At 59.8% G+C, this 202,103-nt stretch overlaps 56 protein-coding genes across 56 annotated transcripts; 26 read left to right on the top strand and 30 right to left on the bottom strand.

Moving 5' to 3' along the window:
• Window positions 1–471: 471 nt before the first annotated feature.
• On the bottom strand, window positions 472–2,356 carry PLICBS_000486 (uncharacterized protein; the record flags this gene model as incomplete). Its single annotated transcript, XM_018318509.2, has 5 exons — window positions 472–633; window positions 692–1,353; window positions 1,413–1,464; window positions 1,854–1,936; window positions 2,014–2,356. The coding sequence occupies 5 exons, from the start codon at window positions 2,354–2,356 to the stop codon at window positions 472–474; spliced, it is 1,302 nt and encodes a 433-aa protein (XP_018184034.2).
• An 8,687-nt stretch (window positions 2,357–11,043) lies between these two features.
• PLICBS_000485 (uncharacterized protein) lies at window positions 11,044–11,928 on the bottom strand (the record flags this gene model as incomplete). The annotated part of the gene is made up of 2 exons (XM_018318510.2): window positions 11,044–11,453; window positions 11,634–11,928. The coding sequence occupies 2 exons, from the start codon at window positions 11,926–11,928 to the stop codon at window positions 11,044–11,046; spliced, it is 705 nt and encodes a 234-aa protein (XP_018184035.2).
• Window positions 11,929–13,855: 1,927 nt separating this feature from the next.
• On the top strand, window positions 13,856–18,694 carry PLICBS_000484 (uncharacterized protein; the record flags this gene model as incomplete). Its single annotated transcript, XM_018318511.2, has 1 exon — window positions 13,856–18,694. One exon carries the CDS (start codon window positions 13,856–13,858, stop codon window positions 18,692–18,694), a length of 4,839 nt encoding a protein of 1,612 aa, XP_018184036.2.
• A 1,877-nt stretch (window positions 18,695–20,571) lies between these two features.
• Window positions 20,572–21,624, top strand: PLICBS_000483 (histidinolphosphatase; the record flags this gene model as incomplete). Its single annotated transcript, XM_018318512.2, has 2 exons — window positions 20,572–20,733; window positions 20,833–21,624. The coding sequence occupies 2 exons, from the start codon at window positions 20,572–20,574 to the stop codon at window positions 21,622–21,624; spliced, it is 954 nt and encodes a 317-aa protein (XP_018184037.2).
• Window positions 21,625–21,990: 366 nt separating this feature from the next.
• PLICBS_000482 (uncharacterized protein) lies at window positions 21,991–25,536 on the bottom strand (the record flags this gene model as incomplete). Its single annotated transcript, XM_065599609.1, has 1 exon — window positions 21,991–25,536. The coding sequence occupies one exon, from the start codon at window positions 25,534–25,536 to the stop codon at window positions 21,991–21,993; it is 3,546 nt and encodes a 1,181-aa protein (XP_065455681.1).
• Window positions 25,537–27,425: 1,889 nt separating this feature from the next.
• Window positions 27,426–28,561, top strand: PLICBS_000481 (uncharacterized protein; the record flags this gene model as incomplete). Its single annotated transcript, XM_018318515.1, has 4 exons — window positions 27,426–27,747; window positions 27,801–28,059; window positions 28,129–28,235; window positions 28,302–28,561. 4 exons carry the CDS (start codon window positions 27,426–27,428, stop codon window positions 28,559–28,561), a joined length of 948 nt encoding a protein of 315 aa, XP_018184040.1.
• Window positions 28,562–28,715: 154 nt separating this feature from the next.
• On the bottom strand, window positions 28,716–30,049 carry PLICBS_000480 (uncharacterized protein; the record flags this gene model as incomplete). Its single annotated transcript, XM_018318516.2, has 3 exons — window positions 28,716–29,631; window positions 29,710–29,933; window positions 29,990–30,049. The coding sequence occupies 3 exons, from the start codon at window positions 30,047–30,049 to the stop codon at window positions 28,716–28,718; spliced, it is 1,200 nt and encodes a 399-aa protein (XP_018184041.1).
• A 344-nt stretch (window positions 30,050–30,393) lies between these two features.
• PLICBS_000479 (mitochondrial 37S ribosomal protein bS1m) lies at window positions 30,394–31,788 on the top strand (the record flags this gene model as incomplete). The annotated part of the gene is made up of 1 exon (XM_018318517.2): window positions 30,394–31,788. One exon carries the CDS (start codon window positions 30,394–30,396, stop codon window positions 31,786–31,788), a length of 1,395 nt encoding a protein of 464 aa, XP_018184042.1.
• Window positions 31,789–32,163: 375 nt separating this feature from the next.
• On the top strand, window positions 32,164–32,780 carry PLICBS_000478 (40S ribosomal protein eS17; the record flags this gene model as incomplete). The annotated part of the gene is made up of 3 exons (XM_018318518.2): window positions 32,164–32,310; window positions 32,416–32,616; window positions 32,685–32,780. 3 exons carry the CDS (start codon window positions 32,164–32,166, stop codon window positions 32,778–32,780), a joined length of 444 nt encoding a protein of 147 aa, XP_018184043.1.
• Window positions 32,781–33,203: 423 nt separating this feature from the next.
• On the bottom strand, window positions 33,204–34,019 carry PLICBS_000477 (uncharacterized protein; the record flags this gene model as incomplete). The annotated part of the gene is made up of 1 exon (XM_018318519.2): window positions 33,204–34,019. One exon carries the CDS (start codon window positions 34,017–34,019, stop codon window positions 33,204–33,206), a length of 816 nt encoding a protein of 271 aa, XP_018184044.2.
• Window positions 34,020–35,742: 1,723 nt separating this feature from the next.
• On the top strand, window positions 35,743–39,394 carry PLICBS_000476 (uncharacterized protein; the record flags this gene model as incomplete). Its single annotated transcript, XM_018318520.2, has 3 exons — window positions 35,743–37,513; window positions 37,562–37,636; window positions 37,698–39,394. 3 exons carry the CDS (start codon window positions 35,743–35,745, stop codon window positions 39,392–39,394), a joined length of 3,543 nt encoding a protein of 1,180 aa, XP_018184045.2.
• Window positions 39,395–45,410: 6,016 nt separating this feature from the next.
• On the top strand, window positions 45,411–47,271 carry PLICBS_000475 (uncharacterized protein; the record flags this gene model as incomplete). The annotated part of the gene is made up of 2 exons (XM_018318524.2): window positions 45,411–46,912; window positions 47,004–47,271. The coding sequence occupies 2 exons, from the start codon at window positions 45,411–45,413 to the stop codon at window positions 47,269–47,271; spliced, it is 1,770 nt and encodes a 589-aa protein (XP_018184049.2).
• Window positions 47,272–47,765: 494 nt separating this feature from the next.
• On the bottom strand, window positions 47,766–50,096 carry PLICBS_000474 (uncharacterized protein; the record flags this gene model as incomplete). Its single annotated transcript, XM_018318525.2, has 2 exons — window positions 47,766–49,418; window positions 49,470–50,096. The coding sequence occupies 2 exons, from the start codon at window positions 50,094–50,096 to the stop codon at window positions 47,766–47,768; spliced, it is 2,280 nt and encodes a 759-aa protein (XP_018184050.2).
• Window positions 50,097–50,778: 682 nt separating this feature from the next.
• Window positions 50,779–52,396, bottom strand: PLICBS_000473 (uncharacterized protein; the record flags this gene model as incomplete). Its single annotated transcript, XM_018318527.2, has 3 exons — window positions 50,779–51,614; window positions 51,662–52,310; window positions 52,379–52,396. The coding sequence occupies 3 exons, from the start codon at window positions 52,394–52,396 to the stop codon at window positions 50,779–50,781; spliced, it is 1,503 nt and encodes a 500-aa protein (XP_018184052.1).
• Window positions 52,397–53,302: 906 nt separating this feature from the next.
• PLICBS_000472 (uncharacterized protein) lies at window positions 53,303–55,707 on the bottom strand (the record flags this gene model as incomplete). The annotated part of the gene is made up of 2 exons (XM_018318528.1): window positions 53,303–54,757; window positions 54,808–55,707. The coding sequence occupies 2 exons, from the start codon at window positions 55,705–55,707 to the stop codon at window positions 53,303–53,305; spliced, it is 2,355 nt and encodes a 784-aa protein (XP_018184053.1).
• Window positions 55,708–56,341: 634 nt separating this feature from the next.
• Window positions 56,342–58,024, top strand: PLICBS_000471 (uncharacterized protein; the record flags this gene model as incomplete). The annotated part of the gene is made up of 1 exon (XM_018318529.2): window positions 56,342–58,024. One exon carries the CDS (start codon window positions 56,342–56,344, stop codon window positions 58,022–58,024), a length of 1,683 nt encoding a protein of 560 aa, XP_018184054.2.
• Window positions 58,025–60,069: 2,045 nt separating this feature from the next.
• Window positions 60,070–61,570, top strand: PLICBS_000470 (uncharacterized protein; the record flags this gene model as incomplete). The annotated part of the gene is made up of 4 exons (XM_018318530.2): window positions 60,070–60,248; window positions 60,313–60,436; window positions 60,650–61,341; window positions 61,546–61,570. 4 exons carry the CDS (start codon window positions 60,070–60,072, stop codon window positions 61,568–61,570), a joined length of 1,020 nt encoding a protein of 339 aa, XP_018184055.2.
• A 2,170-nt stretch (window positions 61,571–63,740) lies between these two features.
• On the top strand, window positions 63,741–67,464 carry PLICBS_000469 (ergothioneine biosynthesis protein 1; the record flags this gene model as incomplete). The annotated part of the gene is made up of 11 exons (XM_018318531.2): window positions 63,741–64,010; window positions 64,223–64,341; window positions 64,451–64,689; window positions 64,757–64,874; window positions 64,930–64,943; window positions 65,000–65,021; window positions 65,088–65,374; window positions 65,461–66,154; window positions 66,226–66,301; window positions 66,393–66,847; window positions 67,047–67,464. 11 exons carry the CDS (start codon window positions 63,741–63,743, stop codon window positions 67,462–67,464), a joined length of 2,712 nt encoding a protein of 903 aa, XP_018184056.2.
• A 595-nt stretch (window positions 67,465–68,059) lies between these two features.
• PLICBS_000468 (translation initiation factor eIF-2B subunit alpha) lies at window positions 68,060–69,265 on the bottom strand (the record flags this gene model as incomplete). Its single annotated transcript, XM_018318532.1, has 4 exons — window positions 68,060–68,161; window positions 68,220–69,039; window positions 69,101–69,170; window positions 69,241–69,265. 4 exons carry the CDS (start codon window positions 69,263–69,265, stop codon window positions 68,060–68,062), a joined length of 1,017 nt encoding a protein of 338 aa, XP_018184057.1.
• A 937-nt stretch (window positions 69,266–70,202) lies between these two features.
• PLICBS_000467 (uncharacterized protein) lies at window positions 70,203–71,087 on the top strand (the record flags this gene model as incomplete). The annotated part of the gene is made up of 1 exon (XM_018318533.1): window positions 70,203–71,087. One exon carries the CDS (start codon window positions 70,203–70,205, stop codon window positions 71,085–71,087), a length of 885 nt encoding a protein of 294 aa, XP_018184058.1.
• Window positions 71,088–72,949: 1,862 nt separating this feature from the next.
• Window positions 72,950–73,980, bottom strand: PLICBS_000466 (uncharacterized protein; the record flags this gene model as incomplete). The annotated part of the gene is made up of 2 exons (XM_018318535.2): window positions 72,950–73,725; window positions 73,815–73,980. The coding sequence occupies 2 exons, from the start codon at window positions 73,978–73,980 to the stop codon at window positions 72,950–72,952; spliced, it is 942 nt and encodes a 313-aa protein (XP_018184060.2).
• A 4,038-nt stretch (window positions 73,981–78,018) lies between these two features.
• PLICBS_000465 (uncharacterized protein) lies at window positions 78,019–80,931 on the top strand (the record flags this gene model as incomplete). The annotated part of the gene is made up of 5 exons (XM_018318537.2): window positions 78,019–78,106; window positions 78,178–78,304; window positions 78,363–79,524; window positions 79,584–80,064; window positions 80,120–80,931. The coding sequence occupies 5 exons, from the start codon at window positions 78,019–78,021 to the stop codon at window positions 80,929–80,931; spliced, it is 2,670 nt and encodes an 889-aa protein (XP_018184062.2).
• A 613-nt stretch (window positions 80,932–81,544) lies between these two features.
• On the bottom strand, window positions 81,545–83,442 carry PLICBS_000464 (uncharacterized protein; the record flags this gene model as incomplete). Its single annotated transcript, XM_065599608.1, is given in 4 exon segments — window positions 81,545–82,087; window positions 82,229–82,618; window positions 82,702–83,311; window positions 83,330–83,442. The coding sequence occupies 4 exon segments, from the start codon at window positions 83,440–83,442 to the stop codon at window positions 81,545–81,547; spliced, it is 1,656 nt and encodes a 551-aa protein (XP_065455680.1).
• Window positions 83,443–86,406: 2,964 nt separating this feature from the next.
• PLICBS_000463 (uncharacterized protein) lies at window positions 86,407–90,294 on the top strand (the record flags this gene model as incomplete). The annotated part of the gene is made up of 1 exon (XM_018318540.1): window positions 86,407–90,294. The coding sequence occupies one exon, from the start codon at window positions 86,407–86,409 to the stop codon at window positions 90,292–90,294; it is 3,888 nt and encodes a 1,295-aa protein (XP_018184065.1).
• An 834-nt stretch (window positions 90,295–91,128) lies between these two features.
• On the bottom strand, window positions 91,129–92,223 carry PLICBS_000462 (uncharacterized protein; the record flags this gene model as incomplete). The annotated part of the gene is made up of 1 exon (XM_018318541.1): window positions 91,129–92,223. The coding sequence occupies one exon, from the start codon at window positions 92,221–92,223 to the stop codon at window positions 91,129–91,131; it is 1,095 nt and encodes a 364-aa protein (XP_018184066.1).
• Window positions 92,224–99,684: 7,461 nt separating this feature from the next.
• PLICBS_000461 (uncharacterized protein) lies at window positions 99,685–101,190 on the top strand (the record flags this gene model as incomplete). The annotated part of the gene is made up of 3 exons (XM_018318543.2): window positions 99,685–99,814; window positions 99,884–100,161; window positions 100,645–101,190. 3 exons carry the CDS (start codon window positions 99,685–99,687, stop codon window positions 101,188–101,190), a joined length of 954 nt encoding a protein of 317 aa, XP_018184068.1.
• Window positions 101,191–104,291: 3,101 nt separating this feature from the next.
• PLICBS_000460 (uncharacterized protein) lies at window positions 104,292–106,024 on the bottom strand (the record flags this gene model as incomplete). Its single annotated transcript, XM_018318544.1, has 4 exons — window positions 104,292–105,203; window positions 105,266–105,692; window positions 105,760–105,916; window positions 105,985–106,024. The coding sequence occupies 4 exons, from the start codon at window positions 106,022–106,024 to the stop codon at window positions 104,292–104,294; spliced, it is 1,536 nt and encodes a 511-aa protein (XP_018184069.1).
• A 3,708-nt stretch (window positions 106,025–109,732) lies between these two features.
• On the bottom strand, window positions 109,733–115,865 carry PLICBS_000459 (THO complex subunit 2; the record flags this gene model as incomplete). Its single annotated transcript, XM_065599607.1, has 6 exons — window positions 109,733–110,043; window positions 110,140–110,209; window positions 110,303–110,682; window positions 110,852–110,907; window positions 110,962–111,047; window positions 111,096–115,865. The coding sequence occupies 6 exons, from the start codon at window positions 115,863–115,865 to the stop codon at window positions 109,733–109,735; spliced, it is 5,673 nt and encodes a 1,890-aa protein (XP_065455679.1).
• A 1,086-nt stretch (window positions 115,866–116,951) lies between these two features.
• PLICBS_000458 (homoserine O-acetyltransferase) lies at window positions 116,952–118,488 on the top strand (the record flags this gene model as incomplete). The annotated part of the gene is made up of 2 exons (XM_018318546.1): window positions 116,952–117,364; window positions 117,417–118,488. 2 exons carry the CDS (start codon window positions 116,952–116,954, stop codon window positions 118,486–118,488), a joined length of 1,485 nt encoding a protein of 494 aa, XP_018184071.1.
• A 3,101-nt stretch (window positions 118,489–121,589) lies between these two features.
• PLICBS_000457 (uncharacterized protein) lies at window positions 121,590–124,026 on the top strand (the record flags this gene model as incomplete). Its single annotated transcript, XM_018318547.1, has 6 exons — window positions 121,590–121,770; window positions 121,822–122,053; window positions 122,112–122,244; window positions 122,300–122,349; window positions 122,399–122,888; window positions 122,944–124,026. The coding sequence occupies 6 exons, from the start codon at window positions 121,590–121,592 to the stop codon at window positions 124,024–124,026; spliced, it is 2,169 nt and encodes a 722-aa protein (XP_018184072.1).
• Window positions 124,027–125,108: 1,082 nt separating this feature from the next.
• Window positions 125,109–125,704, bottom strand: PLICBS_000456 (uncharacterized protein; the record flags this gene model as incomplete). The annotated part of the gene is made up of 3 exons (XM_065599606.1): window positions 125,109–125,113; window positions 125,321–125,552; window positions 125,699–125,704. 3 exons carry the CDS (start codon window positions 125,702–125,704, stop codon window positions 125,109–125,111), a joined length of 243 nt encoding a protein of 80 aa, XP_065455678.1.
• A 3,494-nt stretch (window positions 125,705–129,198) lies between these two features.
• On the bottom strand, window positions 129,199–130,743 carry PLICBS_000455 (uncharacterized protein; the record flags this gene model as incomplete). Its single annotated transcript, XM_018318548.2, has 1 exon — window positions 129,199–130,743. The coding sequence occupies one exon, from the start codon at window positions 130,741–130,743 to the stop codon at window positions 129,199–129,201; it is 1,545 nt and encodes a 514-aa protein (XP_018184073.2).
• A 2,177-nt stretch (window positions 130,744–132,920) lies between these two features.
• Window positions 132,921–133,881, bottom strand: PLICBS_000454 (uncharacterized protein; the record flags this gene model as incomplete). The annotated part of the gene is made up of 3 exons (XM_018328585.2): window positions 132,921–133,503; window positions 133,594–133,771; window positions 133,833–133,881. 3 exons carry the CDS (start codon window positions 133,879–133,881, stop codon window positions 132,921–132,923), a joined length of 810 nt encoding a protein of 269 aa, XP_018172836.2.
• A 484-nt stretch (window positions 133,882–134,365) lies between these two features.
• PLICBS_000453 (uncharacterized protein) lies at window positions 134,366–135,555 on the bottom strand (the record flags this gene model as incomplete). Its single annotated transcript, XM_018318550.2, has 3 exons — window positions 134,366–134,746; window positions 134,805–135,164; window positions 135,235–135,555. The coding sequence occupies 3 exons, from the start codon at window positions 135,553–135,555 to the stop codon at window positions 134,366–134,368; spliced, it is 1,062 nt and encodes a 353-aa protein (XP_018184075.2).
• Window positions 135,556–136,314: 759 nt separating this feature from the next.
• On the bottom strand, window positions 136,315–137,136 carry PLICBS_000452 (uncharacterized protein; the record flags this gene model as incomplete). Its single annotated transcript, XM_018318551.2, has 1 exon — window positions 136,315–137,136. One exon carries the CDS (start codon window positions 137,134–137,136, stop codon window positions 136,315–136,317), a length of 822 nt encoding a protein of 273 aa, XP_018184076.2.
• A 642-nt stretch (window positions 137,137–137,778) lies between these two features.
• PLICBS_000451 (uncharacterized protein) lies at window positions 137,779–138,293 on the bottom strand (the record flags this gene model as incomplete). Its single annotated transcript, XM_065599605.1, has 2 exons — window positions 137,779–138,107; window positions 138,152–138,293. 2 exons carry the CDS (start codon window positions 138,291–138,293, stop codon window positions 137,779–137,781), a joined length of 471 nt encoding a protein of 156 aa, XP_065455677.1.
• A 448-nt stretch (window positions 138,294–138,741) lies between these two features.
• Window positions 138,742–140,368, bottom strand: PLICBS_000450 (transcriptional adapter ada2; the record flags this gene model as incomplete). Its single annotated transcript, XM_018318553.2, has 2 exons — window positions 138,742–140,202; window positions 140,276–140,368. The coding sequence occupies 2 exons, from the start codon at window positions 140,366–140,368 to the stop codon at window positions 138,742–138,744; spliced, it is 1,554 nt and encodes a 517-aa protein (XP_018184078.2).
• Window positions 140,369–141,521: 1,153 nt separating this feature from the next.
• Window positions 141,522–142,876, top strand: PLICBS_000449 (galactose-1-phosphate uridyl transferase; the record flags this gene model as incomplete). Its single annotated transcript, XM_018318554.2, has 4 exons — window positions 141,522–141,622; window positions 141,717–141,768; window positions 141,820–141,955; window positions 142,011–142,876. 4 exons carry the CDS (start codon window positions 141,522–141,524, stop codon window positions 142,874–142,876), a joined length of 1,155 nt encoding a protein of 384 aa, XP_018184079.2.
• A 124-nt stretch (window positions 142,877–143,000) lies between these two features.
• On the bottom strand, window positions 143,001–143,585 carry PLICBS_000448 (uncharacterized protein; the record flags this gene model as incomplete). The annotated part of the gene is made up of 2 exons (XM_018318555.2): window positions 143,001–143,456; window positions 143,523–143,585. The coding sequence occupies 2 exons, from the start codon at window positions 143,583–143,585 to the stop codon at window positions 143,001–143,003; spliced, it is 519 nt and encodes a 172-aa protein (XP_018184080.2).
• A 348-nt stretch (window positions 143,586–143,933) lies between these two features.
• On the bottom strand, window positions 143,934–144,419 carry PLICBS_000447 (uncharacterized protein; the record flags this gene model as incomplete). Its single annotated transcript, XM_065599604.1, has 2 exons — window positions 143,934–144,247; window positions 144,308–144,419. The coding sequence occupies 2 exons, from the start codon at window positions 144,417–144,419 to the stop codon at window positions 143,934–143,936; spliced, it is 426 nt and encodes a 141-aa protein (XP_065455676.1).
• A 3,592-nt stretch (window positions 144,420–148,011) lies between these two features.
• Window positions 148,012–149,105, top strand: PLICBS_000446 (uncharacterized protein; the record flags this gene model as incomplete). Its single annotated transcript, XM_018318556.2, has 2 exons — window positions 148,012–148,179; window positions 148,245–149,105. 2 exons carry the CDS (start codon window positions 148,012–148,014, stop codon window positions 149,103–149,105), a joined length of 1,029 nt encoding a protein of 342 aa, XP_018184081.2.
• An 801-nt stretch (window positions 149,106–149,906) lies between these two features.
• On the top strand, window positions 149,907–151,487 carry PLICBS_000445 (cytoplasmic and mitochondrial histidine tRNA synthetase; the record flags this gene model as incomplete). The annotated part of the gene is made up of 3 exons (XM_018318558.2): window positions 149,907–150,025; window positions 150,080–150,165; window positions 150,229–151,487. 3 exons carry the CDS (start codon window positions 149,907–149,909, stop codon window positions 151,485–151,487), a joined length of 1,464 nt encoding a protein of 487 aa, XP_018184083.2.
• A 668-nt stretch (window positions 151,488–152,155) lies between these two features.
• On the top strand, window positions 152,156–156,516 carry PLICBS_000444 (uncharacterized protein; the record flags this gene model as incomplete). Its single annotated transcript, XM_065599603.1, has 2 exons — window positions 152,156–152,537; window positions 152,591–156,516. The coding sequence occupies 2 exons, from the start codon at window positions 152,156–152,158 to the stop codon at window positions 156,514–156,516; spliced, it is 4,308 nt and encodes a 1,435-aa protein (XP_065455675.1).
• A 408-nt stretch (window positions 156,517–156,924) lies between these two features.
• PLICBS_000443 (uncharacterized protein) lies at window positions 156,925–158,076 on the top strand (the record flags this gene model as incomplete). The annotated part of the gene is made up of 3 exons (XM_018318560.2): window positions 156,925–157,332; window positions 157,408–157,495; window positions 157,601–158,076. The coding sequence occupies 3 exons, from the start codon at window positions 156,925–156,927 to the stop codon at window positions 158,074–158,076; spliced, it is 972 nt and encodes a 323-aa protein (XP_018184085.2).
• A 613-nt stretch (window positions 158,077–158,689) lies between these two features.
• On the top strand, window positions 158,690–159,645 carry PLICBS_000442 (uncharacterized protein; the record flags this gene model as incomplete). Its single annotated transcript, XM_065599602.1, has 2 exons — window positions 158,690–158,829; window positions 158,880–159,645. The coding sequence occupies 2 exons, from the start codon at window positions 158,690–158,692 to the stop codon at window positions 159,643–159,645; spliced, it is 906 nt and encodes a 301-aa protein (XP_065455674.1).
• Window positions 159,646–159,815: 170 nt separating this feature from the next.
• PLICBS_000441 (uncharacterized protein) lies at window positions 159,816–160,559 on the bottom strand (the record flags this gene model as incomplete). Its single annotated transcript, XM_018318562.2, has 3 exons — window positions 159,816–159,898; window positions 159,978–160,382; window positions 160,490–160,559. 3 exons carry the CDS (start codon window positions 160,557–160,559, stop codon window positions 159,816–159,818), a joined length of 558 nt encoding a protein of 185 aa, XP_018184087.2.
• A 674-nt stretch (window positions 160,560–161,233) lies between these two features.
• PLICBS_000440 (uncharacterized protein) lies at window positions 161,234–162,620 on the bottom strand (the record flags this gene model as incomplete). Its single annotated transcript, XM_018318563.1, has 3 exons — window positions 161,234–161,269; window positions 161,330–161,677; window positions 161,751–162,620. The coding sequence occupies 3 exons, from the start codon at window positions 162,618–162,620 to the stop codon at window positions 161,234–161,236; spliced, it is 1,254 nt and encodes a 417-aa protein (XP_018184088.1).
• Window positions 162,621–163,449: 829 nt separating this feature from the next.
• PLICBS_000439 (uncharacterized protein) lies at window positions 163,450–164,082 on the top strand (the record flags this gene model as incomplete). Its single annotated transcript, XM_018318564.1, has 1 exon — window positions 163,450–164,082. The coding sequence occupies one exon, from the start codon at window positions 163,450–163,452 to the stop codon at window positions 164,080–164,082; it is 633 nt and encodes a 210-aa protein (XP_018184089.1).
• A 229-nt stretch (window positions 164,083–164,311) lies between these two features.
• Window positions 164,312–164,818, bottom strand: PLICBS_000438 (uncharacterized protein; the record flags this gene model as incomplete). The annotated part of the gene is made up of 1 exon (XM_018318565.1): window positions 164,312–164,818. The coding sequence occupies one exon, from the start codon at window positions 164,816–164,818 to the stop codon at window positions 164,312–164,314; it is 507 nt and encodes a 168-aa protein (XP_018184090.1).
• Window positions 164,819–167,739: 2,921 nt separating this feature from the next.
• On the top strand, window positions 167,740–168,753 carry PLICBS_000437 (uncharacterized protein; the record flags this gene model as incomplete). The annotated part of the gene is made up of 3 exons (XM_018318566.1): window positions 167,740–168,077; window positions 168,139–168,361; window positions 168,415–168,753. 3 exons carry the CDS (start codon window positions 167,740–167,742, stop codon window positions 168,751–168,753), a joined length of 900 nt encoding a protein of 299 aa, XP_018184091.1.
• A 2,176-nt stretch (window positions 168,754–170,929) lies between these two features.
• Window positions 170,930–173,153, bottom strand: PLICBS_000436 (uncharacterized protein; the record flags this gene model as incomplete). Its single annotated transcript, XM_018318568.1, has 6 exons — window positions 170,930–171,600; window positions 171,657–171,943; window positions 171,993–172,226; window positions 172,323–172,826; window positions 172,878–172,946; window positions 173,002–173,153. 6 exons carry the CDS (start codon window positions 173,151–173,153, stop codon window positions 170,930–170,932), a joined length of 1,917 nt encoding a protein of 638 aa, XP_018184093.1.
• A 2,082-nt stretch (window positions 173,154–175,235) lies between these two features.
• Window positions 175,236–178,741, bottom strand: PLICBS_000435 (uncharacterized protein; the record flags this gene model as incomplete). The annotated part of the gene is made up of 5 exons (XM_065599601.1): window positions 175,236–176,930; window positions 177,044–177,137; window positions 177,206–177,594; window positions 177,750–177,832; window positions 178,168–178,741. 5 exons carry the CDS (start codon window positions 178,739–178,741, stop codon window positions 175,236–175,238), a joined length of 2,835 nt encoding a protein of 944 aa, XP_065455673.1.
• Window positions 178,742–182,134: 3,393 nt separating this feature from the next.
• On the top strand, window positions 182,135–184,117 carry PLICBS_000434 (uncharacterized protein; the record flags this gene model as incomplete). The annotated part of the gene is made up of 5 exons (XM_018318570.2): window positions 182,135–182,342; window positions 182,463–182,593; window positions 182,928–183,044; window positions 183,453–183,630; window positions 183,966–184,117. 5 exons carry the CDS (start codon window positions 182,135–182,137, stop codon window positions 184,115–184,117), a joined length of 786 nt encoding a protein of 261 aa, XP_018184095.2.
• A 2,851-nt stretch (window positions 184,118–186,968) lies between these two features.
• On the bottom strand, window positions 186,969–188,782 carry PLICBS_000433 (uncharacterized protein; the record flags this gene model as incomplete). Its single annotated transcript, XM_018318572.2, has 4 exons — window positions 186,969–187,785; window positions 187,845–187,928; window positions 187,983–188,233; window positions 188,291–188,782. 4 exons carry the CDS (start codon window positions 188,780–188,782, stop codon window positions 186,969–186,971), a joined length of 1,644 nt encoding a protein of 547 aa, XP_018184097.1.
• Window positions 188,783–196,955: 8,173 nt separating this feature from the next.
• PLICBS_000432 (uncharacterized protein) lies at window positions 196,956–197,393 on the top strand (the record flags this gene model as incomplete). Its single annotated transcript, XM_018318574.1, has 1 exon — window positions 196,956–197,393. One exon carries the CDS (start codon window positions 196,956–196,958, stop codon window positions 197,391–197,393), a length of 438 nt encoding a protein of 145 aa, XP_018184099.1.
• Window positions 197,394–197,735: 342 nt separating this feature from the next.
• PLICBS_000431 (uncharacterized protein) lies at window positions 197,736–198,527 on the bottom strand (the record flags this gene model as incomplete). The annotated part of the gene is made up of 1 exon (XM_018318575.1): window positions 197,736–198,527. One exon carries the CDS (start codon window positions 198,525–198,527, stop codon window positions 197,736–197,738), a length of 792 nt encoding a protein of 263 aa, XP_018184100.1.
• Between the last annotated feature and the right edge of the window lie 3,576 nt (window positions 198,528–202,103).

Below are 202,103 nucleotides of genomic sequence, written 5' to 3'. Positions count from 1 at the left end.
TACGAGTTGCGCGTATTGATGTTTACGAGTTCTTGGCTGATTCATGAGACGGCTTGCTCTTGAGGCTTTGTCTGTGAGAGCACAGCAGACGAGACGCGAGATAAACCACGATTGGTCCCTGTCCAATCATTCGAGGCGGCGACTGACCAAACTCCAGTTCTGATCTGTACGCCAATTTTACAAGGGTGCATTGAAGGCGTTGGCCCTCCTGTTTTGCAGCCTTTGGCGTCAAGTCACATTGTGTTCTTTAACGACCATTGCAGCGGATACGTGGAGGTCAAGGTGGTGATACAACTCAGTCAAACACATTTAGCCTCATGTTCGCGACCGTAGGTGTGAGTGGGAGGCTCGTTGAGTGCGCCTCTTGCCATTCAATTAAGGACTACAGTGGCCTAAACTCAGTTGGTGATGGTGAAGCGCCACCCGGCTGTCGTGGGACACGCGCAGCTCGGGTGCGATGTATGTGTGGCCTCACAAGCATGAGCCGATGAGCTGCAGTAACTGCTCATTCGGAATGCGGCCAGAAAACTGCAATAATAAGATCGTCGCCAGCGCCGTGCTGGACCTATCCCGCTGCCACGACGACCGTCCGTCGGCTGTCAGGGACATGGCCAAGGCCCACGAGTTGGGAAGCTGTGCTTGAGGGTCAGCTTGACTGAGCACGTCGAATCAGTGAGGGGAGTTCTCTTACCTCATGTTGAATCACCTTCTTCAGCCCCAGCAGCGTCCCTCCCGCGCTCGCGGGCACTGTCCCATCCGCGCTCTCAATCAGCGGCATCACATGCGCAAGCAGACTGCCGCCTGCACCAGCCCTCTCCTCAACCAGCATTGCCTCTGCCGTCTTGAGGATCTCCTCGTGGAAGCCGTAGCGCTCCCAGGTCGTCCAGTCCCTGGTCGCCTGGAACACATCCGAGATGACCTTGGGCAGCCTCCTGTTGCGGCTGAGACGCTGCTCGTTGGCCAGCGACGAGGTCGCGGTGAATGTCTCCCGGTAGTAGGCTGTGACGAGGTCGTCGAAGCTCTCGAATCCGGCAGCCTCTACTTGTTTCATGATGCTAGAGAACCGTTCGTCGAGTGAGGCGTTGTCATTGACCGGCAGCGGAACGGGGCGGAATGTACCAGTCGCGTCGGGATTTGCGGCCAGCGCGGGTACTTGAGGCAGGGGCAGGGCGCCGGTGAGACTTGGATAGGTCATTGGATCCGTGACAGGGGAGGCGTCCTTCATCTCAGACTGCACACCCTCCGTCTTCCATGTGTCGTGCATGGGGTTATGGTAGGCAAAGCCTACGCTCCCGGCGTGTGCTGAGCCGAAGCCATTGATGTCGTGCGTCTGTTCGACTTGGCTCGTACCATCTATGTCTGAGAGATTAGGTCCTGCCAAACTTCTCGTTACGGGAGTGTTGGTGGCATACCGCGAGTTCCAGGAGTAACGTAACCGGGGGGATAACCATACGAGGCGTCAGGCTGGACAGGATGTAGTCCATTACTCAACATCTGGCTCTGAAACCTCAGGGAGTCGCCAGCGAAGCCTTCGGGCAGGGCAACTGGCCGGCCATCTTGTTGGTAACGGGAGGGAGGGGATAGCAGGCCATGAGAGTGCTGCGACGGTGATTGTTGGGGACCTCCGGGGCTGTTGGGAAAGCGGGTACCTGGCGGGTACATTGCTGGATCTGCTGAGTCGTCGAAAGACTGCTCGCGGTACATGCCTGGATGCATTGGAAGCATCTGTGCCGTTGCAGCGTGCCCCGCGACTGGGGATGGTGAATGTTCCGGCTCGCAAAGCCCAACGGCTGGTGAGTGATTGCCTGAAATGGGAGTTTCGCCATTGAATGCTGGCATGACGATGTTTTGACCGTGAGGTCCATGGGCACATGCTGCAGAATGCTGAAGTTGAAGTCGCTCATGAGTATCAAGTCGCGCTTGAAGCTCGCCGAGCCTTGCTTTCATGCGATGCCCTTTGACGCTTCAGTCAGCATGCCGTGATTGCCCCGACTGACGTGAGCTGGTACTTACGATAAGTTCTCTGAGCGACTCTGTTCTGAATCCTCTTCTTCTCCTTGGGGTCCTTGACTCGTGTCCAGTCGTCCTCCTCGCTGAGGTCTTTGGGGTTAGGAAGGGACGAGGCCGAGGGAGGCATCTTGCGCTTGCGCGTCATCTGCGGACTGGGTGAGGGCGACTTTGCGCTGGAGGGCGGCGTGAGGATGGACTGCGGCGGCGGTGGCAGAGCCGACGGCGTCGTCACGAAAGAGGGAAAAGCCGGATGGCAGGGCTGTTGTTCTTCGGCCCCCGCAAAGGCAACGGGGTCGAACGTGATGGCTGTCGAGGCAGGGAACGACCAGGTCTCGGACAGGGACATGACTGGATCTGGATTGTTACCAGGCGGCAACACGGCTTAGCCAGCTACTATGTGTTGCTGTGGGGGTTGATCAGAGGGATGATGGTGTTTGATCGATGGCAAGATGTTGGAAGATGGGTAGATGGAGGAGGCCATGTGAGTGACGGTGGTGCAGCAGGGTTGCATATGTATATACCAGCCGGCAACTCCTCGATCCTCATCCGGGCCGATGCGTGTGTATCGGCGCTGTCTCGCCGTCTTTGGCCCGTACAGAGGTATAAGTGAGCATGAGAAAGGCAGGCAGGACAGGGTCTAGCGGCGGTAGAGGTACTTAGTGTAGGTCCCTTTGCCAGTGAGGCGTCCGATGTCCAGCCCAGTCGGGACGACATTAGGTCGGTTTTCCCGAAAGAGACCGAGCCGTGGAGAGCACCCAAGACAAGGCATGCAGTTGACCTGGCCCTTCCTGTCCGTATGTCCTGCCTGCCTGGTGCCTACGGCGCACAAGGAACCCTGACGCCCTTCGCGATCCCGGCAGCTCATGCCACCGCGCCACCACCACCAACACCAACCCGGGGCGCTTCTCGCCGCACACGCCCCCCTTGGTGGTGGTGGTGGAGCAAGGTACGAGTCGTTTCTGCATCGCTCATCCTGCGGGACTGCTTAGACTGTGGGATCTGGTACTTGGTGGGTGACGGCGGGCTTGCCGAGTGTGTGGGTGCGGCACGAGGATGAGGCGCACCGCCGCCCAAACCATAACCCACACCCCCTTTACACGGCCGCCCTCAATTTTTAGACCATCATTCGTACGTACGGCATAGGGCTACAGAAATGGCTCCCGTACAAGCTTATGACTCTTTTATGCCAGTTGTCATTGTTCTTTGCCTACTCGTTGCACGCCATGGTGCTGCCCTGATGCTGCCGCATGTTCCGGGTCGGCGTGTAAGTCGCCGTTCGACTCGCGGCACTTTCATCACAGAAACATACATGTATGCGCCCCGCAGCGGGCAGACTGTCACTGAGACACTTATCCGCAAAGATGGGGCAAAGGTTGACGTGTCTGGGCCGGGGAACATCGGTCGTGGCCATGTGTTCTGGGCTCGATCTTACTCTGTACCTGCGCCGGGCGGGCTTGGACTCATCGACGTGAAGCGATCGCCACCCGCACCAGCCAACGGCCTAGCATCCAATGGAGGCGTTTGGATGCGTCCCGGCTCTTGGGAATCTCGGTGCCTTGTCGACCGGCAGCCGGCTTCCGTTCATCTAGTGATCCGCAGGAACGCAACCGAAACGGTGTACGAGGCTTGCGAGCCGCCACCCTCCACCAGAGGGACGAGACGCGCGCGACGCGTACGCGGTACAGTAGAGTCGCAGGCCAAGGGACAGGTTCTTCATGTTTAGCCTTTCCCCATGGAAGCCCCGAGGCCCGTCCTGCGGACGCTGAGACGCTGGCGCTGCCGTACGCCACGACGGCTGCCGTGGAAGCGACTTGGACGCCATGCTGCTGCTTCGCCTAAGACATGCAGCCCCCCCGACCTGATCCTTTGGCACCTCACCCCCCTTCCCTTGGGTGGCGCACGCCACCTCCACAGTGAGTTCGATGGCACCTGGGCAGCAGCTACGTAACCCCCACGGCGGTCGGTGTCCCTGCTGGCCGACCCATCCATCATCTCATGCGTCCTTTCATGTCGGGCCTTGAACTACCGTCCAGACATTCAATGCCGACTGCGAAGCTGCGTGTCTCGCTATTGGGTGTCTCTACCATTGGGGTCACCGAACAGTCCACTGTTTGTAGTCCGTGCTTGGTCGCATATTCCCAAGTCTACTGTGCCTACAATGTATGGCTCTTGCCTCCCCTCCCGGGCGAGGGCGAATTGGCCAAGCAAGTGATGAGGACCAGATGGTGCGGCCGGTCTCGGTAGCATTTCGCTGCTCGGCCGATGGCCGCGGACGCCGTGCTGCCGGGACCATCACATGCAGGAAAAGGCCTCTCTCTGCAGCAGTGCCGAGTCGATGACCTGCATTCTTCATCGTCGCAGGCAGACGGCACTGCCAGGAGTGTGGACCGAGCGGGAGATGCCGTTGGGCAGTGCTTGCAGGCCAAGCCCCAACCGGTTGCTTGGACCTGACTCGTCTCGCATGCCCAGAACGCGTTTCAAGATGAGCTTGTCGGCTCCATGATGCCGTTCTGTCCGCCTCGGATGAGTATCTTTCACCGACAGACCGAGCTCGACGCGACACTTACACGGCACCGGGCTCAACAGTAATCGGAGCTATAACGGCGGTAATAGAGGTCGCGCCCTGCGCCATGGAGAGAAGCCATCGAGTATCGGGTCAGTAGTAGTAGTGGCATGCCTGGCGGCCATCGTAACGAAGAGGGAGGGTCCACAGACGCCACGGCCCTTTTGCACCCGTCCCATTAATTCAGGCTATAGTCCCCCGTCAACCACTCCCTCGGCGCCTTGCGGCAGGGCTGAGGGCGCTCAGGGACCCGGCAGGGCGGTGGGGAGCTACCGACCCAATACCCAGCGGGCAGTCGATACGAGCACGTCGAACCTTGGCCAGTTGTGGCTGCCAGGACTCCACGACCGAACTGGATCCTGCCTTCTCTGAACCCAGCGGCAGGAGGCGGCGGGGGCGACCTCGACCTCGTACGGCCGTGCTACAGTGCTCGTACAGGCAGGGGCTCTCCCCTGTCTTTGTACGACAACGGGTGGGCTTGGTGTTCATCTCGAGATGGCAGCCCAGACGCATGGTTGAAAGTGACAGATCGGCCGCGGAAGTTCACACTCGAGACAGGCCCGCTGACCGGTCACAAACACGGCTTTCCCGTCTAGGCTATAGGCAAGGTCGTTGCAGCCCGTCGACGCAAGGCGTCTGGATTGGCCGACATGGCGGGCTGGACAAGCAAAGCAAAAGCAGTGCCCTCAACTTACAACAAGAGGAACGTCGTCCATCGGGGAACCCTCACCATCTCCGTCCCGCACCAGAGGCATTCGTCTGAGGTGTGCAATGGGTAATAGGCTAATTGGAAAGTTTTCTGAGCCGGATCTCGAGCACTTTGCAACGCACTACATCTATTTTCAGCTGCCGCCTTGTGGAGCCGCATCCGGCCCTTCTCCCGACCCCAGCCCAGCCCCGGCTATCGCTCCTCGGCACTCTTTGACCCGCGGGCTGTCGAGCGTCGACTGGGCTCGACAGCCGGCGTTCTCCGGCGCGTGTGCTCTGTGGTGATTCACTCAGTACTCTAAGTAAAGGGCTATGGCGTCGCCTTGGCGGCAAAGGCGGTTAGGGGCCGTGGCCAGAGGGGGGGACACAAAACGAGAGAGCTGTAAGTTGGCAACTCCATAATACAAGTGGCAGCAAGCAGAGGCGCGCCACAATCCTTCCGTGCAACGTAGCGAGCGGTGCAAGCGAGACCGAGGGCTATCGGCGCGACAGCCGGGCGGCAAAAGTTTGCTCGGGCCTGCCGCCGCCGTCGTCATTTATGGAGCAGCAGCCTTCGCCTGTCAAACCTCGCCCATTCGTATGGACAGCCCCCATGGACCGTTGCCCGGGGGGGTGGTGGCTGCTTTGGGGGCAGACGCTAATCAACCTTCGCGAAGGGGCCGGCTGCTGCGTGGCAGGCAGAGGCTGAAGTCGACGCCTCTCCAACCACGGCAACCCTGCTGCCGAAGCAGTGGGCTCGGGGGCGTCATCGTTTGCTTCAACGGGCCGCATGACAACCAGCCCAACGGGCCCAGCTTCGAATGCACTCCCCCATTCTGTCAACGGCTCAGCCACACATCTGGGCCACATTCTCCCGAGTGCCGAAAGCGGACGGGGAGTTCTGGCCCTAGTGCCCGAGCCCGGCTCGTTGGGTGAGACAGAAGTCGCGTGTTCCGACGATATGGAATGTTCCGTGAGCAGATTCTTGGCCTCGAGCCTTGACTCCTTTTGCATCTAGCTTGCTTCGCGTCCTGCCAATAACGCGCTGGCTCTTCGTTCTTGATCCCAACCGCATCCCATGGATGACATCGAGTGACAGGTGCCGGCTGCCTGGGCAGTGGAGGACTCGCTGGAGCCATCACAGGGGGTCAAATCCCAACCATTTGGTCTTCTCCACGACACGGGGCGACATCGGGGCAAATTTGCTCGCTTTTACGTACGTCGTCAATCTGGCAGGACGCCCTGAAGGATTCGTGCCGTCGATCATGTCGCCCTCGCGGCTTGGCATCCCATCTGCTAACGGCGGAAGTCCGTGCGGTCTCAATAAAGCGTGATGGTCAAGTCTACAAAGCAGCGCATCATCGCCCAGCCGAAAAGCATTGCCGGGACCCTTTGCGCCCCCAGAGTGCCGGCGCGGCGATGGGCCAGCATGGTGTCAACAAGGGGGGCATGATGGGCCAAGACCAATACTACTCAAATCCCTGGCCTAGCCCCAGGAGGAAGCTCCGTACATGCCTCGCTAAAACCCACGTTCCCATGGATGGGATCCTCCGCATGATCCCGGGACCTGGCGAGGAGGCCCAGAGATGCCCCGCATGAGGCCGCAGCCAATGACGCATATATGTATTGAACAGGATGCTGATCCTAAGATCAAGGTGCTGGGCTTCTGAAGTGCCGGCACGATTCGCGAACAAGTACGATATCCAGCGAGCCTCGGCGCAGTGTTCACGCTCATGTAGAGAGCCCAGTACGTACTCTGGGTTTAGTCCCAAATCAACATCTTTGCCAAGCCACAAGTGCAAAGGCTTCGAGTCTGGGCGAACTGCATCCCAGGGGCACACAATGGCAGGTCGAGTCAGGCGTGACGAGCGGAACTGTCCAGCCGATAGTGATCTACGACAGTCGACCGGTCAAGCCACGAGGTCCGTGGTGCCAAGGGGGTCATCCGACCCAAAAGGGGCTATCGATTTGCACTGTCCGGCGGACCATTGTCTGCAGGATTGCGGAGAGGCTTTTCTCATGTCTTGGCAGAGCGCCCAGCAACATTTAACCGCGGGGGAGGTGGGCGGGACGGAACATTCCACTCAGTCTGCCATGATCGTGTGTGGTCTTTGCGACGCGTCTTGTGGACTTTCAGACGTGAGAGTCGCCGCTGTTTCCGCGTGCCAAGGCAGTGGCACCTTGGGACGCGTGGACATGAAGAGCTCAAGCCCTTGTTGGGTTTATTATAGCCTATGGCGTGAACGTAGGGATTACACGTGAAGCGGGCATGACATACAGGCACGCCCTGGTTGGAAGAGCATGTAGCTGCTGCATCTCTGACGTTCAGGGGGTGATTACGCCGCTATATTTCCTGGTGGCAAGGAGAAAGAATAGAGGTGCCCACGTACGAAACGCTATAGAACTGCAGATTGTCGGAGATGGATCACCTTTCAGCTTGGATGACTACACCACGTTTGAGGCTACGGAGGCGGCACAGTGGCAAGTTCATATGCAAGGACCCAGTTCCCTGGCACACGCTGCAGCACGCAGCAAACGGCATCACCGTGAGAATGGGTAGAGTACAGCGCATTGATTCGGCTACATCGGAAGACACAATTCGCACGGTTGGCTTTGCACTCTACTTACGCCGGGCAACTATCCCCGGGCGGAAATACTGCCGCCCAGGGACGCCGCCATGGCGTCTCACAGAAGTATTGAACAAGCTTCGTCGGCTCGCACCCGGCTCGCTCGTACCACTGCACCAGTTACACGATTGAGGTCCAGCTGCTGTCGGGCAACATGCCCAAACTATATACAGACAAAGGAGAATTGTGTAAAGCCCGACTGGATACATCCCTCCTTGCCGTGCATTCTTATATCTCCATTAAGCCCGCGCTGCGCTGTCATCAAGAGAATTCTCCGAGCGCGCGTCCCGGTTTCCTCTCATGTTGGTGGTTTGACTCGAGGCTCGCATGGAACCGCATCGGGCAAGCCGCAGCATTGAGCTGGCACCGACAAACCGACCCTGTCCCTGCCCAACAGCGAGAGGCCGAGGTAGCTCAGCATACAAGTACAAAGTACGTAATGACAGACGCAGTTTGTATATGCCCTCTGGCAGTTACAAGGTCGCCTTCCAGCGCCGCGGGCGTGACATGATGTAGCCGCATACCGCCGCGAGAGCATTCGCGGCGCCGGCCGGCTTGCCTCTGCATATCGGAATGCCCTTTCGAGTCGAACAAGTACTGTACATATTGGCAACGACCTGAGAAAGTCCGGCCAGGGCATTGAAGCTGAACGGAGCCGCTGCACATCAGCACGCCACATTTGAAGCGAAAAGAGCTCAGTTGCGGGATGCACCCCGACCAGGAACACTGGGCGGCCAGCAGCCCTACGGTTCAGCAGCAGCTCTCGCCAGCAGCGGGGTCGATCCTACTCAGGAGCCCGGTCTCACAGAAAGGGCGTACAAGTACGGACTCTCGCCGCTGCGCGCACATACGCCCGGCGTTTCGGGAGAAAGAAACATTGAAGCCAAGAAGCCACTTCGCTTGCCGCCGTTTCACAGACGACTCCACGATCAGCACGCCCGTTGTTCTCAGGTCCGACGGCTGGCATACGCCCCAATGTTTGTTGGCGGCAGGGATTCGCGCCGGGGCTTGTCAAGCTTCACGGGCTCGTGCGACGTCAAGCTGCGGGCGCCGATGTGTCCTGGACTCGGCCGAAACTGGCGGACGGTCGGGCCCGGGGCGGAACTCTGCAGAGGAACTGTATTCCAGCCCTCCAGGCTCTCTTCGCGTAAATGGCTTGCTTGGAAATCGTGAACAGGCAGGCGAGACTCCTAAGCAGCGACAGTCGGCAAGAGTGAGGCTTCCGACATTATGAATCTCGGGCTTCAATTACCCAAATAGGAAATACGGAGATGCGGTGCAGCAACCGCCATTGGTCACCAGCTCCGACGAACAATTCCAGCATTTGCATCGTCCAACGAAAAAGAAACTACCATGGCATCTATCCGGTACCCATTCAGCCCAGGGGCTTGTGAGAAGGGGAGTGGTGGCCACACAAGTCCGCATGGTCTGTTCCCCAGCCGCAGGTCAAGCCGCGGCCCGCGCTTCTTGGTCTCGGCATGGCCCGCGTTTTGTCGGCAGCGGGCTCGCGGTCTCGCGCATTCGCACCCCGAGCTTCGCGGGCGAGCAGCTCTATGTAAACATGCAGAGGATTCGATGCTACACATTGGGCGATTATCACTCGGAGACGCCGAGACGCCATCGGGCACAAGGATTGAGATTGGCAGGCGGCATGACGAGCAGGGTAGCACCTGAAGCCTCCAACGCGAGGCTAGAAATGCCGACCGCCAATCTTGGTTTCAGGCCGAGGAAGACTGGACGGGCGACTATTTGTTCTTGGCGTCGCGTCGCATGGGGCGGCATCGATGCCACGTGGTGTGCGTTGACATCAATCAGTCCGCCAACACTGCGAGGGCGAGAGGCTTCAGTCTGGTCCTGAGCTTAGCGCACGTTGACCGTCAAGCGCACCAATACAAGCGGTGTAAGTCGTACGATGCAGTTACCACTCGCCTGAGCGACTTTAATGAGGCTTCGACAAGCTCGTTCAGACTTGTCAGGCCCAGAAAGACTGCTCGGCTGGCTACGTGCACGGACAACTCCCGACCTTCCAGTCTCAAGATGCACAAAGACGTGCTTTAGGACGCATCAACTACTGCACGCATGGGCCATAGTATCATTGCAACAATGCTGCTCAGAGGTGTCTGCGGTGAAGGTGCCACTTGCATACCATCGTCCCTGCCTCTAGTGCACCGAAGGATTCAGGGGCGACAGGGGCGACAGGGGCATCGGTACCACATTGAGAAGATCAGACAAGGTCACAGGAGCCGCCCGCCTCTTCACTCTTGTCAAGTCTGCTCGTGGCGCACGAGAGGTGCATTTGCTATGCCAAAGTGGTCTTGATCTGCCACTCGATACCAGGAACTGGTGTTCCCTTGCATACATGTGTGGCGACAACTCGTCGCAGCTAGGCGCGGAGTTGAACTACTATACCAACGCGCGGCAAGCGGAGCTATCTGGGATTCACATCCTCAGGAAGTTCCTCGGCTCACCCCCTCTCACTCATTCTCAACCCTGCCTGAGTATCCTTGCTGAATGAGCATACGATCACCAAACACGCCTGCTGCTGTAATCCCTGTAAATAACACATCAGTTTGGCGGTGCGATCGGCGGCAGTAACTGCACAAGGCAGCTTCGCATTTTGACTCGCGGAAAAGAATTCTCCTAGATGCGGCTCAGGGAATCGTAGCCGCGGCTGCCGCCATCATGTAAAACATCAACCTCTGCGCTGAGCCTCCCAGGACCATCGCTTGCACGTCATTGATTCGTGGTAGCCAGTCGTCAAGGATCGCATGCTTCCTTTACAAAAGACATTAGGCAAGATTGAAGAGGACTGGTTTCTTGGGTGGCCACTCAGAAACCTACTTCGATATAGCTGCTTAGACACGCAAACACTAAATAAGGCAAGGTATAAACACACTGACCAATGTTCTTGGCCATGAAGGCTTCATCCTAGTCCCGTCCAGCTACACCGGCGCATATACAAAAAGTTCCCCAGTGCCAAAAATCACAAACACCATCCTGTTTGCAGTGCCAATATGGACAGATGATAGCCGCAATGCTTGATTGCAGCAAGGAAAGCGACGTGAGCTCGGCCGTTAGCATATTCACAGTGGCCCGACTTGAGCGAACAACGTGTGACGGCGGTCGGGTCCAGTAAGTCGTATATGTGCATTCGCCTCAGGCGTTGGAAAGCGCAAAGGCGAGCCACGGGCGCCAGCAGACTTCGTCGTCCACAGGGTCAATGATCGAAGGAAGATATTGGGATTGCCACTCCTCCTGGGCACGGCGACTCCAACGCATTGGATGCGCGCTCATATATCGGGCTTTGCAAAACTCCCAGTACGCTGGGTACCATCCCGCTTGGCCCCAGCCAACAACAGCGGCTACATGCGGTCGCGGTCCTGGAGACAGAAGGACGTTAGGCGCAATGAGGCTGTTATGTGTGAAGACGGTTTGCTCGTCGGCGCCAATGTGAATGTCGCAAGCTTCCTGTAGCTGCTGGACAGCCTCGGCACCTTGGAACGGGCCGGTCAGCTTGGGCCGGTAGCTCAGAATCGTGTCGTTGAGCGGCTGTCTGTTCAGCTTGCCTACGAATTGACGGATCAGTGCCTGTCGACTCGACAACGAAGACTATCGCGTACCAACGTAATGATCATGCCTTCCCTGTTCAAGGCTCCTCCATGACGTTACGGCTTGTCGGAGCTCACCGCAGACACCTCGTCTGGCCTCATCCGACAGGCGTGGCCATGCCTGATTGAGAGGCGTACCCTCGATCAGCGACATGTAAATGAAGGTCTGGCCACCATCCTGCGTCCAGCCAAAGACTTCCGGCACGGTGACAAGCCCTCGGAGCTGGTCGCGAACCCAGGTTTGCGTGATGGCTTCGGTGACGGTGACGTCGGCTCCGTACCTGACGAACAAGCCTAGAGGAGGTATTCGAACGGGCGGGGGTCGCCTGTAGCTGTCTCCGCGCACGTTGTTGAGCAGTCGGTTCAGAGCCCTGATCTCGGCTGGCGAGGGGAGCGTCGGAGCTCCATGATCACTGATGGCTCCAGGCGACATGGCTACGTTAGCCAACAGAAGCTATCTGCGTGCATCGAGGCGGTGGTGATGCAGCGGACGAGTTCATCATGATCGAGCGGGCGGATGCATCGGGCGTCTTGTTGGCGACAGACTTCAAGCAGCGGGCTCGATAGTTTGGACGTGGCGGATGCCTCTCGGGGCCGCAAGTTTGTTTTTCCAGCCCCCGGCCCGCAACCTCGAGCATGGAGGAAAGAGCACTGCCGTTGCAGCTGCCTCTTCAATTGATGAGAAGTTGGGGCGGATTTTCTAGGAGACGTCGATGAAAGACGTGTCACCAAGCTCGCCCTGGACACGTCTTGAGCTTCACACAGGCCATCCTTGCCGTCCACCTTCACTACCGGCTTCCCCACAGTGGGCTTCGCAACTGTCGGCTCCGCCTGCGGCATGAATATTATAGCGGGCCTCAGATCCATTCAGCACCAAGGGTGCAGTCAATTAGCGAGCGCAGAAGATTACCCAGTTGGGCATCGCGCAGAATTACGTACAAGAGGCAGCGAAGCGTCACCCGCCTCGGCACAATGCAGCGCTGCTCAACCCACCACGCTTTCAGCAGCTGGAATCGCGAGCCTCGCGACGGTATGGCAGCAACCACGGACCTGTGGGAGCATTGTCCTCGTCGCTGTGGCGCACCGCGTGGCCAAGGCAATCGTCACCACGCAGTCCATCGTTCGAGCCGGGTCTCTTCTGAGACGCTTGTAGGAACGTTGACATTGCGCACGCAGAGCAGGCCTGAATGACGCTAGATAGTGCCTGAAGCAGCCGAGATATTGGGAGTAGACACGGATCACACGTACGCGACATTTCGGAAGTTCAGGGCCTCCAGCCGCAGTATACGCTGTGAGTCTCAACTGTAGATATGTGGCAGTTCCGGCAGTGCAGCGATGTCGACTGCGATACATTGTCCGCACAGACGACGTCTGGAACGAGAAGTCATCTGCCATGTCACTCTCAGTGCCGTACCGCTGTTGTGGAGCCAGGCTCTCGTTGTCGGCTATCGCGACGTCAGGCCCTGCCGACGCTGGTGACCCCTGGCAGCGGCGTGTTTGGAGGAGATCAGACCAATACGACGATCGCGCTCGATCTGGGCGGTGGCAGGGCAGGGCGTATTCATCGGGTTCCCGTCCGCAGTCCAACTTCACCGCACTGCCTGCGATTCTCCAACGAATAAGACGGCACGACTTCAAACACCAGTATTGATGCGGCGCTGGAAAAGCCTATGTATGCGTGCCTTTCGACCCTCCAGGACCTACCTGCAGCCGCCGTCCCGGCACGCGACCGGGGTCGGATGGCCAGGGGTCATCTCCTCGCTTGGGTACGGCACCAGAGAGCGCGACTCCCGTACCCGAGTGCTTCAGCCCTATCTGGGCTGCGGGACGCATCACCATCATCTGGCAGGGAAAGGTGTCGGTGAAGCCGACTCATGGTGAACAACAGGCGCGTGAATGCCTCGAAACAACCGTAACTTCTCAAACATCATTGCCAAATCCCTCCGGCATGTCTTCGTGGCTTTGCGTCACACAGACCCGCTGACGTTCTTCAGTTTCGTTCAGCCTCGAGCACTGCCATTTCGACGAGACCCACCGGATGATCGCCAGCGCTGCATATTGCCCAAAAGGGTAAAAAGGCATCAGCGCGATGCTTGTGAAGTCTTGGCCACAATAGCAGGGCGTCGTCATTGCGCATTCTGGCGGGAGGATTTATATAGCCATGAGACTCCTAGGACGGTTTTTGATGGCTCTGATGGTCTGCGTATGTTTTGCTGTTAGCGTTGCTTTCCAACTCGCGCTCTCTCAGCCTTTCGGCCCAAGGGACGACTCTTCTCACCTAGCTTTACGATCACCAAACGCGCTGAGAATTAGGCAAGCTCAGGTCCGTTGACGGCCAGATAGGCCTCCAGCTGCTCGCCATGGACCTCTACCGGCAAACAAACACCCTCACCAATAAGACGCTCAAAATCATCCTCACACGCCACTTCACCACGACGCTGTACAGCGCCCTCATCCTGCCCGTCGTCGCCTCCGTCTACCTTGGTCTGGGTCGACAGTTCAACCAACCTAATTCGAAATTTGGCTTCGGCGACCTACAGGATATCCGATCTCTTGGAGATGCCCTTGGAAACGCCGAAGGCGGACGAAACACGGTTGCCCTAGTCAACAACGGCCACGCGGGCGGCGAGATTGAGCGTGTCATATCCTCGGTCGCGGAAATAGTCACGGGCGCTGGGAAGAACGCGAGCAGACTCGAGTCAGAAGACGAGCTCGGCTATGTCTGCCGCAGCTCCATTCGTGGGACGTCTAAATGCTTCGGCGCTGTTGTCTTTCACTCGTCCCCTGACGAAGGCAATGGCGGTATCTGGAATTACACCCTTCGCGCAGACGGTGGCCTAGGCCTCGACTTCAAGGTAGACTCGGACGACAATGACGCCCAGCTCTATGCTCTACCGCTGCAGCAAGCGATCGACCGCTCCATCGCAGGAGACTCATTCCCCTCAAAGACACAACAATTTCCGTACACGGCCGATACTGAAGATGAACGCGAGGCGAAGCTTCGTCGCGACTACCAATCATCCTTCATCAACTATCTGAGCGTTGCCTTTCTCATTGCTCTGATCGGTGTCTGCTACCATATGCCTGGCCTAATAGCCACGGAACGCGAGAAGGGTCTATCCCAGCTCATCGATGCCATGATGCCCGCCACCCGTGGCTGGCATCGTCAGTTTGCCCGCCTCATCTCTCACCACAACGCCTTCATGGTCACGTACATGCCCGGTTGGATTATTGCAGCCGTCATCTGCCGCATCATGATCTGGAAGGAAACAAACTTTGGCGTTCTCATCGTCTTTTTCTTGCTGAGTGGCATTGCCATCACCTCAATGTCCCTGCTAGGCGCGTCATTCTTTCGGAAGGCACAGCTCTCAGGAGTTGTTACCGCAGTCGTCTGGATTGTGCTGGGCATCATTGCCCAGGCACTGACAAACCCTGGAACTGGGCCCGTTGTCGTTCTCAGTTTGCTGTTCACCCCATGCACCTTTGTCTTCTTCATCACGTACGTCGCCCGATACGAGCAAGTCGGCAGGGCTACCAACCTACTCAACGCGCCTCCCGAGAGCCCGTGGAATTTACCTGGAATCGTCCTCTGGGTTTTCCTCGGGGTGCATATCTTTGCGTATCCAGTACTCGCAGCCTACCTTGAACGAACATTTCACGGCGTCACGACTGGCGTTCGCAGCTCCGGCCCGTCTAAAGCAGGCCAATCTGGCGCTTCGGCGCCCGATGTTGTTCGTGTCGAGAACATGACCAAGATATATCAACCCAGTTTCCTTCGTCGGCTGTTTTCGTTTGTCTCGCCTCCACGCCCCAAAGTCGTTGCTGTCGACAACCTCACTCTGACGGCCAAGAAGGGTCAGATTTTAGCACTTCTTGGTGCCAACGGCAGCGGCAAAAGCACCACGTTGGACATTATCGCCGGCATCAGCAACTTTACTAGTGGCAATGTCTCCATCGATGCAAGTGGCGGCCTAGGAATCGCGCCACAGAAGAATGTTCTTTGGGACGAGCTCACTGTCGAAGAGCACATCACTTTGTTCAACCAGCTCAAATCACCCCATAAACACGCAACTCGAGAGGAAACAATGGCACTTATCGATGCTATTGGCCTGCGGCAAAAGGCCAAATCCCCGTCTAAAACACTCTCCGGCGGACAGAAGCGCAAACTTCAGCTCGGAATGATGCTCACAGGCGGCAGCGCTGTCTGCTGTGTAGACGAGGTATCTTCGGGCATCGACCCTCTCTCACGACGCAAAATTTGGGACATTTTGCTTTCGGAACGCGGCAGCCGTACAATCATCATGACTACACACTTCCTTGATGAAGCAGACTTACTTGCAGACAATATCGCCATACTTTCCAAGGGAAAACTACGAGCCGAGGGCTCATCGGCACAGCTCAAGGATACTTTCGGCGCGGGCTACCGTGTCCACGTCCTCAATTCACGCAAGATTCAACATGCACCCCAAGTGGTGGGTGTAGATTGCAAAATGGAAGCAAACACTATGACCTACGTTGCTCCAACGTCAGCTCTGGCGGCAGAGGTAATTCGAGTACTCGAAGCGGAGAACATCCCGTACAGATTTTCTGGCCCCACGATCGAAGACGTTTTCCTCAATTTGGCCGAAGAGGTAAGAGACGAGGCAGCGTATGGTGGCTCGGCTCAGAATGCTGGACGACCACCTCTCGCAAAGGAAAAGTCGCCTTTCGGCTCGGAGGACACCGTACTGCCGAATGGTGGCTCCAAGGGAGCCGCTCAAGGCCTCCTTCCTGGCCGTACTATCGGCTGGGCTAAACAAATCATGGTCTTCCTTCGCAAGCGACTCGTCATCTTCAAGACAAACTGGATTCCGTACGTCGCAGCCTTTTTGATCCCCATCATCGCTGCGGCCATTACACAGATCCTCGTCAGAAACGAAGGGGCAGTGGGATGTCTTCCGAGCGAACAAAGCAGCCAGGACTCGAACGACGACTTTGAAGAGCTTGTGAACACGGCCATGATTGTTGGTGGGCCGTCGTCCAAGTTTGATAGCTCGAGCGTTCTCAATCTTCTCAAGCCATTGCTACCTGGCGGCTCTGGGTCAGGCAATGGAAACGGCGAAACCTCTGTCGGCAACGTCACAGTCAAACTGGTCGACTCTTTGGACGGCTTCAAGTCCTTCATCGAGGACAACCGCAAGAATGTGACGCCAGGCGGCTGGTTCCTGGGTGGCTCTGGAGCCCTTCCAACCGTCGCATACAAGGCCGACAAGTACTCGATGCTCACCGCGGTTATAACCCAGAACTTGATGAACAGCATGCTCGCCAACAAGACCATCGCTACCACGTACTCCATCTTCGACTCCCCGGTGGCACCCGGAACAGGCAAGGCTCTTCAGGTCGTCGTGTACTTTGCCCTCGCTTGTTCCATCTACCCCGGTCTTTTTGGGCTGTATCCCAACATCGAACGTCGCATGAACGTCAGGGGGCTGCAATACTCAAGTGGTGCACGCACACTACCAACGTGGGCAGCCCATCTCATCTTTGACTTTTCCATCATTCTCGTCTCCATGGCTCTGGTAACCGTCATATTTGCCGCTTCATCGGACATTTGGTACAACATTGGCTATCTTTTCCCCGTGCTGATGTTGTACGGGATGGTTTCGATTCTCGTGGCCTACTTCTTCTCCCTCTTCTTGGGAAGCTCTCTCGCCACATACGCCGCCACATCGGTACTGCAAGGTCTCGGTTTCGCTGTCTATATGATCGCTTTCCTTTACATTCTCACCTTTTCCTCGGCCGCAGATGCAGACCGTAACATTCTTATCGGACATTGGGTCATATCGACCATATTTCCCACCGGCTCCCTTGTGCGAGCCTTCTTCGTTGCCCTCAATACTTTTTCGGCCTCGTGTGACGGCGACAAGCTCAGAGCATATCCCGGCGCTATCACCGCATTTGGTGGCCCGATTCTTTACCTCTCGTTGCAAGCCATTATTCTCTTCAGCCTCGTCGTGTGGTTCGAAAGTGGAAGCGGCAAGTTCAACACAGGGATGGCTAGGAAGTCGAACGAAGTCGACGACCCGGAAATTGCGAACGAGGTGGACCGTGTTGACGGTCCTGAGGGGCAAAAGGATGGCCTCCGCGTTGTCCATCTAACCAAGGCGTTCGGCAACAACACTGCCGTGGACAATGTCACTTTTGGCGTTGAACACGGCGAGGTCTTTGCGCTTCTGGGCCCCAACGGCGCGGGCAAGTCCACCACCATTTCGCTCATCCGCGGCGACCTCGCAACCAGCAAGAGGGGCGGCGACGTGTTCGTCGAGAATGCTTCAGTCTCTAAGAACCGGCCGCTCGCCCGGCAGAACCTTGGTGTCTGCCCCCAGTTCGACGCCATCGACTCCATGACTGTGACCGAGCACCTAGAGCACTTCGCACGCATCAGGGGCATCGCCGACGTGAAGCATCAGGTCGACGCCGTGGTTCGTGCTGTCGGCTTGGGCGCCTACACAAATGTCATGGCCCACACACTCTCTGGCGGCAATAAGCGCAAGCTATCTCTCGCGATCGCGCTCACTGGCAACCCATCCGTGATCCTACTAGACGAGCCGTCATCAGGTTTAGACGCTGCCGCAAAACGCATCATGTGGCGAACGCTCGAGACTATTATCCCCGGCCGATCCATCCTGCTTACGACCCATAGCATGGAAGAGGCCGATGCACTGGCGAACCGAGCTGGCATCATGGCTCGGAGGATGCTTGCACTGGGTGCAACCGACTCTCTCCGTCACCGCTTTGGCGATACCCTTCACGTCCATCTCGTGAGTAAGACGGCACCCCACTCGACACCTGAAGAGATGGATCGTGTGCGGACGTGGATCCTGGGCACCTTCCGGGGCGCCGAGGTTGAGCAGGAGACGTTCCACGGACAAATGCGCTTCTCGATTCCGACGGAATCGGTCAGGGAATTGCAGAAACGGAAGGGTGGCCGCCCAGGCGCAGATGCCGAGGACACCGGCAGTGCCATTGGACAGCTTCTGATCGTCCTTGAGGAGAACAAGGACGCCCTGGGTATCGCTCATCATAGCGTCAGCCCCACCACCCTCAACGAAGTGTTTTTGACTATTGTTGGCCAGCACGACGTGATGGAAGAAGGATACAGACGGGAGGAAGTACACAAGAAGCCGTGGTGGAAGAAGAATATCTGGGAGTTTTTCTGAGGCTTGATACCCAAGTCGTTTGAGTTTTCTGCTTTCAGTCACTTCAGACGCCGCTGTTATTTTGTCTTATAGTTGCCTCAGTCTTTGGTGTATGAGTATTGATTCAACTTAATGAGGATCGAAACCGGCGAATGATGAATCCTGTGCACGACTGTGCGGCCAAGTACAACTCTGATGAGAATGTAGAGGAGTAGCTCATAAAGAAACACCATGGGGCAACGATAACGGTGCTGGCCAGCACGCCATGGAGTCGAGATATCACCGGATGCCTGTCTCGGACGCCTTTCAACGTCCGTACATATCCGTTGACCATGGTATTTCCCACGGTGCAACAACATCTGCATGTCGCGCCACTTTAGTATACGAAGGCCAAAGAGCTTTCCAAGACGAGGCGTGACGGCGTCCCAACGTCGCTGACAAGCACATGCGCGTACTGCCTGCACGCTGAGCTCGCACGACAGTGAGGGGAACGGCACGGACACTTCAAGCACCGGCGTAGCATGCATGGGCGCCGCCTTTGACGTCGAACCGGAGAGACACGGCTGGTGTTCGGTATATAGACGTCGATTCGCGGTCAAAGGTCGGTAAAAAGTATCGCAGCCGTTGAGACGAAGGCGGGATGCCCTCGCTGTTTTCTGGCGCGCACTGCAAGCTGAGGTGAATCATGCAGGTGTGACGGGCGGGGTTTTCTGGGGTCGCTTGGCATGCGTAGCAGCGCCTGGGCTTGTTGTTTCCCCGGATTGGCGGCGTCGAGGCGGGACGGCGGGATACTACAAGTGGAGTGGCCGGGGTTGAAGGCGTTGCGGATATGGGTTGTCGGTCTCTGTTGGCCTGGCCGTGGGTGGCGGGTAAGATCCCGGTGAGGATGAGCTCGGATGAGGGCGTGGTAAAGGGGACGACTTGTCTGTCGGCTTGAGCAGGTCAAGAACTACTACACGGTTGGCCTTGCTCCGACGGCAATTGCAGCAAGAAACTAAACTAGTCAAGGGCTCGGAAGATATGTCTCCTGGAACGTTCTGTTCGGGGCGAATGACACATTACTCCGAGGAGCACTTACACAGAACTCACGATGGTCCTCCTGCGAGGTCCGAGGCCGTAGTAAGGAGAGCAGCCAAGTGGCCCAAATTGAACAAGGTAAACCCCATCAAAATAAGTCGCCTAGCGAATAATTACTGCCCGTCAGGCCACCTCCGGTAGCCAATACTCTTGGGTACTGTATTATCTGGTTCCGGATTCATCCAGCGCCGTCATCCAGCCCACGTGCATGCTAACTCGACCACAAGTGGCTCCCAAACTCCGCCTGTTGTTTTTTTGCGAGTGGCGGCGCCCGGCTTCATGTGACACTCGACTCTCTGCGCGTAGCAGTAGTACACGCATGCGTGGAAAGTCCGCCATACTATACATACAAAATACCCTGCACGCCCGTACGTACGAGGATCCAAGGGCACGTATCTAGCCAAGGCAGCTAGTGACGCAGTCCCGGCCGAGGCATCCGCATCCCTGGATCCCCAATTTGTGGGGGTTGCGCGCACCGAGCGCGGCGCGGTCCCGGGGCCCATTCAGTGGATTGACAGCGGACTTGGGGGCGGCGGCGGCGCGGACGGGGGCGGTGATCTCATGAGGGGTCCCTCCGCGGGCGGCCGAGTGGGATTAAAGAAAAAAAATATGGCACTGACTCCAGAGCGCCACAGCCATCGCCATAAGCGTCACCACCCTCGCATGTGCGCATCACCGCCACATTATAGAGATTTTTTATTTTTGGTCTTACATTTTATAAACCTCCCCGTATCGGATTCCACCTTCCCAGGCAGCAGAGTGAAAGGGCAACGTCCAATTGAGCCTCCTTTGGCTCTCTCCCTTCCTTCCATACGCCCGCCATGGCCTTCACAATGCACTCGCACTCGGGCGAGTTCTGCCCGGGCCACGCCGTTGACCAGCTCGAGGCCATCATCCAGCATGCCATATCCATTGGCTTCAAGACCATGGGGCTGAGCGAGCACATGCCGCGGTACGAGGAGCGGGACCTGTATCCCGAGGAGGTAAGCACAGTGAAGACAACACGAAAGATGCTCAAGACTCTCCTCACTTCGCTCAACCTCAACGCTCAAAACTCATGTCACTGACTCACACAACCCCAGCTCGACGACCCGCAAGCCAGCCTCGCCGTGCTCCCCCCGCGGCACGACGCATACCTCGTCGAGGCCCAGCGCCTACAGGCCAAGTACGCGGCGCAGATCTCCATCCTCATCGGCTTCGAGGCCGAGTTCATCCGGCCCTCGTACGCGCCCGCCGTGCTCCGCCTCGCCACCGACCCGCGCGTCGACTACTTCATCGGCTCGCTGCACCACGTCCACGGCCACCCCATCGACTACGGCCCCGCCGCGTACGCCGCCGCGCGCGCCGCCTCCTCGGACCCGGCCCGCGGCGAGGAGAGCCTCTGGGAGGACTACTACGACCAGCAGCGCGACATGCTGCTCGCGCTGCGGCCGCGCGTCGTGGGCCACTTTGACCTCGTGCGGCTGCTCGCTGAGGATCCGGCGCGCGATGTGCGTGCTTGGAAGGGCGTGTGGGAGCGTGTGGTGCGGAATCTGAAGATTGTGAGGGAGCAGGGCGGCTGGCTGGAGTGCAATACGGCGGCTCTGCGCAAGGGGCTTGCCGAGCCGTATCCTTGCCGCGCCATTGCCGAGGAATGGCTCAAAATGGGCGGCAAGTTCACCATGTCCGATGACAGCCACGGCATTGCCCACGTCGCCACAAACTACGCCCGCGGCGCGGCCTACCTCGAGAGCCTCGGCGTCGAGCACGTCTGGACCTTTCGCCGGCGGCCGCAACCGGCCCTCGGCGGCGACGCCGGTGGTAAGGGCACAGGAACCCACACGCTCGACGAGACGGCCGTGCCGCTGCGCGAGTTTACACAGCTCTTCAAGTAGTCGACGAACCGGGGCGACTTGAACGATTCTCATCACGATCTACTCAGGTCACTCACTCACTCACTCACTCACTCACTCACCACACCTAATTTTGCCCTCACTTGCATGCGCAGACGGGACTACTGCGATTAGACGAGACGAGGGGAGGCGGGGCGCCCGACAGGGGACGGTATTCTCCATCTGGATAGACATTATACACAGGGGGTCAATTACAAGGGTATCATACAGCCAAAGCGGCGCGCAAATAGATGGCAAGACATCCAGCCTACGCCGAGGCACCAAGGACGTCCGCAAACATATTTCCATGTTCCCAAAACGCCAACCAAACTCACGAGGCCTGCTCACATAACATGCGACATGCCTCTTCTATTTCTTGGGCGTCTCTGGATAGTCCCACACCGACGAATGCTTGGAGGCTTCGCTCTTGCCGCTGTACGTGCCCACCTCGGGCTTCGGCGTGCCTGTCGCTGGCCGCGGCGCAAAAGGGATACCAGACTTGTAATGGAACAGGCCGTTTTGCTTCTTCTGCGGACTCGGCGTCGCCGCGGGTGTGCCGGCCGCGGGCGTGCCCAACGTCGGTGGCAGCCATGTCAGGGGCTCTTGCTGCGAGACGGCGACGGGAGCCGGCCCCTCGGGCTGGTACGAGATGAAAAAGTCGCTGGTGTCCGTTGCCGGCTGCGACGTGGAGTCGTTCAAGGCCGGGCTGCTAGCTGGAAGTGGCACTTGACGCGGCTCTGCCGTCGCCAGAACGGATGTGTAAGGCTCGTCGATTGGAGTTTGCGGTCCGGTTGAGGAGGACGGTGGCTCTGGTGCCAGTGACGACCCAAGAGCCGCGGGCTGCGTGGGGGAGTCACCAGCCTGCGTCAAGGCCGGCAACTGAGGCAAGGTCTCAACGCTGGGAGTTGTCGATGGTTCTTCTACCTTTGCGACAGGTGTTTCCGGTGCCCCAGCAGCCTTCGAGGCTTTCTCTGTGTCGATTCGAGCGCGCTCTCTGGCCTCCTTTTGCGCTTGAGTGATCAAGTTGATCTTGATCTTTTTCATGCCCGTCGTGATGTTGTCCATCCCCGACCCGTCGCTGGGGACCGGACCAGGTGCGGTCGACGGTCGCTGAGGCGTCTGAGTCGCAGAGGCTGGTGCTTTCTTGCGAGCCGGCGTCGAAGCCTTCCTTGGGCTCCGAGCCCTAGGTGCCGCTTCTTTTCGCGGAGCTGCCGGCCGGGTCTTCTTCACGGCAAGCTTTCCACTGCTCTCGGTTCGAGAGCTCACAGCAGACGGAGGTCGACTTGCACTGCCGTCGCTGCCAGGCAGTGGCGGTGGTTCCTCATACGCCGGACTGACCACGGACGACGCTCCACTAAGGCGCCGGCTGGCCCTCCTGGCTGGTTGGCCGCCATTCTGACGTGATGGTGTACTGCGAGTGGAAGGCTTTGAGTGTCTTTGGTTAGCACTTGGCATTGCCTGTCCACCAGGAGGGTGGTATACTTTTTCTGGTGATGCTACCGGTGTTGCACCATTTCTGCGACGAGTCTTGGGAAGTTGCTCGTTTGTTTCTTCGTCGATTGGGCCGATGGCCCTGGCCTTTCGCTCACGCAGAGCCATTCGCGATCCAGGCCGGCTCGGGGGGTCAGGAGGCGGCGGTAGGCCCATCAGATTCGACGCGCGGTCCCGCCGAGCCTTTGTCGCCTCCGCATTCAAGTCCTCCGGCTTGCAGCTATCCGTCTGACGCTCTGAAGGTATGAGCAACTTGCAGAGCTCCTGAGCTGCAATAACCCAGGGGACTTCTGGGGGCGGGGGCGACGGTGGGCGCTCGATGACCCTCGTGGAAACCCCGGATAGACTGCGCCGCATCCGAACTGGGTCGACAACTCTGGCTGTCGACGCCTGGGTGGGCGACGAGTACGTCGGTTGCGCTGTGTTGCGTGGCTTGCGAGGAGGCGAGGGGGGTTCGGTGAGACGCTCCAACTTGTCCAGCTCGCCGCTGGCCCACCAGAGCGGATCGTACAAGTGTGTCGACGCGAGAGGTCGGGTCGTCGCGACTTGCGGTCCATCTTCGATGACGCCAATTCGCTGACCCATCTCGCTGCCGAGTCCGGGCGAGTCTTGGAAGTGCTTCCCGGGCGCTTGGTCGCCTACGAGTCCGCTCAAATGGCTGAGGACGCCAGATGAAATTGCTCTGTCGCTGTAGCCGCCCTCGAGCACGCTGATGACTCTGCCATCCACGTGTAAGCCTTCCTCGGCTGCCAGCCTGACCACGTCCTGCGATAACCTGGCATAGAACTCAGTTGGCACGTTGACCTGATGGCGCTGCATGCCGGCGCTTTCCCACTCGCTGGCATCAAAGCCGGCGGAGAAGAAAATGGCCGCCTTCGGGGTCTGTCCCAGCGCAGTGAGCCGCTCGGCTTGGTTCTTGAGATAGTTGCGCGTCTTGTCCAGCAACACCATGTATTTAGACTCGTACAATGCCCAGAAATCCTGCTCCGTCTTCCATGACTGCAGGTGGACGTTCCAGATTGTCTGGCCGTGTGCATTGTCGATGCAAAGACTGGCGTTTTTGACCTTTTCCTCGTCACCCATCTCGCAAGGATACGAGTTGATGTCGTGGAGGCTAAAGTAGCCTATCGAGGTCTTCTTCCACGGAGACGCATTCTTGGTCGCCGATACCGCACGCGTGTTGTGCTGCCAAGTGATGGACTGGGAGCCGTCGCCGTGGTGTAGGTCAAAGTCGATGATAGCTGCGTGCGTCATGCCTTGCGTGAGCACTCCGTGCATAATTCCAACGTGTACATTGTTGACCCAGCAGAATCCCGAGGGGTGCGAGGCGGAGCAGTGGTGTCCCGGCGGCCTCACGCCCACAAAGGCCCTCCGGTAGTCCGTCGTGAAGACCGTATCGACAGCCTCACAGACCGCCCCCAACGCTCCTTCGATAGCATTCAGGGACTCGGAGCATAAATAGAGGTCGCCTTCGTGAAGCTTTTGGGGCGGGCCCTCGTCTGGGCCCCGCGGCATGACAGGTCGCTGCAGCTCCCTTCCACCCATGGCCAACTTGGCCTCGGCCGAGTCGCACATGAGCTTGAGCTCGTCCATCCACTTGGTTCCATGGACATTAGTGACTGCCGGCGACGCCAGCGGTAAGCGCCTTGTAGTCTTTCGGATGCGAAAGGGGATGCCAGGTACACCATGCACGTCTCTCTTAGGGTCAATGGGGAGTGTTCCCTCGCTATGTCGTCCACCCAGGTGCACGTAGGCTGTCGAGATACCCAACACTCCAGCCTTGATTCTCTCGGGTCGCTCGACAATGGTGCTCAGGGCGCTGCGAGAGGTTCGGGGTCGCGAGAATCTGTGGCCATACACGGCGTCGTTGAGAATGACAATGGTCTCGGTCTGTCGCGTTCGCGCTTCGCCGTGATGAGCAGCGAGCTCAGCCTTGAAGTAGTCTCTGGCGACCGAATTTGCCGTTACGGGCTCCCTCTCCTCTTCTTCCGGCACGTTTGCGCCTATGTGCCCCGTCTTATTCAGCCCAGGGGTGAAGTGCGAGGAGCTGGACCGGCGTGACGCAGGTCGTGCGGTGCTGGAGCCGTTGAGGGAATGAAGCGAATTCAGCGACGCCTTCCTGAGGAGAGGCGGCGTGCCTGCGCGTGAGGCTCGGGACTCGCGTCCATTCGAGGGGCTGCGGGACGGAAGTCGGGGTCGAGGAGAGGTCGCGGTGCTGGACGAACGTCGCGACGGCGGTTTGAGGGGCGCAGGCGTCGTCTTGATCTGGGGAGACTTGGCGGGCGGCGGCTGACCAGCCAGAGAAAGCTGGCTCAGCGACTGCGTGAGGCCGGTGTCATCGTCGCCGTTGGCAGTCATGCCGGCCACGGGCGCGGAGCCGGTCGATTGTCGCGGCGGCGGCGCCGATTGTTTCGGTTGCGACATGGGGATGCCCGAGTCATGAGATGAGGACTTGCTGGCAAGGGAAACCGGTCTGCAATCGGACTCGGGGAGCAACGGGCTTGGACGTGGACGTGCGAGCGGCGGCGCGGGAAAGGTCACGGGAAAAGGAGCTGGGATGTGGTGTGTTTGTTATGACGGAGCTGCTCCGTGCCTTGGGTATTTTGATTAAAGTACCCTGGCTGGGTGCAGCGCAGGGCCCTGGGGCCGCCAGAGCGCGTCTTGGGTCTTGGAGGGGCGTGTGGGCGCGTGGCCCGGTGCGTCAGCACGTGATGGAACTGTTGTTCTGGGGTGTCAACAAGGACTTTGTTGGTGGTGTGCCATGCATGCCCGATCAGACTAACTGGTGCGTTTCGAACGTTTTGCTTTGCATGAGCTGGTGAGCTTCTTCCAGCATGATGATACTCGTCTCACGGATCTGTTGTTCCTGGACCGAAGCCTCAGCGTGGGTCGGCGCTGGCGCTCCACTGAATAACAGCGCCTGAGACCTGGAGGCGGCGGCGGCGGCTCAACGGCGGCGTCTAAGCTCGTAGGTACGGTAGCTGCTAATCCGGGATACTCAAGAGGTGCACAAGTCACTTGGAAATTGGTTGTACACGTCAACATGATGTTGACTCTGTCAGGCGATGCATACTGCGAGGTACACATGTCCTACGTAAACGCGGAATGTCCCCTCTTCGTCACCGTTGCACGATGACGCATGAGGCTCTGTTGCGGTCATCGGGTTGGCATGTCCGCGCCCCCACCTGTAGGTAGGCTGCCGCACGGCCGGCTGTCCACTGCGGGTGGGCAGGAGGGGTCCGTCCCATCTGCAGGCGGTCTGCTGGTGCTCTCTCCATTCCAGGTTCCCGTTGGCATGTCAGTGACACCAGCAGAATCCACGCCGGGGCTCCGAGCAGGCTCCACATCTCGGGCGCGCTGGGCTCCCAAGGCTCCCCAGAGCCCCGACCAGCAGGCTGCCCCAGTGGCTCAGCTCTCCAGGAAAATCAATATTGGGCGACCCCTCCTCCTGTCGGCGCTTGGTTGTGGAACAGACGTCGGTCTCCAGGGCTGTCGGCAAGAAGCTGAAGCGTCCCGTTCTTCACGACCTGAAGGGACCAAAAGTAACGTCGCGAAACTGCGCAATAAGACACGCGGACCAGTTGCAGCGCTTGTGGCCATGAGCCCTGCAGGCTGCCCCGGGCCCAGTTGAGTGCAATTTAACCTGGGGTTGTAACTTGTCTCTGTGCCACGTCTCTCAAGTTCTCAACACCACCACCTACATGGACTTCTATTGCAGCAACACAATCCGCGCCGAGCCGCCTCGTTCCCGCCAGCCTCCTCCGCCACCCCATTGCAACCCGCACGCGCGTGCACGCCTGATGATGATAGCCCCAGCAGCCCAAGCCGCCCACCGCGCAGCAGCTATCGCAGCCTCGAAGCCTGCAGATGTAGCTGCCCCCCGCTCAGCCGCACGCGCTACAGCGCTCCGGGCATGGCGCCACGTCCGCCAGCATGGACGGCTCTGCCCGTTGGGCCGCCCACCTATAATGTCAGAGCATAGGCTGCTTCCCCAAGCGCCACCGAGACCCTTGTCCTGCCTCGAACGGAAATCTCACCCTCGTCCAGCCAGCAGGCTAATAATGAGTGCTGTCATGGGCCCGTCGGCCGGCGGCCAGGCCAAGCCTCGACCGCCCAGCGGGAATAGGCACACCGCGGGATCGATAAATTGCCTGTCTGGCCCCCGAAATTCCCGCTCGCGGCCCGCGATGCCTCTCTTGCTCTTCTTGCCGTGTGTGTGTCCGTGTGACGTGAAGGAGTCGTGAGACAGCTTCATCCGCCAGAAGCACCGATTGTCATCGCGAGCGACTAGTCTTTCGCTTACACGACTCGCAATGAAGCAACTTCTGCTGCTCCCCGGAGCCGCCCTCGTTGGCGCTGCCGCCGCCATCGAGCACATCACTCTGCCCGTGCTCGACAACGCCGTTAATGCCCTCAACCCTACCGACGCGGGCTATTCGGCCTGTCGTCTGGCCAGCGCCAAGCTCGACATATGCGTGAGCTCAGCCGGTGGTCTCACGGGCGTCAAGACAGCCGAGCCCCTCGCCCTCGCAAGGTGCGCCTGCTGCGACTCTGGGAACCCAGTCGCCGGGGCGTACTCGTCTTGCGCCGCCTACCTGTCCTCCGAAATCCCGGACCAAACTAGCCAGTACTCTGGTCGGTATCCGTCTTAGACAAGTCAACGAGCGCAGAAACTGATACGGTTCCAGCATATGCGAACCTCGCTTCCCTCTGCCGCGTTGGCAACAACTGCGGTGGCACCTCCGGCGCAGCAACGGTGGCCTCCGTCACCGATATCCCGACCTCTGTCTCGTCCGGGGCAACCGGCACCGTTCTCGTCACGAGCTCTGGCGGCCTCGGAAATGTTGCCCCAGCATGCAGCTCCATGTTCGGGCTCTACGAGTCTTGCTCGAAGAACGTTCCCGGTTTCGCAAACGCGCCCTATGGCGAACAAGCACCTTGCTACTGGTGCGTCTATGGCCCCCCTGACCCAATATCGCCGCGTTATTATGCGCCATATTGACTGACCATGTGTAGCTGTGTCACTCTCCGCGGCGAGGCGACGTGGACCGACCAGCTCGACAAGTACGCCCAGACCTGCCGCGACTGGGCCAAGGCCAGCGGCCCCAACAGCATCTACACTGGTACGAACCTCTTCGGACACTGACACTGTTCTATCAGCCTAGATTGAGTGTTCTGACCCGACGCAGTTGCCAAAACGTTTGCCGGCTTTTGCCAGAACTTCAGCAATGCCTGCTTCTCTACCTCGACACTCGCAACCAACGAGGCCACCACAACCGCTACTGACGCGCAGACGACCAGTACAGATGCTCCTGCCACGAGCAACCCCCAGACCACCCCGACGACTACCACTGCGGCCCCGACGACGACGACCGGTGCTGCGGCAGGCCTGCGGGTCGGCTCGGCTGCCGGCCTGGTTGTCGCCGCCCTCGTCGCGGTTGCCTTATAAGACCAACGAGGTTGAGTTTAGACTTCGTTGTCATACTCGACTCTTCTTGAACCATGATTCCACGGACACTAGCGAGCGCATATAGCCCAGTGAGCACATAGCATGGATATACTCCTTCTTAAATACCCATGAATTTAGTACGCTTGTTCCATGTCTATGCGTCTACCGTCAAGTCCACGCCAACGCCTTGCAATGCCTCGACCGCCCATGCAGGGTATTCCGTCTTGCTCTCGTACAGCCCCGCAAAGAAGTCGCGTATGTACGCCGGGAACCTGTCCTCGATGATGGACTGCCGCACCTCCCTCATGAGGTTGAGCTGGTACCACACGTTGTGTATCGTCAGCAGGTGCGCCGCAACCGTCTCCTTGGACGCGTTGTGGTGCACATAAGCCCGTGTGATGCCCATGCCACCATCTCCCGTCCGGCAGCACATGCACCCGCAGCCCGGCTCGATCGGGCCAAAGTCGTTTGCGTACTTCGAGTTGCGGATGTTGAGCACGCCCATTTTGGTGACGGCGTTGCCGAACCGCGCCGTCCGCGTGGGCCACACGCAGTCGAACATGTCCGCTCCCAGAGCGACGCTCACCACCAGGTCCTCGGGATAGCCAATGCCCATGACGTATCGCGGCTTGAGATCCGGGAGCAGGGCCGTACACGTCGCGACAACACGACAGTAGTCCGCCTTGGCCTCGCCTCCGCTGAGTCCGCCGATGGCGATGCCGGGCGTGTCTCGCGCCAGCATCTCTCGGGTGCATTCCCGCCGCATTTCGAGGTCAAGTCCGCCTTGAATGATGCAGAATAGGTTCTGGCGATCGGGGTTCTTGTGCGCCGCGATACACCGGTCCAGCCATCGCACACTGCGCTCCATGGCCTCACGCATTCGTGCCGCATCGGGAGACGTCGTAACCAACACATCGTCGAGCTGCATAATGATGTCGCTGCCGATTGTGTTTTGTAGAGAGATGGAGTGCTCGGGGGTCAGCAGCATCGGCGAGCCATCGTGTGGACTCAGAAACCGCACGCCCTCTTCTGTGATCTTGGCCAGCTTGAGCAGGCTGACCATCTGGAAACTGCACGCCGTTGTCAGTCGATGTACCATTCATAGTCACAGTGTCACTTGCCCTCCACTGTCTGTGAGTATATTGTACTTCCAGCCTTGAAGCTTGTGCGCTCCCCCAACCGCGTCCAAGACCTCCTGGCCGGGCTTGAGGCCCAAGTGGTATGTGTTGTTCAGGCATAGTCGACAGCCCGTCTCTTCGAGCTGCTGGGGTGTGATGCCTTTTAGCGACGCCTGAGTCGCAACAGGCATGAACATGGGCAGTTGCACCGGGCCATGGGGGAGCGTGACTGTGGATGCTCGGGCTCTTGTTGTCTGGCCCAGGTGTCAGAATCGTTTGCCATAGCTGGGGCACTCAAGTGAGTACTCACTGAGCAACGAGCGATGAGCTCAAAGGTGAGGGCTGGAGACGAAGAAATATTGGAGGCCATCTTTTTGATTCCAAACATTCTCTGCCGACTCCAATGCCCCGATGCGAAACCCTCACGGCGAACAGCTCGCCACTGAAGTCTTCCTTTCAGTTCTGGCTCAGAAGGCTGATGCTTCAGGGTAGGTCGTGTGCCTGGGCAAATTCAGTGGACCCCTGTTTTGCTGGCGTTGCCAGCGCGCCGGCTCATCCCCGGCTGGCCGACCTGCCATTCCGAGCTCACCAATTGCCAGCTCCGTCGACCTCCCCCGAAATTTCCTCGCCGCGTCGCAGACGACCAGCACGATCGTCCTCGCTGCCAACCAAACACCAAGGCATTGAGCCTCCCCATCAACGCCGACTGTCACAATGGGGGGCCGTGCTGTTTCGCCCGGAGGGGCTCTGCTGAGGACGTCCCGTCTGTTCTCAGTACCGAAACCGCTTCCCGAGCCGCCGTCGACGAACCTGCACATTGGCGATCACAAGTCGTCCACGATGACGAGACAGTACCCGCAGCACCAGTCAATCACGTCGCCGCTGTCGTCGCGCGAAAAGGGCGATTGGGGTTACAAGCGACCGTTCCCCCTCAAGTCGACAATGGCCACTTCGACGCCCCTGATCCGCATCAAGCAGGTCGACTCGGTCGAAAACGTGACCGACTTTGCCTCCGCCGCCGACCATTCCCTGTCCCTCGAGAAGTTCCAAGAGCTCCGCGTCGCGCTCTCCGTCCCCAAGAGTAGCGATCGGAAAAGCTCATCACGATCCGATCTGTGGTTCAAGTCGGTGTTTGAGGAGGACATGGACTTTACCGATTTCCAGCGAAGCCGGGCGGACGACCGGAGATGGAAGTTTCAGGGCCCCTGGCTGGCCCGCATGACGGAAGGCGACTTCATCGAGTACCTGGACAAGAAGGTCCGACCGAAGCGCGCCCAGTTCCGGTCGCTGCTCAAGGACAAGCTGGCAGAGGACATCACGACGCGACAGAACAACCTGGCGCTGGAGCAAGGAAAGGCCGCGCCGACCAAGGTGGAAGCCAAGGACATCACAGAAGAGCAGTTCACAGACTACCTGCGGACGCTGCGCAACGACCGCGTCACCTTGTACGCGCTCGTTTCCAAGTTCCTGGACCTGGCACCCCTTGGACAACCCGTGGGCTTCATCCAGTCCTTCTGGTCCAAGCAGGACAACGCCGCTCCAGAGAGCCCTTATGGCAAGTCGGGCCCGCCACCAAGCCACCCCTCGGCGGGTATCAGCTACTTGCGGACAAATTCCTTCATGGAGAACCACCCCGTCTACGGCCCACAGGCCAAGCGCACGCCGGCGCTGGCTCGTGTGGTGTACCCCAGAGTTGGCCCGGCCCCGGCCAAGCTCGGTGTTGGCGGTTTCGTCGCCGATGCGCCGCCTGGCGACAACGAGTTCAACATCCGACACGGCAGAGGACGCACCGCGGCCAACAAGACGATGCTCAATGGCATCATGCACCTCGATACTACGACGTTCGGCGGCGCCAAGGCATATGTTGAGCCGCAGACTGCTAGCGTTGACCCGAGCGGAAAGGTCGTGCTGCAGCTCCGCGAGACCCATCCCGAGGCGCAAGTCATTGCCAAGGAGAACAAGGGCGTGTCCAGCATCTACCACGACAGCTCCACGAAGCGAGTCGTTCCCAGACAACAAGCCCAAAGACCCGGCAACAAGGCTGGCGAGAAGCGAATGGAACGAGTGGCGGATGAGATCTTGGAAGGCTCGAAGCCGGCGGAGCAGTAGGATGATGCCCTCGGACAACTGAAGACCTGCGAAGCGTTGTATATCGACGGCGTGTCAGCCGCGTCGTGTACCAAAATATCTCTGTAAAGTAGAATCAACCAAATCATGTCAATCGCGAAAGTCCCTGGTGACTTAAACTGATGCTCCGGAGCATTCTGTCCGAATGTATTAGGTAAGCGGAAGATCCACTGATCAAGATCGCCGGTCCGCCTCTACGCGTCATGTGACCAGTCCCGTGAGCAACTTTTTTGCAAGCCCTAATCGTCAATTCCCCACTACTGTGCAAACCACCAATTTTCCTGGCCTGCTGGATCTCACGAGCGACTGTTCAACAACCCATCGCCCACCGACAACCACCAGTCCAATACCGCCAAAATGGGTCGCGTTCGTACCAAGACCGTCAAGAAGTCCGCCAAGGTCATCATCGAGCGGTACTACCCCCGCTTGACCCTCGACTTCGAGACCAACAAGCGCATCTGCGATGAGATTGCCATCATTGCCTCCAAGCGCCTCCGCAACAAGGTTAGCACGCGACGCGCAGAGTCTTTCGAGCCCGGGCTTCGACGAGAAGCGACGGGCGAGAGAATTATACGACGGAATTGCTGACTGGGATTTTTTTTTGCGCAGATTGCTGGCTACACCACCCACCTGATGAAGCGTATTCAGCGTGGCCCCGTCCGTGGCATCTCCTTCAAGCTTCAGGAGGAGGAGCGTGAGCGCAAGGACCAGTACGTCCCCGAGGTCTCCGCCCTGGACTTCACCCAGAACTCGGAGAACGGCCAGCTGGACGTCGACGGCGAGACCAAGGACCTGCTCAAGCACCTCGGCGTATGTCAACCCCTGCATTGTCGCAACAGCTCGATCGAGGGCAGTCCTGCTAACGCTCACGCCTCTAGTTCGACTCCATCCCCGTCAACGTCGTTGCCGTCACCCAGACTCAGGTTGTCGAGCGCGGTCCCCGCCGGTTCGGCGACCGTCGTCCCCGCGACTAAAAAGCGAATTCTTATTGTGGGCTGTTGGGTTAGCATTTTACAGGGTTTTTGCGACTTGGCGTCTCTGGACGGTAGTGAGTGCTTAGATCTCAAAGAAAGATCTTCCTTCCCCACAAGGTGTCGCCGATTCTCCAGATGTCTCTGGAGATGACGCTTGATCGCCAAGATACTCGAGCCCAGCCGCTCAAGTGAATGCCAATGCGAATGTCACGCTTGACCGGACTACGGATTCTTTTCGGATGGCAGTCTTGCGCCAATCCTGGCCGCGCCGGCTATTTCATTTACTCGATGAGGGTATATGCAGCCTGTCTCATACCCACGACATGCCATTTTTGAAAGCCAAACTCCAGATAATGCGGTCTCCACCCAAACACCGATTCCTATGCACCGTAGTCCGTAGACAAGTATTGTAGCAGCAGACGTTCAAGTCTGTGGCTTGGGCCGATATGGTAGCCGGCTGACATACCCCTCCACGCTGAGGTGGCTATCTTTGTCGCCGGTAATGATGGTATTCGTCGGGGCCTTGGTCTCCTTCTCCTGGATATCGACCTTGACCTTGTCGGTGGCGGACAATGGCAGCTGTTCACCACGCTCCAGGGCCAATACCGCGGCTTCGCGAACCGCATCCACCGGGTCTTTGGACGGTAGCTTAACTTGGTCCTGCGCATCGCGCTCCTGCTTTCCGTCGGCTGCCTTGGGCTCGTCCAGCAAGTCGATCCGGATCTTGTCGTTGCCAACTCTCTCCCAGGCTGCAGTCTCGCTAAGTTGCACCTGGACGTACATGGCGCGTTTGGCGCACTGCTCGGAGCACCACATCTCGATGTTCCTGCGCTCGAGGATCGCGCCGCTGCGGATCGTCCACTTCCCCCCCGGGCCGGTGTCGCGGTGCGGCTTGGGACACAGCGTGTAGCCGCAGAGCCCGTTCACGTTGCGCTCCTCGACGAGGTCCTTGTGATCTGACGGCTGGAAGAGGCGGACTTGCTGCTTGAACTCCTCGGCGTCTGAGGGCGCGGGGTTGGCGGCCGAGAACTGTGGCGACCGGTCGCGGGGGTACTCGGAGAGCTCGATGACGCTGTCGAGGATCCGAGCCTCTAGGTCCTTCCTGTGCTGGAGGAGCGTCGCATGATGGATGGCTATCTTGCGGGCCTCCTCGGGCGTAGGTAGCGGCGCTGCGTTCCGCTTCTTGACGGTGCCCTTGATGGTCTTTTCGATGTTGTCGTCGATATCTGCGAAATCCATGGTGGCGAAGAAAGAGCTAGCTCTATGGCTCCGGGGATGCGCTTTGCCTTTAGATTTGCATCTGTGACGGGGTATGGTTTGGCGCTGAGCGAGTCGCGAGGTCAGACGCAAGGCATGAGAGTCTCCAGCGGTGAAGGCGTTTGTGCCATGAGGTGCAAACGTTCGAAGGAAGTCGCGCCGTTGGAGAGCTTTGGCAGAGACTGTTACCAAACGGCTTGGGATGGGAAGGCGACCAGCCGCCCCCCACTAAAAATCGAAGCTGTGGCTTTCGAGCTGCTCCAGTGGGTGGTGAACCACACCTCCCGGTCCAGTCCAGCGCAGTGCAGCAGCTCACGTCAGGGTCCAGTTGCACCCACTGCACCTCCAGTAGGGCGGGGAGGAGGGGGCTGCCTGCTTCACACCTCATCGGCGGTGGGCGGCGGCGGCGTTCTGGCCGACGGGACACTCCAGTTGTTCGCCATTGGCGGGCGGCGACGTCGGAAAGAGCTCCAACCTAAGCCACTGACCTGGCGTCCCGACGGCTCCGACCACTTTCATGGGATGGCTGGGTGCTGCCGCCTCAGGCTGCCAGCACGAGCCGCTGCGGTCGGTCGCCCCGTTGTGCGCCAGGCGCTGGTGCTGGTGCTGGTGCTGGCTGCTGGTGTGGGCGTTGGGGGCGGTTGTTGCAATGGAGACCTAGCGGCGGCGCAAGTTGGAGTCGACAAGCCGTCTCACCACGTCTCAGAATTGTGTGCATCTACGAACGCGTAAATGCGGAGAGATGCGGCCATTGTCTCGACACGGGCATATTTAATTGCGAGGTCGTCTTTGTCGAGCGGCGTCCAAGCAGTTGAGCGTTGCGTCCGTTGGCCTCGAATCCGTCTCGTCCGTCCCGTTGCCGACAGCAGAAGGAACCCTCGGGGCGGCAACTGCACTGTAAATCTGCCCGGAGGCTCGTCCCGCTCTCGCAGTCGAGGTGTCCTCGTCATTGTCCCTCCACCCGCGCCCGCTGACGTCGTTCGCCTCCCCCCCCGGGCGACCAACCGTCCGCCTATCTCCACAGCGCTGCCCGCTGGCTGGCGGGTGCTGCCAACCTCCAGCTACCCAACACCCGTGGACCCCCCCGCCCGGCCTGGAACCCACCACGACGCCTCCTCGACCTCTCCAAGCTCCGTCCGTCGATGCCACGACGCTACGCCTCACAGCCCGCTCCTGCGCCGCGTCTGCTCCTCTTGCATCCCACCACCCACCGCAGGGCCGCTCGCCAGACCGACTACCTATACGCGCCTGCTCTGTCCTCGTACGTGTGTCGAGTCCCATCGTCACCTCCTCCAACCTCCAACCTCTCGCTCCGCGCGTGCCAAGGTACAAGCTATCCTATCCCCTTCGTACGAAAGTAGCTCGGGACCGCTGGCCTGCATGAGTCCCGCGCCCAAACACCCCCCCCCGTCCCCGCTTCCCCCAGGCTGACGAAGCCCTCCTCTTCCAGAGCTCCAGAGGCCCTTTCCCCCTGGGTAGCCAGCCAGCCAGCCTTCCAGCAAAGCAGGTCTGCCCCTCCGCCTCCTCGCTTCTGCACGTCGACCCACCCGCGTAATACCGACCGACCTGCTCTTCCGCCTTCCCCCTCTGCGACGGACGGGAGCGAAAACGTCTCACGCATCTCGCCGCGACAGACGTGTCACAGGGCTGTCCGTCTGGCCGTGTCGCAGCATCCCAACACCGCGAAACAACGCCGTCGCCCGCCATGGCCGTGCCCTTCCGGGTCAAGGCCGTCTACGAGTACTCGTCGCCGCACGAGGACGACCTCAACTTCCCCCTCGGCCAGGTCATCACCGTGACCGAGGAGGAGGATGACGACTGGTACGCCGGCGAGTACGTCGACGACCATGGCGTCAAGAAGGAGGGCATCTTCCCTCGCAACTTTGTCGAGAAGTTCGAGCCCACCGCTCCGCCCCGGCCCGCCCGCACGCGCACCAAGAAGGACGCCGAGACCGCTCACCCTCCGGCTGCTGAAGAGGTAGCCGCGGCGCCGGCACATGAGGAACCGGCTCTTCCCAAGCACGAGGAGCTGGAGATTGAAGAAGCCGACGAGCCCGTTCACAGGGCCGCCCCCGCCGAGCGTGCAACGGCCGCCCCCGCGGCAGCTCCGGTCAAGGCCCCCGAGCCGGCTCCGACTCCCGCGTCCCCTCCCTCCGCCAGCAAGACTACGGAGCATCCTGCGCCCGCCGCCGCCGCCGCTTCGACATCTGCGCCGAAGGCGAAGGCTTCCGCCCCGCCGCCTGTCACGGAGAAGCCCGCGAGCAACTCGTTCAAGGATCGCATTGCGGCATTCAACAAGCCGGCCGCTCCGCCCGTAGCCCCGTTCAAGCCCGGGTCTCTGAGCGGAGGCGGAGGCTTCATCAAGAAGCCCTTCGTTGCCCCTCCCCCTAGCCGAAATGCCTACGTCCCACCGCCGAGGGAAACCCCCGCGACAACTCAATATAGGCGAGAAGAAGATCCTGAGATCAAGGAAAGAGAGGCGGAGACTATGGAGCAGGCGGAAAAGGCAGGCCTTGTCCCATCCGAACAGCACGAGGCTGTCGAGGAAGAGGACCAGCCGAAGCCTACGAGCCTGAAGGAGCGCATCGCCCTTTTGCAGAAGCAGCAGATGGAGCAGGCCCAGCGACATGCCGACGCTGCCGCCAAGAAAGAGAAGCCCAAGAAGCCGCCCCCGAAGAAGCGCACCGAGCCCGCCGTACACACAGAAGTACCAGCGGATACCGCAGAGACTCTCGCTTCACCCACTCTGGAGCGCACGGAGACCCTGGAGTCTGCGGCGAGAACGTCCACGGACGATCCCCAGTCTCCGCGTGTCGCCCCTCCACGACGCAAGTCGTCCAAGGGCCCTGCGGTTGAGTCTGTGCACGACGGCAACGAGGCCGACATGTCTGGTGCGGGTGACACCACCGAAGGCCAGGATGACACGACTGAGCGCGATGATAGCGATGGCGTGCAAAGACGCATGTCCCGTGTTCCGACTGCTACGGCTGCAACGACCGCCGCTGCGGAAGAAGGGGAGGCGGCTGAGGCAGAAGAGGGAGAGGAAGAGGAAGAGGAGGAAGAGGAGGAAGATGTCGACCCAGAGGTCCGGCGCAAGGAGGAGTTGCGCGCTCGAATGGCCAAGATGAGTGGTGGAATGGGCTTCCACGGCATGTTTGGAGCGCCCATGCCGGGCATGGCTCCACCAAAGAAGAAGGCGCCCAAGGCTGAAGCAGGGCCTGAAGCCGAAGGGAGTGAGGAGACGAGCCATATTTCTCGCGCTGCTCCCCCGATTCCCACACCCATGGCAATGGCACTTCCTGGCATGGGTGCGCCTCGAGCCTCTGGGGAGCACAAGCGCCACGCTGATGAGGACGAGCCTGCACCTCCCGCCCGTGCCGTGCCGCCCCCAGTTCCGCCGCGTGCCGCGGACGAAGCTGACTCTGAAGAGGAAGAGGAAGAGGCAACTACACCAGCCCCTGTCCCTGAGCCGAAACGTGAGTAGACCCTTGCTGCAAGGCAAATATCTCGCTAACGATGAATAGCTCCTCGAAGAGACGCGAGCGGGCCTCCACCGGTCCCTGGCGGTCGCCCTGCACCGCCCCCGGTGCCGACGGAGGGTATGTTGACCTGCGTTGCTCGCCCTCAGCTCCAAACCAGAGTGCTAACATACCTTCACAGCGCGACCACCGCCGCCACCACCGCCGGCCGATGCGCCGCCAACGGAAGGATCTGAATCCGACGATGAACTATCTGGCGCTAATCGCGAGAGGGAGACACCCCTGAGCTCTACGCGATCGCCGCCGTTACCGCCTCAGCGAGTGCAGTCGCCACCACTATCTCCTCGTCGTGAGGAGTTCTCGCCAACATCGCCGCCTTCCGCAAACAAGCGCAATAGCAGGCCGCCGCCTCCGATCCCCGGGACCGCCCCCGTGCCTCCACCGTCGCAAAGCCGTCCTCCTCCACCGCCCCCGCCTGGGGTTCTAAGCCGACAGTCAACTGCCGACGTTCATGCTCCGCCGCCTATCCCCTCACGTCCTCCTCAAGCCGGCGAAGAAGAGGACGAGGAGAATACCGAGTATGAGGGCGACTACGATACCGACATTGCCTCCTCGGTTCCTCACAAGGACGCTCTGAAGGCTCATGCGCGTGACTCTAGCGAGGACAACACGCTGCAGTCCCCCATCGCAGATGTGCCGCCGGTCCTGCCACCTCCGATCCCGACGGCCGCGGCTCCGAGGGCCGTGCCTCCGCCGCTGCCTTCTCATCCGGCACCCGACAGCGGCAAGCGACGATCTGTAGATATGCCACGGGCAGCTCCTCCACCGCCACCTCCCCCGAAGGAAGCTCCACCTGCCCAGAGCGACGATTATGACCCCTACAACTACGCTGCTCCGGCCTCAAGCTACAGCCACAAGACCCCCATGATCGAGGAGGAAGACGCCTACTTCCCTGGGCCCGCACCTGGCGTGTCTGCCCCAGATCGGAGGGCGCCTCCTGCTGCTCCCGGCAGCCGCGGCCAGGCCAGGCAATCGTTGGACGTGCAGCGGACTAGCACTGGGGGCCGGAGATCCGTAGACATTCATCGACCGTCTATGGAGTCTGGCTTCATCGCCAACGATATTGACCTGGCTGTACAGAGTGGGTGGTGGAAGCAGGCCAACCAAGTACCGCCCGTGCTACAGGGACGTCGCGACATTCACTTTGAGAGCGAAGAGTCGACGACGACGAACCAGGGGTCCAAGACTGTGACTACGCGCGAGATCTTTGTCCTCTACCAAGACTACTCCCAGACGATCATCACGGTACGATATGACCCATCAAACCCGTCTGACGTGGAGCTCGAGCAACGGCACGAGCCGCCGCCGCGAACATTGCGTCAAGACCAGATGGAGGAGTTTTACGAGCGATTCGGGCGGCAAATTTCGGACGCCGCCTCGTCGAAGAAGGATACGGTCGTTGCCGACGGGACTCCCCAGGGGCTCGTGCTGGAGCTTCTCCGGCCCCTCCGGGACGCGCTGTGGCCCGTTGGGTCACGGTCTTACGGCGCGTTGGTGTATGCCAACATGGGCAATGCCTCGACGCAGCAGCACGACGTGATTCGGCCAGGAGACATCATCTCGATCCGCAACGCAAAGTTCCAGGGGAAGCACGGGCCCATGCACGCCAAGTACACGGCCGAGGTGGGCAAGCCCGACCACGTGGGTGTAGTGGCGGAATGGGACGGGACGAAGAAGAAGGTACGGGCATGGGAGCAAGGGCGAGAGAGCAAGAAGGTGAAGCTCGAGAGCTTCAAGCTGGACGACCTGCGAAGCGGCGAGGTCAAGATCTGGCGGGTGGTCCCTCGGAGCTGGGTTGGCTGGAACAGCCAGCCCTAATGGAGCTTCGGGAGCAGCGGCATGGCGTCGAGGAGCGACGGAGTAGTCGGAAGGGCCGGCGCTGGGCATGCTGACTGGGTCGTGGGATGGGCTGTCTGAGAGGTGTTTGTACGCAGCTGGTGGCCGCTCAGAGACCATGGTGCTCTCATAGCATAGGGTAGTGCATTTACTGTAAGCCGTTGCAGATTCGCGTGCGCTGCTCTTGGTGCCGCTGCCGATGATGATGAGAGAGATGGCTTGCCTGGGCTCTTTCGAATGACTAGCTGAACCGGCCCTTGGGCATCAAGGAATAGCGGCTGCGTCGAAGATGGTTCTCATTTAGTCCTCTTACAGTAGCGTCACGGCACGACGTGCCACGGATGCGGCCAGACGGCCATTCGCAAGCTTCTATGAAGGCTGTGTGTGTGGCCAGGCAGCTCTCGGAAGGAGCTGCCCTGGACGGGCATGGGCCGATCGGGACGCTGGCTTTGCATTCTGTATGGCGAGAGAGAGAGGGGGGGGATGGTGGTGCGCATCGGGCCCGTGTTGGCTGCTGAAGACCGGACGGGCTGGCCAGGGACCTGGCCTGCCCTGAGCCATAGTGAGACTCTGGGGAGGATCGGCTCATCTTTGCAAGCTGGTGTGCTTGCCGGGGGTGGCAAGGTAGGTTGGGTGGGTGGCCGCGGGAGGTTGACTCCTGTTGGATAATGCGCTGTGCGGGAGGGAGGGAGGGAGGTAGGTGGTCACTGGTGACGGGAGCCGATCCGGGGTATGAGGGGTGAGCCGGAGAGAGAGAGAGAGAGAGCTGCACGGCGAGGGATGGGCCGAGGGGGGGGATGGGATGCGCGGGAGGGCGCGTGATGCTGCGAGGGTACTGTACTGTTGTAGGAGGCGGGATAGGCAAGCGAACGGACGAACGGACGAACGAACGAATGGGCGTGGCAATTGAAGATGGGATATGTGGAATTGATGGGCAGGCAGGTCGCTTCTGGGATGTGGCATTGTGGATGAAGAGTGTACATGACCCTCAAGGGGCTCGGGTTGGTGGTGGTTAGATGCTCCTCCAACACCCGAGCAGCGTTGGAGTCGGAGTTGTTGCAGGGTATTCGGGAATCGGGAGAATCGCGCGCTCGGTCCATGAAGGAGCGCGAGAGAGGGTTGGTCTAGGTTTTTGCCGGAGCAGAGCAGGATGCGCTCGGTTGCGTGGGTGAATCGATTGTTGAATTGGAGTACCAAGTAGTATACTTTGTACAGGCATTGATGATGAAGCTGGATATGGAATGAGTGTCCGTCCGTCTTGCGGATACAGCACCGTAATGGTCGAGCGATGGTGACGGCGGAGTGGGTGTAAGTCGTCCAGCGAAGCACGGCACAGCAAAGCACCTTGCTCACCTGCTGGTGCCCCCAAAAACGTGAGCGCGGACCACCTCGTCAGTTGCCACGATGAAAACCCACACCCAGGCTGGCAGGGAGGGTTTCTGCAGCTCGCCAATCTACAAAGTCTGTCATATCGTACGTATTCCTTCGCATACACACGCACAACAACTATCGCAAGCCGTTGGCGGCGGGATATTAATCTCTCCCCGTGCTCCCTCCCGCCCGCGCTTCCGTCACTTGAGTGTCTTGCTGCTCGAGCCACGCGGTAGCATGCGCATGTACTCCGTACCGTATGCGCGACAGTACGCGTGTGCGTGAGTGTGCGTCGCAGAGCACAGCACAGAATGCGGGAGACGGGGGGAGCTGTTGTGGTTTCGTGGTTGTGGTTGTGGTTGTGGTTGAGGGACATTAATTGGCCGAGTCGTCTGATCGGCGAAAGATGCTCGAGGGGCACAGCACACGGGAGGGTGAGTGAGTTGGCAGGGGGAGGACACGGCAAATCCGGGGACCTGGATTAGGTACACACGAGAGGCCAGGTCGTGGGACGAGCAGCAACAACTCAGTGGGAGCACTTGATGGTGGTGGAGGAAGGCGAACGAGGAGGAGGAGCAGCAGCAGCCCGCGGCGAGCCGGAGCACCGAGGCCGCGCGAATGAGCGCCTGACACGCCGCGACCCGGTCGGGGCCATGGATGGATGGATGGATGGATGGATGATGGCCGGCTGGCTCCCTCACTCAGTCTGCCTGCCACAGCTCGATTCGCAGATTGGATGGCTGGACGAAAGAAGGGAGCTCATCACGGAGGCAGCGGGCATGATTCTTCACGAAGAGCAATGTCCTACAGCATGCTTGTTCCCTGCAATGGCCTGTGTCGTTGGCGAAGCAATCGCCGAAGCCCGCCGTGGATGGCCGCCTCGGTCAGGGCACACCAGCTGGCTGGATTCATTTGCCGTGTCGCGGGCGCCATTCGCGGTCGGCCCCCTCTCGCGTCTTCTTCTCGGCAGATGGACACGGGGGAGGGCACGGGAGCCGAGTGTCTCATTCGGGGCCGGATGAACAGAACAAGACACCCACACTGGCTAACTAGCTATTTCACTGCCGCGAGGGCCTGCCCGCTCGCTCGCTCGCTCCCGCTAGAGCGTCGGCAGACGAAGGGCGGCGACGACGCAGTGAGGCGCCACGGGACGCCTGGCCGTCTGATTGAGGTCCCGAGGCTAGTATCCCGCTACCAAGCTAGTAGCACCAGAATGCTCCAGCTCAGGTGCCGACGACATGGTGGGCCGTGACGTCGTCGGTGTCTCAACCGGCGGCGGAGATGCAGAGACACGGCGGCCTTGTTCTGGCATGACGCCGGTTTATGCGATGCTTGGCGCTACTGTACACCGGGCGGTCGGTGTCCCTTTCTCTTGTGCGGCCGCCGCGGTCTTGGTATGCTCCGTACGAAGCTGTGTGTAGTCGTCGTCATGCATCGAAGCTTTGGGTGCATTTGCGGGAGGCGCAGTGCAACAACCACGACGACGGCCACCACTGCCACCGAGAGATCGCCGCGCCCTGTCCCCGACCGGTGGAGCGACAAGAAGGGGCGGGACTGGGGAGATCTGACGTGGGAGAAGCTCTGCTGCAGATACTGTGGCCACCTACTGAGAGCCTTCGTGGCTTGTGCTGTAGATTCGCAGCAGGCACGACGGGAGACGAGAAACCACCAAAATAGCCCGCCGGGCGGCCTGTAAGTGCGTGCCGTGCCCTGCCGCGGGTCGATCCGATTGCGCCCTGCAGCGTTGGGCATCAACGCCCATGGGACAAGCCCCCTCTCACCTACCCTCTCGTCCCGTCCCCTCGCTCACTGGGCGGGGCTGATTTGTAGCGCGCGCTTCGAATGCAGAGACATCGTCAGCGCGCATGCATTCCCAACGAGTCTTGGCTCTTGGTCCCCGCGTCGGTGCAGGAGGTTAATGCTGCAGGCGGGTTTCTGCAAGGCCCTTCGTCTCTCTGCGCGCGACGTCATGGCCCCGGAGATGCAAGAGGCACGGCGCGCGGCAATGGCTGCTAAAGATCTGTAGTGAGAGTAGTAGTAGTGGGATGTCTTGGATCTGAACTCGTGTGACGATCCTGGCGTCGAGGCGATGACGCTGTCGCCGCAGTGCGGAAGAGGGGAGGGAGTGTGTCTTGTGTAAGTGGACGGAGCATTGGCGGGCAAAGACGGGGCCCATGAAGGGAATCGCACCACTCTACGGGTTCCAGGGTTGGCTTCAGGCCCGCTGCCGCGACTGCTGGAAGCCCGAATGGAAGCACTGGGGCCGACCAGCTTAGTGGAGGCACTCCAGACCCAACCCCGCTGGGGGTCGTTTTCAGGCGCCCGCGCCCTGATCCGCGCCACCGCTACCTTACCCTTACGCAACCCTCAATCAGGCTCGGCCCGTCTGGCGGGTAGCTTGCCGCCTCCAGGCACCACCCTCGTCTCAGGCACCGGACGTCCCGTCGTTGCGCCTCTGCCCGATAGCACGCCCGTTTAGGACTCTTCATCCGGTGAAGGATGGCGCCCAGCATGTGCGCTGGACCGAATGGCCACCCGCGGTGGACAGACATTTCGAATTCTTGTTCTTGTTCGGGAATGCTAGGCAACGAGGAAGAAATCGGAAACCCCCTTCTTCCGATCTTTCAAGGATTCTAGAAGGGGAGATTCGGCTGCCTGGCCTGGAAAGTCGGGAATCAAGCCAAGATAAAAAAGCCACAGGGGAGGGGGGTGGATTAACGGCGAAGAGCGGGAAAATAAAGAGAAAAGTGGCCTGTCCAACGCTCATCATCACACCACGACGCCTCGCTTGTTGGGCTGTCTGTCAGCCAGCCGGTGTCACAATATCGAATAAACATGACTCCCAGGTTTAGCACCCAACTACGCTGCGCCAGGCACAACGACGATCAGCCTTGGCGACGGGAACGAAAGCTGGCCATCAAGCAACGCAGGCGTATGAATCGTGCCGTAACGGAACTTGAAAGCACTCACTCGCCACGGCCCGAGGGGCAGACTAGACTGTTCAGGCAGTCGTCGACCAAGACAACATACGATGGCGTACGTGTGTGCATGTCATGTCAGGTCGCCGGATGGACGCATGGACGGACAGACGGAATCCTTCCAGACGGGCGGCCGACATGTCAGGGTCTTTCCCTCTCTGTCTCTCTCTGTTGGCGTTGCCTGTTTGGGCAGACGGGTCGCTTTTTCGCCGTCTCATCAACGGCCGGCCCGTCTGGCGTGTCATGTTTCGTTTCGCGCGTGCGCGCTGTCGCTCGCTCGCTCGCTCGCCTCGGCATTCCCTCTTGCGAAACAGCCAGCCCGTCACGAACAAGGTACAGCACATGACCGACCGTCCTGTATGTACGAGTAACGAGTAACGAGCACGAGTAATTGCGCCGTCGCTCAGCCACGCAGGCACGCGCACACACACATAGACACAGACGCAGACACACGCCCCCGAGGTCCCCCCGTCTACGTGGTAATTATGGTGCTTCGTGTGATGGCCGTTACGTGTTGCCTGTGAGAGAGAGCCGAGAGACCAATTCCCCCGCCTCCCGTCCACTCATTCTCGTCCCGCGCCGTCGCCGCCCCGCGCGCCAGTCGCCCCCCAACGCGAGCCGCGGGGGGGACAGCGAAACAACGGCAAGCGCCCGCAGTGTCGAAAACTCACCACCCCCGTCCCAACTCGATTGGCGGCGGCGGGGGGTGTGTCGGCACCCCGATTTGCAGGCGAGGCGAACAGTGGGCGGCGTTGGCACGACAGGCACTCAGTCACTCACTCCAGCTCACACCCCCCCTGGCCAAGCCAAGATCCCCTGCCCGTTTGGGGGTGCCTTTTTGCAGAGCAGAGCAGAGCAGTCGAGGCGCACGCACGCATGCCTGGCCGTTGTTCCCCCCTGTGGGGAACATACACGTACGTATGTGTGCGTCGACGAGAGTGAGTTGCTCCGGGAGCGTGGATGCGTGGGTGGCATGGTGGGCAAGGTGACACACCCAGGCCGGGCATCTGCTTCCCTTCGGATCGTGCAGCATGCCCGCCGTGTGTGGGCGCACTTCCAGTTGTGTCGCAAGGGATCCATCCGTCCACCCATCTGCAACAACGTACGTGTGTGTACCTACCTGTGTGCATGTGTATGTGCATGTGTACATATACAAACGGCCCTCTGCCCAACCTCTTCCCCCCCTCTCCCCTCCCCGGCCGGCCGGTCTCGCTTGGGTTACTACCTTTATATGGCCCAGATCTCGTCCCTGTCTGACCCCAAATCTATCTCGAACGGACGGACAGACGGATACATACATACATACATGCAGCAGCAGCAGCATTATTCCGCCAGCAGCAGCTCCTCCCTTCTTTTCGAGATTTGATCCCTTGCATCTCGCTTCCGTTTTACATACAGCTCGTTTTGGTCATTTCCATCGCGCGCTCAGTCATCTTGTGCGACTCTGAGCGGGAGATCCCCCCACCTCACCTCACCGGACCTCTCACCTCACTTACACGGCTGAATCACCACCGCCACCACCACCACCGCCAACGTCTGCACTCACCGCCACGACCTTCATCCCCCAAACCGGCAAAATGCCCACCAAAGTCCGCATAATAGAGCACAAACCCTCAAGTAGCGACGACGGCCCCATAGCCCCGTCCATCATGGCGTCCTCCTACTCCTCATCCGCTCTCTCCGACTCCTCCCTCGCCTCGTCCTCCTCCGGGTCCTCCTCCTCCGCCGCCGCCTCGTACGAATCCACACCCTCCACCGCCCCGACGTCCATCTACAAGACGCCCTCCAGCTCGCGCAGCACGCGCCACGAGCGGCCACGCCGCCGCAGCCAGGAACAGCCGAGGAGAAGAGACCAACGGCAACAAGAAGAACAGCGGCAAGAAGAAGAAGAATGTCGGGAGAAGCTCGATCAAGAACCTCCGCCTACAATCACCTTCTTCCCGCCCTCGCCCGCCGCCTCCCTCTCCTCCGTCGCTACCTACGACTCGCTCCTCTCCGACGCCGAGCCGGACCCTCTGAGCCTCTCCCCCGACGACGATGGCAACGACGCCGCCCACCCGGTCGAGGCCACCGCCGCCCCTAGCACGGTACACCTCCCGTCCCCGGCCGACGCCTCCATCCCCGCCGCTCTACCCCCCTACCGCACTCTGATCCCGCTCGATCCGTCCCTCCGCCCCTCGGACCCCTACACCTTCGCCCGGCTGTTCCCCTCGCTGGACCGCCTCGCCATCCGCCACGACGACACCACCGCCGACGGCAACATGAACCTGCGCGTCGAGACCGTCGTCGCCCCAAGCAGCCCCGGCCCGTCCGGTGCGCCCGGCCCCGTCCTCGGCCCCCGCAGGAGGCCCGCCACCGTGCAGCTCTTCCACCTGCGCATGCACGACCTCGCGCGGCGCGACTTCTCGCTGCGCCGCTACTGCCGCGACTCGGGCCGCGAGGTGTGCTTCTCCAAGCGCGCGTATGCGCCCTCCTCGGGCGGCCGCGCCGCCGCCGTCTCCTCGGCGAGCCACACGCTGCAGCGCGCCCTGCGCTCCGTCAAGAGCCCGTTCCGCCGCTCGTCCTCGTCCTCGTCGTCCGCTGGCGCCGGCAACGGCGACGCTTCGACGACGACGTCTTCGCCGCGCAACTCGCTGGGCTTTGCGCGCCGGCCCTCCACAGGGGGCAGCACCGTGACGGCCCATACCACGGCCTCGTCGTCGTGCTGGAGCCGCCGTGGGTCGACCGCCTCGTCCGCCTCCCTGGCCGGCAACGCGCTTCTATCTGGAGCTGGCGGCTCGGGCGCCGCGCACCCCCCGCCGCAGGTCCTCGTCCCGACCGACACCATCAAGCTCGAGTTTAGCAACTACGCGCGCGTCGACGTCTCGCGGCGGCACTCGAGCGGCAGCGGCGGCGCGGCGACCAAGGCGTACGAGTTCGAGTGGTGGGGCCACCGGTACGCCTGGCGCCGGGCCGTGGACCGTGCCCTCGGCGCCGTGTCGTTCCACCTCGTGCGCGACGGGGACGCCGCCGCCGCGGTCGCGCACATCGTCCCCGAGGTGCGCACCCCGACGCAGGTCTTTGCCGAGGACCGCGCCGGCGGGTGGGTGCCGCCGTGCTACATGTGGATCAGCGACCAGTCCGTCGTCGATGCCGTGACCGATGTTGCCGAGTACGTTTCTCCCCTCCCCCCCCTGTCTCCTATCCCATCCTCTTTGCTCGCAACATGATGGAATGATTATTTGCTGACGATTCGACCGCAGCGTCATAGTGGCAACCGGTCTCATCGCCCTGGTGGACGATTCCATCCGCGAGCGCTGGCCCGTCAAGAAGAAGCCCGCGCACGTCTCCCCGTATCTGCTCCCGACGAAGCCCCACTTCGGGCCCGGTCCGGCCTCCGCTGCCGCCGCCGACGCGGACGGAGAGGACGCGGCCCGCAGACCCGGCGTCCGGGGCTTCTTCTCCCGCCGGCCGTCGGCGCAGCACTCGCACAGCCCGCTGCGCCTGGGGCGCACCGTCGCCGTGTATTGATATCAACCAAGTTCGACAGAAAGGCCCTCTCTGGCTGAGTCAACTGGGTGGGCTGCCGTACTCACAGATCAAACCCGGCGCCCCCCAGCAATTGCAACTTCCTTTGCTTTTACTACTATTCTCTGCAGATGTTTTCTACTTGTCCTCTTACCATTTCATTTCAATCTTGTTTTTTTTTTTCGAGATCGCATGAGGCGTTGAATGGATGGGATTGAGCCTATTTCAGAGGCCGGGAAAGCATCAAGCATGAGCATCAATGATGGGGCCGAGCACGGACGGCGTTTGCGACTTTACGAATTTATGCCACGAGAATCATGTACTTGGAATAATTTCCACGGCAATTGACACTATGTACTCAAGTCTGAGATCTGTCGCCGTCTTCGCAATCGGCTACTCAGTATCCTCTCAAACGCCCATTGTCTGCGCACAAACTGAATCCGAATGCTCAAAACCTCAACTCCGTGTACCGCATAGCCCGTCGTCATTCATGTCCATCACTCCCAGCCATCAGTTTGGTTGCCCAGCCAGCTGCCAAAGTCCAGCTTCATTAGAAGTCGGTTCACGCCGCCTATCCTCCCTGGCGCATACCGCTGGCCATCGCTCATGTCGTCGTCATCCGTCATCGTCCCCTGGGACTCCCACTCCGCCAGAAAGTCAGAGTTGTTCTCCAGGTTCCGCAGAGCCTCAACCACCCCTTCTATGCCCTTTCTGACCTTGTCTTCCACTCCGCGAAGGAGGCCCATGACTTCGCGTTGTTCACGATTGAGGTCCACAAACGCGTCGACGACGCCAGCGTCTGTCTCCAGGTCAATCGACGTAAAGATCGAGTGCAGCCGCTGAACATGGGCGACGAGGTGATCGATATGTACAAGCAGGGTGTATAGCGGATCTGTAAAGGATGGCTGGGTGAGAAGCAACCTGTGTACCAAAGTACGGAGGTAAAGGGTATGGGCCGCTGACAGTGTCTGCGGATCATGGGCAGGCTTCTTTGACGTCTTGGCGGCTTGCCTTTGTGTCTGCGAGTCCCAGTCGTCGAGGAACAAGTCCTCATCTTCGCTCTCCTGCCTGCCTGCATTTGCGGCGGGGGTTGCAGCCCCTGATCGATTTGTGTTCGGCCCATCCCGCCGCGATTCCGTGCCCGTCAACCAGGCACTAAACGTCTCCCACATACCCTCGACGATTTCCGTCTGCAGGTACGCTTCTGTCTCACCGAGAAAGAAAATGGCGGCGCTCGCAGTCGTCCATGAGCTCCGCAGTGCCACCGATCGCGCTGACCACCGCTGCCGGAGCAAAGCCGCGTGCTCTCCGGCTCCTGGAGGTGCTGGGTGATGTCGCCGCAGGGAGGTGATCTTCCACAAGTCCGTCAGTCGAATGTGGGCGCGGCGAAGCGACAATAGATAGGAGTTAATGCAGGAATAGATCTGAAGGTCTGAAGGAGAGATGACCATGTCAAGGGGCGACGGTAGGTCTGCGAACACCGCCGCAGGTACTGAGAACAGCATGTTGCGGAATGGCGAGGAGTCTAGCAGCCTGATTGCATCGGGGCCCAGGCCTTTCCCACCGCTCATTGGAATTGGCGGTCTTGACTTGGTCAGCTGCAGCCGCAGTACGTCGCGAGCCAGCTCGAGTGACTCGTCCTCATCGGCGTGTTGGCCCTGCATCGATGCCAGGACAGCCCAAGTTCTGTTGAGAACAGCTGCCACCTCACCATCTTTGACAGTCACATTCTTCAGGCCATCATCCTTTTCGTATGCGAGATTCCCAGCTCTGCGCCATCGATGCCGTATCTTTTCATCTGCCTCGTGTGTCAATGCCAAAGCAAACTCGCCACGGCCCAGAAGGAAAAACTCCCGAAACAGTTGCAATATTTCGACCACCCTGGCCAAGGGCAGAATCTTCTGTAGAGTGTTTTCGGAGAGTGAGAGGCGGATGGAGGTTATCGTCCGCGAGAAGGTTACGCCATTGAGCGGGAAGCTCAGATTTCCAAGCTCCTTGAGTTTCGAAGATACATGGCGCAGCCCACCCAGTCCGGCATTCATGTCGCCCATGACCCGGACGTGGTTGAGCGACTTGCCAATAAAGAGCATGGACGACGCAGTTGTCGGCGCAACAAATGATGGAAGGCGTTCGCGAAGAAGTACAAAGTCCTGTCACCTGTTAGCTCAGCTTCGATACCAGAGGCCGGAAAGTGTAGTCACCTCTTCTGCGGTTTGCGACTTTTGCACGAAAAAGTCGTCGCCTCCGAAATCCGGCAGTCTTCCATAGAGAACCCACGCAGATACTTGCTTCAGCCAGGCCGTCTCCGCCATGGTGACCAAGCTCAACGCCGTGTCGGCCACGTCTTGGTAGCCGCTCTGCAGCTCCTTTCGAAGTCGGTTTATCAAATCCGCTCCTTGGCACGCTGCGCTGTCCTTTTCTCGCGCCAGCATGTACTGCACCACCTCCCAGAGCCACTCCATTCTTCTCGTCCATTGCTTGAACTCGCCCATGACGGCGGTCAGCGGGACAATGTTGTAGGCACCAACGAGCTCGGGGTCATCCTTCAGTATGCTTTCTTCCACCTCGAGTACCTTGCGCTGGAATGCAGCGAGGTGCACCGACGAGATTGCAGCGGCAACGGCGCGGCATATTGCCGACGGATGCGCGGAGGATATTTGCGACGTGTAGGTGAGCAGCTTGACATGGATGTCGCTCAGGTGGGCGGCAGAAGCTAAGAGCTGGCGCTCTGGGGGGCTGATTCCCGCTCGAGCATGTGAATCGTCGTCGGTGGATCGGAGGAGAGGGGACGGATGCCCCGAGAGGGAGAGAAGGATCTCGTGGAGCATTCTGGTTCGGCAGGGAGCTGCCTAGGGTTCTCGTTAGGTACACTCGCGGTCTGGGAGCCTTGTTTCGCGGACCTTCGTTTTCGTTTGATCGATCGAATATAATCGGCAATGTCATGTGCGATAAGAATGAATGATCCGAGAAGCTCGTAACGACACATCGACTGCCAGATGCCGACGAGCCTGACGTCGCCTGTAGGATGTAGCTTGGAAGTGTCGCTGCGATTGTCGCGTCTCGCGCCCGGGCTGGCTGCTCTTGGATCTTCGCTCGACTGTTCGACTGTTATCCAACAGCTAGGGTGCCGCTCGGTGCGATTTTGTCGACGTCATGTCGACTCGAGCTGCGTTTGATGTTGGTCGCCTCCCTGGTGAACCGTAAGTAGTGGGGTCGGTCCATCAAAGGCCAAACGCGTGTCGCGACTGGATCGCTGGCAGCTCCGCGCTCACACGTGACCACCTGTAGCTAACCTCGAAGCACCTTCAACTTCTACTTTGACGTACCTGGTCGACCTACCTACTTTCGCTCGTCATTGAACTGCAGGTTACACACTTGTGGGCTTGCAGCTCAGGGGGATGCTAATATATATCTGAACTCGCTCTAGCATTTAATGTCGATTCGTCGCCCAAAGTCTGCCCATCGTGTTTCAACAACGGTCCGTCTCTTTTTGTCTACACTCCTCAATGCTCAGGAGCTGGGCATCTTCCCCTTGCCGCTGTACCCACCGGAAACACTGGCAGAATCACCGTATGCGCTCTGGGCTGTGCTTCCGCCGCCGTTCCCCCCAGCTGCGATTGTAGCGTCGCCGCCGTCTCCCCCGCCAACAATAACCTCACCGCCGCCCTTCACTTTACCAACAACCATGCCTTTGGCCACGCTCTTGAGGATAGCTCGGCGCGATACGCCCGTGACATCGATGTAGACGAGGCCAACGTTCTTGAAGCCGCCGCCAATATTGCGCGCCACATCTCCGGCCTCGGGGCCCCATCGGTGGCCGACGACCTGCGATGCGCTGGCCGACGTGCTGGTGAGCAGGTTCCGCCCAGCCTGCTCTATGCCGTCGACGACCGTGTTAAAGGCCATCAGGCTCTTGTTTAGCATCCCCGGCTTGTAGGTTTCAATCATTTTGCCGTCCTTGTCGTAGCCCCGCGCTCTGCCGTCCTTGCGTTTGGTAACATGGGCGCCAAAGTTTTGTGCAACTTTGCCGATGGACCCCACGGTCGTCGCAGACAGGCCAGCAGTCTTTGTAGAAAACTGGTTGATGCGTCGGATATGCGCGTGCGTTGTCGGGCTGAAGCTCACAGGTTTGGCAACGGGTTGCGTGTTTTTCGTGAAGTTGTCGGCTTGCGATTGCAAGGTCTTGGTGACGTAGTCGGACGTGGTAATGATGAAGCGAGATGCCTTGCTGGCGGTGTTGACCAAGGTGGACTTTCGGTAGGCGGGATGCAATTCATCCTCGATGGAGAGCGGCTGAACAGCGATGTTCTGGGTGCCATCCGCAGGCAGGGAGATTTCGACGGGATCTGCCTCAGGTCAGTCAAGTTTTGAAAGACGTGACAATCTCACATACCCTTGGATCCCGGTCGTACAGCGCCGTCTTCGACAACCTGGAAGCCCTCGCTGAGCTCGCCTATGACGCTGCCGTCCTCCTCGTCCACAAGCACGATGCGCCCGCCCTTGCCCGACGAAGAGCTGTGGCTCCCCTGGACGTATCCTTCGCCCGGATCAAAGTCGGCCGGGTTATAGGGTGGCAGCTCCTCGCCTGCGGCTTCGCCGGCCTTGGCCTCGGCGGCCTTGGACTTCCTCGGCCTCGGCGCGGGCGTCCGCTCGAGAAACGCGGTGCATTGGGCCAGGATGGTCTCGAAGGTGTCGACATCCTCCTGGATGCCGGGCCTGCTACCTGCAGCAGGGAACTCGATGCGCGTGAATGCTCCGCTATCGGGTCCGAGGTCCCAGCGAGGGATCAGATAACTCGTGGGTGGTTGATGGTATATCTGCGTGGTGGCTGGCAGGGGAAGATCGAGCTCGGGAGGGAGATGAAGGTGCAGGTAGAAGTCCTCCTCGCCATTGCCAACACCGCTGGGATCTGCGAACCCGGACGACGTGGGGACCATAAGCAGCGACAGCGTTTGGGCGCCAGTGGGCGTAAGAGACTCCTCATTGCCGTTGGCGATGTGGTAAGCCTTGATGCCATCTACGGCATATAGGAGCTTGGGGTCCTGCGAGGTGTAAGCGAGCAAGTCCGGAGCGCGGACGGCAACCGGGAGAGCAAAGGGATGCGACTCACATTGTGTCCTGAAGCCATGGTGAATATGAGTACGGGCTGTCGCGAGGCTGGCTGGACAGCAAGAAAGGAGGTGAGGTGGAAGCGTTGAAATCAGGAGCGTGTCGCGGGGTAATGTTCAAGGTGCTCGGTGGCGGGGCGACGACTGCTGCAGATTCTCTGGGCCAGCGGGTTCACCTTGGACTTGGCGGAGGGAGTCGCGCCAGAGCAGGGATGACGGATAAAATAAGAGCGCCCCCGGTGCTGCACTGCAGCTTGAAGCCGAGGATTTGCAAGCTGAAAGGGGCCCATCTGCATGGCCCGACGCGTTCCCCAGGGACCTTGGTTGGCCATCCAAGCGCCAGGCCGTCTTGTGAGGCCTCTCGGGGGAGGGGCGAAACGACGTCATTGGTCGTCACTGGGAGTGGGGGGCGTGGTGACGCCAGGTGCCCCAGACTTGTCTGAGCGTTGTTGGGTCGAAAACAGGATATCTAACCTTGGGTGTTTGAATGCGCGAAGCGGCATATCCTCGTAGGGAGATGTGCGCGCTTCAGCGATGACAGGAGGCTTGAAGCAAGCCTGAGGCATTCTGCACCTGCTGGCCTGAGCCTGGCCGTCCATGGACGAGGAAGGTGCGGCCGTGCCGCAATGTGCCTTCTCTGTTTCCCCCAAGCACCTCAAGAGCTCCTTAGCTCCTTCCCTGGCTTGGAACGGAGCAACTGCGCCTGTGAGGAAGGTACCTCCGCGGGCCTCAAAAACGCGAGAGGTAGTTGCGATGCAATTCCAGGCTAATTCTTGGGTGCCTGAGGTATCAAAAAGGTATCATGGGGTATTGAGGTATCATAATGCGCGCTCCCTTGCATGAAAATTCCCCCGCTCGCTTGACTCCCTGCCAGCATCAACTCACGGCCCTCGCCATCGCGCCTGGCAAACCAGACTCGATCCCGACTAGTCGTACAATGTGCTGGGCGTGTACAGGGGCAGATCCGGCACCACAGACATCGTCGCACCGATAACATCGTCGTCCCCAGGCCCCAACTTGGTCGCGAGCTTCGCGTCTGCCTTCCACGTCACCTCCTTCTTCCTCCTGTTCACGCCTTGCTTGTCTGAACTACCTGCTCCACGAGGCGCGAGCTTGTACCTGGCCTGCTCAGATGAATCAAGCTCGACTGGCGGGTTGACGACGGTCAGATTGAAGTACACGGGCCCTGGTGGCGCCGGATAAGGCTGCGGCTGTTGCAGTGGCTGCGGCTGCGGCTGTAGTTGCGGTTGCGGCTGCTGTTGTTGCTGCACAGGCCTTTCTGGAGGAGCCCTGTAGGCTTCGACGGGATAGACGCCGCTCTGTACTCTGTAGGTCTGTCGCTCTCGTTCCCGCGGGTCCAGAAGTTCCTCAATCGCATCCGCTTTCTTCTGGTAGGCTTCCTTGGCCCGTTTCCCGGACGTCAAGGCTCGCACGATCAGGCACTGAGAATAGTCCTGCCATGTACTGCGCCGCCCAGTCTCTCCTTGGGCGAGAATGTCGCGTCGCAGCTCTTCCAAAGAGGCCGGTGTCTGTTTGAGCATATACCGGAACAACAACGTGCTCTGGCGAGCCAAGCCACTGCCCAGGGTGGCCTGCAGGGCATCGAGCTTTTCCACAACGAGCTCGGGCGCCTCCTCACCCTGCTCCATCGCTTCGAGAAGACAGGCTTCTTGCATCTCGACGTCACCCAGGTCCTCCGCAGCCTTCATCACTGCTTTCGTAGTGAGCCTTGCGGTTCGTGAGGTCTTCGTCTTGCGTGGCAACCACAACGGCTTCTCATCTTCGAGCGGCGCGTACAAGGGCAGGCTGGCCCGCGGAAAGAGATACCTGGTCGTGAAGATACTCCCTGCAACCCCAGAGTCCAGCGACAGGGGAATCGGCCGTTGGTCGCCTTCGTCGTCGTCGTAGCTCTCCAGTAGGACCCCAGCCATTGTATAGCGGAGGCAGGGCCGAGACTTGAGGTTATGCGTGTCCGTTGAGATCAAGGCGCTAGCATACTTGCTGGCGTGGTCCAGGCATAGGTCAATGATTTTCCTCTTCCTGGGGAGCTTCATGTAGGCGAGCGCGAGTGAGGTGAAGAGGTCGACCAGAGCGAACGCGGATGCCTCATCTGGGCTGTCCCAATCTTCCACGAGGCGTCGAACGCCGCCTTCATCGGACGACGATAGCGGACTGTCCATGAAGTAAGGGAAGAACATCCGCAAGACTGTTTCCACGCCGCAAATGGGTTCGAGCGCGAGAAAGAGGCTGCATAGCTCCCACACCATGCCTTGCCTCCACAGGTGAGAATATAGGTCGGCGAACGTGTAGGGACTGAAACGCTCCTGGAAGTCGTCGAGCGAGGCTGCAGAACAAATGAGCACAAGATGCAAAAGCTCCATCTATGCGCGGTTAGTGTTTGACAATCCCCTTCATGTCGCGTGCTGCTCACCTCTGTAGAATCGAGATTCGGAAAGCTCTCTTGCAAATGGTCCAGCGCCTTGTCCCCAAGCTTGTCGACGTCTTGCAGCACTGGGGTTTCAACATCGCTGTCCAATCCCATCAGGTACACGAGGAGATCCCAGTTGAGCTCCAACGCATCGTCGACCGCGGCCTCTTGTGGTGGAAACCGCTTCGCGAGCTTGGCGAACTCGCTTGAATTGACTCGTTCGGCGAGAAAGCGACCGTACTGTGTCAGGACGTATTTGTTATCGAGAAAGTGCTCCAAGTGCGCGTCGAAATGCCGAGCGGCGTCGTTGAAGCGGCCCAATCTCCGCAGGCGGGAGAACTCTTCGAGGACATCTTCCACGTCGTCTGTCGCATCGAGGGACATGTGAATGGTTACGTCTTGGGGCTCCAGCGGATTCAACTCAAACGTAAGGGGCTCCTTGACTGCTGGCCGTGGTTGTTTCGGGCCCTTGCGGCGGCGGCGGCCGTTCTCTGCGTCAAAACCATAGGGGCTTTGCTGCGCGTTGGTTTCCGAAGGATATAGTCCACTGTCCTGCTGCGGCGGAGAATGCAGAGGTACATAATGATCTTGCGGAGGGACGTAGCTGCTTGGCTGCTCCTCGCGATCCACGTGGCCGCCAGTACCTTTCGAGTGGTAGCGATAAGGGTTGACACTGCTCTGGTCGGCGCTGGGTGATCCGGGCGGACGGTATGGCTGGTAAATGGGCTGTTCCGGCACGGGGTATGAGGGATACTGCTGGTATCCCACGTCGCTTTGATAGGGTTGGTATGGTTTGGGCGGCACAGTGTAGGAGCCGTATACGGGATTCGGCGAGTCGAAGCGGGACGGCAACGGATACCCAGGTTCGTCGGGCTTCTTATCCCCCATGTACGACGAAGACATCGTTTGCGTCGCCGACAAGACGGGGTAATTTGTGTTTGGCATCGGATAGTAGGGCTGCGGCTTCAGGTCACGTCGTCGCTCGCGAGCCTCTTTATCGCCTTTCGGCGTGAAGCCAGGGCGAAGGCGAGGGCCGCCGAGTCTCTCGTACGAGTCCATCGTACTTGAGCGACGGCAGGTTGTCGCGGCGCACAAACGACGAGGCCGGGCGTGAGAGTTGTAGCAAGCGCTCAGTGACACCGAGGCACAACGATCGACGACATTGTCAAGTCGACGTGCAGGCAGCCAAACCAAAGTCGGCCGCGACTTGAATTCAGCCGCACGTATGACCGGCTGCGGGCGTGGCTGAGAGCTGGTGATCCCTGCCGGGCGTGGTTCTGAAGGCGACTATTGCCTCCTGTGTGGCCTCACAAATGCCCCTAATGCAAGGCGAAAACACGCCTCGCTTCGCCACACCCATGGCCGTTGTCCCTCCCGAAGGGGTCGCCCGTCAGCCTTTCCCGCCCACGGTCCGCCTGATGCAGGACCTCAATCGATCGCACAGTCCTCGACGCTCTTCTCAAGTCCTTGGCCTGAAGTCCTCGATCCTACCGCAGGTAGGCATACGCTCAGCGATCGCATTGGCAGGTCCGTCATCATGAGCCAGTATACTCTGCCTCATAGACAGCAGCAACAGCAACCGCAACCGCAACAGCAGCGGCAGACGCATGCCCCGTCGCGACCGCTAGGCCTAGTTCTTGGAGTGCGCCGTTTCGGGCGCAACGACTTTGAGCGCTTCGACCAGGAGGCCGCGCGTGGATCGCATCTTTGCGTCGGCTCAACCACCATCGGCAAGGTCGACATCGACTGCAAGTACCAATGGAAGAAGGCGAAATGGGGCGTCCTGGGCGTCGAGAAGCGGCCCGCGGGCGTCGTCTACATGGACATTACCTTTAAGCAGCCGCACGGGTGGTGGCTCCAGAACGCGAGCGTCTTCGTCACCGTGAGCGAGGACAAGTCGTCGTATGCGCTCGTCGCGCGGCGCAAAGAGCGCGCAGAGCAGGCAGACCTCGCCTCCGACTACGCGGTGCAGATTACAGACTACTTTGGTCCGAGGTTCCTTACGGGGACCAAGACGGTGCGCAGCGAGAGTCGGCGCATGAAGTTTACGCCCACGATGGGCGGCCCGGGCGTGGAGGTAGGGGGCATGGGCTATGAGTCGATCAGCTCGCACGAGAAAGTCGGCCGATGGGTGTTCAAGGGTAACGTCGGCAAGCCAAAAGGCCGAGACGGACTGCGGACGCTGCATTGGGAGCTGACCGAGAACTGCCTCGACCCGGATCAGGCGCACAGCCAAGAGTTCCGTACGGCGTTCGCATTCGAGCACAGTCGGCGACCGGTATACCTGCGAGTCGAGATGGAGGGCCGGCTGCTCAGCAAGGGGCAGCAGCTGAAGCACGGCATGAAGCGCTTCTCATCGCACGGGCTCGGCCGAAAAGACGATTCGACACTCATGCACATCGACTTTGGTAGAGACTTTATGTTCGAGAGGAGCCTCGATGCGATCGCGCAGGGGTTGGACATGACGATGCAGATGGAGAACCTACAAAAGGCACCGGTCGAGACGCCTGACCCGACGCCAGCCAAATTCACCGCCGACACGAAAACATCGGGGCTGGGACCTGGCATTGGGTCTGGCAGACTGGGTGTCATTGAGGAGCGGCACGAGCCGCCGCAGCAAACGAGCTACCACACCACGAAGCAACAGGACGCGCTGCTACGACTTCTCACACAAACAACGGAGGACCGTCGGCCGATAAGCCAAGCTCCGCGGGCGACGATAAAGATCGAAGAGATGGAAGAGACTCTGGTGGTGCTCGAGAGCAGCCGTGAGGCCGAGGGTCCAGACACAGAGTCAGTGGACACGGAAGAATTGGCACCAGTCGCCACCAACAACACCCCCGCACGATACCAAAGCGCAGACGAGGCGTTGCTAGAGATGCTCAAGATCCCCGCGATACTGTATATCCTGCGGGTGTTTGTCATGATCACGAGCGCATTCAGCAAGCTTCCGCAAAGTGGCGGTGGCGGCAGACAGCCAACACCAAACAATACCAGGAGGGTCAAGCCGCAGGCGGCAGCAAATGGACGCTACGTGACGATCGGCGGCGGCGGCGGCGGCAAAATGTTCGACGCCGACGGCCCGTTTCGACTTGACGGCGCAAGGGTCGAGGGGACGCTGCCGGGGCTGTCGAAGAGGTTGGTGAGCTCTCAGGCGGCTGAGAGGCAAGCGAACGGATTCTTGCAGCGAGGACAGCAGACGCGGATACGAAGCTGGTGAGGGTGGCACGGTGTCGCGGCATCGAGAAGGGATTGCTTGGTGTGTTGTATGAAGTAATACTTATACCCCCGACGGAGCGACAGGCAGATGTTGGCGCGTGCTCTGTACTCTGTTGTATGACACCCCCGTCGTTACGGTTTGTGTCTGGCACGAAATTCGAACATTACCATTGATAAGGGGGAGTTGGCATTGAAGCCGACTTCAACAGACATAATTGATAGCCAACGTAGATATACTCCTATCGCATTATACCTGTCCTCTGTAAGTATTGCGCGACGGGAGATCCCGACCCGCCTGTATGACAGGGACTGGAGGGCATGGGAGGAACGAGAGGCAAGAAAGGCCAAAACTGCGAACGGTTGGAGCGGTTTAAAAGCCATTAGCCATAGGCGGCACATGACATGGTCGCAGTCTATTCAAATCGTCTGGCTGGCTCGGCCAATCTTGCCCCGTGAATATTATGCCATGATGCTTGGAAACCGCTGACATGGGCTTGGCTGACGCTCCAAGGCTCCCGCGCTCCCAAGCAACCTGTTTGACAGGTCCAGTCAGTGGAGTTGAGCCGCCCACATGGCGGAGGGGCAGGGGAGGGGGAACTTGTATTCAGCCGCAACGCCACCCAGAGTCGGGGTACCGCTGCTGAGGATCCGTGGAGATGCGCAGCTCGGGACTCGGCTCGGTGGCCGACAAAGTCCCCACAGCATTCTTTGCCCTTGAAACCATTGTGCAGATAATCGACCATGTGGAAATTCTCAAGGTATCTGCGGCGAGCACATTCTCTCTCCGGAGCCCACCATATGCACCGAGGCAGACACTCGTCACAAAGGGGCGCCCGCATCCGTGGATGGCCGGCAGCGTGTTAGTTGCTTGCAACATGAAGCGTGCGTGCAACCACCACAGGGGCTGAAAGTTACACCCTTTGCCCGCCCAGCTCGATTGAGACGACGAAACATTATTGTATCCGAGTTAACGCGCTCATAGCTGAGACGAGTGCTTCGAGCATATTACAGAGAGTAACCCGGTATAAGGATAGGAACGAACCTAGTTGCAGAGCTGTGGCTTACAGGCACTGACATTACATGACGCCTCAAATTTCACATATCACAACGCCTACTCTGGCGCAGTCCAGAGCGCGAACTCTATTTGCGCCGCTTGGCTGGAGATTTCTCGAGGCTGCTTTGTCACACTCAGGCATCGAGGCCCTTTATATCATCATGGTTGCGAACTCTACGAATCGATGTCCAGAGCGTGCACAGCTCCAAGGACAAAAGAGAAAGAATAGAATCAACTCGTCTCGACTGGACCGTCCTCCTTTGCTCGAGAGCCCTGACTAGCTCCCCGATGCACCCTCTCGGAGAACCACCACCAGGAACGGACCTCAGTGCGAATAGACACGCGCTGATTGTCGCGCTTTTGGCGTCAAGTTGGGCGTTGGCTGTCATTGTCACTGTTCTCCGTGTCATATGCCGAAGACTCACCAGGAACAGACTATGGTTGGACGACTGGCTGATTCTCATTTCGCTGGTAATTACCGCTTCCCTCGTTCTAAATGGCCAATTCTTCGTTAGACATGAAGCTGATGGAAAGAGTAGGTCTGGTCGGCAATGTACATGTTCCTGCACACTGTCTGGTGTAAGTATCCATGAGTCCGTTTTGGCTCATAAATAGACCAGGCTAAGTTCGAACACAGTAGGTCTCCATGGGTTTGGCAAGCATATTTGGGCCGCTCCGCCTGAAGCCAGGAAAGTTTACGCGCAAGGTTCATTTCTTTCCGGCATTGCCTTTATCCTTGCCTTAGTCTTCATCAAACTATCTGTACTTGCCCTATTTTGGCGTCTTTTCAGCGTCCAGGATTCGATTCAGGCTATACTTTGGATCTTGTTTGGTGTTGTTTACGCTTGGGGATTCGCAGGTGTAAGTTTCCATGCTCAAAACTTGATCTTGGGAGGGAGTCAGCATGCTCACTTCTACTGCAGCTGCTAGTGGTTATCTTCCAATGTCTACCGACACGCTCCATTTGGGAAAGGTTTGATCCAGTCAATCCAATGCCTCCGACCGACTACTCGTGTGGCGTTGATCTGTTCAAGTTCTACTTCGGTTATGCCGTTGTTAATACCTCGACTGATATTGTCATTGTCCTTACTCCCTTCCCATATATTTGGAAGCTTCATCTCCCAAGGGCCCAGAAGGCGGCTGTAATGGCCATCTTTGCCCTCGGCACTCTGTGAGTTAGCACAAATTTTGAAATTATCGAAAATCACCTACCCATGGCCTGACCAGACTATTAGGGAGGTAATAATATCAGGCGTACGGATTGTGTTCTTGGTCACCCTCGATCGCTCGTACGTGGACGTGACTTGGGACCTGGCTATTCCGGCTGTGATGACCGGCATCGAGGTTACCTTGGGCACAGTATGCGGTATGTCAGCGACCTCGACCCTATCGACAGGGAAACACTCATACGTTGGTTAGCTTCTCTTCCGACTTTGAGACCCCTCCTGAACTTGATCATGTACGGTAGTGTCCACACAAGGTATGTAATTGATTAATTAATCCGAATTGTGCCAAGATTCAAATCATTCGCTCCATCCGGCCTAGGATCCAATAATTAATGGCGTCGAGCAGCTGTGCCAATTCGTCGGCGGCGAAGGCGGGACGGGGAAGTCGCACGTCATCGCAGTGCTGATGGGCCCGTTCGCCGCAAGAGGGACCTCGAACCGCCTTCTCATGACGGCGACGTCTGGGATGGCCGCGGCACGGACCAGCGGCATCACGATACGCTCCGCCTACGGCTTCACCAAAGACCACGGGAGTTCGCGGACAAACGCGTCGAAAGACGTCGGTAGGCTAAGCCTGCCCAATCAGGCGGAGCAGCGGTTCGTGAACGGCCAGACCCGGGTGGACTGGCAGGAAAAGGACGTCCTCGTCATCGACGAGGTAAGCATACTTGGGGCACGGACGCTGCACGCGGTCATCGAGCAGCTTTGCCGGCTCCGCGGCTCACAGCGAGACCTCGGCAGTATCCCAATCGTCCTCTTTTGCGGCGGCCTCCACCAATTCCGACCGGTACAGGAACGGCCGATCCTGCTGCGCAGCGCGGCTGTCTCATGGGACATAGACAACTCGTTCAAGGCCGGGCAACGACACCGACACGACAAGGCGCACGTGCTGTGGAGGCGATTCGCAACGATCATCATGCCTAAAGAGCATATGCGTGCCGCAGGAAACCCGGAGCTGCAAAGGCTACTGAAGCGAATCCGACGAGGCGAACAAGACGGCACGGACCTGGCTCTGCCCAACTCAAGGTGCTACCAAGAGTCAGTTTGGCAGGCAGTCCGGCAGGCAGTCTAGCAGTCAGTTTGGCAGTCAGTTTGGCAGTCAGTTTGGCAGTCAGTGTGGCAGGCAGTCCAGCAGTTCAATGTTGGCAGTTTGTTTGGCAGTCAATCCAGCAGTCAATCCAGCAGGTTTTGGAGCCGGGCCTATACTGTGATTGGCTCACAGCACGGAGCTGACATTGGCAGGGGCCAGAAGCGACCGGACAGGTGAGGCGTGTTGGCGCAAAGCCCCGAAACCCGTCCGTCCATGGTTCAACCCCCAGGCCGCAGCGCGGCAACGCGTTCGCCGGAACGAGCATGTGCAAGCGGCCGATGTCCGTTTGTGTGTGTACCTAGTTCGGCGTGCGTTGTGTATGTACGTGTATGTGCGTGTATGCACGCCGACGTCAGAAAGGTGTGCGTGTGCAGTCTGGTTGCACAGCAGTCTGGGAGCAGAGCCCGACATGGCCGGGAGGGACCGCTGATTCAGGATGTCCGCACGTCGTGTCCAACGTCGTGATAGCGTCTGTCACCTCGGTCTGGATGGCCATGCAAGGGCCGGCTCCTAGCACAGTCCAGTCCGTTCCTGCAGAGCGAGCGATGGCTATGTGATCCATGCCCGTGGTGTCTCTGGCAGGACGATCATCAGCCCGACCCCTAACGGGTATCAGCGGCATCCACCTCGATACAGGACGTTAGTTACCGGCCCCATTGCTCCGTGCGATGCCAGCAGCAACAGCGCGAACTGACGTTTGTGGTGACCAAACCAGGGGAAAGTGCGGGAAAAGTGCCGCGATGCCAATGTGGCCCAACAGCCTGTTGTCGTCATAGACTTGACTCTTCCCCCGGTCGGCTCCGCAATCTGCATGTCAAAGCTGTCCATGCTGTCTTCTTCCCCCAGCACGACCGACCGGGAACAAGGTTTCGCTGACGGACCCCCCTGGCAAAAGCCGCATCGTGCAAACCCAAAGCTTCGTTGGCTGCGGCGCATTCACGGTCGGCACATCGGTGGTCAGCAAAGAGGTACACTATTGAGAAGAAGCACATAACCCTTGCAAGCTCGCTGCCCGCCGCGCCCTTGACAAATCCGACTATCCGTCTGCCCGTCGCCCGGCGCCGCCGCAAGGACCCTCGCCGACGAACCGAACGTCTCCCCCTTCGACGTCCCGGCATCCCGGGCGGCGGGGTTGAAGAGGAGGAGAACCGGGATGCCGCCTCTTCGGCAATCCACACGCGTTGTACTCCGTAATTCACTGCTACTTTTGCTCCACAGGCGGCGTGTCTCTTGTCCCGCGTGGGCCCAGAGACCCCCCCAATATATCGCCCGCCGTGGCATTGGCATGGCCAACCACACAATGCGACTCGGGCACTCGTCTCGTCGCCATGCCGCAGTTGAGTTTAGCTGCGTGATTCCAAAAGAAGACCGAGTGTTGCGTTGCATTGCGCGCGCACCCCCGCTCCCGCAGCGGGCAGACGAAGTCTCCGAAGTGAGTGTGGTGTGTGTGTCCCTGGCAGGAGAGCGCGGCATCGCAAGGCACACGTCGTGGTGCCTGGCGGAGATTATCAAGCACGCCCTTGGGGGCGCTCTCTTCACACATTGCGCCCGTTTCATCCGTGAACCTGATGGACAGAATACAGCTGAACGCTAGAGTGAGAAGTGATTCCATCTCAATGCCGGACATGCCGCGGCCAGGCGCCGCCTGAACCGGCAATTCAGCACTCAAACGCCGCCGCATCTATCATGCCGCGCGCGCTCCAGTCATGACTTGCATCATCACGACGTGGATGCCCGCCGCCGCCCCGCCATCTAGAGTGGCTCCCACCCCATCGCTCCAGTCCCCCGGCTAGGCCAGCAGGTTCGCTCAGTTGACGCACAGCCATTCAACGCCGGGGGCTTGTGTGGATGGTCAGCCCACTCGGCCCTGGGGAGCAGGAGAGCTCGCTCGCGGCAGAAAGGGTGCTTGGCCCTGCGCACGTTTTGCGACGCCAGCGTGTGCCTGGGCTGCTGCGGAGGCGTTTCTCCAACGATGGAACCCATGCTGGCTGCAGGCTGTGGCGGATCGGGGCGCCACGGGATGCGATCACTGATCCGTGGAGAGGCTGCTGCTGCCCCCCCATTGCCATCCCATGCCATCCATCTCGCCAGCGTGCGGCCCGGCTCTGCCGTCTTCTGTTACTATTCCCCTTCCCACATGTTAACCTTGGACATTTATCCCATCTTCCGGCAGTCAGAATTTAAGAACCCCATCTTAAACGTGTCTCTCTGTTCCTGGAAGTCTGTCTTTGGTAGTACATAGTAGCACGGCTCCCCCCCACACACGCTCAACGTTTCCCTCGACCGCGAAGAAGCGCGCTTACATCCAAGGACCACCCGCGCAACGCATCATCGCCCGCTCGTCAGTATGCCTGCCGTCAAGGAGCAGGTCCTCAGCCGCGTGCCCGTCATCGGCAGCAAGCTCGCCGGCTATGCTGCTGCCGCGCACACCCAGCAGAGCGAGCCGACGGGCCGCAAGGCGGCGGGCCTCGACATCATCGACATACGCCGCGACAAGGTCGAGATAAACCTCAAGGACGAGCTCGCCGCGCTCTTCAACCCGACCGATGGGACTGGCTCCCGGGCGCTGCCTACGCTATTGCTATACGACGCCAAGGGGCTGCAGCTATTTGAAGATGTACGTATTCTATGCATGCCGATGCTTTCTCTGTCTCTACCGTGCCCATGGCCCATCCCCCCCACCCTCGGGAAAGTGAGAGCATTGAGTAAGAAGCTCTCCATCCCCTCCCCTTCCTTGGAACAATCTGCAAAAAAGAACAAGAAAAAAACATGAGAAATATTCTTTGAATGGGCGGTCCAACTCATGCCTCGGATTGATGTCCGATCCAGATCACATATCTGGACGAGTACTACCTCACCAACTACGAAATCGAGCTGCTCAAGCGGTCGTCGGCCGAGCTCGCGAGCAAGATCCCGGCGGGGTCCATGGTGATTGAACTGGGGAGCGGGTTCGTCCTTTATTTCAACCCGGCTTGTGTGGCTGCGTCCCCTTGCCGTAGGCCCTTTGCTGTACGTGAAGAAGGCTGACCATTGCGTTTCCTCTGCGACGCGGCACAGCAACCTGCGCAAGGTGTGCCTCCTCCTGCAGGCGTTTGAGGACCAGGCCAAGCCTATCGACTATTACGCCCTCGACCTGTCGCAGAAGGAGCTCGAGCGCACCCTCGCACACGTGCCGGCTTTTCAGCACGTCTCCTGCCACGGCCTGCTGGGCACGTACGACGACGGCAAGGAGTGGCTGAAGCAGCAGGAGCTGCTGCGCCGCCCCAAGTGCATCCTCCATCTGGGATCGAGTATCGGTATGTTTTATCTCATCACCTATATGGATCTGTAGAATCTTGTTCAAGGGCCTGACAGACGATGTAGGAAACTTCAACCGTGAAGATGGCGCCGAGTTTCTGCAGGACTTTGCGGACCTGCTGCAGTCTGAAAATGACTACATGGTTGTCGGGCTCGACTCGTGCGGCGACCCAGACAAGATCTAGTAAGTTCACGCTGCATAGCGATGTGCCAGTGACTTTGCTAAGACCGTATTATAGCCGCGCATATAATGGTGTGTTGCAACCCCCGTGATTGACCCGAGCTCTCATTTACACAGACTGCACGCAGACAGCAAAGGCATTACACACCAGTAAGAGCACTACAACCCACCCCTATCCCCGTGATCCTATCATCCACAGCACTTACAATACTTCAGGTTCATCCTCAACGGCCTCGCACACGCCAATGAGATATACGGCGAACAGGTATTCGACGTCGACGAGTGGACCGTCATTGGCGAGTACGTCTACGACGACCAGGGCGGCCGCCACCAGGCCTTTGTTGCTCCCGTCCGCGAGACCACCGTCCTCGGCTCCGTCGTCAAGGCCCGCGAGCGGGTCAAGATCGAGCAAAGCCTCAAGTACTCCAAGTTTGGTGCGGACACGCTCTGGAAGGCGGCCGGCCTCGTCGAGGAGGCTGTGTGGACGCGCAACGGCGAGTATGGTGAGTACTTAACCTACAAGACGTTTTCACCATCATGGATAAGCGAGAGAGGTGTCTGGAGAGCTGACAGGTGAGAACCGCAACAGGCCTCCACATGCTGAAGCGAGCAAAGCTCCCCTTCAGCCGCGTGCCCAGCATCTACGCCGCCGGGCCCCTCCCCTCCATGCAGGACTGGGAGGCCCTGTGGGAGGCCTGGGACGTCGTCACGCGGGGCATGCTCCCCGAGCAGGAGCTCAACGAGAAGCCCATCAAGCTGCGCAACGCCTGCATCTTCTACCTGGGCCACATCCCGACCTTCCTCGACATCCAGCTGGCCAAGACGACGGGCGAGCCGCACACCGAGCCCGCCAGCTTCGTCTCCATCTTCGAGCGCGGCATCGACCCGGACGTCGACAACCCGGAGAAGTGCCACGACCACTCCGCCATCCCGGACGAGTGGCCGCCCGCCGCGGAGATTATTGCGTATCAGGGCCGCGTGCGGGATCGCTTGCGTCGGTTGTATGCGCAGGGGCCGGATGCGATTCCTCGTGGGGTGGGACGCGGCGTGTGGGTGGGCTTTGAGCATGAGCTCATGCATATTGAGACGCTGCTGTATATGATGCTGCAGAGCGATCGCACGCTGCCGCCACCGCATGCGGCGACGCCCGACTTTGAGATGATGGCCAAGAAGGCGTTTGAGGCGCGTGTTGCCAATGAGTGGTTCGATGTGCCCGCGCAGACCATCACGATTGGCATGGACGACCCCGAGGATGGCACTGACACGTCTCGCTACTATGGCTGGTAAGCTTTCTCAACGGCCTTGCTCGTATCATGGACGATGTAAGACGCGGAATCTGACTGGATTATACTAGGGACAACGAGAAGCCCGCTCGAAAGGAGGCTGTCCATGCCTTCCAAGCCAAGGGTCGTCCCATCACCAACGAAGAGGTGCGCCCCTCGACCATTGCCCCCCCCCCCCCCCCCCCTTCTCTTTTACCCCTTTTGTCTCCCCCGTGATACTCACATCTTCGTCATCCAGTACGCAAAGTTCATGTACGACACCAACGTGTCCCAAATCCCCGCCTCCTGGTCCACCACCCCGCCGCCCACGCCGCCATCCCGCAACGGCGCCGATACCAACGGCAACGGCCACGGCGGGCACAACGGCAACGGCACGACCAACGGCGTCAACGGCGCCAACGGGCACGGCCGCTCGCCCTCGGCCGCCGGCGGCGGCAGCGGCATCCTCTCGGCGCTGCCGGAGGCCTTCCTGCGCGACAAGGCGGTGCGCACCGTGTACGGCCTCGTGCCGCTGCGTCTTGCGCTCGACTGGCCCGTCTTTGCGTCGTACGACGAGCTCGCGCGCTGCGCGTCGTGGATGGGCGGCCGCGTGCCCACGTTTGAGGAGGCGCGCAGCATTTATGCGTATGTGGATGCGCAGAGGGAGGTGTCGACGCATAGCAAGCTGGCGAACAAGGTTCCTGCCGTGAATGGGTGAGTGTTGCGAGTGTGCTTCTTTTTGTTGGAACCCCTGAATCCTCTTAACGTCTTGGGGGAACCCCCTCTCCCTCCCCCTTTTAAGATCTGTTTAGGGGCCATCAGCAGTCCGGCCTTCACTCTTCCACCATCACTCTCTTTCATCACACGGCCAGGCAGAGCATTGTAAACAGCAAAAGCTAACTCTCCATCTCAGTCACCTCGTCAACGACGGCGTCGAGGAAACGCCCCCATCCCTATCCCCCGTCGACGACAGCTCCTCCGCACAGGAGCAGCTGTTCGTCGACCTCGCCCGCGCCGGCGCCAACGTCGGCTTCAAGCGCTGGCACCCCGTGCCCGTCACGCACTTGGGCGGGCGGCTCGCGGGCCAGGCCGGCATGGGCGGCGCCTGGGAGTGGACCAGCTCCCCGCTGCGCCGCCACGAGGGCTTCGCCCCCATGGCCCTCTACCCGGCCTACACGGCCGACTTCTTCGACGGCAAGCACAACGTCGTCCTGGGCGGCTCGTGGGCCACGCACCCGCGCATCGCCGGCAGGCGCAGCTTCGTCAACTGGTATCAGCGCAACTACCCCTATGCGTGGGTCGGCGCGCGGGTGGTGCGGGATGTGCAGTGAGAGGGCACGTCATGAGCGAGCACATGGCAATGGCACATGTGTTTGACTGTGTGGCGTGGCGTGGCGTGGCAGTCGTGAGTAACAAGGGGCTCTGGGTGCGTGAAACAACGACTAGGGATGCAGAGGTTGTAACAGGGGGGGGTTCTTCTGTTCGCGAGTCAACAGTCTGTGGCCTACTGCCCGACTGCCCATTCCTTTGAGCAAGCGCGCGACATATCCCGCTCACCAAATTGAAAGAATGCGAGCGCGGCTTTCGCTTCATGTGTCTATTGTGGACTGTTTTGGCCTCTGGGCTATTCTGTCTGTCATTCTCCATCCTGGTCACGCACAGTTTCGTGCGTAGCTCCCATGTTCCGGGAATCGAAACCTTTTACCCCCTGTCACATGTATCGATGCCGCCCCCCGAGTTCTAGGCGTAATCACTCAATGAGTAGCCACAGGAAAGTAAGCTGGCTTCAGACCCTTTGTTGGTCAGGATGCCGGGTATCTTTTTAGCCCTACGTTGCAAGTCTGATAACCCGAGGCTAGAGGCCACATAATGACGTGAAGGAGGGCGCTGCCGCTCGGTCAGTAAAGTGTCGACTACTTGCGCTCTTCATCCGTTCAGACTGCCGTAGATGTCGAGGAGCTGCTCAAAGACGTAGCCGGGCAGCTGGACACCATTTTCCGTCACCAGGTTGGAGATGAGCTCGGGCGGCTGCAGCCAGTCAGCAAAGTCCTATGGAGCATAACATAGTCAACAGGATCCAGCCTACCGTATAATCGACAGCGTCCGCCGGCTGCTTGCTGGCAGCGTCGGTGCTAAAGTCGAGCACCTCTTGCGTGAAGCCAATGTCCCGCTGGTCCAGGGGGAACTTGCGCACAAACTTGTGCGTCTCGACGGCGACGTAAAAGGGAATCTTGGCCTTGGACGCCAGCTGGGCGATCTGGTAGGTGCCGATGCGGGAGATGATGCCGCCGTTCTGGGTGACGGCCTCGGCGCCGACAAAGACCATGTGCACCTGGCGCAGCAGGCCCATGACGTGGGCGACGGCGGCCTCGGGGATCTCGGCGACGGGGATGCCCATGCCGCGCAGCTGCTTGACGACGACGTCGCTCTCCTCGGGGCGTGTCTCGTCGCGCACATAGACGACGCGGAACTTTGCGTTGAGTGCCTTGGAGGCGCGCTCGAGGACACCCGTGACGGAGCGGGAGGCGCCGTGGGTGAGGACGCACTTGCCCTCGCCGACGAAGCGCCAGCCGGCCTCTGCGACGCCGTTGCGGGCGTCGATGGCGCGCTCGGCGAAGAGGCGGCCGTTGCGGAGCAGGTGCTGGCGGACGGCGTCGAAGCTCCCGTCCTGCTGCTTAAGCGAGGAGACGAGATACTGCAGGAAGAGGTCGGTGCCGGCGGTGAGGGGCACGGGGTTGGCGACCGAGGCCTTGAGGCGGTCCGAGTGCATCTTGACGGTGTCGAGGGTTTCGTAGACGGTGGTGGAGGGCACTGAGTTGAGGAGGACGATGAGGGACTCGATGGCGGCGACGGGTTTGGTCAGGTCTGGGTCGGAGGCGAGCAGATCGCGGTATGTCTTGACGATGCTGAAGCGGGCCTTGGTTAGATGGGAGTCGTTTCGGCAGGGCGGTGGCTTGAGGGACGTACTCGAAGTTGGACGACGAGACGGAGTGTCGTCGGATCGGGAGGTCGCCCGAGGGCGCCGCATGGACGGCCGCTAGACAGAGGACTTGGGTCAGCAAGCAGGCTCAGAGTCGGGTTACAGGAGAGTAGGGGCTTTTTCTCACCATCGGCCGGGTCGGCAGAAGCCATTGTCGGTTGCGGTGCGTCTTGTGCGTGCACTGCGATGGGATGAGGTCGACGACGAGACGATGTCCAAGGCTAGCCAGCCTGCTGTACGGCCACGGCGGAATTTTGGAGGTGAGTCAGTGGAGGCTGTTTGCTGGGCGCGAATCGGCAGAGGTGCCCGCCGAGGGCCAGCCCATGGAGGGGCAGCCAACCTGGAACTGACTGGCCACCTCGCATAGGTATGTTGGGTCCAGCTTGCCCCGCCATCCACGGGGCGCCGTCTGGCAGTGTCAGTCAGTGGACACCCTTTGAGAGTAGGTACTGTGCCGTTGAAGCTTCAGAGCTGATGGGGGCAACTGCCCAGGTGAGGTGCAGTGCCTGCCGTCTCCACCGCTGACGGGTGAGCCAGGGCACTTTTAGGTGCAACGGGAGCTTCAGGGTCGTCCATGCTCTTGGGCACCACAAAGGAAGTGGCCCTTGATGTCCCATGTACAGAACAAAGGAATCTTAATTCTTCACACCTAGAGGGTCTCCTCCACCGGAAGCGCATATGATCCCAGTTATCCTCGTCTGTACACTTGTCAACGAGCGGGCACGCAGTCAAACGTCAGCCGTCGCGGGGCTCGTCTTGACAGCCCTGGGACATGCAATAGCCCCTCCGTCGACCACCACCGCCAGCACCCACGGGACAGCAACCCCTCCATCCCTACACAGGCCGGACCCTGGACTCGTCCCACACCAGCACCAAGCTAACCACCACGAATACGACCTCCCTCCCCATCCCGTCCGTCCGCCCCGTCACGGCGGGCTGCCCCGGAGCACACACTCGACGACGATCGTTGACCGCCTGCGCGTAATCTTCCCCCGTCCTTCTCTCTTTCTCTCTCTCTCTTCATCCATCTCTACATCTCCACCACCCGTCGTCGTCGCGTCTGATACCTCGCCCGCCCGCCCGCACGCAATGGACCTCGTCGACCCGGCCACCGGCCGCCCCCTCCCCAGCGACGCCATCCAGCGCGTCCTCTTCGTCGCCAACACCGTCCACGTATACAACATCCCCCCGCTCACCTCCATGCGCGGCCACAGCGCGACCGCCTGGACCGCCGACCCAGCGCGCCACATCTTCACTGCGCGCCTGCGCGTCATCGAGACCTCCTCTTCCTCCTCCTCCTTCGAGCCGCTATCCACTTCCTCTTCGCCAACACCATCATCATCATCAGGCTCGCCCTCGTCGCACCTTAAAGTCGACCTCGTCCTCGAAGACACCTCCTCGCCCTCCACGCCGCAGCTCTTCGCCGCCGCGCCCTACACGCACCCCTCCGCCGTCGAGCCCGTCGTCGACAGCAGCCGCTTCTTCGCCATCACCGTGCGCGACGACCAGGGCCGCAAGGCCGTCCTCGGCATTGGCTTCGAGGACCGCTCCGATGCGTTTGATCTGGCTGTTGCGCTGCAGGAGGCGCGGCGCGGGCTGGGCCTCGACGCCGATGCGCAAAAGGGCGGACAGCGCGGCGCTGGTGTCGGCGCCGACGCGGCCGGCGAGGGCAAGGACAAGGAGCCTGTCAAGGACTACAGCCTCAAGGAGGGCGAGACCATCACCGTCAACCTCGGCTCCAAGTTTGGGCGGAGGCGGCCGCAGCAGCAGGAGCAGCAGCAAGCCGAGTCGGCGTCCCTCCAGTCTTTTGCGCTGGCACCTCCTCCGTCATCATCATCCTCGGCACAGACGGGCGATGCGGCCGCGGGCGGCTTCGCACTGCCCCCTCCTCCGACCGCCGAAGACGTCAAGCGCAAGAGGAGGTCGCTGCGCGACCTTGGCTTCGACGATGGCCAGTTTGGAGAGTTTGCATAAGCAAGTCGAGCCACTGCATCAGCGTCCCTACGGCACCACGTTCCGCAAAAGTTCAAGCGCTCCGTTGAAGACAGCGATGATTTCATTAAGTGGCATCTCAGAGGTGTGACGTGACGAGACCGAACAAGAATCCGAAGCCGACCTCCGTACATAGCAAGGTATATCAGACTTCATACAGTACGCATAAGCCAGGTTCCGCCAAGTTGAGATTCTGACACATGGACCCCTCAACCTGGCCACAGTGACGATAGGTTGGGCAAGCTCGGCCGCCTCTCTAGCAGCTTTTCAAAGTCTTCGTACAGCGATGGCATTCGTCTGGGAACCGGCCTCAACCGCCCGTCATCGTCTGGTGTCACCGCAAACTCGTATTTCAGCCCATGATTGCAGTCAAACCCGGCGCGGCCCCCGCCCGCGGCATGCGAGTCGGTACCGCCGTCCCTCGAAGAAGTGGTCGTCCGTACTGTCGGATTCCCCTTCGTCGCCATCAATGTGTCCACTGGATGAAGTGCAGCATTCATCATCGACTCGTCACTCTCGCGTGGGTCGGTGTCGTTGACGTTGGGCACGAATTCCAGGGCTTCTGCATTCAGCGGCGTGCCTGGTCTCGACCTAGTGTTCAAGGACGACGAGGATGTGGTGGGATCCGTTTGGCTGTCGGTGGAAGAACCCCCGCAGCTGCGATCGCTCCCGACCTTGGACTGCTGCTGTCGTCGCGTTCGCGTCTCGCGGCTCTGTGCCTCCATGTACAACTCGCTCAGCCGGAGAAAGACGGTCTGCTCCTGCGCTGCCGCCCCATTGATCTGCACACGCAGCAGGTTGAGCTGTTTGCGTAACCTCCTTCGCTGCTTACACCACACGTGCTCCAGGGGCCGCAGCTCGTCCTCGGCCTGCGCGTACCGACGAATCAGCTCCCTTGTGTTGCTCGAATGTATCTCCAGGGAGGCGTTGAGATACGCAATCTCCGCTGCGATCTCCTCGTATGGCCGTGGACGAAGAAGAGCCTCGCCACGTTGCCATAGATGGTCGTCGATCCCGGTATTCGCGATGCCTCTTCTCCTCAGACGGAATCGAGACGCGGCCGTACGAGCGGCCTTTAGTTACGCTATCGGAGCGTACTGGCGATGTGCCCTTGGACGAGCTCCTCCCAGGCGACTGTGATCCTGCTGGCACGTTGGGCTCGGCCATGTTCAGGTGCTGCGGGGGGGACGGCGGCGGCGTTGTCATAGCTGCAGCCACAGAGGGCGGAAGTTCATGGCAGTCCTTTGCGGGAGAGGCAGGGTTACAACCGCTTTGCGCGTGTTATGTTAGTTGGACGAGATAGACAATATAGGGGAGAGGCTTTATGACGCATACAGCAGCGTCGCCATTGCCACGATGGGAAGTCTGTCAAGAGGACCGAGAACTGGTGTCCGTTGACGAGTTTCACAAGAAAATTGTGGCGAGGAGAGACCGTCTATGAAACAGCCGTGTCCAAGTTGCCGGCGAACAACTTTGATATAATTGCCTAGTGCAGGATGAAGCGGGACCCCAGGGGGCTTGCTTGCTCTGTTGCATGTCTAGCCTGGTTTGCTTCCGAGACAAAGAAGGTGGTGTCGACTATTAGAAGGTAACCGCTTGTGCGGTTCCAGGGGCGTCTGGCACGCCGCGACCCGCGTCCATTGAATGCGGTTGGGCAGGCCCGGGCGACGGGCGTGGCCATTGTTCGATGCTGGAGATGTCGCTGGGTCAGCCCATTCGTTGGTGGGAGCGCCTGTTGGTCGTGGCTGCGGTGGCGCCTCAGACCACCTCAAGCGACCAGATCCACCCGCCCGGTGTGCGGGCGTGCCAGGCTTGGTGCACTGCTTGAATAGGAATCAATCCATTCATATCGCGAAGCCATCGTGTTGTGGCGACTCATTGAACCGCCAAAGCCCTGCTTCGGTAGCGGCTTGGCGGATGGACAAGACTTCGGCATCCGCAACCGGTCGATTGATGTCGGCGTACCGGACGCCATCGCTGGCGCCCTTGCCGCGCTTGCGCTTGCCCACGTGAGCATCTGGGCGATATTGCTCCATGATATTGACGAAGCAGTCGGCAGACACCTCGGACGCCAGGAAGCGCATTATGTCAGAACCCTCGGCCTCCTTGCCCGGCATGGCCAAGTGACGGACGAGCAGGCCCCTCTTTGCGATTCCGTCTGCCGTAAAGCACAGATCACCGACCTGCGCGTGCATGGCGCGGACGCTCTCGCGGGCGGTAGCGGCGTAGTCGTCGGCTTTAAGCAGGCGGTTCGAGGTTTCGCTCCGCCACACCTTGAAGTCGGCCAGGTAAATGTCCACCAGGCCGTCCATGAGCTCGAGAGAGGCCAGCGAGTCGAAGCTCGACGTGTTGTACACAATGGGTACCCGCAGGCCGAGTTCCCGCGCATGCAGGATGCTCAAGGCGACCTGCGGAACGACGTGCTCGGGCGTCACGATATTGATGTTGTGGACCCCGCCAACCTCCTGCAGCTTCATGTACCACTCGCCGAGCTCCTCGGGCGTGAGGTCCATGCCGTTGCGCCGATGTGAGATGTCGTAGTTTTGGCAGAAGACACAACGCAGGTTGCAGCCGCTCATGAAGACGGCGCCGCTGCCATTGTGGCCCTGGATGCACGGCTCTGTGTAAGCAAACAATAAGGTCAGCATTGATCCCATGTTGGCCGAGCTCCCCACGCCGCGCGCAGAGGGCCGCCCGGGCGGGACCAACCTTCGCCAAAGTGCGGCGCAATAACGTTGACCTTAACGTTATGTCCTATCAGACATGTGCCGGTCGTCTGATAGCGGTCGACTCCACACATCCGGGGGCACAGATTACAGTTGCGGAGGTGCGCGTAGGCGAGCGACCGCTTCTTTGCGGCGTCCCGGGACGTCATGGTCTGGTAGCGCGGGACGTAGTCGTCGAGAAGGAAAGGGGGGGCGAGGTGCAAGTTGCGGCGTTGCAGCGCCCTACGGCGAGGCGCTCCCACAGGGCGCAACACCGCCTTGGCCCAGGCGAATCTCATTATGCGAAGTTGTCATGCCATCCCTGGATGCGTCCTCGGTATTGTGTTCGCCGTTGGCTCTGGTAATGAGAGGTGTTGCGGTATGTGTTTGCGTCCAACCGGCGTCCGGGCCTCGTAACCGGCAATGCGTCCGGGAACGAGGTTCCTGGAGTCGAAGCAAACTTTTGCGCGAAATATATCAAATACTGTACAATGCAGGGCGGTACTGTACTGTACAGTTTTGTACTGGACACAGTCCGAACTGCTCCGCGCATCCGTGAGCCGGGAGAATGGTATGCAGGTTGGAGGCTCGATGTTGGCTCGGCCGTGGTCCGGGGGGAAGGATGGACGTCAGTTTGATTGATTGCTTGACAAGCAGCGCATCACGTGAGGCGGCCCGCGAGCTCATCCGTCACCGAAGCAGTTGCCTCGCCTATTACAGTACTCGGCCCCTTCCTGCTTCGGCACCTTGCTCGTCGTGCCTCATCCCACAGACTTCAATCTCATTCAACGCTCCATTTTGCGGGCTGCGTCCTGATGCCGCGAACAGCCAGCGACGGCCTGCCCCGTATTGTTAGGGCTGAGACCACGCTCTGCTCCAGCGACGGCAACCCCACGCATGATCCCCAATTGGGGAATGCATCAGACCCGCTGGCCAGGGCTCCGTGGGCTGCTGACTCCTGCATTTTTCCTTGTCGACCCAGCTGTTCGGGACAGGCAGCGCTAGGATCCGACTCCGCGGGCGAACTGCCTTCTTCGCCGCTGGGGGCAACATCGACTGTCTGTTGAGCTGCCGGTTAGCCGGGTCCCGCAGCCGCCACTATGCTCGACATCCTGTATGAGAAATGCCTTGTTCCTTTTCCCTACAGTGGCGGCGGCCGAGGCCAACCAAGACGCAGAGGATGCAGCCCCATGGCACGTGAGACGTCAAGGTGAGAGGCTGCGAATGCCTTCATGAATGGAGGCCCAAGACTCAAGAGCCATCTGTCTGACGCCGTGGCTAACACCAGGCACAGGGTTCCGGCGTCGAGGCGGCTTCGCCCTGATAAAGGCCGCTCGCGCGTCCAAGCCCTGGGCTAAATTGCAGTGCCATAGATAACAACAGCAAAAGACAAAAAAAGCGACCTCCCGCCTCGTCTGCCGCCGCGCCTGGCCGGCCAACTCACGGGCCACCGACTGGCCGAAGGGTTGCGAAGCCACCACGCCCCGCGGCTCGACAATGGGTACATACGTGTCTGTCACAAAGTCTGCCAAGACCGGCCATATGGCGCGGACTCTACCTACCTGCAACACCTGTGTAGGTATTTAGCCAGATTCTGCCGTCGGGCATGAATGCCCAGATGGCGGCAATGGGGCGGGTCGGAGTCTGAGGCAGTTCTGTATCCAGCTGGAGCCCCTTCTGGGTCACCAATCCGGCCAATTTCTCTACACCTCTTGCACCACGATCATCCGCAACCCACATACGCGTGTCTACTCAAGGACAGTCACCACAGGTCATCGGATGCCCGAGCAAGGTTGGGCGGCTGTGTGCCGGCGCACGCATGTAGGTGACGCCCGTCACAATCCAGGAGACATCCAACAATGATGTGAGTAAACGGCCGTTGCCTCCTTTCCTTGTCCAGCTCAGTTGCAGCCCATTGTGACGCAGCCTGCAGGTGGGCGGTTTATTGGCGAGCCTCAACGACACATACCAGCGGTCCAGGCCTCGGCTGCCTGCCCATTCAGGTACCCACACGGTTTCCAGTTTACAGCCTTTGGGGCCTGTGCCACTGCGGTGCTGCATGCCAGCATGTGCGCTGCTTGAGCGGCTCCAGGGCGCTTTGCAAAGTCGACCCTGGATTAGGAGGCCCTGAGCAAGACGCCTCGGCGCCGCTTTGAGTTTGCTCCGGCAATTTGTCCATGGCCTGGCCGATAGGTAGCGAGCGAGCTACGTGGAGGCGGGTCGTCGCGGTCCTGCTGGTACCGCCGCCTTTTGCCGCGTAGTTGCAATACTAGCGGACCGTGGGATGAAGTCTTCCGCAGCAGTATGCTGGTTCGTCGTCGACTGGCGCAAAAAGCACCAGCTGCCAACATCAGGTGTGATGCGCTGTTCCCAGCAGGACATGGGGCATTGGACGACAAGCGTCGTGCCAGCTGATGAATGAATGAAGGGCTTGGCTGCAGGGTGGTTGGGTGAGGACAACGGGCGCAACCGCGCAAACGGCGACTACGGCGCGGACGGCGGGCCCGGTTGGTTGGACTGCGCATTTCCGCCTTCAACACGATGAAGCCATCGTCACGCACGACAGAGGCGTCGTAACTATTGTTACGTGGGGCCATCGTCCGCAATACTGCCAGTACTCAACAGCTCGCTCTCTTGCGCCGGAAAAGACAACGGCAATCGGACGACAGACTGCCTGCCTCCGTCATCTCGTCGATCGTACGACGGTCAAAAGGGGGGCGTTGCCAGCATGCAACTCTGCAAGTGAGGGGGAGGCAGCGCGCGGCGCGGCGCTGTGACATCACCATGATTGGCGACGTGCCTTGCTGGGCACCCTCTGAGTCTAACTCTCGGGGTGGCCAAAGCTAATCGCCGCCCGGCAATACAATCGATTGTCGATGGATGGACGTCGCTGAAGATTTGGGCAAACGAGGGGCGGGCCTTTGCTTTGTTCGACGTCGTGCAGCGTTCGTCGTCTTGGAGAGAGGCGTCGCGGCAGCGCATCACACATCACATCGACACAAGCATAAAAGCACGGCCGTCGCACAAGTACCGAGCGAGAGGACGCGGTGCGACCGACGGCACGGCAGACAGCAAGATTCGTTGGCGACGCACGCACCATCTCGTCGGCCCACAGCGATGGAAGCCACAGCTGGACAAGGGTCGGCAGCGTGGGTCCGAGCCGGGGTGCGTCGATCATGGTGGGCGCCTTTTCAGGTGGCGGGTGATGAAGAGAGATTGCGCATTCGAGTTTTTCTCGGCTTGTTCCCGCTGGGTCGCCGTCCAGGTCGAGCGACGAGGAGCCGGCGCGGAGTTGGCCGTGGACGGACGACAACGGACGCGCCCAGGTGGACAGCCGGCGAGGCATCGTGATAGAGACGAGGATCAAAGCATACGGAAGAGAGAGGACCGCCCAGCAACAGGGCGACGCCGCCGCGCGAGGCGAGACAAAACAACACGCACCACCCGGCGGCAGAGACATTTGTTCATTCGCTTGGGGCGCGCCTGGCAGGGATCGCCAAGCCACACTGCAACAGCTGGCCGCGTCCAGATCGCCGTCGCCGAGGGTGACACACTGACTTATTAGCACCGCCAGCATGAGCTACCAGCCCGCTAGCGCATCCGATCCATTGGGGCCCCATCGTCATAGGTGCCATCGCGTCTGCAAGCCAAGGTCTAAATTGATGATAGCTCGGCTCGACGGCGCTGCGCTGCGCTGCGCTGTGACGCGCTGTGCTGTGATGCGCTGCGCTGCCCCCGACTCGAACCAAGCTGGGTCGGCTGCGTCTGCTGCGTGCCCCTGCTTGCCTGAGCTCTCTCTCGGTGTTGCCCGTGCCGTAACTAGCTGTAATACTTTGTCGTCTGCCGCGCCCTGCCGTGCCCGCCTGACTGAACCCGATCTGCTGCCCTTGCCGAGCCGGGTTTCGACCATTTTGAGTTCGCCCGCCCTGCCCTGCGACACCTCGCGGCAAGATCCCCCCAGGACCCAAGGCCAAGCAACCTTGGAACCGGCAAGGTATTAGTAGTAGAGCCATTGGCATCCTGGCAGGCGCGGCCCCTCCCTCCGTCCCTCCCTTCGACTTGTGCTTCCGCCCTTCATCCACCTCTCGCCAGCCGGCAACCCTCCTCTTGCATCGGCTTGCGACGACGACGACAGCGTCACACCGCCAGGCGACGAAGCAAGCCTACGATCCCACAAGCGACAGCCAGCGCCGCGCGCACCCGCCACCATGGGCGCGTTCATCAGCTGGATCAAGAAGAACCTTCCCGCCGATGATCGGGAGGGTTCCGCCAACACGCCGCCGCAGTCGGCTTGGGGTGAGTTCACGATGGACCGGCGCATGATTGATGCTGTGAAGCGCGCTCGCTGACGCTTCGCAAACAAACAGCCATGGTCGATACCCTCGTCCCGGTCCTGGTCATCTCAGCGATATACATCATCATCTTTCTCATCTTCCGCCGATCGCAGCGGCGCTTCTACGCGCCGAGAACGTATCTGGGCTCCCTTCGTGAAAAGTAAGCCGCGCGCGCGTTGTACTCGGCGCACAAACTTGATACTGACCATATCGACCAGCGAACGGAGCCCCGAACTGGGTACCGGCTGGTTTAGCTGGTTCGGCACTTTCTGGAAGCTCCCGGATGCGCATGCCCTGACCCATCAGGGCCTGGACGCCTACCTCTTCCTGCGCTACCTGCGCGTCGCATGCATCATCACTCTCTTCTCGATGGCCGTCACCTGGCCCATTCTGTTCCCCGTCAATGCGACGGGCCATAATGGCCAGACACAGCTCGAGGTGCTGTCGTACAGCAACATCAACCCTGACACCGAGGGCAGCCGCTACTTTGCCCACGCTCTCGTCGCCTGGGTCGTCTACGGCTTCGTCATGTACATGATTATGCGCGAATGCATCTTCTACATCAACCTGCGCCAGGCCTACCTGCTCACTCCGCACTACTCGAACCGCATCTCCTCGCGCACCGTGCTCTTCACCAGCGTGCCCGACGAGTACCTCAACGAGGCCAAGATTCGCGAAATGTTCAACAACTCGGTCAGGCATGTGTGGATTGCCGGGCAGACCAAGGATCTCGACAAGCTCGTCGAGGAGCGAGACAAGGTCGCCATGAAGCTCGAGGGCGCCGAGGTCAAGCTCCTCAAGCTCGTCAACAAGGCCCGCGTCACGGCGGCCAAGAAGGGCGGCGCCCCGCCCGCCACCAACAACGGCCACAGTGAGGACGCCCCAGCCGACACCGAGGCCGGCAGCATCGCCGCCCGCTGGATCCCCGACAAGAAGCGCCCCTCGCACCGCCTCGGGCCCCTGGGCCTCGTTGGCAAGAAGGTCGACACCATCGACTGGGCGCGCGCCGAGCTCCAGCGCACTGTTCCCGAGACCGAGAAGATGCAGGCCGACTGGGCCGCCGGCGACTTCAAGAAGGCCAATGCTGTATTCGTCGAGTTCATGAACCAGGCCGACGCCCAGGCCGCCTACCAGGTCCTCACCCACCACCAAGCCTTGCACATGACGCCCAAGGTGGTCGGCGTGAAGCCCGAGGAGGTTGTTTGGAAGAGCCTCTCGATCCCTTGGTGGCAGCTCGTCATTCGCCGCTACGCCGTCTACGCCTTCATCGCTGTGCTCATCATCTTCTGGGCCATCCCCGTCGCCATTGTCGGTCTTATTGCGCAGGTCAACACGCTCAAGCAGCTCCCCGGCCTGACGTGGCTTGACTCCATCCCCAAGGTAGGCACAGAATTCCCGTGCCGAATTTTCTGAACCCTTTCGCTGACTGAGTCTCGTAGCCCATTCTTGGTGTCGTCTCTGGTCTGCTGCCGTCGGTGGCCCTCTCCATCCTCATGTCATACGTGCCCATCATCATGCGTGCCTGCGCCAAGCTCGCCGGCACGCCGACGCTGTCCCGCGTCGAGCTCTTCACCCAAAACGCCTACTTTGTGTTCCAGGTGGTGCAGGTCTTCCTGATCCGATCGCTCTTTGATGCGGCCTCGACGGCGCTCGTCAAGATTGTCAACGACCCCAGCTCCGTCTTCACGACCCTGGGCCAGACGATTCCGACGTCATCCAACTTTTACATCTCGTACTTTATGCTCCAGGGCCTTACGATCGCTACTGGTGTCGTGACGCAGGTCGTGGCCATGTTTGTGTTCCGCATCCTGTACAAGTTCCTGGCGGGCACGCCGCGCGCCATGTACAACAAGTGGACCACCCTCAGCGGCATTCTCTGGGGCAGTCTTCTCCCCGTCTATACCAACATCATCTGCATCAGTAGGTCCCAGACGCCGTCCCTCGGGCTGCCAGGTCGCTGACAAGACGCCAACAGGTCTCATCTACTCGGTCATTGCTCCGTTCATCCTCTTTTGGTCCTCGATCGCCATGGGCCTGTTCTACCTCGCCTATCGTTACAACATCCTCTTCGTCTCGGAGACGTCGGTCGACACGCAGGGCCTGATTTACCCGCGTGCCTTGAAGCAGCTGTTCACGGGCGTCTACCTGGCCGAGATTGTCATGATTGGCATGTTTGCCGTCACCAAGGCTCCCGGTCCGGCCGTGCTGATGGCTGTCTTCCTCGTCTTCTCGATCCTCTACCACATCACCATCTCCAGGTACCTCGATCCCCTGCTGTATGGCCTGCCTCGCAGCGTCCAGTCTCGGGAGCTGGCAATCCAGTCGGGCAACGCCTCGCCCGCGTCGCCGGCGCATGCGGAGGAGGGCCTCGCGCGCAACAAGGAGTCGAACGAGAGCGCCCCGACGGAGAAGAAGACGGTGGTCAACCCCGAGCCCGCGGCGCCGAAGAAGGAGGGCAATGTCATTACCCGGTTCCTCAAGCCGTGGATCTTCTACGACTACGAGAGGCTCCGCAGCATGATGCCCCGGCATGACGACATGGACTTTGACAGCATGTACTCGGAGGAGGTTGAGCGGACGGCGTACATGGCGCCGTCAGTGACGAGCAAGGCACCCACGCTGTGGATCCCGAGGGACAGCGCGGGCGTGTCGCGGCAGGAGGTGGCGCTGACAGGCAAGGTGATACCCATCTCGGACGAGGGCGCCACGCTGGACGAGAAGAACAACATTCTGTGGGACACGGAGGGCGCGCGGCCGCCCATCTGGGACGAGAAGATCTACTACTAGACGACTATCGGACGCACGGTGACGGTCTACTCGAATTTGATACCCCCGCGATTGTGGTCGGCTTGGATGGCGGAGTTGGGTTGCGTGGAGGATGGGATACCCAGGCCGCCGGAAGACTCCGACGGCCGATTTTCTTGCGTATGGGCTGTACTAATGTGTGGTTGAAAGACTTTGTGTGTGTGTGTTTTGTACGGTCTCGGCCAAGTCTGTGGCCTGGAGCACCAGTATAGATATGTGAATGGCTACATTTTACGTATATCTTCACGACGCTCGCCTTGACGATGGCTCAAGCGAAGGTTTCACATGCTTGATGCAGTCTACCCTGGCAGCTATGACGTGCCGTTTCGACGGCGCCATGCAGGCCATACCAGGATATGCGGCCGTTGCTGCGGCCGCGGAAGGGGGGGTTCCATCCCGTCTGACGGGAGTCACTTTGCGGATATGGGCCCGGCAAAATCCAGGGTCGCGTACGCTAACTGCGCAATGCATGTTGAAGTTACGTAGAGGGCGCCATACGTCCTATCCTTTACAGCAAAACATCAGTTAGTCCACTCCTCCCTCCTGTCCCGACCCCCAAACCACCCTTCCCCATTGCCCTCTTCCCGCGTCGCCTCTACAGCTCATCGTGCGCATACTGATCTTTCGGATACCGCGTCACACCGCCGCCGCCGCCGCCGCCGCCGCCGCCGTCCTTCCCGCCGGCCAACGGCGGGCCCGCAAACGGGCACAGGAACCGCTCCGCCTCCGGGTCGAGATAGCCCTCGCGGAAGAGAAGCTGAGGGTCCTGGTGGCTCACCATCTTGGTGGCCTGTCCGCTGATGAAGGGCTCGGGCTTCCACTCCTGCCGGCTGGGTCCCAGGTACCTGTCCCTGACCCACTGCTCGGACGTCACCTGCGCGCGGATGAAGGCCTTGGCCGCGTCGTAGAGCGCCGCGTACGTGGGCACGCCGCGTTTCTGCCGTGCGGCGTTGCGCACGGCCGCGACGACGCCTACCATGAAGGGATCCCGGGTCCCGATGGCGGGTACCTTGACGTTGAATTGGGTCTCGTGGCAGGAGGCGAGGAGGACGCCGGGCGTGCCGCTGTGGGTGTCGAGCATGCCGCCGCCGAAGCACGAGGAGCTCAGGATGGTGAAGTTGACGCCTGGCGCGAGGTTCTTTTCACCAAATGTCAGCTGTCGTACGTGTGTTTTCCCGTGCGCCGCCTCATGCTGCCCGGGCCCATGGATGGGACTACATAGGGACAAAGCAGGGGCAGCAGCAGCAGTAGCAGCAGCAGCAGCAGGTCTCCTACTCACCGTGCGCAGCGTATCCGCCACCCAGTCGTCCGTGACAATCTCCTTTTTCGTGCCGTCCTCGTCCTCCGCGAGGATCCAGCCCTCGTCCTCCTTGTCAGGCTCGCCCTCGCCGTCCTCGTCCTGCCAGGTGGTGCCGTGCACGTCGACGTACACGAAGCGCACGTCCCCGGCGTCGGCACTGCACAGCCTCGTGAACCTGTCCTTGAAGTTGTCGGCCGTGGGGGGGTCCTGGCCGAGGGTGCACTTCTTAGGCCCGTCTCCACGTTTTGGGTCCACGTCAAAGTATAGGACCTCGACGTCGTTGCTGGAGAAGCCGAGGTACTTTACTAGCATGTCCTTGACCATGAAGATGCCCTCGTCGATGCCGGTGTTGTAACGCACGATCAGGGCCTTGTATATGTATGTGTCTGTCAGCTCCCTGATGTGGCCGCCCTCTGTTCACTATTTAGGGTAGAGTAGCAGTGTGTAGTTACCTTTTTGTTGCCAGCCTTGGCATTGCGAAAGTCGGTCTGCGTCAACTTGTAGGGCGAATGGGTATCGGATTTCCCGTCCGGGTCCTTCATGGTCATTGACATGTCCGAGTCTGAGCTTCCACATGCACTGAGGAAGTCAAAGGTGTAATAGCCATCGTCGAACCGGCCGGTAAAGCGGCCATTGTCACCGAGGCCCACATCCCTCAAAGTTGCTAGGACGACATGGTTCGCCTTGGACTCGCCGGAGTCGTCCTCGGTCCACTGAAAGCACAGCACGACCGGCTTCCCGCCCTCTATCCCCGCGGGCAGGATCAAGGTCACCATCTCGTTGACGGCGTACTGGAAATAGTCCAGCTTCCCGGTGAACACCGAAGTTGTCAAGACACGCGAGCCATCGCTCGACTTCAGTGCCAGGGACGAGATGGCGTGCGATTGGTCCGGGCTGGAAACTGTCACGCGCAGGGACTTGGGGTCATCAGCGTCGGTAGTGCAATCGAATGTGTAGTAGTCGCCTTCGAACTGGACCTTGAAGCCGTAGCCGGCGCCGCCGCCGGCCTTTGTCACCGTTTTGATGCGGCCATGCAGCACGTTGTTCTGCTTCTCGTTGCCACTGGCGTCTACGGTTTACTGCCAGTAGGCTGAGACGGGGTCAAGGAGGGAGAAGCCGGCGGGGAAAACGACGGTGATGAGTTCATTCTCCGCATAGTACGGCCAGTTGAGCTTGCCTACGTAGATGTACATTTTGCCTGAGTTTGTCTATGCGGTTTGGTCTTGGTGCTTTGCGGTCCGAATGGGTTTGAAGCCGGAAGGGAAGAGTTCACTGCCATCAATCACGCCCGAACGAAATTTTTATATCCCTATGAGGTCGTTGGCTTCGTGTCATGTCCCTTCCCTCCATTAGTGTGCGGCACCAGACTATGTGCTCGATCATGTTTCTCTCGTAGGTGCCAGTCGCACGCAGCCTTTCAGCTCGGCCGCCATCCGCGGAGTTTCATTGTTCACCGCATCTTGCAACCCGTCCGACGGACGAGGGCAGGCCATACCGAGAGTCTGGCTCAGATCGAATTAATAAAAGAAACTCCCTTTTTTTGGAAAAGAGACGAGTCGCGGCGTTGCAGTATCTCTGGTGCCACAACGCGAGACGAAACCTGGAAGGGCAAGGTCCCACCAGACTCAACCACTCCTACTGATGTGGCGATGCTGTGTTGCAAAATAGTGTATATGAACATGTGCGCCATTACTCGCCAGCCAGACCAAGATCGTAGACAATGGACCACGGGCTCTGCACATGACATACCAGTCAGGTCGTTTTCCGTGTAAGTCCGCGTATAGACGGCATCACAGCCAAGAGAGGACGTCTCGCCGCCTGATGGTTTGAACCTCAACGGCCAATATGCGACCTTGATAGGTAGGGTCGTGTGCAGACGAGGAAGCAGCGGAAATGCGCTCTTCTGAGGGAACTGAGCCCTGCCGGCGCGGCGGCTTATTTGTGACGATATGCTTCAGTTGAGATGTTCGACGTGTCATGCCTGCACACCTGAAATGGCTGGCGCGGGATGGGGGTGGGGCGCGGGCCTTGAAGACTATAGATTATCGATGCGGTCATGATTAATGCCTGACATGCGGGCAGCATCAACGATGGTGAAGTCGGCGCGGCGGGTCAGACATCATGGAGGGCGGGGAAGGACCGGAGCCCAGTGACCACCATGCAAGCGAGCGAAGAGCGTCATGCGCGTAGTACATTACGGGGCCATGTGCATGAACGGGGCGGATAAAGCTGAGCAGGTTTTCTGCTTGTTTCCTTGCTTTGCGCTTCCCTGCGGGTTCGCCAATCTATTTGTTCGTGGGGACCGGGGGGGCTGGTTGCATGTGGTTGTCCCGCCTAGCATGAAGGGGGCGAGGAGGCTTGGAGTTTGCGCGGGCGAGTGGCGGGCACTCTCGTCGTTGGACTCTCGGCGGGATAATACACCTTCCGCCCTTGTTTCAGTCACGACTCACCAGGGTACAATTCTACTACTAATCTTTGCGCATTTCGGAGGCGCCATGGAAGGGAAGGGGAAAGGAAACGTGTTATGTTGCGTTGCCGATGAATGCGGGGGTGCTGGTTGTATGCTGTACTATGTCCGATTGTTGCATCTGATGATACATGTATTATGTACGTAGTCGAGACAAGGCGCGCGGGACAGTGACCTTCTGTATTGGTGCGTAGTGTTATTAGTTGGTGACTGGAGCGGCCCGGATGAAACAAGACAAGACATATTGGCAGTGTTCACTGCCTCCGGTGGACCTCGATGGGTGCCTTGCATGCTGTGCTCGCCGCTGACTCAAAGAAAGTCTTCTTCGTAGCAAAAAGGTATCTTCTTCAGGTATTGTTGTCAGACAACATGACGATGTATTCATCACACCAGGTTCAATATGTTCAATGTTGCCAAACTCCATCACGAGACTCGTCGGGAAAGAAAGAACCAGCATCGAGCTGAATGAGCCACGCTCCCAACGTCTTTCGTCTGCAGAAAGCCAGCCGCCCCCACCAAACAAAACATGCACACACCAAGCCAAGTAGTCACTGGTGGTGCGCCGTCGAAGCCACCACCACCGACCGGTCAGTTGCGCCAAAACGCCGCGACCGCCCGCCCGTCCATCAAATGTCTCCACCAACGCCGGTTGCCCCGGCGACAGAGCCGCTGCCCCCACCACACCTCCCTTTGCTCCCGACAACAACACAGGCAGAGAGGTAGGCAGGGTCCCCTTTCCACGCCGATGGTTCGGTGGGACGCAGGCAGGCACATGGGATGCGCCACGGCGCACGGCGGGGCGGGGTGTTGCCTCGTCCGTTACGCGCGTTGCTCTCTCTCTCTTCTCATGGTGGCTGAATCGAATCGGCCCATTGGGCGGCCGGCCTGTTCTGATCGTGAGAACCTGGGCGCTTCCACGCTGCCATTCGCAGGTTGGCTGGGGAAGAGGCAGGGAGGGGCTGGGCTGGGTGTGCATGGCAACTCTTGTCGCTTTCTTGGTCCGCGGGGTCCAGTCAGGTCACTGCGTGTTGCGGTTGTGGTGACCGTTCCCTTGGATCGATAGTTAGTGGGACACACACACAATATCATTGTCCCCTCTGACCATCACCACCACCACCTCCTCCTCCACCACCCGCCCGCCTACCGCCGTGTGCGTGCTCCTCCCTTTTGCAGTTCTCGTGTCCGCCTCGGCGCTTGTTCGCTTCGTTGCACATATCCTCTTCACTTCGTCTCGTTGAGCGCGCGCATTTGAGCGACGCGGCTGGTAGGGACAAACACATTATCAGGAAACGGTCTTGCTGCTTGCTGCCAGTGCCGTTTCGTCTTATTTACTTCGTGGGCCCCATCGAGCACCGGCCGCCTTAGAGCCCGTTGCGTAGCCAGGGACCGTCTTCGACGTCGATCCGGGCAACACTTCCGTGGCTGCCTCTTTCGGTGCGCGATTCACTGCTCGCACACTCGCCTCACAATCTGCTCGTACTTCGATAACTACGCACTCATCGCACCACGCGGCGCGGTACACGCACGACCCTTCACGCAAACGACGGGGCTCGGGCGCGATGATGTGATGTGAGGACAAGCACAGCCGAGACCACGGTGCATGCGGCCGACACCTACCACTACGATTTGATCCCAGTCGCATACAAGTTTATATCGAGAAACCATACCAGAAACACATCACACCGGCCTCATGGCCGCCACAAGATGGAGAACGAGGCGGCGGCGGGCCGTCCCCGGCCTCGTCTCACTCCTCCTCCTCGCCGCATTCCAGTCCCCCGCCGCCTCCGCCGCCGCCGAACAAGCGCACGCCTTCCCCTACATGCCAACACAGATCCTCACCCCCAGCGCCTGCGTCAACCAATCGTCCTGCCGCGGCCGCGACGTCGCCTACCTCTTCAGCCCCTCGAGCGACGGCGTGCGCTTCCTCGCCCTCAACTACTCCTCGGGCATCGATGCCAACGCGGAGCCCAAATCCGTGTCCACGACGCTGCCCTTTCTCGAAAATGCAGGGTCCACGGCGGCGTTTGGCGCGGCGAGGGCGGCCAACGGCGAGGTGCTCGTCTTTGCGGGCGCGTGTGACGGGCCCGGCGGCGATGTCTGGAGCTACACACCTGGTGGCGACGATGATGCCAAATGGGAGCGGAGAACGACGACGATGGATAAGGGAGCGCAGAAGGGAAGCACGCAAGGGCCATACTTTTTAGGCGGCACGCTCGCCTTCTCGTCCAAGCTGGAGCCCACCATGGACGAGCCAACATTATACACATACGGCGGCATGTGCACGCCGCCGTCGACGGCCAACACGCAGGAGTGGCAGTCGGACGCAAACTACACCAAGACGATGACGAGGCTCACGCCGGGAGGAGGCGGCAGCCAGGACAGCTACAGCCTGGGCGTGGCGTCGGTGTCGGGCCCGCGCTCGCCCTTTGCGGGCTTCTCGGTGACGCAGCTGCCGCCGTCCATGACCAACATGTCCGGGTCCGTGGCGCAGCAGGCCAGCTTCGTCTTCCTGGGCGGGCACACGCAGTGGGCTTTTATCAACATGAGCACCGCCGCCGTCTGGAGCCTGCCCGAGGAGACGTGGTCGTACATCAACGTGCAGCCGCCCCTCGCCACGGGCGAAAAGATGCCCGGCAACGAGCTGGCCAAGAACCAGAACCAACAGAAGCAGGGTCAGGTGCAGAACCAGGACAGCAGCAGCGATGGTGCGGGTCTGAGGAGGAAGAGGGACGGCGGCGCGGCGCCGGACAACGTGTATAGTCGGTCGGGCCACACGGCGGTGCTCAGCGAGGATGGCAGCTCCGTCGTTATATTGGGGGGCTGGGTCGGCGACGTGGGCACCCCGGCGGAACCGCAGCTCGCGGTGCTCGAGATGAGCCAGGCGTATAGCTCCTGGCGGTGGCGCATCCCCGAGAAGCAGCCCGACGGGGGCATCTACGGCCACGGCGCGGCGATGCTGCCCGGCAACGTCATGGTCGTGTATGGCGGATGGGAGACGAAGACGACGACAACTAAGCAGAAGCGCCAAGACGCATCGTCACTGCGATTCTACAACCTGACGTCCATGGCGTGGACTTCATCGTACACGAACCCCAACGCTGGCAGCGGCGACGGCTCCGGTGGAAACGGCGGATCCCACGACGCTCCCGGGTCAGGCGGCTCCTCAAAGTCGAAGCGCCTGGGCCTCGGACTGGGTTTGGGTCTGGGCCTCGCTCTGCTCCTCGGCATCATATTCTGCTTCCTGCTCTGGCGCATGCGACAGCGCAGGAAGCAGGCGCGGCACGACGAGGCAGTGCGGGCCATGGCCGAGGACGCGCGACACTTCCTCCACGACACCGACATGATTGAACGCGACGACTTCCTCTTCGGCTGGGGCGGCCAGCGGGACTGGCGCAGCAGCGGCCAGCAGCAGAGTGGCGGCCGATCGCTGGGCTACGAGAGCCTCCGGGGCGCCGGCGCGGGACGGAGCTCGCTCGACGCCGGGGCCGGCGGTCCGGGACCCATCGCGCGGAAGCCCGTCGCCGGCGTCGCCCGGGGCATGCGCAACGGCTACCAACCGGCGCTGCCCGACGCGGGACGCTTCAGCAGCACGTTTGCGTCGCCGCCGGGCGTCATCCACCCGATCCTCGAGGATGACGAGGACGAGTACTACAGCCACCACGAGCACGAGCACGCGCACACGGCGCCCCTGACGCCCACCTCGGAGGCGCACTCAGACCCCTTTGCCACGCCCGTCACGGCCACGGCCCCGCCCGTCATCTTCTTCCCCACGGGTGCGGGTATCGCGCGAGCGTCCAGCCCGGAGCGGAGGAGCAACAGCAGCAGCCCGGCGCGGCGCACCGACCCGGACGTCCAGGACTGGGTGTCGGACGTGGACGCCGCGGACGCGCTGCTCGAGCGGTACAGCACGACTCGCCAGCAGCAGCAGCAACAGCAACAGCAGCAATCACAGGGCCGTGTGTCGCCGACGCGCCGGGGCTCGAACCGGTCGACGCTCACGCTCGGCGGCCTGCGTGACGATGACTCCCGCACCGGTTCCAACCTGTCCGAGTCGGCGCGCAGCGCGGCCGACAGCCTACGCCGTTCCGCCTCGGGTCGCCGTTCCGCGGCCGGGGGCTTCCTCCTTGGCCTGGGGCTCGGCGCCGGCGCGGGCGAGCACTCCAAGCCCAGCAGCAGCTCCTCGAGCAGCTACAACACGGCGCGGTCTGGCTTCGGCGCGCTGCAGGCCGAGGCGCCGGGGCTGCTCATGGGCGGTAGTGGCGGCGGCGGCGCACGCACGCCCGCGAGCCCGACAGGATGGGGAGGCGCGGCCGGTGACGACGACGACTACGCGCTCGTCCCGCGGGAGCCCGGCTCGCCGTCCAAGTCCAAGCCCCCGTCGCGGCGCACCTGGCTGGGCTCCCTGCGGCGCGTCTTCTCCGGCAGCAGCAGCAGCAACGGCGCGTCGCCAGCCAACGCGTCGCGTGAGGAGCTTGATCACCAGCACCAGTGGGACCATATTCAGCAGGGCGGTAGCAGCGGCGCGCTGATGACGGCCGGAGCGGGGGCGCTGAGCGGGGAGCTGCTCCGCCGGAAGCAGGGCCGGCACGACTGGCAGGACTCGGGCGACGAGGGCGGCGGCGGCAGCGCGCTTGGCATGGCAAGCGGAGGGGGCGCGAGAGGAGGAGGCGGAGAGGGTGACGGCGCGCGGGAAAAGGACGAGTGGGATATCGAGAGAGCGGTCGAGCAGCGGCTTGTGCAGGTAATGTTCACGGTGCCTAAGGAGCGCCTGCGCGTGGTCAACGCCGATGACAACAACGACGATGACGCGGACAGGCGGTCGCTGGGCAAGGGGTCCGGCGGCGGCGGTCGAGACGCAGCACCCATGGCGACGACGGCTCAGCAGCGCGGCGAGGAACACGTCGCTCCGGCGGAGGCGCTGCGGGAGCCGCACGTCGCGGAGCTGGTTGACCCGTCGAGCACGGACTCGAGCACGGATACGACGACGACGACCAAGTCTTCGCTACGCTCGGCGGCGTCGCGAGAGGGCGGGCTGCAGCAGCAGCAGGCTGATACGACTACGCAGAGAGATGCCAGCATCACTGCCACCGAGGTTGTTGCCCCCTCTGCCCCCATCTTCGATAAGCACGAAGAGCCTCACGGCGATGACAACGACAACGACCATCATCATCATCACGACCACCACCACCACCATCACCACCACGACGAAGACGAAGACGAGGACGACGTCCACGACACCAGCTTCCTCAGCAGCGGCAGCGCTGGCGGCGGCGGCGTGCGGGCCAAGCACCAGAGCCACAGCGGCACCGTAAGCAGCAGCGGCGGCGACTACCTCGGCGTAGACGGCATGTCGAACCCGCGGCTGTCGCACTCGACGGACGGGTCGGGGCGGCGCTCGTCGGGCGTCTTCATGACGGCCGAGGCGGTGACGTTTGAGCGCCCGCGCATGACGATGCGCACCACCACCACCACCACCACCACGCGCGTGCGCGACATGGTGGACCGGTACGAGACGCGCAGCGCGGAGGCGAGTCCCGTGCGGAGCCAGGCGGATAGCCCGACGAGGGGGATGCGCTGACGGTGATGGTCCTGCCGCTGGCTGTGGAAAGGGACTGATATTGCCGTGAGGGGAGATGTAGCTGGGATACGGGAGAGAGGTTGGTCATGCGGTGACGGATGGGAAGGGAGAGGGACACTGACTGGCGCATGCGATGGGGGCGGATTGGCCTTTCCCACAATGGAGTTTTCTGCTTTTCAGTCTTTTTTTTTACTCGTCTGCGAATGCTTTTGGTCGGTCCGCGGGAATCATTTGGTCCTCGAGAAATAGGTCGGAAAGGGGAGGGGGGGCTTCACTCGGTGCGATCTGGTGCCTGGCATGGCGGTCTGTCGTTTATACCACGAGATGATGTTTTGCAATGGAGGAGAGGAGAGGCGCCCGGAGGACTCGATGACTCGATCGAGTCGAGTCGAGTTCGTCTTGGGACGACACGACGGGACGGGCATGAAGGACAGAGACACGGCCTTGGGATGCGAATCATGCTGGTCTATGTATGTATGTATGCGTGTATGTATGTATGTATGTACATGAAGAACCAAGGAAGGGGCCCTACGCTCGCTCATACATATAGCCTTGCGTTTTCGGCTCTAGGATCCAGGGTTGCACGTGCGGTGCAATGAGCTGTCTCGCTGCTGTGTTTGATGTGCCCTCCGTGTGTCTGTGCATGTCCTTTGTAGTCTCCTCCCAGCTGCAAGTCTCCCGTGCTGTATACCTTTCCCGGACTGTGTAATGCCCTGTCTGTCTGTCTGTCTGTCTGTCTGCAGCGTTCCTCCGTGCGTCTGTCTGTCTGTCTGTGTGTATATCCTAGCAGTCTCTCTATCCTGAACGGTGGTGTACTGTATAATAAGAACGCAGCTAAACCTTGACCCCCAGCTTCTTGTTCCATGCGAGGACCGCCTCGATGGCCTGCCTGCCCGGAAAGTCAAAGATGACGACACCCGTGCGGCGCGCCTCGGGGACGCGCTCAAAGTCGCGCACCCACTGGCCTGTCATGTCGTTCATGCCCGTGACGGTGCGGTTGAGGGGGCCCGCGGCGGCCTCGACGGGCAGGACGCCCACCGACGCGGACACGTGCGCGAGGTACAGCTTTGCGTTGTCGAGGGCGTCGGTGGCGGCCCGCTCGAGCGCCGTGCGGATGGCCGTCCACTTCTCGGCGAGGTGGTACACGTCGGGCACGATCCAGGCGTCCTCGAGCGCCATCTGCGGGCCCTCCCAGGCGAGCCCGTAGGGCGGCGCGTCGGCCCGCGACGCAAAGTCCTGCAGCAGGAAGACGCGCGAGCGCAGGGCGCCGAGCGTGGGGATGGGCACGCTGCGGTTGTACAGGTACAGGTGGTCGGCGGCGCCAGGGGTGCGCTCGCGGTAGCCGACAAACGTCTCCTCAAACGTCTTGGTGTTGTTGGTGCCGAGCGGGCGGCCCTCCTCCTTGAGGCGCATGACCAGCGCCTCGGAGGGGTTCGCGACGAGAAAGGCCAGCACGTCGCGCAGCACGTCGGCGAAGCTGAAGCCCGTGTAGCCGTCGCCGTGGTAGATGTGCAGCTCGTCGTCGCGCAGGCGGGCGCGGATGTCGACGTAGCGCAGCCCCGCGTCGAGCTGGACGCTGAGGTTCCAGTTCTGGCAGTTGAGCACCGGGTCGGGCCGCAGCAGGCCGTACGTCATGGTGTCGTGCGTGCCGGGGATGCTGAGGCTCGTGAGGTTGGTCTCGTCGGGGACGGCGGCCATCCAGGCCGGGTGGTGCGCGGCGTGCGCGTCGAAGCTCCACGCCGAGCGGTAGCCGCGGTAGCAGCCGCCGCGGACGAGGCACGGCGCGACGGCGAAGAGCAGCATGTACAGGAGGGCCATGGCGGCGACGGCGGCGAGGGCGAGGAGCGGTGGGATGCGGCGCGCGCGGACGGGACGGAGGCGAGGCGGCGGCGGCAGCGACAGGAAGAAGGGTGCCGACGGTTTGCCCATGGTGACGGATCAGCGTGCGGCAGCGACGATCGCAACCGACAGTCGTATAAGGGCTGAGCAAGCACGGATCCCCCCAGCGACGGGGCGGCTGCGCGCGCACGCAACACGGCACCGCAGGGGGTGGAGAGCGGCAGGGGCGGTGAGGAAACGAAGTCGAGGAACGTGTCGCAACGGCCTTCAGCTCATGGTGAGGCTGACGCGGAGGATCAAGTCGTCGGCGGTGTGGGCGATGCGAGGTGCAGCGAGGCCATCTGCGAGAAGGCACAGCCGCACGTGGGGGGCCTGCGAGGTGCGGTTTGCCTGTCGCGGTCGGGTCACGGGGGTGATGATGACGGGTGGATGGATGGATGGATTGGCAATGTAACGGCAGAGCGACTGGGGTTCACGTCACGGAGCGGACGGAGCCCGCTTCGCCCGGCCCGGACTTGACCCGGCGTCGGTGACGGTGGGTGGATGCGCCGTTGCGGCCCCGACACCTCCGAGCAGCCGTCCGGCCGGCGCGTTGGCTGGGCCGGCGGTTGCTCGTATCTCGGAGACTTTAAAGGGTCCAACGTTATTGTCCTGAACAAGGTCTACCAACGGCCCATCTCTCCCCTAATCACTGCTTGCCCTGGCCCCTCCGAAACGATGCCACCCAAATGCAACCACAGCAACCGGGCTACCCTACACCAGGTCGGCCGCCTCGATCCAAGTTCGCAACTTGCCCTCCTCATCGTCGACGCCGTCGTCGAGTCTCCGAGACGCACGCGAGAACAGCCTCTCTCCCCTTTGATGCCTCTTCGCATCTAGTGAGCAGCTTCCGCCCGAGGCTTGCCGACGAGCCCGAAACCCCGCTCTCAGCCGCTCCGGCTGACAAAGTCCGTCCTCTTTCATGTGCCATTGTGAACTCACCACCAGCAACGCCTCAAACACGCGACGGAGACAATGTCATGACACATCTGCGTCGGAACCTCGAGCTTGCCCGCCCGCTCGCCAGCTCCAAGCTGGCCCCTCTCACGCCTCGCCGACGCCAGAAACGCCCGTCCTGTCCACGGGAGGCAAGCGCCATCGCTCGAGGCCAAATCCGATCGACAATCGCGCGGCATAGAGTTTGCGCCATCGCGCCGCCACCCGGGCCCCAGTAGCAACTCAATTCCCGCGGGCGCACAATGCAATGAAGAAGCAAGCACCCCCCGGGGCCGGAAGCAAACGACCGGGCTCGTCTCAGGTAAATTAAAGGGGCGTTTTCCCGCTCGCCGGACTGTACCCGCAACCAGCTCGCCAGGGATCTGCCGTCTACGGAGATCCGGGTCCGTGTAGATGATCTGCCCGCCGGGCCGGGGGACCACGGCCATCACCACCGCATTTTTTTTAATTGCATCTGTCATTTCACCGTAGTCAATGCCTTGGACCTAACGTGGCCGGAGCGAGTTGAGCAAGGTCAGGTGCGCTGCCGGGCAGCATATCGTCCGTTAGAGTTCAAGCCTCGGTGTTCCGTCTCCTCTCGGCGCGCCGGTGCCCGCTCTCAGCCGCGGGCGGGCATCTGTCTGGTGTCGCTCGACGCTTTGAACGGTCCGGCTCGGTCATTGGTGCCAATCACCGACGACGCCGCCGACCGCCGTGACCGGTCCAGGCCCGGAGCATTCTGCGTGGTTGGCAGCGAGACGTCGCCGATGTCGTGCCCTCCCCCCTCAAGTGTGTCGTCGCGGAGAGCGTCACGGGTGCTGTCTCACTGGGCGGCGTGACGGCTCCCCCGACCTCGTATTACCTCGACATGTGGGAGAGGCCATCCATCCGACCAGCCGGCCTGCAACGCCACATGCATCGCGCCGTGGCCAGTGGCAACCGGCGTTCCTCACGGCGCGGCCAGACGTGCTGCGTATTTCTGCGGGCTCTGCATTTTGCATGAACGCGGCCGGCCGGCCCACGCACCGCATGCATCTGCACTCTCCGCGAGGGGTCACCCAACCGCCAGACTTGCCCGGATGCCTCAAAGAAGAGAGCGTCAAATGAGTGAATGGCTTGGGAGAGCGCTCTTCTGCCGAGACAGCGACGATCCTTGGACAATTGCCCGGCTCGCCCGGTGATATATAACGTGATGATGCTCCGTTTTGACTTTCCCTGTCACGTTGATGTGGGACATCCGGCGGCTGGTCTTCCTTTCTACGAGAGGGTGTCGAGGGTCCATCCACGGCCCGTGCTAAGCCCGCCGGCTGCTTCCTAGTAACACTTGCAACAGCTCGTACAAAGTCCCCGCGAACAGGTGTGGTATGCCATGCCCATGTCGTTGGCAGAGTGGAAGAAGGGAAGGGTCGAAAAAGCAACGTCTCAACGTCGCAGGGCGAAACAATCGGCAACGACATGTCTTGCCGTCCCGCTGCAGCTGCCGTCGCGGCGTCAGGCAAACGACACATACCATGAAATAAATTGGATTGCGAGCCTCGACCCCGCCCCTTCTGTTGTAAGAGTTACGTCGTTTGAGACGGACTGGACGTGAGCGTCGATGGGCTTTCGGTGGGCGCGGCGCCGCCGCCCTCTTGGTTGTAAGCGACATCGACAGGACGACGCCGCAGAGGAGGCTGGGGTGAGGGGAAGCGAGGAGGGGGTACCCCGGGCGCGGACATGGCAAAGCGGCATGGCTGACTTCCAACGTGTACATGCCCATGCATCCTGGGATCGTTGTCAGATGAACATCTTCCCTTCGAACGTCTCTGATCCGACTTGTTCTGTTTGCCAGGGAACGCGCAAGCCCAATTGTCACGCGGTGGTTGAAGGTGGGCGCACGGCGCACGCTGCTCCCAAAGCCCTGGGACTCAAGACATTGAAACCGGGCAGGGCTTGAACGCAAGTAGTTCAAAGGCGTATACTCGGCAGCAAACGAGCAGAGGTTGCTGTACCCTGAGGGGTCCACCGCCTTGTATCTTCCTGACTGGTGGTGTGTGATGGCGGCCACGAGCACCCAGTCAAGTCAGACGTGATACCCACGGTGGTATACCCTTCACTTCGTGAAGGACAACGTCGTACAGCCGACGTGCGGCTCTGTACCGGGGGCGTGCGGGGCAGCATGCCCTTGTCGTCGATAAACAGCCTCCCGTCCCGTCCATCTCGACACAGAGCGTCGCGACGCCTCTTGGTGGCTTGCTCGTCGTGGACCCCCGGGACCTGTGATGAAGCAGCTCGACAGTCGCTGTACGGAGACTGTAAAACTCGACAGAGCACCTCAAGTGCTGTAATAGGAGACAGCGAGTGGTTACGGCGTGATTACTCGTGGCACCTTGCTTGTGATCCACGGGCTCCTCCACTCCATCCCCACCTCGTTCCTTGCTCCCGCGCAGCCGACCAACGCGGCCCAGCTCGCCAGGGATACCTGCTCGAGCACGACGTGTCCACCCATCCCCGCCGCCTCGGGGCCAATCCCCCGTGTGCTTTGCTCTGATCGGCGTGCGAGGAGCCAGCCAGCTGGTCGACTCGGCCCTGCACAAGCGACAGCAACGGGCATGGTCAACACTGGCCCTCTCTGTTTTTGCGCGAAGTGTGACCCCCTCTCGCCCTGCGTGTGCGTTTGCGTCTCACTGCTCCCGCGCATGCCGCCGCCGCCGCCCATGGCATATGGCAAATGGCCAGGCGACGAAACACGGCCGATAATGACGTGTGGGCGGGAGAGGCTCAGTCTTCGTAGACCGTGCGCAGCGCAGCGAGGAACGGGGACCTTTGGCGCCTCGCCCCCTTTGGGCGGCTAACTCTGGGCCGAACTCGGGCGCCTCGTCTCCTTGTTTTCTTCACATGTGCGTCTGTCTGTGGCTCCCCGTCTGCCCCCAGGGGCAGAGGCTCGGCCAAGGAGGAAGAAGAATTAAAAAAACCCTCGCTGGTGCTGAACGTGCGCATGTATGAAGACACGACTACGTAAATGGCTGCCAGCTCTTTCCACAGCTGCTGCGACTCTCCTCGGGCTCCTTTGGCCGACGCGGTACTGCAATAATAATCATGGGGATCCGCTCCGTTTGGTGTGCCGGACAAGCGGGCTTCCGAGGGCAGGGGGGTGTGCGGGCTCGATCGCGATGGTGTGTTGCAAGAGAGATGGGGACGGGGGGGAAATTGAGCTGGGAGTGGGAGGGTGGAACCGTGGACCGACGACATTCGCCGAAATCGACATGGATCTCGGCAGAAGTGCCATGATATCAAGATTCGGTCGTCGCAAAGAAGTCGAGGCCGCGAGAGAGTCTTGATGTCGTGGACAGGATGGATGGATGGAGGACCGGATGGGCGTTTCTTTAAATGTGCCCAATGTCGCTTCGGACGCGACGATGCCGATACGATGCCGCGACGGGGGGCCAAAGCAAAAAAGACACAGCCGGCTCGTATTCTGGCCCGGGCGGCTGCTCTGGCTGGCACCCCTTCCGTAGAGAGGGACTCGAGTTGACTCGAATCACAAGGAGCAACCCGTTGGAAGCCCACGGTCGGCGACGCAAAGTGCCAGATAGTATGAGCAGTGGCCGGCTAGCGCGAGGAATGCAGACGGGACCGGCACCCCATGGCGATTCGCATTCCAGCTGCCGGGACATGGCGAACCGCGATGCCCTCTCCGGGGGTCCATCTCGCGGGGTAACGGACGGGGTAGAGTAGATCCAGAATAGCGCGCCAGGTGACCGACGAGAAGATTCAGACCGAGGTCATGAGGCGCCGGTTCTGGACGTGACAATGTCGCGGGCGACGGACCTGGTCTCCCGCCGCTGTTTGCAGGATGGCTGTGCCTGACGACGGTTTGAACGGACCGCGCTCAGGCCCGGACAGGGGTAAGCGCAGTTGCCTCCCGCAAGATTTCCTACGTCTCATTACGCACTCTGTACATACTAGACCGAGTCTCTATCCGGGGCCCGGGTTGCGCCTTGAAAGAGCTCAACGCCGTGAGCGGCGGCGGGAGGACGAGTGTTCGTGACACGTAGCTCCACGGTCGGTAGCAAGCACCATGGGGAAACATGTTTTATCCCAGATGCCCAATTGTTTATCGCGTTTGCTGGTGGCACCCCCCTTGTCGATCCCTCGGCTCTTGGTGACGCCATGGGGCCAGGGGTAGCGCTGCACCAGCGCAAGCCCGTCACAGCGCCGTCGAGACGGCATGGATCCCAAGGTTTGGATTTTTTTTTTGTTCGGTCCTCGTTGCCTGCCCTGTCCTGGCCTTGGTTCGTGCTGGTGTGTGCGTCGCCCATCCATCTTTGCCATCCATCCGTCCATCCCCTGGCGCAGGTTCGTGTTGGCACCCAATCTTGCCAGGCTCGGGGGGCGGAGACTGGGCTGGGCTGGGTTGAGCTGGGCAGCCGGCGCAACCTTGCCGTGGCGGCGCGGCGGCGGCTCCACTGACGCGGCGAACGGTCGAAGTGATGGTTCTTGGGGCAGTCTTGCTGATGCTGATGCTGATGCCGATGTGAAGGCCCGTATTTGGCCGCCTAAACGGGGGCTTGCGCGCACCAGAGAATCGAACCATCCGGCCAAGGCAGTGCTGCGTCTTGTCCGGCTGGCCCGGCGCGGGCACAGAGGGATCCGGCGTTGCATTGTCCGAGGATGAAGCTTATTGTCCGGGGCAACGGGAGACAATGCAGTCGCCGAGCTCGCAGACGTGCGAAGTTGAGTCTGGAAGTTGAGGAATGAGGAATCGCAGGCGTTGCCCTCCCAGCCTTGAAGCTAGCCCTGGAGGACAGTACCTGCCCAGGCGGGCAGCAGCTTCCTCAACCACTGCCGGCTGCCAGCGCCCTGCGCAGCGGGCGACGCGCTGAGCGCCTCACGCGAAGACGCCTTCACAGCTCGAGCTCCAGCGGGGGGCGTCCCCCGAGCCCCGGGCGGCTCCCACTGATGAAGTGAGTGGCCCCACGACGGACTGCCCCGGCTCTGCCCCGGCGCTCCTGTGCTTCCACCTCACACCCACTCACCCCCCTGGCCCTGGAGCCGCTATTCCGTTACGGCAGCCCGGCCGCCCATCCATCCATGGATCCAGTCCATCCATCCATCCCATGCCACCCCCCCTCGGGTGGGTGGTGGTGACGGGGCGGGAGTACGAACGGAGAATGGAAATGCACGCTACGCATCCGTGGGCCGTACAGGTGCCCGCCGCCCAGTGAGGCAGCCGCGGCCGCTGCCGCTGGACCGCCTCACCGCAGTGCTGCGCTGCCCGTATCCCCCTAAGCTCAGTGAGGTCGAGCGCCTCCAAGCTCTCCCTAGGTGCCGCTGGACCGGTCGCAGCTGCACCGCAGGCCAGGCAGGCGCCCGCCGGTGCATGGCGCGGGAGCCATTGGATGGTGCCATGGGCCGGCCTGCACTGCGCCTTTTCCTCTTGCTCCTCTTGTTCCTCCTCCTCCTCCACAACCACCACCACTCTCACTCTCTTGCTCTCTCGACTGTCCAGAGCCTATCCTGCTCTTCACTTTTTGCCTCATTGTTTGTTCCTCCTCCTCCTCCACCCCCCTCCTCTCTCTCTCTCCTTTGTCGCCCGTTTCATCGGCCATCTTGGGTATCGAGACACGCACCGCATCACAGACTCAGGCACACAAAGAAATAACCGCCCGCCACATCTCGAGTAATCCATCCATCAGGGGAAACCCGCCGCCCCTTGGAGCGACGCCCTCTCTTTTTCTTCGATTTCTCCCGCCTTTCCTCGTCCGTCGACGTTCGCTTCCTGACGGCCCGCCCGCACTTGCAATTCAATTTTTGGCGATTGCATTTGGCACCGCTCATCGACTTGACCCAAAACTCTGTTCTGCTTGCGGACCAGCCACTGCATTCCAGTCGGGTGTCCACCAGGTCTCGCTCCCACGCCGCCGCCCTCTCCCGCACGCCGACACGACAGGACGGCCCAGACAAGGCACCCGAGGCCCTGCACGCGTTCCATCGTCGCCGCTTGCTTGCTGTGAATATCAACAAGCCCGCATCCGCCTCCTCGCCCCATCCCCCGTCTCCATCCCCCCCTGGTGTTGGCCCTCGTCCGCCTCAGCCAACGCCGCGCACGCACCAACCAACACGTCGCCGTCGGTGCTCGTCTGCCCACGACACGACTCGATCGCTTCTCGACGCCCTGTCCTGAGTCGGAACTCATCTCGGCCATCCGGGAGACGTCTTGTTGGTCCCCCCCGCGTTCAAATCGACGCTCGGCAACGATCGTCGACTCTTGCCCGCCGACTGGCTCTCCTGCAAGCAAGGAGCCACGACTGCCGAAGCCGACCAACACCCACATCGCCGTGCTCTCATGGCTGCGGGCCTCTAAGTCGACCTGTCATCCGACTCTCTGAAGCGTATTATGTGGTAAACCCTCGGTTGGCCACGACTACGCTCCCGTGAATGTGTACAGCTGGCACCAGTGAGTCCCAAATCCCCCCCAGACCCGATCTCGGTTCCTCACCCGATGCATCTGCAACCACCCGCATCACCCGCAGCAAAGCTGACGATTCGTAGCCTCGTCCAGGACGACTTGACTCTTCACTTCTTGCCACAACAATGGGCTCCCTTCTGAGAGGCGCCCGCCAGCTGGGCCGCGTGCTGCTCGTGGCGTCGGTGCTCTCGACGGCCGTCTCGGCCATCGAAATTGACCTCTGCGCGAGCTTCAACACCGCCGACATGTCCAGAAGTACGTTCTTCCTCCCCCGTTGCAGGTGTATTGGCGCCGTCATGCATGGCTGACTGACGCGTACTCCAGACATCAGCATCTACCAAACCAACGGCCTGTGCCACGACTTCTGCCTGCAGAAGAACCAGGCCTACGCCATCACGCAGGCCAATGGCTGCTGGTGCTCTGACTACACGCCCGCAAAGTCTGTTCAGGTCGGCAAGAGCAAGTGTGACACGCACTGCCCTGCTTTCCCAGCAGAATTCTGTGGCGGCGATGGCGTCTTTGGCTACATTGCCCTCAACAATGTTCTTCCCTCGGGCACGCGGGGCGGCTCCGACCCAACCTCGACCTCGTCTACATCCAAGGTGAGTGCCGCTCTCTCTTTGACGTTATCCATCTTTCTGCACCGCATTGCGTTTTGTTTCCCTGCATCGGTTGCCCTTTTCTACCTAACCGCCCGACGACGCGTCGTCTCCATGGTCGTCGGGCGGCTGGTCCTCTGTGTAGTGGTTTAGCCTCAGTCGTGCCATTACGTTTCTTGTTGCTCCTTTGTTGCATCAGGCGTAAGACGGCAGGGCTGAATTCGTTGCATCAGGCCGAGATTCCAACAGCGACGACGTGGGTGACTAAGACTGTGCAGGACACAGTAACTTCATCATCTTTGCCTTCTTCTTCTTCTCCTCCTCCTCCTACCACTACGTCAAGTAGTAGCAGGACTTTATCCGTATGGCGCGACCCGACCCTCTTCCAAGCCCTCTTCACAGGCCCTAGACCCCGGTGCTGGCTCGAGAGTGAAACGACAGTCACCCAGTTGTGAGAATGCCCGATGCTAATGCCCGCAACTACAGACCTCCGACAGCTCGTCGGATACACCCACCCCAACGACCTCGATGGTTCAAACTGTCACCGCCGGCGGTACAATCAAGACGGTCACCATTGTCCCCACGGCGACGGGCGGCACCGGTGGCGACGCCTCTAATGAACGCACCGGCTCCACTGTCCAGAGGAGCGGGCTGAGCACGGGCGCCGTGGTCGGCATCGTGGTCGGCGTCATCCTCGCCGTCATTGCCGTGGTCGGCATCGCGCTGTTCTTCTGGCTGCGGCGCAGGAGGCAGAACCGCGACGACTATCAGGATGACCCCAGCGTCCGGGGCAGCTCGTCGGGCATGACGGACGGCCGCCCGGAGATGTCCGGGGCTCCTGGTTCTCCGGGCTCGGCCGGCAACCGTAGCAGCATGTTGCAAGTTGACCCGCGCATGGACCCGTTCAAGCAGGGATTGTACGCCCGCAACGGCAGTCATGAGAGCGTCAACACGCTGCGCGACGACCACGACTACTCGCGCCGGATTCAGCAACCCAAGGTGCTCCGCGCGATGAACCCCGATCCCGAATAAGCCGCAGCAGCGGTGGGTTTCCTCTTCTTGGACAACCATTGTAGACGATCACACCCGGTGTCACGACGTACATGAAACACCTTTCCTTTGACACCCCCAAAAGAAACAATTCAACACACCACGACGACGTTTGGTTCTTCCGTTGCATTTTCGAGATACCAGGATGGCGTTGGCACATTCAGAACAACATTATCGGCATAGGCGACGGCCTCTGCGGCTGCGGCTGCGGCGGCCGAAACGCGAAGGGCATCTGCAGCAGATGGAGAGGGTCGAGGCAGCGCCACGGAGCGGATGCGATGCCATGCAGGTCTGCGCTCTATGCTCGGGCCTCCATGGCCACGGACAGACGGACGGCGCCTGAGGGGCTGCACGGCCGGCACGATTGTCCTGGTGGCATTCGAAGACAGACACACTTTTATGGGTCCGAAAGCCTCGGCGGCTTGGAGACACACGGCACGGCCTTGAATAACGAAACGCGATCACGGCAGGCAGTCTCTACCGGCTTGTATGCGACGCGACGCGGTGCATGCACGCGGGGCATGTATTGGAGCGCTTAGATTTGCCCGATACATTGCGGGACAGCGGGAGACGAGCGCTGGCCTTGTTGGCTTTGATGTACATATACCGCAGCAACGAAGGATACAAGCGTACAAATGATGCATTGGCATTGCGCGAGGACGGCACATGGCTCTTGGCGGCGCCAGGTTTCGCTGGCATAGTCGCGGGAGCGGGATAATGGGTCCTCCTACGGATAGGTTTATATGAGCATTGCACATGGAAGGAGAAGCACCGGGCCTGACCGGTCTCTAAATTTGTTTGCATGTGTGTTGCGTCTGTGCATGTGTGCCGGCGTACAGGTACTGTAGTCCGTACGTGGCTGGCCAAGGCAAGGCAGCCCGCTTGGTTGGTGTATCCGTGTATCCGTGTATCCGTCCAACCCTCGCCCAATGTGCGAAGCAAGATGGGAAAGTCGGTGTCTGGAATGTTACAGTCGCACCGCGTCGGACGGCCTGGCAACGCGGTGGCACGTCTCAGACTCGGAGCCATCGGTCCCGAGCGTCGGAGGGACGGACGACGTTACGGGTCGCGCTCGAGGCCGGCCGACGGGGTCACGCAACGGCACTGGGTGACACAAGGCGGCTTGCATCACACACGCATCGAGGGGCGGGGAGGGGGGGCAAGCAAGCAAGCAAAGCAAAGCACGAAGCGAGGCGATGGGGGGAGACAGGGTTACAGGGTTCGAACAATCACGTCACGTCACGCGGCGGGGGGGCGCGGGAGGAGGGAAGCCAGACCCGCATGGATGGACGATGGGAGGTACGTCGCACGCGGTGAGGCATCGGAAGGGGCGCATTGGGTGGGTGAGTGGGCGGGCAAGCAGGCGGGCAGGTAGGTAGTAGGCAGGCTGGGGAGGGAGCAGGCCGATTGGAGTGGGGAGGACGCGGGACGGCGGGCTTGCTTGCTTGCTTGCGGCGTTTGGTCACTTGCGCGCGTCTGTGGTGTTTTGAGTTTAAAGGGTCGTATATGAAAGGAAGATAGATACTAGAGCTGTATGTGTGTGTGTGTGTGTGTGTGTGTGTGTGTGTGTGTTTGGCATGCCCCATGTTTGCGTTGTATGTCTGGTGATGAAGATGATGTGTAATTCAGTATATGGCCTGTAGGTAATTTACATGGCCTGGGGGAGCCCAGACCGAGCGGGAACATGGCCTTGAGGAGGCGACAGAACGCCGTTGTGGTTCGATGCTTGCTTGGGGGTACGTATGTACGTATGTACATATGAATAACGGATAGCGGAGAACGGCGCGAGCGTGGGCGTGGGCTTGGGCGTGGACCCTTGTGGAGGGAGGTGGAAGAATGGAAGGGCGGAACATTAGGCTGACGATATGTATGTGATGACAATGATGATGACGGCTGATCGTGTCGCGGGAAAGGGCGGCAAGGAAGGGAGAGCAAGGGGACAAGGGGCACCAGTCAAAAATATCAGCGCGTGCACCCCGCTCTGAATGAGCATGTAATAATATAGATGCTCGTCGACGACGAACGATGACAAACGAGTCGGACAGACAAGCAGACAGACGAACAGATAGACGGACGTACGATGAAAAGGGTTTCTCCATCTCGGGCTGATGGGCCGAAACGGGAAGGCGACGCAACGTCAAAGCGGACAGACAGCTGAACGGGGAGGAGGCCCTTTGCTCGCTCGCTCGCTCCTTGGAATGGAACGGGCCAACAAGGGAAGGGCGGATATCTGAGACTCGTCGTCGATTTCCTCGTCGCTGTGCGTGTCTCGCGGGAGCATCGTGTGTGTGTGTGTGTGTGTGTTTGTGGCCCTGCCGCGGTGCAGCGTAATAAAACACCCCCCCGTTGCACATGCGCTCTCGCCTCATTACTCTGACAGCATGCAAAGCCGTTTGCTGATGTTGCGCCCGCGTGGAGGTTTGGCGGCGATGGTTGATACTCGGTCCGTCTGTCAGTCCGTCCGTCCATCTGGGAGGCTAGGTATTTTTTTCCTTTAAAGAAACAAGGAGAAGGAGGGAGTCGAGGGGGGGTGACTGGGCGATTGCGTGAAGGGCTTGTGCCTGCGCCTGTGCCTCCAGGAGCACAAGGCGTCCATGCCATGTCCATGCCACTGGAATAGTGAAAATCTACCAACGCATTGAGGGATTGAGATGATCAAGAGTGGCTGGTAGTGAGTAAGTTCGGTACTACAGGTACGTGTATGATACGACTCGGAGTCACCCATGGGGCGAGGAGACAAATCCACTGGCATGGCATCTTCACACATGCAACACGTTAGTTTAGTAAGAGAACTCGCGGTGCGGTAAACTTCGGTATTCATTTGGCAACAAAATCTCGTGGTATCATGTCAAAAACTAAGAACCGCCTCCGCCCATCGGATTCGGCTCAGGGGCATATATATCCGCCCGACTCGCCGGGTTATTCCCAACCATGGGCGCCTGCTCCCTATAACCAAGTGCGACGTATGCCAGACCAGAATACTCTTCCTCGGTCCAAAACACCGTATCCTACACTGGCGCATGCCCCAACCTTTCCGTTGGTGATGCAATCGACTATTTGAGGGGTCCCGCCGCGGGGCGTCCTCATTGCCTCGGCGGCTGTCCCCAGAGCGCGTTCGCCACGCTCGCCTGGGCGCGCGTCCGTCCCGGGTCTTGCTGCCGATACGGATCGTAGTGCTGGTCGTCGCCGTACCCTCTCGGGGACGTGTCTCTCCGCGGCCGCCGTGGCGGGGACCGCGAGTCGTCTCGCCGGTATGCCATCGTCTCCGGGTTCGGCTGCGCGTTGTTGATCAGGCCCGCGCTCTCCTCGTGTGGCGCGCCGCCGACCACGCCGCTCATCTGGTATGGGCCGCCTGGACGGCTGTACGGATGCGTTGGCGGGACGTTGCCGGCCCGCATCGCATCGTACGTGCTCGCGCCCTCCTTGCCCTCGGGCAGGCTGTCCATGTCTAGCGCATCGCCGTGGTTCAGCTTGTAGCTGACGTCCTCCTTCCGCCGCTTGACGCCGCAGAACAGCCAGCGCATGCCGCGCCCAAACGCCTTGACAAAGTCCCACAGGTTGAGCGCATCGACCACGGCCATGATGCCCATGGGGCCGCCGCTCGGGGCCGACCGCTGGTTCTCTCGCGAGGGGCCGCCCTTGTTCGGGTCGGGTGACGGGTAAAATGTGGCAGGCGCACCGGCCACGTAGGGAGCGTAAGGGAACGCCCAGAGATGCAGTATGGCGAACAAAGCCATCTCCACGCAAAGGAGCATCGCGGGGATGCCGACCTTCAGGTCCGGGTACGCGAGGACCTTGTTCGCATGCACTATGTTGAGCGTCGAGGTGCCGACTGAGATGGCGGCCGACTGCCAAAAGGAGAGGAAGACGACAAGCTTGATGGCGACGATTTTGAGGAAGAGCTTGTGCTCGGCGAGGGCCTCCTTGAGCTGCACATAGAACTGGATTAGGCAAAACATGGCCACGGTGACCGCAGCCGCGTTGAGGACAATAATCTTGACAGGGGACGTCAGTGCCAAACAGAATTACACATCGTGCAGGGGCCTTTGTAACTCACCCAAATGTGCCCAAAGACGGGGCTGTTGGAGCTCTCGCAGTATCGCTTAAAGTACTGGGACACAACGGCCGAGATGGTCATGGCAACTCGGATGAAGCAGTAGTGGTAGATGCCGATCCAGATGATGTTGAACCACGTCAGGCCGCTCTTGGGCGTGCGCCAGGGGCCCCTGTCGCCGCCGCAGCACTTTGCGAACCAGTTGAGGGGCCAAACCCAGGGCTTCACGGGGCGCATCTCGCGGAAGAAGTGCTTCTGCGTATGCAGGTCCGGGGCGACATAGTGGCAGATGAGGGCGAAGAAGGAGGCGATGGCAAAGGCCTCGTAGCAGTCAGAGATGACCTGGAAGTAGATGGCGTGCCAGTACCACTCGATTTGGAAGTAAGCCGAGATGGCGTAAACGGGGACCATAAAGAGGATGCGGATGATGCTGCGGCAGTTCCTTGTCAGCGGCCCGGCCGTTGAGTACGGGCAGGGGGGATTCAGAGGGGACCTACTATCGCTGCTCGCGGGGTTGTGTGTAGTGGATGGCGTGCATCCATACGAGGTAGAGGCTGAGGACGGCGGCGATGAGGGTGCAGGAGGCGGAAATGATGCGCGCCAGGTTGTGAAAGTTCAGAGGCCCTATGAGGATGATTTCGGAGCCCGGAGATACTGTCGCCAGTCAGCGTCGCGTTTTCGCGAGTCGTTGCGCTGCCTTGCGCAGCATCGGGGCAACATACTCCTCAGCTCCTCCAGCGTCGAGTTGCATGTCAGATTCATGATGGCGATCGGCTACGAGGGCCGGTGTCGTCGGTGGTTGAGCGTTCGTCGGCCCGCCAGGGGCATCTGGGGTTCTCGTTCGGGGGAGAAGCCCAGGGGACGTCTTTGCCAGAGGTCGTCGCGCGACAGACGTGAAGTGAACCCTTCTTTTAGTTCGAAGCGAAATCGAGGAGAACAAAGATCCGCCGCTCGTTTGCCGGCGGAGTAAATTAAACGAGGGCCGTGCCGGGCCAGCAGCTCGTAATGAATCGAGGGCGGTGCTCGTTCGCCGGGTCGGCCAATGCCTGTGCTTCACTCGTTGATCACGGGCCCGAGAGGCAGGCCCAACCTCGACGTCGTTGCGCGCACGTCTGCCCGTCGCCAAATGCTACGCGCGCACGAGGTGCTGCTCCTCGCTCCTCCTCCAGGCCTACCAACCAACCGGGACCTCTTTGGGTCGGAAAGGAAAAGTCCTCCCACGTGCTTTCGAATCCTTGCGGCGCGTGTGCTCGTTTACGGCAGTTTTGGGTGTCGCAACAGAAAAGGAGGCGGCTGTTCGTTGACGTCGGGTGTGCTTGGCGATCGGGATGGCGTTTCTCGGCGACGCAGGCTTGCGGCGGGCTCGGCTGGAGGGAGGGTTGACGGATGACGGATGCCGGTGGTGGTGGGAGCAACCAAGCTGCAGAGGGTCCGTGACGAAGGCGCACCGAACAAAGAGAGACACCAAGAGAATACAAGAGGGGGACAATCTACCCTCGAGCCAAGGAAGGTACTGCGCGCGCCGACAAGCAACAGCAGCGGCGGCGACTACGGCAAACGGAAAAGAAAATGAAGACGTGAATAGGAGAGAGAGGGAGAGTAGGTGCGTGAGAGGGAGCGCAAAGGAGGGAACCGCCGACGAAATGTCGATGAGCACAGCTGCTGTGAGCCATCAAACCCACTGGTCCAGGAACTGGCGGGTGCAAGTGGGGTGCCCGTCTCGGGGGTGGGATAGGGGACGCCGGACCAGGCGGGAGGTGTGCTGGGGACCGGTTTTTAGTGGCCGCCCACGGAGCTGGGAGGGCCCTGCGGCGCCGCCCTCTAATCTGCCTTGTCGGGGCCTGCTCTCCAGGAGCTGGAGCCATCCACAGCGGCCTCCTGGCGCCTCCAGCTGTGCCTGAATGGACCTATGGATCGACCTATTGGCCGCCTCCCCCCCCGCAAGCAGCCACTGCCGCCGTTGGCTCGCTCGGATGCCCCCCTCCCCTCCCCTCCCAGCGACCTCGGGCCGCCCGAGGCAAACCTGAAGGGGACCCGGACGGGGGAGGGAGAGAGAGCCCCAGCGAGTCGAGGGAGGGAGGCAGTGCAGCTGCCCAAACACTCGGCTCAGGCGCTAAACGGTGACCCAGACGCCAGACGGGACTCTCCCTCCCTCCCGCCTGCTCCTGACAAGGCCGGACCGTCTTCATTCCGGGTCCTCGCGCTCGTCCACGGCCCCGAGGCAGGCAATCAATGAGCGTTCGTCGTCTCCATTCTTCAAACGGGCAGGGCAGTGCAGTCGCTCACTCAGCAAAGCAGCCAGCCATGCTTTGGATCGCTTCCGTTTCAGGGAGCATGGACGTGGCATCTCGCGAATACAAGTTGACCACCAGGTACGAGGTACATTTTCCACCACGGAACGTGCGGTTCGGTTCGCATTTGCTTCAAGCCCCACGCCATTCATGCCAATGCGCAGACATCCGAAAAGCACCATCGTGGGCCATCGCCTCTCGCAATTCGTTTGCCACGTGTATCCTGCTACGTAGGAAGCCTCTCCACAGACACCGCAGTTGTCTGCCTGCCTGTCCCGAGTCACTTCACATGTCTGTGGCGCATCACTCATCCATGTCCATGCGCCCGCGAGCCAACAGCTGCCGATCAAACCGGCACAGCCCGCCCTCTCTGCCGACCCTCGTTGCTCTCGGAAAACTCCAGGTCCGCATTATTTACGCCCTCTCGTCTCATGGACCTCATTAAAGTTACACGTCTATCGTCGTACATTGTACATGGTATCAAGCATCATTTACCCCATACGCCGCCCAACTCCCACCTCCCATGCTGCCCATCACGCAATGTGACAAGAGGACGACTGGTTCGACGGAACCACGTCGTGTCGAGCCCAGTCCCTCACGAAAATCAAAAGGTCGCGCTCGACCTGGATGTGACCGGGCGAGGTGATTCGGGTGTGTGCATCAATGGAAAGTAGTAAGATTGGTAGAAAGTCGCAACGCCAGCCATTGCAAGCTGCTTGGCGGCTAACAAAGGACGAACGAGCCGTCACGCGGCGTCTTCCTGTTGCTTCCTCCCGACTGCTGGTCCATTTGTTTTTGTACATTCGCGCCCATCGAGTATGGCGCTACAAGCCGTCTGTCTGTCTTGGTGTCGCACCACAATCTCATCGCTCGTGATCAAATGCGCCGAGTCGTCTGCGCATCGCATTCGTACACAACTAGCCTCGCCTGGGTCGTTTCTCGCGCTCACTCGCAAGGTTGCCCACTCCCTCCTCGCTGCGGCGCTTGTGCCCGCGATCGTCTCGGCCTTCTCGTCGCTCTTCAGGAGGCCGGTTGCCCCCGTCTCTCGGTCCTCCACGGCCGCTGCTTCGATGGCCGCTGCCGCCTGCGGCCCATTCGTCCCCTGGCCTGGGCCCGCCGGAACGATCGTTACCGCGGTAGCCCGCTTCCCGTCCCATCGGAGCATCTCTCGCCCCAGGAGGGGCTAAGCCCATGGCATCGCGGCTGCTGCCGTCTCTGCCGCGCTCCTTCGCACTGCCTTCCGGCCCACCCATTGACCGTCTCTCGCGGTAGTCGCGGTGCTCCTTTGGCTCACCTTCACGGGGCGGACGTGGGCTGCGCTCACGCTCGCGTTCCCGACTGCTTCGTCTCGATGATCGGCTCGGGCGGTCGGTTCTGCTGTCCCTTTCGGTGCGATGCTCCCTTCTAGACGGGCCTTCCGCTCCGTTTGCTGGACCACGATTCGCCGACTCTGGCCAGCCCATGTCTTGTCGTTCTTGTCCGGGCGTGGTCGCTGGAGAGCCGCCCGTAAGGACTTGTGCATCCGAATTACCCAGCAGCTGTCGTGGCTGGCGAGGGCCGCTCATCCTGCCCATGTCAGGGCCGCCGCCCTGGGACTGCTGTAGCATGTTGTTGATACCGACTAGTTGCCGTCTGTTGCCTCCTCCGCGAGGCCGGTCATTGACAGATGACGGACCAGTTGGCACACCAGCCTCTGCCGGGGGAGGACCCATGTTTCCTCGAGGACCGGGGGCAGGCCTGTCGCCGGCGTTCGGATATCGGCTGTGGCTATGCGCGGGTGGTCCTGCAGGTGGCTGATGGGGCGGTCCAGATGGCCCCATCTGAGCAAGCCGATCAGGGTGAACTCCGCCTGAAGTAGGAGTGGCATTGGCCGAATTGGGTGTTTGGAAGTCCGACCCAGGTCCAAAGTTTCGTTTTCGATCAGAGTGTGGCCCGCCCGGCGTTCCTGATGGCGTCGCGGGACCTGGACCATGTTCGTAGCCACCACGATGGCCTCGCCCAGATGCCGGGCCCGTAGGAGGGAGACGGTCCGGAGAAGGCGCTCGTGGGGTCTCTGGCCCGGCCAGGCGACCATCAGGTCGGCCCGGAGTTCCCGACGGTCCCTGGTGGCCACCCCGAGCAAAGTTTCTGCCGCGACCGCGCGGCCCTGATGGGATATCCGACGTCGAAGGGATCGGGTTCAGCCTTCCGTAGTTCTGGTCTTGATGAGGCAGTCTCCCTTCTGGATCCGGGCCGCGAGGCCCCGCACGGGGGAAATTAGAGGCATCGCGCATAGGTTCCATGGCGCCTCTAACATCGCCTTCGCGCTCAGCTGGTCGTTCACCCCGGAAGCCTGCGCTGGGGATCGGTGATCGGTCACGAGGGTCTCTTCCGGGTCCACCTCGAGGATCTTGTGGGAAGGGCCTGCCTTGGCGTTCATCATGACGTCCCCGCGGAGGGCCTTGATCTTGGCCGTATCGAGGACGCCCTGGCGATGGCTGTCTGGGACCTCTATCACGCGTCTCATCCCTTGGTAGCCGGCCGGGAGGCATCTGGGCACCATCCTTTCGGTCATCGATGAGCGCAGCGCGCGCGGGATTCACGGACTCCATGACATCTGCTGGGGGCTGCCCTCGACCTCTGGCGTGATCGGGCTCAGGCCGGCGTGGTCCCCGCTCTGAGCTGTCCTGTGCGAACAGCGCTGCCCTCTCGGGGTTCATCGCAGGCTCCGGCGGCGGATTTGAGGCAGGTGGTGCTTGGGCTGGCTGACTCGGTTCGTCATGGCGTTCTGTGAGTCGTCCGACCCGTGCCTCACGATGCGGCCGTTCTCGCTCATGTTGTCCAGGCCGAGGAGGCAGGTCGTGGCGGACATCGCCTGGGCTATCCATTGAGCGTCGGTCGGGATGCTCGCGCGGCGGTCTCCCGGGCCGATCCTGCTCAACGGGCCGATCGCGAGCGTCGCGTGGCTCCCTGCTGTCTCGACCATCTCGCGGAACTTCTCGAGGAGGTCGTGGCTCACGCGTGTCTCGAGGATCACGGCGTTCATGAGCCCTCGGCTGTCCGAAGCGCTCCGAAGGAAGGTGTGTCGGGATTGGCACATCGGGTCTGCTCGGAAGATTGTGAGCAGTCGGGCGATCTGGAAGCTTGTGACTCCGTGTGTCAGGTTTGGCCTGGCCTGGGCCAGGTCGGGGGGTTGAGCTCCGGGATGGGCCCGAGGTCTCGTCCTTCCTTGATGTCGAATCCCTGGTCGAGCCCTGCGGTCTCGATGGCAGGGCCTCCTTGGGCGTTCCAGTGCTGGAGCGGCCCTTGCTGTCCCTACCGTCCCGGACTTCACCGTCCTCTTCATCCAAGGCAATGGGCCTGTTCGTGGAGGGCCTGTAATAGTCAGATTTACGACGCTATCGTTTTCTCTGCCTCGGGCAGACATACTTGGGCGGCTTGGGCTTAAAGTCGGGAGCATTTGGTCGCAATCTTGACGCTGACGATCTGTCGGCTTCAGATTGCGGGCCGGGAGCCTAAATTTGTGTTAGTGCGCGGTGGACAACTCGGGGCGGAGCACTCACGGCGTTGGATCTGAAGGCCTGGACCATCATCCAATTGGCCTTCTTCTGTTGCAGTTGGGACATGGCGCCTTGCGCTGCGACGGAAAGGTCGACTCGGCCACCTTCTTCGCTGTCAGGGGTTTCCTTGGCGGCCGCTTCTCGCTTCGTGATCTTCTGCAGCTGTGTCGTGAACTGGGATGCCATGAAGTCGACGGCAGGGAAGTAGTTCAGAACGGCCTTTAGAACAGTAATGGCGTTTCGGATGTGCATCCACTCAGAGCCGCCGAGGCAGTTCTTCAGCGCCGTGTTGATGTTCTTGTGCCACCGGAACAGCATGTCTCGGAATTGGGCATGCTCAACGAAGGTCTCGGGCTTCCCTTGCTCATTGACAGTGAGAGCGAAACCGAGTCGAGGCTGGTCGCTGGGGCCTTTCGCCTCTTTGTCGTACGGGCCGAGGCGAGGAGCGTCTTTGGCTGCCTTGGTATCCTTCTTGTCGTCTTCAAGAGGGACATTCTTGTGCCATCGCGACAGGTCTTCCAGGATGAGCTTCAGAAACCGGCCCAAGTTCTCCGCTTCGCGCACGGTGCACGTGAATATCAGCGTACGCAGCCGATTTGCGTTGAACAGTCGATCAAGGAATGCCATGTATTTGAAGACCGGGGCGTTCCATTCGTGCAGGGCCTTGATGAAGCGATATGTGTATTCTGCGTCCGCAGGAGAAAGGAGGAGTCGTGGCAGAACACATTGCTCTAGGAGGATGTCGGCAATAGCTTCGGGTTTGGCATCGGGATTAGGGAAGGACGTCTGGAACTGCTTGGTCAAGTAAAACTTCCACTTGGCCTTGCGAAGCCCATGGCCGCTCAACTCGGCGATCATATCGTCGGAAGTGTCCATGAGCTCCTTCTTTCTTTGCGCTTTGCGGTCCAGACCCCTGCGCGTCATATCGGAGCGATCGTTGGAGATGGCGTGCCACTCTGCCATGAGTTTGTTGCGCTCATCCACATAGGCCTTTTCGGGAAAGCAGAGGTCTCCCAGCTGCAAAGCCCAGAACGTCGCGTAGAGCTCCGGGGTCATCTTCTCCCAGACTTCGGGCTTGACGGTGTCTCGGATAGCCTCTACGACTGGCTGCAACGCAGTCGACGCCGTATATGAGAGCGAGGTGTCGTCCGTCTTCTGCGGTCGAGCGGTGTTAGCTCCGGTGTTGTCGGTTGTAACGTTCGAGTCAGGTCCTACTTGTTGGTCCGCCGCGTCTACGGCCTCCGATGAAGACGAATCCTTGACCGCCGAACCCTGAGGTTTGGCGTCAGACATGCTCACATCCCCTTCCTTGTCGACCACCGGCTTGGCATTCTCGCTCGTCTCGCGCTTTGACTTGGGGGACTTCCAGGGAAACATCTGCTGTGCCAGGCTGGCTCGCCCAATCAGAAAAGCAACATCCACACTCAAGCCAAATGACTTGATGAGCGCCGGCACCGATGGCACCATTGCGTCGAACTCCTGGGCGTCGAGATTGCTCCAGAGGAAGTCGAGATATTGGATCAGGGTCTGCTGTGAGTCGTCGATGATTGAGGAAAGGTATTTGATGTGAGCCTCGTCTTCAGGCACCCGGTAAATGGCCGCTTGTCGATACTGAGCCAGATTGACGAGCAGGCGGGCGGCAAGCTTAGAGTCGGACAGAGCCTGCATGAGACGAGCCGAGCTCTTGATATTTTCGAATCGCTTGTCTTGGGCGCGGATGAGTGTCTGCCGCCGAAGCAAGGCTCCACCAGCCATGCCTAGAATCTGGTCGTCTGTGAAATCGATAGCGTCGACGATGCCGCCCATCGAGGTGACAAACTCCTTCAAAATGATGAGATCTGTGGAATTGCCGTGAAAAAGCTGCTCGTCGACATATTTCAGGACCGGGATGGGGTCCAGCGTCGGGTACCGCCGAAAGACTTTGCCGCAGAATCTTGACAGGGCCTGGAGCCACTTGCTGGTTGTGAGGGCGTGGTTCTCCTGTGTGCGACTTCGCGATTTGCCCAGCGAGTTCATCAAGGACCATACGAGCACATCGTAAGAAAGGTCGGTGAAGTATTTTGCACATTCCACGAACGCCTCGATCAAGTTCGAGTAGACTTCCAGCTGTTCAAAGGCGACCTTGAACACGATGCCGGGGGAGGCGTAGCTCGTCTTGGCAAGGCGCTTCGCCATCTCGCTCAAGTTGGTGAGGGAAACACGCTTCATCGTGGCCCTTGTCTCGGACGCTGACTTGGCGAAGGCCAATTTCATGGCCGGCAGGCGAGATGTCTGGCCCTCGAACCATTCTGCGTACATGGAGTAGCGCGTAGTGAGCGAGAACTGCTTGACGAGGTCCCACACTGCGCCCACTACCGAGCCATTGGCCTTGGTGTGACTGAGAGCAGGAAGTAAGAGGCGGCGAAGGAGATCCTGCCAACGTGCACGGTTGGCGTCTGACTGATCCTCTGCCAGGCTTTTGGCGCCAATACTGGCAAGCTTGGAGAGCAGGACCTCGTCCTTGCCGATGTTGACGCCGGAGATGTTGAGAAGCGTGCTGCAAAGGGTGAAAACATCATCCACTGTCTGGCAGACAGGTACGTTATCCGACCATTCATCCCAGTAGAAATGGTAGCTCTGATTCTCGTTGGTATCAGACTTGTCAGGGAATGGCCAGCGCCAACTTTTCTTGATGGGAAGCGGATGGAGTCGCACACTGCCCTTGGGCATGCCCGTCTGGTCGATGTCGGGAACGTTCTTGGTCGGGAAGTCGGTGGTGACCGTCGTTGGTGATGGCCGGCATTCGTTGAATACCTTGCTCAGGCAAACATGCAAGATGCGATGCACGCGTTGGAGAACCTCCGGGCAAACCTCTGTGACCCAAGGAAAGCGGCCGATCAGGAAGAGCGACTCGGGCAGAGCGCCAATTGTCAGGAGCTGGATGAGAAGAGCCACCTTTTGCTCCAGTGGAGCTGGCAGCTTGTTCTTCTCGTCGACTTCAGCGTCCTGTTTCTTCTGTTCAGACTCCGTCTTTTTAGCGGGCTCCCTCTTTGCAATGCTCGACGCTGCCGGATTGTCATCGTCGCCTTGAGGGAGGACGCCAGCCATGAGGAGTGCGTTCATCTGGCCACCTCGGGACGCCTGCTCTGCTTTTGCGAGCTTCTCCGCTTGCTCCTCACGGACTTTGTCCATGTCCGCATCGGCAGGTGACAGGTGAGGGTACAGGTCGGTCAGCGACAGAAATCCAATCTTGATGAGAAGAGCGGCCAGGTAGAGGAGATTGGCGGGCAGGACATCCTCCTGGTCCCGCATCTCAGAGTTGTAGAAGCGTAGCTTGAAGCCGAGCAGTTGCGCAGCCACGCGGTTTCCAGGGGCAGGGAGAGTTTTCGTCTCTTCAATCCACTTGCGCTCGGCATCCGCCGTGGCGTCTCCGCTTTCGTTGCCATTACTTATGAGGCGTTCGAGATGCTTCTCCGTCACCCGTCTCCCGCCGAGCTCGAAGAAAGCCGCAAGATGCACCTCGCGGGCGCGATCCCAGAACGCGGTATCACGCTCCAGCTTGCGCTGTGCGTTTCGTTCCTCATCCTCTTCAGCGGTTGACCAATGCGGGTAGTCAGGTTCCGCCCACATTGGCAAGCCGCCGATGAAGGGCGAACCGTCGTTGTCGCGCTTGGATGGCCACCAAGAGCTGATCCTCAGGAATTTGACGAAAAACTTGTATTGCTTGATAAGCACGGCAGCCGAAACGTCCAAGGTGACGTCGAGTGTCCGCCCAACGTCGAGGTCAAAGGTACCAATGAGCGCCTTGATCTTCTCAAAGGTCTTGCCGGGAGCGGGCGGGGGAACGCTGTTGGTCGAAAAGAGCTCGGTGATGAGCTTGGAGTAGCCTTCAGACTCCTCACGGAGGAGGTTGTAGTTGGCTTGGCGGTAGAGGAGGTTGGTGGCCTGCCGAACTCCCAGCCTGGCAAACGTGTCCCTGATGAGGCCAAGTTGCTGAAGGAGGGGTGCGTCGAGAACTTCCCGCATTAACGCCGGAGAGACAGCGGTTGCAACGAGGAAGTCGCGGAGAGCTGGACGGTAAAGGTCCATGTTGTTGTCCAGTACGACGGAGAGCGTGTCGAGAAAGAGGGTGTGTGGCGCAAACACGTAGGAATCCTTAATTACGTCCGACGTTTGCTCCCCGAGAATGTCTTTGACGCACGTTCCCGCGTCGGCGGCATCTATCCTGCCAGCTACCACGGCGTGGATGAATTCTTGGAATAGAGTTGAGAGTTCCGTGATGTCCACGTCTTCCCGCGACTGGATGCCGTGTGTGACGATCTCCTGTCGGCCCCGTTCGTTCCAAGCCCGGACTCTGTCATCGGTGAGGTTCTCGTAGTGGTAGTTTGGGTTGACGGGCTCCGCAGTTTGCTTCGAAGCAGGGGCATTTGGGGGCGGAGGAGCTATCTGTTTGGCTGGGACTGGCGAGGACGAAGGCTTCTGCTGCTTGGTTGCCGTCGGCGATAAGGGTCTTCCTTGCGTAGGATTGCTTGCGCTCCGAGAGGGCGTGGGCGTCTGCTGATTCTGTGTGCCGGAGGGCGCGTTCTGAGGGCCAGAATCTCTCCGCCCATGGCCATGGGTCGAGTCACGTCGCTGGAAGCTGCCCCCTCGGTGGCCGCCACGAGGTCGGCTGCCGTTTCTATTGTTGGCATCGTCTCTGTCGTGCTGGCCCAGACTGGAGTCGCTCGGACGGTGTGGAGATGGTCGCCCGCCTTCGCCCGAAGGCCGGTCGGGTCGCTTGCGCTTGGGGGGCATGATCGCGACGACGACGACTCGTTTGCACGCTTCGAACCCTCGTTATCTCATTTGCGGCAGAGGGCGGTTGACAGGTCGGAAAAAGCCGGCGGCCCGCTTCTCGGGAAGAGAACAGAGGCAAGCAGAGGCGATAGGGACCGAGAGAGGATTGCGATGAGGCTTGCTCAACGCCTCGGTGGTGGTAGAAAAGAATCGCGGAAGGACAGGAAAAACGCCCAAGTCGGGCTCGAAGTGGTGTGAAGCGGAACCAAACGTGCAATGATCGGAGAAGGTCGTCCAGCTGGCGCTGCTCAAGACGACGGCGATGTCTCTGCAGCTCGTACACGCGACTGAGTCGAACTGTCGGACAGCTGGCGACGCGAGGGGGGTGGGAAAGACGATGCTCCAACAAAGGGAAGCGATACGAAGAGGTGAAGCTCCACGTCCACGGCCAGCCTTGCGAGGATCCACTTGCGCAACAGCGTTGAAGGCTGCAGTGCACGGACCAGTCGCGCCGTATTATGTCAGCCGGCTCAATGGCTGTCGCGCGATTGTGCCTGAGCTGTCAATCGCAGTCCGCTGGAGGGCAGCCGTAGTCACGTGACCCTTCCCATCTCCGGCTCCGGGGAGACGAGAGTGCCAGAGCGCCACTGGGGTCGCCTTTGACACTCCCAATTGGTTGGTTGAGTCACATCTCTGTCCTCTATGAGCAGGATCTGAGAATTGCGCCATTCAAAGAATCTCAGCCCGCTAACACCTCGACATTGACTCTAGACGTGGCAGTTACCGGCTGCTCTTCAAGGGTCGTTGCTGCATTAGGGATATTCGGATACTCTTCCGGCCCTCTACTGTGTTTTTTGCAAGCGTCATCTTGTTTCATCATATCCATACCAGACTCTACGCCGCTCCTCCGTTGTCGGGCTCAGCAACGGCCGAGTGAGGCCCCTCACAACACAAAAATGGCCCAGGAAACAGTCACGCCCGCCAACGGCAATGGTCGGACACAATACGGTCAGTAGCACACGCGTTCATTATCCTGTCAAAGTCTGTGTTGCCGTCGTCCTGCCTGGCGTCTCACACATGGCAAAGACACCCATGTGAATGAGAATGGTGGCTGAATACCTGCAAGAAAGAACGCAATCCCAGCCAGAGAACCCATTTGCGGCTCTCATCCCCGACCAGCAGATAGCGATCATCCCCGAGTTCACCCTTGAGTCGGGTATCACGCTTTACAATGTCCCTGTCGCATACACGACGCGGGGCAGACTATCCGCCAACGCCGACAACGCCATGGTCATCTGTCATGCGCTCACTGGCAGCGCCGACGTGAGCGACTGGTGGGGACCGCTGCTTGGAGGGCCCGGGCGTGTCTTTGACACGTCTAGGTTCTTTGTCGTGTGCATGAACAGCCTGGGCAGCCCGTACGGCACGGCGAGCCCCGTCACGGCCAAGGACGGCGACCCTGCCAAGGGACGTTATGGACCAGAGTTTCCCTTGACGACCATCCGCGACGATGTCAAGTGAGTGTCATTGGTCGCATCCGTGTTGACTCGGCTGACCCATCCGTGACAGCTTGCACAAATTGCTCCTCGACGACCTCGGCGTCAAGCAGGTGGCCGCCGTAATCGGCGGATCCCTCGGCGGCATGTTCGTGCTGGAGTGGGCGTACTTTGGCAAAGACTACATCCGGTGCATCGTGCCCATCGCCACGTCGAGCCGGCACAGCGCGTGGGGCATCAGCTGGGGCGAAGCGCAGAGGCAGAGCATCTATGCGGACCCCAAGTACGACGACGGGTACTACCCCTTTGACGACCCGCCGTCGACGGGCCTGGGCGCCGCACGCATGTCGGCGCTCCTGACGTACCGTAGCCGCAACTCGTTCGAGGCTCGCTTCGGGCGCAACATCCCCGACCCTTCCAAGGTGCAAACCATCCGCGAGCGGCCGCGGCCCAGCACGCCGTCCGAGGCGCACTTCCACATCCACAACGACGGCCACAACGTCAAGCGGACGGCGCTTTCGCGTACGAGCAGCGGGGCGAGCGGCTCCCCGGAGACGCCGGGGGCACAGGGATCTGGAGGAGCCGCAGCGACGGCGGCACAGAGTGCAACGCCTGCGGAGTCGCCTGATCCTCAGTTCCACGGTCCACAAAAGGGCAGCCTCACCGGGGGTGAGAAGCTGCCGACGTCGACGTACTTTTCGGCGCAGTCGTACCTGCGATACCAGGGGACAAAGTTCGTCAAGCGCTTTGACGGCAACTGCTACATCGCCATGACGCGGAAGCTGGACACGCACGACGTGTCGCGAAACAGGGCGGCGACCATCGCCGAGGCGCTAGCGCTGATTGAGCAGCCAACACTGGTGCTGGGCATCGAGAGCGACGGTCTTTTTACCTTCGCCGAGCAAGAGGAGATTGCGCAGCACGTCAAAGACGCGCGGCTGGAGCGCATCGACAGCCCCGAGGGCCACGATGCGTTCCTTCTGCAGTTTGAGCAGGTGAACAGCTACATCCTGGCGTTCCTTAAAGAGGTTCTACCGGATATTATGAGCCAGGCGGGTAGCGCGCCTGAGGAGACGGGCGTCGGACAGCTGACCAAGTCGAGCACGTTTGGTGAGGCTGAGGTCGAGGACATTACCGCGTGGTGAACCTTTAGGCCTGAACAAAACGACGGACTGGAAGTAAAAAATACAGACGAGTTGGAAACCTGGATGTACATACCATGGCGGGTTAGACCGCTCGGGCCTTGTTAGGACTGCACAATTAATGGCATGGTAGACCATGGTTGCCGCATCTCAAACGGGAGCGTCGGTAACCATCTCGGCAAGCAGATCCTGTCCCGTCGGGTTTCAGGGGTCATCAACTCCACCAGCCCATCACCGAAGTGTCGCGACCGATGAGTCTTTGAGTAGAATGGCATCACGACGGTCCGCGTGGCGTTTGTCGTGCCCATAAACTGCAAGCGTCGACGCTCACGCCAAGCTCGAAGGCCCCAGCACTAAATCAACGTGCTCACCGAGCACGGAATACTCCGCAGATGCTTTTCCAGATGCCGCACTCGCAAGGCAGGGATGTGAGAGACGGTGCCCAGTAACGTGGCGCGCCCGCTCCCGCGGCCCGCTGCCGTATCTGCAATGGAGGCATGGAACTTCAGCACTGCCTCGCCTCGGCCGCGCCCACGCACAACGTGTTCGCCAAGATCCGCATAGGGGCGCATTCCCAGCCCCCTGGCGCCCGTGTCATGCCACGGACAATACATTGTACGTAAACAATGGACCGCGGCCTTGCCAAGGACCGGAGATGATGACAGCGCGCTGACGGTACATTTCACAAGGCAGAGGTCCACCAGCGCTCGGCAATCAGAGACATGGCACGGTCCCGCTGGTATCGCGTCCGTTTCAGTGTGATTCACGTCGCAGATGCTTGACAGATTGGCGGTGATAGGCTGGCAACAAAGGCAAACGTCCCGGGATGCTGGAACACGTCGAGCGACGGCCGGGTCACAGGGGGCGAAGGGAATGGGGAGTTTCAGGGTCCGCGCACAAGGGTTGTTGTGCTTGCCAACAAACGCTCACCGGCTCCCGTAACCATCCCACGCGCCTCGCACGGCTTAACCTTTACTTCGGTGACAGTGCCGCCGGTTGTGGGCGGACGCACGAGGGCGGGTTTGCGACAATGATGATGATGGCGCAATGGGAAACCCAATGATCGCTCGAAAACAGGCCAGCAGCGCAAAGCGTGATCCGTGAATACGGTCGCCAAGCTGTCGTTGGGGTTCGTGTAGGGCGGGCGAGAGCGTGCTTCGTACGAGAATGAGCAGAGGCGGCCCTCGGTCTTACTGTACTGTTGGGGCAATCCTGTACTTTCGCTCCGCACAGAGTGCCGCCCAAAACCGAAGGCAATTTGGAACCTCCGCAGGAACTGGTGATAGTCACTGGTGGCGACGACGATACGGGGGTCAGTCTGTCGGCCGCTCGTCGAAACGAAACGCGGCCCAACGACGCACCATGAGAGTAAAGTTTGCAAACACTCGTTGTTTCTATGCGAGACGAGGGATGGATGGATGCGAAGATGGATGGCGGGCGGTGAGAGATTGATGAATGATTGATTGATTGACAGGCCCGATTGACTGATTGATTGATTGCGGCTGAATTGGCCTCGGGGTTCCTTTGCGCTTCCATCCGGGCGCCTCCTCGTCCAAGCCGGGCGGCCGCAGAAATGGTGGTGTTCTGGAAGGCCGCCAGAAGCTCGCCCAGGCGCCGGAAAATGTCTCCACGGGGCCTAGCGGCTGATGTTAGTGGGTGGGACCCCTGTAGGGGCGCATGGGGCCCCCTCCGTCCTCGGTGACTCGCCGCGGTCGCTGACGCAGGCACTTGCGGTGCCCTGGGCCCCCACCTGGCTGCGCGGGCTGCCCACCAGAGCCAGCCGGGCCCCTCGCCCGCCGGCGGCGTCCCTCTGCGCGTAATCGAGAGCACCAAGGAGGTCCCGTCCCGGCAATAATGACTCGGGGCGTCAGCCACAGGGCCTGCGCCGATCCGCCATCTCCGTCGCCGTCGCCGTCGCCGTCGCCGTCAGACTCGACAACCGTGGTGTGTTTCGAGAGGGAAAGCAAGCACATGGCGACTGACCGCAATGCATGCATGCATGCATGCCCCATGATCCATCCATCCCCTCTCCTCCTCCCGCGTCAGGCCAGCAGCACGCACGCACACGGGCGGCTCCATCCACTCGCTCCCAGCAGCCCCTCTGTACCAAGTCCTGTGCTGCAATGGGTCCCCCTGCTTCCCTCAACTCCATCCATCCATCCAGGTTCCAATTGGAAGCCAAGCCCCCGCCAGCCCCCAGGGCACAGCACCACAGCGCAGCACAGCACAGGCACCTGCTGTACCGGGCAAGGTATTGGGCCGCCCGAGGGCTCCAATCCTTCTGCGCCGCCTTCTAGCACTGCAGCCCACCCCGCTAAAAGTCCGTCCCCACGCCCTGCCGTTTGTCATCTGCAGCCAGCCAGCGGGGCTTCCAAGGGCTCGCAGAGCGCGGGCAGCGCAGCGCAGACTGACCTATGGAGTGGAGGGTGGAGGCTCGCTCGCCCGACCCGAAGCATCCAGCCGGGCATATCCACCCACCCATCCATCGTCCATCCATGCACTGGGCCGGTCCCTCTCCCTCGCCCAGCGACGGACAGACTGCCTGAGCCGCTTCCTCCTCTGCTCAACTTGAAACACCGCGCAACTTCAACTCGCATTCCGTCCTGCCTTTCCGCCCGCACGCCGCGACGACGCCGTCGTTCGATCTGCCCGCAGAGTCGACTGACGATTGCTTTGTCTGCCCTGCCTCAGACGGGTCCCGATTCGAGCCCCCGACACCAGCCGTTCTCGCTCCCGGCCTGCCAGTTCCTCTGCGCATTGACGACCAAGCGACTGGGGCATAACGCAATCGGTCCTCCACCTCGACGGTCGATCATCGCACTCACGACCGCACGCACGTACACCCTCGCAACTCCAGTCCTATTGCTGGGACTGCTTCAACGGACGCCGCGTTCGACTGTTCGACTGTTCGACTCCATGAGCAAGACAAGTCACCGTCGCTGCCTCCGAGTCTCCATGTCGCCTTAGACCCCAGCGCGAAATCACTCATCTGTCATTGTCTCACCCGCGCCGAGCGACCCTGACCCGCGTCCCGCTTCTCATGTTGCCGACCGTGGGCACGGATAGCCTTTGCTGGTGACAGTCGCAACGTCGCCGCCTGCGCCATGGCGGGCTCTGTCGACGATATGCTGCCCCCGCCCATGGCCTCGACGATTCGCGAGCGGACCCTGGGCGGGAACCGCGCCTTTCACAACTTCTACAACGACTACTCTCACATACCCGATCCCAACCTACGAAGACGGCTCGCCTTGTCCGAGATTGACAAGGTACCCTTTGGACTATACCGTACGTCGCCCCCCCTGCCTTTCCGATGCGAGATGCTAACTTGTCGTGCAGATGTTCGCGCAGTATTAGTTGCCGGTGTCGGCTTTCTCCTAGATTCTTACGACATCTTTGCCATCAACCTCATCACAACGCTCTTGGGCATGGTCTTTTGGAGCGGCAACGACGATGGCAACGGATACGGAGGAAACGGTGGGGTCCTGCCCGACACGACCAACCAAGCCCTCAAGGCCTCCACCAGTGCCGGCATCGTCATCGGCATGATCCTCTTTGGCTGGTTGGCAGAGTAAGCGGCCTCTCCTGATCTAGACCTAGACGAGCCAACTGCTGACATCGCTTCCTAGCGCTCTCGGCCGCCGCCGAATGTACGGTATAGAACTCGCCATCATCATTTTCTGCACCTTTTGCTGTGCTCTCGTCTCTGCGAGCCCGTCTGTGAGCGCCTCGGCGCTTCTAATCTTCTGGCGCGTGGTTATGGTAGGTCTCACGTTATACCAGCGCCCAATAAGGGAAGCGAGCTGACACGGGCCAGGGGATTGGAATTGGTGGCGACTATCCGCTATCATCCGTCATTACTTCGGAGTGAGTTGTACCGAGTCTCTGCTGGCAACTTGATGCTGACGTGCCGCAGATTTGCCCCGACTCGCTGGCGTGGCGCCATGATCGCTGCCGTCTTCTCCATGCAGGGCTTTGGCCTGCTCATGTCGTCCGTGGTTGCCCTCATTACCACCGTCGCCTTCAAGGACGCGTACATCAACATCAAGGACGAGACGCAGTGCGACACAGCCTGCCGAATAGCTGCCGACCGGTCCTGGCGCATTATCGTCGGTGTGGGCGCCATCCCTGCGTGCCTCGCGCTGTACTACCGCATCACCATTCCCGAGACGCCACGATACACCTTTGACGTCCAGCACGACGTCGAAAAGGCCGATGCCGACATCCGAGCCTACGTGCAGAGCAAGGCCAGTGGCGACTACGAAGCCAACCGTAACTCGGGAGCTAGGGTGGCCGAGACAAGCCTCAATGTCCCACGAGCATCCTGGGCTGATGTCTTTGCGTATTTCGGCCAGTGGAAGAACCTCAAGGTGCTCATCGGGACGACGCTGTCTTGGTTCTTCTTGGTGAGTGAACGGAGATTGCCCGCCGCTGACGCCAGACATGCTGACTTGGGCGCAGGACCTGGCGTTCTACGGCCTTGGATTAAACAGCAGCATCGTTTTGCACGCTATAGGATACGCCACCGGCAACAACATGTACGACAAGCTGTACAACCAGGCTGTCGGCATGATCATCCTATCCTGCGCTGGCTCTATCCCTGGATACTGGACGGCAGTCTTCACCATCGACACTGTGGGCCGCAAGCCGCTTCAAATTTTTGGTTTCCTGTTTTTGACCATCATATTCTGCATCCTGGGATTCAGGCTTAAACACTTGAGCGAGGGGGCGATGCTTGCGCTCTACATCATCGGGCAGTTCTTGTTCAACGCAGGTCCTAACACGACAACCTTTGTCGTCCCGGGCGAGTGCTTCCCGACGCGGTACCGATCGAGCGGCCATGGACTGTCAGCGGCCATGGGAAAGATTGGCGCCATCGTCGCTCAGGTCATCAGCATCCCATTGCTGAAGCGAGGACCGGGAAGTGAGGGTTGCGTTGGAAACGCCTGTTCGCCCAATCTCGATGGTCTCCTCAAGCTATTTGCCTTGTTCATGCTGTTGGGCACCCTGGTTTCCTTCCTTATCCCCGAAACCAAGGGAGTAACTTTGGAGGAGCTGTCTGGGGAGTCGAGAACCAGCTACAACGCTGGCTGCAACGGAAGCATCAGCTTGGGCTCACCCAAATTGCGGGCTTGGAATCCGTTCCATGGTGGGCAACCGGCTGGCTTTATCTACCCCCGGACGCACGCGGGAGCTTTCGCCAAGTCAAAGCGGTCGTCACGGTCGGGGGTCGTGGCATCGCCGGAGCTCGCCGACGAGAATTCCCGGCAACAGAAGACGCGATTCTGGCGACGGCATCGAAAGGCTCGTAGCACCAGCGACGGATCCACCGAACTTGCTCTGCGGGAACGAAATGGCGCAAACGGCCAAGCGGATGGCGCATCAGCAGACGGGGCAGGGAGCACGACCAGCCAGACGATGCTGCACCAGCAGCAACTGCCGACATGGGGCGCGGGCTGGGGCAGAATCGACCGAGGCGGCCCACCGCAGGTGGCTGGCAACATGCAACTGCAGGACGTGGGCATGTTGCTGCGGCCCAACTAGGGAGTGCATATGATGTGTGTGGTTGAAGACAGCGGACATGGTTGGGCGTTGGGTTCATGCATTTGCACTTTGCTTTCGGGCGCTACACGGGGGCACAGGGCCATGGGGACACCACTAGACGATGATACCTCTACATGCATTTCCACTGTTAGATTAAGGGTATTGGACAGCTAGAGAGGCTGTAGGATGACCAAGATGAATATATGACTGCGATGGCATATGCCACTCTGAAGATGCACGAGACCGCAAGTCTACAGCGTGACGGGAACTCGGCGTCAATTAAACAAAGGAGCCGCCATCGACGTGTAACATGCGATACGTCTACCTCAGTGAGCCATGGATCGCGGAGCACAATTCCTATGCAACCAAGAATAGATGGGATAACCTCTTACGGGACATCTGATATCTTTTCGTTGCAACCCATGTCCGTAGCTCACTTCACCTTGTTGGTTGCGTTCTCTTTCCAACAACTAGCCTCGTAACATGACCGCCGGGTGCTTGACACAACACGAAGAAAGGCCCGAGTTGTATAGGGCGGTGTTTGTACATCGTTCCGTTCCCGTGTGGTGGAGGTGCCGTTACACCGTGACAGTCGGGTGCTTCGGGTGGCAAGGGCCACCACCACTGCTGCCTGTCTCATGTGCAATATCGTCCACCACACCCCATGCAGTCCGTGTCCTCAGCCGGTGAAATCGACGGCAGGGCAATGAGAACAGTATAGCTTATAGCTTCGTACACTGGCTCTGACGTTGGAAATAACGCGGCCCCCTTTCCTGGGCATGGAGCATCCGGCTTATCATGAAACTGGACTAAACAGTGGGTTGCACAACTCTGACGAGGACGGGAGATCGCGGAGAAAACTGATTTGAAAGTAAAGTCAATTTTGCGGTTAAACGCGGGTTTCCCTACACCTAATACTCCGTCCGTTTGAATACATTTTTTCGCTGAAATTGCAGCACACACACACACACATGCGGGCGCAAGTTGTAAGATGTCTCCATATAAGCACAAATGTCCGACCGAAGCCAAGCCAAGCCGCCACCCACTTCCTCTCCCATATCGGTGCCACGATGGGCGAGCATTTAGCCTGAGTCTCGTGTGTCAGCAGGATCCCGTTCCTCTATAGCTTTCCACTCTCTGGTGTGTCCCGCGAGGAACAGAGAACCAGAGCACGTGTATGTGCTTGCCGCGCGTTGAATCTCCCGCGGAGATGGGCAAGGTAAGGGTGTGCTCGGCAGGACCGGAGCGAAGGGGGAGGGTGAAGGGGAGCGAAAGGGGAGGAGTCGGGGCTCACATTTGCACTCGCCGCACGTGTCCATGGCGTCGGAGCGGAACTCGCCGCTGTCGGTGCAGCCGGAGTGGATGTTGGACGCGCTGCAGAAGTTCTGGACCTTGGACGGGCAGTAGAAGCGGCGGTTGGTGTTGATGGCCTCGGCCTGCTTGGCCTGCTGGGCCTGCTGGGCCGGGGCGGCGCTGACGCCCGAGGCGGCGAGGAGGAGGACGGAGACGAGAGCGGTGGCGAAGGACTGTAAGGCGGCGACGATGGTCAGTTTAGGTTTTGCGACGGGCTGGTGTACGCGACGCGGGGTCCATCGCGTGGTGACGTCGTTGTTGCCGGGATGAACCTCGGGGGCAGGGCTCGTGATATCTATCGTGCAGGGAGGGTACGGACCTTCATTGTGACTGTGACTTGACTTGAGGTGAACTCGTGGAAGATGCGGAAAGACTAGGTGGCGTGATTCAAATCAAGAATAGATCTTCACAACGCTGACGACGATGACGATATGTAGCGACTGGAGAGGTGAGCGTGTTTGATGGGATGATGTCTTTGGGGCGACAGACGCGGGTTATCAGCAAGAAAGAGCGGGCTGCTGGTCAAGGGGGCGTGGCGTGCGTGCGTGTTTCGTGCAGAGGCAAGACTGGTTCGGGAGATCGACGCCCTTTTTGTCTTCTTCCTCCTCCTCCATGGCGGGCGAGGGGCAGCACCCGTCTAGATATATCTTGCGTGTCTTAGGGTAGCAGCAGCAGCAGCAGCAGCAGCAGCAGCGAGAGGGCCGCTCAGGCCCCAGGCGCGCCCAGGCCAGGGCAGACATTTACTGATGTCTGAGATGCAGGAGGGGGTGGCCAGGTGTTCATCGCCGCCGCCGCCGCCGGTCGGCGAGGAAGAGGCACGGGCGGAAGGGGGTGGCGATGGGAATTGTTTGTCTGTCCCGCAAGGGCGGCGGCGGCCTGGGAGATTGCGCGTGTCTTGGATCGTCGGGTGTGTATGGCTGTGGTGGTGGCGTGTGGTGTTTGCACGGACGGACAGCGGGCACCGGGAACGCAGCCAAGGCCCAAGGGGGGGAAGAAAAACTGGCTTTCAAGCGAAGAGCCTGGAAAAGAAACGAAGGCCCAGGAAAAGAAAGGAAAGAAGAACGACTCCAGACCTCTTCCAATGTCTCTCCGGGGATGCTTGGCGGAGTACGAAGGGGGGAGTGGGCGCCTGGCTGGGCTTGGGATGGGATGGGATGCGAGCAGCGCCTCACGAACGGCGAGTTCCAGCCGCAATGTGAATTCCACGGCCGGCCCGGACAGCGTCAACTACGACGCATTGTGGCCTTGGAAGGAGAGAGGGGGCGCGCGCGTTGGTGCGCTGGGATGTCTTAGACGCCTCTCTCTTCCTCTCTCTCTCTCTCTCTCTCTTCGCGCACGCCTCGGCAGGCCGCCGCGCGCCAAAATGTCTTGGAACTCGGACCAGGCCTGACCAAGCCAGGTCAGGCACGCAACACCAACGCATCACGCGCAAATGTGGAAGACGGCCGGGCGCTGCTCCTACAGCTGCTGAAAACTACCGGTTAAACGCAGTAGCACAGTACTGCATCTCTCACTAATGATACCGTAATGATAGTAGCAACACCAGTAATTAACAAACTCCATAGTCATAAGAATAGCAGACGGAGGCCCACCGTTCGCAGGAATGGCCGAGAACGCCCCCAACGACGGGAACAACAGAGGCCGTTCGTCGTCGCCGTGGAGCAAAACACGTTTACCATCGGGAAGAATTAGCATTTTTTTGCTTCAGATTGCGCGGGTCAAGCACGCTGCGCTCTGCGTCCAGTCGTCGGCACGAGTCTCTATGTCTCCGATGGTCCACGAGGGCGGTGCGGGATGGGCGTCTGGTGTCCATCGAACAGAACGAAACCGATAGCGTGCATGGAGCACGGAGCAGTCGGTTTTTTTGCTCGGCATGGCCCATTAAACACATACATGATTTATTACATATCTACATGTAGAATCCCGGCTCAACCTGTCGTGAAAAATAGGGTCTTTGACTTACAAGAGACCCCGAGTCCCGGTTCTGGGCCCTGTCCTGCTGTAAGTCAAATAATACCCACCACCCAACGCGCGGCTGCCAGGTGACGGTCTCTTATTAACCTAAGATTTGAGGCGATCGGTGAGCGCGGGTTTTGCCATGATGAGCGCGAGTCGCCCGTATATTGCCTACAGAGCATGTCAAATTTCGAGGAGATTTGGAGCACGGCTGTTGCGTAGGTCCGCGCCGCCCAACAGACCGACCGGTAGGTATTACTGACATTGCATTATGCCAGGTCTCCAAGTTGCTTGGTGAATGCCATCTGCTTTCCCTCTCGGCCCATCGCGCGCTATGAGCGCGCGTTTGTTCTCATAACGCGCACCCAAACCGCCGCGTATGCCAACTGAGACCTCATGTCTCACAGCCAGCTCAATCAACCCACACACAGCCGGCCGGCTCTCCCCGGGTGCCCTGTCAGGCGGCCGGCCACGAGTCTGCTCCCGCCGTCGGGTTCCCCCTTGGAACAAAGCCCCCCTCTGCGTCTAAAAATATCAACACATTGCCGACCTTGCGGGCGTGCGTGTGCAGCAGTCAGTCCGTATGGAGACTCGTATGCGTGTCTCCGTTCCCATGACTGTTGGACGGGCTGGCCTAGCTTGGGAAAAAAGGGGGGCGTGCACATTGTGCCTGAGCCTCGTGAGTCGTGACCAGGAGGAACTCGCTGCGCGCGCGCCCAACCTTACCCTACCCTCTGCTCTGTCCGGGCCGGGACTCGGCTTTGGGAGGGAGGGGGAGGGAAAGGGTTATTACTTTGCATCCGTGAACGGTAAATCGCCGATTGAGCCGTGATCTCGGCTCTTCCATCTCGGCAGCAGCGGCGCCCTGGGGATACTCATGTTGCGCGGAGCACCGTCCATTAGCCTTCATCTCCCCTCCTCCTCCTCCTCCTCCTCCTCCCCCCTCCCAGCCTCCGTCACGCTCGCAGTCTGCAGAGCCGAAGCAGCTCGCCGCCGGAGATGGCGTGTTCTCCTCGGCACTGAGTCGGCAGAACGGGCCTTGTCGGCCGAAGTGTTGTCCGTGGACGGGGTCCGATCAAAGTGAGTCCCCTCCAGCTGAGACGTCTCGATGCCAAAGACTCACTTTCCACTCACTCACTCACCCACTCATGCGGGCACGCGGGCGGGCGGAGCAAAAGCGTTGAACACAAAACACAAACACACACGAGTGAGTCAACGGCCCGTCTCAAACCCACGGGAGGCCGAGAAACAGCACTCGGAGTGAGATCCAAACACATTTCTACACCATCACTGGATTATCGTGCGTGCGTACTACTCTGCCGCGGCTGTCGTGTCGTCGGGTGCAACAGAGTAGCCGCCGGGTGTCTTCTTAGCATCAGCATTCGATTCGATGTCGACAGCGTTCCCACGTCGCACACATCTGACACACAGAGGACCGGGGGGGCGAAGGGGAGGGGGCGTCCATCAGCAAATCCTCCGATCGATTCGGCACTGCGCGGGCCTACGCACCCGCTCGCCCACTGTTTGCCGTGTCGCACAGCGCGTGCCCGTCGTCACACGTGCTTTCTTGCTTGCTGGCTTGCTGGCTTGCTGTCCCGACCGCAGTGTCGCGTTGGCGAGCCTCGTCGCGTAGATTACATACTTTGTAGCGAAGAAGAAAAGGTGCCGGCTAGCTAGGTAGCTATCTCGTATCAATGGCCCGTCCCATGCGTGCCACTCTCCAGGGACGCCAGGCTCGCTCGCTCGCTCGCTCATCCGCGGTAAGCGTGTAAGAACGAAGACGACAAAGAAGAATAAAAAAGTCAGAGAACATGGCGTGAGGTATCGTAAGTCGTATCAGCCTACCCTCCCGGTGCCCATCCATCAGTCGTCATCCTCCCATCCTCCATCTCCGCCATCGACTTCTATTGTCGTTCCGAGCGCCTCCTTGCCTTGCCTAATCATGTCCTGGAGCCTCTTGTTGAAGGCTGCGATCCGCACGTCCGCGTCCCGTTCCTCCATCTTGCGCCGCGTTGCCAGCTTCTTGGCCTCGGCGTCGAGGCGGGGGCTCGCCTCGATGGGGTCTTGGTCTCTGCCGCCGCGGCTCGACGCAGTGGACGCGTTGCTATGGGTCCGGCGGTGAGAAAATGAGGCGTGCCCGATGGACTGGTTCAGGGAGCGCCGCCGAGAGTGAGAACTGGCGGCGTGCGTTGGCGATGCCGAGCCGGCAGGGTTGGGAACGGCCCTACTGGCCGCCTTGGCCGGCTCTGGAGACCGGAAGGAGGCCAGCGAGGCAGAGGAAGCCGGCCGGGGCGGCTCCTGAGCAGACGTGGAGGCGGCTGCGGAAGAGCTCAGGCGGCTGGAGTATCGACGGGGCGTTGTGATGGCAGGGTTGGTGGCGCCGGCGTTGGGCGTGTTGCGGGGGCTTGCGGCGATCCGGCGGCCGGTGGTGACGGCGGGGCCGTGATTCCGGTTCCGAGGCTGTGATCGGTTTGCAGTCTGCTTGCGAGGCGTCGGCGTCGCTGTTCCAGCATGCGGTTCCTTAACCATGACCCAGTTTCTGCCCAGCTCGTCTGCGGCACTCATATGTCTCCGCTTCGCGGCCGGCGCAGTCGGCGTAGACGCTCGGCTATCATATCCCGTATACGTATCCTCGGCCGCTTCGTTGTAGTGGTACTCGCCTGCGCCCTGGGGAAAGTACCCCGGCACGCGGTGTTCATCGGCGACTTTATCGTCGTCGTAGTATTGCGGCGTCTCGGGCGCGAGCTCGTCTCCCGGCTGCACGTCGTATCCCGCTCCGCCACCGGCGTAAAAGCCCTTGAAGGCGCCTGCCTTGCAAAACTCCCAGACCTTGCCCACGACGCCGCCGAGGGTGCTGAAGGCGACGCTGCTCCATCCGCGCGGCTGGGAGGGCTCGGTGGGGAGGTTGAAGAGCGGCATCGGGCCGCCGGGGTCTGTCATGTCGACGTCCTCGCGGGGGCGCTTGCAGCCGAGGGCTCTGCGGTAGTTGGAGTCGGAGTACATGCTCTCGCCGAGGACGCTGCTGTCGTCAGGGCCGGCGTGCGGCGTGCCGACCTCACCGGCGAGCGTGTAGACACCCGGGTGACCGTGGGTGAAGATGGGGGCCGGAGGAGCCAGCACGCCGCCCGAGGGCTTCGTGGCCGTCGGGGGCGCATCGTCGTGGTCGGGCCAGCCGCTGGCCTTTTCGGAGGCGGTGTGGGGGGTCTGATGATGGTGATGGTGATGTTGATGGTGGTTTCGCTTGCGCTTGGGCGTTGCCGCGGTGTCGACGACGGCGGGGGCGGGTCTCGCAGCGGTGGGGAGGTATCCGGAGCTGGACGCGGGCGAGACGGGCGGGCGGAAGAGGCCCTGGTGGATTCCGTCGGCGTGGAAGGCGCCGGGCATGTGGAAGCCCGACGAGAGGGTCATGATGGTGCGTCTCTTGCGCGCACGCGTGGCGAGGACTGGAATGCAGCGGGCTCGTCGATGTGGGACTCTGCGACCGGGTGCGGGCTCGAGACTCGTGCTCTGGGGCTCCTACGCGCCGGCGAGACACACGGGCATGGCCTTGAATGATGCTGGAGGAGTTTTCGGCGGTTGCCGTTCGTGGGGAGCCGCGTCGTGTCCGCCCGTTGCAGACACGGACACGGAACAAAAGTCACTGGCGCTGGCGGCGGCGGCGCGAGGTCACGACACCCACCCCGCGAGCTGAGCGTCTCGTGACTTGCACGACCACAGATTGGCGGGTAGAGTTTTGTGTGCGCTGGCACTGGAGCTTCAGAGACAAGCCGCCTGTCCAGCAGGGCCAGAAGGATAGATATGAGGCAGATCGGAAGACGCTGCTCGAATGGCTGTATTTTTGTCGCCGCGGACTGTCGGGTCCGGTTCTTGAAGCTTGCCTGTCGTGGCCCGAGCGTCACGGCCCGGCTTCGAGATGCGGTATCTCGGGGATGAGGAGGACGCTGTCGCGACGATGGGCGGGTGATGCGCAAGCCCTCGTGACGCCGGAGTCGAGGGGGAGAGCTGGATTTTTGGCTGCGCCCAGGTCGGTCGGTCGTGGTGTTGATGGCGCTGAAGCTCGACTTGCGGCGGCCGGCGGTGATGAACCTACACCAGCTGGGTGCAGGTAGCGCCTGGTGGGGACTGGCGACCGCCTGGGGGTCATCGACTCTGGAATCTGGATCTGTTGCGGACCTACGGCGGCCCCACGGGTGCTGGGCTGTTGGGGTTTGGGGCTCCACTGGGCAGGCGGGCAGGGGTCCAGGCAGCTTGACGGCGTTGCCAGGGTGATTAGGTTGGTGTTGTAGCATCGAGTTAGTGCGGGAATCACCACCAAGGCCACTGACAGGAAATGCTACACCTAGTCGTTGAAAGCGTGGATAGCGCGCGTACAACATTAAAGAAGATATCAAGGACATTTGCACAATGGACGGCAACGACGCAGGGCCTGAAAGGGAACATTTAGATATGCGTCCCAAGTGCATTCTCCACTTGTCCTTGCTGTCAGATACGTAGCTCAATAGAATCTGTCTCAGCACCCGTCCCCGCCCAACTTGACTCGACTCGGCACGCTGCCGTCCCACCACCTCAAAGACAGTACGCAGTCGTGCCGTACCCGTTGTCGATGCACTGGGAGCCGGTTTGCGAGCACTAGTTCCCCACGAACATTCATCATTAGCCATCCACTTTCTTCTGTGCGACTTGCGGCCTTGGGGTAGTGAGACTTACACTGGGCTCGCACGGCTTGGTCCACTGCCGTCCGTTCTGGGAGAGGACGCACTGGTTGGTCTGCGTGGAGCAGGTCTTTAACAACGAAACAATAGCTGTCTGTCAGTTGGCCGCTCATTGAATGACATTGGAAGTGGCAGTGGGAGAGGAGGGGAGTCTGTGCGGCTTTGCTTACGCCGTGGACGTTGAGCTTCGGCTTCGTCTGTGCCGAGACGGTCGCCGCCAGGGCGAGGAGCAGGATGCTGAGCGAGCGGTTCATGGTGAGGGCTTCGTGAGTGCACTTCTGATTCTGAACGGGCGTATTGGAAAGAAAACTATCAAGCAAGTTGCAAATAGTCTCTCTGTGTGGGAGACAAACGGGTTTATATGCGCACCAAGTATATACATATTGCTCTTCTGTTTGTCACTGCCATATACTGGGCGCGGCGACGGCTCCGTGCACGACAGTCTGTCACAGCTCTTGTCGTGCCACCGACTCGGGGCAAATACCTTATTTAACAGTGAAACGTCAGCCGCAGCCGCATTGCTCCGTCCTTGCACCGTCGCTGTCCCAAATGCTCGTGGAGAGAGTCGCATGGACCACCGCTTTTCGTCGCCGACTTCGTCAGCGCGCAAGGCTGCAGCTTAAATCCACGACCGCACCACAGCATCACCTTACGATAAGCCAACCATGCTCCAAAGAAGACGCGTAATATCGCCATAATAACATGCTCGTGACGCGTCTATCCGGACGGGGGTCCAGCGCCCCGCCGCCGTGTCATGATTCCCGTGTGCTTGCGCAACGCCCTCTTTTCCGAAGCCATTCTATCCTCGTCCGTCCGCCCGTCCGCCCAACCCTCGAAAGAAAGCGCTGCATATCAAGTGTGCTGAGTCTAGACCTAGGCCTCTCTGCTGTAGTAGGCGTCCTGCTGCACGCTCCGCTCGCTCGTCACGCCGCCGTCGACGCCCTGCTCGCCGTGGACGTGTGCCGCGCCCGCCCAGAAGCGCTCCCGCTCGGCCAGCAGCTCGTCGGCCCAGGCGCGCGTCTCGGGCAGCGTCATCTTGCGGGCCACGTACGCGAACTCGCCCAGGTCCAGGCGGCCCTCGGCGCGCTTCTCGTACTCCATCATCTGCAGCAGCAGCTCCATCTTGTCCACGTCGTGCACGAAGTGGCTGTCGAGCGTCTGCGAGTCCTCGTATTCCTGCCAGATGGCGCGCATTTCTTCGCCCGTCGACGCGCCACCCGGGAAGCCCCCTAGTAGCGTCTTGGTCAGGTAGTCCATGGTCGCGGCCTCGCGCCGGTTCTTCTCGGGCTTGGCCACGCCGTCGACGGGCGTGATGTCGCCGACGAGCAGCTCCGCCATGTCGTGGATGAGGCACATCTTCATGCACTTGGGCAGGTCGAGGCGCGGCGCGAGCGACGGGGGCGCGAACATGGAGATGAGGGACATGCGGTACATGTGGTCGGCAATAGACTCGCCCCTGGAGATACTGCCGTCAGCGCAACTCAAGCTACAGTAGCCCGACCGCATCTTGGGTCGGGTTACCACCTTTGTGTAGATGTCGACTTACCGCTCGATGCCGAACCGCCGCCAGCCCTCGCGCTTCGTCGTCTTGAGCCGCTCGAGCATGTGGAAAAAGGCTAGCGGCGAGCTGGAGCCCTGCGCGGGCGCGTCTCCGGGCAGCGTCTCGAGGACCTTTTCGACCGACCAGGGCTCCGACACCTTGGCCATGGGCGTGTATCCGAGGTCTGCAGCCGCGTCAGTCCAAAAAGCGTCCTCCCCAGGCCGAGTCCATGGGAGTGAACATACTGGCAATATCTGCCTTGGAGCCCTCGGGCTGGTCTGTTTGCGATCCCATGTCTTCTTGCGGCCTGTTTCGTCGATGTCTCGGGGTGTTGCCGTCGAACGTCGTCGATGAGGGTCGCGCGGGGCAGACGAAGCAGATAGGCGTTTGGGCACTTCAGGCGCGGCGCTGTGGGAAGAGAAAAGCGGTGGAGCTGCGGGAGACGGCGAGAAGAGGCCTGCTGTTTATGTACAGACGGGAGGGCAAACGATGAGCGGCAAGATGTGGGCGGTGGCCAGAGAGTGATGGAGGGGTTGTCTGCTTTTTGGTCTGGTGTAGGTTTGCGATGCATGGAGAACAACAAACGGCCAATTTCCAATGCTAGCGCCGTGGATGGTTCGATTGCCGGCAGGGCTGCCCCCTAAAGCCCCCACTGCCGGCGCCGGGGAGCCGCGCTGTCCTCCGGTCGGACACTTCGAACTTAGGTACCCTACACCATTCGATCGCCGCAATGTAAACAAACAGCCACTTCGGTTACACGAGAACTGTAGCCAGAAATCTATTCGCTATCGTCCCCTCCAAATTGCTCTTCGTCGATGCGTATCTTTCTGTCCATGGCTCGTGCCGCAGAATCCAGCCAATCCTGCTCAGTGACCCAGTTCAACGAGTCAAAGACATCACGGAGCCGGTAGTCCCACGTGTCGTCCGGCCATGGTTTCCGCTCCCATAAGTCTCGATAAATACCCGTGCTGCGCATGTCTTCTTCTGGATCGACCCGGTATCTGTTTTCACTGTCGACTATTATAGGCAAGGGACAAGATACTGGGGCCTCGTCTCCGGCAAGCAGGAACTGAACGAGTGCCTGCTTTTGTTCGTCCAGAAGCTTGACAATGCGGTAGGTCACGTCGTGCCGGTCCGGATGAAGGTAGATACTCTCGGACTACCATTTGTCAGAAAAGTAATTGACGTTGGCGGAGAGGCGAGGCCTTGTCTCTTACATCAACAGCAGGTGCCGAGGCCGGTTCACGGCGGTCGAAGAGCACCACGCCGCCAAAGATGCGCCCCTCAGCCCAATATCCCACTCCGTCGGCCACGCCACGTGGGTACTGCTCGTAGTCGCAGTACCACTTGTGTCGAAGTAATGTTGCTGGTGGGCCGTCTGGGAACGTGTACCACCAGACGGCGTCGCTTCTGGGCGCAGTCCAGGCTTTGATGTCCCTGCCCTTGTCTGGGTCGCTGCCGGGACCAGATCCGTGGAGCAAAGCAGCGATCTGGTGGATCGATACGGCGACAAGCTCAACAAGGCACGTGTTGAACGCCCGTGACCTCGGGCCCGCGGCTTGGTACTCTCGGCAGAGCTGTAGGCATCACCACTTGCAGTTAAGTAACCCGAGAAGTCGACCGTATTAAGAGGCATAGAACACGTACCTTGGAGTCAAACTTCAGAGCCCGGGAGTCAAACGTACTCCGGAATTGTTCCGCCTTTTCAGCAGCCTCGGGGCGAAGCGTTCTATGCAACGAGTGGAGGGGATGGCTCATCGACGCCGTCCCATCGTAAGTGTCCCTGTCCACCTCTGACAACGGTAGGCCATCCGCTATCTGGCCAAATGTGGCTTTCGCAACACCGCAGGAGGCGACGTTTCCTATCGCCCTGAGCAAAGCCTCGCGGTGAGTGTCGTCAAGGGACGCAATGGTAGCGGGCCGTGGCGGCTGGTGGCGCGCCCGCTTGTTCACTGTGGGAACGGACATTGTCTGCGTGAGCTCTTCCGGTACTTGTAGAGGTAGATAATGGAACGATGTATGAGCGCTTGGTCCTGCACCCGTCTTTTATTACATGCGTCACGTCGAAGGGGGCATGGCTTTAACTCGACGTTTAAGCGCCGGGCTCTGCTAGCCGGTAGCAGCCATTGGCGGGCTGCGCGTCTACGAACCAACAGAAGCCCGTCTCGGCAGGCCATCAACATGTCACGCGTTCATGTATGCTGCGCGGTGAAAGAGCTAGCAGCTCCTTCACTGCCTGGCGGATTGCAACCCTGCCACCAGGATCTGAGCCCCCCTTTAATGGAGCCTCTTTACTTACCATCTCAACGGCAAACTCGCCGTAAACCCGGGCAGCATGACTGATAAGATGAACTATCTTTCACGGACCTGTTGCAGATACATCCACAAATTGATAGGCCATTAGGGGCACGAGAGAAAATAGAGACGCAAAAGACAGTGAGGTAGCTACATAGAAGCTACTTTCCAAACAGGAACTAATCGACGAGTTCTCTGAAGCCAGAACTGAAGAAGGAAAATAAAAGGAAGAAATGCAGATTCCAAGTTTAGGCAGTCTGAAGTAGTAGTCTCCCCATATCCATGCGCCTTGCTGTTGCACCCCGAAGAAGTGTCGCCACCCTCCAGTGATGCCGATGCGCTCCCAAGTCCCAGCTCACACCGCCAATCCTCCACGCCAGGACTCGAAGCCCGTATGCAGTCTAAGAAGGAACAAGACAAGATCCAAAATCGCTACACGTCCATGGCGCGATACCTGTCATTGACCACGTCATCTGTGAGGCGACTCTGTCTCATCCGCAGGGCTTCCTGGTGCCAGACCCTCCACTGCAGCCATCGGTCGTTGTTGTCTGCAGGAGAGCCTCTCGTCGTCCTCCGCACGGGTCGCGCCAAAGCCGCGGGGCAGGGTGGCACGTGGTACGGGAACAGCGGTCCTGTTCTGCGGCGGGAGCCCTGCCCTCTCGATCTTCCCCGGCGCGAGGGAGATTGAACTTCCAGCTCCAACACAGCATCCTGCAGCATCTGGGCCCAGGCCCAGCCTCTGTACACAGGTGGGGGGACTCCCGGGGGAGTCACGGGGAGGAGGTCCTCGTACCGTGGGATTTCGCTGTAGATGGACGTCCCACGGACCGGGCCGGCGTCGCGAACGGGCGGGTGCACCGTAGCCTCATATCCCCCAGTGTGGGGAGCTCCGGGAAATGGCCCGTGAATTACGCGAGGCGTCCCCATCTCTACCTCCTGAGCCTGGCCATCACGGCGCTGCCGCGAGCCGCCGCCGGCAGCACAGGCACACCGGGGGTCATTGTTGGCGCTTCGGCGTCCGAACAGTCGCTTCCAGCCTCGCGAGAGCCATGCGAAGAAGCCGCGGGGAACGAGCCTTGAGACGACAGGTTTTAAGCTGTGGATTGAGGTGCAGGTGAAGAAGACGACGACTGCGCCGCCGACGACGAGGCAGGCAATGGCTCCCGCCGAGTCTAGGCTTGGGGCCGATAGGTCGATCCGCCGGAACAGGGCGACGCTGTGCGGGTAGTTGCGCAGAGTGGAAAGAGGTGCCATGGCTAAAGATCGTAGCAGTGGTGTAGAGAGCTTCTGATGAGATGGTATATCGGTGTACTGCGGCCGTTGGCAGAAGGTCCGCTGGTGATGATACGGGACACGAACAGAACGAGTAACAAAGGGGAATGACCACGGGAAGGGGGTTATATGTAGTCTGGTGGACGGCCCATGCTGGTGAAACCCCTGTGGCGCAGAGTAGGATGCCGCGTCGTTGAACCTTGAGGCATTGGTTTGGCTGTAGCCCTGCTGCTTCAAGGTTTAGCTTGGAGTCTTGCTGATGCAGGGTCAACTCTATGTGACGAGGTGAGGCACAAGCGTCGCCGCTATGCGCACTCTCTTTGATACTAGTGGTGGCCGAGGGCGTCAGCGACACGTGTGGGCAAGGCCTAGGGTCCTGCCTTGATGATGTTGCCCACATGTCCGCCATGCCCGTCGCGTCTGCCGTGCTCGCGGTGACCATCGCGTCCGCTGAGGTCACTGTGCCCGCCGTATCTGTCGTGCCCTCCTGGACGGGGTCTCCATCACGACTACTGTGCTTTCCGTGACCAGGATGGCTCCTCATGCTCCATCTCGACAACTTCCACCCCCGCCTCCCACGTCACGACGTAACCCACGCCATCCCCCCAACAAGCACCGTTCTCCTCAGTAGTTTTCCCACAGCTCCTTGCTATACCCCTCCGTCAACCGCTCATCCGTGCCATACACCTCCTGCCACCCAGAAAACCCCCTGTCCAGGACATAAACAGCCTGCGGCTGGTCCGGCCGCGCCCTCGTCTCCCCCAGCGACTTGAGCAGGCCGTCCCTCTCGCGCAGGTAGCGCAGCGCCGCGCTGGGCCCCCGCTGCTGGCTCAGCGCGCAGTGGAACACCACGGCGTCCTTGTCCTTGAGCTTGCGCACCAGCGTCGGCATCATGGCGTCGAGCTGCGTGCTCGGCACGTTGGTGGAGCCGCGGATGTGCCCGCCGATGTAGTCTGCGTGCTCCTGGTTAGTCATGAGGTGAAACTGGGCGGGGGACGAGGAGGGGAAAAGAACGTGCCGTCGTCGCGCACGTCGATGACGGCAAAGGTTGGGTTCGCGGCCTCGCGCTCTTGGAGGAGCTTCTCCGACAGCGTCTTGGCCGTCATGCGCTGCAGGGTGTGGATGTTGACGGAGGACATGGCGCGCGAGGTGGTGGTCGTGGCCGTGGATGCTGTCTTCAAGGCTCTTGAGATGAACATGGGCCAGGGGTGTTTTACGCGAGCATTTAGATGAGTGTCGTTGCGATCTCGATGGATGTTGGGGTGAGATGCAGCAACTGCCGCACCGTCCCCGTCTCCACTTTGTCTTGTGGCCTCTGAGCGCCGCACCACCCACGCCTTGGCTATAGCTGACTATCATGTTTAAAATCAACATGACATCAACCCCAGGGATGCAGAAACGGTCCGTGATTGAACTCATGCTTCGAGCAAGTTCATGTTCGACTATGGATATCACTAAAAACACGCGCTGTCCGGCTCCAGCAGCCCTTGGAGCACCAGCCAATTCAGAAACCCATGCCAGTCATCACAGTGTTATAGACCATACAAGGACCCTTTGACGCCTTCGCACAATTCTCGTCCAAAGCTATTACGCTTTACCCAACCAGCCGGCGTTGATGAAAAAGTCAAAAATACGCGCGCCCTTTTGAGAATCCAACCGGCAGATTTCCTTGGCCTGCTTTTTCTTCAGAGTGCCGTTGGTCTTGAGCGCCTCCTTGAGAATTTGCTCCTTGATCATAAGATACGGCTTTGGCTGCAGCCTCACCACTTCGCACAGCTTAGCTTCCTCGGGCGTCAAGAGGTGCAGGTCTGGCGCGTTGTCCTGGCTCAGCTGCAGCGGCTGCACGCCCGAGATGGCCTGCGGCGTAATCTTGGGCCTCGAGGGCGCATGGCCGTTAACTCCATTAACGCCGTTGGTGTGTCCATTCGTGAGGGGCTTGCTGTCGCCGTTAACTTCTCCGTTCGTCTGGGGCGCCGGGCGGATGGCCAATTCGGGCGCGACGAGGAGGGCGGCACCACTTGGAGGATCTGGAGGCGGAGCTTGCTTAGAACGTTGATTCGAAGCCATCCTTTCTCTGTCCATGGAGCCCATGGGGATAGCCTTTTGTATGCGCTGCGACTTCTCTGTTTCGTACTTTTCGCCGCTTTTCAGGTCGCCAATGCGCATGTTCCGCCATTCTTGTAATTGAGTAATCGCTTGGCGTAGGTTCAGCTCATCGATGAGTCCCTGGTTCAAATCCTCAAAGTCCTTGTGATTCATGATGCGAGCAAAGGGTTTGGCTTTTTGCAAAAGGTCTTTTTCGTCTTTGCTGCGCCTTTTCTCGACTTTTGTATTCTCTCTGTACTCCAGTAAATCGTGTTCGAAAATGACCTTTTTGCGTTCGACGCGCTGGGTGAGGCGGCTGTTGTATATCTCCATGACGGTCAACTTGAGCTCCATCTCGGGTTCGAGCTCGCCAGTCCGGGGGTTGACGCCATCGCCGGGATCAAACTGCATATGCTGCACGGCTTCTTCTGCTTCGTTGGCGTATTCCGTTTCGAATTCCAACCGACCAGGCATGTAGCCCTGGATTTCGTGACAGCTTGGAACACTTGCAGTCGGCTTGGTCTTTGGCTGCAGGGCGGGCGCATTCTTGGCTGCCTCGCGTCGGTCCTCAATGCGCCTCTTCTTGCGCGCCTGGAACTCCTCGCGAGGCACCTCGTTGGCCAGCTCGCAGTCGTGGGGGCTGCATCGTTTCGGGAGGGGAAATTTGGGAGAGTCGACGTAAGTGGCTAGGTAGTGGTCGCGCACTTCGTCCTTTTCGCGGAAGCCGCCAATGTGGTCGGCGATGTCAGCCCACGAGCCCAGGCCATATGTCTCGGCGCCCTCGAGGAGCAGCAGCTCCTCGTCGGCACCCCATTCGCGGTCGAATATGGGGAACGAATTTTGCTCAATCACGCGAAAGGCATGTGTCGCGGGGTCGTGGGTGTTTCGCGACTCGCCTTTGGCGAAGCACGAGACGCAGAGGTCGAAGTCGGAACATGCCGGGTCAGCACACCTAATGCGGACCTGTCTTTATGTCAGCGACTCACGATGCAGAGGGAGCCGGGGTGTCACCGCGGCACTTGGGAGGGACACATACCGTCGATGTGATGTCGGACGAGCACACGTCGCAGACATATTTGACACCTCCTTCGCCCCCCCTCGTCACCGTCTTCTTGCGAATGACGCCCATCTCCCGCCGGCGCCGAGGTGTCGGGCTGGTGGGGGCTGGGACGCGGCCGCGATCGCTTCAGGAGCTGATGACGTCGGCCCAGGGCGCGACGGAGGCGCAAAACCGGGGCGAGCAGGGAGGCCCGCGGCCGCTGAGCGCAATGCGACGTGTATTTTGATGGAAATGGAGGAGCGTGGCGATGAGTTCGATGGAGTCGCGCGCCCTCGTCGGTCGCTTGTAGTCGGATATTTGGCGGAGCGTCGCGATGCGATGGTTGAGCCGCCAATGAGCGACTGCGCCACTGGCTGGTGACGGGAAGGATGCGAGGCCAACTGTGGAGGGGGCGCGTTTCCGATTTGGGCCGCTTACCAAAGCAGGCCACCTGGGGTGTCTGTCACGTGATGAGCATGGGCCCAGCCGCCGCTGGGCGTTCCTGGCTCGGGGGTATCTTCGGTGCTGGTGGGGTGACCGCTTGGCCTGGAGGGGCCTGGGACAGGCGAAGGCGGGATGGAGGGGCAGCCCCGCCAGGCGTTGCTGAACCATGCCGTGGGCTGAGGCGCTCGACAAAGCGCTCATCGTCTGATGATGCACTTGACAAAGCCCGGAAGAGGCAGTGGAAGCTTCCCCTTCGCGATATCAGCTATGTCGAGCAGCAGTACCACATAACCCCGAATCCCACGCCGGGACAACGCCACTCGGAGTTTGAGCCTCCACTGCAGCTACCCGTGCGCTGCCACTCAACGCAGAGCGCGCGGGCCTGACAGCTCCAACTGCCCGCCGGAGGGCCCCGTCCCGTCCCCCAGGGCTCCAACGGGGCACTCACCTGGGGCCCTTGACGCCCAGCGATGGAATGGACCAGTGCCCGAAGCGCCACTGGTGGACGCCCGGAGCAGGGCCCGAAGTCATCCCCGAGACGGACCCAGCGGGCGGGCGCCGCAAGCGGGTTCGGCGCCTATAAGCGCACCAAACAGAGAGTCGGCCCGCAGACGTCGCGCGCTGTGGAATGTGATGTTGCACCTGACGTCGTTCGTCGCTATCGTTCGTCCAACTTGCCATTATCGTGCTCCCAATTTTTTTTATTCCCTCTCATATAACGGGCCTCGCGTCCTTGTGGTTTTTTCCGTCAAGAAAGTAGAGCTGTCAAGGCCCAACAAGCACGCACCACATCGCAGCCATGCCCGACAAGATACTCGACGACATCTCGCACAGGCGGTACAACCCGCTGACCGACAGCTGGCTGCTCGTGTCACCCCACCGGACGAAGCGCCCATGGCAGTGAGTAGACACCCCACGATCCGACGACGAGGCAGAAAGGGGACGATTGGAGCGCCGTGCGACGAGGAGGACATTGTCTCTGACTGAGATCAAGGGGCGCGCAAGAGGCCGCCGCCGCCAACACGCTGCCCGAGTATGACCCAAAGGTGAGGATCCTCCGGACCGCATGAGATGAGAGCTACGCTCACCGGCACAAGTGCTATCTCTGCCCCGGCAACACGCGCGCTGCTGGAGACCGGAACCCCAAGTACGAGAGGACGTTTGCGTTTGTCAACGACTACAGCGCCGTCAAGGAGCAGCAACCCGATTATGAGGCCGAAACCTCCTCCGATGGTACTTATCCCTGAACATGAACAAGCAACGCAGGACACGTTCTCACAGACCACAGACCTCGAATCTCTGCTCCTCCGCGCCCAGGGCGTAAAGGGCGTCTGCTACGTCCTCACCTTCTCTCCCAAGCACCACCTCACACTCGCCGACATGCCCGCCCCCGACATCCTCCCAGTCATTGAGCACTGGACCCGCATCTACGCCAACCACCTCTCCGCCTCAAACCCGCTGTCCAAGCTGGTCGACGGCCTGCAGCTTTCCCTGGCCAAGGGTGATGCGCCGCAGCCCAAGGACGAGTATCGCTACATGCAAATCTTCGAGAACAAGGGCGCCGCCATGGGCTGCTCGAACCCGCACCCGCACTGCCAGGTCTGGACCACGTCCACCATGCCCGAGGAGCCGGGCAAGGAGCTTGCGCAGATGACCAAGTACCGCAAGCAGCACGGCGGGCGCCACCTGCTGGGCGACTACGTGCAGCTGGAGCTGGGCAAGGAGGAGCGCGTGCTGTGGCAAAACGCCGGCTTCGTCGTCGTCTGCCCGTGGTGGGCCGTCTGGCCTTTCGAGGTGCTCATCTTGCCGCGGCGGCACATCCGCTCGCTCGTCGACTTCAAGCCCGAGGAGCGGCTGCAGCTCGCCGAGGCGATCCAGGAGGTCACGCGGCGGTACGACAACCTCTTTGAGTGCAGCTTCCCCTACAGCTCGGGCATCCACCAGGCACCGCTGCAAGGCACGGAGGAGGAGGTCGAGAACTCATACTTCCACATGCACTTTTACCCACCGCTGCTGCGGTCTGCGACGGTCAAGAAGTTCCTTGTAGGGTACGAGCTCATGGCGGAGCCGCAGCGAGACATTACGCCGGAGCAGGCCACGGCACGGCTGCGCAACTGCGGCGGGGAGCTCTACCGAAACAACCTGAAGCAATAATCTCTTCAATAGAACTTTTCCGTACCTGTATTAAGCCCATCCGTTCCGAGACCCCTGTACCCTGTGATGGCGCCAGTCCTCCTCTTCACTCCATGCCTAGTTCTGAACCAACGCTCCGCATTGCCTAGTTGAACTCGACGTAGTGATCCCGAACCATGGGCATCCAGATCAGGGCGCAGCTCGCCAGCGTGAACGGAAAGATCTGGGGCAGGCCAAAGGTCATGCTCTTGAAGACGAACAGCTCGGTCGCAAAGTGGCCGAGCGCCACAACGTATGTCCAGATGGCAATATTGTACACGGGGCCGAGATGCAGGTGGTATGCGGCGTAGCAGCGCACGATGCAGGTGATGAGCGTCCACGTCCCGAAGAGCCGCCCGGCGAGGGGCGTCAGCTGATCGGCCGCCTTGGGATCCGTCTGCGACTTGGCAGGCACGAGCTTGTTGATCGAGTCTTCGGGGTCGAACGTCGCCGAGGCGGGCGGCAGCTGCGAGTTGCGGACGAAGCGGCCGTTGTAGACGCGGCGGGAGAAGTGCAGCGTCGCGTAGGCCTGGAGGGAGTTGCCAATGGACACGACGGAGAGCTTCGACGCTGGTCAGTCGGGGGCGCGCTTCAGGAGACCACGCGGGCGCTTTCGGGAGGCACTCACCACGAGCATGTAGTACGGGAGCACGCCCTGGGCGGGTGGGAGGAGAGACTTGATGACATCCATGGCTGCTAAGGGGGCGCGGCGCAAGACTAGCGCACTGTCGAGCTCGGAGTGTTGGACAAAGATATCGTTGTGAAGAATGTTGGCGTGGTGATGTCCAGGGGACAAGCCGGAAGTGCTGCGGCAGGGTTGCGATTTTAGTGCTGTCCGCCCACATGCCGACGGGACCAGGAAGAAGCTCCAGTGGAGCCAGAAGCTGCGATCCATCCGCCGAGGCGCCCAGCATTGTGATGCATGGATGCCAGCGTTCAAATCCCCTACGTTCGAAGCCTGGAGCACCAGACTGCAGAGCGACACTTTTCACAACACCCAGACTGAGCTCATGAATCCGATTCGTATACTACCTGCAGATCACGCAGCCGACTTGGAGCCGTCCGGATCGTGCGCCACCACCTCAATCTCGACGCGCATGTCGTCCTCACCCAGCCTCGTCACTCCAACGCACGTCCACGGCGGCTCGTGGTCGGGCATGTACTTCCTGAAGTTGCGGACCATGGCGGCCAGCGCCTCGTCGTTGATGGGGACGTGGTACGAGTTGACGCGGAACACCTGCGACCAGCCCTTGCCCCCCGCGTCCTTGAGATACCGCTCGACGTTTGCGAATGCCAAATCGATTTGCGCGTTGATTTCGCGCTCGAACACTCCGGTGACGGGGTCCCAACCTCCTGCGCCCACTTGTCAGAGGCTCATCATCCTCTCGGGTCTGCTTCGCCGGCATCACTTACCCTGGCCGGCGCACTCTATCCGATCACCGACCCGAACGGCCTGACTATAGGAAAAGTTCCTTCTCTTTTCCACCCCCTGGCCTTCGTAGGCATAGTATTTCAAGTGTGACATTTTTGTTGCTGTCTGATCCGCAGCAAGAGCGGCGGTGGGTTTGGAGACAGGGCAGCAGCTGAGTTTATAGCTGGAGCAGCGTGTGGTTCGACCCATCGCTTGAACGGCCCAGCGAACGAATTCTAAGTCATCGCGTCCGAATTGCAGATAGGCGATGCATTATTAATGTCGGAGGAGTGCGGTCGGCGAAGCCCACGCTTATACGTCATTTGGCGGAAACGTTTCCGAGTTGCGAAGCCTAACTTAAGACGCTCGCTAATTATCTGGGCTCATGGCAGCCATCTTTTGCATGCCACGACCAATTTCGGTGCCACAGATAACCCTGTATTGTCGCCTCGGTCAATGTCTCCGACCGGCCATGAGGTCCACGCCGGACCAGCGCACCGAACATTTCCCTTTTGGCAGGTACCATGATGTGCGTGGAACAGACCCTTCGTAGTCGGTCAAGAGCGACTGTTGATGCGGTTGGTCTGTAGGTGTTCGTAGAACATGGGCGCCGAGACCTTCGAAGAAGTGTGGCCTGCATGAAGGTGCTGAGACCCATGATCAGTTTTACAGCCCAACAACAAATCACTGTGTAACCAATATTATCACTCGCGCACCTCGCCTGTTGTCTGCGGCACAAACCCCGTCCAGAGGAGCATAGCTGTCATTCCGCACACCGACACCTTGAGCACCACCAGGCACAACATGGCATCGCAGACCTTGGCCAACATCGATATCGTCACAGCGTTGCGGGAGGTACATCAGGACTTGAGTGAAGTCCATCAGTTCTTCAAGCAATGGACACCGGTCAAGGCAGCGCACCACCAAGGCCATATGGTGCTTATCGAAAGGCTGATTTCCGAAATCGAGAACGGTTACTACCCCAACTTGGAACAGGACGAGGTGGAATATTGGCGCGCGTATGCGGACAGCGAAATGAAATCGAGAAGTGCCTGCCGACTGTGCACTGCGCCCGAAGAAACACTGGAACTCGCCGCTGCGCAGGAACGACGACGTGGCATACTTTGGGCCTGGGAAAGGGATCTCGCACGCTCTTCACTTCGTCCTCTCAAGATCACCGACCTGCCTCGAGAGCTTCTGCGCAACATTCTGGACTACTTTGAAGCCCCGGATCTTCCAATATATCGATCTATGGACATGGTGGAGATCCCCGGCAGAGATTCACACAAAGATACATGGCAGGCCACGCACTGGCTAAGGAACGTTCAACGCTGCCGACTCACGTGTCGCCTCTTTGACGAATTGGCCTCGCCGTATCTGCTCCCGTGGCTCAGGGTTTCGCTAAACGAGGCTTCCCTGCGCCGCGCTACCGAAATCTCACTTCGGCCGCATATCGCCGCAGGTGTCCGCGGTGTTAGGATCCAGCTGGCGTACTATTATCCCGCGCTCGCACAGGACTTTCAAGAGTGGGCAGCGGCCCGAGAGCAGAGCATGGACGCGTTCGTCAGCCAAATTTGGGCGAACCACCGTGTATACCCAAACCGACCGTGGCGGGAACGGGCCAGAGCACCGACAGGATGGCACTTGTACGTCGATGACAACACCCACGAGAAATATCCCGAGTTCAACGAGGTCCTTGACAAGTGCCATGAGGAGTATTGGCGCAGATCTGTCGAGCAGTCGAGTCTCCTCGCTGATGGACGTTTCGTCAACTGTCTTGCTGCAGCTATGGCCAGATTTCCACGCTCTGGCAGGGTAGAGTTTACAGACTCCACAGAGTACGAAGACATCATAACCCCTACCAGGTACCGGAAGCTCCGCTACTTGCTGGATAGCCCAGAGGGGTTTTGTCGATACCTGTGTAGGCCTGACCCGTGGGTGATGTGGAACACGTCGACAGGTGATGAAGTCCGCCCAGCGAAGATCATGGCCGAGCTACCCGTCGCTATGTGGAAAGCCGGGGCACGCCTCGAAGATGTCTGGATTCACTGTTTTCCGCACCAAGCGTTTTCCGCGTTGCGACCTGGCCAGAACCAAACGGATAGCCTGGTATGGCGACAACTTCAGGACGCCTGCCAGAATCTTCGATCGTTTTACTGCAAGCCTTGCGATTATGGCATTTCGTGCCTGATCCAAGAGCAAGAAAGGACGCATGTCGATGATTTTTTTGCTGCCATGCTATCTGGCTCCAGGTTAGAAATCGTGCGACTTGAGCTGGAGGGCCTGGGCACCACTGGCGACGATGGAGTCACCAGAAACCGATGGCACCAAATCGGGAGAGCGATCGCCCCGGCTCGATGGCCACTGCTGAGGGCCCTTGTCCTTCAGGGAGTCTCGTTTCACTCGCATGAGTTTCAACAGCTTTGCCGTGGACTGGGACGGGGGATCTTGGAGGCGCTGCTCATGCGAGACGTGCAGCTCGATAGTGGCTCCTGGGCGGTCGCTTTGGACATTCTTCGGGGGCGAATGAAGGCACAACGCGTGAGGAATGTGTCCATATGGGGACTGGAAGGTGGGGAGGTTCGACAATGGTACGAAGCACGTCAAGGAGACCATCATGGATCGGAACCACCAGATGGCGACCCGCCGATCCTGATGGAGGAAGAGCTGGCAAGGCTGATGGCTCAATACATCGGCGGCTCTGCTGGAGCGAACGCGAACCCGCTCAGGAACATCTACTGACAATGCTATGCAGCGCTGTTGACATGTGGAGCGCGGGGAAAGAAGCAATCTGGAGGACGACGGAGGTGAGGCGGCGGGGAGCAGTGGCATCCATGGATGTGAATCAAAGACTGTACATTAGTTGGGCCGAGTCCCGATGAAAACGGAGGTTTGTAGCCCACCGAGGTTCTGTTGATACTGAGGCGGGAAGGGAGCTTTTAATGGAGAGGAGTGCTATTTGTAGAGCTTGCTAGTTGTAGAGCCCATAGGAGCAATAGCAACGAAAGCAACGAGAGCAACGAGAGCAGCGAGACCAACGACAGCAGCGACAGCAACGACAGCAGCGACAGCAACGACAGCAGCGACAGCAACGACAGCAGCGACAGCAACGACAGCAACGACAGGAACGACAGCAACGACAGCAACGACAGCAACGACAGCAACGACAGCAGCGATAGCAACGGCAGCAGCGATAGCAACGGCAGCAATACTAATATGTAGGTAGCGCGCCACTGTCGTCCCATGCGCAATAAAATATGACTGGGGCAGCATGGGGGTAGGGCGCGGCAGAGAAAAAAAAATGTAGCAGGGCTCTACAACTGGCAAAAGTTGGCTCTACGAATAGCACTCCTCTTAATGGATTCCAACAAGATTTTCACAAGTCAAGTGAGCGGCTTGCAATGTGCACCTGGAAGAACAGCCGGCGGGTTGAAAGAGTCGGCTGGAGTTGAGAAAAATGACGTGCCCGAGAAGGTGAAGCTCGTGTCAGTGGCCCAAACGGTGCTAGTCAGGTCCCTTCAGCGGTGGTGCTGCCGCGGCACCTTTTTAGCCCAGCGGGTGCGCCCAACTAACTCCCTGTCAGCTGCAGATTGTTGAGGCGAGGATTGCCGCCCGCCGACCCTCCGGGTTTCCTCGAGACGCCCTCCCACCAAACATCATCATCATCGACCGCCGTCTCTCTGCCGCGTCGCCCGCCCCCGTCACAATGGATCATCCGCTCGTGCAGAAAGCCCTGGGCTACATACGCCAGATCCCTCCCGTGCCGGAGCAGGTCCAATTGGGCTTTGCTGCCATCGGCGCCCTGTACCTCGGGTCCAAGCTCCTGAGCTACCTGTCGCTCCTCCTCAGCGCCTTCGTCTTTGTTGGCCACCCTGTGCGTGCTCGATCTGCAGAACGGAGACGACCGGAGGGAGCGTTTGCTAACGCGTTTCCGTGCAGCTTCGCAGGTATGGCCGCGCCGGCTCCTGGGCCGTCGTCACGGGCGCCTCGGACGGCCTCGGCAAGGAGTACGCGATGCAGCTCGCCGCCAAGGGCTTCAACCTCGTCCTCGTCTCGCGAACCCAGTCCAAGCTCGACACCCTCGCCAAGGAGATCGAGCAGAAATACCCCGGCAAGGGCCTGCAGGTCAAGACGCTGGCCATGGACTTTGCCAAGAATGACGACCGCGACTACGACCTGCTGCGCGAGCTGATCCGCGGCCTGGACATTGCGGTGCTCATCAACAATGTCGGCCAGAGCCACAGCATCCCCGTGTCCTTCATCGAGACGCCCAAGGAGGAGCTGGAGAACATTGTCACAATCAACTGCATCGGCACGCTCAAGGTCACCCAGATCGTCGCCCCCGTGCTGAAGGCGCGCAAGCACGGCCTGATCCTGACCATGGGCTCCTTTGGCGGCTGGACCCCCACCCCGTACCTGGCCACGTACTCGGGCAGCAAGGCCTTCCTCCAGCAGTGGAGCAATGCCCTCGCTTCTGAGCTGGCTGACGACCACGTTGACGTCTACCTGGTCCTGAGCCACCTCGTCACTACGGCCATGAGCAAGGTCCGCCGCCCCAGCCTGCTCATCCCCAACGCGCGCAACTTTGTCAAGTCGGCCCTGGGCAAGATTGGTCTTGGAGGCTACCAGACCGCGCCCAACACTTACACCCCCTGGTGGAGCCACGCCGTTATGCTGTGGCTTATCGAGAACGTTCCCGGTGTCAATAGCCCGATCACCATCTGGTACAACAAGAAGATGCACGTTGACATCCGCAAGAGGGCCCTGCGCAAGCGGGAGCGCGAGGCCAAGAAGCAGTAAGCGTCTTGCGCAGCCCTGAGGTGTCACGATGAGAACAATTGAGACGGCGACTTGAGCAGGAGTTGGAGTTTCGACCAGAGCGCAGGAAGGGCTGAAGCCATGAGAGAGAGGCTTCTGCCATGTCAGAGGACCATGTATTCTACCGACGGATGGAGTAATGGGGTAAAAGCAGCAAAGATGATACGACGTCTAGTTCGTGGGGTTTGGGCGTGCTACCCGAACGGCTTGTGAAATGGGGACCATGAATGGGTATGGATTTGCAATTCAGCAATTGAAAAGAAGAGGGATCTTCGAGCTGATCGCCACGTTCCCCGAGTCTGGCCTCAACCCGCTTGTTGACCTGTCGCAAATGATGCTCCCCGTCTCCTGAGGTGGGCGGATTAACGCGATGCCGGAGGCTGCTCTGAGAAAAAGTTGGTGTCCCAGGCCACCACGGGCAGCAACTGGCGCCACCCACCAAACCTGGAAGCGCCCAACGCCAGCGCCGGCACTGCTGCCCACCCACCCTCCACCCCACTCAGGCGCCCGGTTTGCTGCACAGTTGGCGATGACTCAAGTGCCAAAAAGCGCACAAAGTCGACGACCCTCTTTTCCCTCTATCCCGTGTGACGAGCTTGCCCAGGCATGCTGTTTGTGATTAGCAAGATCCGTCCCGCGTTGATTCGAGCCGCCGTCGCACGCCCTGGCCTCTCCCTTTCGAAACCACTGCCGCTCCCTATCCGAAGAAACTTTGCGACATCGCGATTCCTACAGACATCACCCCTCGCGTTCGACCCCGCGCAGCAGGACCAAGAAGACACAATGGCGGCCCAAGAGGGAGGAAAGGAGGGCAAGAAGTCCGGTGGCGGCGTCACGCTCAAGACGCCCAAGGGCACGCGTGATTGGGCCGGCGAGGACATGCTCCTGCGGGACGAGGTCTTGTACGAGTTGCCATCGAGGAGACAGGCCATGATCCAGTGCTGACAAGCCTCCAGCAAGTCAATCACCGACATCTTCAAGCGCCACGGCGGCAGCCCCCTCGATACCCCCGTCTTTGAGCTCAAGGAGATTCTCGCCGGCAGTACGTCTCCCTCGCGCCGCTCGCCCGTCTCGACCACGCAAGCATAGACTAACAAGCCTGTAGAATATGGCGAGGACCAGCGTCTCGTGTATGACCTGGGCGACCAAGGTGGCGAGATCTGCTCCCTGCGATACGACCTGACGGTTCCGTTCGCCCGCTGGCTGGCCATGAACAACGTCCAGCAGATCAAGCGTTACCACCTCGCCAAGGTCTACCGTCGCGACCAGCCGGCGATTGCCCGTGGCCGGTATCGCGAATTCCACCAGTGCGATTTCGACATCGCTGGTGTCTACGACCCCATGATCCCCGACGCTGAGATTCTGCGCATCATCGTGGAGGTCTTCGAGGCGCTCGACCTTGGCATCACCATCAAGCTCAACCACCGCAAGATCCTCGACGGCATGTTTGCCGTTGCTGGCGTGCCGGCGGAAAAGACCCGTACCATTAGCTCTGCCGTCGACAAGCTGGACAAGATGGCGTGGCCAGAGGTCAAGAAGGAGATGGTCGAGGAGAAGGGGCTTGCCGAGGAGGTCGCAGACCGGATTGGTGAGTACGTGCTGAACAAGGGTACTGTTTCCCAGATGGTGGAGTACATCCGAGGAAACGAGCAGCTCATTGCCAATGAGACCGTCAAGGCTGGTGTCGACGACATGGCCCTGCTTGGCACCTACCTGGACGCCATGGAGGTGTCGGACAAGATCACATTCGATCTCTCCCTGGCCCGTGGTCTGGACTACTACACGGGCCTGATCTACGAGGTCATCAATCTTCCTCCCAAGGAGGATGGGACGGCTGGCAAGAAGAAGCTCAAGAAGGATGACCCAGCGAACCAGGTCGGCAGCATAGCGGCTGGTGGCCGCTACGACAACCTGGTGGGCATGTACGGAAAGAAGACGATTCCCTGCGTCGGCATCTCGTTCGGTGTCGACCGCATCTTCACCATCCTCAAGGCCAGGCGCGAGAGGGAAAACGCCGCTAAGACACGCACCACCGATGTGTACGTCATGGCCTTCGGTGGCAGGGAGTTCAATGGCCTGCTGCCAGAGCGCATGTCGGTGGCCAGCAAGCTGTGGAAGGCCGGCATCCGCGCCGAGTATTCGCCGAAAGTCAAGCCGAAGCTGCCCCAGCAGTTCAAGGCTGCCGAGGACAGGGATGTGCCGCTGGGCATCATCCTCGGCCAGGATGAGCTCGCGGCTGGGCAGGTGCGGTTGAAGCAGCTCGGCCAGGGCGGACAGGGCAAGGCATCGGGCGATGAGGACAACAGAGGCAAGCTGGTGAGCTTGGATGATCTGGCAGAGGAGGTTAAGAAGCTGTTGCTGTAGACGATTTTGAGACAACCAAAACTTAAAGAGAAAGTTATAGACGGCACGGGATCTTGGCATGCATTTAATTTGTAGCTCATGGCCTGCCTGTGTCTGTTGGCGACCTGTGTTAATTTTGCCCACCAATTGAAGTGTGTCTCACGCCTCTTTGCTTCAATCGTTAAGAAATGCATCAATGGTCCGACGATAGCAAGATTTTGCAAAGCTATTGAAGACGAGAAGCCGATTGTTCTCGGTCAATGCCGTGCAGCGAGCTCTCGAGTCTGCACTGTCGCGCACGTTTGGGGCGTTGTCACCCAAACAGGCTTAGCGCCATCGCCCCCGGCCCTGTCGCGAAAAATCCAAGCTGGTTCCAGCCTCCCCAGCTTCGGCCTCACGCACCTCTGAACCTGTTTACCGCACCATCACCAACATCCCTTTCCCCTCGTTTAGCTTCGCGACACGGCTGAACGGGCCAACGCACGCGCGCCGCGACATCCACAGCAGGCACCGCGATCGATTCAAGCTTCGAGACCTCATCGACGACGATTGGTTTCGCCGTGCTGGCTGGCTTCATGCAGCGCCGCCAGCGCGTGCCGTTTCTTCCATCGACCTCGGGCTAGGCGACCGACCTCACACAGCGCACGCCCATTTCTGGGTAACAGCGATAGACAAAAGCGTTGCCCGACATGTCGTTTCCGCAGACTACGCCGGTGCGGCCGGTGCCTGGCGCGTTCATGAACACGCCGGCCCTCGCCTCGAGATTCCAGCCCAGCAACGACCCTGTACGACGACAGCTCTTCCCCGTCTCCGAAGAGACGCATGCAGGCTCTGGGATACCTGCGAACTCAGCGCCCCCCGGTCCGCTGGCGCCTCCCTCGACGAACGCTCCGCCTGGCGCCTCGACGGCCATAACACAGGCTGGCTCCAGTCAACCGAATCTGGTGGCCATGACGCCACTTCCACCGCCCCGTGCTGAGAATGCTCCGCCGGTGGTCAAGGCGGCCAAGGCCATCAATGCGTTCTTGCAGCTGGATGAGAGCTTTCCCGACCTGGATTCGTATTGCAGACGTAAGTATATTCTCGGGAGGTTAAGTGAGTGGCTTCGCTAATTCTCGACGCAGAAGGCGCTTCGTCGGACTACGAGCTTCCGGGACCTGACTCTGCTTGGGCCCCCTTCCATAAAACGCAGATGTACCCTATTCCGAATCAAGTCTTCGATCATTATAACGCGGGCGAACTCCAGACCCTGATGGGCCTCTTCGCCGAGATCAACCATGCCTGGGTAGTCATCGACAACTCGCTGTTCCTCTGGGACTACACTCACCCCGACCCGGAGCTCATCGGCTTCGAGGACCAACCGCACACCATTAACGCCGTGGCCCTGGTGCCCCCGAAACCTGGCATCTTTGTCAACACAATCACCCACATTCTCGTGGTCGCCACATCGTCTGAGATGATCCTTCTTGGAGTCTCTGCGACAGACACGCCCGCAGGCACCAAGTCTGTGGCTCTATACCAGACAAAGCTCACGCTGCCTCTCCGAGGCGTCGACGTACGAATCATTTCTGGATCTGCCGACGGGCGAATTTTCTTCGGTGGCAGCACAGACATCGATATCAACGAGCTGTATTACCAGTCTGAGGAGAAGTGGTTCTCGAACCGCTGTGGCAAGATCAACCACACAAACCCGGGTTGGTCGTCTGTTGTGTCTCTCCAGTCATCATTCTGGGGGACGAAAGCGCCCGAGCACCTGGTGCAGATTGTCATTGACGATTCACGGAGACTCGTCTACACCCTCTCCAGCAAATCGACGATACGGACGTACCATATGGAAGCTCCCGACCGGCTCAACAAGGTGATTGAGAAGGAAAAGGTGTACTGCCTGCGGGACATAGCGCACATGATTACACAGTCAAAGCTTCTCAGCGACCGCATGAACATTGTCTCCATCAGCACCATTGCGAAGCAGGAGGCGTCGAAGCTGCACCTCATGGCTCTGACCGACACTGGCTGCCGGCTTTTCTTTAGTGCAACGAGCGCGTCCAGCTACCTCTACGGGTCCCAGTCGAACATGGCGCCCCAGAGCATGCAGGTTCAGTTTATCAAGTTCCCGCCTAGCGCAAACCCGCGACGGATCAGCCAGCTCGCCCAACCGGGACAACCTGGCTCCGAGTCTGTTGTCGACCTGGAGTCGGTCATGTTGCTTGGAAGCAGGCAAGGAGCTCGCTTCGCACCAGGGTTCTTCCTGGACTTCGTAAGCAGTACGAGCGATGCCAACGTGGACACCCTGTTTGTCTCAGGGCCGGAGACTGGACGGATCAAGCGAACTTCGCCGACAACGCCACTCCGCTACTTCGAGCAGGCCAGTTGGATAGATATTGGAAGCCGTGCCGAGGCTGTCGGGCTCATCACCAAGCCTTTCGCAGCCGCACAGCAACCTCTCGGATTTGGCAACGAGCTGGCGGTTCAGTTTGATGAACCCCCGAGCGAGTTTGCCGTTCTCACCAACACCGGTATTCATGTCATCCGGCGACGCCGCCTGGTGGACACCTTCGCCGCGGCCATCCGTGATGCGCCAGGCGATGAAGCTCTGGATGTCATCACGCGTCGTCTCATTCAGCTGTACGGCCGCGTTGAGACCGTTTCGACGGCTCTGGCTGTGGCCTGTGGCCAAGGCGGAGACGGTCGACCGGGTGCAGCCAGGGCGATCGATCAGGCCACGCAAGACCGAGCAAGGGGGCTCTTTGTCGATTTCGGTGGCCAGCCTACCATTACGGAGACGGACGGGATCGCGCTGACCACCGACTCCGTCAGACTGTCGTCTCGCCACGACGCCCTGGCTCTCTATCTTTCTCGCCTCATCCGTAAGCTTTGGAAGGCCCCGGTTATCAAGAGCGGAGTGTCTCCCGCAGGCGGCATTGTGATCGACTCGGTCGTCCCCATCCGCAAACTTGTTTCGACGCAAGAGAACCTTGAGCGACTGCGAAAGTTTATCGATTCCAATCGAGGATTGATCCAAGGCATGTCCGGCCCGTCGGACCTCCAGCGAGTGGCTAGCAGACAGGAGGAGGTGGCCCTACAAGCTGAGCATCAAGCGCTCTATGCGCTGCAAAAGCTGATGGAGAGCATATCGGAGGGCATCTCCTTCGTGCTGATGATGTTTGATGAGCGCGTGTCCGACATTTTCGTCCGCCTGGACGAGACCGCACGCCAACAACTCAAAGACCTTACCTACGAGAAGCTTTTCTCGCAAGCCGACGGCAAGGACCTTGCTAAGCTGCTGGTCAAGGCCATCGTCAACCGCAACATTGAAAGTGGATCGAATGTCGAGACTGTGGCGGACGCGCTGCGACGGCGCTGCGGCAGCTTCTGCAGCCCCGATGATGTGGTCATCTTCAAGGCCCAGGAGCAGCTCAAGCGGGCATCGGAGCAGCCCCTCAGCACGAATCTATCGAGAAGTCTGCTACACGAGAGCCTCAAGTTGTTCGAAAGGGTGGCCGGCAGCCTGACCTTTGCGAACCTGCAGACTGCTGTCGCTCAGTACATCAACTTGAAGTACTACGCCGGGGCCATTCAACTCTGCCTGGTGGTCGCTAGAGAGTCGGACAGAGGAAACACGGCACTGCAGTGGGTCAACGATGGTAAGCCCACCAATGACCCTAGAGGCATCGCCTTCGAGAAGAGAAAGCGATGCTACGACCTGATCCACGACGTGCTGCGGGACCTGGATATGGCGTCGAGCAAGGAGCCCGAGTTGATCGACGGGAAGCTCACGGTCATTGCGACCAAGAAGCTGGAAGCTTACGACGTGGTAAACGGCTCAGACGACGAGGTCTTCCACTTTGATCTCTACGAGTGGTATATCCAGCAAGGCTGGACGGACCGCATCCTGGCCATTGACTCGCCTCATGTCATCACCTTCCTGCAACGCCTGGCCGCTACTAACGTGGAGCACGCGGATCTTTTGTGTCGCTTCTACACCAACCGGAGTCGATTCTTTGACGCCGCCGAGGTCCAAGCCGAGCTTGCCAACTCGGACTTTGCTCTCGGCATCAAGGACCGAATCCGGCTGCTGAGCTTGGCCAAGGCCAACGCCAACGTGGCTACCGTGGGCGTAAGCCGGCAGCAGCAGCAGATGCTCAACCACGCAGTGACCGACCTGCTTGAGATTGCGAACATCCAGGACGACTTGCTCGGCAGATTGAAGGTGGACGAGAGGATCGATCCCGATCGGAAACGAGAGATTGAACAGGCCCTTGACGGCAAGGTTCTGGATCTGTCAGAGGTACATGACGTTCCCTCTAGTGATGGTGGATTCACGCGTGCTAACAAAGCGAAGCTTTTCAACGACTATGCTGATCAGGCCGGGTACTACGACCTGTGTCTACTCATCTACCACACGGCTAACTATCGCAACCCGACGACAATCTCTGGAACGTGGAGCAACCTCATTCAACAAACACACGACGAGGTGACGGCGATGCTGGAGAATGTTGCCGCTGGGCAGCCTTCACCACCTATGCCGTATGAGGCGGTGACGAGCAAGATCCAAAACATTGCTCACCACACGTCTCTCGATAGTTTCGTGTTCCCCATCCAGACGCTCCTACCGGAGCTGTGCCGCTATGCGGTTGCGTATCAGCAGGATGCGACCATTGGCGCAGACCCAACGTGGCCCGTGCAACTATTCCTGTCGCTCGGCGTGTCTCATGACATGATCGTGAGGGTGCTGGAGAACATTTTCGACACGCAGGATTATGGATTCAGCGGCATGGTCAGGAATCGCATCATCGAGATCATCGTCTATGTAGTCAACAACTGGGTGTCGGACGTGCGACGCCGCGGCGGCGCGGCCAAAGGAGGATCCATCGGACCCTGGGTTGGCGAACTGCTGGCGCGGTGCGAAGCCGCGCTGCCACCCCCCGGACAGGGGAGCAACAACGGCGGCGCGGACCTGGCCGATATCAGACGGGTGTTGAGGACGCTGCGCAGGGAGGTCTCTGGGTTGATTGAGCGGGTGCCCACGGGTAGCCTGAGATTCATGTAGAATGGGCGAGCGATGCCTTCGTTTTTGGTGTAAGGAAGTCGGGAATCCGGGACGTTGACGGGGCGTCAAGGTAGGGTCATGATGTACAAGTCTTGCACATAGCATAATGGCGAGGGAACAGTGAATGCGTTTGATCTGGATTTCGTCGCTCCCGCTGATCTGGGAGCTCGGATCATCGCCCCGCGGGCGTTTGAGACAATGGGTTTGTCAAAACGAGCTATCAAGGTTCGTTTGGCCATAGCGCCGAGTCATCATTACGGCGACTTTTCGGACACTTGATGTGGTATTTAGACCAGCGTGAAGATATCCAGTAGCAGAGCGAGCACTCGGGCTAGCATGATAATCCGCACCAGACTCATCGTTAGATATCGCCCATCATCCGGCTTTCTACATCGCACCACGAGGACAATGGCGACCAGCGTGAGCATCGAGGCCGCGGCCGAGCGGCTCTCGAAGCACTACCACAGCGCGGGCTCGCGCACGAGCGCGGCGGAGGAGCGCCAGCGGGCGCGCACGTCGGGCAGCATGATGGGCGGGCTGGCGGCGCCGCTGCTGGAGCAGATGGGCCTCTCGTCGGCGGCGGCGGACGAGGTACATGCGAGGCAGCCGATCCGTCTGCTGGACAGCGCGTGCGGACCGGGCGTGTTTACGCGCGAGGTGCAGGAGGCGCTGCGGAGGACGGCAGAGGGCAGGGAGGTGCTCGCAAGGAGTCGCTTCGTGTGTGCGGATAGTTCGCAGGGGTTGGTGGACATTGCGAGGCGGAGGATTGAGGAGGAGGGGTGGGTGAATGCCGAGGCGAGGGTCGCGGATGCGATGGTGAGTGTTGAAGTTTCCCCCCTTGGATGTTTGTCTACAGGGGCGGGCAGGGCTGACAATGACTTCTTGCTGTAGGATACGGGACTGCCGGCGGATGAGTTTACGCATGTGGCTATCACGCTGGGCTTGCATCTGATACCCAAGCCGGATGCTGTTCTTGCAGGTGAGCCGCCTCCCTTGCCATCGCCACCCCGTCTTCACACATGAAGCCACAAACTATATATCAGTACGAAGTATGAAAGTCCAGCAGACTGATGACAACGCACAGACGTCAAGAGAGTGCTCAAGCACGGCGGCGTCTTCGGCGCGACCACATTCCCATCATCCAACGCGCAAAAGTTCTGGTTCCCGGACCTGCGGGCCGCCTTCGCGTCGATGCCGTTTGACGCGCCGCTGCCGGCGCAGATGCCGATGCAGGTGCACGCGAGCGGGCGGTGGTACGACGCCGAGTGGGTGGCGGCGCACCTGGCGGCGCAGGGGTTCCGCGACGTGCGGGTGAGGGTCGTGCCGGGGCGGTACCGCGTCGAGAGCGCCGAGGCGTGGCTGCGCACGTTTGGCGGCATGCTGCCCTGGGTCACGGGCACGTGGTGGCCGGAGGAGCTGCGGGCGGAGCACGGCGACAGGGAGGTTGAGCGGCTGGTGAGGGGGTTCTTGGAGGAGAAGTATGGCGGCGGCGGCGAGGGGTGGGACGTGGAGTGGGAGGTGATTTGCATGACGGGCGTGGTGGACAAGGTGACGGAGTGATGATGTGTTGAGTTTGGATATACAACAGCTGGGGATACAACAGGCACATATAGAGTTAGACATCTTACCTACATATTGTACCTGCTCCCAATCTAGGTCTGTAAGTCTGAGGCTGGTAGCGAGAACTATCACCAATACTACTGCGTATCCTGGCTCACACACTTCCCTTGTTTCTCGCACGAAAGAAAAGCTTGGCCCCGAACCGATGGTCAGTGCTGCCGTCCGTCATGTCGAACGGGTAGCAGGCTCGGGGACCCGCTGATCGACGGGCTTTAAGGTGCTGCTGGCGTCATCGCAAGGCAAAGTGCTACGTATCTCGCAACGCAACAGATGGCGTCGTCGTTCTGGAAGTCTGGAATGTGCCAAACCCGAAACGCCCCCTGACGAGACAATACTGTGTCTTCAGCACTGGCTAGCCCCTATAGCTAGGTCAAGTCAGGGGGGCATATAGAGGGGGGCATATAGGGGACGAATCCCCCCACGTGATCCACTCATCCAACCTTGGAAACCTAATTCCTTCCGAGTTCCCTGTCGCGACAGACTCGATTCATCCCATCTTCTCGCAAGCATCGTCATGTCTTAGGCTGGCTCAGTGCCCGCTGTATCGCACGCCATGATTGCGCTCTATGCCGCCGCGCTGCTCGGCGCGCTGTCGACGGGCGCCGTTGCCTCGTCGCAGGCGCTGAGCGACGAGACCCTCCCGTCGTACCATTACGGCGCGCCCATCCACGTCGAGTGCATGAACCGCAGCTCGTATGTTTCCCTACGCATCGCTTGCGCCCGTTTCGTCCGTCTGCTTACAGCGAACCTTCCAGCGAAACCGGCGAACACATCGAAGACGCCAACCACCAGCTGCAATGGGTCCCGTTCCCCCTCTGCAACGAGACGGGCAAGCCGCTCGAGTTCCACTACGGCACCGAGGGCGAGGTCAACTGCACGATCCCCTTCGTCTCCGACCCCTTCTTCCACCTCCTCGAGTTCTACATCCACAGCGACGCGCCGTTATCGTGTCGCCTGCCTGCTCGACCTCATGGGCACGTCGAGGTGGTCGGCGAGGACCCGCCCAAGCAGGAGTACATACCGCTCGTCTTCGCGCTCGCCGGCACGCTGCAGCTGAGCCACATGCACATCAGCACGCACATGAACGTGCTGCTGCACAGCACGCCCAAGCACCACCTGCGCCCGCACGACAGCGGCGTGCTCGACTCGGGCGTCGCCTACAGCACCAGCCCGCTGAGCCACATGGAGGGCACGCAGAGCCGGCGCCTCATCATCGGCGACCCCCTGCCGCTGCAGTTTTCCGTGCGCTGGTTCCCCACGCCCGCGCTGCCCAAGACGGAGGGCAAGGTCGAGTGGCAGGGCGTGGGCGGCCACGTCTACGCGAGCACCGTCTTCTACAGCATGGTGTCGTTTGGCGCGGGCGTGTGCCTGGCGGGCATGTACACCATGGGCGTGGTGCTGCCGCGGAGGCTGAGGAACAGGGCGCTCGGAGGAGCGACGCCGTTGGGCTACGGCTTGGGCAACGGCGTGGGCAACGGCTGGGGCTACGCGTCCAAGAGGATAGACTGAGTAAGGGAGGGAGTGTTCCGGGCATCTATGACGACATGTATGACTTTGCGGCGTTGTTTGGCTCTGTAAGACTATTGTGCTGGACACCCTGGCATAGAAGACATTGATATCATTTGCTGCGCATGACATGAGCTATCTTTACCGTGGGTGCGGAATTTACCAAACTAATTTCACCACGCCTTTGCCTTGTGTGCTTCTTGCCGCTGGAAGCGGAGAAGAATGCGCGTGTACATGTCCACGGCGATGATGGCAGCTGGTCGAAGTTAGCATCTAAGCGCAAATGACTTGACTCGACTTGTCGGACAGCGCAACGAGGGAGGGGGGGTCCTCACGAATGATTGCGAACGGGAGATATGTAAACCAAAACAGCGACGACTTCTTCTTCGCCGACAGCTTGATGAAGCTCATGCTCCACAGCTCGGCGCAACACGCAACGGAGCCCATAAACGTGAGGCACGAAAACACAAGGGCGGCGAGCTCGACAAAGACGGAGGTGCGGCGCCAGCGGGACGACGACAGGCGCCAGACGAGGTAGACGGCGAGGGGGAACTGGACGAAGAGCTCGACCCAGAGGAAGGCCTGGAGCCAGGGGGAGTGGGGCGCCGCGGTGGGCGTGACGCTGAAGAAGGGGTCGCCGGTCTTGCGGATGTACAGGCGCCGGATGGCGATGAGGAAGTGCAGCGGCGCGGAGGACCGGGCGTAGAGGAACTTGGGGTAGAAGGCGACGAGGTCAAGGACTAGTCATGGCGCGTCAGTACAGCTTTGTCATAGAGATTTAGATGTTGGCCTGTGAGGAGGGGGTGGTGCGGACGTCGTTGGGCGACGGCGGATGGCCGGGACTCACAGATCATGCCGAGGAGCTGGATCGAAATGATGCCCAGGTACGCCCAGTCGCGGCGGTACTTTGACGACATCGCGAAGGGAGCTTCCGCCGATGGCGACTGCTGAAATGATGTCAGCGAGGGGATTGATGACAGGAATACAATGGACAGTCCCGGATTGAGTCGAGGTTGAGGGCTGGAGGATGAGAGGCGAGATTGTGGTGAGTGGAGTGAGATCGAAAAAGTCCGGGGGTTCGTCGTCGCTGGTGTGGCTCCCCTGTCAGTCTTGGGTGTGAATTGTTTGTGAGACTGAGACTTTCCGAAGTTGACCACTCAAGACGATCGCAACGCGGGTCCCCTTTCGTATAAATATCTCACATGGTGGCGCATCCAAGGCTCGTCTACATTTTCCCGTTCATGCATTGTTCTGCACTCGATTGGGCATGCAGGCCTTTGTTCGTCGGCCATTCACTTACGCAAGGGGCTGCTGGGACACCCGGTCTTTCACGCTCCGTCGTGCCCGCTCCGATCGCCGCGAATTCGAGCACTGAACGGACTGACCAAAAACAGCATTGTGCTTTCTGCACCTTGTACTCTACACGAGTGATTGTATTGATTGGGTGCAAGAACGACTTAGGGTCACTACTCGTCGCACATGGTTGTATGACGCCCTCCGGCTTGAACGTCACAGGGTGTAAGCCTACATGTAGGTAAACACTGAAAGGCCTCGAACAGCAGCGACACGGGGTCTAACGTCCGTCTTCCGTCTACTTCATCCTTTTCATCTGCCCGTAGTACCAAGACTAGATAAGAAAGGCAGCGTCAGCAAAATTCGCATACAAATGGGTGTCGGGGAACATTACGCTCTCGACGCCAGCGCCCAAGGCCTTGACGCCCAGATACTTGACAATCCAGGGTATGGCAATGTGCTTGGTCGCAACCCGCGCCTCGTCGTCGGATACATCGCGATTGAGGATCGTGGCATTTGGTAATGACGGCCGCAGGATCGCTGGTCTGGCCAAGCCGACCAAGTCGCAAGAGCCTTCGGCGATGGCTGCCTCCATGCCCCGTCGCGTGCGAAAGCCGCCCGTTACCATGAGCACCGTAGTTGGCAACGCTTTTCGGATGGCCTTGGCAAACTCTAGGAAGAAGGCCTCGCGTGCAAGTGTCTTTTCTGACTTTTCGTGGACTTGGGGACCGTCTCCCACAAACTGCGGCCAAGCCATCAGCTGGCATTGATCTTGCCAAGGGTACATGTACAACGGTACAGAAGGGGTGACTTACAACTGGATTCTCGTAGGACCCTCCGCTGACTTCCATGAAATCCACGCCTGCAGCGGCAATGGCCTTGGCTTGCTCGAGCACGTCCTGCAGCTCGCTCGACGACGCGGGGTCCACGGCCGCTTGGTGGTCCACCGAGTTGAGCTTGACGCCGATGCAGAAGTTGGGTGGCACGACGGCGCGCACTGCGTGGATAATGTCAACGACGAGGGTGGCTCGCTGCGCTGCTCCTCCGCCGTACTTGTCCGTGCGAAGGTTAGTCTTTGCAGATAAGAACTGCGCCAGCAGGTACCCGTGCGCAGCGTGGATCTGGACGCCGTCAAAGCCGGCTTGAGAGGCAAGTCTCGCAGCGCTTGCGAACCTCTGCACAACATCCTCGATGTCTTGGACCGTCATCTCGCGCGGCGTGCCAAAGATCAAGGACGCTAGGGTCCTTTGTGTGAGGCTCGAGCCAAAGTCCATCGCGACGCTGCTCGGCGCCATGGTCTTTTCGAAGTAGCTCCTCTTGCCTGCCCTGATGGGAGACTGTCGGCCGGGATGGTTCAACTGTAAGATGGCTGGGGTTCCTTTGCTTTTGCACTTCTCGGCCAGCTTTCGGTATGCGGCGAGCGTCTTCTCCTCGGACACGCGGGTGGTGTCCATGGCGAGGTCCTCGCGCGCGCCGTAGTAACGCTGGTCGACTTGGACCGCGCCAGTCAACATTAGGCCCCATCCGCCGTCGGCCCAGGCGCTGTAGAGGCGGTGGAATTGGGTCGAGGTTGGCAGGCCATCGCAATCGGCCAGTTGCTCGGTCGTAGCTGCCTTGACCAAGCGGTTTTGCAACGCGAGACCGCATGGCAGCGTCAAAGGCCGATCAAGATGTAGGTCGCCCATGGTGATGCCCTGAATTGGATGTTATGATTCTATGGATACCACCCTGAGAAAAGATGATAATGTACTCGAGACGCTGGGAGAGGCCATATTTATCTTCACCACTTGAGTCGAAGGTGAGAACAGCGCCTGAAGTCGTCCAGCGGACTTAAGGTACGGCTCGCGCTCTGGCTCGCGATCGGAAATCGTAATTACGTGCCATTCTCAGGTCATAAAGCACTCTACATGGCTTAAAATATCTGAAGCAACTCCAAACGAACTGGGTTCGGCGAGCAACGTGAAGGCAGCTCATTCGAAGACACGCTCGCAAGCTGTGACAAGTGGTCGGCATGGATGAACGCAATGCCCGACTTCGATGAGGTCGGGCTCAAGTTGTGCCGCTTGAAGCAGGCTACAACATGATATCGCGATGTTTGCGGATGTTGTCGTCGTCGCGTGGCTGCTGTGCTCAAACTCCGCTAGGCGGAGATTCCGGCATTGATCCGCTGATTATTCTCCCGTAGTCCGTTCAGCCTCACAACCTCGGTTACGCTGGATCCAATCCGAGTTATCTGTCCAAAACACCAAAAAAGAGGAATGAGTTTGCTTGAGAGTGACGAATGTACAAGGCTCCAGCTTTGGTTGAAGAGTCACCGTTGCTCGATGCGTGGCGCAGACGTAGGCGACAGCATAGATCCTGGTCTCGTCTAGTCACTGTAGTGTGCTCTTCGCAGCCTCGACAGGCAGCAGTTATTGACAAAATGCCACTTCTACCCCGCTAACCTCCTCAATCACCAAGCCATCGTCACTCATTTCTCAGACTGGTACCCTCAGCATTGCAGCATCCGTCGACATGCCCTTGACCCACGCTTTTGCTACCAAAGGCCTCGCCATCTACGTCGACAACCCGCAGTCCAGCTACAAGCCCGGCGACACCATCACTGGCCGAGTTGTCCGCCAGGTCCCCGTGGCCGTCGGCGCCGACCGTGTCACCATCACGATACATCTAACGGGCAACGCCGCCGCAAAATTGGTGGAATGGAGCGACCACATCGGCGAGAGCCAGAGAAGCTACCACTCATCCTTCCGTCTGGTCAACTCGGACGACACACGTGTCCAGCTCCACGACGGGCCGCTTGACATTCCACGGACAGTCGAGGGCTTGTCCATAGACCGTATCGACAACCTAGACAAGCAAGATCAGACGATTGGCCGCTCGTGGCCGTTTTCAATCACGATTCCACGGCAGACGGCAGCAGGCAATGTCCAGGAGAGCAGGGCCGACATTACACCCTTTGTTCCAGTGGATAAGAGCGGCTACGTTCCGTCGCACCCGCTGCCATCGAGCTCTTGGCGGGGTCGGGAGGAGACGGGCCCTGGGCAATTCGAGAGCGGCTTCATTGAGTATTACTTGAGGGCGACCTTGAGTGCGGCCCATGGTGGCAGCGGATCAGAGGCCATTTATCTCATAGAAATCGGAACGTGAGAACAACACGGCAGTTCTGTCGGATCGTCGCACGAGCGACATAAGGTAGCAATGGGCAGTTTCGTTTGCCTCTATTGCTTGTTTGGCGGCTAAGGCGTGCCAGTATGCTCGTCTTATTACAGCCAACGTTCATGTTTGTCAAGGACGCGAGCAGATGCGCCCTGTCAAGTCCATACCAGCTTCGAGCGCGATTGCGGCAGTGCAATCCCAAAGCCAAAGCAATCATTCTTCAACAGTGAAAATCCACCATGATGGTGTCCTCCCAGTCGCCGCTCTTCCTTGCTGTCAAGTACGCCCTGGAAGGTATAAAGCTATCCTTGATGCCGGTCTTGTCACGGAATTCGTCCAGGGCCACCCCCCAGACAGCGCCAACGTTGCGATTGTGCATCGCAGAAACGCCCTTTGGGAAGCTTGCCTTGAAATGGCTGATCTCGGAAGTCTCGTCCTGACCGTCCTTCTTTATTTGTTCGTCCACCACGGCAGCGAGCGTGTCGCGTGCATTAGCCGTGAAGGGGACGGGCGCGGGAAGGCAGGGGAAGGGTGAGGATGGTCGCATGAAGGTGACGCAGCAATAATCCGCGACGCCTGCATCAGAGCACCGGCCAGAGACCTCAAAGTACGTGTAGGAGTCGTACTGGCCGCTGCTGAGGTCGGAGGGGCAGTCGAAGGTGTCTTGCTGCGCAAAGGCAATGCCCATCAGGGAGATGAGTGCCGCGGCGGTGGCAAAGGCAAACATGGCGTCGGGCTGTCGAACGGATGCAAGTTGGCGATGGCAATGGCACGAAAGCGTCCGCGGGAGCATGCAAACTGGTACGAAAGGCCAGATAGATCGAAGTTCTTTCTGACTGGAACTTTATACTCCTACGCAAAGAACGTGAACTCGTCAATGTCCGCATTTGCAGTGAATCACAGCACTGTAACGTTCAGTCCAGACGTCGCATGATGATCCGAACTCTATGTCGGCAACTCAACTTTGCAATGGCTTTGGCATCATAGAATAAATGGCCTTCTTCGAGCTCCTGGTGAATATTGTCACTACAGTGCTTCTTCTGCACAACACTGGAAAACATTGAATGCGCATCGACAACTTCGACAGTGACAGTTCACGTGGCTATCGCCTAACGCGACGACGGCAGGTGTCTCAGGTACCGTTGCTTTCGGACCATCTGGCTGCTAGCTAATAATAGTGACTGGACAGTCACACAACGTACGAAATGACCACTCCCTCTTGTATTCACCGACAACTTCAGCTGGCAGCATCACCAAGGGCAAGAGCAAAACACAAGACTGGTCCGGGTGTGATTACGCATGGGCGGGTGTGGCTCGAGCGAGGGCATTAAATTTAGTGGCGGCGCCGCACCCTCGATGTGAGCGGTCAAGGCGTGAGTAGGTCGGGGCCATCCAGGAACGGGCTGTGCTCGCCTTCGTGTGGCAGAACGCCATGTCTTGCCTACGGGATGGTGGCTTTGCCGCGCAGCGCAACGTTGACTGCACATCATCGGCCAAACGCGACGGCTACACGCTCTTCGGCACCGGAGCGTTCAACTTCATGCGTGAGTTTGGCGATGTGCAATTGCTGAAAACGTGTGGGTTTGTATATCGTCGCAGCAAGACATGCGTTGACCCTCACAGGAAGTTGCGGCTGCAGGGTGTATCAGCAGATCGGGAAGCCCAGAGTGCCAACAGCTTTCAGTGCGCTGGCTATGCGTGCAGAACAACGTGAAGGGAAAACCTTCCGCTGCGCATGAGACATGTGTCGAAGCGAGCTGCCGCTGTACCTCCAGCGTCTTACGGTTTTGCCGAGCCTTAAGCAAGCCATCGGACGTTGCCCTTGGGCCTAGCAGGTGAAGCGATCGCTAGCATAACTGTTCAGGCATACATGGCGAGCTTGGGGCTGCCTGACGAGATCAATGGCATCTGGTTGCAGCTGCCATTCGCTACATGTACGAGGACAAACGACCATCGTGGCTTCAGAAGCCGGACCCTCACCACATAGCCTCGTACGAGAGCGCTGTTCGGTGTATGCCGGCGCCAGACGGATTGCGACTAGGTGACTCGTACTGTGGGATACCGGCCAACCAACAGCAAAGCTTCATGACACGTCAAGCGGGCAGGCCCGCTCAAGCTGACCGCTGTGAGATCCAGGCCTCATGTTCTGTCGCTTCGCAACTTAGGCAAAATAACCGTGCATGGTGCTCCGAGGGCCTCGTCAGTGTCGGGCTTTCGGCTTGTCGGTCAGCTTTCGAGGCCATGCCGGTTCCGGTTCAGTTTTTAACGGCACGAAGCCGTTTACAGAGAAATGGAACGACTCCAAGCGGTTCAATGGTTCTGAGCGAGTCCAGAATGGGACAGGGCGACGCGGTGACGCGACACCGCAGCGCACAAGCCACGTTGTGCCGGCGTGGGCGCTATCGATTGAGGCCTCTCACGCTGGGACAAGGCCGCTGTGGTCGTGCACCGCCTGGTGTTGTGAGCCACTCACACGCTCTGGCAGATGCCGGCGCGGCACCATGACAAACGCATTGGCGGCTGTACCAGAGGACGGAAGGCAGGCAAGCGGAGTCCGGGCTCGGAGAGATGCGGGCGCTTATGCTTAACGCAAGGGTCACAGACTAAAGTAGAAACCACATCAGTTATCTGCGGGTCGTCGGAGACGCCGGACGGAGAGATGGCTCGGGGATTGGGCTTTTGTTTTGGGCTTCCGCTTTGGTGCCACTTTGGGGAGAACATTGGCGGGCCAGGACGAATAGCTCCGCTCGTGTGGTCTCGTATCCTGGCTGTATGGTCACAATGCTGGCTTACAACAGTCTCAACGAGCTCGGTAGAGAGGCAAAGACTCGGGCATTTTTCATTCTTTGCAGCAACCTTTAACATTTGCAAGTACGCACACCATCATGGAAGGTATTTTCCTAATTGAGAGCGACATGAAAACAATGTGCACATTGTCCTCAAGCACTCATTGTCACTTGTTCGTCCAGGCATGTCAACCTAAACGGGTCTAGCAACTGAGTTGCGGCTGAGGCCCATCCCGCTTTGCCCGCCCCTGGGCGTCCAGGTTCCCTTTCCCGAAAAGGAAACATGTCGAGTCGAGATCCAAACGGGGCCGGAGTTTGAGGCCAATTGGAGGCCTTGCCGTCTGCCACCTCACCCACGCCGACGGGGAGGCTGCGGTAGGGCAGACGTCCCAATAGTTGCCTGGGCTAAACGCTTCAGCTTCCACGAGCGTCCACCAGCCCTGCCGGGCGTGCCCTGAACGAGATTCGTCGGGCAACCTAGAGCAGCCACAATCAATATATTGCCCCATCCGGGGCCTCCACTCTAACCACGCGGGTGCCAGACTGGCGGTGCGATCTCGCGCGAGGAACACGGCAGTGCTCAGGCTGGCCCCAGGGCTCCCGGTCACCACGATGGCTTCGTGGGACTCCCAGCCGCAACTGGGCTGCGTGTAATGAGATCGGTGCGGGCAACTCGCAGGATTGCAAGCATGGCGTTGAAACTCAGCTGGGCCATTTAATCCTGTATAAAAGGAAGGGCACGTCCCCGATTACCAGATATTGAGACAGACAACCACCCCGCAAGAGTTCCCGAATAACGAGGCCTGCTCAAAGACTTCAATTGCCTGTTTCGAAGGACCAATTACCAAACACAGCCGTCAAAATGCAAGTCAAGCGTCTCGCTCTCTTCGCGGTCAGCGCCGCTGCCGCTGCCCTTCCCGCCGAGTCGGAGCCTTACTACGACGAGACGACCAACACTCTCTCGGAGCGTTCCGTCAAGAACGAGATCTTCGGCCGCACCACCAACCCCCAGGGCCAGGTCTGCAATGCCGACAACGCCCTCCGCAACCTGCGCGACGCCCGCTACAGCGTCAGCGCGAGCGCCTTCTGCTCGACCTGGATCCAGTCGACGGTGACCGACACCGACTACGCCGTCGCTACCACTTACAACACGGCGACTGTCACCCCTGAGGCTGCCACCATCACTGACCACGCTGTTGTGTAAGTCCAATCAAGCCCTTCAGGAACGCGCTATATAAAGTCCGGCTCTGACAACTTGCAGCGGCGCCACCGTGACCACGGGCACTGACACGGTCACGGTCTACACCACGATCCCCCCGGCCGGCCCGTACAAGCGCGGTGATGGTGCTTACCCGCCGTGGCTGTCCGCCAGCTACCCGGCCGAGCGTGTGAGCAGTGCTTGCTCGTGCTTCATCTCGTCGCCCTCGCCCGCGATTCACCAGACCGTTACCGTCACCACCTCGACTCAGACCCTCACCAACACGGTAAGCTTACATCCTCTCTTGAAAATGCCAATCCTAGCTGACACACCACTCAGGTGACTGGTGAGACGCCCACCACGACCATCACCGAGACCTCGACCAGCACGACCAACGTTGCCGCCACGGCCACGTCTGTCATCACCCGTCGCTGCGGCGTCGTCGGGTGCGGCAAGATCCTGTCCACCATTGAGGCCAGCCTCCAGTACAACACGCTCGCCGCCTGCAAGGCTCGCTGCCTGGCTGTTCCCAGCTGCAAGTCCTACTCCTTCGGCGGCCCTGGCCTGCCCATCTGCACCCTCGGCAAGGTCGCCGCGAAGGAGTTCTACTCTGAGCTCAGCCCCATCTTCCCCCAGTGCAAGCTGACCAAGCTCTACGATGCGACCTGCGGCCAGTAAATTTCCTGGTTCCTCGCATGCAAGAGCCGAATCTACGAGCCCACCGCAAATGGCTACGGTGGAGGGTAGTAAATGACTGCATGTAATTAGCGGGCGTGCCAATTCTGGTAGCGATCAAGTTACGAAGGTACACGAAATTAGACACGTGTGGAGGCATAGCGAATAGATAATAGTACTCGGACGTTCATTACGTTTACCAACACGGCCAATGCCATTTCAGAACCCATTGATGCTCTCCTGCAATTCTCTCACAGCGCAACCGCCACCTCTGTGGTGAAGTTGTAGAGGGGAATGTTGGCCCGATGTCTCATGCTTGAGTCGGCACGTGTATTCATGTTGGCTGTGTGAGGACATAACGCCCGCTTCGACTCAAGGCCAATGACGCACGGCGCGGCTCGAGGCTCAAGGACTAGACAGCGACTCGTGGTCACCGACGAACACGTCACAAGCTGATGTGCCCAACAGTGAGGCAGCTTGTAACAGCAGGCTAGGAGCGCTCGTAAACTTCGTCCGGCAACAACATCCATCTTGAGACATAGTCTCTCGGGCAGTCATGTCATAATCGGTGCGTACCTGCTACCGGCTATTTTCTGGTGAGCACCTTGTATAGCGCTCGTCAATTGTTACGGGGCCTAATTGACAAATGCCCCCGAGGCTCCGGGTCAGATTGTCTATTAGCAAACAATTAGGAGTAGGTGAGGGCGGGCCTTTGGATGATCGCTGCACATTACGTGAATCTCGCCTACATGACAGACACTCAACTGCCGTCGTCTGACAATTGGATTGAATCGCAATCCCTTTATAAGAGATGGCGCGGCCAAGCCGACGTACGACTCGTTTCGTTGAATTGCCACCGTGATTCAAGGCATAAAACTCTGGAGTTTGACAGTACCTCTCGATCAGGGACCCTCGTCCAAGCCACGACAACATGAAGCTCACCGTCGCTATTTGCTCCCTAGCTGTCTTAGCCACGGCGCTGCCGCAGCCAAAGAATCCGAACTTCGGAGAACCACAGCTAGGCGAGGGCCAACATCGCAAACCTCATGGACACATGGTGCGGGATATCAAAGACGCAAAGTTCGGCCAGCCAGTGATCCCGCGTTACATCCCCCCGGACGAATACTATCGTCGAGACACCGACATCGCAGACGCCGAGTCTCGTGGCCGCCAGGGTGGTTCGAGCGGTTCGGGCCACGGAGACGGGAAGCCAAAGAATCCAAAGCTTGGCCTGCCAGCAATTCAGAGTTACATACCCCCCAAGGAATACTATCGTCGGGGTAACGGAGATCCTCAGCTTGGGGAGTCGCCGTCAAAGGGCGATCCAGCATTGGGCCAAGGTACCCAGGGTCCGCACCCGCGGTATGACTTGCCGCCTCCTTACGAGCGAGGTCGCCACCCGCCGCGCGACATCAAAAAGCCGAGGGTCTGCTTGCATGGGGAAGGCTGTCAATAATCTACGGTTAGGGTACGTGTGGGTGAGATGGGACGCAGCTTGCCACCTACAGTCCCTCATCGGAGACGCACGACTTCAAGTACACAACCAGTGCCGCGAAGGGGACATGTTAGGGCGAATGGTCAATAGACGGACTACGGGAGAAAATTGAGTTGTAATTATGCAAGAACAGAGAAGAAAGTCCCATACTACAGCAAGCGTGCAGCAGTTGACAACGTGGCCGTTCCAGCTGTACATGCTTCGCCTCACATGGCACGCCCGTAGAAGCGCTCTCTCTAATGTACTCTTACATGATGTCCCGCGGGACTTCACCGAATTTATCACGCCGATGGCATTCGACATCAGACCCTCTGCGTTGTAGCTTCTCAGAAGTAGGGCGTTGCAGTTAGGCTACGGACGCACAGCCGACCACGACCCGAGCCTCCCGTGTGCCTTTCCACCACGAGAAGTGCGGTACTTCATAAACCTGCTAAACATGCTCTTTGTTGCCTGAGCGAGCCCATGGCTATACATTCGCTCCATGCAGGGCTCCACCAGCTAGACGACACGAGCTGCAAGGGATAAGGCGCGGATCCGCGGAACGCCTGGAGCCTTTGCAAGCGAGCAATCCACAGTCCCGAGAATTCCGGTCCTTGTTTGGCATCTTGAGAATAGTGTGGGACCCCGACCGCAGCCACTTGAAAGTCGTTTGCACGTTGCATACATGTGCAATGCCTGTTCCACCTACATGGACCAGCCCATGACGGGAGGAGTTGGCAGTGTCACCTCCGGAATCGGTCCATAGAACAACTCAGGCCAAAAGTCCATGTCCATATCTTCCAGGCTCACGTCCCCCCACTGATTCGCCGTTAGAGCTTGAGCCGGTCGCGCGCCTGAGGTTCGTGGTTGTTGTTGCTGATGGGGCATGTCGCTGTGCGAGATCTTGGAAAGGTACCATTGCCGAACCCACCGCAGCCTAAAGGTATACATGCAAGGGGCGTTCTCGGTATCCTCTTGCGGCCGACGGCGTCTGCCGGCGCCTTGAGCCCACCGGTCGGCTTGCTCAAACAAGTCTGCGATCCGGTCCAAGGCGGCGGCAAAGTCGAGTTTTCGCCGAGCAGGAGCTGAATCCCAGTCGTTTGAAACCTCCAGGAGCAAAAGGCGAGACGTGGTCACCACAACGAGAGCAAGCAGAGCATTTGCGGTGAGTGGCAGCAGCGGCAGCTGCGTCGACGGAATCGCTTGTAGGGAACCAAAGAAATCTGCGGCAGATTCCAGGCATTTCCACAAGGACTCCGTTCTCTGGAACGTCTCTGATGAGAAGGTATCCGAGCTGGATGCTGGGGATACTCGCATCGAAATGATCGGCTCGTACAGGCGCATGACCAGCCCGTGATAGTACGCCCAAAAGACATCTAGAACATATATCAGCAATCTTGCCTCCGCCCCTTACGTACGGTGCCTTGCTCACTGTTATGGCTGACAAAGGCGGGCTGGCTGTGAGCAAACCTGTCAAGTTCAGCACGGAGACTCTTTATGGCCATTTCCAGAGGCGGGCGGTAAACGCTGTTGTCCCTGTCGCCCGTCCCAGTAGGGGGCAAGAACCCAGAAACCCTGTCGGAAATGCACTGCATTCGCACCAGCGCCACGGCATACATGTCGCCTTCGTACTCCCGGGCGTCGAGAAGAGAGTCGCAGCACTGGCTCAGGTAATGGTTCCAAGGCAGCTGGGCACCACGGCGGAATAGCAGAGACACGCTTCTTCGAGATCAGCCTTGCACGCATTGAAGATGAGAGTTTGTCTTACATGGACGAAAAGTGGTAGAAGCCCAGGACGGCGCGTTTCTCTGCAAGCGTGTGCGGCACTCCCAGGCGGTATGGCGCGCCTTTGTTAAGGGCTGTCCAGGTCTCTCCGAGCAGCGACTTCGGCATGACACCGGTCGTGTCGGGGGACTTGTCCAATCTCAGGTCAATGACGAGTGACATTGCCAACTGCAGAAAGTTGGTCGCATCCGAGTAAACGTAGTAATGGTAATCGCTCCTACATGTAGGTTCGATCGAGTCAGCCTTGTTCCCGAGGTCGCGGTCCATCAAAGGGCGCTGGTGGATTCGTCTTGGCTCTTGTGCAACAACATACCATGCCATATGTAGCAGCAGAGTCTGAAGCAGTTGAAGCGATTTCTCTTGTTTGACAATCATGTGCTCGGCTATGTATTGTCGTAGCCACTTGCGCACCTCTTCCTGGATTGCCAGAGATTGGGGCGCCACCGCGGCCATGGTGACCCAAAACAGTGACGGGGATTGGGAGTATAGCGCATGAGCATCCATACTCGGCGGGATGACAACAAACGGGAAGTTTGGCATCAGTTCCGTTTGGTAGATTTCGAGGTACGCCGTCGCCTGCTCGCCCGTAAGCGAGAAGCCCGGAAACAGTCTGTACATTGCAGACAGGTCCTCCACGTCGCGTCCCAACGGTTCTCTTGAGTTCGCATTATTTGGGCGGACGGCCTCACGTGGGCTCTCGCGGGGTTCCTTCGACGGTTCGGGCGGCGTAGGAGACATGCTACTGGCTTGCAGATGCCTGTGGGCGGCGAGAAGCGACACGATGCCATCGAGCTTCTCTTCGAGTTGTGCTACACGCCTGCTAGTGGTCAGCGTCTACCCTCATAGAGCTTTGAAGTCGCGCGCATACGTTGATTTGCCCCTTTTGCGCTTCTGGGTTGCAGCCGGGACGTGGCATGAGAACTTCATACGGGCACAGCTGGGTGAATGGGTGTTAGTCTAAAGGCGACATGCCGGACCGGGGCGCAACGAACCGCAGGCAGGCAGCATCTGGATTCCCGTTTCCGTATTCCGGCCATCGGCACTTGATCTTGAGCCGCGCACAGTTGGCGCACGCCCGAGGCTTCGCACCTCCTCCGTCTGGGCCGGTCCGGCTCATGCTGTGAGCCTCGTGATCCGTGTCCATGGCGCCGACGCGATGGCGATTTGCGCAGTCGAACGCTCAAGTTCAAGCTGGACTCTTCGTCATGTACTCGACGATCGGGCTCCGGTCGTCTCTCACGCGTTCGACGGCCACTTTGCTTCCTGACAGTTGACAAACGTGATAACGGGACCGGCGTTGGATGACATCGGCTGAGGCGGAAGCCCGGGGCCCGGAGTCTTGTTAGGGGCCGATCCTGGGCAGGTCTTGATTGGTCAAGCCACCCGACGTGGACCGGTCGGCCGCCATTTTATCTCCCGACTCCGGTCTCAAAGTCAGCCAACCATGCCCGGTGGCTCCATACCAGCCAGATACCTGCGGCGGCACAGTCGTCGGACAACGGACGGCCGACATCACAGTGCCTGTCATTTGCCGGCAACATGGCCTCCACACTGGCAGCGGGCGGCTGCAGTCGTACGGGCGCTCCACCTGCACCTACATGCAGCACTTGGAGCATACTTGCAGCTTGAGCGGGGACAACAGAAGCCGGTGCTACTGACAACTGCCGATAGGGCATCCCGCGTGCCGGGTTCACCCCTACATACACCTACGTATGGGATGGTGTGGCGCGAGAGCTGCGGCAGCGGCGTGGTTGGGGCGGGACGAGCCGCGCACTTCTCCCGAGCCCATGCAGCTCACAGGGCCTCTACGAAGTACACGCCACGCTTGGACCGGGGACGGCGTCAAGCGACGGCGTACTGTGTACGAAGTACCTGCAGTAGGTAGCCGTCTTGCACGCAGGAGGGTGTGTACGGTTTCGGAATGCTGCACGCCGCGAGCCCCGTACTGTACTGTCCGAACAAGTACTGGTGCAGCATATACCCATGTGTTTGCTATAAGCTGTGTACCGAGTACGCTGTATTACGAAAAGTCGTGCGCCCGCCTCCGTTAATGGACGAACGGTGGACGCCACGATAAGCTTCCCCAGCTAGTCGCCCGTTGTATTGCGTTCTGAGCTCTCGACAATCCGCTGGTCTCAGTTCTCTGGGTTCTCGACGGATTCGACCCAATTGGATTGGCCGATGTTCTGACACCACCCGTGGCTATCCGCCGACCTCATCTCAGACATTGCCTCAGCCCCCAACGCGTGCTGCTGCAGCTGCAACCACCAATTGCTGTCACATTCCGCAGCACTCCACGCTGCAAGCCTCCCCCGGAGAGGATGAGAGGCTGCCTGCGAAGGCAAAAGGGCGGCTTTGAAGTCGCCCCCAGAAACAAAGTTCTACGCTCCCAACTATGGCCACCTGTTGGATGCACATGTTTCGCTCCCCGGGATACCCCGGAGCATGGAATTCCAACGACACAGCCACAGCGTTGAAGAGTGGGTGTAGACAAAAGTGACTGCTCGTCATCAAAGACTCGGCGAATGCCTTGTTCGTCTCGTTGTCGGCGAGACGACCACGCAAGGAGGGGCGAGAACGTCAGATGATTCTCGCTTTCGCTAGCGAGTGGAAGAGACCGGAGACAGTTGAGGGCTGATGGAGCGCCGCTCATGACGAGAGTGGCGGCGGACAGACCAATGCGGTACGAAGATATCGAAAGATGGCGTCTCGGAAGGTGGCCGCGATCTCTGCCCCTCCGTCACCAGGCCGAGTCAGCTCATCCCCCTTGATGCCATGCAGGAATGATTGTCAGCTCCAGTGTCTACCCTGGACGCCCGTCGCCGGAGCACCGGCCCCACTCGGGGTCGGCCGGAATTGTGGGGCGCCGCGGATCGGTCCGCGTCCTGATTCGGAAGGGGCCCGGACTTGCAGGCGTGCTCATGCTGATGTCGCCCCTCGAGGGGTAAGGAGGGAATAATGTTCGAATTCTCAAGTAGCTGCCTGCTAGCGGCTCAGTATGTACAGTGTCCGCCTATCTGCAGGGCGGCTGAAGCGCTTTATGTGCGCCGCCATAGATACCATGCCTCGTCAGGGCCAAATAGATGCACCAGACCGCACCAAATGAAACCAATGCTCCCCCCACGCCAGATGATGAGACCCAAGCACAATGCTTTCCCAGATGCACAGTAGGATATTCACTCCTCCCAGTCAATGAGCGCCCACAAGGCGACAGAAATTATGCCCTTCAGCTATCCCAGATAGCCCCATACGCGGGAATGCCCCGCGTCTCCAGGCCGTATACGACCTTTTTGGTGATCTTTTCGTTTGCGATGATGATGACGGCCTCAGCGCCAAACTCTTTCGCAAGGTTGTATCCCATCTTGACGAGGTCAGGCCGGCCCTTGATCTTCGTGTCGTGGATAACCGCATCCGGGATTGTCTTGAAGATGGTGTCGAGCAAGGCCTTGCCGAACGTCTTTTCAGGATTCGGTGTTGACCAGATGAGTTGCGTCGGGCAGCTGGGCTGGCTGATGTGTCCAAGAAGCGGCCCGATACCAGAACCGGTGGCGATGACCACGACGCGGTTGAAAAGGGTGGCAATGCGCATGACGCCGCAGGTAGGTACGCCGCGGACCCAGAGCTTGGTGGGTGGGTTGCGGATGCACGACTTGGTCCAATCGCCCGCGTTGGAGACGACAAGAGAGTACCCCCTTTGGCTCGTAAGCTCGTTCGCCTGCGGCTGTGGGATAGTCGCGAACGAGTGCCACTCCAGCAGAGGCCGCCTCGAGATGCGTGTGAAGCTGCCGTTCACCGGGAAAGTGTAGCCAAAGTTAAGCATGATGGCATGATCCGACAGCGGAATGGATTCGACGTCGACCTTGCGAAGCCAGAACCACGAGGAGGCAATGCTGCAGGTTGCAATTCCGAGCATCCAGAAGCCAGGGCTGTGGATGAGCGCAATGCCGAGGTCCTCGCCCGCGGGCGTGGCGTCGTAGACGGACAGGATAGTGCGAATCCAGAACAGAGCCAGGGCGGTCCAGCCGAGGAAGCGGTGAAGACGCTCAAAGGTGTTGTGATACTTCTTGCGGAAGGTCGGGTATGCAAAGCCCACAATGGTGCAGCAGAGCAGCGACAACACCCAGGAGACGAAGATGGATGCGGGCGAGTCCGTGGTGTTCTTTTGCGCGTATGCGATCGTCGACCGGACCGTAGATGCCAGCAGCCAAGCAGTTGCGCACACGCCTGCGCCCGAGTGAACGCCTCCGAGGTGGTAGATCTTGGCGCATCGGCGACGGATAGCCAAAGGCGCCGCCTTGGGCACGGAGCAGAAGATGGTGTAGAGAACATTGATGACCATGTCCTGGCGGACGAGCACCGCCGTGACGATGTTGGCAGCCGTGAGGGTGCCGAGCCATTCCGGTCCGGCATGCAGCAGAAGAAGGGCAATGAGCGCGCCGATGTTGACGATGCCAATGAAGCTGAACAAGGTGCGATAGACAATGAGGATCCTGTGTCGCAGACCGCGGAAGGGCTGCGGAACACCCTTGTCGGGAATCTCCTTGGAGAGATCGAACTTCTCCGGATCGGCAGTGAGGGTCGAGGTCGAGGAGATGGAGCGCGTCTCCACCAATGTTCCGCAGTCGCTGGCGGTCTTCTCGGGGGACTCGGGCCGCTCAGGTTCCAGAGCAAGGGCCCGGAGCGCCTTCTTGTCAATCTTGCCGTTGGGGGTGGTGGGGAATTCGTCGAGCTGGTGGACCTTGGTCGGGATGGCGTAGTACGGCTGCAGCTTGCGTGCGTGCTGGAGAACAGATTCGATGTCTTGTTTTGACGGGACGATGAAGCCGTGAATGTCTCCGTCGATCAGGAGCGCCGTGGCGCGAGTGACCCCCGGCGCGGATGCCAGCGACGAGGAGACACCATCGAGTTCCACACGGAATCCCTGATTCAAAAGGGGTGAGCGGGCGTTCATAGATATGACTCGAAGTCATCGCCGGGGCAGGCGGACAGGGGTTGAGGGGACGAGACGTCAGTCACTAGGGCAACTCGACTCACCTTGACTTTAACCTGGTCGTCGCAGCGCCCTAGAATGTCAATGTTCCCGTCGTGTCTCCACTGGCCCAGATCCCCGGTACAGTACATGTGCGATCTGGTGAGACATCCCTCTGTTAGCCCGGTACCGGCGAGCTGGAGCGCTCGGATCTCTCACAAACTTACCCGTCGCCAGCGAATTTGTCAGGAATGTAGGCCTCCTTTGTCTTGGATTCGAGCCCCACGTAGCCACGAGTGACGCCGTGGCCCCCAGCCCACATGACGCCAGCAACGCCGACAGGAACCGGGTCGCTCTTCTCGTCGAGGATGTAGACGGTGTTGTTTGGTGTGGGCCGGCCGATGGACGTCGGCTCGCCGGGGATATGCTTGGACATGGTGTTGACGATGGTCGTCTCGGTAGGGCCACAGCAGTTCCAGTAGGTGGCATGCGTGGCCCAGAGATCGGCCAGGTCCTGGGAGGTAGGCTCGCCGGCCGTGGCGACGACCTTGATCTTCGGGTACACGGAGGGGTGGTACTTGGACAGGATGGTTGGTGTGCAGATGAGGACGTCGAGCTGTACATGGTGCATCAGGAGTCAGTGGGTTGCGCCAGATGTAGTGTGATATAAGGCGCGATGCATGGGAAGGCTGGGATAGGACAAGACGAGATCCTGTCATGGAACAGTAGGACCAGATTTGGGGGCCTTGACAGTATGAGCCGTGAACTTACCTCCCGGATGGTGGGCTCCCACTTGGAACCCCGGACAACAAGGGTGCCACCATTGCACAGACATGCAAAGATCTCCCACGCGGCTATGTTACAGTCAGCAGGGGTCCATCTCGCGCACCGCACAACATGATCGTGAAATTGAGCATGCAAGGGCAAGGGCAAAGAGGTATCCAGGGTCATTGAGGCTTACCCATGTCGAAACTTATATTGAGGACTTGCCCGACGGACATCCCTGGACGGACCCCTAGCCCTCCTGGGTAGAGACAGACCAGGTTGGCCACGTTTTTATGTGTGACATCGACGCCTTTGGGCTTCCCAGTAGTCCCTATGCGAAATGGGCGATAGCGTCAGTACGACGTTGCAAGCTGATGAGCAGGGGGGGCTCGTTCGATCTGAGCGGGCGCTATATGAGACGCACCGGATGTGTAAATGACATAGCAGCCTGCATCGGGAGTCGCAAGATCGATCCAGTGGTCCGCGGCGAAGGCGCCGGTAGGGTAATTGGCCATGCATTGGTCAATGAGCACGGGAGTGAGGCTAGGGAAGAGATTTCGGATTCGGTGCTCCGTCGAGGCGAGGCACAGGACGATTTCGCCTTCGGACTGTTCGACAACGTGCCGGACCGTCGAGTCTGGCACCACTCCGCCGTCGAGAGGAACGTACTGGGCGCCGCACGAGAGAATTGCCCAGATACCGACGACCATCTCCAGACCACGCTTGACGACGAGGGGTATCCTCTGATGCGGCTGCACGCCGAGGGCGCGAAGCCTCAAGGCAAGAATCTGAGCATGGCCCGCAAGTTCACGGTATGTCAACTCGCGGGGGACACCTGTGGAAAGATCGCGAACTGCTACGTAGGACGGGTATGTCGCGGCGTGGTGGTAGAAGGCGGCGGTGAGGGTCGGGAAGGGACAAGCGACTGTTTCACCTCGGGTGAAGGACTCGACGTCCCGCGGCGAGGGTTTCCTGGACACTGGGCCCATGACGGCCATGATGTCTAAGAGGATGAGGGTATGGGGGTAGGAGGAGAAGGATCAGACGGCAGGATGGAGGGGGAGGGCAGGCAGAGGGACCAAGGTCTAAAAGACCATAGCAAATAAGAGCAGGGACGTTGACGGGAGGGAAGACCGAAAGCCGTTGGATGATCCGTGCTCACTGCATGCTGCCTCGTGGCACAGCCGCGACGGGGAGCGGCTTTATATAGTTGTGCGAAGCTGTTCGAGGCGGAGGGCAGTTCCAGCCCAACCAGACGAGCCCTTTTGTCCCGGCAACCCTGACTACGGGCCGGGCGGGCGGGCGGGCGGCTCCATGTGAAGCACGAAGGAGGCGGACATGGGGAAGGCGGAGGTGCTCACTCGCGGCGAGGCGAGGCATGGGAGGTATGGTATGGGCAAGGCATGGCATGGCATGGCATGGCAGGGCAGCGCGCATGGCATGGCATGGGGGTAGGTCGGTCGGGTGTGGTTGTGGAGCATGCGAGCTTCGATTGCCGAGAGCACTTTGTGTGGCCGTACGTACGAAAAGCACAATAGAGCGCCGTGTTAGTTGTTGTCGCATTCCGGGAGCGGAGACCTTCCGGGGGGCGTGAATGGGGAGAAGGAGGGGAGGGGAGGGGGGTGTCTGCGTTGCGTCTCCTCCGTCTGCGTCTTGCGTCTGCCTTGCTGGCTTCGTCTAATTGTTGCGTGTGCGCGTGTCGTCCAACGACTCAACGTTGCAAGGGGATCCCTTGGAAGCTCCGACAGCCCTTCCCCTCTTACTCATCCTCCCTGCCCGCGCCAGGGGGCGTGGGTGGTGTGTGTGTGAGAGAGGGAAAGCATCGAGCAGGATGAAGCACAAGAGCATGACGAGGAGCAGAAGGAGGAGCAAGGCGGAGACGGGGGCGGGCGGACGGGCTGGCGGACGGGCGGCGGACGGAGGGGCGTGTGTCCCGTGTGTCTGGTCATGGTTGCGGTGGTCGGGCCAGCAGCCCAAGGGACCACGGCGACGGCGACGACGACGACGGGCTGAGGGCCAAGCCGGGGCACGTTGGAGGACAGACCCGGGCGGCCGATGAAGAGAAGGAAGAAAGGTACAAAGGGCCCGGGAGGAATGCCGTGTCTGGAGCCCGGAGGCCCCAAAGGGGAAAGCTGCGACTGTGTGTGTGCCAAAAGGAGCATCGAGCAACGACGATTGAAGCCACGCAGACGAGCAGCAGCTTGCTTGTAAACTGTACACACGGGTACTTTAGGGTTAGTGCTTGCTGACTCGTTCTTACGTAGAGGCAGGTTGCGCCCAGGCGGGCGTCCATTGTGAGACATTGCTCGAACCATGAGCTGCGCGAGAGAGCGAGTCGAGCGACGGAGCGAGATCGAAGAGGGCACGAACAAGTAATCCGGCGCCCCCGTCGGCGTCTCAGCCTGGCTGCTCCACCGCACGGGGACAAGGGTCTGGTGGTCGTCGAGGGTTTCTGTTGCACCGACCAGTGACCGAGAGTCCCACCTCGCCGGGACCACGGGAGCTGAGGTGCGTCTGCGGTGGCCGTGGTGGCGTGTTGAGCACGTATGTGAGCATGTACATTATACGCATGTCTGTACATACATACGTATGTGCGTGTGCGCTATGGATAGATGGGGGTCTTGAGGAGGCTTGGTGCTGTGCGTTGGGTGAGTCGCTTGCCAGGGACCGGCTCGATCATGCATTGTTAGCCTGCACGCTGACGATTCCCCAAGCACGAGGATGGAGCAGGGCGGCGCAAGAAGCTGCTGCTGCTGTTGCCGCTAGCAGCTGGAGCAGCTGCTCAACTCCAACGGACTCGCTCGCTCGACTGCGTGAGGGGAGGGGCTATGCATGCACGGCGAAAGATGGAGGGGCGTGCAGGTATGAGCCCAGCCCTGGACAGCGCAAGACCCAACGTACATGGAGTTGCAAGCATTCACGACAACCCGTCGGCCTGCTAGATTGTACGGATTGGTCGACGCACATGAAGGACAATTGTTGTTCATGTTGGGCAGTCTGCAGGCCGCGAGTGGATACGGCTGAGGCGGGTTTTTTTGCGTCCTGTCAGGTGCGCGTGAGTGTGTGTAATGCGAGCGAGCACTGTATTGTAGTGAGGCCTTTTGCTTGTGGGATGGCCGGGGGGGGTGTTGAGCGTGACGGTGAGGTGAGGTGAGGGGGGGGGGGAGGAGGTTGGACCTCGGCGCGGGTTGACAGACAAGGGACCGGCGCCCGTTCTCATTGTTGAGAGTATGAGTTGAGTTTTGATCGTGAAGCCTGAGTTGAGGAAGAGCGAGCGCGGCAATCACACAATGACGATTGAATGAATGAATGAAAAGAATGAAGCTCGCCCACCCCCCGCGCGCCGGGCGTGTACTGGGGGCGATCCCGGCGAACTGGGCTCTACTGCTAGCTCGGCATCAGTTGTTTCTTTTTGCTGTTCGTTTTGGGTATGTGCATTGTCGCCAGACAGCCGTATGGTAATGGTATGGTGGGCTGTCAACTCACCCCGTTCCGTCAAGGCGCATAATCGTGCCTTGGATTTTTTGCTTTTTTCACTTCCTTTTTGGGCCAATGCCTTGGACCCGAGGAACCTCGATTTGCGCATCAGGAACGTCAATGATGGGGGTCATCATGGCTACTGTATCATACCAACATGAAGCTATCAGTCGTCACGTCGCGCGGGCTGTGCTGTGCTGTGCTGTGTTATGCTGACTCGGGAGAGCAACACAATATCACTTTCACTGCTTACAGCCCATCACCGTCGCTTTCCCGGTGGTGAGGCCATAAGCCAGCTGACTGACTGGAGTCGTGGAGCACCAACCGCCCGCACCGTCGCCCGCCCGCCCTCCCGGCCGCCCCAACGTGAACCTCCGAGACGCATGGAATGTGTGAGTCGAATCTGCCTCCCGGCCGGCACATGGCTTGCCCCATTCACGGCAGAGGGAGAGTCTCAACCGATCCACCCTCGACGTTGCCCACCGCCAGTTCGCGAAAAGCCAGCAGCACAGCGCTACGAAGCAACTACATGGCCGACCCCCCCGCTCAGGTCGGGTTGATCTCGCCGGGGGACCCATCTAAGAAGCCGGCTCCCCCGCTCGCCGTCCGTTCGCCGCCGCCCGCCCGCTCTTACATGCTAGCTATCATTCCCTTTCCTCTGCCCGGAATACCAGACCGCGAGACTCTTACACCGTTGTTGCCCGTTAGCCGCCACCGCTTCTCATTGGCGCCCTCCTCCTCGTCCGTTTTGCTGGCTTTACTACCAGAAGGTACGTACAAGGTGGTTCCGAAAACGAGAGACGCATCTCACACTCGCACAGCTCGTGCTGCCTCGTCGTCCCCGCGCCGCCGCCGATACCTGACGCTACGCTACGCGCTCCGGGCCCCCGGACAGCTGATCACTGATTACCAACATGTCTGGATCTGACTCTGTTGCTGCTGGTCTCGTCCAAGCCACGTCACCCGTCGATGGCGTCAGGCTCATCGCCCTGAACCGGTCCAGCAAGCGCAACGCGCTGTCCAGGCAGCTTATCGCCGAGTTTCTCGGCGCGCTGTCCACGGCGTCGACCGACCCGGGCGTCAAGGCCATCGTCATCACCGGCAACGGGCCCTTTTTCTGCGGTATGTACTTCCGAACGGCATGTAACACACACACACATACGGACAGACCCCGATATCTATCTACCTGCACGTAACACACGGTCTGCTGACACGGAACCATCTCTGGCACGCGCAAAACAGCGGGCGCGGATCTCAACGACATCGCAGCCCTCGATTCGGCAGGTGCCCGATCGTGTCGCTACCTGGAGGATCTCTGCTCCGGCGTGGCAGCCGTCCGCAAGCCCGTGATCGCGGCCGTCAATGGCCCAGCGGTGAGACAGCGTCCCCTTTGAGCGAGCTGCATATGCCTCGACTCGAGAGGTTGCCTCGGGCTGACAGGGGGTGGTGTGGTGTCTCTTGCGCCGCTTGCAGCTTGGTGGCGGCTTTGAACTCGCGCTCATGGTAAGATTTTGATCACGATCCTGCAGCTGGTTGATGGGCTGCGTCTTGCGTGCTGCGCGCCGCCGCCGCCTGACGCTCAGGGTGCTGTCGCTCTTTGCTGATGCGGCGGCGCGCGCCTCGAAGTGCACGCCCGCCGCCGCCCTGTGCTGTGCTGCCCCCATGATATCGGAGAGAGGCTAATGCAACGCCCTTTCGCGACAACAGTGCGACCTGATTGTGGCGGCCAAGTCTGCCTACTTCGCCCTGCCCGAGACCCAGCGTGGCCTCATCCCCGGCGCTGGCGGCACGCAGCGGCTGACGGCCGCGGTTGGCAAGTACATGGTGAGTTCTTTTTTTTTTTTGCACTCCGTCTTCCTTGGTTTGACCTTGTTAGCCGCTGTTCTTCGCGGCGTCTGGAACCTTGCCCGCTTTGTATCCACCCGCTATCCCCGTGCCGTGTGGTGGTGGACCTACAAGTCTACTGCTGCTGCTGGTGCTTGCTGGTGGGTGCGTCGTTCTGTGCATATGCGGAGCAAGCAAGCAAGCAAGCAGCAGCGGGAGCAACAACACCAAGCATCATCCCATCACTGGGGGCCGCCAGACACGAGCTTGAGCCCGTCGGCGCCTCTAGTGCTGGACCCCCCCTCCCTCCCCTCCCCAGCCTCTCGCCCCAGCGCTTCTCCGCACCCTGTGCTACTCGAGACTGAGACTGACGTGCGGGCTTTTTTTTCTTCTTTCTGTTCCCTGTAGGCCATGCGAACCATCCTCCTCGGCAGGCCCATTGCGGCCGAAGAAGCGCTGTCATGCGGGCTGCTGTGCGACCTCGTGGACGACGGCGACCTGCTCCAGCATGCCATCAACGTCGGCGCCGGCCTTGGGGAGCGCGGGCCGGAGGCGCTGCAGTTTGCTAAAGAAGCCATATGCAGAGGTACGTCCGTTCAAATCTGTCTGTCTGTCGGTTCGGCCTTGGACTCCGATCTTCGTTTTTTGCGTCTCTCCCACCTCATGTTTTCATCTCCAGCTCCATCACGTTTTGCCGTTGAAAAACGCACACACAAAACTTGACTCGACGCTATCATCGAGTTTCCCTTCTTCTCCATCATCACCTGCACACATTTCACACAGCACAGCCCGCGTATTACCCAAAGCGGTATCCCCAACGAACGGCAACTGGACGGAACCCACAGCGCTAACATGAGAGTCCACCCCTCGACTCCCCCGCTTCCAATGGGGAGTCTGAGCGGTGGGCGTGTTCAATGGCAGCTGACGGCCTCTGCCGCGACGATCTCTTTGAGAGAAACCTCTACTACGCAACGTTCGGAACCGAGGAGAAGCGCAGAGGGGTCGACGACTTCCTGGCGAAGCGGAACAAGTCGGGCGGCAGCCGGGCCCAGCCACCCGGGGCCCCCAATTAGCTAGTGTTGAAGCACGAGGGGGGGCTGCACCTGCACGGCGTGCATGCGGTGGTGGTCTGGTGGCGGCCATGTTTGCGTTGTCAAGTTCATGTTGCAGGCTGCCTGCCAAGAGCACGGCCTGCGCTACGGCTGCATTGCCCTACCGTTGAAGAAATCCAGATGCAGCAGTGCGTTCGATCAGAGTTTAGGGCCGTGACCTGCTCAAAGAGGACACCATCTCCGCCGGACAGGAGGTGGGGGTTGCACATTGTTGCTCGCTTCCCCGGTTCGAGTGTGTATTGTGTCATGTGTATTGTGCCGTTACCAGCAAACGTTGAATATTCCGTAGCAACTAGCAGAATGCCAAGCAGGCGAGCGGGAGCAGCCAACCGACTCTTGAGACGCCTGTCTGTTCCGCAGACGGTTTGAATGGGTGACGATGCGTCCATGCAACTGGGTCACTGCCCCCCGGCCGGCGTCGCAGGCAGGGCCCCCCGTCCGCAACGGCGGCACAACCCCGCCCTGTGGTCGACCCTGAATTATTCTTTCTTTCTATTCTTGACGCCGGGAATCGCCAGTTGTTTGCAGGCTCGCCTGCGCGCGGGTTCCGCTTTCCCTCTGCATCGACCAACGGGCGAGCCCAGCGTCTTGAATGACACCCAGTGCGTGCGTCTCACGGCATAGCCGTCCCTGGGCAGAGGACGACCACGTGGCTGTGCTCAACACGGCCTGCGACCCAACAATGCATGGTTTGGCCATAACAGCAGGTACGTAAATAGCCTTCTGGCTGTGCAATGCAGCCTGTTGCTCAGAGTGTGTGTGCGCGAGTGCGTGTTGTGGAGGGGGCGGGCAGGGGGTCGGGGAACGGTTGGGGGCCGCATACTCAGTTACACACCCCCCCTTCACTGCCCTCGCCCCGACGTGCATCTGGGTGGGTGGGTTGCCTCGAGAGAGATCTCCATTGTCAACCGCCCTCCGTAATCGGGCTGGAATCGCCATTGGGATTGTTATCTATTCAGCACAATACGTGCAATCCATGCGCTCAACCGCGGCATGCGTCGCCCCTCATCAACAACAACACAACCCCCCTCTGCCTCGTCGTGGGTGTGAATAGGGCAGCTTACACGGGCGAAGGGGAACCGTAGAGGCAAGTCGTAACGGTTTGATCGGCCGTACGGAACTCGACCGCCGCGAAATGCCATTTGATCCTGCTGACTTTGCACAATGGCAGAGGAGAACATGGATCGTCGCTGCGGATCCATTCGTCGTCCTCCGAGCGTTGATTGAAGTCGGGCATCTGGTGGTCAAGATGGATGGATGAGGGAGGCCTGGACTCCGGTGGAGTGGTGTGTTTGCGACCCTCGAGCGTCCCAGTGACTGCCAGCGTCTGAGACATGGTCGTGTTGCCACGAGCTGCCGTAGATTGAACTCTCATGAGTTGGCATGTCGTCCGCGGACTCGACCGGCCCATCCGGAGCTATTGCCCGACGCCTCGGGTCGGGCAACCTGCGCTGGGGAGGGCTGAACTGTTCGCCGTCTCAATTCCTGTCGCCGCGACTACTGAAAGCTCCCTCGATGATCCTTGCCCCCGGACGAGGCGCCGAATTCAGGTCGCCCATTCACCCGGACCTCGCCGCCGGCTGGGTGCTGTTTCGTCACGCCGAAGCATCGTGGACCGCATTGGCATGCTGAGCGGTCGGTCACGTCGCAGATTCGACACAATGCAAGAAACCTTCAGCAACGGGGGCCACAGATCTTCGACCCGCGGAGTCCCCCCCGTCGACCTTCCCGGGCCGCCGTGGATCCTCGGATCCAGGCGGGACCCTGGGGACTGTGCCCTCAGTCCGTCCTCTAACCCGCCGCGTTTCATCCTTCGGGCATCAGTTTGACAGCTTGCAGATTGCTTCTCGACGCGCGATCGATATCGGAGCACATATGGGACGAGTAAACTGACTCGAGCTGCATGTGGCCAGTTATGCACCATGCGTCACAACTCGTGCGCGCCACGCTACGCTGCATGGCCCGATTGTGCCACGAGAGCGTGTCTCATCTGAGATACGTGACCCTCCAGTCATCACGACTTCCCTGCGGCCGCCTCGAAAGAAAATAAATTCGCAGGCCACGCAAACACACCCTCCCTCGTCCATGCCAAAAGAAAACATAAACAGACCTCACCTCATCGCGCGCGCACAAGCCAGGGTTCGTGAGGAGGGGCAAGTGACATCGTCGCTCTGGAACGTGAAATCGGCTAATACGCCTCTGTCCACGTCGCCAGCAACCTGGCCCTCGGGATCGCGCGCAGCCCTCAAAGGAGGGCTGGATGTCTCTCTCTTAGTCTGCTTGGACGCCGATACATCACAGACACGATTCACGCCAGGGCGGCAAGATCGTCGACGCCACCAGAGCTGGGCGTCGGCCCCTTCAGATTTTCAGCTGTGCTGCTACGTGTTGTTGGCTTGCGTTTTCTTCAAAGACAGGATCCGAATATGACCTGTCAAAATAATATTCTGTTTTCTTCGGGTTGGGGAAAAAATGTACAGCGAATGTTACTCAAAGTCTCTCTGGCTACCACCAGACCAGACCGCATCACCAAACCCCGGGTCCCGATGAGGACACAACGCTAGCGAAGGAATGACGGAGAAGAAAAAGGAAGAGGGATGGTGGCAAAAGCAAGGTTGTCACGCTGAGAGTGCGTGTGCGAGTGAGCGAGCGGACGAGTCGAGTCGAGTCGAGGCTACGAGCTGTCTTGGGGTGGCGACAGCGCGGCATTAGATCTTATAAGAACCCTCATGTTGTATCCCTGGATAACATACAGCGGGCGTTGCTCCTGTTCCCTTTTCGCGCCGTAAAACAATCACATGTCTTTCTCACATCACTGCCTCCCAGATTCCACGCTGCTTGACGCGTCAAATGACCGTCTCTCCTTGATAAACTTGGGCCACGTGTTGGTGAGGACCAGGTACTTGATGCTCATCTCCGCGTCGTCAAACACGCCGTCGCTGAAGCCCTCGGGGATCTCGCCCCAGTAGCGAATCAGCTCAGCCGTGTCGTTGTGGCGTGGCGTGTCGTCAAAGGGCGTGGCGGGATCGGGTGAGCCCTTCTCGCCGTAGATGATGCGCGCCGCGGGCTCGAAGACGGCCTGCAGGTTCTTGAAGTCGGCTGAAGACAGGTTGACCTGGAACTCGGCGCTGTTGCTGCTGATAAAGTCCATGTAGATGCGCAGCGCGCTCTCGTAGCATTCGCGTGACAGCTTGTCCGTCGTGGTCGAGTCCTTCTCGCTCTCCGTCTTCTCCAGCGTCCGGTCAGAGTCTTTGCCGAGAACGAGATACGTCGCCCGCCACTCGCGGACCCGCGTCAGGAAGGCAATGTTCTCGCCGGAGAAGTCACGCAGCGCAGAGAAGTGCTGCAGAGGCTCGGGATTCTTGGCAAGCGTATGCTCCAGGGCATCCATGGTGAGGATACTGCCGCCCGAGCTGCTGACGGAGGCGGCCTTAGTCCGGCCCGCCCACGAAGACGCCGTGGTGCTGGAGTGAATCGACTTGGCCGCTCCGGCCGGAGCGCACTTCTGGCGAGACTCCCATCGGGCGATCGAGTCGAGAGTCTCTTGGCAAAGCACCCTCTGCTTGCGAACCTCCCAGCACGGCAGAAAGACGGTGAAGATCTCCAGGAACGTGATGGACAGCACAATCCTTCAAAGTGTGAGAAACAACGCCCGACGAGTCAGGGGCAAATCAGATGTTGTACTTACCACATGGGAGGAATAAAGTACTGGTTCACTGGTGCCATGCCAGGCACGTAAAGGGCAATCAGCCACATCGGCGCGGCATGGAGTCTACAATCAGTTAGTCAAATGGGATGAGCAGACTTCGTCATCCGATGAACATACCCCGAAAGGCAGCAGGCAATGGTCTGCGTGCGCCACCCCTGAGTGTCACGGAGGCCGCGAGATCGCCAGAGAATCATGGGCGCAACGATCCAAGCCCAGAAAAGCTGCCAGAAGACCGACGGCCACCACTCCCAGCCGCGGCCCTGAGCCGTCTTTTGCTCCATGGGAGTACCAGTAACCTCGGTGCCGGCGATGCCAAAAGACGCGTGGAACTTGCGCGACACGAGAAACATGAAGACGGTGAGGAAAAGCTGCCATCGTTAGCGCGACCGACTTCACCAGATACGGCGCGAGCAACATGTTCTTACCTGGAAGGCCATGCCGAGTCCGACAAGCAGAAGCATCTTGAAGCTGTAGTCGAGCATCTTCCAGCGGGCGACGAGGGTCTTGCGAATCCGGGGTCGCTCGCCGTTCCACCCAACATCAACCGTCTTCTTGACATACTTCTTCTGTGCGTTGGCGACGTAGAGGAAGCGACTGTTGGATGCCTGGAAGAGCGCTACGCCGAAGGGCAGCCAGATGCCCATGATCCAGTACTCGGCTACCTCGGGCATGAGAGGGCCGTATACATAGGCGACAGTGACGGCCATCCAGTATCCGTGTAGGAGACACACGGCGGCAAATGACAAGCCAAGACCGCGGATTCGAAGGATCGGCATGTCGCGGCGCATCCAGAGGAAGGCCATGCCGCCGAACAGGAGGAGCGTCCATACGATGGCGAAGACGATGTAGAAGACGCCGACGCCATCGAGGCGAACCTCGGGCTTCGTGTCGGGCGTGTTACCCAGTTCTGAACCCATGGTCGCTGGTTAATGGGGTGAACGGATTAAATCGACAGGAAGGTGGGGATAAAAGAATGTTCGAAGGTCGATGTGTTCCGGAGCCGGGAATCGAAGGCAAGGCCACGAGAGGGCCTTGAGGGGAAGGAGAGGACTGGCTCGGACAAGCTGCGTCGAGACTATTGCGACGATGCTGAGCTCGTCACAAAGTCCCTAGGCAAGTCGGGTGCTCGACTCCGTCGACGAACCGAGCAGAAGATCGCGACGGCGTTGGACAGAGAGAGACACCAGGAGGGGGTCGGCCAAGGGAACGGGACGAGAGAGGGCCCGCGCGTCTCATAAATAATTATCGAGATCGCGAGAGCCAGGGCCCTTTTTCCTTTCGCGAGGGTGAACAGACGACAAGGACGAGGTCGAGCCGCCAGGGGATATCCCACAAGGCGCGGCGGCGGCGGCGGCGGCGCCTCAAGCTGGGTCTTGCGAACAGACGTCGCCTAGGGCCGGGGTGAACGAGCTCGGTCAAGGTCTCGAGAGGTGCACGGGAGATGTCGCCCAGGTTTCCGGGTTTCTGTCGATCCCCATGGCACAATCAACAAGACCCCTTGTCCCGGCGCGGCGAGGGTTCAGCGTCTTGGTTTCCAAAAGGAAAGAAACCACGACAAAGGAAAGTTGGGGGGAGAGGGGGGAAAGGGTGTGCCCTGGGCCGTTGACAGCGTGAAGTCTCTCCTCGCGCTCCGCTCGGTCGCTCGCTCGCCCGCAACCTGGATGGATGGATCTCTCTCCCGGGCGCCCCCAGTCGGCTGGCCCTGCCCTGCTGCTGCTGCTGCAGGTGCTCGCTGGGTCGGTAATCTTAACAGCAGACCTGGCAGAGCGGCTCCGCTCCGTCCGGGGTGGTCCCAGGTCTCAGGCCGCCTTTCCCTTGCCGCTCGCCGCTGTGGGTGGGTGACTGGCAACTCGGCGTCCGTGTGGATGTGTGAAATCGACGGCTTGGTGTGTCTTGGTGCCTGTGCCTGGGTGGCCGAGCAAATGCTGATCGTCGCCGCGCTTGTGGTGGATAGGTGAGACAAAGCCTTTTTGCTTGCTCTTACGTAGCAACGCGCAATGGACTCTTGTGCTTTTGCTTTGCTCTCCCCGTCCGTTGTTTGTTTCCGTGCCTCAAAGGCTCAAGTCTATTCGCCACGAGTCGTGCAACGAGGCTTGAGGACGAACCTTCTCGCCCCTGCCACGCCCGTAAGCCTGAAAGTCCAAAGTCAATGCTCCCGCGACGAAAGCTTCGGGCCCTCCACATCAATCATCCCGTCACCGTCGGCTCCCCCCAGTTCGCCCCGGCGGACAGCTGAACTCCCGCGCGGCGCCATGCCCGTTTCAACGCCCCATGGATCTTCCCCCTCCGTGCTAGCGCGCAGCGGCGGCCCTCGATCTCGCGGCAGCCCGGTGGGGACGCAGCCCAGACTAGCACGCCTAGATCCAATGATCACTGCTGTCTTGGGTTCTTCGTGGCTGCTCGTGGCTGCAAGGTGCTGCGGTTAAACGGTCGGCCGTCGACAAGCCCGTGTGCCTGGCCCGGGGGGATGGGGGGGCTGCTGCCGCCGTTGCGCGTCCTCTCCCCAGGTCCAGTCGCCATGTGTCGATTCTCCTTTTTCGTTGGCGCGTTTGATGCTCATCTGGGCAATCTCGGCCGTACCGTTGAGCGGGCATTTGCTGCATCCAAGGTTAACCATGATGTCGGGTCGTTGTTCGCAAAGCGCCCCGACCCCGGGCCCAACATCGTTGACCCGAAAGGACGGGCTCCGCAGCTGCTGCACGGCCCAGCCGCCATATCATCACCACCACATGGGAGGTGGGTGGGTGTCGCACTTGATCCAAGCGCCATGTGACGAGCCAGTGAGCGCCCGTGGCCGACGCCGATGGCTGAGACCAGGCTGCCCCTTCTGGTTGGACCCGGCGATAGCAAGGGCAGGCAAGCTTTGCAGTTGCTCCTTGTCCGTCTTCTCGCCCTCGAGCCGACCGTGGCGCTCGCTGTGCCTTCCTGTTTGTGACGGTGGGCCGGCAGGAGGCTTGTCGGCTGCAGTTCCGGTTCCTGTTCACTCTCCTTCACATGACAGCCTCATCTTGTTTCGGTTGAGCTGCTAGATACTCGTATGCCCTCGACGACAGGCCCTGTGCTGTTGGCTCAGCCCAACGACAGGACAAGTTGCTGATATCTTTGATCGGAATTTAATGACTGCGCCGCACTCGGGCAGGTCCATCCGACGGTATCAGGAACAACAAGCATCCCATGCTGTGCCGCCACAGGTTACGGACGAGAGTCAACATGGAACATGCCTGCTTCGATACGTCGGATGCATTGACGCGCGTGTCCCAAGACTCGGGTATCTTGGCGCGCCTGCAGTCCCTACATGGGCGATGGAAGACAACTCCGTACCCATCGCGATTGTTCAGTTGCCCGACGTGCAATTGCCGGCGGAGCAAGCGAGAAATTCCTTCTGTTGTTTTCTCCGCGCGGGGTGGCTGTCAGATCTCAGGACGACCCCTCGCGTCTGTTTCTTTTGACAGAAGGAAAACGCCGCCCAACGTGCAACGAAGCGCAAGGAATGACAACTTGCTGTCGATGCCACCTCTGCAGGCCCTCCGAATATTCCGTGGGACTCCTCGCGTCGCTTCGTATCCCATCCAGGTCATGCTTTGGGTGTAGCCATAAGTGGGCGAGCACGACGAGAATCCATCACACCAAAAGCGCAGTCCGATGACGACTGCAACCAGGCGTCTTCCACCATCGGCAAGCATCAGGTACCTACTCGTAGCGCCACTCGCCGAAATTGAGCCCCGGCGGCCCGGCATCTTGCTAAGCAGGGAAGCGCGTGCCGGTGCCGCGGAGCCGCCTAGCCCTAATCAGCGTTGAGCTGCCAGTAAAAGGGCCTCGACAAGACACAAGCCTGTGTGAGAGAGCCGAGTCAACTGGCTTTACGAACCGAGCAAATGTGCCCTCGTGCCCTGCGCTGTTGGTTGTCGGGCTGTCGCAGATGAGCCGCAGGCTTTGCGGGCACGGGGCTTCAAGTGGCCCAGGCCAAAGAGCCACCCACGCAAGAGTCGGCGCCATTCCCGCCAGAGAATGGTGCAATCTTGTCGCCCTTTTGACGCCGTCGCCGTTGGCATCGTGGCAAGTGGGTTGCCGCCATCCACGAGCCTGGACGAAGCAATACTGAAAAGCACCGTGGCACAGTGCCTCCGAGGCACGACCGCGCCACGGTTCTCTGTCTTCTGTGTGGCGGTTGCACTCTGCGCAGGGAGAAAAATGCAAGATAAAACTCTTTGCTTTTGTGTTTCTCCACGTTTCCGCTTGTGACTGCCGGACAGTGGAGGCCCAGGCGGGCTGGGGAGAGGTTCACCTGCCAGGGCCCCTGAGAAAGAGTCCGTGTCAGCCAAGCAGACGCTGGATCCTTGTTCTGAATCATGGTATCAGACACGTGCACTGCACAGCCAGTGTCTCTCGCAGGCTGCGTCGAACAATCGGTCGTGCGGCCATGGATCTAATAGTATCTCCCCCAGAAAGATTGACGGCTGGTTTGGTCCGGCTCGTTCACACTGACGAACTTGACGTCTCGTTGTCCAAGCGACCCGGATTGACGATGAGCCATGTGCCTAACATCGCACACAAAGTTCAAACGCATGCTGCATGCAGCTTCAGTCCTTACAGCGCCTTGTTCGTCGGCACCCGTCTCATGACCACGCGCGGTTCCTTCCTGTTCACTAAACAGAACGCCAGTGTTTGTTTAGCCTGATGTTGGCACACTTCGGAACTTGTAAGCCCGCACTGCGAATTTAGACAGGGGTCCTCCCTTCTGCTGCCCCGGTACCGGTCCCTCTACCACGGCCCTTGCCGGTGCACGGGCGCGGGAGCGCGGAGGGAAGCCCACAGTGGCGGGCGGCAGATCAAAGACAGCAAGCCACAAGCCGGCCGAGTGATTTTTTGGCGGGCGCCCATCGCGGCTATCTGTGAATTGGGGGAATACGAGGACAATACTTGCTCAAGCCATGCCGCAGCAGCGGGCGTCGAGACGCGACGCGGAATCTGCGTCCTTCTCACAGCCGTCACTCACTCAGTGTGTCGTTGGGACATGACACCTGATGTCCGTCACATTTGAGCAAGGCAACCCTTTCCCACCTGTGTGCCCTTGCGACACGGCCAGTGACTTGGGACCAGGATGCCAAGAACCTGGCTACGTGAGGCCCCCCAACTCCCTTCACCACCACCGTCCAGTACCGACGCCGGTGGAGCAGGGCCTGCGGGTCGGCGGGGGGGATCCAGCTGAACCAAGATGGTGTTTGTCGGGCCCTGCATGAATTGCCCATCACGCCAGCTTCTCTGGTCGCCGACTTCAATTGCTGTGCTCCGCAACGAATGCGACTGCGTTGAGTCGTCCGCTTGGCGGTTGCTTGTGTAGCGCGTGGCTCATGGCGCCGCTTCGTGGGGGACAAGTCTGCCGACTCGGCATCTACGTCTGTGCAGCACGTTGCTTCGCGCTGATGTGCTTTTTATGCTCGCGGGGACAAGACTCCGACAGGACGACGGTTCAGATGCGGACGTGGCTCGCGGGTAAACAACGAGCCCGACTGAGTAGAGAGGCTCTGGAAGAAGCACAAGCCAGAGCCTGTCACCGTCGCGAGGGTGGTGAGGCATGCCCCAAGTTACTGGTTGCGGCGAGGGGGCAGCAAGCCGCTGGCGACAGAAGAAGCAATTATTTTCGCCCTCGGTAATTTGTGACAGCTCTCTGTCGGCCGACCAGGCCTCGCTCAGGCGGCATTTCATCATGCACCATGCAGATTCTCTCCGGCAGGGCAATCATTGCATTGCATTGCTCAAACTCATCACCGGCGGCATCCATCGCTGGAACCTTGCACGTCGTGCCACCCCACGCCGAACTGGGTCGGTGATGTGCTTCCTGATGGGGACAAGGGCTCATCTGGAATCTGGATAACCGAACAGGTGGCTGCGCAGCTGCAGCCGAGGATCGGAACTCTGTTGATCACATTATTGGGATCATCGCAGAGGTTCCCAGCATCCCGGACTCGCGGTTCTGAGCGACGTCACGGACAGGGCCAGCGGCATGAGCGGGTAGATGGATGCCTCTCGACGTAACATCCATCTGGGAAAGATGCCATGCCTCGCAACCAGCGAGAGCAGCCCACAGCTGTGCCCATGCCAGCCATCCAATGTCCGACGCAGCCAAGGCACCGTGCATGGACCCCCCCAGCAGGCTCATCAGACGAAAAGAAGGGCTCTCTTGGTCCAGATGATCAACAGCCGCGCAGGCTCCCGATTCGCCCGCAGGACTGCCCCGATCAAAAACGTTGATCCGTCTCGTCACAAACGCCATCCATCCATCCATCCATCCTAAGCGATGCGCAAGGGCAGTGATGCACGTCGCAAGGGCGAGATTTCTCCGCCAGCGCCCGCTCGATGCGAAATCCCACTTCCCGTTGCGGCATGCCCCATGCCCGAGCGCTCTTGAGAACGGAATGGCGTGGCGTGCGAAGTAACGCTGCGCTGCCCATTTCAGTGCACAGAACGTCAAACCCGCTCAAACCGACACCAGGAGATGCCATCACACCGAGCGGCAGGCCAGGTCGGCCGGCAAAACCGTCTCACAACGGTCCAGCCTGCCGAGAATGATGGTTCCTGCGCACGGCAGGCCGCGTAAACCGACGGCTGAAAGGCCTGCAAAGGACGCATCGACTAGCTCGACCACGCGGGCGACCATGGGACCTCAACGGTGTCGAATGTCCGCCCCGGGGCTGTCCCAGACACTACCGCACATGATGCTCGTGTCATTTGATGACAGGTCTGAGCGTCCGGGTTTTGTCCGGCATTGATGCCCTCGACGCCCTGCGTCCATCTTTCGGTCTGTGCCAAAGTCGACTGCAAGCTCCGGGCGCGAGACGCCGGCCGGAACACCCGCAAACACCGACCAAGCAAGCGCGGCGTTGAGGGCCCCATGGCTTTCTGCGCGGGTATCTCATTTGCGACATGAGAAACTGGACGTGAAGTTCGGCAGCAGGTCAAGAAGATGTTGATTCCACATACTCGGGCAGTCTCATGCGCTTGTCAGGCCTCTTCAAACGGACGTGATGTGATGCTCGTTTTACTCCCAACGTCTGTCTGAGGGACTCCAACATCATGATGCTCCACTGATCCCATACCTCGCTGACTAGGCCGACCAACCCTGAGCCAGCGCCGGCGCGGCTGGCGGAGAAATACGTCAACTCCATTATCATGCCGTCGGAGGCTCGGTCTAGCCCGTGCAATAAAAGCCAGCGTCACGAGGGATCAATGCTGTGGGAAATTACTTCACATTGGCTGAAGACCAACACTCTAGAAACAGCCATAGAACATTGCAGAACCATAGAAAGCTGTTCTCACGGGCCAACAGGCGAACGTCGATAAGAAGATGAGAAGTCATTTTGGCCAAGTCACAACTGCCGAAGCCGCGTCTTCAGGAACCATCTTGGCCCAAACGCCCGAGCCAGTGCGATTATACGAGGTGACGTGATACAACTACATATCTGTCTGGTCCTGCCGCCGCGCGCAGGCCAATATCGTCTGCTCCCTTACCCCCAAGCCATCTTCTGACAGCAGGTGCCGAATTGAATTGACGTGGGGTCAGCTTGTTGAACGTTACGCTCGAAATGTGATTTACAAGCGCTCATGGCCCAACGCTCTTGGCAAACAGGCCGGGCACAACTAGACGAACAGGGCTCTTACAATCTATGTGATTGCTCAACTGACCGACTGCGGCTATTCTTGTTGCGATTCGCGGCAGATAGGACGGTGGCTAGTTCCTACATTTAGCGCACAGTGGAATCTTCCTCGGATTATCAAACATAATGGCCAGCTCCGTCCAACTGCTCGCAGCAAGATCAGAGAATACACAATCGAGCACTGCCAGGCATGCGACATGCTCTTGGTACTAATCCCTTGATGGTTCTGAAAACATGAAGCACGTTCGAAACTACCACGGAGTTGATAGAAAAGCCCCTTTTCTCGCACTCGCAGGCTTGCTTGCAGGAGTACTTTTGGAATGAGATCGGTTTGGTTTAATGAGGCTGCGTTAAGAATTTCTCTCCAACTAAATACTACCAATGCTGCCACCACTCGATCATGAAATCTTCTTGGCATGCCGTCTCTCCTTTCTCGATGGCGTTGCTTTCTCCACGATCTTTTCTTGTAGAATCCAGCAAAGATGCGGCCCCGTGCCTTCCGCGTCGGGTCTGGTGAAACATCGTCACCAAGAGGGAAGATTCTGGCGGCAGCCAGCACTTTGCGCCCAAACATTTCAGGATAAGTACCTAGCATTCGAGCGGGCCCTTTACCGTGGGCACTTCCGATCAAGGCATAGAGGTCGCCCCGACGGCCGACAGTGTCGAGGGGGTGCCAGAAAGTACAGCAGGCAGCAACAAGAGGAACGAGAGGCACTGCAGCAACGGCAGCAACGGCAGCAACGGCAGCAACGACAGCAACGACAGCAACGACAGCAACGACGGCAACGACAGCAACGACAGCAACGACAGCAACGACAGCAACGACAGCAACGGTAAGAGCTCGCTCTAAAACATTCGTCCACCTGTCTCATTATCATATACTTGTGGTCTGATGAGAAGTTATAAGTGCATTATACGTATAAGCCGAAACTTCGTGAACTGCCCGCCATGTTAGATCCAATCCCGGATCATCATGTGCAAGACTTTTGGAATAAGTCAATGCCGATATATCTCTTCACTGCAGCCAACATGGAACCAGGCCACACTCCAATCAAGATAGGCCGGCTTACGGATCTTATCGTACATGCCCTCCATAACTACATATATTGGAAGTGGTTTCGCCCATGCTCTAGCGACATCGAGTTTGGACAGTTTCTAGCGAAAGTAATCAAGCCTATGGAGTATGGGCTAGATACGAGTAGCGAGGCTGCCATTGTGAGGCTAGCGACAGCTTCTCAGCGACGCCATTCGCGACCAGCTTGACGCATCTTGGCACGCTACAGAAGCATAGGCCCTACATCGCCAGCGGACATACCCGGATGAACAACCCATGAACTCGGCATCAGAGGAGAGTGATTACAGACACGGCCCGGTATTTCACGAAATGACTAGGAAAACGTATAAATACTTCGCTGTTCGACCCCTCTTTAGAGCTATGGCACTGGTCATCTGTTCGCAGAGCTATGATTCAGCCGACCAGATCGCTCAGATCGCCCAAACGCCAGTCCTCCTTACTCTTACGGGGTCGCATGATGGCTTAAGCGCCCCGATTCTATTCGATCACGAACTCGCCAAGCAATCTACTGTTTTTAGTGGCAAGGTCGTCGCTAGAATGATGCTCGAGGCTGCTATTGACTTTGTTATGGCTCTAGAGGAGCGTGAAGCGCTGGCGCTTGGCCATCAGCCAGATATGGCCGCCGCCTTGCAAGATCCTTTTATGAAGAAGTTCTTCACCGGCATGTACGCCTTTCAAGCCCGCAAGTTGGGCTGGAATGAAGAGGAAGTGCCATTCCCCAGTGGCCCAAGCTCCACTTGGGTGGATAGGGAGATGTGCGCAGATTGGGAGGACGAAGGTATTGAGGGCCTGGCATAGCGGCATTCCTCCCGCGTGGATACTATCATGAACCTCGTTCGGAACAGCGAGCTGAAGAAGCAAGATTCTATACCACCCAACTAGTCACGCCGATGCAGGCCAAGCGAGACGTCAGTTCCCTGGAGTATAACATCCGCCAAACGAAGCAGGCGAAGGGCATTAATAATGAAACCGATACTTTCATGACAATATCAAGACTTCTCCGTTCGCAATGCAATTCATCAACTCATAAACCATATTCGGCCACAACTTGGCAAGACCCTCATTATCATAGTAGACGTTTGCTGCTGCCCCCTTCCGCCGCCGATGGTTTGAGATAAAACAGCCGCGACTTCGAGGATGCTACTTTTGCGGCTGCGGCTGCATCTGAGGTAGGGGAGAGGGCTGCCGCATCTCTTCTGCCCGCCTCATGTCCGACAGCCACATGTCCATCCTCCGCTTCTTGTCCTCGTCCGCCTGCATCCGCGCCTCATACGCCGACGTCGGCGACACCCTCAGCTTCTCGAAGCCGGATCCGCCGCCGGAGCTCCTGAAGCCTGACCTGGTGCCCGTCTCCGCGCTCATGCTCCACAGCGTGACGTGCTCGAGCGTCGCCAAGACGGCCACGGCCGTGATCTCGGCGACGGGGCTGCCGGGCCGCCACCGGCGGGGCTGCTGCCCGGCCGAGGCGCACGCCGCGAAGAAGATGAGCACGAAGGTGTCGGCCGCGTCGCTGAGCAGGTTGGCGGCCAGAGCGCGGTGCACTCCGGGGGCGCGACGGCGGCGGTCCGCGGCCGCGAGCAGCCCTCCGAGGATAATGTCGCGTGTGCCCAGTAGTGCCGTGAGGAGATGGTAGTAGTAGTGGTGATGGTCCGTCTGCGAATGCGCCTTCGTGGGTTCTTGGCCGTGGCGGTTGTTGCCGCTCGCGGACATGCCGATTAGCACGGCCGGGAACGCGATGAAGACGAACCCGCGTAGTATATGCAACGCGGAAAAGGCACAGATGGCAACGTGCTGCAGCTTGTTGAAGGGCGGCGGAGGGGGCGGATCGACCGGGCGGTCCCGGGGTTGTGGGTCCCGCTCCGGATCCGCGTCCGGGGTGCAGCCGGATCGCCGGGGCAGGAGGGGCGTGGTGACAGTTGGGGTCTCGGACATGGCCGCGACTGCAAAAACAAGAACAATAAAAGGTCTGGTGAGGTTTTGAGCCAACGATTTCCTCAATCCAAGCTCCTGGTCCGACCCGCGGATGCTGAGCGAAAAAAAAAGAAAAGGGTGCGAAATAAGAGGTCGGCGGTGATGTCCCCCCGCGCCAACAGGTCCAGCGCGGCCTCACAGATGGGGCCACTCCAGAGGGCAAATGCGGCCACCCGATGCGTGCTTTTGTCGGTCCACTGGAGGGGAAGAACCGATGCAATCTCCGCGTCGCCACCGGCGGGCAAGAGCAGCAGCAGCAGCAGCACGGGTCCACGGCCGTTGGCTTGGTTTAACAAGCCGCAAAACGGCGTCGACGACAGCAAGGACGACAGCAAGGACGACAGCAATGGCAGGAGCACACAACGTTGGCGGAAAGGGGGGAGAAACGCTCTTTCTTTACTATTGAGATCCCGTCACCGCTTTATGGGCTTCGTGGGTGGCTTGGGAACTTGCGGGGACGCACACACACAAAGTCTCTCATTCCCAAAGTGCTGCATCCTCCCTCCCTCCTCCTCCTCCTCCTCCTCCTTTCCCCCCCGCCATCTCACCTGTCACGTTGGTCACCTCCTGCGGCGCGAAAACATGCCAAAGTTCGGTCCCCCATCATGGGCAAATTTCGCCATCGCCCGCATGAGCCCCCTGCCTCCACCGCCACTGCCACCACCCATGCCCATCAGCCTCCCCAAGCTCCCCCCAAAAACACCGCAGAGCTGGGGCGAAGACAATGATGGTCCCCCCTTCGTCCCCTAGTAAGCCACCTCTTCGCGCTGGCTAGCCCGGGAGGCTAAGCGCCTTTGATGGCTGCTGCTCCCGCAATCCCGCTTCCCTGCAGCCAACGGGGTGGCACGAACGACGATCTTGACTCCGCATCCGCCGGTGCAACTTCTCCGGGGTGGTGGACAAGGACTTCCCGGGCCCGTTGGATCAGCCTGCCAGTCTTTGGCTGACGTCTGTTTGACCCTTCCTCCCCATCTCGCCTCCCCTGGCGAACGGGAGAACGTCGCAACGGTCCGAGTCGGTGTGGCGTGCGTGCAAGCACATCTGCACTGGCCCGTGAGACGCGGCGCGCGCGCGCTCGCGCGCCTGATAGAGAATGCAACAGCCATCCCGATTCGCCTGGCACCCTGACGGTTGCAGATCACGCAACCCACAGCGTCATCTGCGAGGCAGCTTGCAACCCCCCGCAGGGCCCTTTCGTGTATCGTGGCGTTGCCTGCCTGCGGAGTGCCACAGACGGCGACCCTGTTGCCTCTTGTCTTACCGGGGAGGGGAGCCGGGCTGGTGTTATATCCCTCGTGTGCGCCTGCGCCTGCGCCTCACCATGCGATGCCAGGCAGGCTTATCAGCGTTGGTTGACATCAGAACAGCCGGAAAACATCTCACAAAACAACTCATCAGCAGTGGCGACGGGGAGTAGTAGCATGTACGTCGACAGCAAGTCCATCCGCTGCGCGATGACCGCGCCATGCATGCGCTGCAGCAACCTCCCCACGGGGTATCAATGGTCTAATGCCGCCGTCCATGCGCCGCACGCGGTGGCGCCGTCCAAAAGATAAGACGGCGCGAGATTAAGTCGACTTTGTGTCTCGTCACGAGCGGCTTTCCGTGAAGCTAAGTCGACGGGTCGCATGTGACGCGCTGTTTTAGTTTTATGTGCAGTACTTCGTGGCATGAATGCTGCTGCGAATCTCTCCCTCCGTTGCTCGGCGTGTAAAATGCCCATGCTCCTGGGAGGCAACAATGCAGCCAAAAGCTGCCGTGCCCTCGTGTAGGTGCCCCTTATCTCGCTGCCAGCCCAGCCACCACAGTCGGTGTGCCCTCGACCAGGCAAGCCGGGTGCATATACCGCGTCGCCACGCAGCTGCACATCCTCCACGGGCGAAATATATGATCCTGCGCCCTGGGCAGGCAGCGAGCGTCGCAGAGGCAACACATCGTAATCGCTTCAGGAGGTGGTGGCCAAATCCCGTCATACTGCTTCAACGCTTCGCCACCTCGCGCTCACCCCACGACACAAAAGCCGGTGTGGCTCGTCATCGAATGCACGACCGGCCATCCTGTGCACACACACATGCGCATCCATGGGCATGCTTCCTGCTGCCCGCATATTCGTCCCCCCCCCCAACTTTCCACACACGAAACGGAAACGTACCCATGGATCCGTGTGCCACGGGGCGTTGGCCCAATCGCCTCGTGCGTCGAGGCACCCACGGGCGGCTGCCCGCAGGGCATGGTATCTCCTGCGCCACAAGCGCGCTTCTGGACTGCACGTTGCAGTGCGGAATCATGTCTGACTGCCTGTCAGTATCAATGTGCCAACGCCGTGTCTGTGCGCAAACATGAAGCCTCTCGTTGAAAGATTTGTTCGAGTTTTGGCGGTTTAAGGAGCTTTGACGGCGCTGGTTGGTCGGGTCTATGCACATAGTTGCTGTCCCCGTGCCGCTGCGGACACCAAGGAGCAGTTCCGCCTTCTATAGGTATTAGTCCGAGATAACTCACCGCAGGCAACAAACCACTCACGTCAAACGATCACAAACGTCAAAATCGGATGGCTCTCATTTCGCTCCCGCTCTCACTGCGATGTTTTCCTCCAAATCACAGTTACAGTCATGACTCTGTGTCATTTAATTGCTCGAGTCGGGCACTTCGCGCTGGCTCATGCTTCTGCGCAATGGCCACTCGGGCGGCTCAATCAGTCTGAGCATACGTCTCGTAACGTCAACAATCAGTTTCAATTAATAACATCAACTTCTCCAATGCGGTCACTGCTTGATGTGACGACGACTGTCTCTGTAAAGCTATGGGGTTATAGAAACGATTATATATAAACCAAAGGTTCTCGGGTTTTTGGGTTGCAGATTCTATTCAGGCTTTCGTCGTTCCCACACGTCTTGGCCAAAAATGAGATCCGAGTTCGTCTTCCTTCCTTTGTACATCCTCTTCGGCGCGGTCAGGGCGAACGGAGAGAGGACTATCCAGGGAGTACGTGCAGCAGGACCCAAGTCTTTCGCAAAGATGACAGTCCACGATGCAAGTGGACATGGACTTGGCGCTGACGTTCCTGGCAACAGAGTTGCGTCGTTGGGACGAATAGGTGCAAGGTCCGCGAGGTCAACTATGATGCTTCCGGCAATCTTATCTATGACGAGACCATAACGGACAACTGTGCTGGTACTGTAAGTGCTTCGACTGCCGGAGGGAACGCGCGCCTTCGCTAAGCAGGAGGCATTGCTGCTTTGTTCCTGCCCTCAGACCGGGTGTGCTGACGCTCAATGCAGTGCCGCACCGGCGTCTGCAGCTTGCATCTTCCGTCCAAGAGGATGCGCTGCCTATAGCGCAGGGAGGGGTTCGTTACGGCGCCTCGCCTGAGCGAGGACAGCTGTGCTTCCGCCAGTCAAGAGGGGTTGCGGCGGCTCCGAGCGCAATGATATGCTTGGAGACTTTGCGCCCGTGGACAGGCCTTTGTTGCTCGCGCTGAAAGTTGAGGGTTCGACGACATTGGCAGCCACTTCAGCATGTGGGACACAATGGGCTACA

Source organism: Purpureocillium lilacinum (assembly GCF_023168085.1).
Source record: "Purpureocillium lilacinum CBS 284.36 DNA, scaffold_1, whole genome shotgun sequence".
Classification (NCBI taxonomy): domain Eukaryota; kingdom Fungi; phylum Ascomycota; class Sordariomycetes; order Hypocreales; family Ophiocordycipitaceae; genus Purpureocillium; species Purpureocillium lilacinum.
The sequence above is the reverse complement of the archived record's forward strand: the minus strand, read 5'-3'. Positions and strand labels throughout refer to the sequence as shown.